We start from the raw sequence: 288,358 nt of genomic DNA on the forward strand, positions 1-288,358 counted from the left end.
CCCCTCGTGCCCACACCTGCCATGTTACGGTCGTCTCCGCTGCTTACCGGAGCCGTTGGTAGCACGGAGATAATATGATCCTTTCCCTTTTAGAGGCTCTGAGTCGAGTGAGGGAACAATGGCCCCCACTCGACTCAATGACGTTGGATGATGGAAGCGACGTCAAACATCACTTCCGTTACTTCCACCCAATGGCCTTAAAGGGGAATTTTTTTTATTTTTAGCCCAGATCTTGTCATGCTTTTTTTCTATTACAAGGGATGTTTACATTCCTTGTAATAGGAATAAAAGTGATCCAAACATTTTTTTTAAAGGGACAGTGTAAAAATAAAAGATAAAAAGTAAAATAAATAAGAAAAAAATATACGATAAAACGCCCCGTCCCGCTTGCATGCAGAAGCGAACGCACGTGTAAGCGTCCGCATATGTAAACAGTGTTCAAACCACACATGCGAGGTATCACCACAATTGTTAGAGCGAGAGCAATAATTTCAGCAAAAGATCTTCTTTGTAACTCAAAACTAGTCACCTGTAGCCTATGGTTTTTAAGGGTCAAAGTTTGTCACCATCGAGCGGGCGCAATTTTGAAGCATGACATGTTGGATATCAATTTACTTGGTGTAACATTATCTTTCACAATATTAAAAACAATAAAATGTGACAACTTTACTGTTTTCTTATTTTTTCAATTAAAAAAGTGTATTTTTTCCTAAAAAATTGTGTTTATAAGACCGCTCCACAAATATGGTGTGACATAAAGTATTGCAACGACCGCCATTTTATTCTCTATGGTGTCTGCAAAAATATATATATAATGTTTGGGGGTTCTAAGTAATTTTCTAGCAATAAAAAAAATGATTTTAACTTGTAAACAAGTTTGAAAAATAGGCCTGGTCCGAAAATGAATGCAGAAGAGACAAGCATGTATCTTCTGCATTAAAAGTCCTGCCAGTCTGCCCATTTTTATTTTTTTCCCTTAAAGTTCTACTTTAATTTAACCAACTTTCAATGGCCCATAGACACTATAAAATGAAATCATTAACTTTTTACTTTTTTTTTTTCAAATTATTTTTTGACTTTTTAAATTTTAAGTTAAAAATATTAAAGTTGAACTTTGTGTTGTTGTCAGCACTCAGCAGACAGTAGAGGTTACAGCCTCTTTAAGTTTCTACAGCTGTCAGCATCACCATTGAGGAATACAGTATCTCACAAAAGTTAGTACACCCCTCACAATTTTGTAAATATTTTCTTCAGATCCTCAGAGAGTTTTTCTCACTTGAAACCTTATAACACTAACGAGTCACATGACACCGGGGAGGGAAAATTTCTAATTTGGGCCAATTTGGACATTTTCACTTAGGGGTGTACTCACTTTTGTTGTCAGCAGTTTTGACATTAATGGCTGTGTGTTGAGTTATTTTGAGGGGGCAGCAAATTTTCACTGTTAGCCCTTGTACACACGGTCGGAATGTGTCCTATCGGACCGTTTTTTCGGATAATCCGACTGTGTGTGGTCTCCATCGGACTGTTTCCGTCGGAGTATCCGACGGACCAAGTTTTCCAACTTGTCCGTAAAATTTTCCGACAAAATGCTCCGATCGGACATACTCCGATCATGTGTAGCCTACTCCGACGGAAAAAGTGCCACGCATGCTCAGATCAAATTCCTAGACCAAAACTATTGGCTACTAGCCTGAACGTAGTTCCGTCGTAATGAAATAACGTCATCAAGTTATGAACAATCGGATTTTCCGACAACTTTGTCTGACCGTGTGTATGCAACAGTTTCGGACAAAATCCATCGGACGAAATCCGTCTGACAAAATCCAACGGATTTGGTTGTCAGGATGTCCGACCGTGTGTACAAGGGCTTATACAAGCTGTACACTCACTACTTTACATTGTAGCAAAGTATAATTTCTTAAGTGTTGTCACATGAAAAGATATATAATAAATTATTTACAAAAATGTGAGTAGAGATGGACGAACTTCGGACGGGACGTTTCGCAAATGCGAACCACGAACGCGGCCGAAAGTTCGCAAACCGCAAAGTTTGCGGTGGGGCCCATTGACTTCAATGGCAGGGGAACTTTAAAAACCTACAGGTCATATTTCCAGCCACAAAATAATTACTAGCTGTGCACACATAGTCTCACCACATGGCCACTGACATAACACATGCATGAAGGGAATCTGGGATCGACAACTACAAGCATTCTTTTTTTATATGTGAAATTTTTACAATTCAGGACTCAGGAGCGCATGAAGGCAATGGAGGAGAGGAAAGGTCAGGGTAGGCTATGAAGAGGGTGCAGGAGATGATCACCAGCACCATGATATAGAGCACTGACACCAGCACCGTGATAGAGTGCACTGACACCAGCACCGTGATAGAGTGCACTGACACCAGCACCGTGATATAGAGCACTGACACCAGCACCGTGATAGAGTGCAAGAGTGCACTGACATCAGCACCGTGATATAGAGCACTGACACCAGCACCGTGATAGAGAGCACTGACACCACACCAGCACCGTGATAGAGAGCACTGACACCAGCACCGAGATAGAGAGCACTAAGACCACACCAGCACCGAGATAGAGAGCACTGACACCACACCAGCACCGTGATAGAGAGCACTGACACCAGCACCGTGATAGAGAGCACTGAGACCAGCACTGAGATAGAGTGCACTGACACCAGCACCGTGATATAGAGCACTGACACCAGCATTGTGATAGAGTGCACTGACACCAGCACTGATATAGAGCACTGACACCAGCACCGTGATATAGAGCACTGACACCAGCACCGAGATAGAGAGCACTGACAGCAGCACTGATACCAGCAACTCGCTGCTGGGCCCCAAAAATATGACACCGCTCAACCTCTTCAAACAGGAGGGTATGGGCATATAGTACGGTGTGCTTTTTTTGTACAAGGAAGTGAGCCAAATGTAGAAAAAAGGTCTGTGTGCTCGATTAAATAAATAGTTTGTAGAGATATACATGGTCTACTGGTCACATGTGTTGAATTCCTCCGAGATCCATGTCTCATTCATTTTTAGAAATGTGAGGTAGTCAACACTGTCGTGAGCTGGGCGAGTGTGCTTATCGTTCACGATCCCCCTTGCTGCGCTGAACGTCCTTTCGGACAGGACACTGGACGAGGGGCAAGCCAACAGTTCCATTGCAAATTGGGCAAGCTCTGGCCAGAGGTCAAGCCTGCCCACTCAGTAGTCCAGGGGTTCATCACTCCTCAGAGCGTCCACATCGGCTGTTAACCCGATGTAGTCGGACACCTGTCGGTTTAGGCATTCCCTGATGCTGGATCCGGATGACACCTGTAGATGGATCGGCTGAAAGAATGACCTCATATCAGAAGTCACCAACACATCTTCAAACCACCCTCTTCTTGCAGGCGCTGTTGGATTGGTACCCGCAACTCTTTCTCTGGGAGTGGGAATTGCTCCTCTGCCAGCGCACGCAAAAGCAGAATGCAGCATTTCTCGAAGCAAGGCCTGGAATTGCTCCATTCTGACAGCCCTCTGTGACGGTGGTAACATTTCTGCCAACTTGTGTTTGTACTGGGGGTTTAAGTACATTGCCACCCAGTACTGGTCCTTGACCCTTTTTTTACGAGGGTCCCTGTTAAAACACTGGAGCATGAAGGCCCCCATTTGCACTAAACTGGAAGTGGTGTGGTGGCCAGGCTTCTGCTCATCATCCAGGATAATGTCATCCTCCTCGTTCTCCTCTCCCCATCCACGCACAACAACAGGGCTCCCAGAAAGGTTTAAAGCATGCTCTTCTTGCTCCTCCTCATCCACCCCGGCACCATCCTCCTCTGACTCCTCTTCAGACTCCTGTTGTTGACTTGTCTCAGATAGAGTAGCCCCCCCTGGGAATTCATCCAGCATTAAGACTTCCTCATATTCCCACTCCTGCTCCTCCATGGCTTGATCAATGACATGATGCAATGCACGCTCCATAAAGAAGGCATAAGGTACCATGTCACTGATGGTGCCATGGCTGCGACTGACCCGTTTGGTGATCTCATCAAATGGCCACAGAAGTCTGCATGCGTCGCGCATGAGCAGCCACTGGCACGGTGAAAAAAACCTCAGCTCTCCAGAACCTGTTCTGCCGCAGACTTCATACAGGTAGACGTTAACTGCACGTTTCAGCTGGAGCAGCCTATCAAGCATATAGAAGGTTGAGTTCCATCGTGTCGAGCAATCGCAAATAAGACGTCTGACTGGCAGATTGTGTCGCAGCTGAATGTCAGCAAGGCGAGCCATGGCCGTGTAAGATCTTTTGAAATGGGCCGAGATTTTCCTTGCCTGCCGCAAGATGTCCTGGACCCCAGGGTATTTGACAACGAATCGCTGCACGACCAAGTTTAAGACATGTGCCTTCAGGGTTGTATCGATAACCGGTTGGCCTGAGGTGGGAAAGGATGCCATGGATGAATGCAGGGCCTGGTTAGATATGAAGGCCTCAATTTGGGAGTGCAGCGATCACTGCGGCGGTGCATCCAGCCGCATTTTGGCCTTAGCGGGGCTGCCCAGAAGGGGGTCTTCCTCTGGGGGGCTGGGGGGTCTATCAGAGGTACCTGCAGATTGGAGGGGATCTGGATCATCGTCTGGGAGGTCCATGTAGGCCTCGCGCGCCGCAGGTGGGCCGACGCCATCTTGTAGGCCTGAGTCTCTCCCCGCCGGCTTGTAGGCAAACTCTTTCAATTTCTTAGGTGCTTTCGCCGTGAAACGCTTCCTGGATGGGTTCATGGCGATCCCTGGTGTAGCAGGAGCGAGGATGGCTGCGGATGGTGCAGGAGAAGCGGCCTGTGTTGTAAATTCTCTGCCCTGCCTGACGAGCTAAGCTATTAAGCAGCCATCTCAGGCTCTGGTCGGCCACGCCCCCCCTGCTTGTCAATTTTTAAATGACCCTGTGACAAAAGTTTCTAGAGAAGTGCAGTATGTATGTGGAAGAAGGTATATAACACCCCGCTTCAATCTGTTGTTTTTGGGGGCCACTGGTCTATCACACCAGTTATAATACTTTTTTTTATTGCGTTTGTCACTCTTTGTAGTATCGCTGCAGAACTGCTCAGCAGTCACAATGCTGCACAGTGGAAATGCACTATACTATGCTTTCTATATGTGCAAGTATTTTATACATGTATTACACACCTATATAATGCACACCAAATAGTACACCTATACCAGTGCTTACAAGGACCTTTGTGGACCTAGTAGCTAGTGATTTGCAGACTATACCTCAGTCCCTACACTGATAAAGGACTGCTGCAGAATAGGGCAGCAGTCAGCAGCAGTTCACCAGCACCCTATATATTGTACACCAATACCAGTCCTTACAAGGACCTTTGTGGACCTAGTAGCTAGTGATTTGCAGACTGTACCTCAGTCCCTACACTGATAAAGGACTGCTGCAGAATAGAGCAGTAATCTACAGCAGTGCACCAGCACCCTATATATTGTACACCTATACCAGTCCTTACAAGGACCTTTGTGGACCTAGCAGCTAGTGATTTGCAGACTGTACCTCAGTCCCTACACTGATAAAGGACTTCTGCAGAATATGGCAGTAATCTGCAGCACAGCCCTGCACCAGCACCCTATATATTGTACACCTATACCAGTCCTTATAAGGACCTTTGTGGACCTAGTAGCTAATGATTTGCAGACTGTACCTCAGTCCCTACACTGATAAAGGACTGCTGCAGAATAGAGCAGTAATCTACAGCAGTGCACCAGCACCCTATATATTGTACACCTATACCAGTCCTTCACAAGGACCTTTGTGGACCTAGTAGCTAGTGATTTGCAGACTGTACCTCAGTCCCTACACTGATAAAGGATTGCTGCAGAATAGAGCAGTAATCTACAGCAGTACTCCAGCACCCTATATATTGTACACCTATACCAGTCCTTACAAGGACCTTTGTGGACCTAGTAGCTAGTGATTTGCAGACTGTACCCCATTCCCTACACTGATAAAGGACTGCTGCAGAATAGGGCAGTAATCTACAGCAGCGCACCAGCACCCTATATGTTGTACACCTATACCAGTCCTTACAAGGACCTTTGTGGACCTAGTAGCTAGTGATTTGCAGACTGTACCTCAGTCCCTACACTGATAAAGGACTGCTGTAGAATAGGGCAGCAGTCAAGTATAATATTCTTTCTATATTTAGAAGAAAGTATATTATATGTGTGCAACCCTATATACTGTACACCTATACCAGTCCTTAAAAGGACCTTTGTGGACCTAATAGTAATAGCTAGTGATTAAACTGACTGTCCCTGCTGCACACAGCGTCCTGTCCCTCCCTGCACTGACAAAAGACAGGCTGCTGCAATCACCAGCACAGCAGTGCACTGAACCCTATATACTGTACACCTATACCAGTCCTTAAAAGGACCTTTGTGGACCTAATTGTAATAGCTAGTGATTAAACTGACTGTCCCTGCTGCACACAGCGTCCTGTCCCTCCCTGCACTGACAAAAGACAGGCTGCTGCAATCACCAGCAAAGCAGTGCACTGAACCCTATATACTGTACTACACCTATACCATACCAGTCCTTAAAAGGACCTTTGTGGACCTAATAGTAATAGCTAGTGATTAAACTGACTGTCCCTGCTGCACACAGCGTCCTGTCCCTCCCTGCACTGACAAAAGACAGGCTGCTGCAATCACCAGCACAGCAGTGCACTGAACCCTATATACTGTACACCTATACCAGTCCTTAAAAGGACCTTTGTGGACCTAATTGTAATAGCTAGTGATTAAACTGACTGTCCCTGCTGCACACAGCGTCCTGTCCCTCCCTGCACTGACAAAAGACAGGCTGCTGCAATCACCAGCAAAGCAGTGCACTGAACCCTATATACTGTACTACACCTATACCATACCAGTCCTTAAAAGGACTTTTGTGGACCTAATAGCTAGCGATTTGTGTCACTACAGTCTCTCCCTGCTCCATACAGCAACCTCTCCCTATAATGACATAAGACAGAATGTAAAATGGCTGCCAGATCCGGTCTATTTATAAGGTAGGGGGAATGTCCAATTGTCCATGTGCTGAAATGTCTCAATTGGCTGTCCTGTACCCCATGATGGATGTGTCATCATGGGTCAAAGTTCTTTCACACTGTAAACACATATGTCCACCGGGCAAACAGCGGCAATAGTATGCCGATCGGGCGAATCGGGAACACTCAAAATTTGCCACTAAACAACCGCTGGGCGAACAGTTCAGCCATCCCTAAACGTGAGGGGGTGTACCCACGTTTGTGAGATACTGTATATCATTTACTTTCTCGGGCCACACAGGAAAGGAGCAGAAAGCTTCCTAAATGGAACACAGACATCAATGAAAACCTTAAAGCATTTGTTACCCCAACATTTCATATTCCTGATGTGTGTCTGCTGTACTATGTAATTGTATGAGAAAGTCTCCTGTTCTCTTTGTATTGCTTAATTTGTGTGGCATTCCTTCAAGTCTCCTTGCTTTCTTATTTAAAACTGACCACGCTAAGCAGGAAAACACACCATGGTTAGTTCTCTAGCTATGCTGGGAACTCAATAGAACTGACAACAAGCACACCAGTGGATAACCACCAGCATTTTGACTGAATGTAATTAACAGATTTACTGTCCCATCTAGAAGCTACTGTGTACATTGGTCTTGGCAACAAAGTCCTTTTACAGCAAGCAGTATGTAATAAACTCTTGAAAAACCTGAAACCCAACCCTAGCAACTTTAGGTGCATAGATCCTTGCAAAAGGTATAAAGGGAGAACAACAAAGTCCAATGTAGAAAAAACAGGAATAGACTAGAAGGTGAGGGATCTGTCTTTGTGTAAAGTAAAATTATAGGTTAGTCCCCAGGCCACTCAATAAGCCAGGGTTCCTACCACTTGGCTTATTGTTTCACTTTACAGTAGTCTTATGCCCTATTCTATCCCCTATTTTGAAGACGCTATAACTTTTGTGCAAACCAATCAATATATGCTTATTGCTATTTTTTTTACCAAAAATATGTAGAAAAATATATATCAGCCTAAACTGAGGAAGAAATTCGTTTTATTATATTTTTTTTAGGATATGTATTATAGCAAAAAGTAAAAAATATTGTGTTTTTTCAAAATGATTGCTTTTTTTTGTTTATAGCGCAAAAAATGAAAACCGCAAAGGTGATCAAATACCACCAAAAGAAAGCTATATTTGTGGAAAAAAAATGACATAAATTTTGTTTGGGTACAACGTCGCATGATCGCGTTATTGTTAGTTAAATCGACAAAGTGACATATCGCAAAAATGGCCTGGTCAGGAAGGGGGTAAATTCTTCTGGGACTGAAGTGGTTAAGAAAGTCGCCTATCCACCAAGCAACAGTTTAAATACATTTTAGGACTCCTTTTACTCCAGCTTGTGAGTGCTAGTGAGCTTGCAACATGTAACTCTTTGACCTAATTTCTACATTACACACTCAAAGATAGGGAATAGCTTTGAGTTGAGGTTGACAGAGGGTTTGACCCAAACTCTGGTTGTTTGAGGCTCATTAGTCATTCTAAATGGCCAGACTTGGCCTGTCTGCCCACGCCAAACCTCTGGTTGATTCTGCAGTCAGCAGTCATTCATGTGGTTGCAGTATCAATGCCGCCACTGGGGGAATGACTTCCTGACTTGCCCGTTGACTTGTTTCACATAGTAAACAGGCCAGTAGGAATGACATTTTATTGGGCCTTGACATCAGGTAGTATCGCCAACCAGCTTGCGTACATTTAGCATCTGGTCCAGGAGCTGTAAATTGTGGTAAGACTGTGGTAAGACTGGTTTGAGTGGAACGATTTGCACATGTCAATGTATTTTTGTTGTTAGGTCATTGGGGAGTCATTCATCATGACTGATGATGGATCTGCATCACTGGGCAATCGGATTGGCTTGAATCTACATCAGGGGAAATATTTTAAAAATTTACTGATAAAGGAGTTTTTCAAAGGTGTATGTGTGTGTGTGTGTTTACTATAAAAAAAATTCTGAATGAATAAGCTTTCACATGGGGGGTGCAAATATTTGGCAGCAATCTTATTGTAAAGGGGGCTCTCACAGACCCCCTGGTATAAGTATGTAAGAGCAGGTCCTTGTCCACATTAACATGAATTTCAGGTGCTTTTCCAAGGAGGGAGGCTGCTGAAGAGTCGGGTGTGGATTTTTAGGGGGACCCCACATGTTTTTTTCTAGTTTAGGAGAATATGGAACTGGCAAAAAGCACACCTGTGAATAACCATCAGCAATTTGATTGAATGTCATAAAAACAATCCCATCCAGAAGCTACAATGTACATTGGTCCTAGCAACAGAGCCCTTTACAATTAGCAGCATTTAATAATCTCCAAAAGCCTGAAAGCTGAACCTTGGAATATTGGCTGCATTGATCCTTGTAAAAGTAGTGAAGGAAAACAACAAAATTCAATAACAAGTTAAAACAGATAAGTGAACACAGGCCTGGAAACCTCCTCAGTTGCAATAGCAGCCTAGTGATCTTTTTTCTTCTTTTTTTTTGGTGCAAAGTACACTTATAGGTTAATCCCAAATCCAGCCAGTAGGCTGGAGTTCCTACTACTTGGCTTATTTTCACACTTTACAAAAGTCCAAGTGCATAATTCTTACATGGTTATCAAAACCTTTAAAAAAACTAAGTATCTGATGAAGACATTTTCCCCTTGTAAACTCCACCTTTCTGCCACACACACGTTGATGTTACTGTTCCAACTTACTTTTCTGGTTTAATGCTCTGTAATAAATTCTGCCCCTTCCATGTAATGATACAGCCAACCATACTTCTGGTCATTCTGTTCATTTGTACAATATAGAGAAATTCAGCTAAAAGATCAAATGCCTGCTATAAAAGAAACTATGCATTGGACTACTTAACAATACAACATTGTACCTCACAACATACGGTAGTTCTTGTGAGGTTCTCCCTGAAAATCTATATCACTCTAGCATGTATTTTGGAATAGGACATGATTTTTTCTGCATTGAGTACATAACAAATCCTTATCCAGGCATGCAATGAATGAATGCACAGCAGCTTCCATTCATGAACCACTCATAAACCTCATGCAAAGGAAAATAAAAAAACACACATACACACGGAGTCCCTCCAAAATCCATACCAGACCCTTATCTGAACATGCAGCCTGGCTGGCTAGGATAGGGTTAGGCAAGAAACATGTGGTCCTCTTCTGAACCATACAGGTCACATGCCCTCAACATCAGGATGGTACCTTGCCATGGGGGCACCCTGACAAAGCATCTTATGCTCATGTTTATTATGAAAAGGGCCTCTTCCCTAAATCCCTGTGACTTGGTATGGTTCAGAAGGGGGGACATGCTTGCTGTACTCCTCTTTTCTGACTAGCAAGGCTGCATGCACTAAGGGTCTAGTATGAATCTTAGGAGGAAAAACTCTTCTTTTGTTTTTTTTCTTGCAATAGGTGGCTTGAAAATCCATACCAGAAGCTTATAAGGAAAGGAAGTAAGGTCTGGTATAAACTTTGGAGGGGGACCTTACACCATTTTTGTTTCTTAGATTTTTTTTCTAAATGGCATTTTACAAGTGCACCTGTTGTGCATCCCACAGGGGAGCCACTTTACTTTCAGGTTTAAAGATTCCCAAGCATGTAATTGAAAGGAATTATGTATTTTTAATAATGCACTTTAAGCCTTTCAAAAAGACCTGTTCCCTGAAGAACGTTATTTTTTAACATTTTTAATTTCCAGTGATAAACTACCCATGCCAAAAGCTTAAAAAGGCCAGAAAAAAAGTATACAATTTGGCCGCCAATGACATTGATGGATCTTGGGCACTATGTTTATGATTTGAGGATTTTTAGATTTTCTTCTGCAAACTTCCAGAAAATCAAGCTATGCTTAGTTTGCTCATCACTAGTAGATAGCAAAAGACTAAAAATGGCTTAGCTCATGTCATAGTCCATATTGACCCAAATTTTGGAATATAGTAAAATTTTTACAGATTTAGAGAAATGAGTACTCTAACCCCCAAGTTAAACCAATGTCATTTAGAATCGTTGAATTGATCTTTCTTTTGGAATTTGCAGCCTGCAATTATCTGAAAAGAACACCGATCTCTTTTTAATAGTGTATCCATAACAGACTAAGAATCTGCTCTGAAGGTCTTTACACTAGTACTGGCATGACACAGAGAGCACTTGTAGACTGACCAAAAAAATGAAGTCTGAAAAGGCTCTTGTTGTAAATGAAAAACAGAAATATATCTGAACTTACAAGTGTGATCTCCAACAGATGTTGAAGTTTTTATTAGTGAAGTCTTAGACATGTTTCAGCTAGTTTAGAATTTGTTTCCACCTCTAATCCATCAACTGAACTGAATCATGGACTGGCACAGCAAAGGAGTGTGAAGAAATATCACATGATATTGGAAATGTAGTAAAAGCTGGAAAGAAATACAGTCTCAACTCATACAGTAAAACATTAAGTATATAGACACAGACAAGACTGGTCCTTTTTAGCCAGTTCCTGTGTTTTACAACGTTTTACCTTTATTTAAGACTATGTGCCTTTACTTCTTCTGGGCACTTATTTTACCATAAATACACTACTATATGTGCAAACTTGCAAGTATTGACATGGTGCCCAAAACATTGGCACAACTGAAAATGAATAAAACTATATTGGTTGCTGTGGGTTACTGCATTCTACATACTAATACCACTAAAGTTGTATTTGATAGTCTTAGTGCAGCTTCTGGTTATTTGCTATTCTCAATGTAGCTGCTGGTACTTTGCTAGCTGTAAGTACCACATTTATTACTAGACAGGATTCCTTACATTTATACAGCATCTAAATATAATGAAAGATTTTCAGAATTTCCATTTGGTGGAGATATTTTGTTTCCTTTCCTTCAGTGAAAGTAGTTGGCTATTATTACTATTATTAAGAAGCAAGAGAAAACCTAAAGAAACCATTGGGGAAATTATGAAATATACAGTGCCTTGAAAAAGTATTCATACCCCTTGACATTTTCCGCATTTTGTCATGTTATAACCAGAAAGGTCAATTTATTTTATTGGGATTTTATGTCATAGACCAACACAAGGGGGTACATAATTGTGAATTGTAAGAAAAATGATAAATGGTTTTCCAATTTTTTTACAAATAAATATGTGAAAAGTGTGGCGTGCATTTGTATTCACACCTCCGAGTCAATAGTTTGCAGAACAACCTTTCGCTGCAGTAATGCCGCGTACACACGATCGGAATTCTTGTCGGAAAAAGCTCTGATGGTTTTCCCAACGGAATTCTGCTCAAGCTGTCATGCCTACACACGGTCACATCAAATTCCGATCATTTATAACGCGGTGACATACAACACGTACGACGTGACTAGAAAAAGGAAGTTCAATAGCCAGTAGCCAATAGCTTCTGTCTCGTAGTTGAATCTGAGCATGCGTGATTTTTGGCATGTCGGAATTGCATACACATGATCGGAATTACCGATAGAAAGTTTTTCCGTCTGGAAAATTGAGAACATGCTATAAATTTTTGGCTGGCGGAAATTCGGACAGCTAAATTCCGATGGAGCATACACACGGTCACATTTTCCGATGAACAGCTCTCATCTGTCTTTTTCTGGCCGGAATTCTGATCGTGTGTACGCGGAATTACAGCTGCAAGTCTTTTTAGGTATGTCTCTACCAGCTTTGCACATCTAGAGAGTGAAATTATTGCTCCTTTTTCTTTGCCATATTGGATGGAGAGCATCTGTGAACAGCAATTTTCAAGTCTTGACACAGATTTTCAATAGGATTTTGGTCTGGACGTTGACTGGGCCATTCCAACACATGAATATGCTTTGATCTAAACCATTCCCTTGTAGCTCTGGCTGTATGTTTAGGGTTGTTCCAACCTGGGCCTTCCATCCTGGAAGATGTGGATGCACCCACCTGAAGCCAGGTATATTATTTTTAGACATATTTATTGTCCTAATATTAATGATGTTAACTAGATGTGATAATTGACTACAAATTAATGATTTTATCAAAAAAAAAATCATGTATACATATCAGTTGACAGTAGTGGCCAAAAATGTTTGTGGCCAGCTTGAAAAATGCTGGGGTCAGAATGATAGTCTTTTCTATTTATTAACATTGAATTTCCAAGTCATGAGCTGAAAATTGTGTGTGATTGATGAAGCAAAAACTAAAACTATGTTCCTTTTTTTATACACAGGATGAGCTCAGCCAGAAGGAGGGTCTGGAAAGTGTCAGCCAGGAGGAGGCCGTGCCCAGTGTCAGCCAGGAGGTGGGCGGGCCCAGTGTCAGCCAGGAGGAGGTCGTGCCCAGTGGCAGTCAGGAGTGGAGCGAGCCCAGTAGGAGCCTCACACTGTCCCAGGTGCCTCCCCTCTGCCTTACCACCAAAAGGCCCAGGAAGGGGACAATGACAGAGGAGGCAGCACTGGGCCTCATTAGGGAAGCAAGCAATGTTTTCAGGAGCCCCCCCCAATGCTGAAGAGGCTTATGGCTGCTATCTAGCCACCAGGTTGCTAGAATTGGAGAAGGGCCTAAACCTCCTCTGTGAGGGAATTATTTTTGAGGCCCTTCAGAAGGGGTTGAGGGGCCAGCCACATATATGAGCAAGCCCATCCTCCTCCTGCCACATGTGCACCACCAGAGCCACAGCCTCCAAGGAAGGCTGCAGGGAAGCATGGAGGGAAGGCTGCAGCAAAGAGAAGAAAGTGATGACCTGGGTTCAGTCTGGTCTGACAGAAAATGCAGACTAGCGTAGTTCCACAGCCTGGGGACAGATATGTCTTCTGCTGCTGGTCCTAATCTCTGGGATTCCTGGACCAGATTGGGCTCCAAATTATATGGTCTCCTCAAGCTTCCAATTTTCTTTTCCACAGACTTGATGCATGCCCTGGGGGCCAAAAGGCTTTGCAAATTCCAAAAGTTTCTCCAGCATTGCCTTGCTCTTTATTTTGTTACCCAAAATAAATGGATATTTTATTTTCAGAAAATACTTGCCTATGTGTTTTTCTACAAAAAGGACAGTTTGTTTGTGAGTAGGCAGGTACATTTCAAAAAGACAATGTCAAATTAACAAGGAATACCAACCTCATTGAGGTTAATAAAAAATAAGATAATAATGTTATTGTGGTAACTTGACACAAAAAAAAATATATGGAGATCAATAGAAAATAATTTTTAATTAATTCTAAAAAAAAATCTTGATGAAATAAAAAATAATAAAAGATGACTATAAAAAAAGTAAACATTATTATGGAGATCTGGCTTTTAAATAATACAATATCAGGATAAATAATGAAGAAATATGTTTGTGAGAACTCTGTGTGAATATGAGCAGCAAAACAACTTCATCCTTCTAAAATTATAAAGAAGAAAAGAATGCGCTGCATTAAAAGATTACAGAATTAGCAGCGTGAGGAATGTGCTAGATCGCTAGTTTTACTACACCGAGCGCTTCCGTCTCATACTTGCTTCAGAGCATGTTCTATTTCTAGGTCCATCAGAATTTTCTAAAAAAAAGTCAGATGAGGCATACACAAGATCGGGATATACAATGAAAAGTCTTCCGTCTGAATTTTTCTGTCGGACATTCCGCTCGTGTGTACGTGGCATTACACCTCACAGTTACGCTTGTTGGGCACAGGAACGGGCACCTGCTTAACTATTATTTCAAAAATTTTAATTACATGCCCCTGTTAAACAGGGGCAGAAAAATGGGCCTTTGGTCTTGGGTTCGCCAGAATACTGTGAGCCCTCACAGTTACTCTTGTTGGGTACAGGAACAGGCCCTGCTGTGAAATATTATATCAAAAATTGTAATTACATGCCCCTGTTAAACAAGGGCAGAAAAATTGTGTCTTGGGTGGTGGTGCCCTAAACCAAAAATATTGTTGGAAGCTAGCATCATCAAGATTGAGGAGGAATAGGATAGTCAGCATAGGCAGTCTTCAAATTCAATCAGTTACATCAGCATCAGGTACTTGAGAGCTGCTGATCCAAGACTGATTCATTTTTATGAATGGAGCTTATCAACGGAGTCTGTGGACAGGCGCACTCTTTGATCCAATGCAAACCCTCCAGCAGCACTGAATGTGCATTCAGAAAGCACGCTGGATGCAGGACAGGCCAGTAGCTTGATTGCATATTAAGCAAGTTCTGGTCAGTGGTCCATCCTCAAGACCCAGTAACCCAGTGGATGCTCTGTTGGAAAGATCTCCAAGTCTGCTCTTGCCGCTAGATATTCCTGCATCATATAATGCAGACGCTGGCGATGGTGGCTTGTTCCGATCATACCTTGGCGCTGAGATCTGAAAAATTGTTTAATGGCATCGATCGGTCAGTCAGCCACCTTCTCCACCGCTCTTCCTCTGACTGAACGAAGCCTCAGCAACACGTTGTCCAGCACCAGGAAATAGTAACCTCCCAGGGTCTGGAAATGCATTACACAAACCTTTCTTCAAGGCCTCCTGAATATATTTCATCCTCTGCTCCCTCTGTGAAGGCACAATGCGTTCTGCAACTTTATCCTTGTAACGTGGATCAAAAAGGGTTGCCAGCCAGTAATGATCCCTCTCCTTGATACCACAAATCCTAGGGTCCTTTCACAGGCTTTGCAGTATCAGGGAGGCCATGCAGCGTAAGTTTGCAGAGGCATTCAATTCTGAGTCCATTTTGTCACCAAGGATCACATAATCCGTAACTACCTCCTCCCAGCCACGTACAACTCCTTGGGTTTCTGGGGACTTAAGACCATCCCTTGAAGACTACTGCTGAATGTTATCCTCTACATCGATGCTGACACAATCCTCCTCCTCTTCTTCCTGTGTGTTTGGCAGGCCCGCAGGAATACTATCTGAATAAAGGGGGCCTTGAGAGGAAAGGAAGCTCTCCTCTTCCTCCCCCTGTTCTGCCTCAATTGCCCTGTCCATGATTCCACAAAGCATGTGCTCCAGCAGGAAGACTAGAGGCACAGTGTCACTGATGCATGAATTGTCACTGCTCACCATCCTTGTAGCCTCCTCAGATAGTGACAGGACAGTGCATGCATCCTTAATCAGTAGCCAGAGGCATGGCGAAAAAAAGCCAAGTCCTGTCTTGGTGCCATACTGACACAGGTACTCATTGATGGTCCTCTGCTGTGTGTGCAGCTGCTGCCAACATTGAGTTCTACCTGGTGGGCATGTCACAAATGAGGCAGTTGGTGGGCAGGTTGCATTCCCTTTGAATGTCAGCCAGCCAAGCACTGGCATTGTATGACCGGCAGGGATGACCACAGACTTTCCTGGCCTGCCTCAGGAGATCTTGTAAGCCTGGGTACCTGGTCAAGAACCGCTGCACCACCAAATTCAGGACATGTACCAAACATGGAACATGGGTCAAGTGTCCCTGTCGGAAGGCGGAGAGAAGGTTGGTGCCATTGTCACATACAGCCATTCCTGGCTGAAGCTGGAGTGGCATCAACCACCTCTGAGCCTGCCCCTGCAGAGCTGATAGAATCTCTGCCCAAGTGTAGCTCCTGTCCCCTAGGCAGACCAACTCAAGTACTGCATGGCATCTTTTAGCCTGACTGCTTGCGTAGCTCCTTGAACGTTTACGGAGTACTGCTAGTTTAGAGGACAAAACTGCAGAAGAGGCCATAGAGAAAGAAGAAGAGGAGGAGGTGGAGGAGAGAGCTGTGGCAGAATCAACGCTAGCATTTTGGAGACGTGGTGGCTGAACAAGCTCCAACAATACTGAACCCTGTGCTGTATCCTTCCTATCTGCCAGCAGGATTACCCAGTGTGTCATGAAGGAAAGGTAACGTCCCTGCCCATACATGCTGGACCATGAGTCAGTGGTAATATGAACTTTACTGCTGACCATCCTGTCCAAAACATTACCTTCCACATGCCAGTAGAGAGCCGGAATAGCGTTCCGTGAAAAGACATGGCGTCTTGGAACCTGACACTGATGTACAGCACATTCCACAAATTCACGAAAGGGGGCAGAATATACCAGCTGAAAAGGCTACAGTTGCAGTGCTAGCAATTTGGCCAAGTGTCAGGATCAGTGTTATTACTTGGATCACCTGCTGGTGTCACTATTTCTTTCAGCATCAAATGGTGCAGTTCTGGTGGCCACCAGCGGGTGTCTCCCAGCAGATGGATGTTCTAATGATCAAGCTGCATCTGATGTGGAACTGATGGAAGTATATAAACCCGCCCTTCACTGAGGCTCAGAGCTTAAGAATTCCTCCCTGCAAGCCTTGTACCTGCCTGATCTGATCCGTTGCCTGAAACCCGTACCTGATCCGCTTCCTGCCCTGTCCTGGACTCTGTATCCTGTACCCGGTTCCTGTGACTTGTTCCCTGATTCCTGCCTCAGGCTCTCCCTTGCTTTTGCTTCCTCCATCTGGCCTCCTGTTCCCCTTGTCTCTCGTCCCTGATATATATATATATATTATACTGTATATATATATATATATATATATATATATATATATATATGGAGGTCAGGTGCATGCTTTGGCCAATCATCATACAGTAAAGCACTGCGATCTCACAGTGCATTATGAGGCATTCTGCGGTGCTCGAATTTCTCACAAATGCCCCATATGTTCGGTTCGTTTTAGAACAAATGAACACCCGATGTTCGAGTTGAAACCACGGGCTCATCCCTAGAACCAAGCCTAAAAAAAGTCATTATACATAGCAATGAAACAGTTAATCAATTTTCAGAAACATTTAGTAAATAGTGCACTTCCTCATTTATGCGTTACATACCAATAAATATGCTGCAAAAGAAAATAATTTAAATGTATAGGATATCTGATGGAACTTTTCCATTACAACCACTCTCCAGAAACACCCAATGTGATATTCAATTTAGATAACCGTAAATAAGGCAAAATAGGGACGTTCTTAGTAATATACTTTTTTTTAAATGAATTATAGTACATCATATAACATCCTTAGCCCCTGTACACACGGTCGGAGATTCTGCCAACCAAATCCGTCGGATTTTGCCCATCGGATTTAGTCCGACGGATTGTGTCCGAAACTGTTGCATACACACGGTCGGGCCAAGTTGGCGAAAAATCCGATCTTTCAGAACGTGATGACGTAATTTCGTTACGATGGGACTAGATTCAGGCTAGTAGCCAATAGCTTTGATGTAGGAATTTGATCTGAGCATGCGTGGCACTTGGTCCGATGAAAATGCTCTACACATGATCGGATTAGGTCCGTCTGGCCCAGTTGGTCGGGAAATATTTCCAACATGTTGGAAAATTGGGTCGGACGGAGATTCGGACGGAATCAGTCCGATGCATACCACACACAGTCGGATTATCCGACGACATGGTCCGATAGGACACATTCCGACGGATTCTCCGACCGTGTGTACAAGGCTTTAGGTTAAAGTGGTGCTGTCTGGATGATGCCTGCAGATGCGGGCATCATTCAGTGATTCAGATATCTACAGTGATTCAGATATCACCTCAGGTGCCTCTCCCGGCTCTCCCATGCGATCAGGAAGCCAGAAATCCTATCCAGTGGTATTCTCGGATTACCACAGACCTTACCAAGGACTAGATGGTCCCCGGCCATCTCTAGGACCCTCTATGAACCTGGGAGGACGCTCGCAGAAATGAACGCATATGTAAACAGCGTTCGCACCACACATGTAAGGTATCACCGCGAACATTAGAGTGAGAGCAATAATTCTAGCACTAGACCTCCTCTTTAACTGTAAACTGGTAACTTGTAAACATTTTTAAAGCATAGCCGAAGAAGATTTTTAAATACTGAAGTTTGGTGCCATTCCCTGAGTGTGCGCAATTTTAAAGCATGACATGTTAGGTATCTATTTACTCAGCATAACATCATCTTTTTTATTTTACCCCCAAACATTGGTTATATATTGTGTTTTTAACTACTTACCTACTGGGCACTTAAACCCCCCTCCTGCCCAGACCAATTTTCAGCTTTCAGTGCTTTCACACTTTGAATGACAATTACTCAGTCATGTAATACTGTACCCAAATTATTTTTTTCCCTTTTTTCATACAAATAGTGCTTTCTTTTGGTGGTATTTGATCATCTCTGGGTTTTTTATTTTTTTCTCTATAAATGAAAAAAGACTGACAATTTTGAAAAAAAAACTAATTTTTCTTTGCTTCTGTGATAAAATTTTGCAAATTATAAATTTTTCTTCATAAATTTTGGCCACAATTTATACTGCTACATATCTTTGATAAAAATAACCAAATTAGTGGATATTATTTGGTCTGTCTGAAAGTTAGAGAGCTGTGGTGCAAATCATAAAAAAAGATCACACCTGATGTACTGGTGGCCTATCTCATTTCTTGTGACCCTAACAAGCCATTAAAGTATAAATACCCCCAATGACCCCTTTTTTGAAAGTAGACAATCCAAGGTATTTAGTAAGAATAATGGTGAGGTTTTTGATGTTATTCTTTTCCCACAATTCTTTGCAAAATGAAGATTTTTTCCCCACAAAATTGTCATTGTAATAAGTTATTTCTCTCACATGGCATGTGTATACCACAAATGATACCCCAAAAAACATTCTGCTACTCCTCCTGAGTATTACGATACCACATGTGTGAGCCTTTTTCACAGCCTAGCCACATAGAGAGGCCCAAAATGCAGGAAGCCCCATCACGTGTTCTAGGAGCATAAATTACACATCTAACTTGTTGACTACCTATTACACTTTTGAAGGCCCTGGAGACAATGACACATGACACTGATGTGGCACTGATGACAGATGGCACTGATACGTGGCACTGATGGCAGATGGCACTTATACATGGCACTAATGACAGATGGCACTAATACGTGGCACTGATGGCACGTGACACTGATGACAGATGGCACTAATATGTGGCACTGATGACACGTGACACTGATGTGGCACTGATGACAGATGGCACTAATACCTGGCACTGATGGCAGATGGCACTAATACATGGCACTGATGACAGATGGCACTAATACATGGCACTGATGATACGTGGCACTAATGTGGCACTGATGACAGATGGCACTAATGACACCTGACACTGATAACAGCTGGCACGTGACACTGACAGGTGGTACTGATGACAGATGGCACTGATACGTGCCACTGATGACACCTGACACTGATAACAGATGGCACCTGACATTGACAGGTGGCATTGGGGACAGGTGGCACTGGGGACAGGTGGCACTGGAGACAGGTGGCACTGGAGACAGATGGCACTGATAAGGGGTAATGGGGACAGATGGCACTGACAGGTGGCACTGGGGACAGATGGCACTGACAGGTGGCACTGGGGACAGATGGCACTGATAGGTACTGTGGGCACTGTGTTGTGTTAGTGTGGCACTGTAATTTATGATTTTTTCACTCATGCTGCGGCACGGAAACTCTCAACGGCCTCTGTGTGAGGGAGGAGAGCTGGCAATGAGAGATAATCTCATATGTTTACATATGAGATCATCTCTCATTGGACACTCTGATTGAGTGCTAAATGGCCACTGTGATTGGCCATTTAGCATGATCTGTGATTGGCTGTGTCCAAGGGACATGGCAAACACAGATTTCCCCCCAATGCGTGCCCGCGGTGGCACGCAGGGAGGAAGTAAACAGGAGGACATCCAGGGATGCCCTCCTGACAATTGAGCGCCGCACTGTAGCCGTCTTTCGGCTATAGCACGGATGCCTAGTGGTTAAGCGTTAGAATTCATTAAAGTGTATTTTTTCTAAAAAAATTGCTTTTGAGAAATTGCTGCAGAAATACTGTGTGGCATAACTAATTGCAATGGTTGCCATTTTATTCTCTAGAGTCTTTGCTAAATATATATATATATATATATATATATATATATATATATATATATATATATATATATATATATATATATATATAAATGTTTGGTGGTTCTGCGTAATTTTCTAGCAAAAAAATTATGATATTTACATGTAGGAGAGAAATGTCAAAATTGGCCTCAGAGGAAAGTGGTTAAAAAGGAATGCAGCTCCATTCTCTGCATCATTGAGGAACACCATTAGGAGAAGACTAGCATCTTTGAAGACCATCACCAGGAGAAGATCATAAGAGGACCCTACATGTAATGACCATTTTGAAGACATCCACTAAAAGTAAGTATAATAAAAAAAAAAATCATAACATGTCAAGTATGCTTGCAGGGAATTAGGGAGCAATTGTGGTAAGTAAGCAGAGCCCAGATTTGGGTTTTAATTTTTTACAGGTGCCATGTAAACAAAAACAGTATATTTTACCTCTTTTAGTTAAGATCTTTTGTTTTTTGCTAAATATAGATTGCTGCATTTGCCTATTTGCAAATACGAAAATGGAGACTCTTGGTAACAGGCTGTATACGAACTGTAGTTCTAATAAGTACATAATTACTTTTGAGCTATACTAGTGTATTGTTTGATGTAATTTCACACTAGTGCTGAATGTTACTTTACGTGTTGAATGCTTTTTTTCCACATATTTTAAATAAAATGAACAAAAAAAGTTATACGTTTCAGATATAAATAGTAAGTTAGGACAAACAAGGTGAAAAGACGGTATGCCTGTAAATAACTTCATACTACTTTTTTCACACCATTTCAAAATGCATAAAAAAAAGAGAATTCAATTTCTATAAAATCCTGCAAAGGCACCAAACCTACAAAAGAATATGGCTCTGGATTTAATAATCTGTTGGATCACAGTAATATCTACACATTTCTCTAAGCATTGTAGCCAAATATTGTTTTATAAACGATATTTAAAATATGATAGACTTGCATCAAAAATCAGTCATTATTAGTAAGAGAAAATACACAGACTGCTGAAAAAGATATGTTGGAAAGAATTGTGAATGTCTACAGAAGTTTGGGCCAGAAACCAGAGTTTCAAAACCACAGATCTAAGGTAACATTGTTGGTCTTTTAGTTCACAGTCTCTTGACAAGAAACAGTCTTGGTCAGTAATTTGTACAGAATTCGGTGAGATGATCACAGCAGGGACATGGATACAGCTTTCATATTCTGCATTTATCAGCATTTTAACAGGGCACAAAGCTTTAAAGCCCAACTGAACTTTCAGTTTAAATCAGCTAAATACATTCCAGTTGCGACTAAACAAAACAGCCATTTCATAAGGGATCCAGGGGCGCCGTCCCCCTAATTTCCATGCACTGCCCCCTAATCTTCATGTGGGTTGCAAAACTAGGTTTCTATGCTTCAGAACACTGCACCCTGACCCACCCACTTGTGACGTTAGCAAATCAATATTTACTATTGTCTTCCGGCTTCTCCTCCCAGTCAATCAGGACAGGAGGTGGATCTTAAGACCAGATTAGCCCGGAGGAGGAGCCAGGAAGACCTGGCGAAGGGGGCTAGTTTGCCGCCCCCGCCCCCCCCAAAGAAAAGAGCCCCAGCTGCCACTGTTTAACATTTCCTCTGCTTTACTGCATTTTTGCCACCTTGCTAGCATGTCATGTCACCACACTGCAGCACAATGCACTGCACTGTTCTGCAGAGACAGGAATGCCTTGTCAATATAGAATTAAAATGTACCTGTGCTCAAATACCAAAATATTCTACATGTATATAACCCATCATGTGCTAAAGAAGTGTGACCACATAGTTACATATAGTTGGTAAGGTTGAATAAAGACTCCAGTCCATCTAATTCAATCTGTGTGGGTGGGTGGGTGTGTATGTCTCTACCACTTCCCATATCCCTGTATATTATTTCAAGTAAGATGCCCATCTAAAAGTTTTTTGATATTAGTGACACTTCCCGCTGAAACCACTGATTGTGGAATGGAGTTTCAGTTCCTTATTGCTCTAACAGTAAATAACCCTCTACTCCATTTCAGGTTTAACCACTTCTCATCCAATCTCATTGAGTGGCTATGTGTCTTCTTGAGTGACCTGAGACTGAATACCGTATATACGCGAGTATAAGCCGACCCGAATATAAGCTGAGGCACCAAATTTTACCACAAAAAAATGGGAAAACGTATTGACTTGAATATAAGCCTAGGGTGGCAAATTCAGCAGCTGCTGGTACATTTTCAAGATGCAGTGCAGCATGGACATCACAGAGGTTGCTGGCATCACTGTGCCCATAAATGCAGCCTTGCCATGCCCATCATTGTAGCCTCACTGTGCCCATCACTGCAGCCTCACCATGCCCATCATTGCAGCCTTACCATGCTCATCATTGTAGCCTCACTGTGCCAATCACCGCAGCCTCACTGTGCCCATCATTGTAGACTCACGCACATCATTGTCGCCTCATTATGCCCATCATTGCAGCCTCAATATGCCCATCATTGCAGCCTCACTAGTAGTGACTGTGCCCATTCATGCAGTCTCAGCAGTCAGTACCTGGATTGCAGAGCAGGCATCTCCTGCTGTGTCTCGGAGCTCAGTCTGAAATGTTCGGCCGCGCTGTGAAAAAAGTCCCGCCCTCCTCCTAGACCAGCTCGTGTGATAGACGCAGTGTTCTCTCTATCTCACAAGCTGGTCTAGGAGGAGGACGGGACTTTTGTCACAGCACAGCCGAATATTTCAGTTCCGAGACACAGCAATCTCCTGTTGTGTAAGGGTGGGGGAATAGGGAGAGCTGCAGCCACAGTTCAAAGCAGCCCCTGGTAGGCCAGTCCGGCCCTGCCCTCACTCTAGTATAAGCTGAGGGGGGCTTTTTCAGCATAAAAAATGTCGTCTTATACACGAGTATATACGGTAGTTTCCTCGCAATGTTGGAATCACCATTAAGATATTTGTAGATTGCTATCATATCAACTCTTATGTGTCTCTTTTCCAAAGAGTATATATTGTACCATGCAAGATCAGATAAGGGTTTGATCACATTACCCTAGCAATACAAACTGTAAACAGGACAAAGTGCATTAAATTATCCTAATCATAAACACATAACATCCCGCAATGGTTTGATAACAAAGTAAAGTGGTCACAATATTAATCACATCTCCAAGAAATGAGCAGATAGAAACAATGGTTGACTCAATTAACAATTGGAATTCACACCTAGGAGGCACTCAATGGGAGAGACACAATAAACACATAACACCTTAATAACCAGACTATAGCAGGAGACCCCAGTATCAGGTTGGTTTGAGCTTATCATATTAACATCTGCTCTGAGTCTCACAGTCTAAAGCAGGCATTGCTGGTTTGGACACAAATGGACCCAAATCTGTGTGTTTTGGCAAGAAATGGACCCAAATGCAAAGCAAGACCACTCCAAGGGTCCCCCAGGCACACACCTCTCAAAGAGTAGTGCTCCCTTAAAAGCCAGGCCCATAGTCAGTACGTAAGAGGCCACCCTGCAATCCCCTCCAAAAGCCCCTGTCCTGGTTGGGTCTGTCACAGAGAATATATTTAATGTTTGTAATTGTTCCTCATAACTGAGGTCCTCCAGCCCTTTTATTCATTTTGGTGCCCTTCCCTGGACTCTCTCCAGTCCCGGGACATCCTTCCTGAGGACTGGTGACTAGAACTGGACAGCATACTCAATATGCAGCCAAACCAGAGTTTTGAAAAGTGGTAGAATGATAGTTTTATCTCTTGAGTAAATACCCTTTTTAATGAATGTTAATATTCTACTGACCTTGCTTGCTGTAGCTTGGCATTGCATGGTATTTCTGAGTCTGTCATCAACTAGGACCCTCAGATCTTTTTCCATCCTTGATTCCCCCAAAGGTTCTCCCCCAGTTTGTAGTGTGCATTCGTATTTTTATCCCCCAAGTGCATTACATTTCCTACACACCTCATTTGCTATGTGTTAGCCCACCCCTCTCTTTTATAAAGGTGTTCCTGTTAAGTTGCTATAACCTGTTATCAGGTTATTGCCCTGCCTAGCTCAGTATTGCCAGCAAACACTGAGACTGAATTATTTATCCCAACCTCTATATAATTTATGGGCAAGTTAAACAGGATTGGTCCCAGGGGTACCCCACTTATAACTCCAGACCATTATGAAGATACACTATTTATCACCACCCTCTGGACATGCCCCTGTAACCAGTTTTCTATCCACAGTAATACTTCATATTCCCATCGCACACGTTTCTGGTATAAGCTCTAAAGGTTCGGGTGCTGCAGCAACAACCAGCTGGATACTGGTTCAAGTCACAATGTAGATATTTGCCAGGACACCAGGGATAGGCACAAAGTGGTGTCCAACGGTTTAGTTTATTGCACGATCACAACACAAAAAGGTGCAACATTTCAGAGTCACGCAGGACCCCTTTGTCACATGCCTGACAAAGGGGTCCTGCGTGACTCCGAACCTTTGCACTTTTTTGTGTTGTCATCATGCAATAAATGAAACTGTTTGGATGCCACTTTGTGCTGATCCCTGGTGTGCTGGCAAATATCTATGCAGTTTTCTATCCAGGTACATATACTATCGTCAACACTAATAGACCTCAATTTGTGGATTACACGTATAAGGGGTACTGTGTCAAATGTTTTGGCATGTCAACACTAAAAATTCTGAATGAACCCTCTGCACACTGCTATATACCCTTTCTATTCTATCCCCCCCAAAAAACAGGGATTAGTACGGATTGCAATACATGGTTAGGCTGGCCACCTGCGTCACAGTAATCCCTCTACGGCAACTTGCTTATGCTAATCTGCTTTGCAAAATGCAAATGCACCAGTGGATATAGTGCCAATATGGAGTAGAGAGAAACACGTTGTAGATTGACACATCTACAAAGTTCAGATCTGTCCACTGCCTGCATGTAGTCAGGTAAAGTTTTATGCTGCCCCACTCGGGGAGATTAGTGTTAATTATGTTTATAGCTCTTTTTTTGGTGGGCTTCATTGGGGCGACCCACTGGTTCTGTGTTTTAAAAGGAACAGTGGTCCAGACCCGAGCGCTCAGGTTACTGAAAGTCTGCAGTTGCTGCTGTCACCGCTGCTGGTGTCTGTCCTGCTAGCCTGCTTATATACTAAGACTGGAGTGCCAACTAATGAACATCTGGCCTCAGGATCCTTCTAAAGCTTAGGGGGATTGCTGGGCCCTGAAATCCTCCCAGAAGAGTTCTGGATACTACCATCATGGACTCAGTGACAGATATGGACTTTGTCCTGTTCAGGTATGCTGGGGGCAGCCACAAGCCTGAGTTAGGGAATGGTTCAGGGGAAGATTGTTGCCTTTGTTTGACTGTCATGCCAAGTTATTTAAGTTAAGCTTTTGTAACTTTGCATTTGCTTTATCTGAAGTTACTTAAGGGGCATAATGCAAGTAACTGGCACATTTAGTCTACAGCTCAGTTCAACTAAGCACAATGGGGTATGTAAACATCAGTATAAGAGTTGATATACTGTGAAGACACAGTTGGTTAACAAGGGTAACGAAGGTTTCTCTAGCAGCCTGCCATGAGTCTGTACAAGTGTTAGGTGGGATAGCCCTTTACAGAAGGAGTTGTTGTAGGCAATCTCTCCATGAGAAGGTCCCTCTCCCATAACAATGGGAGCAGATCAGCACCACAGAGGTCCTTAGCCTGAACACAGGTATAAAATATGAAGAGTTAAAAGAGCATGCATGAAGTCAAAACTAAGTGCATGGCAGGATGCATACCATTGCTGGGAGTGATGTAGCAGTGATTCGCTGGACAGGTGAAGAGTGCATTGGTTTTGCATGTCCCTCCTGAATGCATCAGTGACCGTGGTGGTATATAATTGCATCAAGAGAGTTTACTAGACGATGCTCTGCTCTATCTGAGTGATGCTGGACCCTCGTTAGCAGCTGCTCTGCGAATATTTGATAAATTTTGAGCCCACTCGGGTATGCGTATCAACTAGTCTAAATCTATTCTACTCCCTTTGGATGGAGGGGACTGTGGTGGACCAACCTCTGGCCCATTGTAATGGGTGTCCTCCTTTAAGTATTTGGGGGTGCTGGTGTCCAGAGACCCCGCCCAATACTACCGAATCAATGTATGCCCTTTACACCGCTTTGTTAAGGACCGGTTTCAATCATGGTCTGGGCTGCCACTGAATCTTTTGGGTCGCATCAGCATCTTTAAGATGATGGTGCTGCCCAAACTCAACTATATTTTTAGGAACAGTCTGGTGTGGGTCCCGGCCTCCTTTTTTTGTGAACTGGATGGTTACTTCACCTCCTTTTTGTGGAATGGCGCGACTCCACGCTTGGCCAGGGCTACGCTGCGCCTCCCTACACATTTGGGGGGACTTGCCCTCCCTGATATGTGGGTTTATTACTGGGCAGCAATGTTAGTTACAGCTTATTGGTGGCTTGAAGGGAGTCACTCTAATGCCACAGTGTGTGTGGAGACGGCACGGGTGGGCGTGAGACGGGATCTTCAAGATTTGGTATACAGGGGGGCGAGGGCCTATTCGGATCTCCCAATCCCGACGAAGGCTACATTGAAGGCGTGGGTTGTGGCTAGGCGTAGGTTCTCGGGCAACGAATGGTGGTCTCCTGCTCAGCCACTTTGGGGTAATCCCACCCTACATCATTTTTGTACGGTTCCGGACCATCGGGTGTGGGTTAGGTACGGGATAATGACCCTTAGGGACATCATGCCTACAGGTACACTGCTGATGTACGCACAACTAGCTGGGAGGTATGATCTCCCAGGTTGGAGGTACTTTCATTACATACAATTGCGCCACGCAGTTAGGGCCCAATTTCCGGTTCCCCCCCTGCTCCAGTTAGACCCAGTGGAGGACCTCCTGTCTGATAGTGACTTGCGGAAGCCCCTCTCGGCATTGTATAACACCCTATTGCCTAAGGACATTCCCAGAATGGCTAGGTTATGGGAGGAGTGGTGAAGTGACATCCCGACACTCACTAGGGAAGATTGGGAAGACTGTTTAAATCATGGTCCCAGGGTAATGATAGCAGCGGGTGACAAACTGATCCAGATTAAATTTCTTCATAGAGTGTATTTTACTCCGGTCAGACTGTCGAGAATGTACACTGGCAGGGACCCGCACTGCCCCCGCTGTAGAACACATCTTGGCACATTTTTCCACATGTTCTGGGAATGCCCTACACTGTCGACCTTTTGGGAAGGGATCTTTGAGCATATGAATGTCCGTATGGAACTGTTGGTCCCCAGGTCACAAGAACTTGCTCTCTTGGGAATACAGAAGGATGCTCAGAGACCGCACCACAGTAGGATACTTATTTCTATACTTTTTTTTATGCTAAGAGGGAGATCCTACTAAGATGGACATCCCTAGTTCCGCCTAGGGTGTCTGCATGGGAGGATAAAGTAAATGCTGTGTTACCCATGTACAAGTTAACATATATGAGTAGGGGATGTCCTTGAAAGTTTGACAAGGTGTGGTCCCCTTGGACTGGGTCTGCCCCTGGATAGTAGACTAAGAGAGACTTATTGTTCTGCTTCTCCTCTCCCCCACACTTTTTAGTTCCCCTTACTGTTCTATCCTTCTCCCCCTCCTTCTCTCCCCCCCTTCCCCCCCCATCTCCCCTTCTCGTTCTCCCTTCTTCCCCCTTCCCTTTTCTTCTCCCTTGCTCTCCTCTTCCCCCCCCCTTTCTCTCCTCCCCTTCCCTTACTCCCCCCCTCTCTCCCCTCCCTAGTGGGCTGTATCACTGCAATTGGTATCCTTTAGTTCACTTATCTTTATGTTTCACTATGGTTGCTATAACGACCTTTGTACAACGTTAACTGTATACATTGTATGTAGATCCTGGTAAAGTTCAATAAAGCACTCCTGATTATTAAAAAAAAGAGAGTTTACTAGAGTTCAGTTGTCTGTTCAAGTAAAGGTACCCCATGTGTAAGGCAGTGACCCTAACCAAAGCGCCTAGAGTAGCCCAGAAAAACCCACACTAGGGCAAGCCTATCATGTTACCTTTGCTTGACACCAAACAAGGACAGAAACATAGAGGACATGACTACCACCCCCTGACCCCTGCCTGACCACATGCAATGCAATAGAAGTAAGATATACAGTACCTGGATTCAAATCCCAATAGCATATATATATATATATATATATATATATATATATATATATATATATATATATATATATATATATACACACCATCAGGTGGTTACGGGGTGTGACAACTGGTCAACATTAAAAATTCTGGATGAAATCTCTGCACACTGCTATATATCAGCCAACTTTGAAAAAAAAACAGGGATTTTTAGTTCACATATATTGCAATACATGTTTAAGCTGGCCAACTGCGTCAAAGTAATCCCTCTATGGCTAGTCCCTACTATGCTATGCAAAATGCAAATGCTCCAGTGGATATAGTGCCAATATGGGGCAGATAGACACAAGTTGTAGGAGAGCTGCAGGGTTTAGGTCTGGCAACTGACCTTTTCTACCCTTTCCGTTCTGTGCTTTTTTCAGATCTTTTCAAGCACCAGCTATTTATTTTCCTGTGCTGAAGGAATTCAAGCATGGTAAGATTGCAAGGATCTAACATGATAAAGTTCTCAAAGTAATCTGTTACTTTCGAAGCTACTGCTCTGCAGTTGGATATTTATACCTGAGCGCAGAGATGGCAAATCTATAATTCTGAAAGGCAGTAATAGTTTATTGTAGAGATAAAAAATAAATGAAAAAAATTTAGCTCCCCTCTCTCTTACCAATGCCCCCCATCCAAAGCACCCCCCCCCCCAATCTAATTTTTGTAACATTCTATAAATACCTTTTTTTCTTATGTCTTGAGGTATGTTGGGTAATAGTTAGGTAAGGTAATAGTTTTCCTCTTTTATTCTCTCAGCAGATTCTTTCTTCTTCCTTATCTGAGCAGTGTTCATGCAATGATGCATTCAATCTAGAAATGCTATGATCACGGGCTGAGTAATGATGCCTTCCCAAGGAACAAGTCCACAGAAGATGAGTATTGCAGCAAAAGCTACTTTTTTTGTACAGATGCAAGGTGGCATTATAAAAAGAAGAAAAGCCTTCAAGTTTTTAGTTATAGACAGATGTGTGTGCCACAATTTATAGGGTCAGTACGTCAGTTCGTCTCCAGAAAAGAAAAGTGGGTGATCGCACACTAAATGCATGAAGGATCCTAGATTTTATTGAAGTAGCCCAATATAAAATAATCACAACCCCGCACAGACAACACGTTTCACGCTGACAGTGCTTAATCATAACAAAGCATACTCCATGGATTTACTCCTTAAAGGGGTTGTAAAGGTAATTTTTTTATTTTCTACATAGGTTCCTTTGAGCTAGTGCATTGTTGGTTCACTTACCTTTTCCTTTGATTTCCCTTCTAAATGTTTTTTTGCTTTGTCTGAATATCTCACTTCCTGTTTCTCCTCAGTAAACTTCTCACCATCATTCGAGCTGGTGGTTAGTCAGCCAGAACAGCTTACTGAACAGCTTACTGAGGAGGAACAGGAAGTGAGAAATTCAGACAAAGAAAACAAAGAAAAAAAAACATTTAGAAGGGAAATCGAAGGAAAATATAAGTGAACCAACAATGCACTAGCTTAAAGGAACCTATGTAGAAAATAAAAAATTTACCTTTACAACCCCTTTAAGTATCTTTTCCTTGCAAAAAATAAAAAGGACTGTTAGATGCAAAAGAGGTTTTACTTCTTTTAAGAAGTGTCTGGCGCCCAATGACTTTCACCATCTTTACACCCACTATGCCTCACAAGCCACTACATATTGAAGGATGTCAGAGGTCTCTGGCCTCAAAGGTTCTCATTAGACTAGAAGAGGTTAGAGATTCTGCTACATTCAGAATTTCCCCTCTTAATGTGAACCTGTGCTCAGACTACATAGACATTTGCATAATCTCTCTAGTCATAGACATTTTGGGGAAATTTATACTTAAATTTCACAACCGAGGGACAGAAATCTTAAGCCCGTCACACATGGGTCACAAATTGGCTGGATCAACAGAAGCCAGGCTAACTTCTGACTACTGATGAAAGGTCTTGCTGGAAAACCAGCATTCAATTTGCACTTGCAGCCAATTGCTGTGAATGGTGATCTTTGTATTCTGGTGGAGTCCTCCTGTCAGAATACAATGTCTCAGTGGGAGAGATCCCTGCATCAACATCGCTTATGTTGATATGAGAATCTGTCCGTTTCTTTTTTATTCAATCTGATGGGTGTGTGTGTTTCGAGATTTAGTTCTTTTTCCATTACAACAAAATCTCAGCAGCCAGCTAGCCCGCTATAGTAAACACACAGGGAGGAATTTAATGCAACATTTTTTCCAACACTTTTCTGAAAGTACAGTCCCTTTAAAAAAAAAAACGACACCCAATTCATGAAAGCCTTGCCACAGTTTTGGTAAGTTTCAACACATGTGGCAGATTCTGGTAGTTCTTATTTGTGACACTTATGTGCTGCTATGGCTGTGACAGGTTTTAAAAAAATGACGATTAGTTCATAGCTGAAACTGGAGATAATTAAGACCAATTCTAAGTTGGCATATAGAGTCAGACCACAAGTTATTATTATTGAAGTGTAATTATACACTTCAATAATACTTTAATAATAACACTTTATTGACTTGTGTATTATAGGATGTATGTTGCTGAGCTGAACCCTGACATCAGGAGCCTGATGGGGATTCTGAGAGACTAGTTCCCCATCAAGTCTTTCCCACCTCCTTGTGATTGACAGTAGATGGCAGTAGGTGGATTTCAAAACCTATACACAGTTATGGAATGGGCCCACTGCTGTCCGCTGTCAATCACAAGGAAGGCATGCCTAATGGGGAACTAGTCTCTAAGAGGTCTAATCACCCTAAAGCATGCATCATCATTGGACATGTGTGGCGCTATCCTTTACCCACTCTAAAACATGTGGTGCAGTTACCTACTCACCCCGAGATGTATGATATGGCCCTCTGATATGTGTATCATATCCGGCATATTCTGGGGACCTCTGCCCATCCTCAGAAAAATTTGGGTTTATTAGGAGACCTAATTTGAAGTCATACAATCCTATTTTACACATAATGACTAGATGGAAATACTGCTTGTATTTCAACCTAAGCGTACAATATATATATATATATATATATATATATATATATATATATATATATATATATATATATATATTATCTAACAAAAGTAAATATACCCCTCACATTTTTGTAAATATTTTATTATATCTTTTCATGTGACAACACAGAAGAAATGACACTTTGCTACAATGTAAAGTAGTGAGTGTACAGCTTATATAACAGTGTAAATTTGCTGTTCCCTCAAAATTACTCAACACACAGCCATTAATGTCTAAACTGCTGGCAACAAATGTGAGTACACCCTTAAGTGATAATGTCCAAATTGGGCCCAAAGTGTCAATATTTTGTGTGGCCACCATTATTTTTCAGCACTGCCTTAACCCTCTTGGGCATGGAGTTCACCAGAGCTTCACAGGTTGCCACTGGAGTCCTCTTCCGCTCCTCCATGACGACATCACAGAGCTGGTGGATGTTAGAGACCTTGCACTCCTCCACCTTCCATTTTAGGATGCCCCACAGATGCTCAATAGGGTTTAGGTTTGGAGACATGCTTGGACAGTCCATCACCTTTACCCTCCGTTTCTTTAGCAAGTCAGTGGCCATTTTGGAGGTGTGTTTGGGGTCATTATCATGTTGGAATTCTGCTCTGCAGCCCAGTCTCTAAAGGGAGGGGATCATGCTCTGCTTCAGTATGTCACAGTACATGTTGGCATTCATGGTTCCCTCCATGAACTGTAGCTCCCCAGTGCCGGCAGCACTTATGCAGCCACAGACCATGACACTCCCATCTCCATGCTTGACTGTAGGCAAGACACACTTTTCTTTGTACTCCTCACCTGGTTGCTGCCACACACACTTGACACCAACCGAACCAAATAAGTTTATCTTGGTGTCATCAGACTGCGGGACATGGTTCCAGTAATCCATGTCCTTAGTCTGCTTGTTTTCAACAAACTGTTTGCAAGCTTTCTTGTGCATCATTTTTCTTTAGAAGAGGCTTCCTTCTGGGGCAACAGCCATGCAGACCAATTTGATACAGTATGCAGAGTATGGTTTGAGCACTGACAGCCTGACCCCCCACCCCTTTCAACCTACTGTATAACATTGAGACATGCACTCAACTTCTTTGGTCAACCATGGCGAGGCCTGTTTTGAGTGGAACCTATCCTGTTAAACCACTGTATGTTCTTGGCCACCGTGCTGCAGCTCAGATTCAGGGTGCTGGCAAACTTCTTTTAACTTAGGCCATCTTTATGTAGAGCAACAATTCTTTTTGTTTAGATCCTCAGAGAGTTCCTTGCCATGAGGTGGCAAGTTGAGCCTCCAGTGACCAGTATGAGAGAGTAACGGCGATAACACCGAATTTAACACACCTGCTCCCCATTCACTCCTGAGACCTTGTAACAGTAATGAGTCACATGACACCAGGGAGGGAAAGTGGCTAATTGGGCCCAGTTTGGACATTTTCACTTAGGGGTGTACTCACTATAGTTCCCAGCAGTTTAGAAAATAATGGCTGTGTGTTGAGTTATTTTGAGGGGACAGCGAATTTACACAGTTATACAAGCTGTACACTCACTACTTTGTGATATCTTCAGAGTTGTTGAATGAAAAGTTATAATAAAATATTTAGAAAAATGTGAGGAGTGTACTATATAATATATATATATATATATATATATATATATATATATATATATATATATATATATATATAGATAGATAGATAGATAGATATAGAAGGCTTGAATACAAGCAACAGGGAGCAAAGGGACATTATGATGGAATGATTATTTTTAATCACTTGATGGGACTAATATACATGTGTATCATTATAAAGTTGGATTTCCAGTAGTTGCATGTGTTTTACAAACTGGTAGTGATTTAAGATCTCTTAAAATGAAGTAATATGCACCTACAACAATTATTTTTAATAATTTAATTCACAGCCAAAAACATTTAAACAAAAGCTAGCCATTCCACAGTTATTCACAAAAGAGTACTAATAAAAAAAAAAAAACACACCAAGAAAAACTCAATTAGATCTAAATGTTATTTTATTTGTGTTGGAGGCAAAAAAGCATTTAAAAAGGTATACAAATTATAATGGGAAATTCAACAGGAGGAGAAAAGAAACAAAAGGAATAGACTAATAAACAGAAGAAGATAAAATAACCTTACTGTCATATTTTTCGCAGGACATATAAATTATTTTGATTTATTAATTAGAAACACTTAGGAATGCATTTTCCAAGCCATGCTGATCCAAACCCAGAATAAAGTCACTGCCAAAATAAATGTCATAGGCTTCCTTAATTTAACACATGGGATCAGATGAATGAAAATCCAATTCCCCTTCCACTTCTCAAAAAAGAGAGTCTTACTGCTAGGAAACAAAGAAATGATTTTCTCCTGGAAGTGAATCAGAAGACACACCATCATTCGGTAGCCAGAATATAATTCAAGTGAGCTCGGTATAAAAAGAAAAAAAAAAATCCAAATCTATCATATAAACATTTTTTTTTAGGGAAAACTACATTTCTTACTCGAGCTTGCAAATCAGAGCTTACTAGGTCTCTTGATGCTCACAGCTGGGAAATAGGCAGATCCAATGAAAGTGGACCTGGTGATGACCTATGCACACAAGTACAAACAGGAACTGGACAATTAGAAATATCTTCATTCCACCAAAAGGTAGGATTGCATCTGCTTTATACAACAGTATAATCGCAAAGAATGTTATTAACACTGTATTCAGCACTGCTTCAGTTTTTCCTTTACTTCAAGTCAGACAGAGCAGCTCAAGTATGCGTGAGGTGGCAATATGCACAGAAGCCTGAAAAGGTTCAATTGAATCCTAGAAAAGAAACAAATTTTAACACAGCCAAACAACCATAATCTCAAAAACGCGCACGGAAAGCAATATAGTGCACCTGGTTAGAATGTAATCCGGCTTTATTGTTATGATTAGCTTTCCTATACGTACAGTTAAATTGATTTTGAGAAAGGATGACTTGGCAAGCCAACTGTTTCAGCTGAAAGTAAAATAATCCATGAAACGTGTTTGCTTACTTACTGAATGTTCCTCTGAACAGAGGCCCGAAAAACATTAAAACGACTTTTGTGAGGATTATACGCAAGCTGACAATCAGAACAAAAGAGTTATATCATGAACCTGCTGTTATGAAACAAGTGACACATCTGGATGCTGGAAACAAGTGGTTTAGTCTAGGCAAAGAAGACTAGCATTAATAAAATAGTTTTACCATTCTACATGTATTGCTTGTGTTATCAATTAGCTGCCTTGAAGCTTTACAACAAGAGACCATTTAAAAGAAATTTAACAGCATGTTTAATGGTTTAAGATTTAAAGATAGAGTTTTATCTTTATGTGCCAATGCTTTATAAAACGTATTTATTCTTACAACATTTTTATTTAAATTAATTATATCTGTACATAGAGGCAGCCATATATGTTCATTTCATATACAGTGTATGCTTCCTACCTAATAGCTGTCTAGGACGATTGCATTTTACGGCACTTCTTATGTTTGCCAATCAATCTTCTCAGACTGACCGAAAACAAATAGTTTTCTATTTATGTCTCAACAGCAGACATTCTGAATACACTGCTCCATATATACAGATGGCAATTAGAGTGAGAATGTATTCATATGTACTGTATATGAAATACAATTATAAAAAAATCTAGTATGCACTGGGGTTGATTTACTAAAGGCTATTCACGTTTCAAAGTGCAGTTACACTCTGCAAGTACAGTTGCTCCAGAGCTCAGTAAATGCTAAAGCTTCACTTCGGAAAGAACACCCAATCACATGCAAGGAAAATAAAAAAACAGCATTTTTGCTTGTACATGTTTGGATGATAGAAGTCTGCTCATTTACTAAGCTTTGGAGCAACTGCTCTTGCAGAGAGCAACTGTACTTTGCAAAGTACACAGTCTATTTGCCTTTAGTAACTCAACCCCATTGTGTAGTACTTTGTCTCAAATGTAAAATGGTGTGACTGGAGATCATTCAGTGCCCATCCCAGAGGAAATATAGGTCAAAAAATGTAGGGTGGCATAGATGTTAAAAGGCAAAAACACACACATGATTACAAAAAGGAGCATGTATTTAGGTAAAAACACATAGAAAATACAAGCTCATAATTAGGATGTGAACAATAACCAAAGGCTCAAACAGAGCCAGTTGACCATATGATGTAAGGCAGAACCCCTTAATATAGGATAGGTTGGGGAATCGATTATGGTCCAGAGAGTGTATTTCTAATGTCCAACACACTTCAAGACTGAAGCTTTTCTTCAGGGACAGTCCTGGAACAACACTCAAGAGTATTGTAAAGGATCACATGTAAGGATAAAGCCTGTGATAAATTCTTAAAAACACATATTGTATGATACACATGTGCTCAATTAAGCCAACAGCGAGGAAGGGCTGACAGGTAGGGCCAGGCGATGGCAACAGAGACCCATGGGAGCTGTTGCCATTTCTATAATAGACCGATCCGGCCGCATGGCTGCACAACTGGTGAGCAGTGTCATAATCATGTGTGTGTTTTTGCCCTTTAACATCCCTGCCACCCTACATTTTTTATGTGTAGTTCTTTAAAGGGAACACTAAACTGTTTTTAATAGCCCCTGCTAAAGAGAAGTGCTCTCATAATTGTGCAGTCATATTTGTAAGCTAGGTTTAGACATAACCTAACTAAAAGTTTGTTATAGGTAATTGTTGGGCCATCACACTGCCCAATATACCAAATTCATGAAAACTGTACAAAGAAAATGTTGTAATTGTAAACTTATATAAGAATACATCATCCAAAGTCTGACATTAATGGTTAATAACCAACCCTTTAAAATCATGTTGGTACTACATGTAGAATACCTAAACAATATTAAAGTATAAGTGAAGGTAAACCTTTTTTAATTATTTTATTTTATTTGGATAGAGTGGTAAGGGGGTAGAACCACTTTTAGGTTTCCGTTGATGTTTGTGTCCCCATTAGGGATTTTTTTTTCTCTAAAGCTGGCAAAACACATGTAGATTTTCATTTGTACAAACATTCATAGGAAAACTCCTAAATTCCCAGTACATTTGACGGCCTAAAAAATGTTGTTTAAAACTTCAAACTTTCATTGCTTTTAATCAAACAAAAACCACATACAGGTTTAGAAATATCTTTGTTCAATAAAAACTTTCCATTCCACTGCTTCCAATTTTCTCATCACCGCGGCTGAAATCAAATGTCGATTTGACACCACTAATGATTAGAGAGTGAACAAACATTCTTAAAACTAAACATTTCTAATTAAATTTTACTAGTGTATAGCCAGCTTAATTGTCCTAATCGGCAATGTCACTCGAAAAAAAAAAAATTTGGATTTGCGATCAGAAGAGGAAGAGAAGGGAAATCTTCCAATGGGTTTACTTGTTCCTGTGACAACTGTCTAACAGGATTTCTCCCATATTGGAATGATATCCTCTAACTTCCTGTTGAGTCTACAGGACAAGAAGTAAAGGGACATTTCCTTAATGAGACCCAGATGGCAAAAAAAAAAAAAGTTAAGCAGTTTTTAACCCTTCTCTTACTTTATCCAAAATTAAAAAGTACATTTTGGCTTCATACATACATATATGATCCAACAGATTAAACACTCTGCTGTAGGTAAATAGATCACATACAAAACATAAAGAACTTATAAAATGACCAGCATATGGAACAATCGGTGCATAGACTAGCTTAATATGCAGTGCATAAGACCTGATGTATCAATATGTTCTTACTTTTAGGGCAGGCTTGAATGTCATTGCTGACTGAGAAGAAATAGTTCCAGTTCTTAATAAGGATGCATTGATACAGAAGGTCTCTGATGAGGCCAGTTCACTATAGTACAAATGACATCTGCATCTCCTTGCCTACTGTTTCTTCTATACAGTAATATGAATACAAAAGAAAGGGAGGATGTCAATATCAAGTTATGAACTTTGGAACAAGAACCTCTGTTCAGAAAAATGTAATCATTTTACAGCAAGAATCAGACTGATCTGAAACACTTAAACTTAGCCAGCAGACTGTTTTGCATTTTTTACTTTCTGAACAACTCCCAGTAAGTCATGCTTCGACAATTTATTTCCAGGATCCAGAAAGCAGATCAGATGTACAAGACTGTTTTCCATTTTTACCAGGATAGCTTAGACATTTAAAAAATGTCTTTTTGGTTTCCTGTAAAGATTTTCCTGTAGAGCACATATTTTCTACCGTGAAGGTAACGCCAGTCATTTTAGTACACTTCATTTTTCTAGCAATAATGACATACAACTGAAATATGCCATGCAGAAAAATCAACTACTGTGAATTTAAATACATGTTTTTTTTAAGGTTCTGTGTTCTTGCTTTGTACCCAAGAGGAAAGCAAGTTGTGTCCAAGAATATGTTTTCTTTATTTTTTTTTTGTATCATACTGGCCCTAAACGCTGTAGAAATATTTTTTCCAAAGCATTAGGAAAGAATGTTACACCATTCATGTCTGCTGTTGTGTGCCAGGTAAGTATTGTATTAGTATCGATCTGATTTTGTCAAAGGATGTTATTTGTAACAAAGAAGATCTGAATATTTAATTTCACACCAATGAGTTTTAATTAAAATAAAAAATGTTACAGCGGTCCAGTTAAATTAGAAAAATTAGGTATATGGCTAAATTTAGATGGCAGATAGTTTTCGGTGTTCAGAGGTGAATAAGTGCTACAGCTGGATGCAGCAACACTCCGTGTTATGACTGCGTACTAACTGTATGATTAGCTGTGGTCAGTTTGTGGGTGGCTAAAATGCCACAGAAATGCTGACCAGGGTAGGTCTATTTGCAGGAGCTGGTAAATGTAAACAGTGGCAGCACCTTCCATAGATTTGTACAGAGTACAGGTCTGACCTCCTCTTCTTAAAGCAGCAGGTGTTCACATACAGCAGGGGTAGACAACCTCGTCCCTCCAAGCTGCTTGGAACTACAAGTCCCATGAGACATTTCAAGACCCTAACAATCACAGGCATGCCTCCTAGAGGCAGAGGCATGATGGGATTTATAGTTTCACCACAGCTGAGGGGCCAAGGTTATCTACCCCTGACATAGAGTGTACACAATAAGTGTTTACAATAGCCAGCTGTCCCTGACCGCTGCTGTGGCCATCTGAATGTAGCCGCAGAATGCAGACCAGGAGCACACTAATCTATACTATATTGTCAAAAGTATTTAATTCCTTTAAACGCACATGAATTTTAATGGCATTCCAGTCTTAGCCCGTAGGGTTCAATATTGAGTCGGCCCACCCTTTGCAGCTACAGTATAACAGCTTCAACTCTTCTGGGAAGGCTGTCCACAAGGTTTAGAAGTGTGTCTATGGGACTGTTTGACAATTATTCCAGAAAAGCATTTGTGAGGTCAGGCACTGATGTTGGACCAGAAGATCTGGCTCACAGTCTCCGCTCTAATTCATCCCAAAGGTATTCTATCAGGTTGAGGTCAGGACTTTGTGCAGGCCAGTCAAGTTCTTCCACCCAAATTTGCTCATCTATGTCTTTATGGACCTTGCTTTGTGCACTGGTCCAAATCATTTGGTGGAGGGGGATTATGGAGTGGGGTTGTTTTTCAGGTGTTGGGCCTGACCCTTTAGTTCCAGTGAAGGGAACTCTTAAGGTGTCACCATACCAAGACATTTTGGACAATTTCATGCTGCCAACTTTGTGGGAACATTTTGGGGATGGCCCCTTCCTGTTCCAAAATGACTGCGCACCAGTGCGCAAAGCAAGGTCCATAAAGATACGGATGAGCAAGTTTGAGGTGAAGGAACATGACTAGCCTGCACAGAGTCCTGACTTCAACCCGATAGAACACCTTTGGGATGAATTGGTGCCGAGACTGTGAACCAGACCTCACAAATTAGCTTTTGGAAGAATGGTCAAACATTCCCATAGACACACTCCTAAACCTTGTGGACGGCCTTCCCAGAAGAGTTGAAGCTGTTATAGCTGCAAAGGGTGGGCCAACTTAATATTTAACCCTGCAGACTAAGACTGGGATGCCATTAACGCGCATGTGCGTGTAAAGGCAGGTGACCCAATACTTTTCACAATATCGTGTATGTAGTTCTTTAGTTTTCAGAAAAGGTGCATGTTACCAGTTTATGCTATCAACTGTTTATCTATTTCGCTGAGCCTGCAGACTTTATTAAAAATATTCTTAACTCTTTCATACTGGGAACAGATATTTAAAAAAAATGGAATAAATGGAAATGTTACAAATACAGTTACAGCTTAACTCAGATAGCCCATGTATTAATTTATGTATATACCCTCTAATTGTGTTTCGCTGCTCTCTAAATAATTCCTTAGTTTTACATAACAAAAATAATACATACTTAGGGCTATTATATGTATTATTTATTACTTGGTAAATCTTTAAAGTTGTATTGTTAATTGAAAAGAAGTACAGTGCCCACTGAAACTGTCAGAATTACCTTCATGTACCTTTGGCCTCCAAGCAATCATGTATAAAATGAAGCTATAACATTTATAATGTATTTTGCTTGGGTGATCAAAATGAAACACAGATGGAACTCCATTAGCTGCTTCTCTGGCCTCATCAGATGGGGAATGACAGTGCAGAACCTGGAAGTGTTGTAATACACGTTTTTGTATTCATTCACCAGTGGGAAGATCAGCAAATATCTGTCAGCTGATCTCCTTCCATTCCACCCATAAACACCCACCATGGCAGAACTGGGTCCGCAGATGAGACAGAGAAGCCCAAAATAAATAGGGGCAATTGTGTGGGGGTGGTACCTTTGTCGGGGTGTGAAAGTGATCCAATGGTTTTACAGCAATCCAAATCGCCTCCACCTGAGTGGCTTAACACATTTAAACACATCTGGCAGCCAGAAGTGTGTTTAATATCTTGTTTAAAAATGCACAATTGCCTTAAAAAATTTGCTTGGGAAATTCCCTAAACCTGCCTGTAAAGCAGCTTTCCTGTATGATATGTACAATGTACAAAGTGACATTTACTAAGGAAAGAACTGCCATTTAAATTGCTGGGGTTTTTCATTCCAGCTTGGTTTTCTATGTAAGAAATGGAGCCCAAAATATGTTTTGGGGGGACATTTGGTGATTCCCAAAACTCTAGAAAAACGAGCAAACGGGGAACTGTAGTACATCCCTCAAGTCGACAAAAAAGTTAGGTCCCCCTGGCCTAGTAAATGTGGAGGTCTATGGCTTTTTGGAATCTGGAAAACCCCTTTTAAAACTAGAGGCCCCTAAGATATCCATCCCCTTTGGTGAATGAGAAAGTAGCACATAGTACAACTATTCATTCAGAGAAAAAAGAAAAAAAACAGTAAATAAGAAATCAGAAACATGATCACCTCAGTGCTGTAGTGTGTGTTGTGTGTGTGTGTGTGGTGGTGGGGGGGGGGGGGGGGGATCAGTTGTAGATATGTAATCACCATCATACAGCATAAACTTGTTTGTCATACTAAATGACAAAAGCGCACCAGCCCTGTGCATTACTTAAGTTACCGTTCATTGAAGTAATAAAATGATTATGCTCACAAACGAATCTGATATAAATGCTCATGTACAGGCATACCCCACTTTTAAGTACACAACGTTTTTTTTTTTTTACTAAAGCTATAAAGTGTAAAATCAGGCTCACTATTACATAGAAACCAATGAGCTTGCAGCTTTTATTACCAAAGCTTAATTGAACAAGCTGGGGTTAGAAGCTTATTGGTTTCTATGCAATAGTGAGCCTGATTTTACACTTTATAGCTTTAGTAAATAAACCCCATTGTGTACTTAAAAGTGGGGTATGCCTGTACATAAGACAGAAACCAGTTTTGGCCATAGACTTGACCAGTGCCTATAAGTAGACAAAAACATCACATGGCAGAAATGAGAGCTGATGCATTTTGAGGGATAAACCCTCCTCATCAGAGCAAAGGTTTTTTTCCCTCTTTTTACTGTGTCCCACAGGTGGGATTTTCTTCACTTCTACTTCCTGTGATACCTGGGATGTTGTTATGGACTGAGCATCATGCACCACTCTTGAGTCCATTTTTTTTTAAAATTTCTTTGGACAATGTAGCTGGCGCGTAAAAAGGCAGGCGTCCCAATACGTTTGCTAATATAGTGTATGTCTAGCACTGCACAAATCATTAGAATGAATTTGTGCTATATCTTCATCCTAGCTCCGATTTTGTGTACACACTGTTCAACAAACAAAATGTCTATTGTTACCTGCTCTGCCAAATAGTTTTGCATAGAGTAGCCCCATCCTCTTCTTTTTGGGTCCCCCATGGGCAGTCCTGGCTCCTCGCCCCTGCCAAGTGCCCCCAAAAGCAAGCCTCTTGAAATGGAGACACTCAAGCAGGCCTGCTCCTGAGCCACACTCTGTGTGTCCATTCACACATGGAGCACGGCTCGGCCCCACCCCTTTCTCTCTCCTCATTGACTCACTGGCTTTGACCACCCTTTGCAGCTATAACAGCTTCAACTCTTCTGGGAAGGCTGTCCACAAGGTTTAGGAGTGTGTCTATGAGAATGTTTGACCATTCTTCCAGAAACGCATTTGTGAGGTTAGGCACTGATGACGATGAGAAGGCCTGGCTCGGAGTCTCCGCTCTAATTAACCCAAAAGGTTGAGGTCAGGACTCTGTGCAGGCCAGTCAAGTTCCTCCATCCCAAACTCACTCAGCCATGTCTTTAAGGACCTTGCTTTGTGCACTGGTGTGCAGTCATGTTGGAACAGGAAGGGGTCACCCCCAAACTTTTCCCACAAAGTTGGGAGCATGAAATTGTCCAAAATGTCTTGGTATGCTGATGCCTTAAGAATTCCCTGGAACTAAGGAGCCAAGCCAAACCCCTGAAAAACAACATCACACCCTAAACCCCCTCCACCAAATGATGTAGACCAGCGCATGAAAGAAAGTCCATAAAGACATGGATGAGCGAGTTTGGGGTGGAGGAACTTGACTGGCATGGACCTCAATCCACTAGAATACCTTAGGGATGAATTAAAGTTTATGTGTGTGTAAAGCCAGGTGTCCCAATACTTTTGGTAATATAGTGTATGAGTGATTACACAAGGTTTTATTGGGAGTTTGAATCCTGATCTCAGATCTCACAAGATTTGGAGCTATCACATATGCTGAGCCACTGCTCATACCTAGGGATGGGAAGTGTGTGTTCATGCTTCTCACACCCTGCTGTTTAGGATAAAATATTTTTAAGATAAAAGAAAAATGACTACTACCAGTTCTCAAGCTTGATTTGAAGAGAATAAGCCACTCTATGCCCCACAATGATTTTGAAGCATAATAGAGAAGCAGGGCAAACATGAAATGGTTTGTTCACCACCTTTACCAAAAAAAATGCTTATACAGATAAAGGGCGTCTGTAGAAAAAAACAAACTGTGTAGCTTTGACTAAAGTTGAAAAATGCCCTTGATATAGGTGTACTTGCCTCCCAAAGCCTGGCTGATAAACTCCTAGAGATGCCATCCTCCCTTGTTACTAGGATATTACTAATGCCGCATACACACGACCGGACTTTTCGACTGACTAGGTCCGACGGTCTACCCGATGGACTTTCGGTAGAGTTCTGATGGACTTTCCGAACGAACGGACTTGGCCACACACAATCACACCAAAGTCCGACGGATTCAAACGTGATGACATACGACCGGACTAGAATAACGAAGTTCATAGCCATTGGACTAGCATACAGACAAACTGATTTTGTCCGTCGGAAAGATTTGAAACATGTTTTAAATGTAAAGTCCGTCTGATTTTTAGACAGCAAAGGTCCGATGAAGCCGGACACACTATCGAATTGTCTGGCAGATTCGTTCCGTCAGACCTTTGCTGACGAAAAGTCCAGTCGTGTGTGTAGTAAGACACTCACAGTTGATTCAAACCCTCTCACTTGTACTCTCTCTCCCTTGTTGCAGTAGCTCTGAGCTTGGAAATGCTGCAACGGAGGAGATAGGGAAGCACACATGTGCAAGGGTTTAAGAGCTCTCTCCTGTGATGGAGGGGGTGAACAGTAAAGCTGCGTACACACGTAGCCGTCTGTCCGACGTACTTAGTCTGGCGGACTTTCCACCAGACTGTCCGTTGGACTTTCCGAATGGGCTACTTGCCCACACACGGCACTTTTTCAGCGGACTAATACGGCGTACTAAGTCCGCCGTACTATCCGCCCTACTTTTGAAAGTAGGGCGCCCCCGACACCGCCCCTTGTCCCTATATAAGTCACAGCGCAGCGCGTCCCTGGCATTGCGGCCGGAGAGAACGTCGAGTCAACATCTCCAGGAGAAGAAGAAGAAGAAGAAGAAGAAGAAGAACGGAAGGCGGCGGCGGCGGCGGTGGCGGCGGCGACAGAAGACCGGGCCACTGGCTGTAAAAGAGCTATAAGAAGGCGCGGTGGCCCGGCAGAAGAACCGAAGAGGGGGACAAGACCCCCGAAGTCGGAAGAAGAGGCCGCGGCGACGAAGAAGAATGCCGGGCTCCTCCGCTAGTAAAAAAGCTACAAGAAGATAACGGAGGAGTCCGGCGAGAAGACCCCCGAAGACGGAAGACCCCCGGAGCTGTGCAATAAATTATTTTATCTTGTGTGTTGTGTTTTTTTTGTACTTTATTTTACAGGTGAATGGGTAGGGGTACATTGTACCCCATACTCATTCACATAGGGTGGGGGGCCGGTTATCCGGGGGCCCCCTTATTAAAGGGGGCTCCCGGATTCCGATAAGCCCCCCGCCCGCAGACCCCGACAACCAATGGCCAGGGTTGTCTGGAAGAGGCCCTTGTCCTCATCAACATGGGGACAAGGTGCTTTGGGGTGGGGGGGCCTGGTATGGCTCAGGAGGGGGGGGGGGGGCGCTCGCTCGCCCCTCCTTTCCTGGCCGGCCGGGTAGCGTGCTCGGACAAGGGTCTGTTGTGGACTTTGGGGGGACCCCCACGCCGATTTTTTTCGGCGTTGGGGTTCCCCTTTAAGTCCATACTAGGTGGCGGGGCCAGCGGCGCCTCCTTCGCGGGCCCCGCCTACCTGGAGACCCGCTCGAAATGAGCGGACTTTTCTCCGGGTGGGAAAAGTCCGTTCATTTCAAAAGTACTGGCATACACACGGCCGGATTGTCCGCCGAAATGCGAGTCCGGCGGGAAGATTGGAGTGTAAAACGACATTCTAAGTCCGCCGTACTTTCGGGTCAAAAAAGTATGCCGGAGGCTACACACGGGGGGATTGTTTGGCGGACTTGAGTTTGCCGGACTTTTCCACCCGCTTGTTTGATCGTGTTTACGCGGCATAATAGATAGAAATGTCTTAGCAATGTCCTAGCAACAAGGCAGGGTGGGATGATGCTATCTCTGGGAGTTTTTCAGCCAGACTTCTGAATGTATTTAAATAGCCTACACTTATAGTAAAGGCATTATTATTATTATCTAGGGTCACTAGATATGGGAAAAGGTGGGTGGGGGTTTCTGAAAAATTGAAGGGCATCTACTAGATTGCAGGGATTTAGAGTGCCTAAAATGTGCCATATTAGTGCACTTGCAAAAACAAACAGTACTCAGGAGGGATTTAGGGAAAATTACATTTCTGTGTAAGCTCCAGCCAGTACACATAGGATATTTTAGAGCTATAACACTCCAATACAAAACTGTAGAAGCAATACTCCTTCCCATAGAATATGTAAATACTGAGTATCTGTAAAGAACTGGTACTCATAACTATGAATAACCACAGATCAAAGCAGTGCAGTGTATAAACCTTCTACGGATACTTTGTGTCTTACAGTATGCAATTTTATAATGGTTATCAGGAGGATGAATGCATAAACTTTGAAAAACACAAAGTTTTATCAAAGCCATACAGATTTTTTTTGTTTCAATATAAAACTCAGTCTACATCAAGCATGTTTGTTAAAGCGGTGTTACCCTCAAAAAAATAAAAAATAAAAGCCAGCAGCTTCACATACAGCAGCTGCTGGCTTTTAACAATAGGACACTTACCTGTCCTGGAGTCCAGCGATGTCGGCACTGCAGCTGACATCAGCTTTCGGGTGCTGCTGCCACCATTGCAGGTAAGGGATTCCAATAGTGTAGCCTTATGGCTTCACGCCGGGAACCCTAGTGCACATACACAAGGCCCCACTCCTCTCTCCTACTAGCCCGGTGACAGGGAGAGGAGGAGGGAGCCCTGCGGTGATGTCAGGGGCCACGGCCCGGACTCCTGAAAGTGGGAACAGGATACCTGTCAAAAACAGGTATCCTGTCCCCCTTCCACCCGAAAGGTGCCAATTGTGGAACCGGAGGGGGAGAGGAGACACATGAGTGGAAGTTCCACTTTTGGGTGGAATTCCGCTTTATTATATAGATGGCTAATATGAATGGGACAGGGATAGGGAGGAATAGCAGCATACTAAGGGGTGTTGCACACTCCCTTGGGGTGCTGCGGTGACTTGACACTTCTTTTCTTGTGTTGTACAGCACTACACCAATATCTCTTTCACTGAAGCATTTATTACAGTTAATGAAGAAATGTCAGGCAGACAGAGCATCCACTGTGAGCCCACAGTAGCTTAAGTGACAATGGAGAGACTGCTCATTTGACAGAGTCAAGAGAGGGACTTCTTGTTACATTTAGCTCACACTGCATGGTCTAGTGAGTGATTTTTTATTTTATTTGGGTGGGGCATGGGATATCAATGCTGTAGTTTGTACTTTGATTTCTGTACTAGAGGAAAATAAGGTGTTTCTACGGGGTCTGTACTGGAGGGATTAGGAGGTGCCTGTACTGGAGAGGAGGGGGGCTGGCTATACTGAGGGTTCTGTACAGGGGAAAGATAAGGTGTTTCTACTATGAGGGATCTGTACGGGGGGGGGGGGGAGGGAGGAGATAGCAGGTGCCTGTTCTGGAGATGAGGGGGGCTGCCTGTACTGAGGGTTCTGTACTGGGGGTAGTGAAGGCATTTCTACTATTGAGGGGTCTGTACTGGGGGGAAAGGGAGGTGCCTGTACAGGAGAGGAGGGGGGCTGCCTGTACTGAGGGTTCTGTACAGGGGGAAGATAAGGTGTTTCTACCACTGAGGGGTCTGTACTGGGGGGAAAGGGAGGTGCCTCTACTGGAGAGGAGGGGAGCTGCCTATACTGAGGGTTATGTACTCGGGGAAGATAAGGCGTTTTTAATACTGAGGGGTATGTACTGGGGCAAATGGGAGGTTCCTGTACAGGAGATGAGGGGGCTGCCTGTACTGAGGGTTCTGTACTGGGAGAAGATAAGGTGTTTCTACTACGGAGGGGTCATTACTGGGTGGGGGGGGGATAGGAGGTGCTTATACTGGAGAGGAGTGGGGCTGCCTATACTGAGGGTTCTGTACAGGGGGAAGTTAAGGTGTTTCTACTACTGTGGGGTCTGTACTGGGGGGGGGGGGGGGGGTGAGGTTCCTGTACAGGAGAGGGGGGGCTACCTGTACTGAGGGTTCTGTACAGGGGAAAGATAAGGTGTTTCTACTACTGAGGGGTCTGTACTGTGGATTGAAGGGTTTTGAGAAGTCTGTATTGGGGAAGAGGGTTCTACTAGTTAGGGCTCATTAACACATGAAGTTTGGGGATGGTAAATCCCTGTGGTTGAGTTGTGGTTTGAACACCCATCCCTCTCGTGGCCAAGGCTGCAGCAAAAATTATACTGCCTGATGCTTTCAGCAGTCGCAGTGGATAATTTTTCAAAGAGAAAAACACATATGGATGAGCCCTTAGGGGTCTGTACTTGGGGACAGGGAATGGGGGGGGGGTGTCTGTACTGAGGGGTTTGTACTGAGGAAGAGATCTGTACTGAAGGGCCTGTGTTGGGGGTGGAGATCTGTACTGAGGTGTCTACACTGGAGGGAAGGAGGGAGGGTTATACTACTGACAGGTCCATATTGAGGGGGTGAGCTTGGAAGGGGGGATATAGGAGAGGAATCTGTGCTGGGGGGTGGTCTGTGCTGGGCAGTGTCTGTAGTTTGTGCTGGGAGATTCCATCTGTAATGTACATTTGTATGTGGGGCCAGTCTGTGCTCTGGGAGGGGGGAGCTTGTACTAAGGGGTCTGTGCTGGGGGCACTGGTCTGTTGGGGGTAATCTGAACTGGGGGGTTCTGTGGTATTGGGTTGGTCTGTGCTGGGTGGTCGGACTGTGCTGAGGGATCTGTACTGGGGAAGGTCAGTCTGTGGTCTGGGAGGTGGGGGTCTGTACTAAAGGGGTCTGTGCTGGGACCAATGGTCTGTGTTGAAGGGTCTATGCTGGGAGGGGTTGGTTCTGTGCTGGGGTTTGTACTGTGGGGTCGTTGGTCTGTAATGAGGGTTTCTGTACTGGGGGATTGGTGGAGATTTTCCTTAACTTCCTGTCAAACAGGAAGTGAGAGGAAATCCCTGCAAATTAAGGGTATTCTTTGGGGACCCCCGGATCACCAGAACTAGTGTCCCTGAAGATTTTCCCTATATTACTTTTCTGGGGACAACCCAAAATGTTGAACTTTCTTATACTTTCACTTTCAGTGATAATGGTAAACAGGACAAATAGAGAGGGGGAATCTCCTTAATGGGGTCACAGACAGCAATAAAAACTGACAGGTTTTGACTCCATATCCAAACCTAAAATAAAGTTTTGCTTTTAGTTATACTTAAAACTATGCCCGTTAGTGCAGTTTGATCATATCCACAATTTGTCGCAGCATGCTATGTGTGCCACTTTATCATTTTCAGGGCATTTTTTTAAAGGGGGGGGGGGGGGTTGTAAAAAAATGATTAGCCCCAGGTTATAGATGTGCTAGGTGTGCTAGGTATGCCACTGCAGATGAATGAATCTAATATGTTTGGTTTGCAAATAGTTTCATACATTTTGTAAATTATGTTATTAAATTCTGCCCATTTGAAGGGCTAATAAGCAAGCCATTGTCAAGCAAAAGGCAAGGGCACAATTTATTCAGGGCGTGAATTCTTGGATGTAGATGGAATTTTTTTTTTATACTTAGCTTGGCTTACTTACAACAAGATTAACCCAATATGATTAATTGCAGCTTGAGAAAAAGGCTTTTTTTTCAGGCAGGTTTAGGAAGGACATGTGCCTTTTTTAATAACAATAATAGGCCTGCAATGACTGACAAACAGAAATTGGCCAGTAGTTTGCTTAGATTGTCCCTTTCCACTGGACAATTTCTGTCAAACTCTCATTAAAAAATAATAGACTGCAGATGGTAGTGAAGTAGTGTAAAATTGGCCAGAAAGAGGACAATTATAATAAGAATTTGTCCCAAACTTATTTGAGACAGAGTACAGGCAAGTGTTTTACTACAAGAGTTAAAGCGTTATTAAACCCAAAAGCAAAAATGCATTGTATTGCAACCTACGAATTCTTAGCTTGGTGGCTGAATATGCTGTCAGTAACAGGCAGCTGCAAGAATAGATGGTCAGTAAGAGGTGAATACTGCAAATAAATATAAATAATCTCCCCAAAAAGTAGAAGATCAAAATACCACCTTTTAAAACAAAAGCAGGTGAGAAACCTTGCAGCAAAAAAAAAGAGAAAACAAAAGTTTTCCATGGATGGGACAGCTGGTTAAAGTGACTGCTGACTTCAATTCAATCACAAAATAAAAATGAAGTAAAAAAAAGCCCCTAATAATCCAAAAAAAGCAGCAAAGGAATTAATTGCCCCACCAGTTAGAAATGAGATATAAAGCACGGTTTGCTAACTGATCTTATTAGCTCTCTGTGAAGTGTGCCACCTTTCCTTAGCATTCCCTTACAGCAGCTACACATTGTAATTACAGTTCCTCTGAGCTCCCCATTTCATAGTGGGGGCACTGCCTTATCCAAATGCTTTCCTTATTGGTCCCTCTAAGCCTACTGCTCATGGATCAAAGACCATGTGAAACATTATTTTTTTATAAAAAATGCTTTGGGTAATTTTAACATCAATTTGCCAGGATTGCAAATATGAAACTGTGAATCTTAACCTCATCCCTAGTCATTTAAGCCCCATATACACTATCAGATTTTCTGATGATTTTTTCCTTCAGATTCACCAAAACCATATAATGTGAGGTCAAACCTTAGGAGCTTCAATGTGTATGCAATCAGGCAGGCCCTTCTACTACATGGTTTTGATAAATCTGAAGACAAAAAACAGCAGAAGATCTGGTAGTGTGTATGGGGCTTAAGTCTATACAAATAAAATGTGCAAAGCTGAACTACTGACAAAATTACCCTAGCAGGATCCCAATTTACATTCGATCAATAAAGATTTTGAAAAAAAAAACATATTCTTGTATGTGGTTTTGTGTGCCAAAGGTTGTGTGCCTACATGCCCCAGTCATTGAAACTCAACCCCAATGATCTGTTTCATGCATACCTACAACAGGAAGTGCATTAGAGTAATTGAAGAGAGGACCTAGGCCCCCCTGTCCTTCCCTCTCTATTTCCTCAAACCCCAGCATACGTCTGCCAACAAGACCATTCCTGCTCAACCACTTTCATGTGAGGCAATCCTTTTTGTCCTTTTTACTTGTTTATTTTAACTCTCATACATACAAGAGAGGCATTTTTGAGGCTGCCATCCACTGCCATAGACTTGAAGTCTTGTTCTGTTTGTGGCAGGTTACAGAAGAATTCAACCACTTATAGTCTGTTGTGCCTGATGAGTTGTTGGGCATACCTGGGCGTGAGTTTGGGTCTACCATGAGTTTGACTTGAACCCGTGTCTTGGCCAAGTAAATGGCAAACTAATGTGATCACTTGTGCTGATAGAAATCAATTACTAATAATGCACTACCTGGCCTCTAAACGTTGTGTAGAAGGGCCAATCATAGGGGTTTTCCTTATGTGTCAGCTTCTTTCATACAAAATTCAGGTTTTCCAAAAGCCAAAGTCAGCTGGAGAAGACATGGAGTAGTTGGGAAAGGATAACAAACTTCAGGAAAAGCTAGGTGGGATGCCTGCCTTTACATGCACATAAACTTTAATGACCAATCCGGATGCTTCTCCTTTCGGCCAATTGGGAAACGGGTCTCAGACCCGCTTCCTGATTGGCTGGGAAGAGGATCGGTGCTTCAATAGCGAATATTCATTTGCTATTGTAACACACCTGGGTTGGCTCATAGAGCAATGCTTTGGGCCCCAAACCCACCCTATTTTGAAGCCTATTAGCAGGGCTCGAGTCCTGCGGGAACGCATGGGAACGGCGTTCCCGTACTATTCCCACAGCGGGAACGCCGTTCCCATTAGCTGCCTGAGGGCTGAGGCTATGCAGCGCGTAGTTCGCCGCCGCTCCTCAGCCGCCGAGTGACTGGTTGCTAGGCAGGGGCCGCTCCGCATCTAGCAACCGGTCACATGACTTCGGCCGTGCACGTGGGCACGCACTGGCGCGAGTCAGTGGGCAGGCTGACACACGCTGCGCGCCTGCTTGGATACGGAGTTCCGGACTGTCCCCCCCCTCCTACCCTCTACCAAGTGCCAGTCAGTCCTGGCCTCCTGGGGCCACACGCTGCACTTTTCCAGTTTATTTCTCCCCGGAGAACAGAAGGGAAGAGAATATCAGGTTAGTCACTAGTGTGTAAGTTGCACTCTGCAATACCCTGCCAATACTCATCAATACTCTGCAATACCCTGCCAATACTCTGCAATACCCTGCCAATACTCATCAATACTCTGCAATACCCTATCAGTATCAATACTCTGCAATACTCTGCGAATACTCTGCAATACCTTATCAATACTCTGCAATACCCTATCAATACTCTGCAATACCCTGCCAATACTCTGCAATACCCTATCAATACTCTGCAATACCCTGCCAATACTCTGCAATACCCTGTAATACCCTATCAGTATCAATACTCTGCAATACTCTGCAATACCCTATCAATACTCTGCAATACCCTGCCAATACTCTGCAATACCCTATCAATACTCTGCGATACCCTATCAATACTCTGCAATACCCTATCAATACTCTGCAATACCCTGCCAATACTCTGCAATACCCTATCAATACTCTGCAATACCCTGCCAATACTCATCAATACTCTGCAATACCCTGCCAATACTCATCAATACTCTGCAATACCCTATCAGTATCAATACTCTGCAATACTCTGCGAATACTCTGCAATACCCTATCAATACTCTGCAATACCCTGCCAATACTCTGCAATACCCTATCAATACTCTGCGATACCCTATCAATACTCTGCGATACCCTGCCAATACTCTGCAATACCCTATCAGTATCAATACTCTGCAATACCCTGCCAATACTCTGCAATACCCTATCAATACTCTGCAATACCCTATCAATACTCTGCAATACCCTGCCAATACTCTGCAATACCCTATCAATACTCTGCGATACCCTATCAATACTCTGCGATACCCTGCCAATACTCTGCAATACCCTATCAGTATCAATACTCTGCAATACCCTGCCAATACTCTGCAATACCCTATCAATACTCTGCAATACCCTATCAATACCCTGCAAATACTCTGCAATACCCTGCCAATACTCTGCAATACCCTATCAATACTCTGCAATACCCTGCCAATACTCTGCAATACCCTGCCAATACTCTGCAATACCCTATCAATACTCTGCAATACCCTGCCAATACTCTGCAATACCCTGTCAATACTCTGCAATACCCTGCCAATACTCTGCACTACCCTATCAATACTCTGCAATACCCCGCCAATGCTCTGCAATACATACCCTGCCAATACTCTGCAATACCCTGCCAATACTCTGCAATACCCTATCAATACTCTGCAATACCCTGCCAATACTCTGCAATACATACCCTATCAATACTCTGCAATACCCTGCCAATACTCTGCAATACCCTGCCAATATTCTGCAATACCCTATCAATACTCTGCAATACCCTGCCAATACTCTGCAATACCCTATAAATACTCTACAATACATACCCTATCAATACTCTGCAATACCCTGCCAATACTCTGCAATACCCTATCAATACTCTGCAATACCCTGCCAATACATACCCTGCCAATACTCTACAATACTCTGCCCATACTCTACAATACATACCCTGCCAATACTCTGCAATAAATACCCTATCAATACTCTGCAATACCCTGCCAATACTCTGCAATATCCTGCCAATATTCTGCAATACCCTATCAATACTCTACAATACCCTGCCAATACTCTGCAATACCCTGCCAATAGTCTGCAATACCCTGCCAATACTCTGCAATACCCTATCAATACTCTACAATACATACCCTATCAATACTCTGCAATACCCTGCCAATACTCTGCAATACCCTATCAATACTCTGCAATACCCTGCCAATACATACCCTGCCAATACTCTACAATACTCTGCCAATACTCTACAATACATACCCTGCCAATACTCTGCAATAACCTGCCAATACTCTGCAATAACCTATCAATACTCTGCAATACTGTGCCAATACTCTGCAATACCCTGCCAATACTCTGCAATACCCTATCAATACTCTGCAATACCCTGCCAATACATACCCTGCCAATACTCTGCAATACCCTGCCAATAATCTGCAATACCCTGCCAATAGTCTGCAATACCCTGCCAATACTCTGCAATACCCTGCCAATAGTCTGCAATACCCTGCCAATACTCTGCAATACCCTATCAATACTCTACAATACATACCCTATCAATACTCTGCAATACCCTGCCAATACTCTGCAATACATACCCTGCCAATACTCTGCAATACCCTATCAATACTCTGCAATACCCTGCCAATACATACCCTGCCGATGCTCTGCAACACTCTGCCAATACTCTTCAATACATACCCTGCCAATACTCTGCAATACCCTGCCAATACTCTGCAATACCCTGCCAATACTCTGCAATACTCTGCCAATACTCTTCAATACATACCCTGCCAATACTCTGCAATAACCTATCAATACTCTGCAATACTGTGCCAATACTCTGCAATACCCTGCCAATACTCTGCAATACCCTATCAATACTCTGCAATACCCTGCCAATACATACCCTGCCAATACTCTGCAATACCCTGCCAATACTCTGCAATACCCTGCCAATAGTCTGCAATACCCTGCCAATACTCTGCAATACCCTGCCAATAGTCTGCAATACCCTGCCAATACTCTGCAATACCCTATCAATACTCTACAATACATACCCTATCAATACTCTGCAATACCCTGCCAATACTCTGCAATACATACCCTGCCAATACTCTGCAATACCCTATCAATACTCTGCAATACCCTGCCAATACATACCCTGCCGATGCTCTGCAATACTCTGCCAATACTCTTCAATACATACCCTGCCAATACTCTGCAATACCCTGCCAATACTCTGCAATACCCTGCCAATACTCTGCAATACTCTGCCAATACTCTTCAATACATACCCTGCCAATACTCTGCAATACCCTATCAATACTCTGCAATACCCTGCCAATACTCTTCAATACTCTGCCAATACTTATTCCTGTTTGTGGGATATTTTCTAATGGGCTGTGTAACAGAATTTGGAACAGGGTGTATTTGTGGTAGAAATTCCCTGCGAGGGAAAGATCATCACCCATTGTGTTGATTGTTTTGTTTGACACGTTATTTTGTTTTTGTAAACTGGCACTTTACAATAAATGTTGTACTGTATTTTCTGTGAAGTATATATGCATATGAGCGTACCTTTTTTTTTTTGGGTGGGAGAATGGATCTTGGGTGGGAGTTCCCACACTTTTTTTCCCAGGACTTGACCCCTGCCTATTAGAGCCCCTGCTCTAATCAGTTGCTTTAAAAAACACCCCCATTGGAATTCATGCATCTGGCATCCTGCATGGGGGCCTGATGCATGGAAATTGAGGTGGCTCCGGGCACCAGTACAAATACTGTGCATGTGCTTCCTACAATATTGTGGAGTCTTTTTTTCAGTGAAATAAATACACCCTTATGTTTACTTTCTAATTTAAAATGGTTAGTTTGAGTCCTGCTGACAAAATGGCCTAGTCAAAGTGTTTAAACACTTCTCGCCCACGATATAGCTGAAGGAGGGCTACAGCGCGGGCTTCCAGTGCCAGGAGAGCGTGACGTCCTCTTGTGATCGCACTGCTGGGGCACCCCGGCGCTATGTGATCATCGAGTCAGAGAAAGGGGCCAATCACAGGGGCCATTTAACACGTAATTAGTTATCAGCCAATGACAGCTAAACAAGGAAGTAAACAGAAGCCAGTTATTGACACGATCAGTGTGAGGAGAATAGAAGAAAGCCAGTAAGCAGCTTCTCTTACAGGGACATCGGTCTCAATCTCTGCCCACCAGTGCTGCTAATCAGTGCCCACCATTGCTGTCAATCAGTGCCCACAAGTGCCTCCAGTCAGTGCCCATCAGTGCTACCAGTCAGTGCCCATCAGTGCCTTATCATCAGTGTCACTTATCAGTGCCACCTACCAGTACCTATCAGTGCCCATTATTGCCACCTATCAGTGCCCATCAGTGACACCTATCAGTGCCCATCATTGCCGCCTATCAGAGCCCATCAATGCCACCTGTCAGTGTCCACCAGTGCTACCTCATCAGTGCCTCTTCATTAGTGCCCACCAGTGCCGCCTTATCAGTGCCCACCAGTGCCACCTATCAGTGCCCATAAGTGCTGCCTAATCAGTGCCTATCAGTGTCCATCAGTGCAGCCTATCAATGCCCATCAGTGCAGCCGCATAAGCACACATCAGTGAAGGAGAACAATTACCTGTTTGCAAAATTTTATAACAAACTATTACTATTATTAAAGTTTTTTTGTTTCTTTAGCAAAAACTAAAAAGAACAATTGGTGATTAAATGCCACCAAAAGAAAGCTCTATTTTGTGTGAAAAATATATACAAAAATTTAGTTTGAGTACAGTGTAACATGACTGCGCAATTGTCATCAAAATTGTGAAAGCACTGAAAGCTGCAAATTGGCCTGAGCAGGAGAAGGTATAAGTGCCCAGTAAGCAAGTGGTTAAAGACTGGGAATGTACTTGCTGCAATTTTTTTAGGGCTTCTTTCAGACAAATAAATGCACAACTATGTTGATTACATTATTAAAATATAGCTGATTTAAGTCCTGTTGAAAAGCAGCATAGTCATGATGTGTGAGACTGTACAGCTACACACTACAAAGTTTTGGGGGCTTTTTACAGTGAAATAAATACAAACGTATGTTGATTTCTTTATTTACAAATGGATGGCATGGGTACTATTGACAAAGTAACATAATCAAAGTGTTTATAGACGGTGCATCTACCCACTACAATATTTTGGGGTATTTTTAGAGTGAAATAAATACATTACATTGCTGGTTTTTTAATTAAAGGCTGGCTGGTGGTGGGCATGATGACAAAGAGGCAGGAAGAATAAGTAAAACTGTGTGTGTATTATCTACAATATCTTGGGGGCATATTTAGCTAAATAAATACACTCTTAAGTTAATTTATTAAATACAATATGGCCTATGTGGGTTCTGTTGACAAAGCAGCCTAGTCAAAGTGTGTAAAGGCTGTGTGTGCACTCTTAGAAGTAAGGATCCCATGGACTAATGTGTGCCCAGGCTGGAACACTGGCAGTATGTATAGTATGTGCTGGAACTTCTGGCACAGGACCCTTTTTTTTTGGTCCCCAGCAGAATTGGATCGCATGGGTGTTCACACCCATGCAATCTGATTCCTGTTCGAAATGTGTAGATCGCACTGCGATATGCAAACTGATTTGGGGGTGTCATTAATTGACACTGATTTGGGGGTGTTTTAATTGACACTCCCAGCAGTTCGCATAGGGTAGTGTGAACTGCCACCGGGAGACATGTGATGCAGGAACCCGCAGTGGATTTGCAGGGTTCCCACATGGCAGCAGTGTGAACAGCCCTTAGTCAGGTTGAAAAAAGACACAAGTTTATCTAGTTCAACCAATATTTATTTATTTATTTTTAAATCATGCAATCCCATATACACAATCCTATACTCACAGTTGATCCAAGGGAAGGCGAAAAACGGCAGCAAAGCATGATCCAATTTGCTTACAGCAGGGGGAAAAAAATCCATTCCTTCCTATATAGTAAATGTTAGTGCCTAGTCATACTATGTACATTTAGGAAAGAATCCAGGCCTTTTTTAAAGCAATATACTGAGCTGGACAGACCCAGCTCTCGAGGGAGTCTATTCCACATTTTCACAGCTCTTTCTGTGAAGAAATCTTTCCGTATTTGGAGATAAAACCTCTTCCTCTGGATGTAAAGAGTCCTCTGTCCTTGTCCTCTGTGATGACCTTAAAGTGAATAACTCAACACCAAGCTCGCTACATGGATCCCTTATGTATTTGAGGTGGAAAGGAGGGCAGATAAAATCATGATCTCCACCTCAGCCAATCAGAAGAAGCCTTGTACTCATTCAGAACTAAGGCTACTTTCACACTGAGGCGTTTTTCAGGCGCTAAAGGGCCAAAAATAGCGCCTGTAAAGCACCTTAAAAATGTCTCCCCTGCCACCCCAGTGTGAAAGCCCAAGTCCTGTAAGCAGCATCTTAGGGACGTGGGGAGAGCAGTGAATACAACGCTCCTAAAACTCCCCTGCCATTGAAATCAATGGCCAACGCTGCCGATTCGACCGCAAAGCGCTTCGACAGCAGTGCTTTGTGGGTGCTTTTAACCCTTTAACCGCTAGTGGGAGTTAAAAGTGCCCCGCTAGTGGGCAAAAAGCACAGCTAAAACAACGGTAACAACAGTGGCACTTTACTACCGGTGCTACCCTGCCCCAGTGTGAAAGTACCCTTACAAAGCTTCTTGTGGATGGCTGAACTCGATTTTGTTCCAGGAGCGTGACAGAAAGTCCCCATCCCACTGCTGGAACACAGCACTGAATACTGTATGTAGCTAATGCTACATACAGTTCATATAGTGCTCACAGTGGGCACAGGTGAGTTTAAAAGCTTGTTTGGACAAGGTTCGTCAACATGAACTATTATAAAGTGAACAGAAAACTGGAGTTCAGTTTTAAAGTAGAAAAATCGCAAATTTAATGTAACAATATCACTAAGAAAATCTACTTTTTAGTCAGTAGCTTTTAGAAAAAATAAGAGCTGGTGACGTGGATACAAAGGTCCTAACTGAGTACTTTATGTAATGAGATGACACTGCTCTGCACTGCACCCCACAACCTTCTGCCTATAAATCAGTATCACATGTATTCCCAAATATTGCACATTGTTCAGGCATATTCCACTGCTGTCACCATTTAAAGCAGTCCTTCCATGAAAAAAGTCAAGTTACCTACAAATATGATTTAAAAAGAAAGCTGTTGCCAAAAAAGCTTCCAGAAGGCACAGGTGATGTCAACATGCCTCACTGCTTTCTCCTGGAATAGCTGGGTACATGAAACTCTGGGAGAATGCACTCTAGCCCGAAACATGCATATACAGTATCTCACAAAAGTGAGTACACCCCTCACAATTTTGTAAATATATATTTTCACTGAATAAATTACACTTTGCTACAATGTAAAGTAGTGAGTGTACAGCTTGTATAACAGTGTAAATTTGCTGTCCCCTCAAAATAACTCAACACACAGCCATTAATGTCTAAACCGCTGGCAACAAAAGTGAGTACACCCCTAATTGAAAATGTCCAAATTGGGCTCAATTAGCCATATTCCCTTCCCCGGTGTCATGGGACTCGTTAGTGTTACAAGGTCTTAGGTGTGAATGGGGAACAATTGTGTTTAAGTTGGTGTTATCGCTCTCTCTCTCATACTGGTCACTGGAAGTTCAACATGGCACCTCATGGGAAAAAACCTCTGAGGATCTGAAAAAAAAGAATTGTTGCTCTACATAAAGATAGCCTAGGCTATAAGAAGTTAGCGAAGACCATGAAACTGAGCTGCAGCACGTGGTCAAGAGCATACAGTGGTTCAACAGGACAGTTTCCACTCAGAACAGGCCTCACCATGGTTGACCAAAAAAGTTTAGTGCACGTGCTCAGTGTCATATCCTGGGGTGCTCTTTGGGAATAGGTGTATGAGTGCTGCCAGCATTGCTGCAGAGGTTAAAGGGGTGGGGGGTCAGCCTGCCAGTGCTCAGACCATATGCCACACACTGCATCACATTGGTCTGCATGCCAGTCATCCCAAAAGGAAGCCTCTTCTAAAGATGATGCACAAGAAAATCCACAAACAGTTTTCTGAAGACCAGCAGACTAAGGACATGGATTATTGGAACCATGTCCTGTGGTCTAATGAGACCAAGATAAGCTTAATTGGTTCAGATGGTGTCAAGCGTGTGTGGCGGCAACCAGGGGAGGAGTACAAAGACAAGTGTGTCTTGCCTATGGTCAAGCATGTTGGTGGGAGTGTCATGGTCTGGGGCTGCATGAGTGCTGCCGGCACTGGGGAGCTACAGTTCATTTAGAGAACCATGAATGCCAACATGTACTGTGACATACTGAAGCAGAAAATGATACCCTCCTTTCGGAAACTGGGCCACAGGGCAGTATTCCAACTTAATAATAACCCCACACACCTCCAAGACGACCACTGCCTTGCTAAAGAAGATGAGGGTAAAGGTGATGGACTGGCCAAGCATGTCTCCAAACCTAAACCCTATTGAGCATTTGTGGGGCATCCTCAAACGGAAAGTGGAGGAGCGCAAGGTCTCTAATATCCACTAGCTTTGTGATATCGTCATGGGGGAGTGGAAGAGCACTCCAGTGGCAACCTGTGAAGCTCTGGTAAACTCCATGCCCAAGAGGGTTAAGGCAGTGCTGGAAAATAATGGTGGCCACACAAAATATTGAGGCTTCAGGCCCAATTTGGACATCTTCACTTAGGGGTGTGCTAATTTTTGTTGCCAGCGGTTTAGACATTAATGGCTGTGTGTTGAGTTATTTTGAGTGGACAGCAAATTTTCACTGTTATACAAGCTGTACACTCACTACTTTACATTGTAGCAAAGTGTAATTTCTTAAGTGTTGTCACATGAAAAGATATAATAAAATTTTTACAAAAATTTGAGTGGTGTACTCACTTTTGTTAGATACTGTAGTTATATTCAACATACACAGGAACCCTCTGATATTAGTATCCAGCAATAGACACAAACGATCAATGCAATCAGCATATAAAAAAGTTAAATGTTCCGGTTCATAAAGCACCATATTCTTTAATATGTAAAAAAAAAAAAATGCATTTACAGCAGTATCAGTAATTTCCAGTCTAGGTTACACAGGAGACTAATTTCATAGAAATTCCTGAGAAAATTGTAAACAGTGTTCCGATTGTTATCTATAATGAAGCAGCATGGCTTGAATGTGCAAAAAATATTTTTGATGGATAAAGCAGTTTCACACATAAAAGTCAAGCGAGCCTCCAGCACATATTTATACCAACATGTGGCAGCAAGGACACAACAAGCTCTCTTTTGTCCATTATCATCTGCCAGCATGCATATATTAAGAGTATATTAGATCCGTATGATAAATAAAACATAGAGAAAAGCAAGTATAATATAAAGTATGAAAACAGTAGGAATATATATATATATATATATATATATATATAACTGTAAAGTATCATCACAAACCATTTACAATGACATAGTTCTGCCTTGTTTCATATCGTCTGCATACACAATACATAGCTAACATTCCCCAAACAATTTTAGGGACACTTTTTTGCAGAAAGCCAGTGTAGGCAGAGCAGTATGTTAAGTAGGGGCGTGGCATCCTTTTTGTGGGCGTGGTTAGTATCTAAAAGTAATTGCGTGCTGCGACGAAAATGAGAGTGGCTTACATTAAGCAAAATAGTGGGCGTGGCTTAAAGGGGGTGTGGTTAAATAGAGTCTTTATCTTTAAAGTCCCACTTTACCATCAGAGCCCTCCTTTACTGTCAGAGAAGTCTCATCAAAGCAGTCTTGTCAGTGCAATGTCATCAGAGTGGTCTCACCAGTGCAATTAGAGCAGAGCAGTCTCAACAGTGCAATGTGATTAGAGCAGTCTCCCCAGCACTATAGAGTTCACTTGTCCTTCCCCTCCCCAGCTGAGCTACATACCAAGACACAGCTCCTGACCTCACCACCCAGTATATGATACAGCTGTCTCCAGTGATCGGCCGGGCTATCTCTCCAGGTGCTACTGCATCTACTAGGCCCTTGCCACACTCTGATGTCCGTTCCAATGTCCAGGACATTGCCACATTTTTGGGATTTTCCACCAGGACATTCCCAGACTGGGACATGGGTCTAATTTCTGGGAATGTCTTGGGACTGTTGGCAGCTATGCACTATAAAGTGCACATTAGGGACAAGTTGAATCCATCCAGTTATTTGGGCAAAGCAGACTGACAACAATCTGAGTGCATCAAAGTGGGGCTTATAGCAATGTTCATAGAACTGGCAAGATGAATCCCTGTAGCAAACAGACATAATTATTTATTACAGGTATTTACATAGTGACGACAATTTAAGCAGCGCTTTACATATTGTACATTCCCATTACTACTTACCCCCATTAGCCGTTGACCTTAATGCCCTATGAATGAAATAGGGTCTAAGAATGAAGGATGGATGGATGATTTATAGTCCCCCCCCTCCATTAATAAATCGTGTTCCATTCATGTAAACTGTAGTACGGCGTCGGCTTTTATGAATGGAACAGCTGGGGAGGAAATGGTGGACATAGTCTTAAAGAGAGTGCGTGACAGCTAGCTGTGTTACCCCTGAGGCATTGTAAAATAATGATAGTGGGTATGGGGAGACAGGACAACATTTTTCCTAACAGAAGAGGATTCAGCACGAGACACGAGACACATCCTACTGACTAAGTTATGTCCCTTGTACTGACTTTTCTGTTTGTGATTTTGGCTGATCTTAGGCTTTAAACAGTTATCCACTGGGGGCTTATTAAATAGTTTTATGTGCAGTGTTCTTGGAATGGTCTTACAGATTATGGATCCTAAAGTGGAGTCCCACTCATTTGTAAGTTTATTAAAAGTCATTAGCTACAAAAAGTGTAGCTTCTGACTTTTAATAAACAGACACTCACCTGTCCCATGGTCCAGCGATGCGGCAGTCCAAAGCTCCTCTACCTTGCCTCTCTGCTGTTCCGGCATTGCAAGTGTGGCTTCACAGGCGGGTGTGCACTGCACATGCACGAGTTGCGCTACGCTCTCTTAGTGGCCAGGCAATCTTCTGGGACCTGTTATGTGTAGAGAGGGAGGAAGAGAGGAGGAGTCGCCTAGGGGAAGAAGAAGAGTTGCCTAGGCTGCGAAGCAATGAGAGCAGAAAGTGGGGGCTGGGTACCTGTCAAAACTGGGTACCCCCCCCCCCCAAAATGACATTCCAAATGTGGCATGTAAGGAGCAAGGAGTGCTTAAAGTGGAAGTTAGACTTTTGGGTGGATCTCCACTTTAAGGCCTGTGAACCTTACAAGAGTGTTAGTCTTACAATGATATTTCTATTTAATATTTTAATGAACTATTTAAATAATGTTTTAGACCCTGACCAAAGATACATCATCAATGTATTTGTACCATTGTACCACTATTTTATTTTGTGGTTCTGACATACATTGTGTTAATGTTACCACGTACAGTGTGGCCATTCTACCACATACAATGTGCCACAATATTTCAGACATTGTCTTGAATATCATATACAGTGTGACCTTATTACCATAGACAGTGTGTCCATAATTCCACATGGAGTGGGTGAAATTATTTGGAAGCTATTTTCCTTTAGTAAATCAACCCCATTGTATTTATATTACCATTAGGGATGACCAACAAATAAACAAAACATTGAGAATAAATATATGTGCTCCAATAATGAACATACTATATGGATACTCAACAAGTCCATTAGAGTCCTGTCTGGTACACCAAGGGTTAACTCCTTGTTCTTCCAGTACACTTGCAGCATCTCCTCACAAAGACTGAAGAGATCTCTAGAACTGTCAGCTAAGAAACAGCAAAAGGTCAAATGGCAACTCACAAGTAAAGTTAAAAAGTAAACAACAACTAAAGTAAGTAACAAGTAAAAAGCGCTTTTCACAAAGCCTTGGCCAGGCGTGGCTGTCATCTCAAGATCACAGTGGGATTCCAGTCTAGGATGTACATACATCCCAGCATCCCGGGTTTGCCCAAGATGTTGGTAGACTCTTTCAAAAGTGTGGGAAACAATTGTGAGTTAACATTTACATTTTTATTACCCCAGATGATGTCTCTTTAGATGAAACACGATGATGCCATTGCATTAATTTAATTGCTACTGAATACTCCTTTAGGTGCATTTTATTCAATGAAATGTGAGTGTTCCTACTTTTTAAAATAAATCCCTTTCTACACCTACGGTTTTACCTACGGTGCTTAAGGAAGATTTGATCCACCCTTTGTTTTGAGGCTGGCAGTCCTCACCGGTCAGTATTACATCAAGCCATCCAAGGGACGGAGAGATCATCTCCCATTCTGGCCAGAATCAAGAGGTGTGAAAGTTCCACCCTATTGGTGTATATACACCCCAAGCCTTGGCGTCTCAGTGTGAGATTCCTATTCATGTATATTTCATGGTACTTTGTTACATAGTTAGTAAGGTTGAATAAAGACACCAGTCCATCCAGTTCAACCTGAGTGAGTGTCTACAATTGTCCCTATCCCTGTACATTGCACACTCACATTGGTCCATACCCTCAAGGAGCCCACAATCCAAGGTCCCCATTCATATAGAAGGGCCATTTTTTTTTAGACAGAAGTCAATTAACCTATCTGCATGTCTTTGGAGTGTGGGAGGAAACCGGAGTACCCAGAGGAAACCCACGCAGGCACAGGGAGAACATGCAAACTCCAGGCAGGTGGTGTTGTGGTTGGGATTCGAATCAGCGACCCTTTTTACTGCTAGGTGAGAGTGCTAACCACTACACCACTGTGCCACCCCGTTGATTCATGATTTTCCATGGTACACAGACTTTTGTTGATGCACATACCTGATCATCCTGTAGGCTCACTGTTTATTCATATATCAGTGTGCGATATGTATATATGTATATTATATATGTATATTTCGTGATATTTTGTTGATTCATGATCTTTCACGATTTACTGACTTCTGTTGATGCACATACCTGATCATCCTGTAGATGTACAGAGAGATGTACAGAGATTGTTCACTTTAGCTCTGCCCATACCTCTTTACATATGAATAAATACAGTTTTATGCACTTAAATGCACCCTCTGCTGTTTCTTATCTACTATTAGGGATGAGCTTAGCATTTGGTCGGAGCTTCCTTGCCAACAACAGTCCTTACCAACAACAGATGTTACTTGGCACATTGACTTACGTAGCCAGGAATGCCCGGGAAGGGAATGCGGGGGCTTACAGAACAAAAATCAAATATATTGCTGTCCACCAATTCTTATTTTGGTGGCTGCATTATATTTTTTAGGCATTTTCTTGACTTTTACCTGTTGATCTGGCCATGTTGTGTTTCAACTTCTTTTAACAGACCAATTTGTCAAGCAGAAGAGGCAGTTAGAGGGTTGAGAGTGTTTATTTGACATTGCTAGGGGTGCTTACGATGGTCAGCCTTTATTCGTTTATGTAAAATCTTTATTTCAAAAGGGAAAAAAAACAGTTTGCTGTAACTGCTGAAAAAGTTATTTTGAGTTCAGCTTTAATTTGGTTGCTAAGTCCATCTAAATCTGCTAGTGCATCTATTCCCCAAGATTGAGATTGCTGCTTGCAGAGATGTCTCCATTGCCCCTCATCTGGAGTATAGACAGTGACACCAAAGAAAGGCAGCATTTTACTGGCCAAATCACCATTTTTTTTTGTCTAGTGCTGCTTTAACGGAACAAGCTGAGACTAGAAGCTGTGCACAGCTGCTTCGGATTCTGTCAGCTCCAGTTTTAGTAAATTCTCCCCTCAGTGTGTCCCTATTATCATGTACAGTGTGTCCTTAACACCACAGACAGTGTGCCCTGTGTAAAACTGGTTTACAACACCAGCAACACATTTTGTGGCAAACACACATTATGTCCACTTAGGCAAGGTACATCACAAATGTGAATAAAATATACAATGTAAATATACCTATATCTATCCATCTGTATATACAGTATCTCAGAAAAGTGAGAACACCCCTCACATTTTTGTAAATATTTTAGTATATCTTTTCATGTGAAAAGACTGAAGAAATTACACTTTGCTACAATATAAAGGAGTGAGTGTAAAAAATACTAATTTCTTGGTGGCCAAGACCATACAGCGGTTTAACAGGGCAGGTTGCATTTAGAACAGGCCTAGCCATGGTCGACCAAAGAAGTTGAGTGCATGTGCTCAGCATCATATCCAGAGGTTGTCTTTGGGAAATAGACGTGTGAGTGCTGCCAGCATTGCTGCAGAGGTTGAAGGGGTGGGGGGGGGGGGGGTGTCAGCCTGTCAGTGCTCAGACCCTATGCCGCACACTGCATCAAATTGGTCTGCATGGTTGTTTTCCCAGAAGGGAGCCTCTTCTAAAGATGATGCAAAAGAAAGCCCATCAACAGTTTGCTGAAGACAAGCAGACTAAGGATATGGTCTGGAGCTGCATGAGTGCTACCGGTACTGGGGAGCTACAGTTCATTGAGGTAACCATGAATGTCAACATGTACTGGGACATACTGAAGCAGAGCACGATCCCCTACCTTTGGAGACTGGGCCGCAGGGCAGCAATTCAACATGGTATATAATAAAATATTTACAAAAATGTGAAGGGTGTATTCACTTTACTTTTGTGAGATACTATATATATATATATATATATATATATAATGTATAGATAGATAAGAAGAAAAGACGGGACGTGATCTTCTTCAATGCAAAAACGTTTTAATGGTGGCCACACAAGATATTGACACTTTGGACCCAATTTGGACATTTTCACTTAAAGGCTGTGTGTTGAGTTATTTTGAGGGGACAGCAAATTACACTGTTATATAAACTGTTGTCACATGAAAAGATGTAATAAAATATTTACAAAAATGTAAGGGGTGTACTCACTTGAGAGATACTGTATATATATATATATATATATATATATATATATATATTGTTTAGCTCAGTGGTAGATGTGTTTACAGTGAGGCCACGGGAGTCAGAACTGTGGTTAAGGGCTTGCTGGCCCACTTTTATTGAAAAAGGTAAAACTAAAGTCCTTACATCAGGTTGTCCATGCAGGAGAATGTCGTCAAGCTTGTCTGCTCACTGGTCCCTCTGACCGTATCTCCAGCCCTGCTTGTTCTCTGGGTTCCCCTGGCACACTCGTCACTAGTCACACATCCTATTTCTCTGTGAAGTAACAGAAGTTTAGCTATCTAAGATCTTCCTCCTAGTTCAACGACTAAGTCCTGCCTTTGTGGGTAGCAACTGGTTTTCTAAGTAGCTAGCACAACTAGAGAACATTAGGCTCCAGTAACAGTGTGAAATGAAATCAGAGAGAGTTAAATAAATGCTTTTTTGGCTTGTTAACAGTAGACATTTAGTGGTGTCTGCTTTAAAGCCAACGTGCAGCCACTTGCTTTCTATTCTTAGATCCTATTTCATTCATAGATTTGTAGTAGTGGCTAGGCTCACTTGATGAAAGCCTGTGGCAGTACCTTAGTTGTATTAAACCCCTGCTGCACCACCAGATTGCAGGGACATTGACAGAGGAGAAATAGAATCAAAACAAGGGACACACCCTACTGACTGTAAGTTATGTGCCCTTGTGCCGATGTTTGTTTTTTTATTTTGCTTGCACTTTGGCTTTAATGCTGGCCTCAAATTCAAAAATTGTCATGCAATTTCAGTCTCTTCATTCAGCTTTTGTTTAGAGAAACAATGTAATAAATCAATGAAACATACCACCAACAATTTGTATCTAATCTGAAATGATTACATGTGTTGATGGTAGGTTGCCTCCAGTTGTGTGGTCCTTTTTGTGATAAAAAACTGGTTGCAAGTGGTTAAAATTACCTGCTTTGAGCATGGCCAGCATTAGACAAGTCTTTTTTACTTTAAAAGGTTTGGGATACAGAGTACAGTACAGGCTCAAATCAAACATATTGTTACATGGATTATTGAATCTTTTAAAACCTGAATATAATGTTATGCTTATTTAATACCAAAAAAAGGAATCAGAGTTGATTAAAACATCACTGATTAATGTTCTCCAAGCATAGACCTTGGCATGTACTACAGATGAGATTTGGATGGCATGACAACTTCACTGAAAAAATTTCCAAACATGGATGAATTTTAAAGGTGAAGTAAGTTATACCATAATAAGGACTATAAACAGATTAACTATGGAGAAATTTTTTTTTATTTTTTTGTAAATGTTATGGTATTTAATAAAACAGAGTCCCAAGATTACTTATGCTTTCATCAAAAATAGGGATTTGATGACATCAGATGAGCTTTCATTCATTTTGCTCCATTTTACAGTACAATGTAAGAAAATGCTTGGAGAAGAGAAAATTCATTGATTTCACTTAAAGCTGTTCACAATAGGTAATTTTAATCCATTTGCACGGCATTGAAAAATGTGGCTGCATGTTGCATTTGGTGCATTGACATGTATTTTGCTATTTAAGTCAATTTAAATGGGGTTTTTGAAAAATGCAAATGTGTCCAACCCATGCCTTCTATTGTACACACACATCTAGTTTTGAAGGAGTTATAGCTAGTTTCTAACTCTACCCTTGCAATTTGAAATGATTAAATTTAAATGAAAAGAATTGGTCGTTAAATGAGGAGCCACAAGTAATCAATATTTTAAGCATTCTTAACTACTGTACTGCACTTATTCTGAAAAAAAAGTCTAAGCACAAAACTCCAACTCAATAAAGTTGTTTTAATTTGCATAAGTACAGAAGACAAAAATATAAACAGCAAAAATACTGTACTGTACGGGGGACAATGATGTACAGTGCCCAAAAAGTAAACGTATACAGTAGACAATAGGAGTAACATTTTAGTCATTAAATCCTTCAAAGGGTTATAGTGCTTCAGGATCATCAGTGTGATCATTGAAATAGAAAGCAGGGTCATCAGTGTCATCATTGGAGTTACCAGCAGGGTCATCATTGGAGTTACCAGTAGGGTCATCAGAGTTGTAGACGAGGGAGAAGATGACAAGGAAATTATAGAACTGTAGAAGTAGCTTGCAAAAAGAATTCTGTTAAGGTGCTCTGCTTTGTAATTTAATTTTTTTGGTCATAAATTTCATGATAACATCGCATTAGCTCCTTCATCTGCCGTTACACTTTAGAGAACCTTTCAACATTTGGGTGCATACTTTCTAATTTTAATAAAGCTGCATTCACTTTTGAGAACACTCCCGACTGAACTTCTTTTGTACTTCTTCCATTGTTTCCTTCTTTTCTTCCTCTTCCTGTTCTAAGTGCTCATGTGCTTCCAACTCTATTAAATCTTCACTACTTAGCTCTACCTCAACAAATTCCACTAATAATTTAATATCTGTGACTTCAACATCTAAGTCAAGCATGTTAGAAAGTTGCCCACTTATTTGATTTAGAACTTCAACATCTGTATCATCAAACTATTGTTCACAAAATGCTGGGTTCTGTGAGATGAGGAGAGGCTTTATCTTGAACCCAGAAACATTTCCTCCCAACAACAATGTGACCCTGTCTTTAAAAGCCTTAAAACCGGGCATTGTTTTATCCAATTTTTGTATGCAGTACTTTTTGGGCATTTTTCTCCAAAAAAGTCAATTTTCATCCACATGAAATATCTGCTCTGGACAGTAGCCACCTTTTTCAATGATTTTATCTAATTCAACCACACATTTTTCAGCTGCTTCCACATCTGCACTTGCAGCCTCACCACTGATACTCCGATTACGGAGGTTGAATCTCCCATGAAACCTTTGAAACCATCCATGGCTTGCTATAAATGTTTCAGTTGATTCTTCTCCTTTGTGCACTCTCAAATTCTCAAAAATACTGCGTGCTTTGGTTTGAATCAATAAAAGACTCATTGTCATTCTTTTTTCTATTTGGTCATCAATCCATACTGCCAGCAATTTCTCCATTTCATGAATGAGGTCTTTCCGCTTTCTAGTTATTATGGCTTGATATCCTGTTGATGCTTTTACTGCCTCTTTCACCCTATCCTTATCCTTTAGGATTGTTGAAATGGTAGAATGTGCAAGTTCCAATTCACTTGCTATTTCTTTAACTTCCTTGCCAGCCTCATAGTCCTAAATGATCTTCATTTTCATATCAAGATCAGTAGCTTTTCTTTGTTTCTGAGCACTTTCTGCAGGTGCAAGCATGCTTTTTCTTTTTCTGCCATGGTGTGGGCAATACCTATACAGCACAAGCACACATTACATTATCGTACTGTACATAAAGACATGAAACTGTACAGTATAAAGAATGCTGGAAGGGGCATTTAGGAGAACCAAGTACAGTACATACCTGTAAAACAGCAGGCTGGGAATGAGAACTAGGCTGATGCAGAGTGATGACATGACATCCTGTGCACGGGTTGGGAGAGCTGCTCGTAAGTCTGAGCGGTCGCCCTGCGTAGGTTGGGAGAGCTGGTCCTAAGTCCGAGTGGTCGTTAAACAGGTAAGTCGGTAAACGAGAAGTATCTGTATCTGAAAGCGGTTTTATCTGCCAATGGATTTCAATTTCTATCTAGCCAATCCTGATATATACACAGTCCTAACTGACAGCTCAGCCAGACTGAGGGCCTAATATTTCTTTGCTGTATTTACACAATGCAGCTAGGTCACCCCCCTAACCCCAGCAGTAAAAGTCTGATGAGGTCATCTCTCATGTCAGTATGGGGTTAATTTACTAAAACTGTCAACTACATTCAACAACATTCCAGCGCTCAGTCCAGGTTTTTTTTTTTTAACAATGCTTCACTTCACAATGCCTTTTGGAGATGCAGCCCTCATCAGATTGGGAAATCTTCAATGAACTGCAAAAAACACACTGGAGGGCGCAAACACCTTGTGCATTACCATAGACAAATTTATTGAATCCAAGACAAATGGAAACTCACAAGTGGATATGAACAGCAAGCATACAACTAGTGTACTTCAGCCAAACACGGTGTAACCCGCCTTAGGACCACATGATTGGATAGCTGATACGCTTTGGGGAACAAACTTCCTTCCTCAGAGCTATCCATTTGTCTAGGTGGATTCACTACATTTGTCTATGATAAGGTGTTTTCGCCCTCCTATGTGCTTTTTTTTTCCAAAACAGAAAAGTGCAACTGTATTTTAATATCTGCCTGGAGTTCATCTTAAAGAAAAGAACAATAATACATGGAATAACCAAATGGTTTTATTATAAATGAGCACGTCTTTAACTATGTTTGTCTGAATTTCTAACTAATTTTTAATTTAAAAAGAAAAAACAGAAAAAGTAGAAAATACTGAGAAGAAAATGAAAGGTTTTACTTTAACAGTGTGCAAATCACATTCAGAATTCTTTATGTATTGCAGATTTGGATAGCACTTCTTAGAGGCTGAACAACCAAAATGTAGTCTGAAAACATTTGCCTTATTTGTCTTTTGCACATGTCGGATATCATGTTTCTCTGTTGTCATGTTAACCATAAATGTGACATTTGGACAAGCTTGTTTCAAGATTTTGCTATCTGTGCCAATTGCAAAAAATCTCTTGCCAGTAAAATAATATTGTTGAATACTAACTGGGCAGAACTGTTCAGACTACCAAAACATTCCAAAAGCAAGTGATACTGTGCATTGCACTCTAGAGTAAAAATCATACACAGCACACCTGGGAGCTATTGGCCTAGACAGCTTTAGGGGCAATGTTAAAGGCCAGTTTCAAGAAAATTGCAACAGGCATCCATATTATATGAATAAAAACTCAAATATGAAAAGGCCTTTTCACAGAGAGAAAAAAGGAAACGGTTTCAAACGTGCGTACATTTAACACTGTGCATTATGCTAACCATTATAAAATTCTTAACTTCATATCTATGGCCTGCTCAACAATCATATTCACATGCACACTTATTTCCTGTGAGTATACAAGTATGTGACAGGCAAGCATTCTTGCTGTCTTTTGGGAACAATAATCTAACAGATGTAAATGTCCAACCAGCCAATAGATTTCTCCTGTGGTGGATTACTTGTACAGTGAGCTCTAAGCTGTTTACAAATTATATCTATTCCCCCGCCCCAGTTTAATTGGATGATACATAAGGATAGCTTTAACAATCATTTTAGTTTTATATCCAAGTTAAGTTTTTGAAACTTTCCTACTGGGGTTTGGAGGGTTTTTGAACACAGTATTTGAATTTGAATTTTGGAGCACCTGCATACTTTGGCAAATTACTACCGTAATGTGGTTGTGTCAGGTAAGATGGAAACCATAACTTATGTGCACAGAATCTGGTGCAGCTGTGCACAGTAACCAATCAGCTTCCAGTTTTCAGCCTAGGTTTCACACTGATGCAGGTTTGAAATCGTGTAAGTTCAGCTGAACTCGCATGATTTCAAATCCGCATGTCAGTCGGACTTCGGCGAGCGATTTCAGAGACATCTGTGCAGGTTCCTGCACAGATGTCTATTGAAATCGACCCCCTCCAAGTTGCCAAAAGTGCAGGAACTACACTGACGGACAGTGCCGTTGCCGGAAATAGGTGGTGATTTTACATGCAATTTGACATTCAAATCTCATGTCAGAATGGCCTGATGTGAATGTGGGCTTATTTTCAAAGCTTAATTGAACAAGCTAAAGCTAGAAGCTGATTGGCTACTATGCACAGCTGCACCAAATTCTGTGTGCACCAATTTTGGTAAATCTCCCCAAATGCTTCCTGACAGCGTGCCTACATATTAGGGTTGATTTACTAAAGGCAACTAGGTTGCACTTTGCAGTGGAATTTGCCCCAGAGCTTATTGAATGAGGTAAAGCTCTGCTGACTTCCATCAGACAATCATGTGCAATAAAACTGCTGTTTTTTTTATTGTACATGATTGGGTAATCTTTGCAAAGTAAAAGTATCAGTCAAAGAGTTTGAGGAGGGAAAGAAGTGTGAAGAGGGAGAGGATGGTGGGGCCAAGCCACACTGGGTGTGTCAATAGATGTATACAGCTCGGCTTGGAATGGACCCATCAGGTGTGCCCCCACAGCAAGCAGCTTGCTATGGGGGCACACAAAGAGGGAAGGTGTGATAAACATCCATTCTAATATTTCAACATTAGAGACTGTGTGAATAGGTACAAAGTATTCAAAATGCAGTCACCTATAAGAGTGTATTTCACTGATCTGTACCGATTTGATCTCATTAGATGCTATCTTTTTTTTACTGAATTGTTTTGTTTAATGTTTTACTGAATGGTAATGTTTTAATTCTGATCCTATGATAAATGATCTTTTTTATATCTGTTTACCTGCTTACAGTTTTTATAGTATGAAGAATACCTATATGTAAATGCAACACGTTTGACAGTTGTTTTGGAAGGCCCAACTTTAAACAGGACCCAGCACAGAACAATGCAGCTAAATGAGCCCGTAATGTACTTATCTACATGTGTATAAAAAACGTAATTTTGACAAAATGGCAAATTCTGTTGGCCAAGTGAAAACTTTCATTTTAGTTCATCCATACTTTTAGTGGACCAGAAGTCAGAAAATAGAATTATACATGTATTTTTGAGCAGATGTTCCTCAACTATAGAGTTTGATAATAAGGGTGGTTGAAAACAAAACAAGTAAAGAAGGCATGAGGCATTGTGGATAAACTGTTGAACATACAGTTGTGCTCAAAAGTTTGCATACCCTGGCAGAAACCAAGACATTTTGGCATTAATATTGAAAACATGATTGATCATGCCAAAAAAAACTATTTTATTTAAGGAGAGCGATCATATGAAACCATTTATTATCACATAGTTGTTTGGCTCCTTTTTAAATCATAATGTTAACATAAATTACACAAATGGCCCTGATTAAATGTTTACATACCCGGCAATGTTTGGGGGACATGTATCAAAGCAAAAACATTTTTAAAGGATTTTTTTTACATTTTCCACCACAGGGAGCAAACCTTATGCGAAGAAGATTATAATTATAGTACACGTAGGCCAAGAGAACATTTTTTTTGTTAAGTCTGGTATCTCTTTTGCAGACTTTGGATAAAAGTAACAGGTGCAGAAAAATTAATATTTGGGTGTTGTTGGTGCCTTCACCCCATAACCTTCCAGAGGTAGTCTTGATGCAAGCAAGAATTGGCCTTGCTGTAAAAAAAATTAATTTTAGGCCCCTATCAAACCTTTGCAGAAAAATTGGTTTTTGGGTGTTGTTGGTGCCCTCACCCTGTAACCTTCTAGAGGTAGTCTTGATGAAAGCAAGAATTGGCCTTGCTGTAGAAAATTTTAATTTGTTGCACCTGTCAAACAGGTGTGGGAAAATTGGTCATTGGGTGTTAATTGTGCCCATGAAACCTATACCAAAAAAAATTCTGTTAAGATAAAATCACCCACAAAGCTAGGCAGCCTAGACAGTCTTGCAGAGATTTGTGATCCCAATAACATTTAATCAGCGACATTGGCATCAGGAGCCCTATTAGCTACTGCTAATCTAGAACAGATTCATTTTTTGACAAATGTCAGCCGGTCAATGGAGTCTGTGGACAGATGCGCTCTTTTATTTGTTACAAAACCTTCGGCAGCACCGAATTGCCATTTGGAAAGTATGCTTGATGCAGGGCAACCCAACAGCTCAATTGCATACTAGGCAAGTTCTGGCCAGTGGTCTATTTTCATGACCTAGAAACCCAGTGAATCATCTACTGGAAAGCTATCCATGTCTGTTTTCACCCCTATAACATATTTCACCATTTGATACAGATGCTGCCGATGGGATGTTAAAGCTGACAGTCCAGAGTGCAGAGGACTAAAAAAATGTTGAAATACATCACTGAGGCGGCCCCCTTCTGCGCTGCTCCTTCTTTAACCAACAGAAGCCTCAAAATTAGCTTTTCCATGAGACTGTAACCTACTGGAAAGCATTATACAAACTCCTCTTTAAGGTGTCCTCAAGATATTTCATCCTCTGCTCCCTCTGTGGGGACGGGATGAGTTCCGAGACTTTGTCCTTGTAACGGTGGTCAAGGAGGGTTGCCAACCAATAATGATCCTTATCCTTGATGCCACAAATTCTCAGGTCCTTTTGCAGGCTTTGAAGAATAAGGGAGCCCATGCACTGCAAGTTTTCGGAGGCTTTAGAAGCAGAGTCCTCTGGGTCACAGAGGATTACACCATCTGGAAATGCCTCCTCCAAGCCATGTACTACTCCCAAGATTTCTGGGGACTGAAAACCATCTCTTAAGGTTTGACGTATGTGTTCCTCTGCTTCAATTCCTCCAAAACTGCCATAATTCTCATTCTCCTACAGTGCATACATCTTTCATCAGCAGCCATTTGCCTGTTATACTCTACAGCTGGTGGTGTGCTGCTGGCAGACGTGTTGCAAGGACCTGTGACACCCTTTGCTATACCAGCATCCCTTTCAGTGGAGGCTGCTGAGAGGTCATGAGACATAGCATGGTTAGACATGAGAGGTGAGGAGTGAAGAGAAGAATTTTGTCCCTTGTGTGTGGCTTAAAGGTGCTCTTGCCAATGGGCTGAGTGGTGGGAGGTTAAATGCTTTGTTAAAGTGAAGTTCCACCCATAAAAAAAAAAATGTATTAATGTGCATGAAAAAAAAACATTTGGAGAATTATTTTTTATTCGCCTCTTTAATGCCTGTTGCTAGGGTGTCCCTCATAATCTGCCTCCTTTGCCGCCTGGGCTCCTGACATCACTTCCCTTAGTGCAGGAAGGGAGATCAGCTCTTCCCCCTCCCTCTAGGCAATCATCTGGGACATGTCACAGGTCCCAGATGATTGCGTGGCCAGTCACGATGTGCAGCACGGCTTGCACATGAGCAGCGGGTGGCCGGCTGTGAAGTCTCCTTTAAGTATGTGGTACCCAGATGGCTGGTGTTTTTGCCACATTTGAACGGCTTGTGCCAAAGATTGCAAATTGCAACAGTGGGATTGGCTGCACATGTGCTAAAAAAGACCCACATAGCTGAACTTTGGGAAGTGGACTGGGAGATAACAGCTCCACAATCGGGTGGCTTAGGGTGGCTGCTCTCTACTATTTCATGATGCCTGCCTCTGGAGGACATCCTGCTTTGTTGGGGTTGTTTCTCCTCCTTACTTTCCTCCTCTGCTCTATCGACACCCAAGTTGTATCAGGGATCTCAGCATCCCTTCCATCCTCAACTTCACTGGAGCCAACTTGTCAATACACTGTGGCTGGGGGAACATGACTGCCAATTTGTAATTTATCAGTGTTCTCCCCTCTCTGTTGGCTCATGTTAGTCCCTTCCTCTACCTCAGAATCAACATCTGAATCAACTAATATCTGTGCATCCTCAAGCAGCAAGAGGCTGAAGCTGTGTTCAAATAATTCAGCTGACTCCTCCATGCATGATGCTGGGCTATGGCAGGAGTAGCTGTGGACAAGGAGGCAGAATAAGCCTTTCTGGTGTCTACGGTGGACTGTACACTAGTGACAGCTTGAAGGGTCATAGAGGATGAGGATTTAGTAAGCCAATCCACCACCTACTCTACATACTGTGGATGGATAGCATGGGCAACATCACTAAACCGTGACAAAGGTGCCCTGCCTGAGGATGAGCACGTTCACATGCTGGCTCCCTCATAGTGGCATGGGAATGTCTGCCTCTCATGTTGGCTTGCCAGAAACGATGGAGGCTTTTTTTCCCACATTTTATAGATACTAGGAAATGTTTAATTAGATGCGCTTTATTCACTGAAAAGTGGTGTGTGGTGCACTTTATATTGAGGACTGATACTGACAAAAATTTAAAAACAAAAATAAATAAATAAATAAAATAAAAAGAGGAAATACCATGTTGCAGTCAGAAAAACTGTGGCTGAAAAAAAAAAAGGGGGACATAAAAAAAACATGCAGCAATCAAAAACAAAAAGGGTATACAGCAGCACTGTATACAGCACCAAATGTAATTTAATTCTGTGTTAAACACTGCACTACACTAACACACTACACTGATAAACTATTCTCACACACTAACACTAAGCATATGCTATACGAAAAATCGGCCAAAATGTGGTTATTTAGACAGTTTGTTCATTTTTCGGCCAGTTAATGGGCACAAAATTGATAATCGCTGGGACGTTTTTGAGCTGAAAAAATTAAGGACAAGTTTTGAAATTTTGTGTCGAATGAACAATAAATTGAAAGGTTAATGTGTTTCCCATCCGAACTGTCTGCATATGTTAAAAAATGAACAAAAAATGAATGCATTTATGTCCACTGAACGATTTATCATTTGATCTCATGTCCAAATGTTCATTTTTTGAAAATGGGTTCGGATGATTTTTCATATAGTGTATAGCCAGCATAACACACTACACTGACACACTATTCTCACACACTATACTAACAATAAACTAACACTCTGCACTCAAGAAGCAAAATGAGCCTGCTCTATCTATCTCCACTCCAACACACTACAAGAGCTAGCTATGGGAAGTTAGCCTTTATAGTGTGTGGTGGGACTATAAATACTGAGCCATGAATGGAGAAAGTAATCATCACTTTGTCCTATTTGGGCTCTGACAGTGCTAATTGGTGAAGCCGGTTGGCAAACCTTTTTTGGTCATGCCCCTTTGACAGAAGCAGACCAGCGGCAGGGCCATCTTTAATATTGATTGGACCCTGGGCACAATTTTTCTTGGGCCCCCCATGCAATTTCACTCTCCACCTGCTCTGAGACATACAATAAATAGCAGCTAGACTTAAAATCAGTTTACTGTATCAGATCAGGCAGCAATTGCGATTGGTTGCCAGCTGTTACAGCATATTATTACTGCTTACTGACTGGTTGCTAGAGGTTACAGCACACATTACAGCTCACTGATTAGTTGCTAGAGGTTACAGCAAATTATTTCTGCTTGTTAATTGGTTGCTAGAGATTACTGTACAGTAATAGTGCTCACTGATTGGTTGCTAGAGGTTACAGCACATCATCTCCTCGCTGCAGGGGGGGCATGACATACATATGAATGCCACCTTTATTTACATATCAATGCCACTGGCTGCAGCTGTTTACTTATGAATGACGCCGCTATTTACATATGAATGCCGGTTATTTACATGTAAACACAGGGTCTGCAAGTAAGTTATCTGTACACAACAATAGGGCAGAGCATGGAAGCATTAGTACCAGCACATCAAACTTCAAGGGAATTTAAACTAAGATAGTTAGCAAGTATGAGGCAGCTGCTTTGGGCCCCATGACAATGACAGGGCCCAGGGCAGCTGCCCCTTTTGCCCTGCCTTAAAGACGGCCCTGACCAGCGGCAGTACACACGGGCCGAATGTCAGCTGGTTTCTATTGAACCGGCTGATGTTGCCAAACATTCTGCCCGTGTGTATTACACTTTAATGTGCCTTCACTTTTTACAAAATGGCTGAATTCCTGGAATTCAGCTTTAATATTATGTATTTGCTATCAGATATATAATTAATCAGGTATACTCCTTTCTTAGTATTCAGATCAGGTTTATGGGCAACTCAAATAAAGAAGAGCTACAGTACACCTTAATTATTACTAATAGATTTTTAAAACGCAATTGTTTCACATTTATAATTTGTTTCTTAAATAGTAGGGTGTATGGTAACTTTATAATTTTTTTACCTACATAGTTTACTGCGATTATTTTTAATACTCGAAAGACCACATGTTTGAGAGTTCAGTGCAGCATTTTCAGCTCACTGCAAGAATTTAGGAGCTCAATGGCTATTCTATTTCACTTACTTGATTATATAAAACAAAAATTGTTTAACGTGATATTAAATCTGCATTTTTCTTTCTAAAATAATAAACCATGGCTACAGAAATTAACGATTAATTCCTTGATTAATCGTGAATTTTTTTGATCGTTAAAAATTCTTTTGATCGGTACTCACCTCTCCGCTGGCTTCTGGGTCTTCAGGGTGTTCTGTCGGAGATCCAGTGACGTCATGGACATTGACGTCACTGGACTCCTCCTCCCTTCCCCAAGTGCCTCCGTCTGTTAACCAAGGGAAGGGGGGAGGTGTTCGGTGACGTTGAAGTTCTGATTGAACGTAACGCTTATGGGGCAGGAGATACGCATGACATCACCCGCTGCTGCCCTACGGAACTATCAGCTTTACATGCTGTGTTTTTATCATCTTTATGTGTGTTTATCTAAGTTTGTGTTTGAACACAAAAATGTAATCTTATACTTAAGCGGTGAGCACTTAGATCTTTTCTTTCTACCCATGACCTGGCGTCCTTACTGAGATCTAAGGAGACGTGAGAGAAGTTTACCCTTTTGATACCCTTTTTTTACCCTTTTGATACCCGCTTGCATGACCACCTGTTTGCACAGGGGTCCATGCCATAAGGTGAGAGTGATTAGTTAGACCGGAGGTGGAGGGATTGTCACGCTACTGTGGAAAAAAAATACTTAAGTCAGTGCCACAGTTTGAATTTAAAATGTATTTGTGCGAACTGTGAAGTTAAGTCATGGATTGTGGAAACTAACTAGTGTTGGGTGATTGTATATAGTGTATACCACATTTACCATTGACTAATGCAGAGTTGCAATGCAAGGAGATCAGCTAAAAGTAGTTGGATCTGTATGTGTGTTATAATTAAGCAAAATTAGTTGATTAATCGATTAAAAAAAAAAAAACAATTAATCGAACACGAAAATTTTAATCAGTAAAAGCCCTATAATAAACACGTTATACAATGTGTGACAATTTAATTCTTGAAATGGACAATAAAAAAAAAAAATTGTGCAGGAGCATTGTTTTGGTGGAGACTCCACTTGTCAGGACAGAGTTCTGGTCTTTTTACTCCAAACAGCTCACACATCATACTTACCTGGTATATTGCACAGAGAAAATCCGATCCTCTTCTTCTGGGGTCTCCTGCTGGCGCTTCTGGCTCCTGGCTAATTCTATGGGGAAATTTGTGTGGGCTCGCTCTTAAACTGCCCTGTCTGAATCTATAGTAAAGGCTGCATAAATATAATAATAAAAATATATATATTTAAATATGTTTCCAAAAATTGAAGCTCAATTGTATTTTAATTAAATGTATGGAAGCTAAATAGTCATACATTTTTCATTGATGTAAAATATATATTGAATTAGTGTTTCCTTAAGTCACCTTCCCCCATGCTGTTTAACATTCTGCTGTGATTAAGAAAAATGTACTGAAGGCTGGCAGGAGAAATGTTTTTTCTTAAATTTGGATAAGACAACTCCATTTGGGGAGGAGGTCTGGTGCAGTGGTTAGGGAGTTGGTCTTGTGGGTTTAATCTTTGCCTGGCTGCTAAATCTCTGATATTTTTCCATGATTATATTATCTTTTTTTAATGGAAGATCAAAGTCAGCTACTGAAATCATCTTTCAAAGCTGATGGGATGTGTGCTATATCAAATATACTGGACAATTTGTGTAACAAAATAAAGAAATAAAAACAAGTTATTTAATTTGATTGCAAAATAACTGTAAATGTAACAAGTTCTAAAATATATGCAGGCAAGTTATGCACTGAAAAAACATATGTTGGGGCGTGGCCTGGACGCTGAGGAGAATGGCAGCCTAACTTGTGAGCTCCTGCTGTAACGGAGGGAAAACAGCAGATACCGGAGGTAAACTCGAATCCACGGTCTACGAACCGACATGGGAACATCCTCCCGTAGATCCTCTACGTCCCGATCCCGGTCTCCTCGAGATTTGTCTCACGAAACGAGTCAAAACATCCCTGAGATGGTCCGCTCTCAGGCCAGCAATATGGCGTCCACACGAGGCCCGCCATTACCTCAAATCACCTCACAATCCTCACGGTCTCCCTCAGCTACTGGTGAGATTGTGCTCGAACCGCAACACCACCCCAGTCTTACCGATCTTCGATCGGTCGCGGATGATATTAAGCAAACATTAACGGCGGCTATTTCGGAGCTCCGCATAGATATTCAAACGATTGCGAACAGAGTACAAGATGTTGAACACAGAACGGCACAACATTCCACGGTACTTCGTCGGTCCTGCCAGGTTATAGATACTCATACCCTGCAACTTAGAGATCTGAATCGCCACATGGAGGACCTTGATAACCGCGGTAGACGACATAATCTTCGTCTCCGCGGACTCCCTGAATCGGTCGAAGCCGATCGTTTGAGACCTGAGGTAACGGGCCTGTTCAACGCTATCCTGGATCGGGACCCCCTCACCCCTATAGGATTGGAGCGCATTCATCGCGCCCTACGTCCACGAGGCAAGGAGACGGACCCCCCCAGGGATGTGGTCTGTTGTGTGATAGACTATCAGCTCAAGGAAGATATTCTCAGACAAGCGCGGGTGAAACACCCGCTGATGTACAACGATACAGAAGTTCGTTTGTTTCAAGACCTATCCTCCATAACGCTTCAACGTCGCAAGGAACTCCGCCCACTTCTGGAGGTTTTGCGCGCCAAGGGCATACAGTACAGATGGAAGTATCCGTTCGCATTATCTGCTTCTGCGCAAGGCCGTTCGGCTTTGTTGAGAGTTCCGGAAGACCTCCGACGCTTCTGTGCCACCCTAGAGATTCCCTTCACGGATGTACCGGATTGGTACGCGGAATTTCGTCCACAATCCGGGAGACGTCACCAGCAAGAATACGAACCGATGGAAGTTCAAGAACATCGCAACCGCAGACAACGTTCGCCTTCACCTGATCAACCTCACGGCTTCCGCACCGATCCTACTCACAACTCCAGTCCGATGAAAGCGCCGACCACGAGAAGAGCTCGTCGAGATCGTTGATCAGAAATGCAGGGGTATTAACCCTTTCTTGGAGTTGCTAAATGGGATTCTTCTGTTGATATACTGACACCTCTTTCCCATCGTATTTCTTTTTTCTTTTTATTGACTCGAGGGTTTTTTTTTTTTTTTTTTTTTTTTTTTCTTCGGGCCACATTAAGTCTCGGGGACTTATTACTAGCAAACTTGCTCCCCTTTTTTCCCCTTTTTTCTCTTTTTTTTTTTTTTTTTTTTTTTGTGTGAATCTCAAGCTGTTCAGAGATTGTTATTCTGTAGTCTATTCTGGGATTTTTATTAATGTACTCATTATAAACCTTTATGTTGGGATGAAAATTTTTCTTTCTTAAAGCATGATATTCCTTTCATAGGTGTAATTCACATGGACCCAATGCAACGTCTCATGGGCATTTTCCTTAGCTAGAGAATACACATAACTTACCAATCAGGCGATGTATGTTACCCCAGACCTGTCTTGGGTATTCAGTGAGCTGCTCAATTTCGTGGGGGACCATTTGTTGTCATTCCATCCCCTTCACTAATATGCGCTGTGGTCCCTGTGGATTACCCCTCCCCCCAGTTTTTAACTGTTACCGAAACTGAGGGAAACTATGATTACTGTTTTTATGATTTATGTTGTGCTCAGAAGCCCCTCTTTACATTGGGTCCTCTACTGCCAGGAAACAAAGAGATCTATTTAATTTTTTGAGGAGCACCCAGATGCTTACTGGATACCCGGGGTAAGGGGTGACTTAATAAGCACAAATGAATCCATCTGTGTCCTATTTTAGATTACTAACATCATGGTTAGCATCTACCATTTTAAGAGTCTTGTGTTACGACACCTCCTCTATTTCCCATTAGGATGTGGTCATTTTCACGCTCTCCCCTTATTCTTAATGGGGGGGGTCACAAACATGCAATTTAAGTTCCGTACTGTGTCTGATGGCTCTCATCCCGGGTATTATTAATACCTTATTACACCAATCACAATTCAGACGCCTTTTTTTTTATTTTTATTTTTATTTTTTTGCCCGGTTTATCATTTCCCCTACAACTCTGTTATTACAATCTCCATAGGGGTATTGCTAATGATAGATCCTTGACTTGTCCTCGAGACTATTCTAGTTCAATTTGGGAAAGAGCTAGTTTTGCTTTATTGCCACAAGATACCTGTTTAGTCTGACAACAATACTTTAATTTGAAATTGAAGTTTATTATCGGTTTAGTTCTGATGTTGTATAACCCTTCTTCCATGTTTTACTCCATTTCATGGGTTTTTATTTCTATCTCTCAATACCTCTTCGCCTTGACAATGTTTTATGCATGATTGTGTCCATTAGAGTTTCCAGTTAAACTTTACTAGGCCTCAGGCCTGCACCCTTTATCCTCAATCCTGTTTTGCCTCTCATACTCGTGTCTGCAGACGAAGTGTCTTTTATATTGAATAGATCCATTAACCGATATACACTCCTTTTTTTTTTTCTCTTTTTCGGGTGTTTCCTCTAAATGTTTTGACAAGATTCTAGACTGTCGTTAGGCAGCTTACATTTTTCACACCTCCATTTTAAGCATTCATACCCTTCCCTCCGTTCAGCTGTCAGCATTTCTTAATCTTGTATTTACTCTCCTCAATAACCCAGACGACGTTTCACACAGAGATATTCTGCTCAGCCATACCACTTTTACTTCCATTAGTTCTTGGAATATCTCACACCTGTTTAGGTTTAGTCCTTTGCATTATATTTGTTGCATCGGACATAGCGAGCTGGTTCTCGCTACAAACCTCAGAGAAATTGATTTCTTCACTAGTCTCGACTACACTTCTATATAATCTACGGGTGTAAGATCCTTCGAGACTAGCACTCCCCCCCCTCTTTTTGACCCTTTACCCCCCGGATTCCTTTGTCCCCTTTTTCTCCTAGTGTTTTTCTTTCACAACGTAGTATAAACTCCTTTGGCTAGTCTTTTTGTCGACCCCTGTCATTATATTTCTAGGGTGTTCTATCGCGTCTCTCGCACATCTGAAGATAGAATGGTCTCCCCTTCACACAAGACACATTCCAAGGCGCTCTCGCTGAGACTGGTCTCCATTAATGTCAAAGGTCTTAACTTACCGGAAAAGAGATCCCAGTTCCTGCGAGAATGCCATACTTTGAAAGCGAATATAATATTTGCACAGGAAACACATTTTCTGACAGACAAAACTCCTAAGCTGTCGGATAAAAATTTTCCCACGGTTTTTCATTCGACGAATAGCCACTCCAAAACAAAAGGTGTGTCGACCCTTATCTCTAAAAATACACCCTTTCAACTAATAGATTCACTAAGCGACACTGAAGGGAGATACTTATTTCTTAAAGGGACCATTCACTCCAAACCAATCACAATTGCTAATATATACTCTCCCAACACAAAACAAGTTACTTTTTTTCGTTCTATCTGTGATCTTTTGTCTTCCTTCTCATCGGGCATCCTCATTCTCGGGGGGGATTTCAACGTCCCCCTGAATCCTATCTTAGATTCCTCCTCTGGTTCCTCAGCCTTGCCATACAAAGCTTTGAAACAAATAAAATTGCAACTCCAAAACATCCTGCTACATGATTCCTGGAGAACGCTGAATCCACAGGGAAAAGATTATACATATTTCTCCCCTACTCATCAAAAATACTCCCGAATTGATTATTTTTTTATCTCACAACCTGACCTACCCCTCTTGACTAAGGCCACAATAGAACCTATGACATTTTCTGACCATCATCCAATATCCATTCTTCTGGAATTTCCCGAAACTATAACCAAATCTAAAACGTGGAGACTTAATTCTGCCTTGCTCAAAGACCCAATCAACGTGGCAAACATAAAAACTTGTCTTACAGACTATTTCAGACTTAATGAAATCCCTGACACCTCCACACTATTCCAATGGGAAGCTCATAAAGCTGTAATCCGAGGGGAATTTATCAAATTATCCTCTCTTCTTAAAAGAGAACGCCAGGCCAAAATAGCAACACTTATGTCCCAAATTCGCGTGTTGGAAGCCACGCACAAACAAACACTTGCAATACAGACCTATCAATCCCTGACACAAATCAGGAAACAATTATTAGAAGAACTTAACCTGAAGATCAGGAGACAATATGTCCTAAGAAATAAACTCTTTTATGAAAAGGGTAATAAAGTTGGCTCTCTTCTGGCTAGAGCAGTGCAAAGTAAGAAACTCAACTCAACTGTACATCATATTACTGATAACCAGGGTAAAGCTTACAATTCAAATGAAGATATAGCCCAAAAATTCGAAGAATATTACCAAACGCTTTATAACATTCCCTCTAGGCCCACTAAGACCAGTAGTTTGGAGGTGAGACAGCATAAGATTAACGAATTTCTCTCCAAATTTGGCCCTAAGCGTATTTCTCAGGAAAATGCCCAAAAGCTGAATACTCCCTTATCCGAAGAAGAATTCGATAAAGCAATCAAAGAGATGAAAGTAGGGAAGGCACCTGGCCCAGACGGTCTTCCTTTGACATATTACAAAACATTTACAGACATACTTAGACCCCGCTTTCTCCTAGCATATAAATCCTTCGCCTCTACTTCCCATGCCCCCCCTCATATGCTTGAAGCACACATTACAGTAATACCGAAAGAGGACAAAGATCCTTCCCTGGTCACGAATTACCGCCCCATTTCACTCATTAATGTGGATGTCAAGATTTATGCTAAAATTCTAGCGAATCGCTTGTTGCCGCTTCTCCCGTCTTTGATCTCTTTAGATCAAGTGGGATTTATCCCAGGACGGGAAGGTAGGGATAACACTATTAAAGCGCTTAACATCCACCATTGGTTGACCTCAACCAAAAAACAAGGATTCTTTCTTTCCCTGGACGCCGAGAAGGCGTTTGACAGGGTGGCCTGGGATTACATGGACTCGACCCTCAAAGCAATAGGATTGCCGGACTTATTTATCTCATATATTCGGGCTCTGTACTCCCAACCGACCGCCAGAGTGCGGGTCAATGGCCACCTGTCAAACGCCTTCCGGCTCCACAATGGTACGAGACAGGGTTGTCCCCTCTCACCTTTACTTTTTGTCCTCACTCTCGAACCTCTTCTCAATAAACTAAAATTGAATCCAGATATTAATGGCGTTTCAATCAATACCCGCATTTATAAATTAGCAGCTTTTGCGGATGACATTCTTCTTTTCTTAACCAACCCGCATATCTCCATCCCCAATCTTCTTTCCGACTTGGAGATGTTCCAATCCATCTCCAATCTTAAAATAAATTACTCCAAATCCATTGCCCTGAATGTAACTCTCCCCGCAGAGATGGTAACGCAATGTAAAGCAAATTTCCCCTTTAATTGGGCTGATCACTCAATCACTTATTTGGGAATTAAAATACCGACGTCCCTCTCCAACCTCTTTAAGGAAAACTTTCTCCCAACTTTGCAAAAAACCAAATCAGACCTTAAGAACTGGAGAGCTCTACAAGTGTCCTGGTTCGGTAGAGCTGCACTCCTTAAAATGACTATTCTTCCACGCTTCCTTTACTTATTACAAACGATACCGATCAATATTCCCTCGTCCTTTTTCCATTCTTTCCGTCAAATATGTTCCGCTTTTATATGGCAAAATAAAAGGCCAAGAATAAGTTTTACACGCCTTACCCTTCCAAAAATCAAAGGTGGAATTGCCCTTCCTGACCTACGTCGATACTATTGGGCCACACATCTTGCCAGGATTGTGGACTGGAATGTTCACCAAAATGTAAAAGATTGGGTACCACTAGAACACTTTGTCTCTACACAAAATCTTCGATCACTGCCCTGGATAAATCCACGCCATATACCGATACAGCACAAGAAACATCCGCTGATTGGGCCCACACTGTCTGTTATTCACAAGGCATTGAAAACAATATATCCGCACCCATGGCTGAGTCCTCTTACCCCACTGAGAAACAATCCCGATTTTCCACCAGGCAAGAGTCCCATTTATCTGGCCAACTCCTGGCCCCACACAGATCTTACTGCTAGGCAATTCTTCGACAGGAGAAAGAATTTCAGATCATTGGCTGATTTGAATACCACGGCTTCCCCTATCCACATCTCCGACTGGACGTATAGACAATTACATCACTTCTTGACTGGACGACATAATATAGACTATTGGACAAGAGATTTGAACACCCTAGAAAGTCTTTGTACACAACACGAACCACAAAGACATCTCATCTCCATCCTGTACACATATCTCTTCATGGGAGATTCAGCGTTCTCCAGCAAGCCTTACTCCTCATGGGAGCAAGATCTAGCTATCAAACTTTCTGACTCAGAGTGGGAAACCATTTGTACTTATATTCTCAAAGGATCCCTTAATGTAGCGGTTCAGGAAGGAGGATACAAAATTCTCTCCAAATGGTATAGAACCCCTTCCCTGCTTCACAAATTCTCAGATAATAATTCCAACTTATGCTGGCGCTGTGGCAAGGCGGAAGGGACCATGCTTCACATTTGGTGGTCATGTCCCGCCCTTCAGAATTACTGGAGATCTGTCCATGACACCATAATTGCTGTAACATCCCAAACCAATAATTTTTCCCCTGCTTCCTACCTACTTCACTACACCAAAATCCCCAGGACACGCTACTTTAAATCACTCAATATGATTATGATTAACACGGCGCAACAATGCATCCCATGTCATTGGCGATCCTCTACAGTACCAACCATAGCGGAATGGTTCCGTAGATTAAATAACACCGAAACCATTGAAGAATTAATTAGCATATCCAATGACACAGTCACAAAATTTTCAGAAATATGGCAGGACTGGCGCCGTTTCAAACTTACTGACGCTTACTCCTCACAATTGGGTTAAATAATTCTCATATACTAGATTATACCCTTCTCAGTGTCACCCCTATCCTCTAAATTTAATCTTTTCCACCCTTCCTTTCCCCCATAATATGTATTTCTGATTGTTCTGTTTTCCCATTCGATAGCTCAGAATATCTTAGTGTTCCCTCCTTTCTAGTTAATGCACCCTTAAGGTTGGTTCTAGATTCAACTATATCAGTAACTAAGATCTTTAATGTGACTCTTTCCACGGTTGGAAATTGGTTAAATTCTGGAGTAAGCTGTTGATCTATTAACTATTTATCTACGCATTCATGCCTTATTGTGCCATGTATATTCTGATGCTATACTTACTCCATTGTTTGTATTTCTCTGTATGACTTCTTTACCTCAATAAAAAAATTTTGTGGAAAAAAAAAAAAAAAAAAAACATATGTTATAAATTGTTCACAAAGCCCAAACTAGTCAACTATGCAAAATAGATAAAAAAAAAAAAAAAACTGTAGAAAAAAATATGCAATTAGTAGTAGTTCCTTGGTTGAAAACAAATCTAGTGACCTGTAGAGATGGGCCGAACATCTCCCTATTCGGTTTTCACTAGAACTCTCGAACATAGCAAAAGTTCGGACCTGAACGCACAACCCTATAGAAGTCTATAGGACCCGAACTTGAATAAACAAAAGTTCCTATTTTGAAGGCTTTAATGGATGTTATTGGCCATAAAAAGGGTATGGGGCTGGCTACTGCCCTGGGGGACATGTACCAATCAAAAAAAAAAAACTTTTAAAAAAGATTTTTAAAGGAGCAGTGATTTTAATGAGGCTTAAAGTGAAACAATAAAAATGAAAAAATCATTTAAATATAGTGCCTGGGGTGTCCCTTTAGTTTGCTTGTAAGGTGGCACATCTGTACCATGTATAGAACCTACTGCAGTAAACTGACAACTGACTGATAAGTTGGGGTTCCCCCTCTTCCTGTTATTTCAGTTACTATATTATGTGGTGGGTATGTATTCCACACCCTCGTGGAGCACACACTCAATCTGCTCCTTGTACCTTGATGACACTATGCACATCTCTGGACTATGCTTTACACTTCATACCAAGGGTGACATTTGATTTTCTGTTTATCTATTTTTTGTGTGTTATCTTTGATTCTATCACCTATTCTATGGTAAGTCACTCACCTGTTTCTACTTTATATAAAGTCCCACCATTCCCCCATTCCTCTTTTCCCTATTTTTTCTAAACTTCATAGTATATTAGCTGTTTTTTCTACTGTATATGACAGCCTCATTCTTCCACTGTTAATGGTTGCTAAGGAAGTATCGGGTGTCGGCACCTTCCAGATCATAAGAACCAGAACATAATTTGTGCCCATCAATTTACTGTCCAGGAATGTAAATGTAAACAAAGTGGCTGGGAATAGTTTTAAAAAAAAGTCTGGTATGAATTTTAAGTGAGGGAGCCCCATGCAAAAATTAAGAAAAAAAGTGCAGGCCACCAAACAAAAATCTCTCACCCAGGAGAAGCCAGGAGTGCCAGCAGGGGACCCGAGAAGAGGAGGATTGGGGATGCTCTGTGCAAAACCGTTGCACAGAGCAGGTAAGTATGACATGCTTGTTATTTTAATAAAAAAAGAAAAAAACAAACCTAAAGTTAAACATTAACATTTCAGCCTTAGCCGTCTGCTGCACATAAGGAACCCTGTTACCTTTATATTAACTGAATGCTGCCCAGATCTGTTGCTAGTCCTGTAAACTTCCATGAACTTCTTGTTAGAAGTCAAATAGATCACTCCCCCCAGAGCCAGAGCAAATGATTTTTATATCCAAGCACTATTTAAAGGGGCTCGCTTTTGTGAAAGTTGCTTTTGCATGGGAATCTTTAGGGGCTGGTATTGTATATCACTATAGGGTTTCTACTCTGCAACTTCAGGCCATGTTTGGAACTTTGATTACAGATTACATATTTTAACAACAAAAGTTGTCTTTCCAATACATACAGAAATGTATTACATTTCAAAAAAAATTTTTTATCTTTTTTTGTTGAATGACTACAGTAATGGACGTATTTGATATACTCTACATGTGTGCCTTTGCAGATAGGGCAAAAGAAAACCATACAAGTGCTACTGTCTTTGTTACAGACATCAAGACTTGACATGATATCCAAGCAATATATTTTATTGAGTTGCTTAGGCTGAACTAACAATTTTGAAAGAGGAAAATGGAAAGTACAAAGTTACAGTAATAAGGCTGAGATCCAGACTTTAACACAAAGAAAGTGCAACATTATAAAATATACCAAATCTGTGTTTTCTCAGTAATGTGAAATGCTGTATTGCATTGACAGCTTCATGTTAATAGCAGTAGGAATGACAGTTTAAGCAGAGAGCAAGCCAAGCATTGGTATATCCAAGCAAAAGAACGCAAACCTTTTTTTTCCAGCTTACAAGGTTTAATTTAATGCCAAATGTCTAAGATCAGTAATATGAACCTTTTTCAGATGTCCGTTCTGGTGGTGAAAGCCTTAAAGATTCTATACAATTTCTTTAATATTATGGCAGAGCATTTAATTCTGAAGTCTTACCCACTTATTTTGATCAGATTTTAGTGATTTTAAAATATATGAAAGCCCACTGACAATAAATGGACTTCAATATGTTAATAACATTTGAAAGGCATTCTTTTCGAATCTGCAGATTTCATTAAAAATAATACCTGGAAATACTGCCATGATGGTCTTTTACCTTTCTATGGGGCAACACTCTATGGGGAACACTCACCGGAGTACATGCATACAGGAAGTGGCTGCAAAGAGGCTGAAAAAAACCAGTAGCACTGAGATGCAACAAAGGATGAAAAAAAATTGAAAATACAAATTGTATTTGTAAAATTATGGCAATTGTTTATGACACATAAAGCTTTGGCAAGCTTAATGTTGTTCAGTTAGGGTTTGCATCTGCTGCCATCTTATCCTTGTTATCCCCAATTATATTTCTTGTAAAAGTGATCCAAGCAGCTCTTCTGTTACCCAATGACTTTTACAGGAAGCAGAAGGGGGTCCCCCCCCCCACACTATCACCACCACCACTGGGGAACCTGGGACCAATGCAACTTGTCTCATCAGAAGGACTTTATACAATACTTCAAACAAAATCCTTTGTTGGTAATGACAGCTTCAAGACACCTCCTATATGGAGAATCTAGTCGCATGCATTGCTGTGGTGTAATTTTAGCCCATTCTTCCCCACAAACGGTCTTCAAATCCTGAGTGTTTCGTGAGCCTCTTCTATGAACTCTGCTCTTTAGTTCTTTCCATAGATTTTCTATTGGATTCAACTCAGGTGATTGGCTGGGCCATTCTCGCAGCTCTTTTTCTTTCTTTGAAACCAATTGAGAGTTTCCTTGGCTTTGTATTTGGGATCATTGTCTTGCTGAAATGTCTACCCCTGTTTCATTTTCATCATCCTGGTAGATGGTAGCAGATTTTTATGAAGAATGTCTTGGTACATTTATCCTTCCTTAAATTATATGAAGGTTGCCAGTACTGTATGCTGAAAAACAGCACTGCCCGCCCAATGATGTTCCCACCTCCAAGCTTCACTGTTGGTATGGTGTTTTTGGGGTGATGTGCAGTGCCATTTAACCTCCAAACATGGTGTGTATTATGGCATCCAAAGAATTAAATTTTGATCGCATCTGACCAGACTATATTCTCCCAGTATTTCACAGGCTTGTCTAAATGTTGTGCAGCAAACATAAAATGAGCTTCAACATGTTTTTTCCTCATCAATTGAGTCTTGCGTGGCGAGCTTGCATACAGGCCATGGCGGTAGAGTGCATTACTCACAGTTTTTTTTTTTTTTTTAACAACTGTACCTGCTAATTCCAGGTCTTTCTGAAGCTCTGCACAAGTGGTCCTGGTTCTTACACAACTTTTCTGATAATTCTTTTCACTCTTGTGTCAGAAATCGTGTGAAATTATGTTCTTTCCACTTCCAGATTATGGCCCCAACAGTGCTCACTGGAACATTTAGAATTTTAAAAATCCTTTTGTAACCAATGCCATCAGTATGTTTTGCAACAATAAGGTTGCAATGGTCTTGAGAGAGCTCTATCCTTTTACCCATCATGAGATATTTCTTGTGTGACACCTTGTTAATGAGACACATTTTTATGGGCCATCAGTTGAGACTGAACAAGCTGATATTAATTTGCACTGACAAGGGGTAGGATTGCTTTCTAATTACTGATAGATTTCAGCTGGTGTCTTGGCTTTCCATGCCTTTTTGCACCTCACTTATTTCATGTGTTCAATACTTTTTCCCTATCATTCCATTTTACACATAACTTAATTTATGAACGTATTTGTTTTGATTTCTTTGTATGTGTGGATTGCATGGGTTGCTACCAACATGTGGTGAAAATTTCATGTCAATGGCACCTTTAAGCTGGGTTCACAATGCAGTACAGAATAGCTCACAGCAGGGGTCCAGTGTGTCCGATTTCAGCCCGAATTTTTGGCTAAATTTGGACCTAAAATGGACCAGAAGACGCACAGGACCCCTGTGCAATTTGCATCTGAGCCGCTCCGTAGATGTGTGAACCGACTCCATAGAGAGTTGGTCACAATCTCCTGACATGTGAATTGAATGCGGGGAAACTATACTTTTGGTCAAGTACTGAGTACCAATACTTTGCAGTGAGATTTGCGTCATTACAAAAACAAATTGGTGAAAATTGCACTGCAAAGAATCACATGCGATTTGAACAGGAATGCGTTGTGATTTTCCCCCACTGCTCCTGTGTGTGCATAGACACAAGTCGCTCCGACTGTACGACTTTGGGGGCGACTTGAGGCGATTTGCATTGAGTTATATCCAGAAATTGCTTTGTAAGTCGCAGCATCGGTCGAGTCCGGGTCGCCTCAGGCAGTCGCGCTGCAAGTCGTGCTGCCTCAGTGTGAACCGACACTCAGTGTGAACTGACACGTGTTAACCATGAAAGATGGCCTTAGAATTATTACTAACACTCTGATGTGTAGGGTGATACCTAATGTGCATAATCACTTATTTGATATGTAGGTGCATCCTACACTAGATTTTTGTTCATAGGTGAGTGTACATGTGGGTTATAAACTTTAAAAACTTTTTTTTTTCTTTTACTTTTTTTTAAATTGGACTTTATTGTTATCACATCCACACTTCCACAAAAAAATGACAGTCGATTAAAGAAATGCACACACACTTCCGATTTTTATTTAATCTATTACTGGTGCCCCATTTGTCATTCAAGGAAAAGTAATCAAGGGGCTTTACAACCACCTTGTCGCTTCTACATCATTCATTGCATCATTCATTGCATAATGCATATACCAGCTCTAACCCCATGTACTATTACATATTACTATTACAGAGGGTTTATCAGTCCCCTGATAAAATGAAAGGTTAACTTCATTTTGACAGGGAAAAAATAATATAACGTATAAATATATATGCAAAAGTCATATTGTAATTGAATGTTATTAAAAATGATCTTTCCTTTTCAATCTGCAGCTCTGTAACTTTCTCTAAAGTGCAATGCATTATGGCTACCTGGAGGTGTTCTGTACATAGAATGTGTACTGATCACCCCCCAGAAACATCATGTCCTCTTTGTGTGATTGGCTCGCTGATTTTCCCAGAAGTCTGCACTAAGATACAAATCAGATTTCAGGCATTCCCTGCAACAAAAATGTCATTTTTGGTGAGATACGCTCAATCGTAACACTGCTAAAGGGATGCAGGCCCAGCAGATTTCCTCATTGGTGCTGTGCAGCTGATAATTATGAAACCACTCCCTTTAGACCCACTGAGCACAGAGGAATAAACAGTGATTTCTTCAGAATAACAAAAGGTAGGAATCTGCAACGAAGTTTAGTAAAATCCTTGCAATGTACACTGATTACCCAGAGGGGAATGTTTTTTTTTCAAAAAAACTGGAATTACGCTTTAAAGTTAAAAAAAAAGTGGTAGAAAAACTATAATAAAATAATAAAAATAATAAATAAAAATGCCATCACACACACACACACTTATACACAAGGTGAAGATAGGAATTACATATGTGCATAAACACATATTACATCTAAAGCTGGCCATAAACCTATAGATTATCTGCAGATTTTAGATGGAAAAAGTGCAACAGATTTCTCTATGTATGCTGAACTGTGTGTATGGAGGAATCTCCCACTGGGCCAAGCTTCAGTATCTTGCTAGTCAGCCCCGCTGGCTCTTAACCTAAACAATGTCTGTACCCAATCAGAATGTAGGTATTGTGAGAGCCAGTGGGGCCGTCTAGCAAGATATGGAAGCTTGGGCCAGTGGGAGATTCTTCCATCCACACAGTTCAGCATAGATGGAGGAATCTGTTCCACTTTTTCCATCTGACCAGTGACCATAGAAAATCTGCAGATAATCTACAGGTGTATGGCCAGTCAGTCTTAGCCCCTGTACACACGGTCGGAGATTTCGACAACCAAATCCGTTGGATTTTGTCCTTCAGATTTTGTCCGTCGGATCTTGTCCGAAACGGTTGCATACACACGGTCGGACAAAGTTGTCGAAAAATCCGATCTTTCAGAACGTGATGACGTAATTTCGTTACGATGGGACTACATTCAGTCTAGTAGCCAATAGCTTTGATGTAGGAATTTGATCTGAGCATGCATGGCACTTGGTCCGATTGTGTAAATTCTCTACACATGATCGGAGTATGTCCGATCAGCCCAGTTGGTCGGGAAATATTTCCAACAAGTTGGAAAATTGGGTCCGACGGATATTCCGACGGAATCAGTCCAATGCATACCACACACAGTCGGATTATCCGACAACACGGTCCGATAGGACAAATTCCGACGGATTCTCCGACCGTGTGTACAAGGGCTTAGATATCCCCATGCACCTGAGAGGTAAGAAAATCATTTCAGAAATTATGAGCTTCAATTTTTTTTAATTCATTGCATATTTACAATTAAAGATATCTTTCTTTTTTCATTCCTCAAGTACACACAATTTTAAACCTAAAAATATTTGTTATTTATTAAGATGACACAGTCTTATCCTTTTACAATTAACCCATGTGTGGCTACTACTAGGCAGGTTGGAGATTTACAGCCATTGTACTGGAAAAGCCGTAATATCTACAATTGACTGTATCTACCCTGTTTCGGTTTTGCAAATCTCTATCAACATTTGTAAACATTGCAGAAAACCCTATTGAATTCCACGTGGATGGGGAAATAAGTCTTGTTATTTATTTCCTGTCACGTGCAGCTCTAATAATCAGGTTATTGTCCAACAAAAGGAATGGCACTGCCATGGGAAACACAAATCAGAGTCAAAATTAAAAGCATACTATTGCATATTAGCCTTTACTGAATATAGAGTATACAGAGTTGTCTGTTCTCCCTAACGGATCCAATACACACCGATAATATTGATGCACTGTGCCCACTCTTTTGTAAGAAGGGGCTGGGTAATCTATTCTTTTGGATAGAGAAGAGAGAGAGCCTAGCTGAACAGTCTCAGAAAAGCAGCTCCACTGCCCACCCTTGCCCCAGTAAAACTTGGGAATTGCAGTGCAAATGGTCCATAAGCTCCATAATGATGCCTAACATCTTGGACTTCAAATCCCATGATCCTCAGCATTCTGCATAGGAATTCATAGGCTTTTTTTGGCTATAGTTCTCCCTCTGTTGACTGGAGGGGCTAGTGCAACACAACATTCAGCATAACAGCAGAAAGTGAAAACTGATTATAAAAAAGGAAATGTCTACTTTTCCTTGTTTCTGTAATCCAGCAACTGGCTACAACAGAATACATACATATATATGGACTATTTTACCTGGAAAAATGTTGTAATTGTGCTAATGCAGTCTACTAGACAGCGTAACCACATGGGTGAACTCACTTTCTCTACTGCAGACACTTTATCACAAAAATAATCCACAGAGTAGATGGCCTTCCTGCAAAAAAGACAAAACAAGAAATAAAATATTTAACGCTCCAGTTCTCTGTGCCACTGAACACCGCTCCAGTGAAGAGAAACCAATACCTCTAGGCATGTCAATCTCATGTGGCCCCTGCTGCTGAAGGTGAGGGTGGGGGGGAGACACAGAAAACTGACACGCCAAAAAAATGTCAGTTTCTACATAGACTTTCGAGTATAACTTCTTTCAGATGGAGCAGTGTTTGGCGTGCAGCCAGGAGGAGAGGTAACTAATTAATTTCCTATTTGTAGGGAGACCATTAATTCTGATTTTGTTTTTGCAACATAATCACATTAAGCAATACAGTGTGATCACTGTCCTGCTCCTAGCCTGTACCTGGGTAGTGAATGTAAAGCAGCATACTGATGAGGTCTACACTCTACACTTCTCTCCTGAGAGTATTTTCAAATGGTTGAATGACAGCAGCATGCAATGCAATACAACACATTCCATTGTATTGCTATCTCCACAGGAGCTACTCATTGATATTGTTGTATGCAATAGGAGCCCAGTGACCCAATAATCACTCTAGGACTTGAGCTTTAATTCTGGAAAATTTTTAATGGGGAGGGGTATAAGGCATGGGATACTCCAAATTATGCTACGTTGCAGAGTGAGAGAACACGATCTTCTCTATTCTTTGGTGTCGCACTTCCCTCCTGAGATCGAAGGGAATGGCCAGATCAGGGGCCAGGGCAAAACTGTGCCCTGACACCTACATTTCCATAGCGCCTGGATCTGCTAATCATAAGACCACAGAACAATTGTCCAGACTTAGCTCCCAGATGCCTTTTAGCGAGATTCCTCTGACAGGATCCTCTGGGACGAAGTCCCTGGGTGGTTAATACAGTTGCAGGTGTAGGTCCATCAACTCTGCCACAACCAGGACCATGGTGGACATCAGCAGCACACCAAAAATGGCATCCTTTGAGGCATTAGTTACTTGGGCTGATAGAACGTCCAGACCCAACTGAACCCCTGCTATCTCCCTCTCAAACTATTTATTATCTATTCAGCCCCCTGCTGGGCACACCTCAGGGACTGGCTGAGTACCAGTCAATATGTCAGCAGCCTAATCTGACTCTCCCTTCCCTATGTTCTAGAAGCCTCCAGAATACAACTATAGTCAAACTTTGCAACCATTGAGAGTCCAAACAGACCAAAGCAATTAAGAGTTATTTCGCTTTATTACAGTGAGACTCAAATAGATTCAATTTACCTACCATCTAGCAACCTACCAAGGAGGGTGCTATGTAAGATTAAGACCTTTTTCACACCCTTGCATTTTTATGTTCATTTTGAAGGCGAAGAAATGCATATGTCATACAATTACATTGAGTCCATTGAGCCTGTTCACATCTGTCTGTTGCGTTGTTCCGCATTTGTCAGAATGAGGCATGTCTCATTTTAGATGTCTTTTCTGATCCATTGAAGAATATGTATGCGCTAAAATGCATGTATTGTGCCTTTTTTCTAAAGTGCTTGGGTTAGCATATGTCAGGTTTTCATCCCATGATTAAAAACACCTTGCCTGAAAACATGGCTTTTCTTTAGCCACATGTCAGATAAGATGGCTGCAGCTGAGGCTTTCTGTTACAGTGAGGGATGCCTGAGGGATATTTGTAGCCTCCCTCTCCATGATCCCTCTACACACTATTTCAAAGATAGACACAGAAAATAAATGATTTCCACAGTGCAGGATATATTCTTTTGCAGCAGCTTCAAACAGCAGTGTAAAATCAGCCATGTTTCCTCAACACCATATACAGAAAACATGGAAAACACATTCCCTCATGATGTCACTACAGGAAAATCATCCTCATCTGCTAAAACCAAAAATGTACAATACGCACATAAAATGCACATAAACATGTTGAGACACACATAAGAAAGCAAGATGGAAAATGCATGAAAATGAACATGGATAGATCCAGCTCCACCTAGTGCCCAAAATGAGATATGTTAGACTAATAGTGTTACTTTTATATGTACATGTATTTCAGTTTTCAAAAAATTGATTTTTCTAAATGCCAAATTTAACGGTTGATTTTAAATAGCTATGCAGTAGCATGCATTTAAAAGGGGATCAAGTCCAGAGATAAAGCGATAATTCTCCTGCTCTACAAGACTCTGGTCTGGCCGCACCTGGAGTATCCTGTCCAGTTCATGGCACCAGTCCTCAGGAAGGATGTACTGGAAATGGAGCGAGTACAAAGAAGGGCAACAAAGCTAATAAAGGGTTTGCGAGCACTGAACTTAATCTCTCTGGAGAAGAGACGCTTGAGAGGGGATATGATTTCAGTATATAAATACCGTACTGGTGACCCCACAATAGGGATAAAACTTTTTTGCAAAAGGGAGTTTAACAAGACTAGTGGTCACTCATTAAGGTTAAACCTGTTTTCTTCTAATTTTAAACTGCTTAGAGGGATATTTACTGTAAGAGCAGTAAAGAATGTGGAATTCCCTTCCACAGGAGGTGGTCTCTGCGGGGAGCATGGATAGTTTCAAGAAACTATTAGATAAGCACCTGAACGACCACAACATACAGGGATATACAATGTAATACTGACATATAATCACACACACATAGGTTGGACTTGATGGTCTTTTTTCAACCTCATCTACTATGTAAATATGTAACAATGCTATGCCTTTGGGATGTCTGTAACACTGAAACTATGAATTGTTTTGCTTTTTGATGATTTAACTTAAAGGGGTTGTAAAGGTTTGTCAATTTTTTACCCCGGGTTACCACAACCCCCTATGCCTCCCTTTGCCACCCCCGTCGGGAGAACACAATGGCTCCACAGGAGGGGTTCCCCCATCAACACTGACTGCAGGGGGGGGAATTAAAGAAATTTTCATTGCAGAAAAGAAAATTGCTCTGTCTGTGGCCGGGTTTAGGTTTTGAAACACTGTTGAAGGCTTCTGCCAACTTCTAGGAGCCTTATCGCATTTACAATACCCTAGCAATGTATAGTTTGGTCCCAAAGTGGACACACCCAGATTCTCTTGTTTTCTGTAGTTCTCAAGCTCACATAACAAAAAATTGAAAACTGGTGCCATCTAATCACGCTTTTCCTGTCCCAAAAAACACACAAACAGAAAACCTCAGTAGCTTTGATTTTCTACAATATCTTTGTCCAGGAAGTCAAAGCCAAAAAATATAGAACATTATGAAAAAAACTTTCATTTGGAGCAATTAACTTCCAGCTTTGTGAAGTGACTACTTTAATATTTGATGAATGTGAATTGGCTGTATCTGTTCATACGTGTTTTCTTTTTTGAACTGGTTTCCTAAACAGCCACACACTATTATTATGATCTGGCTGCTGCTTTTAGTAGGCAAAGACTGCAATCTGTAATACACAAACTGGACTAATGTGAAACATGCTGCCAAAGTAGTTTAGTCACAAAGGGAAAGGACTTCAGCCAATTGAAGCAGGCAGACATGAGTATGGAGCCAAGTCTGGAGCGACACCCTGCTAAGGCAGCTGACAGGGTTTTGGCCAATCCTGTATTGCCATAGGAAAGAATTCCATAAGCAGTTCCAAGAATGAGTGGTATAAAGCAGAATGATTATGTCAAAGAGGCATGTACAATGGCCAAAGCATTAGAATAGCTAAATACACCTTATAAACAGGTAAACTTTTTAGTGCATTTATTTACATTTTATCCACATACACATCCCTTTTCATTATTCAATATTCTTCATACAAAATAATGTCAAACATATTCATGATTTTTTGGGTTTGGTATGGGGAAAGATAATCTTAATGTGAATTCTATAGATGCAATGTAATGGGTGCTCTATAATTAAGTGCATCTAAACCAACCCAAGCACAGAACTGTAATTTATTGCAGCTTACTTTTCCTTACATTTGATGGCTGCTTTATTGTTTTTCCCAGGCTTTTTTTTCCACATGGTGATTCTGTCAGTTACACGCTATATTGACAACACCTACTCACTCAATCTATTAAACCTATAGAGTAGGGATCTCCAAACTATGGCCCTCCACATTCCATGAAGCATTGTAAAACTCTAACATTTACAGACAAGACTAGGCATGATGGCAATTATAGTTCCTGAACAACTGGAGGGCCATAGTTTGGAGACCCCTGCTATAGAGGAACAACTTTGTCACCCTAAGAGAGTCCCTAAGTGGGTCATAGAGGTCAACCAGACAAGGCTGATAATGGTGTCTGAGATTTCAGTATAGCAGAATGGGAATGCACAAGAAGCTACTAGCTCATTGTATTTTTTGGCAGGGTGAACAAGTATTTCCTGCACTTATAAAACACCTGTTTAAATGAAGTTCACACATATATGTGACATCACTAAGATGGGCCTTCCTCTGAGGCACTGAATATATGCACTCCAAAAGTGTGCTCCAAAAGCCCCCTCTAACAATAATGGGGCACCATGGGGAATCGTTCGCGTTAAGCCAATGAAATTTGGGGGCGAGCTAATGTGAAGAAGGACTATTGTATAGAGGTGTAGGTGCGGCGGGACGGTTTAGGTTTCACTTTCCCGGGGTGGTAACAGAAGTTATGTAGTCAGCGGAGATTCCTGTGAAGTGTTTGATTATGGTGGAACGGGAGACGCTCTGAGAAGGGGGTACAGGAGTTGGAGACACCAGCAGAGCCTATCAAAGGGACCAGGAGTGATTGTCCTGTTTGCAAGCTCGTATGATCTCCCTAAAAAGAAATCTTGGCAGCTGGTAAGCCTCACTGAATCTGGTGGTGGATAAACCTCTTTTCTCTGGGTGCACCTGCTATATACCTGAAGGGTGTTTTATGGAGTCACTGAAATAGACTTAAATTCATCATCTTGCCTTTCTCCCCTCCTTTTGGACTGTTTATGTTTTTTAAACTAACTTTATATAAATTTTTGCACTATTTTGCAGTTTTTGTTAATTTTTTGAAAACAAGATATATTATGTTATACTATGATTCTGGCACATTATAAGTTCTAGCGCAGCTTTTTCTTTTGGATAGATTTTAATAGGAAACCCCACAGAAAAAAATGGGATGTGGTTTCCACCTAACAATACATGCCAGATCATTAAGCTTGATGGGGGTCTTGTGTGGATGTCAAGGGGAACACCCCACACACACAAAAACATAAAAAACAAATGGCAAGGTATACCCCCCCTTCACCATGTTGAGGACAAGTATCCTAGTATGGTTCAGGGAAACGGACACTTGCCCCCCCCCCTCCCTTTTCTGGGTCTGCCAGACTACATGCTTGTATAAAGGTTTGCCATGAATTTTAAGGGGAAACCCGATGCAAAACGAAAGCAAAAAGGCCAGGAAAGAGGCGGAACAAGCAAGCACCCCCTTCCTAAACAAGGTCCATGGAGCAAGATCCAATGCTCTCAACATGGGGCGGGGGGGGGGGGGGGCTTACATTGCCAGGGGAACACCCTCTGGCAAAGCACCTCACCCATTGTTGATGTAGACAAGAGCCTCTTCCTCACAAACCAGTGGTAATGAAGGGCCAGCAAGCAGGTACCTTAAAATAATCTGGACCCCCCTTTAATAATAAGGGTGTCCCAAGATACCACCAGAATCTAAATAAATAAGAGGCACCTACCATCATTTGAAATAACCATTATCAGTGGGAAGCTGTCATGTACAGTAGTGGTATAAAAAAGTTCCATGATGTATATCCATTGTCAATCATGTCGTCAATGAACAACACCCGCTAAAAGAAAAAATCTTGCCTAACTCATGACATGTTTATTCTCAACAACTGCTTGGCCAATGGCCACGAATGACAGCTCCAACGATTGATAGCTGAGTTAAACAAAGGGGCTCATTCACATGAGAGGCAGTCTGTGGATGCTCCCTTCCGGGGATTCCTGGTTAGCAAATGAATGGGGCTGGTGACATCACTAGTTGCTAAGGATGTGTTGGGTAAACGGTGAAGCAGGAGGCTGCCATATATAGTACTGGGAGAAAAACCTGCTAATGTATATGATGTTTGTCTCCTGTCAAATCAGCCAGAAATCCAGCATTCCAATAAATGCTTGAACACGCAAAGTTTAGACCAAGCTGGGAGCTCATCCCTAGTTCTAACCTTTACTCACCATGCCCAAAGTTACAAACAAATGTTTTCCTAATAATTTTAAAGCGTAACTGGTATTATAGTTAAGACAATAAAATGCTAAAGTTCTTAGTACATACTTGCAGAGTTGTTTTCCAGTACAGAATCCACAAAGCCTAGTGTACTCTCAAATTTAAATGTTATCATGATCTTTAGCATGGTCCTAACTTTTCTAGAGAAAATTATAATGATGTGGATTTCAATTCCAAGTCATAGGAGTCATAAGATGCTCATGCTGAGCACACAACAGCAAAATCTAATTTCTAAAGTCTGAGCAATGTGTACAGTTGTCCTAAAGCCTTAATTGAAGCACAGGTCATTTGTTTGTTGTTGTTATATGTATTTTACCTTTTTTTTCTTTACATTTACAGCAGAAATGTAAAATGAACATTTAACAAGAAAAGAAAATGTTGTTGTCTAATAATTTTCCACAATAATTACGTAATAATTGTGCACACTAATATCTATTTTTCTGTGATAAAAAGGTAAATTTGTTTTGATTACCTGAAAGTATTGTGCACCTTTTGTTCAACAATTAAATAAATCATGAGGAATACTATTTGTCTAATAATTTTGCATGCAGTATCTTTATATTGTACAAGATTAGTGACCAATAAAATATTATGGACCATAATATAAGATTTGATGAAAGTGTTTTGTGCCCACAGCACTGATATGGTTCAGTTTAAAAGCTGAAACAGAAAAGGATCCTATTGCTTCATTTCAGCTTTTTTAATTAACCACTTGTAATTACCTAGTTGTTGAGCTATACTGTAAATGTACATGGTAATACTTCTACAGGTTCTGCAGCTACAGAAGTATTTAAGGTCTTGTAGGTTCAGAAGTCTGCAAGGTAGAAAATCAGAGACCTGATGGATCCAGATGAAAGCTTTACTCCACATTGCTATATTGTACGAATTGTATGAATGAATTGTATGTATATTGTATGAATGGTCTTATCCTCTAGGATTACTAATTTTGTCAGTCATTTGTTATGTCACTTTCTCTGTCAGAGTTTAGAAATACAGTGCTGTCAACTCTTTGCTAAATGTACAATGAAGAACCAACAACACACAGATAAGTCTTGTCACATTAGTGTGTTCCCTGTCAGCACATGTGCATAAGCAGATCCTGACTGGCTCCTAGTGCTGCCCCTCCTACCCTGAGTGTTATTGTGAAAAGAAGGACAAGTGGCCCCCATCATGGGAGATCCAGGCACTTATGCTGGTTGTATGTAAAACAATTTTTTTGTGTTTGACTTAACATCTTGTAAATAATGATAGGTTATATAGTATAAGGCTTTTTCTATCATGCAAGCCAGATTCATAATACATTTTCAAAAACTGTATGCCTATATCCAACCACTCTCATAACTCTAGACTGTCAAGTGTTGGCAGATGATGCAGTGACGTACGGGTAAGTTGTTTTGCACATCTATGCCACTTTGCTGACGTATATCGGCGTAAGCCAGTTGGCAAGTGGTTAAAGTGATTGTAAAGTCAATTTTTTTTTCTATAAAAATAACAAACAAGCTATACTTACCTCGTCTGTGCAGTGGTTCTGCCCAGAGCAGCCCAGATCCTCCTCTTCTCTTGTTCCTCTTCTCTGCTCCTGGCCCCTCCCTCCTGTTGAGTGCCCCCAAAGCAAGCAGCTTGCTATGAGGGCAACCGAACCGAGTCACAGCTCCCTATGTCCATTCAGACATGGAGACGTGGCCCAGCCCCACCCTCTCTCTCTCCTGATTGACTAGCCGAATTTGATTGACGGCAGTAGGAGCCAATGGTGCCGCTGCTGTGTCTCAGCCAATCAGGAGGGAGAGTCTTGGACAGCTGAGAAATACACGACAGAGAGTGGACAGAGATGGGGCTCAGGTAAATATCAGAGGGGCTGCTGCACACAGAAGGTTTTTTTAACTTAATGCATAGAATGCATTTAAGATAAAAAATCTTCTGACTTTACAACCCCTTTAAAATAATTTTGATGTGACTTACATATATTCACAAGCTTCTTCTGTTATGTTTCAGTGAGTTGGCTGACACATTGCAATGTGAGAAGTTCCATAAAACAATAATGTAGCATATGAAAAGCATTGGTAAAGCTACACTGTAGCAGAGGCATGCCCCAGACGTGATATAGACGTAACTATAGACTAGTGTAGGTGATGAGCGAGATATGAATGCATGAACATATAACAAAACAGGTTGCAGTTAAAAAATGGGGGGGAGGGGGGTGGTGTGTGCCCCCACAGACGCCCTTAATTATGCTGAAAAACCTGTTATGGCATGCTGGATGGTTTGATAGAAACCTAACCCCCATACAATACAGCTCCCGTTGGCTCCCATTAGGTCCAGTTTGCTTTGCACTGAAAGATGGTGTCCACATGACAATTAGCAGCTGATAGACCTTTGGGTCTATCTGGGAGATGGTGCTGGTGAGAGATCTATAATCAACCGACCATCTGAATGTGTGTGTGTCATAAAAGATTTATGTTTACTTCTAGAGGTTGCATTAATGCCTCCTTTTGCTTGATCCAATCTAGGATTGGTGACCGCTGGCATTAAGCGCACTGAGATATGTATTTTTTTTAATGTTTGATACTGTATTAAAATAACCTTTCGAATAAAGATTCAAAGTATATATCTTGACAACTCAAGTAACTGGTGATTAGAATAGTAGCTAGAGATATTTACTCCCACTGAAAGTGAGTCAACATATAATGTCAGCCCAGTAATCCGAAATGGTCTATCTCTCAATCAGCTCTGAATCCATCCCTTTGGGTCCATCTTGCTATGCAAGTATTGCTTGTGTTGTGGAAAACACTTAGCAGCTGATTGACCTCAGGTAGGGGGATCTTGTGAGAGATCAAAATCGGCCAGCTATCTGAGTGTGTATGTGTGTCCTTGACTCAATCTTGCTTAAATAAATACCTTAAATGGAACTAGCTTTACCAATGCTCTCTTCTGTCAGTATAAACATTGATATAAAGTATACAACAGAGCAATTGGATACATTTAACTCCACAGGCAGCTTCATAAAGTGAACTAGCAGGCAGACATTACAACGATCATAGGCTCTCAACCTACTAACCACTATAAGATCAATAGCACATAGATCACTGACACCTATTGGACCATCCAACCATCGAGGGGGGCTCAGGTTTTTACTGTAGTGGGTCACAGGGGGGAGGCTCTGGGCATAGTGGGATTGCTGTTAGGCGACCAGAGTGAGGTGGGTGAGAGGAGGGGGAGGAGTGTGGGGGTGAGGTTCATGGGGTGTCCCCCGAGTGTTTTTTTTCAGTGAGAAGGGGTTTCTCACCCTTGTCAATGCTTTTTGCCAATCATATGTCCAATAAATATATTTTGTTTTGAAATTGGTAGCCCTTGTAGGTGTATTATGCTTTGGTGGTTGTATGACATCATTTGCCTAGGCAAGAAAGCAGGAAATAACAAAGAAATGTAAAAAAAAGTTTAAAACAAGTAAATATTATATACTTTCTTATCTATTTACTAATTCTATCAACATGATGATTAAAAATAATCAATGTTGATTGGGAGAGTGAAGTTCCACTTTAATGCATTAGGCTTGGTTCACACTGCTGCGATCTTAAAGTCTTGTGGCTTACGGTGAGACTTTGCCAGAAGACTTGAGTATTACTTTAAGGTGCAAGTCTCCTTGAAGTAGCACAGGAACCTTTTCTAAAGTCAGAGCTAATTCAGTAGTGTTAATTAAGACCGCTCTCAATGACTAACATGGAATTTCACATGTTAGTTACGCTTTTCGGCCACTAGTGGGGTGCTTTTATCCCCCGCTAGCGGCCAAAGAAGGGGTTAAGAACGCCGTATTGCAATAGGCAGCGCTGCCCATTCATTGCAATGGGCAGCGCTGCCCATTCATTGCAATGGGCAGCGCTGCCCATTCATTGCATTGGGCAGCGCTGCCCATTCATTGCATTGGGCAGCGCTGCCCATTCATTACAATTTTGGGAGTGCTGTATATGTCTGAATGGACATAGGGAGCTGTGACTCGGCTTGGGTGTCCCCATAGCAAGCTGCTTGCTGTGGGGGCACTCTAGAGGAGGGATGGGCCAGGAGCTCTGGCAAAGAACCAGAGAAGAGGAGGATAGTAGCTGCTGTGTGAAAAACCACTGCGCAGAGGAGGTAAGTATAAAAAGTTTATTATTTTTAAAGTAAAAAAAAAAACACTTTACAATCACTTTAAGAATTAATGGCATTACGACACCACAACGCACATTATGCATGTTTTTGGCAGTTGCAATAACAAATGCGCTAACATGCAGATTCCCACAGCGCAAATATGTGATCCCAGCCTTAATGTTTTATGAATTTATTCTATAGCATAACATATTATAAGGGTACATTAATGTTAAGCAGGCTTACCTTCAGGGTAAACATTTGTGCTATGGTGAGAACTTTTACTGTTTTTCTGAATTTTTACCTGCACTTGTGTCTGACTTCACTGCTAGTTCATTCTTCATCTAATAGTGGCCAAACCCAATTAATAGTAGTGTATGCTTTACTAATAAAATCAAGAATGCATTTTATATACTTTTTTTTCTTTACAGATCAGTTGCAAGCATTTAAGAGAAGGACTTTCTCCAGCATTTGTACAAGTAAGTAATCCTTAGGTATCTGTAAACTCACCATCACCAACCATACACTGCTTAATAACATGGCTTTTGTTTCAGAAATAACAATAGACTATAGACAGTTATGCAGTATACAGGTCATAATATGAGTTAAGGAAACACAAAGGGCATTAGTGGGTGGCCTTGCGAGCACAGATTCTATTAGAAAAAGGAAAACAGCCCACACACAAGACGCAGAGCAGGAAAGCACTCACTTTCTCATAATAGAAGGCCACCCACTGATGTGTCCTTGTACAGTAGCACTTGCTTAATGTTTACATTAAAAGTTAAAGTTCTTTTATATCCAAAATATCTGCGATTTTTTATTTTTTTTAAAGGAAATGAAAAGGCACTTTATGCACTCTGTTGTAAAAAAAAATATCAGCTACATTTATAAATTATTATATGGTAAAGAATTAAGCTAAACTATGGAAATAAACTACAGACGCAAATAAATAGATGTCTAACGAAATCATTCTATCAAAGATATGAGCTTTTCCTCAGGACTTATTTATGACTGTGCCTCTCAGCCGTTTCCAACCCTAGACCACAAATGTTACGTTCTCGTAACTCTCTAGTTAAAATGAACGGCCCTTTCTTATAAGAGCAAAATTATTGTGCCAGCTTTTAGGGCTAAAAAATAAAATAAAATGCTATTGGTTACAACTTTCTGTGAACTCCTATCAAAATGTTTAAAGTATATCATTTTTTTTTCAGTACAGTAGGAAAAGGTTAAATCCTTATCATGTGTGTTTTTTTTTTGTCATCTATGTCTAATCAGGGGGATTTTTTCTTGACTTCCTGTCCAGTAGATGTAACAGGAAGCCAAAGAAAAACTCTCCAAAGTGAGGGAAATCCTCTCGTAAATAGATGTCACTGAAACAATTGTCCTCATTGGAAGATTTCCCCTCTATTCCTGGTGATAACCAAAATGTTGTATTTTCTCTCACCTTCTGTCCCCATCATAATATTCAATATTACAAACAGAAAAGTTAGCAGCAGGGACAAAGAAAACAATAGAAACTGACAAAGGCACTAACCCTTGCAGTCTCTATCCAAAACTGAAAAATAGGTTTAGGCTTTAGATTCCCTTTCATTTTGGTTCACTTTGCTACTAAGCTACCCTGTTTCCTAGAAAATAAGACATAGCGTGATTGTCGGTGATGGCTGCAATTAAAGCCATACCCCCAAATATGCCCTACCTTGTTTCCCCAAAAATAAGCCCTACCCTGAAAATAAGACCTACAAGGACTTTAACTAGGTCTTATTTGGGGGGGGGGGGGAGTAGGGCTTATATTGCAGCCATCGCCGACAATCACGTTAGGTCTTATTTTCGGAGAAACAGGGTAGTAGCAGCAATATCTTGTACCATGTTGGCTATTGTTCATTGTGGAAACTTTGGAGTTGCAACGATTCTCTTTATTGGCTAACTTCATTTATTAAAAATGCAAACACAAATGTCCATGTGCATGAGAGACTAACCCCTCATTCACTGCTTGTTTCCCTAGGCCTGACTACACCTCACTATTCAGAAACCCACTCTTTTTAATGGCCCCTGTTTAAATTTGTACGCTGAGCTGCCCTTCACTCAAAAGAGTACATAAGCATTTTTTAAAAATTGAAAAAAAATCTTTAACATATTTAGCCATTTTTGGTCCCGTAGACTTCAATGGACAATGCGAAATACACATTTGTTTTGTGCAAGGTTTCTTACCTTAATGCATTCTTTGCATTAAGGTAAAAATCCTTCTGCAAGCAAGACCCCTTAAAAGACTTACCTGTGCCCAATCTTGATTCATCCTCTTTTCTCTTTCCTTCCTCATTGGCTCAGACTCAACAGTGTGAGTCATTGGCTCCTGCTACTTTCAATCACAGCCAGGGAGGAGGGATTGGAGCTGGGGCCAAGTCATGCTCTGTGTGTTTTATGAACAAACAAAGCCGGTTCAAAAGAAAGCAGGCACGAGTGCCCCCTTAGGAAGCAGAACTCAGTGAGGCAGAGGAGCCAGGAACGCTGGTGAGGGACCTAAAAAGAGGAGGAGGGTCCTGCAGCCACAGCTCAATCCATCAAGGCCACACCCACAATGTGTTTTGCCCCGACCCCGGGGGTTTCATCATGAGCTCCATGATCAAGCCCAGGGGGCAGGGCAAAACAGGGGGCTGTAGTTTCAATGGATTGAGCTGAGGCTGCTTTTGTTTGCCTACAACATGGCTGGGTGAGGGGTACGACAGCCAGGAAACCTCATCTTATTTTGCCTGCGTGTCTTGGGTCTGAGCAAACCCATCCCCAGCCTGCACCCTTACAAACCAGTGGCATCCTAAGCCCTTGTACACACGGTTGGACATTCCGACAACAAAATCCGTCAGATTTTTTCAGAAGGATTTTGTCCTAAACTGGTGTTGCATACACACGGTCGGACAAAGCTGTTGGAAAATCAGATCGTTCATAACGTGATGACGTTCGTTCATTGCGACGGGACTACGTTGTGGCTAGTAGCCAATAGCTTTGGTCTCGTAATTTGATCTGAGTATGCGTGGCACTTTGTCCGATCGGAATTCTCTACAAACGATCGGACAAAGTCCGATCGGAACATGTTGTTGGAAAATGTTATATCCAGCTCTCAAACTTTATTGGTCGAACATTCTGACGGATTATCCGACAACATGGTCCAATCAGACATTTTCCGTCGGAATGTCCGACCGTGTGTACAAGGGCTTAGAGGGGACCTCTAAGCAATAAACTTGGGTCACAAACATTGTCTTGCATGGTACAGATTGTACAACCAGTTTGTTGAGTGTATGGTCATTTTCTACACTTGCTATACAGATATAAATCTAGTTGTACAATCTATGTTCAATATCCTTTAGATTTATCAAAATTATGTAATATATGGGCCTACCAGAATAATATTTTTATTTTGTAACCAATTAGACAGGTCTTTTAGCTGAAAAGCTGTTGGTATAGCTAAACAAGATTTCCCAGTCATATTGTAAGGCCTATAGCCAGTTTAAAGCCATAAATGTTCTTACAAAAATATCTGTACTAAACCTGAAAAGTTTAGGTTATAATATCAAAAAATTGTTAGTGAGACTGGAAAAATTCAACACTTAAAAGCTCACCTTTTTCTTTTTCTAAATTCCAGCTTCCCTATGTTCCAATATACTTTTAATGTGCCTCTACTGAAGAAAAGACAAAACTGTCTCTATATTCTAGGACAGTCCTTACCTTAATCTCCAGTTTATCCTATAGAGAACTCTTCCATTATGTCCAGGTATCTATGCCCTGTACACACGGTCAGACATTCTGACGTCAAAATCCGTCTGATTTTTTCCCACCGATTTTGTCCCAAACTTGTGTTGCATACACACGGTCGCACAAAGTTGTCTGAAAATCCGATTGTTCAGAATGAGGTGACGTCCAACACGTATGGGACTATAAAGATGCCAGTATCCAATAGCTTTCGTCTCGTAATTTATTCTTGTAATTGTCTACACGCGATCGGAATTTAAACGTTCGGATTTTGTTGTCGGAAAATTTTAGATCCAGAACTCAAACTTTGTGTGTCGGAAATTAAGATGGAAAAAGTCAGATCGAGCCCACACACGATCGGAATTTCGGGAAGTCCGATCGCACATTTTGCGTCGGAAAGTCCGACCGTGTGTACAGGGCATTAGACTAAAGCCTCGTACACACGACCGGACTTTCCGACAACAAAGCCATGGAATTTTGTTCGAAGGGTGTTGGCTCCAACTTGTCTTGCATTAACACGGTCACACAAATGTTGGCCAACAATTACAAACGTAGTGACGTACAAGAGGTACGTGATATCTCCATTACAAACGCTAGTTTTACAAGACCGAGTGCTTCTGGCTCGTCCTTGATTCTGAGCATGTGTGTTTGTACTTTGGACTTTTGTCCACACGATCGGAAAGTCCGACAACAAACATTTGTTGGCCAAAAATTTGAGAACATGCTAGCCAACATTTGTTGGCAGAAAGTCCAACAAATGTCTGATGGAGCATACACACGGTCAGACTTACTGCCAACAAGCTCACATCCAACATTTCCTGAGGGAAAATCCGATCGTGTGTACGCGGCATTAGGCTGGCCATACATTTTTAATTACCTTGTTCAATTTTCCATTAGCTTTACCAAAAACCATGTAATATGAGGTCAAAACTAAACAGCTTTCAATTGTATCCAATTAGGCAGGCCCTTGCACTACATAGTTTAAGGTAAATCTAAAAGAAAACTGTACAAGAGGATTGAACACGTATGGGCAGCCTAAGGAAGTACTTCACCAGCTGACCTCATCAAAACACACCCTGCACCTGTCCTACATCTCCAGAAGATTGCTTCTGCCAACCTCTGTAGTTACATGCAGTCATTGTCAGTGAACTCCATTCTCACTAAATACACAGCCAGTGCCTTCCTCTGCTGTTATTTTGTACCTTACCTTCATCTTGTATAGATCACTCATTTGGTGCAGAAGCTGAGCAATCACATGACAGCCTATGTAGATCAGAGCTGTATTATTGAAACCAGAAGTATGTCCCCAGAAGTCTGTTAAGCTCATCATACGCTATACAATCTGATTGTACAATATCCTTTAGATCTACTTTTAACTATGTAGTGCAAGGGTCTGTCTGATTGAATACAGAGTGACTGGATAGATAGGTGAGTCATCCTGTTATTTTGTTTTGATAAAGCTAAAGAAGATTGTACAGAAAGTGTACAATCAGATTGTATAGTGTTTGACCGCCTCTATTCCCCTAAAATGAACTAGTCAATCTTGACTGGCCGGGAGGAGAAGCAGGAAGGCAATAGTGAATAATATTTTCTCTATTGTCACACAACTGGGTGGGCTCAGAGCACAGTGCACTGTGCCACATGCCCACCCTTTTTCTTAAGCAAATTAGAGCCTAATGCTCTAATCATGTGCTTCAAAAAAAAGAAACCCCACTGACATCCATATGTGTAGATTAGGGGCCTGGCACATAGATTGGGGGGGGGGGGGTGCACCCCTAATGGAGCAGCCACCTCCTGAAGCCACAAATAATTTATTTGTACTCCTGTTCCTGGGTAGAACTTGCCAGTTCTGCTCTACCCTATAGTATAATTAAGCAGAGACTACAGTAAAACAATGGTATTTTGAAGTTTATGATGAATAGCCTTTTCAGTGTGTATTGCAAATATTACTGGCATTTTGGATAGAACAGATTTTACAGATTAGTCTTTTTTTTTCCTGGCCAATACACCTTGATTACCAATTATAAACCATCTTTCCAACCAAACATGAGTAATACCACAACAATGATAGAGGAAAGGTCTAGCCAAGCATTCCTGCATTGAGTAACTTTTTGTATAATTAGCGCTTCCCATTCAGAGGGAGGAGAATGTCTCAGGCACATTGCTATGTTTGCAGGACGCTATAAATAAATGATGCTATGAATTATTGCTAAAATTGGAAAAAATCTGACTAGTGTATCTTCAGCTCTTAGAACAACTACCTTAGCATTTAGGCTATTCTAACATTTAAATGTGGCAGGTTTTAGAAATTGAGAAAAGTGCATTTGATGAACAGGAATCAAAAGCAGACAGCAGCAGCAAAGTACATTCTATGCTGATGACAGCAACTTGTAAACCTAGGTAATTTTATATTGCTTACTACGTTTAACATGTTTTTTTTTTTTCTCTCTAGATTTTTTTTCCCCTAGTTGTGTCAGAACTTATAAAGCATGCTTCAGGGAACTGTCAGTTATTAGTCTGAACAGCAGTGAAATTGCAGAACAGAAACAGACCCATTTTTTTTTATATGCTTGATTCAAACATACTTGATCATTTCCAAAACACCACACCGGAGGTAGAATATCAAAGCCCTACTGGAATGTAGCTAATATGTACATGGATGTTTGACCTCTACTGAGCACTGAAACTGTTAGCTTCCATTATCTTAATATTAAAATACAAGTGATATTTTACAATTTAAGAAGTAAAAAAAAAACGAAATCATAATTTATTGTGGAATGGAATGTAAGTGAGATTATTTTTCAATGCAGAAAAGTCCTGGCAACATGCATTTACACACCAGCATCTTCTTGTTCCTGGTTTCTCCAAATTTTGTCTTCATGTCTGGCTATTTTCCTGAGAGGCATCCAAAGCAGTCCAGTGTGAAAGGACCACCACCATTCCTGCCATTCAATACAAAAAGTCAAGGTAAGAGGTTTTAAATGATGCTTTATCATTAGACATCACCGCTTTTTTTATACTCTGTCACTAACTTACTACGTTATAACAGACTCAGCCATTACTGTTGTTAAAATTGCATCTAAATCTTTTAACATGCACAAGTATTCCAAAGCTGTTTATTCCTGCTAATGTTCTTTTTATGGATACCTCCAGGTAAACTTACTGTATAAATTACTTTATTTTATTACTAGGTTACTTTTTTTTTAATATAAATTATCTATATATTACATTAGTTAACTCATAAAATAAACATAACAAATCATGCAATCCTTGTACAGTTTATTCAGCTAAATCTTAGCCCTGATACAAAATTACTTATCAATTTCAAATTAACAAAAGTGACAGTAAAACTTTTGGCTCTTGCATTTGCACATCTACTTGGTGGAACAAAAACAAATTGTAAATGTAGAAGAACTAGGGATACAAAACGTACAATCATACTGTATGTGAAAAAAAAAAAAAAAGCTGTATTGTTAAAATTATTTCATGATCAATGATATGATGATATGAATGCTGTATTTTTTCTGAAGGTCATATATTTAAAGTGTGAAAATAGGAGAGCAAGATTGTAAATTCTTGTTAGTTTAGGATATGTTCAATGAAAAGAGAAAAATATAAAAAGATGTTTTGTACGGATCAATTGAAATAAATAGGAAAATGAGGATAGGACGTACTAGCGGTATAAGGAAACAAAATTGTAAAATATATACTGATGCTGTAACTTGGTCTGTTATAACTTGGTCTGCTATATTGAAATATGTCAAATAAAGAAATAAAGTTAAAAAAAAAAAAAGGATATGTTCAATGACCACCTTAAAATGTAAAAATGATATAACAAACATAAAAAAAAAAAATGAAAAAGACAATATAGTGTACAATGTGGGGTGTGTCTTGCATATCAGTCTATAAAATGAACATAAAACTCCATTAATTCTTGAATAAATATCAAAAACTGTAATCTAATTTTACAGAAGATCTGTAACAAAAGTTATTTATAATCATAAAAAATGTATCCACGTAAGCAAATTGCATTTTATATATGATTATAGTTAAGTAAAATAAAAGATCAATATATGTTGTAACATGCTGAAGTGTATGAAAAATGCTGACAATGCAAACAAGTATTTTTAATTAACTGTTAAAACTAATACAAATAATTTTAAAAAGTTTTTTTTTCCAGCCTGCGTTGCATACAAACTAACAACTGAAAGTGCTGCATAGTAACAATTTAATGCATGCATGCATGCATGTGGTGATAAATAAATATTAATGTCTTTACATCTGTAAAGCATAAACAAGACACTTTTTAAACCAGCAAGGTGTTTAAGTTTTTTTTTATTGTGTCAACGGTAAATACACCAAATTCCTAAGCTCAACTCCTGGCATTAGTGTGGCTTTCCTCAAGTTGCTCCTGTTTCCTTGTACAAATAAAAAAAAAATAAAAAATACTAGTCTGTTAACCAATTGCCAACCACACTGGCCCTTATGTGTTTATCTGTACAATGGTTGCAGAGATATTATGACAGGTAGTGTGGTGATTGGTGAATGCTTAATCTATTTTACAAAGCAACTGTGGAATATGCTGCTGCTATATAAATGTATTAATGTTGATGTATACTAAAACAGCTATTACCACATTACCACATTGCTACACTAATGCCGCGTACACACAACCAAACTTTCCGGCAGACTAGGTTTGAAGGGATTAGTCCGTTGGACAATCCGATCGTGTGTGGGCTAGTCCGATCAAAGAAAAATCAGACGGACCGAGAAATAGAACATGTTTCAAATCTATCCGACGGACATAATTGCGACGGACTAAAATCTGGAAAACTGTTCGTCTGTGTGCTGGTCTGACGGACCAAATACAACCTCAAGTGAAGCTATTGGCTACTGGCTATTGAACTTCCTTGTTTAGTCCCGTTTGCATCATCACGTTCAAAACGAACAGACTTAGGAATGGACTTAGTCCATTCATGTGTGGCCAAGTCCATTAGTTCGGAAAGTCCGTTGGAACTCTGCCGAAAGTCCGTCGGACCTAGTCTGCCGGAAAGTCGGGTCATTTGTACGCGGCATAATTAAATTACCTCTTTCAAAAAATTTTGCCTTTGAAACATAAGTACTGTGTTAATGTGGCCCTACTCTGCCACCTTTAGTTTCTAGACCACTCTGGCCCTCCTCAATTACTCTCTGTTAATGCGAGCCCACTAGTACTGTGACCCTTCTGCTAGTATAAGCCTACTGGTAAGGTTACTTCAGTAATTATTTATTAGGAGCCTTCAGGTAATGTAGCATTTGTTCATATAATGGCATGTTTCTTTGGGTGAACAGATCAGCATTCAAGATAAGTGAGTTAATGGGCACCTTGAGTTGCACTGTCTATAGCAGGGGTCTCAAACTGGTGGCCCTCCAGCTGTTGCAAGAACTACGAGCCCCATCATGCCTCTGCCTGTGGGAGTCATGCTTGTAACTGTCAGCTTTGCAATGTCTCATGGGACTTGTAGTTTTGCAACAGCTGGAGGGCCATCAGTTTTAGACCCCTGGTTTATAGTCACTTCCACTCTCTCTCTCTCTATCAGTTATTAGATACAGTAAAATTAGGACTGTGTACAGATAGTGTAGTGCAGAGACTAGATCTTGTCTGCAGTCTTGGTTGCTGCTTAATACACTGCAGTGTTTAAAAGTCCACTGGGAGGTCCTATGGCTCTGCTAGAAAGCGAATGCGTGTATAATGCCCAGGAGAAAAGGCATGCTGTGTCATGCTAGGTACAAGCAGCAACTCAAGGATGGGAGCAGGTGGAGGTTGCACTACTTGGTGATATCAAGATTATAATAGGAACATAGACACCCCGTACAAAGTTTATTCATCCTTTTGAAGTAAAAGTAAAAACAAAAAAAAAAAAAACTTTTTGCACGGTAGATCAAAAACTATGCAATATTTTTTGAATATAAAACGCAGATACATGCATAAATATTTGGATTAAAAAACTGCAACTCTTAAGCAGAAGCATAAAATGCATTCACCAGGAAGTCTGCAAAAGAAAATTATTATATTTGCCTATTGATACTTTTAAACATATAGTATAACTAAAGGTGAAACTTATTTTTTTATTTTTGGATAGAGTGTAGAGGGATTAGAACACCTGTCAGGTTTTTTTGCCGCCTGGGCTCCCTTTAGGGAGATTCACCTTTTCTGTTCATGTTACTTACCATTATGATCAAAGGTGAATGTAAATACAACGCCATATTTTGGGTTGTCCCGAGAACAGTAATAGAGGGGACATTTTCCAATGGGGACACTGATTCTGGTGACCCTGGTGACAACCATGGATTCTTTAAGTATGGACAGGAAGTGAAAGGAAATGCCCCTAATGAATCACAGATGGCAAAAAAAGCTGACTTCGGTTATATCACTATAGTTTACTCTATACAAAATGAAAAAAAAAAGTTTTGAATTTAGTTCTACGTTACACTTGCATGTGTGTAAATTGTCATCTCTGTATAGGTAATCTTATATGATTATTTAGCACTGACTCCCGAAGGAGCGGCTGATTTAATTGGGCTTACCGTTACCTTCTTGACCTCATGTGTGTCTAGGGGTTTCCCAAGGTAGATAGCCCAAGAACTGTCGATATTGACGCCAGATCCACTTAAGGAATTTTTATTAGCAAAAAAAGATAAACGAACACAGTCTCTCAACTTACGGTTAGAGGGTTTAGGTAGAAAAGTCCAGGTACTCTTAGTACAAATAGGAAAAAGTCTCTCACACTAGGAAATCCAGAGAATAGCCATTCGCAGTTGGATCCTCACCCTTATTGGATAGTCCTTCTCTCACCAGGCCTAGCAGCCAACAGGGTGTTTAAATCAAACCAAGTCTCTGCCACAGACTTGTTGTACAACACTTGAATAAAGTCTCTGCTACAGACTTGTTGTACAACACTTGAATAGAACTGAAAGATGTAGACAACTCGAAGAACCCTCACATGGTACTAGTGCCTTGCAGCCGGTCCGACGATACCACACGAGACCAGATTCACTTGGGGTCTTTCAACTTAGCCTCCAGGCTCCCTCTGAGAAGCCAACCTTTGCGTGGCCTTCTCCCAAAGAGTCCTCCCCTGGATGCCTCCACAGTTGCTGGACCTCTCCACAAACCAAGACGGCACTGGACCACCTCTGAATCCTTCTTTTGGTTTCTTTGCCTCAGGCCAGCCAGCCCCGAGACTTGGAGTCGGGTGGATCCGCACCCCAGGCCATGAGAGCCCTGGGGGTTGGTCAGGAGGACCAGGGCCAAACAGTCAGAAAGCACTTCTGGACCGGAACCCCAAAGCCCGTGACGTAGGCACCTTAAGTACCCTCTCCCAGAATGCACAACAAGAGTGACACTCCCACTGGGCTGATTCCCAGAGAGAATAAACTCCCAATGCACCCAACTAAACTGCATTCTAAACCCTGCCAGTGATGACAGCGCCACCTATGGTCAGGCAGAACACCATGCAGTTCAGCTAGACTGGTACTGAGATCAAAATTTTGAGTAATTAAACCCAAAACCAAACTGCGGTTCCAGGAAAAGTTAAATGACAAAACACATAGCACATGCTCTTCAGGAGCCGGCGCTACAATTATATACATTTTTAGGTTTCAATTTATTTGTATATGTCAGAAAGAAAAAGTATTGGTTCACTATAATATGTATTGAACAGGAAATAGCCTTTTAACAGTAGCTGGAAAGAAATAGTTTTATATACTAGAGCAAACATATTATTTTCTAATTATATATGACCTTTGCATTCAGAAAATATATGCTTAGGTGGTTATTAATTTATGTTCAGGTCTGTAATTTGCATTTAACTAGAGCTTATAAAAAATGGTTAAACTGAAAAGGCCACCTGGGGTGTAAAGGGAAAGCATGCTGTTGTCGTTCTGCATGAAGAATGATTTGTATGCTAAAAGGGAATCTTCAGTAATAATCCATCTGTGTAGAAATCCAAACTGGATTGCCTAGACATACCGTAGTTATCTCATCGGTGCGAGACAGGCAGTGGTCCAAAAGTTGCTTACTTTAAATCTTACGTTTTTTTAATTACACTTTTTGAATTTTTTACTTTTTTTTACGCTTGTGGAATTGGCTCACTGATTTTTCTAGAAGATTACACTAAGATAAAAGTCAGATTTTAGGCACCCCCTACAATAGAAATGTCAATTTTGGTGAGATGCTTTCCAATGATTGATCACTTCTAAAGGAATGCTTACACTGCTTTCCTCATTAGAGTAGAAAGTGGATCAGATGATTAATAATGAACCAAATTCAGAATGAGTATGCAACCAGAAACGAAGAGCTATACCTTCACAGCAACAACAAGTAGGAATCTGCTACAAAATGTGTTAAAATCCCTGCAATGTACATTGATCACCCATGCAAGTTTGTTTATTTCGCAACAAAAGTGGAGCCACTCCTTTGAAAGAGGGTGCAAGAGAAACTGTGTATGTTGTTTATAGTAAAGAATCATTTTTTTTTTCAAAACCAATTCTAAAAATTAAAGAGGTACAATAGTTATTGGCAACTAGGAATGAGGTTTGCATTCCTGGCCATGCAGGCTTTGCACTAAAGATTGCATGTGCACTATTCGCAAAACCAGGGTTAACTAAGTGGCCAGATTTAGCCTGTTCACTTATGGAAACCCCTGGTTGCTACTCTAGAAGCAAGTTTAGCCAGTAGCCACACAGTAATATGTTGTTAAAGTGCACTATAACAACCAATGAGTGTGCAAAAAAGGGGAAGTTTCATCCAAATCCATACCAGACATTTATTCTAGATAGGGGTCTAATATGGGATTTTAGGGGACTTCATGAAAAAAAGAGAAAATCGTGGGGCCTCCAAAATCCATACCAGAACCTTATCCAAGGATGCATCCTGATTGGCTAGGAAAGGGGTGCGGTTAGAGTGCAGCCTTCCCTCCTGTACCATGACAGACCACATTCCCCCAACATGGTGAGGGTACCCTGCCCGGAGGGCCCCCTGGCAAAGCACCTTGTCCCCATGTTAATATAGACAAGGGCCTATTCCCTACACCCTTGGCAGGTGGATGTGGGGGTCTGCTGGGGGCAGAGCTATTGTAATCTGGAAACCCCAGATATCCACCTCCTCTATGTGAATGACTAATGTGGGTACATAGTACTGCAAGTACTCATTCACAAAAACATGTAAACAGTAAATAAATACATCACATGTTTTACAAAGCCCTTAAAAAAAATATTATTCTACAGTGTACATCCATCATCAATTGCATCATCCAATGATGCAAATCCATGTCAATCATGATGAATGGTGCCTGACCAATAGCCCCCTAAAAATATTAACCCGCAGATACAATCTGCTATCAACAGTCTTGTTGCCACAAACTAGATTTCCCAGTCTCATAGCTGAATATAGACATGTAAAACAATGTGCATTATTGTGCAGCTTCCATGATTTGTAATGCCGTATCAGTTCCCATCACTTCACATTGTAATGCCATATATTCATACATTCATCGAGATGTCATACCCATAAATCACAGAATAAGCATTAAGAGTTGCAGTATCATAATGGCATATCCCCATAGGTGTTGTGGAGCCTATTGCAATAGGGCGTGCACCCCAAAGCTCAAACTAGGGTTGCCACCATGAGTGATGGCCCTAGAATTTTTTATCTCAATCCAGCTCAATAATAGCTAAAATGTATGAAGCAGTTGTTGCTTATGCAGGTAGTGTGTCAATGCATGTATGAGCACATAATAGTATTTTTTACTTACATTTTTTTGTTGTTTTTATTGTTGTACCTAACTGTATTGTTATCACATCAGGGGCCTATAGTCTTAAGTTGATAGCTTTGTCACATACATAGTGAAAGAGGCTGACACAGTGAAGTAGGCCTCTCTTATATCTCTGGCTCATGGGGCCCCTGATAGAGCAGACAGGTAGTGCAGGAGTGCAGAGTGGCATGAATGCCTATTGGTCTTGCTAGCAGCAGAGCTGGATGGACTCATGAACAAGCAGGGGAAGACTGTCAGTAGACCACAGCGGAGTAGGAGTGCCAGGTTTTCACCAGTGAGCAGGAGACAATGGCAGGATGAGACTGTCAGTGGACCACAGTGGAGCAGGAGTGCCAGATGGGCACCAGTGAGCAGGAGACAGGAGCAGGCTGAGACTGTCAGTGGACCACAGTGGAGCAGGAGTGCCGGATCGGCACCCGTGGAATATCAGCAGAGGCTTGTAGCAGGCAGTCCAGCAGCAATGGAGACATAAGTAGAGTAAGATGAACCAGGTCATACACTGGCAGATGGATCAGGTACAGATGCATAGACAGGAGAAATGTCAGGATGCAGGCAGAGTCTATAACAAATCAGTGGAGCAGCAGCAAGGGGAACAGGTAGAAGTGTGGTCAAAGGCAAGCTGGGATCAATGTAGGCAGAGTTCAGGAGTAGTCAAGAAAAACCGGGTAGATAACAATGATATAACAATCTAGATGCAGATTTACAGGTTGCAGGTATACACAGGAATGCTTTAGACAAGACAGCACTGAAGAATAGCACAGGCTCAGTTTACATATGACATATGTCAGTTGCAGTGAAAGGGTTAAGGGGACCTGGATGAGAGTGAGCTCTGTTTTAAATACCAAATCTGCTGTTTTTTGGAATACAAAGGTGTATAGTAATCTTGTTTTTTCATTTGATTGTAAAGAGCGCTTTGCAAATTGAAAATCATTGTTTATGAGTTCCCTTGTTCCTTTATGTCCTGTACACACGGTCGGACATTCCGACGTCAAAATCCGTCTGATTTTTTCCGACGGATTTTGGCCCAAACTTGTCTTGCATACACACGGTTGCACAAAGTTGTCGGAAAATCCGATCGTTCAGAACGCGGTGACGTAGAACACGTATGACGGGACTATAAAAAGGGCAGTAGCCATTGCCAAAAGCTTTTGTCTCATAATTCATTCTGAGCATGCGTGGCACTTTGTCCATCGGAATTGTCTACACACGATCGGATTTTGTTGTCGGAAAATTTTAGATCCTGCTCTCAAACTTTGTGTGTCGGAAATTCCGACAGATAAAGTCTGATGGAGCCCACACACGATCGGATTTTCTGACAACAAGATCCGATCACACAAAGTCTGACCGTGTGCACAGGGCATTAGTCTTTAATTGTAAAGGCAGAAGGTGTTTTATGTTATCATTCTATGCATTAAGATAAAAAACCTTTTGTGTGTAGAAGCCCCCCCCCCATCACCCCCCTAATTACTTACCCGAGCCCCTTCTCTCTCCAGCGATGTCCTTGAGTGTTCTAGCCATCCAGGACATTCCTCCTGATTGGCTGAGACACAATAGCTGCAGCGGCTGTCAATCATTTTCAGCCAATTAGGGGAGAGGGGGGGGGGGGGGCGGGCTGGGTCGGGGCTCTGTGTCTGAATGGATACACAGAGCTCTGACTCAGGTGCCCCATAGAAATCTGCTGCCTGAAGGAGCACTCGATAGGAGGGGCCAGGAGCAGCAAAGCGGGATCGAGTAGTGGAGGATCCAGGCTGCTCTGTGCAAAACCAACTGCACAGAGAAGGTAAGTATAACATGTTTGTTATTGCAAAAAAAAAAAAACAAGACTTTACAATCACTTTAAGATTTGATGTATAGTACGTTTTATGGAGGGAGCAGTGCCTCTTTTTTAGGCTGCAGAACAAAATCAATGTAGAGAGACATTAGATGTGGTGAAAGTTACATTTCTTACAGTATGTGCCTTGCCAATGTGCGCAGATCTGTACACCAAAAGGACTAATATCTGTCAACAACAACTAATTGATACTGTATTAATTGGGGTCTTTCCCCTTTTTATTTAGATTATTAGCTATGAGTGATTACAGTGCATTAGGCAGTTGCTACTGACAGTCCATTCAAGAGCTGTCTTTTTTGCAGCACCTCACTGCATCCTTTGAAACAAAAAGGTAAAAAAAAACTGTGCACCCAAAACATTGCACACCTTCAGTGGACTTCAACCTTCTGTATCTATTCTTATATATACAAAAAGTGTTTGGTCTTTTCTTAGTTAAGCATATATAAAATACTTTTATTGATTTTAGCAATAACATTTGCAGAGGAAGTTAAAATTCAGTTTTTCAGTCACAAATCCCCCTTCTGCATTGAAGGCCCTCTCTGATGTGTCTCGTACAGCAGGCTAGTGCCTCAGCAGGGCCAGGACAAGGGGTGGGTGGCGGGGGGGTTGCCCTGGGCGCAATGGTTTACTGTAGGGGTGCTAGTGTCTTCATTCTGTTACAAGGCTGAAAGGAACAGTGACAGTGGCAGTTATTTTGACAAGTAAGTAACTGCTGGGCATAGGATCCCCTAAACTTCCACATCATTAACTGGGGAGGCACAGTTTGGCATCTTTGCCGTGGGCACTGGATGACCTTGTCATAGCACTGTGCCTCAATACAGCTTTGAAACCGAGTAGTCCGTGGGTGAGATCACTTGTAAATGTTTTAGTCACAGTCTTGTTGTCCCTGTCCATGTTTAAATTAACAAGATAGGGACAGTCTTGCAAGGCAAAAAAAAAAAGAAAAGAAAAAAAATTAAAAGTATATAATCAAATGTAAATCTCTATTTATTGTTTAAAGAAAACATTGCATTTTTTTGATGGTGGGTGGGGAAATGTGGGACATGCCCAGGCCATGCCCTAATGAACTAGAAGGGGATGGTTTTCTCCAGCTGGTGGGGAATCAGTTGAAGTGCAAGGTTGGCATAGAGGTATGTTTGTATGTAAACAGTAAAAAAGGCAGGACAGACCATATTGGCCCCATAAAGAATGAGGAAGGACGTCTGGTTACAAATGATGGGGAGATGGTGAAGGTATTAAATTTATTCTTCTCCTCAGTCTTCACCGGAGAATCGGGGGGGGGGGGGAATCTGTCCTCTGTTAACCATGGAGGTGCTTCCTGTGATGTGTCATGAGGATAAACATGTGTCATGAGTAGTGATGGACGAACTTCCGACGGGACGTTTCGCGAACGCGAAATGCGAACGGACCCAAACGTTCGCGAAACCGACCGTTCGCCGCGGGCCCCATTGACTTCAATGGGAGGCGAACTTTGCAAACCTTCATGTCGAATTTGCGGCCACGTGGTAATTATTAGGGGGTAAAACGTAGTCCCACCATCTGGACAATGACATAATACATGTATGAGGTGAATTTGGGATCGATAACTACAAGCATTTTTATTTTATTTGGGAAATTGTTCTAACAATTCAGGACTATGGAGCTAATGAAGGCAATGGAGGAGAGGGAAGGTCAGGGACCAGGGTAGGCAAAGAAGAGGGTGCAGGAGATGATCACCAGCAGCGTGACATACCGGAATGACACATGCACCGTGATAGAGGCATCTGACAGCAGCACCGTAATACAGAGCACTGACAGCAGCACCGTGACATACAGCGCTGACAGCAGCACCGTGACATACAGCGCTGACAGCAGCACCGTGACATACAGCGCTGACAGCAGCACCGTGACATACAGCGCTGACAGCAGCACCGTGACATACAGCGCTGACAGCAGCACCGTGACATACAGCGCTGACAGCAGCACCGTGACATACAGCGCTGACAGCAGCACCGTGACATACAGCGCTGACAGCAGCACCGTGACATACAGCGCTGACAGCAGCACCGTGACATACAGCACTGACAGCAGCACCGTAAGCAGCCCCAGGAGGAAGTCAGCACAGCACAGGGATGGTGTGATCCCCTCATAATAAGAACCCCCAGGAGGAAGTCAGCACAGCACAGGGATAGTGTGATCCCTTCATAATAAGAACCCCCAGGAGGAAGTCAGCACAGCACAGGGATATCATAAGCAGCCCCAGTAGAAATATGACACCGCTCAACCTCTTCAAAGAGGAGGGTAGGGGCATATAGTACGGTGTGCTTTTTTGGGTCAAGGAAGTGAGCCAAATGAATTAAGAAGGTCTGTGTGCTTGATTAAAAAAATAGTTTATAGACATATACATGGTCTACTGGTCACATGTGTTGAATTCCTCCGAGATCCATGCCTCATTCATTTTTAGAAATGTGAGGTAGTTAACACTGTGGTGAGCTAGGCGAGTACGCTTATCGGTCACAATCCCCCCTGCTGCGCTGAACGTCCTTTCGGACAGGACACTGGATGAGGGGCAAGCCAACAGTTCGATTGCAAATTGGGCAAGCTCTGGCCAGAGGTCAAGCCTGCCCACCCAGTAGTCTAGGGGTTCATCACTCCTCAGAGCGTCCACATCGGCCGTTAACCCAATGTAGTCGGACACCTGACGGTCTAGGCGTTCCCTGATGCTGGATCCGGATGACACCTGTCGATGGGTCGGCTGAAAGAATGACCTCATATCCGAAGTCACCAACACATCTTCAAACCGGCCTCTTCTTGCAGGCGCTGTTGGATTGGTACCCGCAAATCCTTCTCTGGGAGTGGGAATTGCTCCTCTGCCAGCGCACGCAAAAGCAGAATGCAGCATTTCTCGAAGCAAGGCCTGGAAGTGCTGCATTCTGACAGCCCTCTGCGACGGCGGTAACATTTCCGCCATTTTGTGTTTGTACCGGGGGTCTAAGTACGTTGCCACCCAGTACTGGTCCTTGACCCTCATGCTTTTTATACGGGGGTCCCTATTAAAACACTGGAGCATGAAGGCCCCCATTTGCACTAAAGTGGAAGCGGTGTGGTGGCCTGGCTCCTGCTCATCATCCAGGATAATGTCGTCCTCTTCATTCTCCTCTCCCCATCCTCGCACAACAGGGATCCCAGAAAGGTTTAAAGCATGCTCTTCTTGCTCCTGCTCATCCGCCCCGGCACCATCCTCCTCTGACTCCTCATCAGACTCCTGTTGTTGACTTGTCTCAGATAGAGTAGCCCCCCCTGGGAATTCATCCAGCATTGCGACTTCCTCATCTTCCCGCTCCTGCTCCTCCACAGCCTGATCAATGACACGACGCAATGCACGCTCCAGAAAGAAGGCATAAGGTACCATGTCACTGATGGCGCCATGGCTGCGACTGACCAGTTTGGTGATCTCCTCAAATGGCCGCAGAAGTCTGCATGTGTCGCGCATGAGCAGCCACTGGCGCGGTGAAAAAAAACCCAGCTCCCCAGAACCGTTTCTTTCGCAGAGTTCATACAGGTAGACGTTAACTGCACGTTTCTGCTGGAGCAGCCTATCAAGCATATAGAAGGTTGAGTTCCATCGCGTCGGGCAATCGCAAATAAGACGTCTGACCGGCAGATGGTGTCGCCGCTGAATGTCAGCAAGGCGAGCCATGGCCGTGTAAGATCTTCTGAAATGGGCCGAGATTTTCCTTGCCTGCCGCAAGATGTCCTGGACCCCAGGGTATTTGACAAGGAATCGCTGCACGACCAAGTTTAAGACGTGTGCCATGCACGGCACGTGCGTGATTTTGCCCTGTTTCAATGCGCTAAGCAGATTGGCACCGTTGTCACACACCACTTTACCAACTGTCAAATTGAGCGGTGTTAGCCACTCATCTGCCTGTGAACGCAAAGCTGAAAGGAGTGCCGGGCCAGTGTGGCTCTTTGCTTCCAGGCACAACAGACGCAGCACGGCATGGCAACGTCTCACCTGGCATGTGGAATAGGTTCTGGGGAGCTTGGGCGGTGCAGTGGAAGAGACGCTAGCAGCGGAAAAGGAGGAGGCAGCTGAGGAGGAGAGGGAGGAGGATGGAGTAGGAGGAGGAGAAGAAGAGTCAGGCCTGCATGCAATCCGTGGCGGTAAAACCAAATCTACACGGGTGCCACGGGTTACATGCTTGACGGCCGTCAGAAGGTTCACCCAGTGGGCAGTAAAACTGATATACCTTCCCTGCCCGTGTTTGCTAGACCACGTGTCTGTGGTCAGATGTATCTTGGCACCGACACTGTGTGCCAGAGATACATTCACTTGCCGCTGAACATGGCCATATAGCTCTGGGATGCCCTTCTCTGAGAAATACTTCCTTCCTGGGACCTTCCATTGTGGTGTTCCAATGGCCACAAATTTGCGAAAGGCCTCCGAGTCCACCAGTTTATATGGCAGTAGTTGGCGGGCTATGAGTTCTGACAAGCCAGCCGCCAACCGTTGGGCAAGAGGGTTATCCGGCATCATCATTTTTTTACGCTCAAACATTAGGCCCACGGAAGCCTGCCTTTTTGCAGAAAAATGTGAGCTTGGCGTGATGGAAGGTGGAGTGGAGGACAATTGTGAGGAGAGAGGAGAAGGAGAAGTAGAAGACGAGGCTGGACGGTGAGAGCCTGGAGTGTGGCTTTGTGTGTTCCGTTGCACCCACTGGGCTCGGTGATGGCTGCTCATGTGCCTTCTTAAGGCGGTCGTCCCTAGGTGAGTATTGGGCTTACCGCGACTAACGCGTTGACTGCAAAGATTGCAGATGGCAACGCTATTGTCAGCAGCGGACACGTTAAAAAAAGCCCACACTGCGGAGCCATGTGCCGGTGTCCTGGGAGCGCCAGATGTGACCGTACATGGTCGATGACTCGCTCCTGATACATTTGCAGTCTGCTTTGTCCCTGCTGTGCAATGTAAGTCATTGCTGCTTCTCCTCCCTATCTGCTGGTCCATATCTCCCTCTGAACTCCCCTCCTCTTCCTCTCTTGTGGGCACCCACGTGACATCACTAGACACGTCATCATCAACGTCACCTTCCCCACCGCTATAAGTAGAGATCTCGGAGTAGGCAGCAACACCGGGGACCAACCTCCTCCTTGGGCTGATCTGGGTACTGGCGTCAGACTGCTGAGTAGCGGTTGTTGCTACCTCCTCTTCCTGATCCAATACCAAGAGTGGCTGCGCATCAGAAATGTCCTCTTGATATGGATCGGAAAATAATTCCAGTGACTCAAGCGGAAGGTATGTGGTGGTGGTGGTGGTGGTCGTGTTGTTGGTGGTAGTGTCTTTGGGGGTGCACATAGCAGAGAGTGAAGAAGAGGGTGCAGATCGAGAGGATGAGGAGGGTGCAGAAGAGTAAGGCTGAGCGAGCCACTCAACCAAGTCTGGTGCATCCTTTAAAGTAATTGAACGCACCTTCTGCAACTTCCCACTTTGGCTCAAGCCTGTTGCTCCTGCCCTACCCCTACCACCCCTGCGGAAGGGCCTGCCTCTTCCTCTGCATGTCATTTTTTAAATTACCCTGTGACAAAACTCTTAGTCCCTATACCGCTGAAGGACTGCTGCAGTATAGGTGAGCGGTCAGCAGTGGTGCACGTCAACCCTATCTATTGTGGACCGATAGCGGTCCTTACAGAACAGCAGACTGTACCGCACTCAAGCCTATGTACCGTAGCACCCTATACCAAGTTACCAGTCCTTATAAGAACTTTTGTGGACCAAGCAGGTTGTGTGTTAGTGATTAGCAGACTGTACGTCAGTCCCTATACCGCTGAAGGACTGCTGCAGTATAGGTGAGCGGTCAGCAGTGGTGCACGTCAACCCTATCTATTGTGGACCGATAGCGGTCCTTACAGAACAGCAGACTGTACCGCACTCAAGCCTATGTACCGTAGCACCCTATACCAAGTTACCAGTCCTTATAAGAACTTTTGTGGACCAAGCAGGTTGTGTGTTAGTGTTTAGCAGACTGTACGTCAGTCCCTATACCGCTGAAGGACTGCTGCAGTATAGGGCAGCGGTCAGCAGTGGTGCACGTCAACCCTATCTATTGTGGACCGATAGCGGTCCTTACAGAACAGCAGACTGTACCGCACTCAAGCCTATGTACCGTAGCACCCTATACCAAGTTACCAGTCCTTATAAGAACTTTTGTGGACCAAGCAGGTTGTGTATTAGTGTTTAGCAGACTGTACGTCAGTCCCTATACCGCTGAAGGACTGCTGCAGTATAGGGCAGCGGTCAGCAGTGGTGCACGTCAACCCTATCTATTGTGGACCGATAGCGGTCCTTACAGAACAGCAGACTGTACCGCACTCAAGCCTATGTACCGTAGCACCCTATACCAAGTTACCAGTCCTTATAAGAACTTTTGTGGAACAAGCAGGTTGTGTGTTAGTGATTAGCAGACTGTACGTCAGTCCCTATACCGCTGAAGGACTGCTGCAGTATAGGTGAGCGGTCAGCAGTGGTGCACGTCAACCCTATCTATTGTGGACCGATAGCGGTCCTTACAGAACAGCAGACTGTACCGCACTCAAGCCTATGTACCGTAGCACCCTATACCAAGTTACCAGTCCTTATAAGAACTTTTGTGGACCAAGCAGGTTGTGTGTTAGTGTTTAGCAGACTGTACGTCAGTCCCTATACCGCTGAAGGACTGCTGCAGTATAGGGCAGCGGTCAGCAGTGGTGCACGTCAACCCTATCTATTGTGGACCGATAGCGGTCCTTACAGAACAGCAGACTGTACCGCACTCAAGCCTATGTACCGTAGCACCCTATACCAAGTTACCAGTCCTTATAAGAACTTTTGTGGACCAAGCAGGTTGTGTATTAGTGTTTAGCAGACTGTACGTCAGTCCCTATACCGCTGAAGGACTGCTGCAGTATAGGGCAGCGGTCAGCAGTGGTGCACGTCAACCCTATCTATTGTGGACCGATAGCGGTCCTTACAGAACAGCAGACTGTACCGCACTCAAGCCTATGTACCGTAGCACCCTATACCAAGTTACCAGTCCTTATAAGAACTTTTGTGGACCAAGCAGGTTGTGTGTTAGTGATTAGCAGACTGTACGTCAGTCCCTATACCGCTGAAGGACTGCTGCAGTATAGGTGAGCGGTCAGCAGTGGTGCACGTCAACCCTATCTATTGTGGACCGATAGCGGTCCTTACAGAACAGCAGACTGTACCGCACTCAAGCCTATGTACCGTAGCACCCTATACCAAGTTACCAGTCCTTATAAGAACTTTTGTGGACCAAGCAGGTTGTGTGTTAGTGTTTAGCAGACTGTACGTCAGTCCCTATACCGCTGAAGGACTGCTGCAGTATAGGGCAGCGGTCAGCAGTGGTGCACGTCAACCCTATCTATTGTGGACCGATAGCGGTCCTTACAGAACAGCAGACTGTACCGCACTCAAGCCTATGTACCGTAGCACCCTATACCAAGTTACCAGTCCTTATAAGAACTTTTGTGGACCAAGCAGGTTGTGTATTAGTGTTTAGCAGACTGTACGTCAGTCCCTATACCGCTGAAGGACTGCTGCAGTATAGGGCAGCGGTCAGCAGTGTGCACGTCAACCCTATCTATTGTGGACCGATAGCGGTCCTTACAGAACAGCAGACTGTACCGCACTCAAGCCTATGTACCGTAGCACCCTATACCAAGTTACCAGTCCTTATAAGAACTTTTGTGGACCAAGCAGGTTGTGTATTAGTGTTTAGCAGACTGTACGTCAGTCCCTATACCGCTGAAGGACTGCTGCAGTATAGGGCAGCGGTCAGCAGTGGTGCACGTCAACCCTATCTATTGTGGACCGATAGCGGTCCTTACAGAACAGCAGACTGTACCGCACTCAAGCCTATGTACCGTAGCACCCTATACCAAGTTACCAGTCCTTATAAGAACTTTTGTGGAACAAGCAGGTTGTGTGTTAGTGATTAGCAGACTGTACGTCAGTCCCTATACCGCTGAAGGACTGCTGCAGTATAGGGCAGCGGTCAGCAGTGGTGCACGTCAACCCTATCTATTGTGGACCGATAGCGGTCCTTACAGAACAGCAGACTGTACCGCACTCAAGCCTATGTACCGTAGCACCCTATACCAAGTTACCAGTCCTTATAAGAACTTTTGTGGACCAAGCAGGTTGTGTGTTAGTGTTTAGCAGACTGTACGTCAGTCCCTATACCGCTGAAGGACTGCTGCAGTATAGGGCAGCGGTCAGCAGTGGTGCACGTCAACCCTATCTATTGTGGACCGATAGCGGTCCTTACAGAACAGCAGACTGTACCGCACTCAAGCCTATGTACCGTAGCACCCTATACCAAGTTACCAGTCCTTATAAGAACTTTTGTGGAACAAGCAGGTTGTGTGTTAGTGATTAGCAGACTGTACGTCAGTCCCTATACCGCTGAAGGACTGCTGCAGTATAGGGCAGCGGTCAGCAGTGGTGCACGTCAACCCTATCTATTGTGGACCGATAGCGGTCCTTACAGAACAGCAGACTGTACCGCACTCAAGCCTATGTACCGTAGCACCCTATACCAAGTTACCAGTCCTTATAAGAACTTTTGTGGACCAAGCAGGTTGTGTGTTAGTGTTTAGCAGACTGTACGTCAGTCCCTATACCGCTGAAGGACTGCTGCAGTATAGGGCAGCGGTCAGCAGTGGTGCACGTCAACCCTATCTATTGTGGACCGATAGCGGTCCTTACAGAACAGCAGACTGTACCGCACTCAAGCCTATGTACCGTAGCACCCTATACCAAGTTACCAGTCCTTATAAGAACTTTTGTGGAACAAGCAGGTTGTGTGTTAGTGATTAGCAGACTGTACGTCAGTCCCTATACCGCTGAAGGACTGCTGCAGTATAGGGCAGCGGTCAGCAGTGGTGCACGTCAACCCTATCTATTGTGGACCGATAGCGGTCCTTACAGAACAGCAGACTGTACCGCACTCAAGCCTATGTACCGTAGCACCCTATACCAAGTTACCAGTCCTTATAAGAACTTTTGTGGAACAAGTGAGTTGTGAATGTTTAGCAGACTGCAGCAGAAGGGCAGCAGTCAAGTATAATATCCTTTCTATATTTGGAAGAAAGAATATTATACATGTACAAGCCTATTACTGTACCACTGATACCAGTCCTGAAAAGAACCTTTGTGGAACTAATAATAACAGCAAGTCTTTAAAATTACCCTCACTGCCTGACAACACTGCTTCCTTCCTGTCCCTATACAAATTGGCAAAAAAAGAGAACGATTAGTGGTTACTGGAACAGCTCTTTTGTGGACCTTGATAGTAACAGCTAATGATGATGATGATGATGATGATGATGAAAGACTAATCTGGCTGTCCCTGTAGCATACACCGTCCTTTCCCTTTCTCTAAACTAACAAAAGACACTCAGGCTGCTGCAAGAATCAGCAGCACAGCAAACCTATCAACACCTAACACCTATACCAGTCCTGAAAAGAACTTTTGTGTACCAAATAGCTAGTGGTTTATCTCTCCCTACTCCACACAGGAACCTGTCCCTATCTTAACAGAAGAAAGAATGTAAAATGGCCACCGGATCGGGTGTATTTATAGGTTAGGGGGAATGTACAAGTGTCCATGTGCTGTCATGTCTCAATTGGCTGTCCTGTATCACATGATAAACGTGTCACCAAAGGTTAAAGTTCTTGTATACATTAAACACGTAAGTCCGCCGCGGCGAACGACGGAAAAAGGCGTTCGAACGTGCGGACCGCGAAAGTCGGAAATTCGCCGCGAAACGACCGCCGGGCGAACCGTTCGGCCATCACTAGTCATGAGGATTTTGGTTACTGACGCCCCCCCGGCTTCAGTAACCAAAATCCTCATGACACATGTTTATCCTCATGACACATCACAGGAAGCACCTCCATGGTTAACAGAGGACAGAATTAAAATTAGACTTGAGAAACTTAACATTAATAAATCCCTGGGACCAGATGGCTTGCATCCAAGGGTACTTAGGGAACTCAGTCAAGTAATTGCCATACCATTGTTCCTAATTTTTACTGACAGTCTACTGACTGGAATGGTACCAGGTGATTGGAGAAAAGCCAATGTAGCACCAATATTTAAAAACCTGCAGGATGGGTAAATAGTTCAAGCTATGTATTTGCGGGTGATTCTAAGCTAAGCATCAACAATAACTTCTCTGCAGGATGTTGAAACCTTGCATAAAGATCTGAACAAATTAATGGGGTGGCCAACTACATGGCAAATGAGGTTTAATGTAGAAAAAATGTAAAATAATGCATTTGGGTCTCAAAACTATGAATGCAATCTATAAACTGGGGGGAGAACCTCTGGGGGAATTTAGGATGGGAAGTAGATGATAGGCTCAGCCATGGTATGCAATGCCAAGCTGCTGCTAACAAAGCAAACAGAATATTGACATGCATTAAAAAGGGGATCAACTCCAGAGATAAAATGATAATTCTCCTGCTCTACAAGACTCTGGCCAGGCCTCTCCTGGAGTATGCAGTCCAGTCCTCAGGAAATGTACTGGAAATGGGGATTAGGGGGCTGAGCGCATGAATAGGGGGGCCGCCATTGATGGAACGGTTGTTACAGCAGATGATGTGCTGTGTTTCAAGGCTTTACTGTGGGGAAGGCTGGGCAGTATATAGTTGTAGGGCTGTAAGATTAATGTTTGCTCCTGCCTATTCATCCCCTCCTGTCCTTGTACAAAGACTGACATAAAAAGGTTGATCAGGCCAAGCAATGAATCTACCACCAAATGCCATTATTTTTACCCAGTTTGCATTGCTTTTTGTGTTTGCTTACAAGGACAGGGATGGTCTTATGAACGAAAGAAATAAGATAATAAAAAAAATATAAAAAATAAATAATTGTTAACAAAAATGAAAATACATTTAAAAAAATGTGATAGAGGGTAGAAATATATGAATATGGGACTGCCCAGGCCATGAACTGAAGAAAGTGGGCTTTTTTCAATACATGTTCACCATGTGTGATTCAGGGTGGCAACAGAATTCTACAAATATAACCACTCTGCTTGTGCCATAATCAGGTACAATGAGGCTTAGGCCGCGTACACACGGGCGGACTGTTCGCCCAACTTTGTCCGCTGAACAGTGTTTGGGCGGACAGTCCGCTCGCGTGTGGGCTTTCAGCGGACAGTTTCAGCGGACAGTTGGACGGACAAGGTTTTTCGGAATTTCCGAAAAACTGTCCGCTGAAACCTTGTTTCAGCGAACAGCCCGCTCGTGTGTAGGCTTGTTCGTCAAACAAAGTTGCGCGCATGCTCAGAAAGGATTTTCACGCCGAAAGCTATAATGCAGTGTATAGGACGTCGTATTTTTCGTCCCGTCGTACGTGCTGTTCACGTCATCGCGCACGGTTTCAGCAAACTGTTCGTTCGTCGTGTGTGGGCATGTCCGTCCATGCTAATTTTGAGCGGACTGTTTGCTGAAACTGTTGGACGGACAAAGTTGGGCGAACAGTCCGCGCGTGTGTACGCGGCCTTAATGTACATGGCACATTTTTACAACCTCTCCTGAATTATTTAACTTGACAGATAGTAATCCATGTTTAAAACGTCCCTTTTGCCGCATTTACATGCCACGTTTAGACACATTTAGAAGCGTTTAGCGCTTGAAATGCCTGTAAACTCAGTGTCTGTACTAATTTTTTTGCTTTCCAAAAAAGACTTCTAAACTCAACTGCCTAAAAATGACATTAAACAAACCTGTGTACATGTACTGATAAGATAACATTGGATGAGTTCAGGGGCAGCTGTAAAAAGCAGCCAACTGCCTCTGAATGTCTGTTTACCAGCAGCAGTGTACATGAGGCCTGAGAAGGTAGAGAAGGAAAAGGTGAAGGAGAAAAGAGAGGAGAAGTAGGGGGAGGAGAAGGTGGAGGACTGGAGGAAGGGGGCTGTTTTCATCGGTTTTTTACTGTATGTGATTTGGTATGGCAATAATGTGTACATATAAGCCCAGCTCCCCAATGGACATGTTAGTCATACTTTACTTGATGTAAGTCTTGGGGCTTTCACCCTAAGATTGTCTCCATGGGTTGGAATCCTTTCCTTTGTACAGCTTGACCTAGACCAGTGTTTGAATCTCAGCACTATCAAAGGTTAGGCTTTAGAGACCGTGGCCACTTTAGTAATACCTTTGTACAGGGAATCTCCCATGTGGCTGTTCTTCCCTCTGTGACTCATGGGATCGAAATCCGGTTCAATCTGTGCTATAGAAAATGTAATTTGAACCCATTTGGCACATTCCACTCTCTACTCCTGCCTACTAGATGGTACTCCTTATAACCATCATCTTAGTGAGGTGAGTGTCTGAATTGGTGGTATTATCGTGCAAGGAACTTTTTCTGGTTTTGCAAAGACAAGGTAGCATTGAGGCCTACAACTTCCTTCTTGCCTGAAGGTAGATCCCGGTTTGCTTTGCCATCTCTGCCATTTTGCTTGACTAGGGCAGGGACAACCTTACAATGAAAAACTATTTACTGTAAATTCTGAGTTTGAACACAAAAATGCCCTTGCAGAGGGCTTCTTCCACACTGCAAGGGTTAAATTATTGTTATCTCTAATGCCGCGTACACACGGGCGGACTGTATGGCGTACTTAGTCCGTCAAAACACATTTCAGCGGACATTCCTCTCGTGTGTGGGCTTCAGCGGACTTTTTCAGCGTGCAGTCCGGCGTACTAAGAATTTCGGATTTTTCTAAATTCTGTCCGTCGTACTTTGGTTTCAGCGGACAATCCGCTCGTCAGTATGCTAGTTCGACGGACTAAGAATGGCGCATGCCCAGAAAGGATTTACACGGCAGAAGGGTGCTTTGCTGTGTATTGGACTTCCTATTTCTAGTCCCGTCGTACGTGCTGTACACGTCATCGCGCAAGCTTTCGTCGGACTGTTTGGGTATCCGTGTGTGGTCAAGTCCGTTCAGTGGAAAGTATGACGGACTGTCCGTCGGATTGTATGACGGACTAAGTACGCCATACAGTTCGCTCGTGTGTATGCGGCATTAGGGGTAGAGAAATAGGATCTTAGGTGTTCGCCAAACAGAAAACATTGTGCGGTGTTCACGGCAAATTCGAAAGCCATGGAACCCCATTAAAGTCTATGGGACATTAACATGAAAAACCAAAAGTGCTCATTCTAAAGGCTTATATGCAATTTATTGCCATAAAAAGTGTTTTGGGATCTGGGTCCTTGCCCAGGTGACATGTATGAATGCAAAAAAAGTTTTAAAAATTGCAGTTTTTTCGGGAGCAGTGATTTTAATAATGCTTAAAGTGAAATAATAAATATGAAAAATTCCTTTAAATATCATGCCTGGAGGTGTCTATAGTACCTGTAAAGTGGCGCAGTTTTCCCGTGTTTAGAACAGTACCACAGCAAAATTACATTTCTAAAGGAAAAAAAGTAATTTAAAACTGAAGCTGTAATGAATTGTCGGGTCTCGGCAATATAGATAATCATTTAAAAAACGTCAGGACCCCCCAATTAAAAAATAAATTATGTGGGGGTCCCCCCAAAATCCATACCAGACCCTTTAGGTCTAGTATGGATTTTAAGGGGAACCATGTGCCAAAATCTAAAAAAATGGCGTAGGGGTCCCCCCAAAATCCATACCAGACCCTTATCCAAGCACGCAACCTGGCAGGCCACAGGAAAAGAAGGGGGACAAGAGAGCACCACTCCTCCTGAACAGTACTAGGCCACATGCCCCCAAAATGGGTAGGGTGCTTTGGAATAGCTCCCCAAAGCACCTTGTCCCCATGTTGATGAAGGGCCTCATCCCCACAACTCTTGCCTGGTGGTTGTGGAGGTCTTTGGGTGGGGGGCTTATTAGAATCTGGAAGCCCCTTTTAACAAGGGGAACTCCAGATCCCGGCCTCCCCCCTATGTGAATTGGTAACGGGTAGATTGTACCCCTACCATTTTCACAAAAAAATTCAAAAATAGTAAAAAAGACAGGAGACACTTTGGGACAAGTTCTTTATTAAAATAATAAAAAATATAAATTTCCCACAATGTAAATCCATCTCATGCTGCCAACGATCTGAAAAGAGAAAAAAAATCTGCAACAGCTCCGCCTCCATGGGAGGCTCTCGCCGAATGATGCTTCTACTTGGTGACAGCTGTTATATAGCTGAGGGCAGGGCCACTGGTGTCACGTGGTGTCAGAGGGGGCGGGGTCACCCATTTACATCACTGGGTGGCCCCACCCTCAGCTATATAACAGCTGTCACCGAGAAGAACTATTTACCCTGCATTTTATATGAAAGAAGCAAGCATGAAACCACAGCCATGCGTGGCTTAGAGAGGAGGCAGCACTGGACTGATTGCATGGTTAGAGGAAGCCTGTTGGCGCATACATTTTGGCAAGTATTGCTTCTTATTCTAACTCCTCTAGACATTATAAGCATTTTTTTGCAATGCCACGTACACACGACCGCAAAGGTCAGATGGAATGAATCCGCCGGACTATTCAATTGTTTGTGGGCTTCATCGTACCTTTGCTGTTTAAAAATTTTATGGACTTTATAAATAAAACATGTTTCAAATTTTTCCGCTTGAACCAGTTCCTATAAAGAAATCCATTAGTGTATATGCTAGTCCGATGGATAAAAACTGAAGCTAGGGCAGCTATTGGCTACTGGCTATGAACTTCTTTATTCTAGTCTGGTCATACGCCATCATGTTCAAATCCGTCGGACTTTGGTGTGATTGTGTATGTCCAAGTCTGTTCATTCGGAAAGTCCGTCGGAACTCTGCTGAAAGTCTGTTGGGAAGACCGTCAGACCTAGTCTGCCGGAAAGTCCTGTTGTGTGCATTAAGCCCCGTACACACGAGCGGACTTTTCATCATCCAAAGTCCGTCAGACCGAGTCCGTCAGACTATTCGATCGTGTGTGGGCTGCAACGGACTTTAGCTTCGCAAAAGTCTGACGGACTTTAGAAATGAAGCATGCTTCAAATTTTCCCGACGGAACTCCGCCGGACCCAGGTCCGATGTAGAAGTCCGCTCGTCTGTATGCTGTTCCGACAGTCCTAAAACGACGCATGCTCTGAAGCAAGTACGAGACGGAAGTGCTCGGTCTTGTAAAACTCCAGTTCGTATTGGAAGTAGCACATTCGTCATGCTGCAAATTCTGTGCTCGTTTAAATGTATAGCGCATCTTCTTTATAATGCTAGAAGAACGAAGCCTTTTTATTTATAATGCTAGAAGAACGAAGTTGCTTTGCTGCTCATATTCACTCACAGAGTTCTCACCAAACACATTTCTGTTTTATTTCTCCTCATCTCATGAATGATCTTGTTTTTATTTTAAAGCCCCATCTCAATATTTTTTTTTTTTGTTTTTTTTTTTATTATTTTTTTTACTCCATATTTTGGGTACAATTCTTTACCATGTTTTTCTTGTGATCTCCATATTTAATTATTCTGTCAATTAAAACCCAAAAAAAAAAAAAAAGTTGTTAACTTGACCGAATAATTAAATATGGAGATCACAAGCAAAAAAATGTTCATGATTTCACCCAAAAATATTGATGAAAAAATTACTCCCAAAAAATAAAAAAAAACCAAGAAAAAATGTTGGTGACTAATTTTTGGCCTACATATTTTTGGTACAATTCTTTACCATGTTTTTCTTGTGATCTCCATATTTAATTATTCTGTCAATTAAAACCCAAAAAAAAAAAAAAAGTTGTTAACTTGACCGAATAATTAAATATGGAGATCACAAGCAAAAAAATGTTCATGATTTCACCCAAAAATATTGATGAAAAAATTACTCCCAAAAAATAAAAAAAAACCAAGAAAAAATGTTGGTGACTAATTTTTGGCCTACATATTTTTGGTACAATTCTTTACCATGTTTTTCTTGTGATCTCCATATTTAATTATTCTGTCAATTAAAACCCAAAAAAAAAAAAAAAGTTGTTAACTTGACCGAATAATTAAATATGGAGATCACAAGCAAAAAAATGTTCATGATTTCACCCAAAAATATTGATGAAAAAATTACTCCCAAAAAATAAAAAAAAACCAAGAAAAAATGTTGGTGACTAATTTTTGGCCTACATATTTTTGGTACAATTCTTTACCATGTTTTTCTTGTGATCTCCATATTTAATTGTTCCGTCAAGTTAAAACCTCAAACTTTATTTTATTTTATTTTTTTTTCATTACCACAATAACCTTTTTATTTTTATTCTGGTGACAAGTTACCACAATAACATTTTTATTTTGTTTATAACCTCAAGGAGGTTAGTGTCCCTTGTTAATTTCACATTGTCTTTTATAGAAAGGTATTTGACCAAAAAACACATAGGCAATTATATTTTCAAACAAAAATATCCATTTATTCTGGTTGAACAAACAAAAAAATGAAGGCAACACTGGAGAAACTTGTGACATTTGTGTAGCCTTTTGGCCCCAGGGCAAACGTGAAACTCTGTGGACAAGAAAATTAAAATATTACAAAATCCAATATGGTCCCAGAATCGCAGACATCAAGAGCAGCATCAGATGGTATATATGTCCCCAGGCTGTGGTACAACAGGCTGCTTTTTTTTGCTCGGACCAGAGTGAAGCCAGGTCATCACCTTCTTCTCTTCGCTCCACCCTTCACTGCACCCTTCCCTGCAGACTTCCCTGTAGCCTTCCTGGGAGGCTGTGTCTCCGGTGGTGGACTCGTGGCAGGAGGAGGAGGAGGAGGAGGAACAGGAGGAACTTGCTCCACAATAGTACTGTTGGCCGATAAATCTCCACTGAGCCCCTTCTGTAACGACAGGAAAATGAGCCTTTCGCAGTGGAGACGTTGGCCCATCTCTAGTTGCTGGAGCCGGCTGGCAATGTAGCAGCCATAGGCCTCTTCTGCGTCAGGGGGGCTGTTTAAAACATTAGTCGCCTCTCTAATTAGTCGCAGGGATTCCTCCTGTGCCTGTGTATTTTTTTTGGCCCTTTTGGATGGAAGACGGAGGGGAGGCACTTGAGAAGTCGTCATGCTTCTACTAGGCCCGGCCACCTCCTGCCTGACAGAGGGCATGGACTCCTCCTGGCTGAGAGTGGGCATAGCCTCCTCCTGCCTGCCACTTTCCCCACCTTCCTCCTGGCTGAGCTCATCCTGTGTATAAAAAAGGGACATTGTTTTAGTTTTTTGTTCATCAATCCTAAACATTTTTCAGCTCCTGACTTCAAAATTCTGTTAATACATATAAAAGAGTATCATTATGACACCACTATTTCTTGTTTCTGCTGGTGACAAACATTTCTGGCCACTACTGTAAATTGATATGTCCAAATTTTAACTATTTTTTAACATCAATAATAGCATACAAATTCAAATAACATCTAGTTAACATCATTAATATTATGAATATCACTATTTTTGGTACAAAAATACCTGGCTCCAGCTGGGTGCATCCGCTTCTTCCAGGATGGAAGGCTCATCAGCCTCTGCTGAGGTGGAGGGAATGCTGCAGGGAAGGGTGGAGGGAAGGGTGGAGGGAAGAGTAGAAAGCGACTCCCTGGGTTTACACCGGTCGTCCAGGAACCGTAGCTTTTCAAAGTACCACAGCCTGGGTACATACACATCACCTGGTGCTGCTCCTGATGTTTTGGATTGTTCGATTTTCCTCTTTTCCTTTCGGAACATATTTTGCAATATTTTAATTTTCTTATCCACAAAGTCCACGTCTGCCTCTGGGATCCAAGTCTGCACAAATGTCAAAAATCTCTCCAGTGTTGCCCTCCTTACTGGTTTATTAAAATAATCCTTGTGCTTGGTATGCCACAGATTTGACAACTCTTTATACTTGTCGATAAACAGACTTAAAAAATCTGGATCCCTGAATTTTTGATTCATTTTTCTGCAAGACAATACACAAGCCAAAAAACATAATGTTAGCTCAGACTCTCCTAATCTTAGCCCAAGATAGACTCCAGGATCTGCCACTTATTTGGGGAAATGGTTTAAACTTACCTTCGTTTTTCTTGCTCCCAACTTCTGTTCCTATTTTCGAAAACGAACATACGACATGTGATTTTTGTCGTTATATACAGTGCGTACGCGTAGAACTACGCCTGCGTTGCCCGCCCCTGACGTTCTTTTAGTCAAGTTCATGGTTTCCCGCCCCTTTCTGCGCACTTAACGTACGTACGACGTGTGGATTTTGTCGTAAGATCCAGTGCGTACGCGTAGAACTACGCCTGCGTTGCCCGCCCCTGACGTTCTTTTAGTCAAGTTCATGGTTTCCCGCCCTTTCTGCGCACTTAACGTACGTGCGACGTGTGGATTTTGGCGTAAGATCCAGTGCGTACGCGTAGAACTACGCCTGCGTTGCCCGCCCCTGACGTTCTTTTAGTCAAGTTCATGGTTTCCCGCCCTTTCTGCGCACTTAACGTACGTACGACGTGTGGATTTTGTCGTAAGATCCAGTGCGTACGCGTAGAACTACGCCTGCGTTGCCCGCCCCTGACGTTCTTTTAGTCAAGTTCATGGTTTCCCGCCCTTTCTGCGCACTTAACGTACGTACGACGTGTGGATTTTGGCGTAAGATCCAGTGCGTACGCGTAGAACTACGCCTGCGTTGCCCGCCCCTGACGTTCTTTTAGTCAAGTTCATGGTTTCCCGCCCTTTCTGCGCACTTAACGTACGTACGACGTGTGGATTTTGGCGTAAGATCCAGTGCGTACGCGTAGAACTACGCCTGCGTTGCCCACCCCTGACGTTCTTTTACAAGAATATTTCCCGCCCCCTTTTCTCTACGGTGCGCAGTAGGAGAAACATGGCGGAAACACAACAGGTGCTTGATATGAACGACTCCAGTAGTCAGGAATCCCCGGAGCCACAAACGTCCCGATCCGGAAAGAGGAGATTTAAGGCCTCAAATATGGCATTTCAAGAGATGGTGGAGATGGTGGGAATCTTGCGAAGTAGGGATTATGATGGCAAGCATGGACCATACACCCATCCGAACTTGCGCAAGGCCAGAATCATGGCCAAAGTAGTTAAGACCCTGCATAATCGTTTTGGGGTACGACGGTCAAAAGACCAATTGAGGAAACGGTGGTCCGACCTGAAATTGAGGGAGCCGGATCAATACAGAAGGATCAAGAAAGTTCTGAAAAAAAGTAAGTACTTGTCGTGTGTTCCTATTTTATGATTATTGCATACAGATCCATATGCTTTACCTTTGTACAATGTAAAAAATTGCTGCTTTCATGTTGTATACAGTAAAATAATCGTATCGTTTTAACAAACCCTCGTAAATTGTTCGTGGCAAACCTCGTTTATGATACAGGGTTTGAACAGCATTTTTTGGGTGTGTAATTTTTAGGACACAACAAATGATTAGGACATTGTGGTTTAGATGTGTTTCAAAATACAATGACTAGAAAAGAACATTCAGTGTAATTGAAGGAGAGGACACTTGGCAGCTGGGTAAAAACACATCTGCACTCATGAGCAAAGGTGTGGGACACCAGAGAACATTTATTAGGGTAAACCACACGCCACACGGGGTTCCCTGGTATACTTGGGGGGGGGGGGGGGGTTGGGCATGTGTGAACCTTGGCACAAAAAGCAAATTATTTGCTTTTTTGGCAAAGTGAATTGATTTCTCATGTCTTCACATTTTGCATCTCTTCATAAACCGACAATTGTACAACACTTCTAATCAAGGTTTCATCTTCCTAGTTCTGGCCTTAAATATCTGTGTGCTAAAGTATACCTTTTGGTTTGTTAATTTCTCATAGGGGAGAAAAGCCTCACAAAGCAGGATCCCAGGGACCGCCATCCTTGCCAGCAGGAATGTGAGGTTAGCCCCATCCCCCCCGTGGATGTGCATGTGGAGGAAGGAGAGGTGGAAGAAGGAGAGGAGATGGGCACCCCACCAGGTGAGTGTCTGACACCACAGCTTCAGGTAATCGATGTATACCTGCATATTTCCAAACACATGTTTTTACATCTATTTTAGGTGATGTTGTGGTTGTGGAAAGCGACACATTTCCAAGCACCAGTGCCCCCCCCGAGGATGTCGAGGAAGGAGAGGTTGAGGAAGGAGAGGTGGAGGAAGTAGGGGAGCTGGGCACCCCACCAGGTGAGTGTCTGACACCCCAGCTTGTTGAAATCCATGTATGACTGCCTAATTTTTGACCCAATTTTTCCCATCTATTGTAGGTGATGTTCTGTTTGTGGAAAGGGCCCCATTTTCCAGTGACAGCGCACAAAGGCTGATTGGCCAGATAATGGGCTGGAATGGGGAACTAGATGACATGCGAACTAGCCTGGATCTCATGAAGACTCAGATTGACAATATGCAGCTGGAAATGAAGAACATGATCGATATTTTGGGGAGAATATAATCCGTTTCTCCATAATATCGATCATGTTCTTCATTTCCCTTGTTTTAGTTCAAAGATTGTTTTACTTCACCAATTTTTACGATTGTGGCTGATTGTTGTTTTATACATTTTTCATATTTTTTCTAGAAAAATAAAAACCACCAAAAAAAAAAAAAAAAAAAAAAGTTTATAAAAAATTGAAAAAAAAGGAAACCAAAAAATGTTTGGCAAAGAAAGTTAAATAAACCCCAAAAAAATTTTAGATCACTAAATATTCAATGGCACATGTGAATGTGGCCAAATTAAAATTTTGAATAATCAAGAATGTGTGGCGTATTCTTTCAATGCTTAATACCAGTTTGGGAAAAGGGATTTTGTGTATCCAGTGACAATGGGCCTTATTGAATTTAATGAAAATACACTTGGCACTACAAGTGCACTAGGATAACATAGGAGACAGCACAAACCAAAAGCAAGCAAGAAAACACATTTCAGATTTGAGGTTATTTTATTATTTTCCTCTTTTTTAAAATTAAATATTGGGTGGCATTGCAATGGCCCCCCTACCATTAAAATAAGTCACATATCTTTCACGCACTTCCCGTGCACTTTGGGGGGCCAAGCCAGTACGGCCAGTATCCAGGCCTGTCATGGATTCTGGCCCAACTCCAGCCTCCGGCATTATTCCTGATAAATATGTATTGGAATATTTGTGCAAAAAGTTGTGCAAAATGCAGCACGTAAGGATGACATAGTTCAGTTTGTATTCCGCTAGGTTGAGATCCGTCAGAAATACACGGAACCGGCTGGCCATTATTCCAAAAGCATTTTCCACCACTCTTCTCGCTCTGGCCAGCCGGTAGTTGAAAACCCTCCTCTCCGGGGTGAGGGCTCTTTGGGGGAATGGCCGCATTATGTGGTTGTCAAGAGCAAAAGCCTCATCCGCAATGAATACAAAGGGTAGTTCCTCCACATTCTCCGAATCAGGTGGCAAGCCCAGGCCACCTGTCTGTAGACGGCGGTAGAACTCCGTCTGGGCGAAGACTCCTCCATCCGACATGCGGCCATTCTTCCCCACGTCCACATAGAGAAATTCATACTGTGCCGACACCACCGCCATTAACACAATACTGTGAAACCCCTTGTAATTAAAAAAGTATGACCCCGAATGGGGTGGTGGCACAATGTGGACGTGCTTCCCATCTATGGCACCACCGCAGTTAGGAAAGTCCCACCGGGTGGCAAAATGGGATGCCACAGTCTGCCATTCCTGTGGCGATGAAGGAAACTGGGGAGGCAAAAAGCAGAAAAAAAACAAAATAAGTACTTTGGCACATTAAACATTGTACATTACAACACAAACTTTATTTCACGCTTCTGCCTAGTCACATGACACCGATCGTCTGCTCCCTGTCATTGGGAGCAGTGATCAGGGTCATGTCACTGCTAGCCCATCCCCCAGACAGTTAAGAAAAACACTCACCCAGAACACACTTTAAACCATTCCTTGGCCCCCTTGTGCTTAATAAAACACCTTCACTGCATGTGACATTTTTACAGTAATCAAGACAATTTTGGACAGCATTGATCACTGTATTAATGACAATGGTCACAAAAATGTATGGAAATTGGCCAATGTGTCCGCCATAATGTGGCAGTCACCAGAAAAAAAAAAAAAAAAAAAAAAAAACGGTTAGCAACGCCATTACTATTTTCAAAAATGGCAAGATTTTACAAATGCCAGCAAAATAGACCATATTTACTAAACGATAGAACTTTAAAAAAAAACAATCAAGAAACGCTTAAATTGTGATTCATTTTAACACATTTTTGTTTACTAAAAGACTACGTATCAGCATCAAATGATGTCCCAAAAAATCATGGTGATATATTTTTGTGACTATCTTTCTTTAGAGCGAAAAGAGAGAAAAAAAAGCATATTTAGAAAAATGCATTTTGGGTTTGTTGGTGGTTAATCACCAAAACTAAAAAAGCAGAGGTGATCAAAGACAACCAAATACAAAATCGCTTTGTGCTAATAAAATGAAGATAATTTACTAGGAGGAGCCATGTTACAAGGACGCACAATTGTCAATTCAAACAACGCACTGCCAAATCACCCAAAAAAGTGATGAAGGTCAGGAAGGGGGGAAAATCATTCCAGGGTTGAAGTGTGTTAAAAATACAATATATAATTCAACATTAATTTAAGGACACACAGACTCGTTGGAATTATATTAAGTGTGTGTGGGGGGGATCCAGTTAAAGGACACACAGACCATTTGGGATACTATTAAGGGGGGGGGGGGGATTCAGTTAAGGGGACACAGACCATTTGGAATAAGCTTTAAAATGTTTGGTTTTAGGATAAAGCAATAGAATGGAGCTGACAAAAGACATTTTAAGTGACTAGACTAGGTGGATATGGGCCTACCATAGCATGTTGGTGAGGTTTAATGAAGGCAAATATGCATGAAAAAGAAAAAAGGAGCATTAAAAGATTGCAGCATGCATGAGGACAAAGGGGACATTCACAGCATATTGCAATCATGGTAATTAGAGATTGAGGAAAGAAATACAAGGCATTAGCAAACATTAAAGACAATAAAATGTGATGTTAAATGCTAAAATCTTACCTTAATATAGTCCTCCTGCAGGACCTGTATAATGGCAGAACAGGTCTCTGGGATAATGATCCCCAGAGCCTGGGGGGAGATGCCTGTCGAGAACTTCAAGTCCTGAAGGCTTCTCCCTGTCGCCAAGTAGCGCAACGTGGCGACGAGCCTCTGCTCCGGAGTGATGGCTTGCCGCATGCAGGTATCCTGCCTGCTGATATAAGGGGTCAGCAAAGCCAGCAGACGGTGAAAAACGGGGTCCGTCATCCGGAGATAATTCCTGAAATCATCAGGATTATTCTCCCGGATCTCACGAAGCAAAGGCATGTGCGAGAACTGGTCACGCTGGAGCAACCAATTCTTCGTCCATGAACTCCTCAACACCCCGTCCAAGGACTGTTCTTGGGTTGCAGAATGAACTACAACACCAAGCGCAAGCAAAGCACGAACTCGACGACGAGTACGTACACGCAACATGGCTTCAAAACGGTCGGATTGTCAGAGCGAACTTAACAGACGTCACTGAAGAACAGCAAGGCCTGTGAAGAGCGAGCTGAAAGTCAGCGAGCGCAGTTAGATCGCACTGCAAAATACAGACACGAACTGACTACACGCACTAAAAAACAGATACAAACCTCACAAGCACAAACTGAAAAGCAGTGAAAAACGTTCTGAAAAATACGAGTCTGAAAACCGCGAATCGTCTCTCACCAAACTTCTACTAACACGAGATAAACACGAAATTAGCAGAAGGAGCCCAAAGGGTGGCGCACTTGGTATTGAACTTCCGTTTTATAGTCTCGTCGGACCTGGTGTACGTCACCGCGGACCAGAGGGGCGGACTTTAGTGTGATCGTGTGTAGGCAAGTCCGTTGCGTCGGAACTCTGTCGGAACTCCGGCGGAACTCCGGCGGAACTCCGTTGGGAACTCCTTCGGAATTAAGTCCTCTCGTGTGTACGGGGCATTAGAGTCTGGAGTTCAGCTTTAAAAATGTGAATAAATATAGAATTTTCTGTAAATATGCAATAGTTAAATGTGTAAAACTAGTATGTAGGGACTGGAAGTATATCAATGTGGGGCCTGTGCAAGCCAGGAATATTGTGATAAATGTGAGAGAAGTTGCAGTTAATATTTTCTTGATCACTTTAAAAAAAAGTCTGATAGACTTTCTGCAAAAGTTCCATATTCAACCAGGTTTGATTCAGGGACACATTAGATACTCCTGCCACTGTATTATGAACGCTGATGCTATTTTCTTTTCTTTTTTTTAAGCTCATGGGACAGGTGGAGCAGATGACAAGGAGGTAGACACATTTCATGCAAATGATTGCAACTATTGCAACTAATCACCACAATCCCCTACTAATCACCACAATCACCTATATAGTGTTCTAGTGAGACATCATTAGGTTACAGGTAAACTAATCAAATAAAAACATTACTCAAAATGGTATCACAAAAAAAAAAAAAAATGGCTGCAATATACAGTACATACACTCAAACCTTATGTGAAGAGTTTGGCCCAGATCCTCTGCCAGAAAAAATCTGATTCACCAACTCGGATCAAAATCGACACATCATTCAAAATCATTGTATAGTAACAACAACATATTCAAAACAATAGGAAATATATATACAGTATAAACAATCAAGCTGATGTTAAAGACAAATTATTTTAAAAGTAAAGTGTTGAACTTTATGAGGACCAATACCGACATATTCTCAAAATAAGCTTAACCCTTTAAAGTCCACATTTTTCAATGAGTAATGCCGCGTACACACGACCAGACTTTTCAACATCAAAAGTCAGACGGAACAATTCCGGCAGACCATTCGATCGTGTGTGGGCTGCAGCGGACTTTTGATTTGCAAAAGTCTGACAGACTTTAGAAATGGAACATGTTTCAAATTTTTCTGCCAGAACTCCGCCGGACCCAGTTCCTACCGAGAAATCCGCTCGTGTGTATGCTAGTCCGACGGACAAAAATCGACGCGAGGTCAGCTATTGCCTACTGGCTATGAACTTCCTTATTCTAGTCCAGTCGTATGTCATCACGTTCAAATCCGTCGGACTTTGGTGTGATTGTGTGTGGCCAAGTCCATTCATTCGGAAAGTCCGTCAGAACTCTGTCAGAACTCTGTCAGAACTCCGTCAGAACTCCGTCGAAAGTCTGTCGGACCTAGTCCCTCGAAAAGTCCAGATGTGTGTACGTGGCATTAGCGTGACTCAAAATGTGCACTACCAAACGGTGGAGCAGAACGTTAAAGGGGTAAACATAGAAAAGGGAAATGACTACTAATAGGCTGTAGGGCAGGCATGTCCAAAGTCTGGCCCGCGGGCCAATTGTGGCCCGCGTTCCGGTTTCAGACGGCTCGTCTGGTCATGTTCACATATATATCTTTTGTGGCCCCCAACGAATCCCTGTTCGCCGGGGGCCACAAAAGATAGATATGCTGGCTGCCATGGAGGGGGTGAGACGAGTGCCGTGGATACAGGACAGCGTCCTGTGTAAAAGGAAGTCCCGTCCTGCACTGCCATTGGACAACCGTTTTGTCCATCACAGGAGGCGGGACTTTCAATTAAAGAGGCTGTCGATAGAAACAGGAGTTTGTCCTGTATGTCTGTCGGCGCTCATCCCGCCCCCCTCCCTGTCTCCTCCAAGGCTGCAGAACGTGAATCAGGCTGCACTGATGGCAATGGTGAGTCTGCCTTCATGGCAATATGGGGGCTGCATTCATGGCAATATGGGGGCTGCATTTATGGCAATATGGGGGCTGCATTCATGGCAATATGGGGGCTGCATTCATGGCAATATGGGGGCTGCATTCATGGCAATGTGGGGGCTGCATTCATGGCAATGTGTGGGCTGCATTCCTGGCAATGTGTGGGCTGCATTCATGGCAATGTGTGGGCTGCATTCATGGCAATGTGTGGGCTGCATTCATGGCAATGTGTGGGCTGCATTCATGGCAATGTGTTGTGGGCTGCATTCATGGCAATGTGTTGTGGGCTGCATTCATGGCAATGTGTTGTGGGCTGCATTCATGGCACTGTGTTGTGGGCTGCATTCATGGCAATGTGTTGTGTGCTGCATTCATGGCAATACGCTGGGGGCTGCATTCATGGCAATACGCTGGGGGCTGCATTCATGGCAATACACTGGGGGCTGCATTCATGGCAATACGCTGGGGGCTGCATTCATGGCAATACGTTGGGGGCTGCATTCATGGCAATATGGTGGGGGCTGCATTCATGGCAATACAGTGGGGGCTGCATTCATGACAATACAGTGGGGGCTGCATTCATGGCAATACGGTGGAGGTTGCATTCATGGCAATACGCTGGGGGCTGCATTCATGGCAATACGCTGGGGGCTGCATTCATGGCAATATGGTGGGGGCTGCATTCATGGTAATACGCTGGGGGCTGCATTCATGACAATACAGTGGGAGCTGCATTCATGGCAATATGGTGGAGGCTGCATTCATGGCAATACGGTGGAGGCTGCATTCATGGCAATACGCTGGGGGCTGCATTCATGGCAATATGCTGGGGGCTGCATTTATGGCAATATGCTGGGGGCTGCATTCATGGCAATACGCTGGGGGCTGCATTCATGGCAATACGGTGGAGGCTGCATTCATGGCAATACGGTGGAGGCTGCATTCATGGCAATGTGTGGGCTGCATTCATGGCAATACGGTGGAGGCTGAATTCATGGCAATACGCTGGGGGCTGCAGACGGGCACTGATCCTTATTTTGCTTCACATGTCTTTATTTAAAATGTAAGATTTTTATTTTTTTCCTGAGACTTCCTTTTTAAAGTTAAGGTGTGTGGTATAAGCCGATTAAATACAGTATATCCAAATAACACACCAAGCTCATCTGTTCACCACACACAGCAAAAAGGCAAGAGAATTCTTGTTGGGCCGTGTATTAGTGCTCGGATGAACACACTTAGACCGAATTTTAATGGTTTAAAGAATGTCAGACAAAAGGGTCGGCCCTCGAGCATGTTCACTTCATCAAATCTGGCCCTCTTTGAAAAAAGTTTGGACACCCCTGCTGTAGGGGATCTTCTGAGACATAGGGCTTCAATAAAGTGGATTTTTGGAAGTGCAGTCGTCTGGAATAATTTGTTTTATGATACACAGCATGTGAGCTGGGCTAGTACCTGACTAGTATGTGTGGGGATTAACTGGAGATTCACTCATCTGGAGCAGCTTCCTTTGAATCAATGTGAATCAAAGTCTTTAACTGAAAAGTCTTTACGTAAAAACCTGATGCTTGCTTTTAGGATCACTATTTCTGAAGTACACTCTAAACCAAAGGAAATCATGTTCCCCACACTAGTGCTCTCCTGAAAAACACAGGTGCCTAACGACCATGGGGTAAATCCCCTAAAATTGACCACAAGCAATAACACGCTCATGTGACATTTTTGCACGGAGTAAAAAAAAAGTTTAATTCACTAAAAAAATAAGTCACGATTATGTGGTATTTACAGCAAAATGAAAAATGTACCAGTAAATATAGCCTATAGCCTAACACATGCAGTAAGCTTAAGTCTAATTCACAAATGCAACAGAGTGTAAAAAACATGCAATGGTTATCACCAGGGTTTTGCTGGCTGTATCACATGCAATATTTGTGGGAAACAGCGTGGGGGTCACCCCCCCCCCCACAATAGCTGGTTGCTAAGGAGCGGGTCGTGAAGCCCCACTGACAGCTGAATGTAAAGAAAATATGATGGCAATTAAAATTATGAAAAAGAAGGTGTGGGCAAAATCCATACCAGACCTTTATCTGAGCATGCAGCCTGGCAGGTCAAGAAGGGGAGGGGGAGAGTGAGTGCCCCCCTCCTGAACCATACCAGGCCACATGCCTTCAACATGGGGGTGCTTTGGGGCAGGGGAGCTCTGCTCCCACCCCAAAGCACCCTGTCCCCATGTTGATGGGGACAAGGGCCTCTTTCCCACTACACTGGGGTCTGCGGGTGAAGAGCTTATTAGAATCTGGAAGCCTGCTTTACAAGATCCTTGGCCTCCCCATGTAAGTGAGTGTGGGGTACATTGTACCCCTACTCATTCACCAAAAAGCGTCAAAAAGAAATAGAAACACACACACAGTTTTTGACAATTCCTTTATTAAAAAATGTATAAAAAAAGTCCCCCAAAGTAGATCCTATGCCAATCACGACACCTGCCACACTGCCGCACCCAAAAAAGAAGAACTTTTTTTTAAAAACCTTTGGCCCGACGAAGGCTTCCACCTACTGCCTGCTCTGCCATCTGACGATTCTTAAATAGTTAAAGGGAGGAGTCCCTCTTGTGACATCATCGGCCAGGAGCGTGCTGGGGTGGGTACGTCACAAGTGGGTGGGGCCACCTGGTGACATCACATTGTGACTCCTCTCCTAGCTATTTAAGAACTGTCAGGCTGAAGGTTTTTTACTTTTCTTTTTTGGGGTTTGGCGGTGCAGTGGGCGTCACGATTGATGTTGGATATGCTTCTGTAACTTTTTTTATTTCTAAAAAAGGAATTGTCAAAGACTGTGTTTGTTTTTTTCTTTCTGAAACTTTTTTTGGTGACTGAGTAAGGGTACATTGCACCCCATACTTATTCACATGGGGGGGTCTGGGGTCACTCTTGTTAAATGGATATTCCAGATCTCGGGGTCCTCTTGTTAAAGGGGGCTTCCAGATTCTGATAAACCCACAACCACCAGGCAAGGGTTGTGGGGATGAGGCCCTTGTCCCTATTAACATGGGGACAAGATGCTTTGGGAGGCTACCCAAAAGCACCCTCCCTATGTTGAGGGCATGTGGCCTGGTATGATTCAGGAGGGGGGGGCGCTCTCTCGTCCCCCCTCTTTTCCTGCGTTCTGCCAGGTTGCTTGCTCGGATAAGTGTCTGGTATGGATTTTTGGGGGGACAGTCATGCCATTTTTTTTATATTTGGCACGGGGTTCCCCTTAAAATCCATACCAGACCTGAAGGGTCTGGTATGGATTTTGAGGGGAACCCCTATGCCATTTTTTAAAAATTTGGCACAGGATTCTACTTAATATCCATACCAGACCTGAAAGGCCTTGTATGGAATTTGAGGGGACCCCCACTCAATTTTAAAAAAAAAATTGGTTTGCAGTTCCCTTTAATATTCATACCAAACCCAAAGGGCCTGGTAATGGACTGTGGGGGATCCCACACCATTTTTTTTCAATGACTTTTATCTGTATTGCCGGGACCTACTAGTACATTTAAACTCCTTTTTTTCCCTTAGAAATGTCATTTTGTGCAGGGACTGTTCTAAACACGGAAAAAAATTGCCACTTTACAGGCATACTATAGACACCCCCCAGGTATGAAATTTAAAGGAATATTTCACTTTTATTGTTTCACTGTAAGCATTATCAAAATCACTGCTCCTGAAAAACGTCAGTTTAAAAAAAAAATTCATTGATACATGTTCCCTGGGGCAGGACCCGGGGCCCCAAACACTTTTTATGACAATAACTTGCATAAAAGCCTTTACAATGAACACTTTTGATTTTTCATGTTAATCTCCCATAAACTTTAACTGTGTTCCATATTTCATATTGCATATTGTTTGGTGTTCGCAGAACATCCGAACAACCAAAGTTCGTCCCAAAACGTATGCTCGGGCCGAACCGTCCGCCCATCTCTACTGGAGACCAGTCAGCATTAGATCACAGACAGAAGCATCCTTAAATAGTCAGTCTGGTGCCAACATGCACTGTGCGCATGTGCATTTCTGATAACCGTTCTGTGGAGATTCATGCGTGCATGCACATTTCTATTAGCCAAATGTCTCACAGGAATTTCCTGACATTTTGTTCTTAAAAACCAAGGAAGGCTAGCCTTCAGGTACATGGTTGTCCTGAGGAATAATATACGATGCTATGTTAACTGGCTTAGAAGTACTGGAAGCTGAACTATAAAGTCAACAAAAGTACTTGCAGAGGATGGCTGGGACTGGTGTTTCTTAGGAAAGTAGTCAGTAAATTGTGCAGATGGGTAAGTACAGGCAACCGGCAAAGACATGGTGTCAGAAACCATGAATCAGACTGAGACAGAAGTACAATTAAAGCGGAGGTCCACCCTAAAGTGGACCTCCGCTCATCGGAACCCTCCCCCCCTCCGGCGCCACAATTGGCACCTTTCAGGGGGGAGGGGGTGCAGATACCTGTACAGTACAGGTATTCTGCACCCACTTCCGGGATAGCTCTCTGCGGAAAGGGGTGTAGATTACGCCCCTTTCCGCAAGTGCCCGCCCCTTTCTGCAAGTGCCCCGCTGCCTGCTGGGAAACACACAGATCCCAGAGGCAGCGGGGACCGTCCTTATTGCGCAGCGCGATTCGCACATGCGCAGTAGGGAACCGGGAAATGAAGCCGAAAGGCTCAATTTCCTGATTCCTATACCCAAGATGGCGGCGGCAGCACCTTACAGACGATCTAGAGATCGGCTTCGGGCGCCGACATCGCGGGCGCGCTGGACAGGTAAGTGTCACTATTTTAAAAGTCAGCAGCTGCAGTATTTGTAGCTGCTGGCTTTTAAAAAGAAAAAAAAAACGCGGAGTCCCGGTGGACTCCCGCTTTAAATCACACTTGTTTAACCGCTTCAATACATTTTCAATTAATTTCACCCCACTTCCTGTCCAGACCAATTTTTAGTTTTCAGCGCTGTCACACTTTGAATAACAATTGCGTGGCCATGCAACACTGTACTCAAATTTTTATGTTTTTTTCCCCACAAATAGAGCTTTCTTTTGGTGGGATTTGATCACCTCTGCGGTTTTTATTTTTTGCGCTATAAACAAAAGAAGAGCGACAATTTTGAAAAAAAAACAATATTTTTTACTTTTTGCTATAATAAATATCCCAATTTAAAAAAAAAAATCCTCAGTTTAGGCCGATATGTATTCTTCTACATATTTTTGGTAATAAACAAACAAACACAATAAGCGCACATTGATTGGTTTGCGCAAAAGTTATAGCATCTACAAAATATGGGATAGATATATGGCATTTTTATTTATTTATTATTTTATTTACTAGTAATGGCAGCAATCTGTGATTTTTTTCGTGACTGTGACATTGCAGCGGACATATCGGACACTTTTTTTTTGGGACCATTCACATTTATACAGTGATCAGTGCTATAAAAAACACTGATTACTGTGTAAATGTGACTGTCAGGGAAGGGGTTAACACTAAGGGGTGATCGAGGGGTTAATTATGTTTCCTAGGGAGTGATTCTAACTGTAGGGGGCGGGGACTCACAAGAGGAGAAGACCAATCAGTGTTCCTCTGTACTGGGAACGCACCATCGGTCTCCTCTTAGCTGACAGGAAGTGGATCTCTGTGTTTACACACAGAGATCCACGGTCCTGCTGTGTTCACAGGCAATCACGGGCACTTATCGGACATTGCAGGCACACGCACCGGTTCCCAAGCCACCACCGGCGTGTGCACGCCCCCTAGACGGCCGGGAAACCCAGGACATCATATGACGCCGCCTAGGATGGGAGATCCCTCCTGCAGATATCATATTACTATAGCCTGTTAATGAAGCGGTTAATAAAAGAAAAAAAAGGTAAACAGAGTAAACATAATCAAAAAGCCAGAGTTCAGGAACCGGAATGGATAGTCAGACAATCCAAAACGTTAGAGAGCCAGAGAGGAGCGTATTAGGACAGCAAGCAGGTTCCGGAGCCAGAAGGAATTTCAGCCAAGCAAGTATTAAACAGCAACACTGACAAGCGTCTCTAGAGATGTGACCAAGGTGAAGGCAGAGATCATCTGGACTGGATGGCTTAAGTAGGCAGGACTGACGAGCAGGATATCATCAACAGGTGAGTCACTGTGGAGAGATAGGAGCTGCTAATTAGCCCACAGCTGAGCAGCCAGCCTTGAGAAGGAAGCCCTGACACATGGTCAACTCAGCACATAAGCAAGAAATCCATCCAAGTATTAGGCATAAACATGGTTGATTAAGAGGTCAGGGTCAGTTCAGACAGCAGGCAGAGACATTGTCAGTATACAGGCAAAGAATCAGTCCAAGCAGCTAAATGTGGTGAGAGGCAAAGGCAACACTTAACTGGTGTGGTAGAAGTCAAAATACTGCTTCTGGCTGCATCGGCTCTGACAGCACTGACATTGGTGTGACTAGCAATCAGGAACACTGTGGTGATGCTGTACTGGTGTGGTGGAAATAAGGTACACTGTGTGTGCTAGTTCTGGTGACACTGGCAAGTGACTGGGAACAGTATTGCTGATTGGCATGGTCTGGTGATACTGGCATTGGTGTAGAGGTGATCAGGGATACTACTGCTGACTTACACTGAACTAATGACACTGGAACTGGTATGGCTAGTGATTAGGAACCCTGTTGCCGGGTTACAGTGGTCTGGTGACACTGGAATTGATATAGAAGCAATCGGTAACAATGCTGCTAAATGCACTGGTCTGGCAACATTAGGTCTGGTGTTTGGTCACTGAAAATAGGAACACTGTTGCTGCCTTACAGTAATCGGAAATAGTGGCGCTGACTTACACTTGTCTGGTGACACTGGGATTGGTGTGGCAGCTTTTTGAAACACTGTTGCTAGTTGCACTGGTGTGGCAAGAATCAGGAACGCTATTGCTGGCTTATATTGGTCTGGTTCCACTTGCCCTGGTGTGACAGGGATCGGGGACACTATTGCTGGCTTACACTGGTTTGATGACACTGGCACTGGATTACATTGGTCTTGTGATACTGGCATTGGTACCGGTAACCATAAAGGATAAAGGAGCTGATTGGCACTCTGAAACATTACCAGGGCAACAGGACCATCGTCCGGGCGTGACGTGACTTTCGCATTGCTTGTTGGTGACGGAAGTCCTCCTCCACGGTTGATGAGTGTTGACTTGGTTCGCACTGTCCCACACTACCAGCGGTGGCTGGCTACCGATCTGGAACCTAGGCGTTCCTTCTGTTGATACTACTAGATATGCACACTTTAATGGAACAAATGTGAGTGTTTATTTGGCTGCTCCATTAAAGTTGTTATACAATATTGCGCTTAGAAGCACCCTCCTGTGTGTTTTTGTTATCTGCTGTATCCAATAGACATATCTATCCCAGAGCATGCACATGCTAGAGGACACACATGAGCAGTGCAAAAATGATGCCATTTTAAAATGGCCTCCCATCCTCAGAAGACAGCTGTCTGGTCATTATTATACAACAGCTAGGTGTTAAGTGGTTAAACTCCAGTAAATTGTCAAGGAGAGAACTGGTATGGGAACATCATTTTGTTTTGTTTGGAGTATAGTTCACAAATGGTGATCTCATAAGAAATAAAGCAGAACATTGGGATTTGTGTGAAGACCAGGGATGAGCCCAATGTTCGTGTCGAACCTAAGTTCGACTCGAACATTGGATGTTCACTGAATTTAGAACATTATGGGGCATTCATGGGAAATTCGAGTGCCCGCGGAATGCCACATAATGAATGGCGAGGCTGTCAATGCACTGTGAGATCACAGTGCATTGACGGCTGCTGACTGGCCAAAGCATGCACCTGACCTGCATGCTTTGGCCAATCCCAGCACGCAGCAGTAATGTAATCTGCAAGATTACAGTGTACTGTACGTGTTTTTTACTTTTCAAATTTGATGCCGTTCTCCGTCCCCGCGCGTCGCAATGTTCACAGGGAATGGAGTCCGGCATTGGGATAGACCCAGCGGAGGACACAGCTCGCATACAGAGTGGGAAGGACATGGCAGGATTTGCCTGGATCCTGCGATGCGATTCCTGAGGGTGGCTCGGGGTTACCGCTTTTGGTGCAAATAAATTCACCCCGAGCCACACTCGGGATTACCGCTAAGGAGGTTAAGATAAAAAAAAACTTCTGCCTTTACAAACACTTTAAAGAATAAGTTCACATTTGACAACATGTTACATGTTCCACCTGTTTTTAGGGTGCAATATGGTTAATTTACTAAAAGCAAATAGACTTGTTCCCTTTAGAAGAGAAGTTGCACTTTTGTAAGAGTGTTTTAGAGAGTTTTCTATAGAGCTTAGTGAATGAAGTTCAGATCTACTTCCATCATCCAATGATGTGGAAGCAAAAATACCGTTGTTTTTTCCCTGCATGTGATTGGGTATTCTTTACAAAGTTAACCACATGAATTAAGCTCTGAGGAAAGTTCCCTTGCAAATTGAACAGCCTAGCTTCTAGATTGTAAGCCCTCTGATCCCCCTGTATTGAATTGTATTGCAATTGTACTGTCTTCCCCGATGTTGTAAAGCACTGCGCAAACTGTTGGCGCTATATAAATCCTGTATAATAATAAAGATAATTTGCTATATTTTTGACTCAGTAGGGGAATATCAGACCTCTGCAATGAGATCAATGCTTCTCCACAGAGAGCAAGAGTCCTAATTTTCAGCTACTGTACTGGAAGGTGACAGGCTTTTTGTACTTCAACTGTGAGTGCCTTGGAAAATAAACAAACTGTAAACATTGAACCCCTTTTGTTTTAATGAATCAGGACTGTATTACACTGATTTAAACTGAGGTTTCAATTGGGCTTTACGGGTTTGTTCTGTTTATTTTTTGAGGATCTATGTTCTACAATGTAATCTGTCACTGTGAAGGCACAAACCAGAACAATAGCAAGACTCATTTGCCTCTCTTACTGATAGCTTATGGTCCAAACTTGAAGCCTTCATCACAAGATGTTCTCAGTGTTTCAGGTTGGATGATGACCAGCATTACTCAGCCCAGAAGAATGAGCACATACTGTGAGTGCAGGTTGTTGTGACCCTATACCTTGAGGTAGCATAACCATGGCACCCTTCATCCACAGTTTACTGGTAAAGAGTGGTGCCGATTTCATGTAAGGAATGCTCAACCCAAAGAAGAGGAGAAGAGGAGAAGAAGAACATGTTCTCCACATGGTCAAATTCAGAAAAAGGTAAGTATTGAAGCAAAAATAAGCATATGATACAGCTGGTGAAGACAAAAATAGGGGGTGAGGGAAGTTGGTTGATTGAGAAGAAAGCACAGAGCTCATAGTTGGCTTTCAGATACCAGCTAGGTTTGAGCTAACTTACATCCCTCAGAGGAAATGTGTTTTGATAAGTCAAACTGGTATTCAGGAAAGATTATAAATACAGGTGCTTGCAAACTTGAACTTTCTCACTCTGGTTGTCAAGTCTTGCTGTATTCATGTAAATTCTCAAGACATGGTTTAATCTATGAATTAAACCAGTGGTTTTGCGTCCATTAAGGGGACACAGGTGCCACCCCCTCTCTCCAGCAACCCCATCTCTGAATAATAGATGCATTTATGCATTGCATGAATATATCCATGGCCGCCACCACCACTCCCTATTCAGGCATCCGGTCCCTTTTCGAAATCTGAATTACATTGATGGGGTTGTATCTTTGAAGCACCTGATTAGAGCCATAGGCTCTAAAAGGCTTAAAAAAAGGTGTGTTAGGAAAGCAAAAATGTATTTGCTTTTCTAACACTGAACCACCTCTCCACCAATCAGGAAGCGTGGGTCTATTACTCGTCACCCGATTGGCTGAAAGGACAGGCACTGCTATTGGATACCTATTAGGAGGAGGTGGAGGACATGCATGGAGGATACAGCTGGCCGCTGTCTGACCCACTACAAGGTCCCACAGCTCACTGCCATCCCCCACTGCCTGACCTGCCACTGAGATATGGTAAGTGCCGGTCAGACAGCGAGCAGGCGGGGGTTCACAGTGGCAACTTTTGAAGGGGTACAGTGGCAGAATTTGATGGAGCACAGTGGCAGCATTTTATGGGGCACAGTGGCTGTGATTGATGGGCACAGAGGCGGCATTTGATGGTACAGTGGCAGCATTTGATGGACACAGTGGCGGCATTTGATGGGCACAGTGGGTGCATTTGATGGGAACAATGGCTTTATTTGATGGGCACAGTGGCTGCATTTGCTGGCACAGTGGCAGCATTTGATGGGGAACAGTGGCAGCATTTGATGGGGCACAGTGGCAGCATTTGATGGGCACAGTTGCCGCATTTGATGGCACTGTGACTGCATTTGATGGGAACAGTGGGTGCATTTCATGGGCACAATGGCTACATTTGATGGGCACAGTGGCTGCATTTGATGGCACAGTTGCTGCAATTGATGGCACAGTGGCAGCATTTGATGGGCACAGTGGCAGCATTTGATGGGGTACAGTGGTAGCATTTGATGGGGCACGGTGGGTGTAATTAATGGGCACAGAGGCAGCATTTGATGGCACAGGGACAGCCTTTGATGGGGACCGTGGGTGCATTTGATGGGAACAGTGGCTGCATTTGATGGAACAGTGGCAGCATTTCATGGGGCACAGTAGCGGCATTTGATGGCACAGTGGCTGCATTTGATGGGAACAGTGGGTGAATTTGATGGGCACAATGGCTACATTTGATGGGCACAGTGGCTGCATTTGATGGCACAGTGGCTGTAATTGATGGCACAATGGCTGCAATTGATGGCACAGTGGCTGCATTTGATGGGCACAGTGGCTGCAATTGATGGAAGAGTGGCTGCAATTGATAGGCACAGTGGGTGCATTTGATGGGTGCTGTGGCTGCAATTGATGGCACTGTGGCAGCATTTGATGGGCACAGTGGCAGCATTTGATGGGGTACAGTGGCAGCATGTGATAGGGCACAGTGGCAGAAATTTATGGGGCACAGTGGCAATATTTGATGGGCACAGTGGCAGCATTTGATGGCACAGTTGGTGCATGTGATGGGCACAATGGCTACATTTGATGGGCACAGTGGCAGCATTTGATGGGGCACAGTAGCAGTATTTGATGGGGGACAGTGGCTGCAAATGATGGGCACAGTGGTGGCATTTGATGGTACAGTGGCAGCATTTGATGGGCACAGTGGTGTCATTCGATGGCACAGTGGCTGCATTTGATGGGCACAATGGCTACATTTTATGGGCACAGTGGCTGCAATTGATGGCACAGTGGCTACATTTGATGTAAAAAGAAAAGGGGAGCAAGTGGGACTTTAAACGAAGCATGTCAATTGAAAATAACAATGTATGAATACATGTGAATAAAATGATTTAGATTTAATTTATAATCAATAGCCACTAGGGGTTGTCCAAGATCAGAATGCATACAATAGTAGTACAGTAATATAAATATGGATATACACTCAATATATTTTCATAATAGTAATCAGAGAATCTAGAAGTATAGACAAATCAATGGACATACATGGATGCAGTTCATAACAGAAATGCATAAATCAAAAATCATAAAATCACATGAACGAGTGCAAACTCAATAGGACAAAAGTTGATATTATCAAGGATTAAAATAATCTTAGGTAGGCATCCTTAGTTTGAGAACCCGACACGTTTCTTGGCTTCTTGCCAGTCATCAGGGGTGGGATGCATGTTTTTACTAAAAAAGCAAATAAATATGACAAATGTTAATATAAGTGGAACCTCAGTTAAATAGAGAAAGTATCAAATTGGTCCACTTGATTGATAAAGTGACTTACAAAATAGCCCAAAGATTGGGCAGAACTTCCAGCAATGGGAACTGCCAGAGCTGGGATAAAACCGTCTCATCCGGGGTTGAGGCAGGGTTCAGACCATCCCCCAACAATGTCAGGGGGCAGGCCAGGGGGAACCGAAACAGACATCCTCAACACAGGTCCACTAGGTACTAAATGTATATGTGTGTTACCCAAATCTGCGAAAAGAAAAAAAAAAAGAAAAGTGTGATGGGTCACAAAAAAAGAAAAGAAAAAAAAAACAAAAAAAAAAAAAAAAAGCAGGACACTGAGTGTTGGATTGAACGTGTTGAATGAATATAACTAATTGCTGAAAAGTGTGTGTGAATGAGATATACATGAATGATTGGGAAATAGGAGAAGACTAAATGTGTGTTAAATAAGTGGGAATGGATGATGGGGAAATACACAATCATCCAATTCAAATGTGTAAAAAAGTATGTGCAGTGCTCTGAATGAAACAATGTATGTGCAAAAAGGAGAGAAGAAAAAAAAAAAAAACGAAACAAAAACAAAAAAACATGCATAAAACTATTACCCATGTGTAGAGTTAAGGAGTGATCTCTTCCTAGTGGAGCGCAGTGGAGGAGTGAACTGTCTGTCTGTCCCAGCTCATATACCCCAGGCCCTGGGCGGATCCCCGCCAGCGTCATGCATGATGTCTTTTGCAGCTGTGAAAAGATGAGGGAACACTCACAGCTGAGGATAATCCATACCTCAGTGGGTGCCCCTCCATCTTAGCTGCAGCATCAGGTGGAAAGACAGAAAAAAAAAAAAAAAAACACAAAAACAAACAATAGACTCCCACCTTGCAGTGTCTGTTGACACCACTCGAGGGGCCCCTTTATGCATGGCGCCGATGCGCTGAGATCGAACCCCACCACCCCCTGTGATACACAAAGGGAGGTAGGGAGGGAGCTGAGCGCATCGCAACCCCGGAAAAATGACTGCAACATACCCAGCAAAAACAGCCCATATGTTCAATTGATTGATAGATAAATTCCAGGAAAAACAAAACTGGAAAAAATAATATTAAAAAAGTTCTCAATAACTGATGGAAACACATATATAAATAATTTCAAGCCGCAGGTTTATAAACCCGAAACTGGGATTATAAATGAATAGGGATATACATACAGACGAATATTTACTAAGGATAAGGATAATGAGTAATTGTGCAGCATGGTCACCAAAGGAGCAGGTGTCTTCCACCCAAATTATATAGTTTTAAGAGAAGTGACCTGCTGCAGTATCAAGTAGCAATGGCATGCTTCCATCCCGGGTACATTATGTAAAAAGAAAAGGGGAGCAAGTGGGACTTTAAATGAAGCATGTCAATTGAAAATAACAATGTATGAATACATGTGAATAAAATGATTTAGATTTAATTTATAATCAATAGCCACTTCTCTTAAGGCTACATTTGATGGGCACAGTGGCTGCAATTGATGGGCACAGTGGGTGCATTTGATGGGCACTGTGGCTGCAATTGATGGCACTGTGGCTGCAATTGATGGCACTGTGGTTGCATTTGATGGGCACAGTGGCTGAATTTGATGGCACAGTAGCTACATTTGAAGGGCACAGTGGCTACATTTGATGGGCATAGTGACTGCATTTGAAGGGCGCAGTGGCTGCAATTGATGGCACAGTGGGTGTATTTGATGGGCGCTGTGGCTTCAATTGATGGCATTGTGGCTGCATTTGATGGGCACAGTGGCAGTATTTGATGGGGCACAGTGGCTGCAGTTGATGGGCACAGTGGTGGCATTTGATGGCACTGTGGCAGCATTTGATGGGCACAGTGGCTGCAATTGATGGCACAGGGGCTTCAATTGATGGCACAGTGGCTTCAATTGATGGCACAGTGGCTGCATTTGATGGGCACCATGGCTGCAATTGATGGCACAGTGGCTGCATTTCATAGGCACCATGAGGCTGCAATTGATTTTTTTTTCACTATTTTTAAGAATTTTTCAGTTTGTTTGTGTCCCCCCAAAAATGTTAACCCCCAGCCACCACTGGACTAAACACTATCTCTCTGTTGATCTCCACTGAGCCGGCAGATGACAGGTCCCTCTCTGTTCACTCGACGGGGAGGGGCTTGTTGAGCGCCGCTGCTTGCATTGGAGAGATTGGACGGAAATGGACAGCATGTCCAGTTTCATCAGATCTCACCTGATCTGATCCTCCATGGATGGATACGAACGTAGGGCCGGTCAATTGTTTGGGTCCGGGACCAAAAAAGCCAACTTTACAGTTTGGGTTCGCTCAACCCTACTCTTTACCAGTAAGGCCCCTTTCACACTGTCAGACCGCTCAGGTCCGCCTGTCAGTTTTGTCAGTGGACCTGAACGGGCGCTCCATGTTAGTCTATGGAGTGATGGATGTCAGTGGTAACGTGTCCGCTGACATCCGACCCATTCCAATCTGCTAAAACCACGCAGGCACCGTTCGTCTTCAGAGATTTTCGAAATCCCCTTGTCCTACGTACTGAGCAAGCGTAGTGGATAGGAAAATAACTTAAAATAACATAAAATAAATTTAAAAAGTGTCGCAGTACAGGGCGGACACTATCCGACGGGGGACAGAATTTGGCACATCAACGGCCTTACCCAGCCATTGTTGTATTTTTGAACCAGTGTTGGCTACCTCATCCTCCTCCACCGCCGCTTCCACCTACACCGCCACATCCATCGCCACCTCGACCTCCTATTCCATATGGACCTCGTCCTCCTAGGTCAAGATTATAATTTTTCATTTTTTTAATTTCAAAGTATTTTATTTTCCCACTAGCTTATCCATTAAATTTAATAATTTTTTTCCAGAAAGGGCGTATTCTGGGGCATTCCCACCATATGTATGGCATCGTGCCTTTGAGTTTCTGAGGTTCTTAATCACTTTCTGTACCTCTTCTTCTGAGAAGGAGGCCTCCAGCATATTATTATTTTTTTATTTATTTTATGTTATTTTAAGTTATTTCCCTATCCACATTTATTAGCAGAGCACTTGCCATGCTCTTAACAACATTTTGTTGCCATTTGCAGCCCTCTAGCCCTTTCCATTACTTTTTTAGAGCCATTTTAGTCCTCAAAAGTTTGGGTCCCCGTTGACTTTAATGGGGTTCAGGTTCAGGGTCAAGTTCAGGTCAAGTTCGGTCCCAAACTCAAACTTTTTTCTGAAGTCGGTCGATCCCAAACATCCAGGTGTCCGCTCAACTCTAGTAAAGAGTATAACAAGTGAAAGCCACCATAAAAATAAACAAAAAAGTGATTAAAAATTTTATTAAAAACAAAGTAAATAAAATGACAAAAAAGATGGAATGACTGATTCCTCTTTAACAATTAACTTAATTTTTAACATGCTTAACTTTGACAAATTCTAGAAATACTATCAATACTAACTTTAAACATTTATTACTGGATTTACTATTGTCCTTGGCATTCTAATATTGATTAAACATTAAGATATCCACGCAGAAAATATCAAAATGTTAAACATTACAGAACATTCATTTTTTTTAAAAACACAAAAAACATGTTCATAATGTGGATGCAAAACCACTGTTTACATATTTATAGCATAACACATTCATGTTCAATTATGTCAAGAAAGAAACACAAAAAGCAAAACAAAAAACAAAGCAAAAAAAAAATATTATTTCCAACAAACTTCAAGAAGAAACAAAAACCTTTATCTTCCAGAATTCATCTGATTTTAATTTTAACAAATTCTAAGTAAAACGATAAGCCATAGGTCATTTAAGGAGACCACCTGCATCCAGAATTTTAGATGTAAAAATTTAACTTATTTTCCTTTTTGGAGACCTCAAAAAAAGTTTACATAAAGATATAAAATATTATATTCCTATGAAACTTTAGCACCCTTATTCCATTTTAAGTTTTTATTTTATCTTATTTTATGTTATATCACTGTTATTATGTTGTTTTATTTTTATGCTATGCTTATATTACGGTATTAGGGTCCATGTACACTGGCTTAAAAACACACTGCTTCTAGAGGAGTTTAGTATTTTGCCTATAGAAGCAGCTCAAGGTTATCCTATATGTCCATGCACATTATGCCATCTAGAGGCATATTTTAAGCTCGGCATTTAGAGGCAGAAAAAAATTCTTCTGTTTTATGTTTTTGAGAGCAGTTTTTTGGCAGCATAAAATACTAAATGCTCCTGAACTGTACAAACAGGCTCTATATTAGTGGAGTTTTTTTGCCAAATGAACTGGCGTTTTTTAAACCCAGTATGCACAGACTCTTAAGCTGCGTACACACGGGCGGATTTTATGGCCTACTTAGTCCGTCATACAATCCGACGGACAGTCCGTCATACTTTCGAATGAACGGACTTGACCACACACGGATGCACAAACAGTCCGTCGAAAGCTTGCGCGATGATGTGTAAAGCACGTACGACGGGACTAGAAATAGGAAGTCCAATACACAGCAAAGCACCCTTCCGCCGTGTAAATACTTTCTGAGCATGCGCCATTCTTAGTCCGTCGAACTAGCCTACTCACGAGCGGATTGTCCGCTGAAACCAAAGTATGACGGACAATATTACGGAAATTCCGAAATACTTAGTACGCCAGACTGCACGCTGAAAAAGTCAGCTGAAGCCCACACACGAGCGGACTGTCTGCTGAAATGTGTTTTGACGGACTAAGTAGGCCATACAGTCCGCCCGTGTGTACGCGGCTTTAGGTGTTAAATTGTGGTGGTACTTAGCAATATGTCAAGTGTTTATAATAAGGACTCTAATAAGTGCTTACATTCAATTAGTTGTCCACTTGCTAAAAGCACATGAAGTAAAAGATGAAATGTAATTACGGTAATTGCCTTGGTTTAGTGCATCTTTCTTGAATGAAAATTGAAGTAGAATTCTAATGGTATAAAAAAACTCCTGATGTTTCTGCATGAAGGGGATGTTTTATGTTAGCAAGATAGAAACTATTGGGATTATTTACTAAAGCTGGAGAATGCAAAATCTGGTGCAACTCTGCAAAGAAACCAATCAGCGTCCAGGTTTTAATGCCAAAGCTTAACTGAACAAGCTGACAAGCTGAAGTTAGAAGCTGATTGGCTACCACACACAGCTGCACTGAGTGCCCTAGTTTTAGTAAATCTACCCCTCTGTCAATCTAGTTATGGACATGAGCGCTAAATAAACCCAAAAAACATAATCAAAGTACATATGGAGTAGACCCTGCCTTTCTGCCCCTTTGCTGTCCTCTTTTACATATGACCAGCATACCACATTCACTAAGCTCTGAAGAAAATTAGCGCAACTGCACTTGCAAAGTTCACAGTCTGTTTGCTTTTACTAAATAAACCCCAATGTTTATAAGCCATGGGGGTTATTTACTAAAGGAAAATCCACTTTGCACTGCAAGTGCACTTGAAAGTGCAGTCACTGTAGACCTGAGGGAAAGCACTTAAATAAGGGGAAGCTCTGCTGATTTTATCATCCAATTACGTGCAAGCTAAAATTCAGTTTTTTATTTTCCTTGCATGTCCCCATCGGATCTACAGCGACTGTACTTCCAAGCGCACTTTTGGTGCACTTTCAAGTGCACTTGTAGTGCAAAGTGGATTTGTCTTTAGTAAATAACACCCAAATTCAGATGTGATGAATGCAAAGTAACATTGTTACTTTTGTATCTACCCTGTTTCAATCTTTGGCAGAACAAAAGTAGGTGTGTTAATCTGCACATTCAAGTGCTCTTTTTTATCAGAGATGCACCTTAAGTAAAAATCTCTCTAATTTTTTACTTAAAAGTTTATTAACAATAGATTAAAGCTTGTTAAACACTTTAAGTACTGTCAGTTAAATCAACCTTGAAACAAATCCTTCCGGGGCACCCTTTCACTAACTTTTCAGGAGTGCATAGCTAACGGTGACACCATCAACAAGAAGAGAAAGCCAACACTCAAACAACTGGCCTCAGGATATAAACGAGGTCATTTTGCAAACCTAAAAACATACACTATATTACCAAAAGTGTTGGCATGCCTGCTGTTACATGCACATTATCTTTAATGGCATCCCAGACTTAGTCCCTAGGGTTAAATTTTGAGCTGCCCACCCTTTTCAGCTATAACAGCCTCAACCCTTCTGGAAAGGCTGTCCATTCTTCCAGAAGCGCATTTGTGAGGTCAGACACTGATGTTGGACGAGAAGGCCTGATTTGCAGTCTCCGCTTTAATTCATTCGAAAGCTGTTCTGTCAGATTGAGGTCAGAACTCTGTGCAGGCCAGTCAGGATCCTCCAACCCAAATTCGCTCACCCCTTGCTTTGTGCACTCGTGCACAGTCATGTTGGAACAGGAAAGGGGCCAACCCCAAACTGTTCCCACAAAGTTGAAAGCATGGAATTTTCCAAAATGTCTTGATATGTTGACGCTTTAAAAGTTCCCTTCACTGGAACTAAGGGTCCAAGCCCAACCCCTGAAAAACAACCCCACACCATAATCCTCCCTCCATCAAATGATTTCGATCAGTGCACAAAGCAAGGTCCACCATAAAGACATGGATGAGTGAGTCTTGACTGGTCTATACAGAGTCCTGACCTCAACCTGACAGAATGCCTTTGGGATGAATTAGAGTGGAGACTGTGATCCAGGCCTTCTTGTCCACATCAGTGCCCAACCTCACAAATGCGCTTCTGGAAGAATGGTTAAACATTTCCATAGACACTCTCCTAAACCTTGTGGACAGCCTTCTTAGAAGAATTGAAGCTGTTATAGCTGCAAAGGGTGGGCCAACTCAATATTGAACCATATGTATGGACTAAGATCCCTTTCACACCAGGGCGTTTTGCAGGCGCTATAGCGTTAGAAATAGTGCCTGCAATCCGCCCTAAAAAAGCTGCACCATTGTCTGTAGTGTGAAAGCCCAAGGGCTTTCATACTACAGTGGTGCGCTGGCAGGACGTCAGGGAAAAGTCCTGCCAGCAGCTTCTTTGGAGCGATGAAGGAGCGGTGTGTTTGAAATCAATGGGGCAGCGCTGTAATACCGCCGGCAAAATGCCGCTATTGCGGCGTATTGCCGGCGGTTTCAACCCTTTCTCGGCCGCTAGCGGGGGTAAAAGCACCCCGCTAGCGGCCGAAATGCGCCGCAAATCCGGCGGTAAAACGCCGCTAAAAATAGCGGCGTTTTACCGCCCATGCTATGGGCTGTGTGATGTGAAAGGGGTCTAAAACTGGGATGTCATTAAAGTTCATGTGCGTGTAAAGGCAGGCATCCTAATACATTTGGTAATATAGTGTGTGTGTGTGTGTGTGTGTATATATATATATATATATATATATATATATACACACACACACACACACACTATATTACCAAATGTATTAGGATGCCTGCCTTTACACGCACATGAACTTTAATGGCATCCCAGTTTTAGACCCCTTTCACACCACACGGCCCATATATATATTGTTGCGCTCATAAGTTTACATACCCTAGTTTCCTCTTTTTTAACCACTTGCTTACTGGGCACTTAAACACCCTTCCTGCCCAGACCAATTTTCAGCTTTCGGTGCTCTCACACTTTGAATGACAATTACTCAGTCATGCAACACTGTACCCAAATGAATTTTGTGTCCTTTTTTTCCCACAAATAGAGCTTTCTTTTGGTGGTATTTGATCACCTCTGGGGTTTTTATTTTTTGCGCTATAAATGAAAAAAGACCGAAAATTTTGAAAAAAAACGCATATTTCTTTGTTTCTGTGACAGAATTATGCAAATTATTAATTTTTCTTCATAAATTTTGGCCACAATTTATACTGCTACATATCTTTGGTAAAAATAACCCAAATTAGTGGATATTATTTGGTCTTTGTGAAAGTTAGAGAGTCTACAAGCTGTGGTGCGAATCGCACAAAATTGATCACATCTGATGTACTGGTGGCCTATCTCGCTTCTTGTGACCCAAACAAGTCAGGAAAGTACAAATACCCCCCAAATGACCCCTTTTTGGAAAGTAGACATTCCAAGGTATTTAGTAAGAGGCATGGTGAGCTTTTTGATGTTGTCATTTTTTTCCCACAATTCTTTGCAAAATGAAGATTTTTCATTTTCTTTATTTTTCTCCACAAAATTGTCATTGTAATAGGTTATTTCTCTCACGTGGCATGTGTATACCACAAATGACACCCCCCAAAAAATTCTGCTACTCCTCCTGAGTATTACAATACCACATGTGTGGGACTTTTTCGCAGCCTGGCCACATAGAGAGGCCCAACATGCAGGGAGCGCCATCACGTGTTCTAGGAGCATAAATTACACATCTAACTTGTTGACTACTTATTACACTTTTGAAATACCAGGACAATGACACGTGACACTGATGACAGATGGCACTGATACGTGGCAATGATGACACTTATACGTGGCACTGATGACAGATGACACTAATATGTGGCACTGATGACACGTGGCACTAATACGTGGCACTGATGACACGTGGCACTAATACGTGGCACTGATGACACGTGGCACTAATATGTGGCACTGATGACACGTGGCACTAATACGTGGCACTGATGACATGTGGCACTAATACGTGGCACTAATACGTACCACCGGTGACAGATGGCACTAATACGTGGCACCAATGACACGTGACACTGATGACAGATGGCACTGATAAGTGGCATTGATGACACGTGACACTGACAACAGATGGCACGTGACACTGACAGGTGGCACTGATGACAAATGGCACTGATACGTGGCACTGATGACAGATGGCACTAATACGTGGCACTGATGACAGATGGCACTATGTGGCACTAATAACACGTGGCACTGATGACAGATGCCACTTATACGTGGCACTGATGACAGATGGCACTGGGGACAAATGGCACTGACAACAGGTGGCACTGGGGACAGATAGCACTGCGGGCAGGTGGCACTGGGGTGGGGTGGATTGCACTGGGGTGGATGGCACTGGGGCGGATGGCACTGGGGCGGATGGCACTGGGGCAGGATGGCACTGGGGCGGATGGCACTGGGGCAGGATGGCACTGGGGCAGGATGGCACTGGGGCAGGATGGCACTGGGGGGGGGGGGCATGGCACTGGGGGGGGTGGCACTGGGGGAGGATGGCTCTGGGGGAGGATGGCACTTTTTATTAAACTTTTTTTTTACTTTTTTTTTTTTTTTTTTCTTTTTTACACTGACGGCTGCTGCAGCCGTTCTTCTCTCCCCTCTCACACGCTGTCTGTGTGAGGAGGGAGAGCGGCGCTGAGAGATGATCTCATATGTTTACATATGAGATCATCTCCCATTGGACACGCCGATCACGCTGTAAACGGCCGCTGTGATTGGCCGTTTACAGCGATCTGTGTTTGCCTGTCCCCGGGGGACACGGCAAACACAGAACTTCCGCGATGCGCGCCCGCGGCGGCGCGCATTGCGGAAGTAAACACCAGGCCGTCCAGGGACGGCCAGGCACGGGAAGCCGCCCGCCCTAAGGCCGGCATTCGGCTATAGGGCGGGCAGGAAGCGGTTAATCATAATGACAACAGAAACTACCCATATGACCCCGATCAAAAGTTTACATACCCTAGTTCTTAATACCGTGTATTGCCCCCTTTAATATCAATGACAGCTTGAAGTATTTTGTGGTATTTGTGGATGAGGCTCTTTATCTTCTCAGGTGGCAAAACTGCCCATTCTTCGTAGCAAAAAGCCTCCGGTTTCTGTAAATTCTTGGTCTGTCTTGCATGAACTGCACATTTGAAATCTCTCCAGAGTGGCTCAATGATATTGAGGTCAGGAGACTGAGATGGCCACTCCAGAACCTTCACTTTATTCTGCTGTAGCCAATGACAGGTCGACTTGGCCTTGTGTTTTGGATCATTGTCACGTTGGAATGTCCAAGTACGTCCCATGCGCAGCTTCCTGGCTGATGAATGCAAATGTTTCTCCAGTATTTTTCAATAACATACTGCATTCATCTTGCTATAAATTTTGACCAAATTTCCTGTGCTTTTGTAGCTCACACATCCCCAAAACATCAGCAGTCTACCTCCATGTTTCACAGTAGGAATGGTGTACCTTTCATCATAGTCCTTGTTGACTTCTCCTCAAATGTAGCATTTATGGTTGTGGCCAAAAAGCTCAATTTTGGTCTTATTACTCCAAATGACTTTGTGCCAGAAGGTTTGAGGCTTGTCTCTGTGCTGTTTGGCATAATGTAAGCAGGATACTTTGTGGCATTTACATAGAAAATACTTTCTTCTGGCGACTCCACCATGCAGCCCATCTTTCTTCAAGTGCTTCCTTATTGTGTGTTATTTGTGAGTTTTTCTTTGCATCCAAAACAATTTTCCTGGCAGTTGTGGCTGAAATTTTAGTTGGTCTACCTGACCGTGGGTTTGGTTTTAACAGAACCACTCATATTCCACTCTTTGATTAGAGTTTGAACACTAGTGATTAGCATTCTCAATTCTTTGGATATCTTTTTATATCCATTTCCTGTTTTATTCAGTTCAACTACCTTTTCCCACAGATCATTTGACAATTCTTTTGCTTACCCCATGACTCAGAAATGTCAGTGCAGCACTGGATGAAAGATGCAAGGGTCTGTCAGGAGTCCAGAAACTCACTGACCTTTTATAAACACACACTAATTACAAGCAAACAGATCATAGATGACGATGGTTACCTTTAATAGCCATTTAAAATACACAATCCTATACCCACAGTTGATCCAGAATCACACAGCAATATTTAATTTTTGCCAGCGGGGGGAAAAATTCCTTACAGATCCTCCTAAGCAATCACTTAGTATTAATATTTAATATTGATTGTGGAAGTAAAGGCTACATTTAGTGGCATTTAACCCCTTCACACCAATGTAACACATACATGCGGCCTCACTGGACTGGGCTTTTTTCCGGGGGCGCATATATATGCATATCTGTCTTTACGCTGGGAGTGTGCCACAGAGTGTACTCCTAGCACAGAGACCGGGGTCTCAGTGGCAGCCCCGTGTCCCATACTAACAGTTGGGACCTTGATCATGCGGTTCCGGATTACCTGATTCCTGTGATAGCCTCTGATTGGCTATCAGAGTGATCAGTCACTGTGAAGCCGGCCCCTGTGTTTATCTCTCTGTGAATGGAGGGGAGAGATACATTGTATCTCTCTCTTTCCTTGCAGAGAAAAAAGAAAGTGTGAGTGTAAAAAAAAACCCAATAATAATAACAAAAAATAAAAATACATAAAAAAATAGCTAGATCAAGGTTTGATCTAGGTCAGTGCCAGGGTTAGTGTTTGGTTCAGGTAAAGGTCAAAGGTCAAGGGCAGGGTCCAAAGTCATGGTCAATATATTTTGGGCTGTATTTTTTTAAAACATTTTTTAAATTATTGTCAGTTAGTGTCAGTGTGTTTTAAGTAGGATAAAAAAAAAGCAAAATGTGCACTACAGTATTGTTTTTGGGCTGTACTACGGGTACATACAACAATTAACATACACATATGTGGTATCGCTGTGATCATCTGGAGGAGAATTTATTTTGAGTTGTTATTTGGTGGTAGGATATAGTAGGTACAAGAAATTTCCAGCTAGATTTAAAAAAATATATATTTTTTACTATTTTGGGTCAGTTTTCCTATGATAATAAGAAAAAATCAGGAGATATTCATTACCATTTACCACCAAAAGAAAGCTTATGCCACATACACGCGACCAGACTTTTTGACATCAAAGGTCCGATGGAACAAATCCGTTGGAGAATTTGATCGTGTGTGGGCTCCATCGGATCTTTGCTGTCCAAAAATCAGACGAACTTTAGAAATAGAACATGTTTTAAATTTTCCCGCCGGAACTCCACCGGACCCAGTTCCTAGCAGGAAACCCGTTCGTCTGTATGCTGGACTGGTCCAACAGACCAAATACGATGCAAGGGCAGCTACAGCACCTGCCCGAGAGAATGTTTCCAGCACGATCCTATCGCGCTGGTTCTTGGCGACAGGGTACTGTAAATCTCGCGCTGGCTGCAATAGGAAAAACACATTTTCCTATCACAGCGAGCGCGAGAGGGAATTCCCCTCCAAGAGCATTCCAGGCCCTTAGGTCTGGTATGGATTTTAACCGCTTAACAACTGGCCTATAGCCAAATGACAGCTAAAGGGCGGTTGCTTAACTCTGGGAGGACATACTATGACGTCCTCCCAGAATTCCGCTCTTGTGCGCCCCCTGGGGCGCGCACTCAAGAACATGACGGATCGACCACTTGTAACCCGATTGGTACAGTGTGAGAGGGGAAAGATCGGTGGCAACAGCGATGTGGGCTGGATCTGTAGTGCCCACAGCACTGCTCACTGACAATTTACCCTGCAATACCCTGCCAGTACTCTGCAATACCCAGCAATACCCTGCTACTACTCTGCAATACCCAGCAATGCCCTGCCAATACACTGCAATACCCAGCGATACCCTGCCAATACTCTGCAATACCCGGCGATACCCTGCCAATACTCTGCAATAACCAGCGATACCCTGCCAATACTCTGCAATACCCAGAGATACCCTGCCAATACTCTGCAATACCCAGCAATACCCTGCCAATACTCTGAAATACCCAGCAATACCCTGCCACTACTCTGCAATACCCATCAATGCCCTGCCAATACTCTGCAATACATAGCAATACCCTGCCAATACTCTGCAATACCCAGCAATGCCCTGGCAATACTCTGCAATACTCAGCAATACCCAGCAATGCCCTACCAATACTCTGCCATACCCTGCAATACTCTGCAATACCCTGCCAATACTCTGCAATACCCTGCAATACCCTGCCAATACTCTGCAATACCCTGCAATACCCTGCAATACCCTGCAATACCCTGCCAATACTCTGCAATACCCTGCCAATACCCTGCCAATACTCTGCAATACCCAGCAATACCCTGCCATACCCAGCAATACACTGCCATACCCAACAATACCCAGCCATACTCTGCAATACCCAGTCATACTCGGTGATACCCTGCAATAGCCAGCCATACTCGTTGATACCCTGCAATACCCAGCCATACTCTGCAATACCCAGCCATACTCTGCAATACCCAGCCATACTATGCAATACCCAGCCATACTCTGCTATACCCAGCCATACTCTGCTATACCCAGCCATACTCAGCCATACTCAGCCATGCTCAGCCATACTCGGTGATACCCTGCAATACCCAGCCATACTCTGTGATACACTGCAATACCCAGCTATACTCGGTGATACCCTGCAATACTCGGTGATACCCTGCAATACTCTGTGATACCCAGCCATACTCGACCATGCTCAGCCATACTCAGCCATGCTCAGCCATACTCGGGTGTACTCGGCCTCTGTATGTGGCCAGGCTGTGGAAGTCTCAAATGTGGTATCACCATACTCAGGAGGAGTAGGAGAATCTATTTTGGGGTGTAATTTTTGGTATGTACATGCTATGTGTTAGAAATATTGTATAAATGGACAACTTTGTGTGAAAAAAAATAAATTTTAACCACTTCCCGCCCGCCGTCATATGACGTCCTTGACTTTGTGCGGGGATATCTGAATGATACCTGCAGCTACAGGTATCATTCAGTTATAAGCTTTTTCAGCCGGCGATTCCCTACACCATAAGAATGATCATAGTGGCTGTTCCACTGCTTGATCGTTCTTACGGGAGGCGAGAGGGGACATCCCCCCCCCTCCTGCCGCCCTCCAGTGCTTCTACTGACTCACCACTACGATCGAAGCCAGAATAATTTTTTGTTTTTTTTTATTTCAGGCTTCCCAGTCTAGAGGTGAGATGTGGGGTCTTATTGACCCATATCTCACTGTAAAGAGGACCTGTCATGCCATATTCCTATTACAAGGGATGTTTACATTCCTTGAAATAGGAATAAAAGTGATAAAAAAAAATATTTTTGAGGAAAAAAGTGTCAAACTAAAATAAATAAAGTAAAATGAACAATAAAAAAAAAAAAAATGTAACGCGCCCCTGTCCCCGTGTGCTCGCATGCAGAAGCAAACGCATACGTAAGTCCCTCCCACATATGGAAACGGTGTTCAAAGCACACACGGGAGGTATTGCTGCGAACGTTAGAGCGAGAGCAATAATTTTGGCCCTAGACCTCCTCTGTAACTCAAAACATGTAACCAGTAAACAATTTTAAAGCGTCGCCTATGGGGATTTTTAAGTAGCGACGTTTGGCGCCATTCCACGAGCGTGGGCAATTTTGAAGGGTGACATGTTATGTATCTATTTACTCGGCCTAACTTCATCTTTCATATTATGCAAAACCATTGGGCTAACTTTACTGTTTAGTTTTTTTAAAGCACAAAAATGTTTTTTTTTTTTTAAAAGTGTTCGAAAAATTGCTGCGCAAATACAGAGCGAGATAAAAAGTTGCAATGACCGCCACTGTATTGTCTAGGGTCCTTGCTAAAAAAACATATATAATGTTTTGGGGTTCTATGTAATTTTCTAGTAAATAAATGATGATTTTTACATGTAGGAGAGAAATGTCTGAATTGTCCTGGGTGCTCCAGAACGCCTGATGGCGCTCCCTGCATTTTGGGCCTCTGTATGTGGCCACGCTGTGTAAAAGTCTCACACATGTGGTATCGCTAAACTCGGGTGTAATAGCAGAATGTGTTTTGGGGTGTAATTTGTGATATGCATATGCTGTGTGTGAGAAATAACCTGATAATATGACAATTTTCTGAAAAAAAAAGGGAAAAAAAATCTTGATTTTTCAAAGAATTGTGGGAAAAACTGACAACTTCAAAAAACTCACCATGCCTCTTACTAAATATCTTATAATGTCTTCTTTACAAAAAGGGGTATTTGTACTTTTCTGGTATGTTAGGGTCTTAAGAAATGAGAAAGGCTGTCAGTACATCAGGTGTGATCAATTTTCAGATATTGGCACCATAGCTTGTGGACTCTATAACTTTCACACAGATCAAATAATATACACAAATTTGTACTTATTTTTACCAAAGATATGTAGTAGTATACATTTTGGCCAAAATTTATGAAGACAAAATACTAATTTGCTACATTTTAAAACAGAAACAAAGAAAAATGTATTTTTTTACAGAATTTTTGGTCTTTTTTCTTTTATAGCACCAAAAATAGAAAACCCAGCGGTGATTAAATAACAAAAGAAAGCTCTATTTGTGTGAAAAAAGGCCAAAAATTTCATATAGGTACAGTGTTGCATGACTGAGTAATTGTCATTTAAAATGTGAGAGCACCGAAAGCAGAAAATTGTTCTGGTTATTAAGGGGGTTTAAGTGCCAGTAGTCAAGTGGTTAAGGGGAACCCCCTACCCTGAAAAACGGCGTGGGGGCCCCCAAAATCCATACCAGACCCTTATCCGAGCACGCAGCCCGGCCGCTCAGGAAAGGGGTCGGGGACAAGCGAGCGCCCCCCCGACTGAACCATACCAGGACGCATGCCCTCAACATGGGGGGTGGGTGGTTTGGGAAAGGGGGCGCCCTGACCGGCCGGGCTGTGTGCTCGGATAAGGGTCTGGTATGGACCTTGGGGGGACCCCCACGCCGTTTTTTTGGCGTAGGGGCTTCCCCTTAAAATCCATACCAGGCGACGGGGGTCGCAAGGTATCAATCTCGCCAAAAAAAGCTTCCTTTTCTAGTCCCTTCTTAACTCATCACGTTCAAAATGAACAGACTTTAGTCCATGTGTGGGCAAGTCCGTTCATTTGGAAGACCGCCAGAACTCCGTCGGGAAGACCAGCGGACCTAGTCTGCCGAAAGTCCGGTCAAGTCCATTAGTTTGGAAAGTCCATCGGAAACTCTGCCAGAATTCTGGCGGGAAGTCCGTTGGACCTAGTCTGCTGGAAAGTCCGGTCGTGTGTACAGGGCATTAATTTAACCTGAAAAAAACAATGTATAATCCACCTGGATGCACCAAATAGTTGTGATATGTATGGTTTTACTAACGCATGTCAAACGCATGTCAAAAATTCTAAATTGTGCTTAGGCTTTTAGATTTGTGTTACCCATAGGCGTGAAAGGTTTAAAGGAATGTGGGAAATAAAAACAAAAACAAAAAAAAACAAATATGCTCACCACTATGGCTGTAGCATCTGCACGATGCTTCAGCTTTCCCTCATTGGCTCTAAGTCTGAGAACTGAGTGATCACATGACCACTGATTGCTCAGTTTTTTGGCCCACTTTACCCTCCAGGCAGGAGATTTGGCAGACATATCTGGCTCAAGCTTTTAGCGGTGCGCTGAGGGTTTGAGCCAGCTGCCAGTCAGGCATCTGGGTGGATCCCAACATTATTTTTGGGATAAAGCCAGAGACTAGTGCAGCTCTGTGACAATTAACTAAATCAGGGTCACAGGAGTGCAAAAGTGGTGCACTCCTGTGACCCACATTATAAATATGACAACACAAGCTTTGGTCATACTTCTCTCTTAAAGTGGAAGTAAATGCTACATTTTATCTGCTTAAAAATACCTCTTCCCTCTTCGCTACCTATGCTGTAAACTGCTGGTTAAAAAGATCTTTTTAAGTACCTTTTTTTTTATTCTCTCCAGTGCAGCTACATGATATAAAACCTCTGGCTCCCCTGTGTGATGAAGTAGCTGCTGTAGGGGAGAGGAGGATGCGCTGACAATGGATGTGTAATGGAAGTCGGTGGGTGATGTAATGGCTCCTGGAATTCAGTTTCATTGTTGAGCACTCCACGACAAAGATGTGGAAAGATGTGAACCTCCAGCTTCATCCCCCCTCCATCTAGCTGCACATCTCTCCACATTCTCTGTACAATTATGCATCTTTATTAAGCCTTAAAGCCCTTAAGAAGGGTGAGGTGGGGCTGTCTGCGCGTGCAAACATGGGTAATAGATCATGCGGAGCGTTCTTATCAATGCCCGGGACCATATGGAGACTGCGGTCATGTGAAGAATGTAACACTAAGGCAGTTCCCTAACTCAGAGATGAGCCCCCACTGTACACAGCAATAAATGCAAATTTCCTTTGAAAAGCAACCTGTCTCATTTCACTACACACTGCAACTGGCATGATTGCATCAGGAGGGACATGCCAAGCGTATGCCCACTCCACCAGTCCAGCAAACCTCTATTATCTCACTCCCAGAAATACAATGGGGTCTCGTTGAGCCCATGCACGCTCTCACTTAATTCTTCTCCTTAATTCTTCCTTTACCTTATGACCAGACCATAGATCTCCATAATTCGGGTTCAGATCTGGTAGTTATTGGACACTAACCATTTGGGAGGGAGCCAGAACACCAACATCGCACCACTGGAGGACCTGTCCCCCTACCAGGTACCATACCTAATGACTGTTTGCCTTGTATCTTAAACTTGTACTTGGTTACACTCCTTCTCCTTGTCTTGCAGAGTTAACTCTTTTGCAATGGGGTAACTTCATACCCCATAGTGCTTTACAGACCCAGGTTCCTTTAGATACGCCAGTACCAACATGCACGCTTTGAATAAATTTAGACCAGGCTCAGAATGATTAATGTAACTTTACTGAACATAAAGCGGTACTCAGTTTTATTTGAACAACATCCTGTCCCTAATCCTAACTAGAATAATGTAGCATTCCAGGCATATTTCCATGAGGTGAGGTTCCATTATGGCATTGTCCAAAGCTTGGATGTCCTCCACAACAACCAGCTTCTTCAGCAGTGTCATGATTGTGCTCACAGATAAGACCCACCAGTACCCATGTTCCCGCTCTCCAGTCCTTAGCTTTACCCCTTTTTATAGCACAGATGGGCTGGCTAGGATCAAAAGCCCAGGAACTGAGATAGAACCAATAACCTATGGGGGGGGGGGGGGGGCTTTTTTGCCCTGAAAGTGTTGGCTGCATCTAATGTTCTTAACTAATAAGTGAGATGAATTTTTGTGCCAGATGCTCCTACGTACACATCCAAGAAGGTATAGGCTGGAGATGCAAAAGGAACTGAAAGTACAGGCATACCCCACTTTTAAGTACACACCGGGGTTTATTTACTAAAGCTATAAAGTGCAAAATCAGACTCACTATTACATAGAAACCAATGAGCTTGTGGGTTTTATTACCAAAGATTAATTGAACAAGCTGGGGTAAGAAGATTATTGGTTTCTATGCAATAGTGAGCCTGATTTTGCACTTTATAGCTTTAGTAAATAAACCCCATTGCGTGCTTAAAAGTGGGGTATACCTGTACATCTCAAAAAATTAGGAAGATGCCTATCTTAGTCAATTGTCATTGGAACAAGTGTTGTTGGAAGATTTACTCTCATCTTGTGTTCTGTAACAACTCTAAAATTTTGTATTTTCCTCATTTTCTGTTTTTTTGGCAATGTTCTCTTGGCCAAGCAGAGAGAGTGAAACCTTCTAGCAAGGGCACAGCAAGCAATAAAAACCCATCAAGGATAATGCAGCTTCCCTTATTTATCCAAGACTGAAAAAAAAAAAGTTTTGGCTATACATGCACTGTAATTTTAGGGGTAAGTTAAGGCCTAAGGAGATGGGAAAGGCCACGTACTATGGATATACATACAGTTAAAGTAGAACTCCAGACAGATATAAAAGACACATATGAATGCAGCTTTAATACATCCTTAACAGTATTTTTTAAATGCAAGCAGTGTAATACCTGAATTTATTTGTCAGTGTTTTGCAGTCCTTGTGCATTGATATACAGCTCAAAAAGGTGGAGAAATGGTAAAAGGGTCATGCTGATTGAAGAAGAGAGCAGAGGAGTGGCAGATGAGCTCATTAGTGTGTGCTTCTACTTTCACTGTTCAGGTACAGGCTGGGAAAGACACCTGTAATGCCACGTACACACAACCGGACTTTTCGAGGGACTAGGTCCGACAGACTTTCGACGGAGTTCTGACGGAGTTCTGACAGAGTTCTGACGGACTTTCCAAATGAACGGACTTGGCCACACACAATCACACCAAAGTCCGACGGATTCGAACGTGATGACGTACGACTGGACTAGAATAAGGAAGTTCATAGCCAGTAGCCAATAGCTGCCCTCGCGTCGGTTTTTGTCCTTTTCTAAAGTCTGTCAGACTTTTGCAAATCAAAAGTCCGCTGCAGCCCACACACGATTGAATGGTCTGCCGGAATCATTCCGTCGGACTTTTGATGTTGAAAAGTCCGATCGTGTGTACGTGGCATTATTGTTACTAAACCGTAGAAAAGAAAAAGCCACATGTTGCACGGGGCTGTGTAATGTGAAAGATCTATGTAAACCTCAAAACTAAAGCAATCAAATGGAATAGAGTCCTCACAATTTCTAAGAGCCCAGATTAATCTAGCCCCAAAAGATGTAAAATGGATGAAGCTGCTAGGTACCAACATAAAAATCAGTCTTCAGTAACCGGGGCTCTCCAGGTTAATTTTTACGGTTTGTTGGTACCTAGAAATCACATTTATGTTTACTTCTTTCTGGTATAAATCACAGAACAGGGTGGTTAGAAATATAACTTATTTGGCAAGTTAAACAGCTATGCATTTCATCTGTGTATTTAGATGTTTGCTTGGAGTTCATCTTTAGGCATAATGGCAATCTGTCAATGGATATTGCTCACTGAACATTTAAAAAAAAAAGATATTTAACTTAAAGTCCTTGTTTTGCTACAGAGAGTATTTTTTTTCCAGAATGTTCAAGTTTTCTTATTTAACTCTTACCCTGCCAGAGCTGCTTTCACATTTTTTGCACACATGTTTAAAAAATCTTTTTAGGGCTGAAGATTACATAAAACTCTAAAATATTATATATTCTCTGAAAACAGACATCCGAGAGAATAAAATGTTGGTGGTTCCAATTTTTTATGTCACACAAGATTACCTCAAAAGTCTAGGAAATGCAAAATTTCTGTAAAAATACACTAAAGTTAATTTTAGGGAATACAAATGGAATAAATTACCCAATTTTTTGGTAAAATATAAATTATGAGGTTGCACTGAATAAATAGATGTCCAACATGTCAAACCTTAAATTTGCGTGCACCCGTGAAATGGTGACAAACTTCAGTAACCTATATTTTCCATAGGCAACCCTTTAAAAGCCTGGTTCTAGAAAAATTGTTCTCTGGCATGCATGGCAATATGTAACATGTGAATGTGTAAAAGTGTCCCTCGCGCTACTTGGAGTATTTGATGCGATTTACTTTATTACATGAGGTGAGAGTTCTGTGAGACTGTTGTTTCAGGAAGCAATTTGTGAAGTTATTTATGGACATTATCTTGTCATTGATATGTCCACTCCATATTCTATCCATTGTGTTCACCATTTTATGAATTTTAGATTCTCCCAAAGCACTTTATTCTCCTTGGAGGACTGGAATACATTGATTGTTTTTTGGAGAATTAACATTTGCACATGTTTTATTATCACCTTATTGCAGGATTTTGAAAACCAATGGAAATTCATGATATATTAATTTTTGCACTATTTTTTTCATCTTTTTGTGGAGATATTATCATTTGCACTTTAATGCCGCGTACACACGACCGGACTTTTCGACAGCAAAGGTCAGACGGAACGAATCCGGGGGACAATTCGATCGCGCGTGGGCTCCATCGGACCTTTGCTGTCCAAAAATCTGACAGACTTTAGAAATAGAACATGTTTCAAATTTTTTCGCTGGAACTCCGCCGGACCCAGCTCCTATTGAGAAATCCGCTCGTGTGTATGCTAGTCCAACAGACAAAAACCAATGCTAGGGCAGCTATTGGCTACTGGCTATGAACTTCATTATTCTAGTCCGGTCGTACGTCATTCGAATCTGTCGGACTTTGGTGTAATTGTGTGTGGCCAAGTCCGTTCATTCGGAAAGTCTGTCGGAACTCTGCCAAAAGTCAGTCGGAAAGACCGTCGGACCTAGTCCATCGAAAAGTCCGCTCGTGTGTACGCAGCATTAGACTTTGGCACTTTAATAACCCTTCTGTGGATTGCACTTTATTAATCCCTTTGTGGATTGCACTTAATATGTTATTATTTTTAGTACTGCATGAGATCGCTTTATATATTAATATGTAACATGTGTATCATGATCAACGTTTTCATGCGTAAGCACCCCCGATGTTTGTTCATTTGTATATGTGGGGGTGGGGGGCCTCAAAAAATGTGTGGGGGGGATTTTATGTGCTTAGGTGTAATGTTTTTACAATAATTTTTTTTTGTTTTAAATTTTTTTTTAACACACATGGGACAGGTTCTCCTTAAAGAGACATTTGGGGTCTAATAGACCCTGGATGTGTTCCCTGTGCACCACTGAATGTAATGCGATGCATATCACTTTGCATTACATTCTTTTGCCAGCCATATTGGCCAGGGACACTGAGGGGCAGACCCGGAAGTAACGTCAAACATGTGACTTTCCTGGTCAGCAACAAGGACGGGAGAAGGGTGGGCGCGACTCCACTTGTCTCCCTCCCCCTTACCCTTCACTGCACCTACTATGCTGGCATACATGGTGGGGGGGGGGCACGTTACCGGGGTTGTGCAGCCACTGGAATGCTTCTGAGAGGCAGGAGCCTACTTGTCAAATTTACACACAATCTCAGTGGCTGTAGCCACCGCGAATGTGTGCAATGTACGGACCTGGCAGCAAAAGGGTTAAAATGAAGTTATAATTCCAAGTAAACTTTGCCTAAGAAAAAAAATACCCCTAAATAATTTTTAACCACTTCATAACCGTACTATAGCTGAAAGACAGCTTCATTGTGGCTCTGTTTTGGGAGGGAGTCCATAGACGTCCTCCCTGAACCATGTCCCCCGTGTGCCCCCTGACTCTAACACATACTGTTGGTGTGCTGCCCCCCAGGCTCTAACTCATACTATTGATCTTTGAATACCTAAACTTGGCAATAATAATTAATTAACCTATATACATTAATGTACAGTATATGAATATATATTGACCTGATTTGCAGGAAATATCGAGCACACCTATTTGTTGTTGATTACTAACTTTTTTAGAATTACACATACACATACACATTAAGCAGTTAATAAACTTTCACATTATTTACTGCTTTATATAATGGAAAGTAAAATTATATTGGCATGTTTTGTTTTATTGTTCAAGTGTTTTGTAAATAAGAAATACACTTGCATGAAAAAACTAATAAAAATAACACATTATAATCTAAACATTTACCATGAAAATGTTCCCCAAAGCTTCTTTAACTTGCTATCAGTTTTTAATGTCAAAGGAAGGTAAAGCCTACATAAGAAAGACTCCTATATTTCAAAGTTTTTATTTTATTTTTATTTTTTTTATTGCTTTTATTAAGCTGACAACTTTTGCACTGATCCATTTTTTCCCAAAGTATGTATTGTTTGCCCAAGGCAACAAGTAGCAGGACATCTTTTAAGAGAATTAGAACATAACAATTGCAAAAATGAATGTGAGGGAATATTTCCTAGCATTGGGCTATATACGACCATGCCGTACAAAAAAAAAAAAATATGTTCAGAAAAAGGAAACCATTTTTTGTTAGTAAAACCCCTTGCTGTGAAGTGTATCACAATAGAGCTGCTTGTATAAGAGCAACAAGAAGAATACTATGGGGGTTATTTACGAAAGGAAAATTCACTTTGCACTGCGAGTGCACTTGGAAGTGCAGTCACTGTAAATCCGAGGGGGACATGCAAGGAAAATAAAAAACAGCATTTTAGCTTGCACATGATTGGATGATAAAATCAGCAGAGCTTCCCCTCATTTTGGATCTACCCCTCAGATTTACAGCAACTGCACTTCCAAGTGCACTTGTAGTGCAAAGTGGATTTGCCTTTCGTAAATAACCCCCTATGTTATTTGGTTGGCTGAAGAAACCTGTTGCTTACTAAGCAAGTCATCACAGCACATTGGTTATATTTTTCTATGTGACACCAAGCCCAGTTTTACACCCAAAAATATCTGGTAACACATTTTTTTTTTATAAACATTCTTATACAGGGGGAATCTGAAGTATTTTGGCATATGAAAGTGTAAGTCTTACAGCTGATTACCCAAGGAGATGTTTTGTTATAAACTGTAAATTATACTTATGATTTTTTTAATTTCTTACACGGTTTCTTAACCTCTAACTATGTTTTCACTTTTTATTTTAGTAATTCCAAGTGCCCCAGAACAAGGGCCACCAGGTCCTCCTGGACCAGTTGGCCCAAGAGGATTGCCTGGGCCTCCAGGACCTTCAGGAAAACCAGGATATGGAGCACCAGGGCCACAAGGAGCTCAAGGAGTACCAGGACCACCAGGATTCTCCTCCATTGGCAAACCTGGTCAACCAGGCATACCTGGCAAGCAGGGGGAACGAGGATATCAAGGAGAGAAAGGTGACAGTGGACCTATAGGACTACCAGGACCAAGAGGTCAGCAAGGACCGCCAGGATTTCCAGGACCTGCTGGAATTTCTGCTGTTGGCACACCAGGTTTACAAGGTGCAGTTGGAAACCCTGGTCTAAGAGGTGCACCTGGATTTAAAGGTGAACCTGGCATGCCAGGGATAAGTGGAGTCAAAGGACAAGATGGATATGGAATTCCAGGTCAACCAGGAGAAAGAGGTCTACCTGGTTTCCCCGGGCCGCCTGGGCCACAGGGACCTGCTGGAATAGGCAAACCTGGCCTAAATGGTCTTCCTGGACAACCAGGAAAAATAGGTGATAGAGGTTTACCAGGTGAAAAAGGAATACAAGGTTTACCAGGACCCCAGGGCTTACATGGCCAGCCAGGGCCACCCGGTCTTGGAAAGCCAGGAATGAATGGTGCTCCAGGATTGCCAGGGCATGCTGGACCTAAAGGACAGCCAGGACTACCAGGTATGCCTGGTCCCCAGGGAATGCAAGGTTATGGAAAGCCAGGCTTATCAGGAGTTAAAGGACAAAGGGGGGCAGAAGGGATTCCTGGTGTTCCTGGTATAAAAGGTGATCAGGGGCCAGTTGGTCTTCCAGGGGAGCCAGGAATACCAGGGTTTCCAGGAAATGGAGGTATACAGGGACATAGGGGGCTTCCAGGAGATGCTGGATTACCAGGACAAAAGGGCGAGGTTGGTCCTAAAGGTTTTTCTGGAGCTCCTGGTCCAAAAGGAGAAAGAGGTACTCCAGGACTAGATGGAAAATCAGGATATCCTGGTGAGCCAGGACTTGCTGGTCCCAAAGGGCCACCAGGGATGCCAGGACAAAAAGGAGAGAAAGGGATAGTAGGACCACCTGGTTTACCTGGAGCAATTGGTCCAGTAGGCCCAAGAGGTGAAATGGGTTACAGTGGAGAGCAGGGACCAAGAGGGGCTACAGGAATACCAGGTATGAGGGGGCCATCAGGAGCACCAGGAATATCAGGTCCTCCTGGTCATAAGGGGGAACAGGGCTTACGTGGTCTACCAGGTCCAGCTGGCATTGCAACAAATGGTGTACAAGGACCAATAGGACCTCCTGGAATACCTGGTCCAAGAGGAATGACTGGTGAGTCAGGACTGCCTGGTCAACCAGGTCCACCAGGCCCACCAGGTCAGGTAATAATGCCACACCAGTTGCCTGATGGCTACTCAAAATCAGGGCAAATTCAAGGCCTAAGGGAATTACGTGCTTCTGCATTTACTGCTGTTCTCTCCACAGCCTTTCCAGCAGTGGGAGTACCTATAAAATTTGATAAGATTTTATATAACAGACAAAATCACTATGATGCTCGAACTGGAATATTTACATGCAGGATACCGGGACTATATTATTTTGCTTACCATGTGCATGTAAAAGGCACAAATATTTGGGTGGCCCTATATAAAAATGGTACACCAATAATGTACACATATGACGAATATAAGAAAGGATACCTTGACCAGGCATCGGGAAGTGCCGTCATAGACCTAATGGAAAATGATCAAGTTTGGCTCCAGTTACCCAGTGCAGAATCTAATGGCTTATATTCTTCTGACTACATACATTCCTCTTTCTCAGGATTTTTATTTGGCCTAACATGATAAGTCATTTTTATATTTCCAATTTTATGCTTGAATTTTTTTGTTACATCCCATTTTTTGTGTTGATAAAAATTGCAGTACATTATAATGTATTTTTGATGTTTTAGTTGCATGAATTATTGCTATTTTGAAATTTACTGCTCCTTAAAATATTGTTTCTATTTCAGTTGCAGTGAGTTCTCAAATATAAAACACTGTAAACTAATTTTTGTATCTTCATAATGTTTTTCTCAATGCATTGTACGTGATAACTCTGTATTAAGAACTTCACAGTTTTTTTGTAATATTAGAAATCACAGGACACTGACTCTAAAATATTCAAACAGTTCTAGTATTCTCAAAGCCAAATTATCCAGCTTTCATTGCCTTGTCTGTTAGCCACCCAGCTTTGTATTATTCTCCACACCCATCCACTTACTCATAAGATTTTAACAATATGAAACTTTGTATCCCTCTACTAGAAATTGTAATTCCACCAATCCTGTAAATTAAACATTGTTTTAAAATAAAAATTTTCTTAAATACAATGTGTAATGATAGCGATACAGTATAATTGAAATGCTAAGCACATTGGACCACATGCCTGCACTTGGGGATTCTCGCAATAAGAAGATAGGCAGCAAGTCATATTATGACATATAAGTCATTATATAACAAGACTTTGTACAATGGAGTCACAGTACTTATTTTTCCTGGATGTTATGGGATTATTGGATATGGCGTAATGCCAAGCAAACAGCTCATACAAAAAAAAAAAAAAAAAAAACTTGCTAAAATAATTGCATCCATAATAAAAGTGGAAATCAAAATTATTCACCTGTACATGGAAACCGCACAACTTGGAAGTTGTATAAGATAGCTTACAGCTGCAGTCCATGAATGGATGTGAACACTATCATGTTAGATCTTTTTATTACTTCACCATTTTCTACCACATCATATATCTTGCTAATCACATTGAAACCTGCAATAAAACAAAATGTAAACAGTATAATCAACAAAACGTTAATCATGAACAAATTCCAGTTAAACATCTTCCACTTGCATGCATTACACCTAATACTTATATTGTGTATAGCATTGACATATAAAATCAAATGCAAAAATAAGTTAATACATTACACAGTTGCAAGCAGTAGCTGTGCTACTCTATGTAGAAACATTGTTTGGTGACCAATATTGTATAGACTTACAGATATTTGGGTACAGGCCAAGCAAAGCATACCTATGATTTGCAGCTGAAAACCTTCTGCCCAACACTTGTGTTATTTCAAGTGTTCATCAAATTCTTTTGATTAAGTGGTAGTTTCAAAAAATTTAGGCAACTGTTTAAAAGAGGTAGAACAATGTTTGTTATGTCTTCCAGATCTTCTACTATGAATATGTTAGCAATTTAACTTGTATTTCTCTTTTATCTGCCTTGTTAAATATGATATCCTTTTTAGATGCAGACATAAATATTGGAATAGCAATTTGCCCATGCCTATACCTTTTAATTTAAAAAAGTATACTTTACATCAGTTAGTACTGTACCCGAAGCTCAAGTGTTCATTGCAGGTTTATATTGCATTCTTTTGTAATGGAATATTCATAAAGCAACAAATACATCTAAGAAATAAAGAATTAAGAAATAAGAATTTAAGAAATATACAAGTTAACATGTTTCACACAATAAAATGTGCTTAATTATATTGATTAAGCACATTATATTATTTGAAACATGTTACCTGTCCCTGTCCGCATGTTGGAGTTGTGATTTATGCATCTTTTAATGTGAAGATTTCAATAAACTTAAGACGTTTTATCTGGTACATCATTGGAGTGCAGTCAACCTTTTTTTTCTTTAACTTGATGCCACATTCATGGATCAGACTGGCACTTGTTAATTTCCAGAGGGGAGGATGGTTCACACACTCACATGGAGCGGTTTATTTGTTATTTATCAAGTGATTCCCCAGGATTAGAGGGAACCATTGATATCTCCAAATGGTAAGGTCTGTGATGTATATTTGGAGTAATGGGATTTACTTCTGGAGAATATTAGATAATCTTGTTATCTTCTGCATTATAGTCTAGATAAAAAAATAAGATGTTCCTCAGAGGTATTCCAGGCATAGTATCCACTTGTGTCTATATGTAGAGAAGATTCTTCTTGTTTACTTTTCATAACCATCCCCCCCTTCTCCATAGACTGCTGAGCTCCACATTTCAGCATTTTTTCTTCTTCCTCTTTAACCTCGACTTTGATAACTTTCAGTTCTTAATCCTGATCATGGTAAGGAATAGTGTGATCTTTGGTGTGGAATCCCAGGAATACAGAGGACCGGGATATCTCTCTGGTGGGTTTCTGTTACTGGATCCAGCTAGTGATGTGAGGGTGGCTGATTCTTCATCATGACATCCTTGTAGAGATCCCCGTGTCCTTTTAAATACTCCCACTCCTCTATGAAGAAATATATAATGACATTCCAAATCTTATAGGATGGGTATAGAGAGGGGTTTTGAGGCTTAAAAAAACAGTGTATGCCCCTATAAGCAGAGTCTGATTTGTTCATGTAAATGATGCCTAATATTCTATATATGTGTGTAGCAGCATCTGCTACCTGTTCTAGAAATGTCTCCTCTCTACTTCCACCCAAATCATCTCTCACCTGGAAATTCCTATTCATATATTACATCACTTCCAGTCTTCTGCTTACATAACTTCTTGGAACCATATAAGTGAGAGGCCAACAGTATCTTAAAAAAGATAGAAAGACTAAAATTCTAACCTCTGATAGTGGTGAGGCCATTTTCCTTCCAGGCATAGTGATTTTTAAATAAATAAATAAATAAATAAAGTAGTAAGTGTACAGCTTGTATAACAGTGTATATTTGCTGTCCCCTCAAAATACACAGCCATTAATGTCTAATCCACTGGCAACAAAAATGAGTACACCCCTAAGTGAAAATGTCCAAACTGGGGCCAAAGTGTCAATATTTTGTGTGGTCATCATATTGCAGCAATGCCTTAACCCTCTTGGGCATGGAGTTAACTAGAGCTTCACAGGTTGCTACTGGTGTCCTCTTCCACTCCTCCATGACAACAACACAAAGAGCTGGTGGATGTTAGAGACCTTGTGCTACTCCACCTTCCATTTGAGGATGCCCCACAGATGCTCAATAGTGTTTAGGTCTGTAGATATGCTTGGTCAGTCCATCGCCTTTACCCTCAACTTCTTTAGAAAGGCAGTGATAGTCTTGGAGGGTTGTTTCGGGTAGTTATCATGTTGGAATACTGTCCTGCGGCCCAGTCTTCGAAGGGAGGGGATCATTCTCTGCTTCAGTATGTCACAGTACATATTGGCATTTATGGTTCCTTCAATGAACTGTAGCTCTCCAGTGCTGGCAGCACTCATGCAGCCCCAGACACTGACACTCCCACCACCATGCTTAACTGTAGGCAAGATACACTTGTCTTTGTACCCCTCACCTGGTTGCCGCCCCACACGCTTGACACCATCTCAACTAAATTAGTTTATCTTGCTCTCATCAGACCACAGGACATGGTTCCAGTAATCCATGTCCTTAGTCTGCTTGTGTTCAGCAAACAGTTTTTTGGGCTTGCTCCCCCGCCCACTCAACTGCCAGACTCACACTTACCCCATCCAGGTCATGGGCAGCTTCGGTGGCTTCCCTGGCTTCTCCTCTCAGCCAATCTGGTCTTAGAACTCGCTAAGCAGGGAGACAATAGCGAATCAATATCAACGCAGTGCTTTGCACCCCAAGCCCAACCTTTTTAAAGCCAATTAGAGCCTCAGGCTCTAATAATGTGCTTCACAAAAAAAACCCATAGACATCCACGCGTCTGGAGCCCCACATGGTGATTAGGGGGCAACACATTGGAGATTAGAGGGGCGGTGCCCCTGCGCCCCTTATGGACCAGCTGCCACTACTGCCCATGCCCTAGTCAAGCAAACATGGGCAGGGATGGCAAGGTTAGGCCCAAATTTACTAGAGACAAATAACGAAGGCTGGCACTTTATTACAAGAATTAAAATACATTAGAGAACACAGCAGTTTAAATGTGACCAGGAGCAAGGCAGTTTTAATCATCCTTTACAATGCATACCTGCATTTTATCCATGGAAATATGAGGGCTGGTGAATTTAGTTCAATCTTATTTTATTGAGAAAGGAGAGGTGTACAGTATACAAATACACAATAACACATAGATATAAATAGATATAATTTAAATACTAGTACCATAACGTCTCAGGGTATAGAAAGTCTGTTAGCTTCAAAAGTGTTAATTTGGCATATAAGCCTGTGCAGCAATATCATCTATCATAACATATTAAGGGTCAGTGAGCACCACTATCCACTCAATGAGCGGTGCTCACACATTACAAATATGCTAAGGCTTTTGTTAGGGTCTGGGTGGTAGTGTTGCACTGCAACATATAAAGAAAAGAGGGCGGATGAAGGTGAAAATAGAGGGGTCAAGACAGTATGGTAAGTAGATATTAAGAGGGAGACATTCCACTTAGGTTATACAGTTGTGTTGGTAGAGTCCTCTGCAGCCCCTGGAATACATTCAGAGTAATACTGAAACATAGACCATGAGATCCAGGTCTTGGAGAATTGCTCCTCTTTACCCGATTCCTGCGACAACATTCATTCCAAGCTATTGACTCTGTCCACTTCAATTACCCAATCCCCAAGGGAAGGCATGCTCGTTGATTTCCAGTGTCTGGGCAGAACCGTTCTAGCTTCTGCCAGAAAGTGTTGCATAATGTCCTTTTTGACTGATTTGAGCAGTCCAGGGAGCATAGATAGCAGAACTACCTCAGGAGAGGGTGGAATTGAGGTCACCATGAGTCTGCAGTACAGGTGGAAGATCATTTACCCGAACCTCTGCACAGGGGGGCATTCTCTGTGGAGTAAAGTTTCCTTGGATGACATGCAATACCAGCAGGTATCCAGGAGCACCAGGTTTATCCAGTGTAAAGTCGAGGGGCATCTGTACCAAAGGGTCAACACCTTGAACCCTTTTTCTTGAGCCTTGGAGGCTAAGGATATTTTGTGAAATGGAATGATGCCAAATCTACCCTCCAAGCCTGTGTGTATGGGGGGGATTAGAAACCATATGTATGAGAGAGTAGAGTTGAGAGACCACATGCATAGGGGGGTCGGCCTGAAGCAGCATGTTCTCCAAGTCTGTTAAATCAGTTAGTATATACTATGCAAGGATGGGAAGGTAAGAATGTAAGATATCACGTGTTGCCTCTGCAGCCAATGCATTGAAGTATGAGGAGATGGGCCGGAAATTAGGGATGTGCTGGTTTCCAACAGGTTTATACAAAGAGTGGCCTACGCGTTTTGCGGATGAAACCGATTCATCAGGGCCTTGAGCACAGATGAAAACGTTATATAAATTCTACAAAAAAAAGTTAACTAATATATAATACATCATATAATCTATATAAATATTAAGTGATGCAAATGACATAGAGGTGTTGACTAATAGTCTTTATGACAAATAAATATATATGCTACAGCAAATGTTGATAAACTAAATATACTGCAATAAAAAACAACAACAAAAAAAAACAACAGCAGTCATATTAACTGTATATATCACCTAATGTGCAGTCATATTTTGTGCCTGGTGTGTCTAAATGTGGAAAAAGCACAAGTAAATGGAATTAGCTGTCTAGGTAACATTATCAAATGATGTTAAAAAACAAACAAAATTTCAACAACATACCCCTCAGCTTACCGGAAAGGACTGGTAATGGAAAAACGTCGGCCCAGTGGGACAAGTGAGGCCTGGGTGCCTGTGGGAATCTTTCTCCCCACCTGAATGAACAAAGATGGAGGAGCCCCTATATATGCAGATGGATGATAAAGAGTAATGAATACAATGACGCACACAAAAAAAAAAAAGAGGAGAGGGGGTATAATCCTCAAAACAACAAAATGTATATTACAAATACCTCACCAGGTAAATGTACTGAAATGGAAACAGACTTATTTAAAGCTCCATTGCGAGCAAGGGGATGATTAATTCCCAAACTTCAGTCGGTTTCAATTATAGTGAAGGATGGTGTATGAAATAGGCTTTAAAGCACAAAAAGGAGAGGTTGACAACTGATGAAAACCTAATCCAAACAAACAAACAAACAAAAAGTTAGTCTGAGAGGAAAGGCTGCTTATATTTAAAACAAACAATAAAGAAAGGGAAAAGTATCCTATACCTGTAATCATACCACAAGTCTCCTCACAGCGTTCCTCTTACATGGAGGGATGAACCCCTAATGAGAGACTGGGGGGGGGGCATCTTATATAGGGAAGCACAGCTGCCATAATTAGTCCTGTAAGGTGTGAGTGGGAGGGAGGATTCCTGGAGTTGCTCGGATCGCCCGGATTACAAATCTGGGGGGATTGGAACAAGACCATCTAAACACTAAATGCCATGGGTGAATGCATGCTGAAGGATTCGCATGCAAATAACCCCACATCCCAATCGTACTGCAGACCAGAAGATGGTAAGAAGGGCAAATCCAACTGTCTCTCTTTCCATGAGGGGCAACCATAGGCAGGGAGAGAGCTGATACATGCAGAGAAAGGGGCGGGACCCAAATGGCATGGCGTCTAGCCGGCGCAGGTGGATTTGCTTTGGAGATGCTGCGTTTCACAGATGGGGGAGGAACTGTGCACCTGCTGGCCTGAAGGCCGTCAGGTGTCGGTGTTACCGATGGGGGATCTGATGGAAACGCCTCTGGAGGGATTTGGAAAACATACCAAGAAACTGCAAATGTGCCATATATACGGAACACCTGCAGACCCCTCAGGTAGTGAAAAGACACGAGCAAGGCCAAAGGTCTCATGGGTCAGATGTAGATTCCAGAAGCAGTCCAAAAAGGCAGGCAAAAGGATGTGCTAAAAGACAAAATAAACAGTTAAACAGAGTAAATGCATAAACACCAACATGAACATTACAGTACATAGACGCAAAAAGTTCTAAAACAAAACAAAAAACCCTCCAAATAATTTCCTCACATAGGTCATACATATACATCCAATTTTGTGCACACATTGATAAACCCCAAGGGTTTAGAGATAACTGAGGATAAGCAGATTATGTGTAAAACAGATTATATTATCCTAAGAACGGGCATAGCTAATTGCATCGTTCATACCTGGTGGTTGTGTCGCCCTTCATTTAAAAATCCACTTGGCCTCTACTTGGAGGATTATTTGATCAAAGTTTCCTCCATGGATCAGGGGGTGCACCTGGGCCAGTACCTGAAATTGCAGGGATTCGGTGCTGTAGTCATGATGTTCAGAAAAATCCCTGGGTATTGGTTTCTCAGTGACAACTATCTGTATGTCTACAGCATGTTCTTTAATTCTTCTCCAGAAATTTCTCTTTGTTTTCCCTACATAATAATTGCCGCAGCCACATGTTAGCAAATACACAATACCGATTGTGTCACAATTTACGAAATGTTGCATAGGTAGGTGTTCCCCTGAGGCCAGTAAGAATGTATTTGCAATAATCGCAGTTGCCACATTGAAAAGTGCCTTGCGGCAACGTGCCACAAGGGTCTTTAGATTTCTGCGGCAAAAAATCAATGGAGACCAAAATGTCTCATAATGAGTGATTGTATTTATAGATAACCTGCGGCTCGGGTTCTACAAATAGTTTTAGAATTGGGTCATCACTCAAAAGGTGCCAGTGGGTATTTAAAATGCGTTTAATGGTTTGAGATTGATTACTGAATTTCGTAATGAGACGATACCTTGAGGTTGTGGTAAGGGTTCTTTTTCACCTTGGAACAGCAACAAGTCTCGTGGGCTGTTGCTTGCATTTTTAAATGCCTTTTTAAGGGATCTCTTGCTGTATCCATGGTCTTAGAAGCCCTTCTGCAATTGGGAGGCTTGCATTTTAAAGTGATCTTCGTTGGTGCAATTCCGCCGGGCCTGTAACTATTGGCCCTTGGGAATAGAACCAATTAGATGTGTCGGGTGGGCACTGGTGGAGTGTAGCAGGGAGTTGCCTGCAGTGTCTTTCCGATGTAAATTGGTAGTGATAAATCTAACATTTCTAAAATGAATGCATTATAGGGGATGGTATCAAGATCTCTTTCATTTAAGAAGGTTGAAATAAGTGTGATCCCTTTATCATGGGGGATGCTGGAATATAGGACCTCAACATCTATAGAAGCAAGAATGGTATTGATGGGCAAAAATAAACCTTCCAAGGCAGTCAGGACATGAATGATATATTTCAGATATGTCGGTAAGCTTTCTACATGGAGGCGTAGATAATCGTCTATTAAAGAGCTTGCTTGTTGGGTAAGACAACCTACCCCTGAAATGATGGGCCTGCCTGGAGGTAAAGATAGGGATTTGTGGGTTTTAGGCAAAGCATAAAAAGTGGGCATGATAGGGTGTTGGACTTCTTGTGTGTTTTTGGAAATTAGATGTTTGGAAAATGCTCCATCTATGATCCTGAAGAACTCCCGCTGGTAATCGTAGATTCTAGAGGGAGAAATCCGACGATACCAAGAGCAGTTCTCCAGGATCTTGTGACACATGGTGGTATAGCCCTCAGTGGTTTGAATGACCAAGTTGCCCCCCTTGTCCGATGATTTCATGATTATGTCCTCTCTTTTTTTGATTTGATTCAAGGCTGCTCTTTGAGTGTGCGTTAAGTTAGATTTTGTTGGGGTGATATTCATTTTTCGAATGTCTTGAGTTGTGCAATCCACAAATAATTTGAGATTTAGATTAGAGAAGGCCGGAAATTTGAGTGATTTACTTTTATATTCAGGTGGTATGAACCCAGAGGGTTCATTATCCTCAATGTCAGTTAGCATTTGGTGCATAATTTCAGGATTTTCCCAAACGCCCTTTCCAGTTGTGTTAAGATTTTTAACATTTTGTAGTCCATATAGGACAATTTAACCTCAGGGTTGATTTCTATTTTGTTAGTCTGATTATGCTAGAAAGTTTAGAAGTTTAGCTTTCTGGCGAACAAATTGAAATCTTTTACAACTTCAAAATTATCAATATTCCGTGTGGGGCAAAAGTTAAGTCCAAGACCCAGGATCCCCAATTCTGTATCAATGGAAGTTTGTGAAGTAAGATTAATTACATCAAGTGTGCTAGCTGGTGTTATGTGGGACGGGTGATGAATTGATCTATATGGCTCTGTGTTGCATGGCATGGTGGTTTTAACATTCTCATCATATTCAATGAACATGTGGTAAGATTTTCTTCCCATTCAGTTCGCAATCGGCTTGGGGGATTTTTTCGTGTGGGGAAGTTCTGAATCCTTAACCCAAGGGGTACTACTTTATTGTCAATATATGATTGAAAAAAATGACTACCGTATGCCAATAGAATATGGATTTATGTCCTAGGAGTTTTTTCAAGTGATCAAAAAGGGCTATCATTTCATTGGTTTAGATATTCTCTCCCAATGCTGTCGTTTTAATCATATTCATTTGATCAACCCAGGCACTACCACAGTAATTGGCCATAATGAAGGTGGGGGGAGAGGGAAAAGAGGGGGAGGGGAGAGGAGAGGGAGAAGGAGAGGGGTAGAGGGTAGGAGAAAGGGTATGAAAGATATAGGCCTCTTTCACACTGACGTCCCGTTCAGGCCCGCCTGTCAGTTTTTCAGGCGGACCTGAACGGGTGCTCCATAGAGCTCTATGGAGCGTCGGATGTCAGCGGTGACATGTCCGCTGACATCCGACCCGCTCCGATCCGAAAAAGTGTAACGGAGGAAAAAGCTATTTTTCCATCCGTCTGCGGATCGGATCGGGTGACGACGGGCACTGCGGTCCGTCGTCATCCGATCTCCCATAGGGGAGAGCGGCGCTGTGACAGGTCCGTCCCTGCGCAGTGTGCAGAGACGGAGCTGTCATCTCCCTGCTCAGCGGGGATCGGCGGAGTGATCCCCGCTGAGCAAACGGATATCCACGGGGCGGATCAGAACTGATCCGCCCCGTGTGAAAGGACCCATAGAGTCAATGAAGAAAGAGGAGAGAGTTTTTTGTGTCTGCACCAAGGGCTGTTGTTTTAATTTCAAAGATGTACATAATAACAGTTGTTACAATCTTAACTAACTTTAAGAGAAAGTAATAACAATTGATAGAAAGAGATTGTGTTCCACGTTGACCCCAAAGAAAAAAGAAAATAAATATATTTTTTAAATATATTTATACATTTTCTTGGGATGGTGCCTCCGTAGGAGTATTCGTGTTCCACGCTCACCCCACCCCTACACATAACCATATTTGTATATTTTGTTGGGTGAGACCACCTAGGGGTGTCCCTCCCTTCAGGAATTCAGCAGGCATCCACGGAAAAGCATGGAGATCTATTGGATTGAGATGGCTTTCTATTTGTACCCATAATTTGGTGGAGGAATGGTAGAACCAGTCATTATATGCGTGAGTACTGCTGCTCTATAGTATATAGAGGCATCTGGAGCTCCAGCTTCACCAAAAATCATGGGGAGTGATAGAGTTTCATAGCGTATCTGAGGCCGAGCCCCCCTCCAGATAAAGGAGGAAAACAGTTGGCTTCTTAAAGAAAACATTAAGCTTCTTAAAGAATAAGGATGATATGGAAATAGGAACTAATATAGAACCTGAGGGAGAATGTCCATTTTTAGAGCATTTACCCTGCCTAGCCATGGTATGATGTAGTTTGAGAGATCCACCTTGGTTCTAAGCAGAAGGGGAGCGAAGTTCATGGAGAACAATTGGGACCCTTCTGTGGGTATTTGGATTATGAGGATTATGAGGAAACGGATGGAAGATTTAGTGGATACTTGGCAGAGGACCTCCTGGGACAGTGAGATATTCAGGATTTCTAACTTAGTATGATTCATTGAAGTTGCTCCGCTTCCCAAACCTTGTGAATTCCTGCATTATATGTGATAAGGATAGATGGGGTTGGATCACAAACATTAGCATCTACAAAGAGAGCTAGCTTGGAATGAGTGGGGCCTACTGAAAAACCTGAGATGTTGAGGTTATTGCACAAAGCTATTGCCAGGTGTTCCATGACAAGGACGTAGAGGAGGGGAGATAGAGGACAGCCTTGTCGTGTGTCATTTTGGATAGAAAATGTGGGGGACAATGAGCCAATCACCTGAATTCTAGCAGAAGGAGAGGAGTAGAGGGACATCATTTGAGAAAGAATATTGGGGTCCAGAACTATTTGCACTGGAAACATCTGGAGGAATTGCCAGTCAACCTAGTCAAATGCTTTTTCTGCATCAACCATCAAAAGGCATAGAGGGACATCATGGGTGCGAGTATATTCAGTAAGAAGAGTTTTCAAGGTGTTGTGCCTCACGACCACTTACAAAACTCACCTGATGCAGGTGTTTGAGGCAGGGGAGAGGCGACTGCCATCTATTGGCTATAATTTTGGCATATATTTTTAAGTCTACTCCAATTAAAGATATGGGCCTATAATTAGCGCACAAAGTTTGGTCCTTATCTAGTTTTGGGATAATGGCAATGTGGGCTTCAAGTGTTTGTGGAGGAAACGCAGAGCCTTCCAATAAGGAGTTGAACACCTTAGCTAAGAAGAGAGTGAGTAGGGAAGCAAATATTTTATAGAATTTAGGAGTGAAACCATTGGGACCCAGGCTTTTACCAGATGGGGTGGGCGCTGTCGCACCTACGACCTCACCTGCTGTAATTACCTGCTCCAGCTCTTCTACAGTATCGCCATCCAATGTAGGGAGCACTGTTTCCTCAATATAAGACTGTCTATCAGTCTCAGGGGTAAGGGAGGGACTAGAAGAGTCACCATGCGGTAGATTATACAGTGTTTGGTAGAAATCTTGGAATGTTTGTGATATCTTAGAGGGCTCACTGATCATTTCCCCAGATGAGGCCCAAATATGGGGTATAAATGTGGAAGATGTATTTGGGTGGAGGGAGCGAGCCAAAGGTCTACCGCATTTATCTTGGAATCGGTACTGATGTAAGGGAAGTCTTCCCACATAGCTACGAGCTGAGGCCTCATAAAATTCTTTGAGTTGGGATCAAGCCATTGAGGCCTCTGTAAGGGTCACCACCGTTGGGGCTCATTTATGTAGGGTTTCAAGATCTCAAAGCTTTTGCATTGCTGACGTTATTGTGGCCGATCGTACCTTTGTCAAGTGGGACCCTATCTGAATAAAAATTCAAATTTAAAGGAAAGTTTTAAGAGCCTCGCACTGTAAGGGTCAGGGGCGTAACTATAGGGGGTGCAGCAGTCGCGACCGCAACCGGGCCCTGTGATGCAGGGGGCCCATGCAGCCCCCTCTACATATGGCCGGCAGCAGCATAGGGGTACCAGTGCACCATGCACACGGGTGGCTGGAGGTGGAGGGTGACTAGCAGAGCTCCATACTCGACTATCGCCATGGCTGCTCTTTAGTTGTGCATTCCCTGCATGACCTGTGTCCTCGGCCGGCTCCTCAGAGTACCCCTCTCCTGCACCATGCATTGCCGCTCAGTCTGATGTCTGTTCTCCCCAGCCAGAGTCCCGCCCCCCCCCCTGAGTCCAGTCCACACTGCACTGCATACTTCTCCCGGGTAAACAAACTTTAAGCACACAGATGCAGTGCAGCCCTATGAGAGCCCCCCGGAGGACACTGCAGGCTTGTCTGCCAGCCCCCCTCCTCCCCGTCATACACAGATGATGAAAGGTCTTTCTGGGAGATATGCTGATCGCCCGTCCAGCACACTGGATGGAGCCCAGGCCAACATGGATGAGTGCACGGCCTACAGCTTGGTCATGGTGAGTGAGAGGACCCCATCCCCCACACACCATTACATACCCCCTTCATCTCCCCCTGGGGACAGTGACCCCTTCTCACGTGGGGACAGGGACCCCCACCTCCCCTGGGGACAGGGACCCCCACCTCCCCTGGGGACAGGGACCCCTTCTCAGCTGGGTACAGTAACTTCATCTGCCCTGGAGAAAAGGACCTCATCTCTTCTGGGGACGGGCACCCCATCCTGCCTAGGGACAGTCCCCCAATGGGGCACCTAAAAAAAATAAAAAAAAAATACTGATACCAGTGGTGGAACTACAGGGCTCACAAAGGTCATACCTGTGACCATGCCCTAGAGTTCCACCGCCAGACTCGGAGGGAAGGGCCCTGGCTGGGGTTCAGGGGGGCCCTTCATGGTTTCTTGCATTCGGGCCCTGAAGGTTCTAGTTACGCCACTGGTAAGGGTAGCGGGGTAGAGTCCGAGGCATGATCTGCTAAGAAGTTAGAAATGGTTTCTGAAACCTAGTGGGAACAGTCAGAGTTTGTGAGAAGTGAATCATTCAGCTTCTACGTCCATTCCCTTACCGTAGTGGAAGGGAGGGATAGTGTCAGATGGATAGGTGAGTGGTCAGACCAAATCATAGAGTTTGTCTCGCATTTTGGTGACCAATCCCAACAGCTATGATCAATAAGAAAATAGTCGATGTGAATGTAATGCCGCGTACACACGATCGGACTATCCGGCAGACTTAATCCGGCGGACAAACCTCCAGACTTTGCAGCTGAGGTCCGCTGGACTTTCCAAACGAGCGGACCTGCCCACACACGACCAGACTTTTCCGGTGGGCTAGGTCCGGCAGACAACGCGCCGTTCTATGGCGGGAGTCCGCCGGACTTTTGAAATGAATGTACTTGCCCACACACGGAGAAAAGTCTCTTAATTTTGAACATGACTCCAGGTAGCCTGGACTAGTGAAGGAAGTGAATGCCGTGAAGTGATTGACACCTTGCTAGCCCCGTCGCCTGGTATGGATTTAAAGGGGAAGCGCTATGCCGAAAAAACTGCGTGGGGGTCCCCCCAAACTCCATAGCAGACCCTTATCCGAGCACGCAGCCCGGCCAGTCAGGAAAGGGGGTGGTGGGGACAAGCAAGCGTCCCCCCCTCCTGAGCCATACCAGGCTGCATGCCCTCAACATGGGGGGGTGCTTTGGGGAAGGGGGGCCCTGCGGCTGAGCCGTGAGCCCAGTAGCATAACAGGCATATATAGCTTAATTGAGGCACATCAGTATAATAAGGCATTTAAACAGTAGAACACACATTGTATTGTTTGTGAAGGAGGGTGGCGGTCTGTGTTGGTAAATATTCCTGATCAAGATCACCCTCTCTCCTTCGCAGAGAAATGATCAGTCTATGAAATAACATCACGGGGGAAGGTAATCATTTCAACTCATGTTATTCATAAACTCCAACAGGGACCCTGGAAACATAAATCTGAGTATCAATACTAAAGTCAGTAACAGAGTGGATTAACATTTTAGGGTGAAACTAAGCGGTGTAGGAGAAACCGTACACAGAGAGCTATAGGAGCCCACATGGACAATGGCAGGAGGCCGTAGACCGAGCAAGTCCATCTATCGGCCCCTCCATCTGTATCTGTGTAGGACATTTCCACTAAACACATAAAAATTGGACCAGTGCAGTAAAGTATATTAGAAGCTAAATATTTGCATATCCAAATCAGGCATCGGATTTTACAGCCCCATAGTCTCTCCCAAACCCCAGCTAGGTACAGCACACCAGCAAAGGGCGGGGAGAAGGCCCGACAATTTGTTGCACCAACTATCATGAGGCATTACAGTATGGAGAAGGTCATTTCATCGCCCACAGTAACATATCTGGCTGAAAACAGTTGGAACTAAAAGGAAAATGTAAAAAGAAAACAAAAACAAAAAGGGGGGTTCCAAACATTGACCTGTCCAGGAGACAAGAAGTAGTGTACTTGAATGGTGCTAGTTATATGAGGAGTGTTGATATGGCTTCATGCAGCATCCTAGAGTTGCCTTAATCTTCCAGTGAGGTAGGCTAATGCATTCTAGGGCCCATAGAATGTGATCTGACCTCGGATGCCTACGTCGTTGTGGGAGAGGGTCATGTGCTTGCACCCTGGTGCGGTCATCTGGTGGATCCAACCATTTCAAAACATCAATTGGGTCCTGTTCCAGAAAGAGGAAGAAGGCTGGGAGTTGATCCGGGTCAGAAATGACAAATTTATGCTCAGCCCTGGTCACCTTAATACTGAAGGAATGACCCCATGTGTAGGAGGTTTTAAGTCTTTACCAGTCATGGCCTCTGTTATTCCCTGTAGCCGTATATTGTTCCTGCAGCTCCTATTTTCTCCGTCTTCTATATGCAATTGATGTTGCCGTATGCGGTGCAAGTTCTCCTTGGAGGTCCATTCAAGAGATGTGATGTGGGCTGCATGGTTAGTTTGAGTGTCAGTTGGGGCAGAAACAGAAGCCTCGGTAGTTGAGGTCTGCTGTTGGAGGACCTGGAGGTCTTTATGGAGTGAGGCCTCCATTTTGACCACCCAGGACTCAAACTCCACCCGGAAAGCCGACAAGAGGGCCTCAGATCTGGATGATCCTCCTGAGGCCTGAGGGGTCATATCCACAGGGTGCGGGGCAACAGGCATTACTGACCTGGATACCACAGCCGGTGGGTCGGAGTGCAGGGCTTGGGGATCATCCAATTCCTCACTGCTGTCTGTCGCCGGCTGAGTGGAGAGAGGAGGCTTGCTCCTCCCTGTGTTTCGAGCCGGAACCCTCTTGTCTTTGGGAGTACGGGGTTCCGACTGAGATGTGCGGAGCAGGTAAAGCTGGATCGTGCTCTGTTGCAGCTCTGTGGATATGCTTTTCAAAGATGTGCGTTGACTGGAAGATAGCCTGTCAGCTTCAGGCGGTCACGGGGCACAGCAGCACATGTTTTTAACCATCCATGGTTGGCCACGCCCCCCGAGGAGTTTTTTTTTAATGAGGACTACAGGTGACAGATGAACCATCTGGACAACTCTTGTAGCATTGCAGGTAGTGATCCAGAGGGGTTAAGGAGTCCAGGAGCATAGGCAGATACTGCAGCAGGGTGGAACAAGATGGCCACCACATGTGGCTTCTGGGGGCAAGGGCCACGGCTGCAACCCACGCAACAGTTACCTGCTAATATCCCCATCATGGGCCACAATCCGTCAGGCTGGATGGGTCTTGGATCGGGCCCAGAGGAGACAGAGAGGCCACCGGGGTGTAGCAATATGGCCGCCGTTGCTTACTAGATCCTTCAGGCTGGCATACAGGAGCGGCACAGGGAGGACTGCAGGCCAGATATCTCTGGTGTCCGTGCAGTGTGAGAGCCGGGCACAGGATGGGTAGGAAGACCTGGAGGCAGCATTGGCACAGTAGCTGAATGGAGCAAGATTGCCACCGCCGCTCCCCGTTCTAAAGCCAAAGCCGCGGTTCGTCTCTTAGGAGGCTGGAACTCAGGGATTGTCGTGCCAACGGTCCCAGGCGGTGCCCTGACAGTATGGGGGACCCTGGGTCTTTGGAGGAAGCAGGGAAGGTCTGCTGGGGAAGAAAAGCACAAGGTATGCTCCAGGACGGCAAGAGCTCTCCACGTGTACGTCCGCTCAGACCTCCATTCAGCCATGTCCCCCAGGGCTGGTGAATTTAAGTGAGGTGGTTTTAGGAGCATACTGTTTTTGCACTTTCATTTTTTTTCTTTTAAATGAGGCAAAAAAAAAAAAGGGACACAAATTAATATAAAAAATAGCCAGGGTGCTGACAATTTAAGAGCTACCAACAGATGTTGTTGACAGATAGACTCAAAGACTTCAAGCATAGTTTTCTAAAGTAGATTTAAAGCTAACCACCGTTTTTGTAGTCGCTAGCTTTCTTGGAAACAACAGCTGGTGATATTGATATATTGTATAGGTCTTTGGGCATTTTGTGTTATGGGATAACAGTGCTCTGCCCCTTTCTGATACAACCCCTTGCCTATAAATCATGCTCTACCAAAGGACACTGTAAGCTTCTTTGTTGATGCACATTTCACAGGCATATTTCACAGTTGATAGTATTTAAAAAAAAATAATTTGGAAAAAAAAATATTTCAGCCAGCAACAGAACTCAGCAAAAATGTCCTGTGAAAAAAATACAGCCTGCTATCACTGTAGTGCATGTGGACAGGGGCATGGTGTAAGGCCTTGTACACACAGTCGGAAATTCCGTCGGAAAATGTCTGATCGGACCGTGTTGTCGGATAATCCGACCGTGTGTGGGCTCCATCAGACTTTTTTCGTTAGAATGTCTGACCAACAAAGTTTGAGAGATGAAATAAAATTTTCCGACAACATGATCCAATCAGACTTCGTCCGATCATTTGTAGGGAATTCCGATCAGACAAAGTGCCACGCATGCTCAGATCAAATTACGAGACCAAAGCTATTGGCTATTAGCCTGAACGTAGTCCCGTCGTAACGAATGAACGTCATCACATTCCAAATGATCGGATTTTCCGACAACTTTGTCCCACCGTGTGTATCCAGCACCAGTTTCGGACAAAATCCGTCGGAAAAAATCAGACGGCTTTTGTTGTCAGAATGTCCGACCATGTGTACAAGGGCTAAGGGTTTCCATTTACTTCTAGACTCCTAGAGACTAGTAAGTGTCTACATTAATCTGACCTTAGGCACTTTATCAACATAGGCATGTTTCCCTCTCACAGATAAACATATTGGGTTTTTTTTTTTACTAAAGCTGTAGAGTGCAAAATAAGGCTCACTTCTGCATTGAAACCAATCAGTTTCCAGGTTTTATTGTCAAACCTTAATTGTACAAACTGAGGTTAGAAGCTAATTGGCTTTTATGCAGAAGTCTGATTTTGCATTCTCCAGCTTTAGTAAACCCTATTGTCAATATGGCTCCTGGAAACCCATCCTTTTATAGTGAGGGGGCTCGCTTATCCCCAAGCCCTCTTTTTTGGCTCATTAAAAGCCAGGTAACCTAAGTTCAAGGTCCAGGTAGTGCATTCTTATTAGTTGATTACTATGACAGCAACAAAAAAAAAAACACATCAGTTTGACACATCTGCAAATCGCAAATGAGCAGGGTTTGCCTCAAGCTTTGCCTCAAACATTTTTTTTGGTGGGGAGTCAGTTAGGATTGTTGCTGAAAGGGTAAAATGGGGAGAGTATTGCTTGTGAGGAGGAGGGGGTCACTCTCTTAACTCTTTCACTGTACATTACACAGGATTTGGAGGGGAAGATTTTTGATCTGAGGGAGTATTAGGGGGGTAGGATTTTTATTGGTTTAGGGAATTGGGGGTAAAGGATACACTGGGAAAGGCAATTGGGAGATTTGTGCTGGGGGGGTATTTGTGTTGGACTATTTGTTCTGGGTTAAAGGACTAGGGCGATAGGATTTGTGTTGAGATGGGGATTTGGGGGAGTGGAAGAGTGGAAAGGGAATTGTACTGGGTGTAGGAGAAAGGATACATGCTGAGGGTGGGGCGGGGGGGGGGGGTGTAATCATAAACAGCATGCTGTTTAGTGCTGGATTTTTTTTGGAGGAGGAGGAGTAGAAAACTTTGCTGAAAAGGAAAAGGGAGGAGAGTATAGCTTGGGTATGGTAGTTTTACACCCCTGACTCCTGTCTTTCGCACACTTTTTGTTTTATACTCCTGTCCCCTGCATTCTGTGCATTACATATTTCTGACCTCTGCTCTCTGTGTGTTATGTACTCCTAAACCAGGGGTCTCAAACTGGTGGCTCTCCAGCTGTTGTAAAACTACAAATCCCATCATGCTTCTGCCTGTGGGGGTTATGCTTGTAGCTGTCAGTCTTGCAATGCTTCATGGGACTTGTAGTTTTGCAACAGCTGGAGGGCCGCCAGTTTGAGACCCCTGTCCTAAACCAAGCATTGACTGCAGCACTCAGTGCTTTACATACGTATGGCTCTTAAACAGTTTGCAGTGCACACCCCAGACCCCTGCACTGTGCTTTACAGACTGCTGCTCTATATACACTATATTGCATACTTGCATACTTCTCACAAAACTGTTTATTTTCTCAAAAGTTGCTGGTTGTTAGACAGTCCTTTGCCATTTTAATGAAGTTTTTCTTCAACCGCTTTCGGTCCAGTGTACATCTTGGACTGGAAGCAGTTCTGGCAGTCATAATCCTAAGGTAATTTTTTTCAGAGGTGGTGGTCGGCTTCAGGGTAAAAGTGATCAAGCAGCTGTACAGCTGCCAGATCACTTTTGTAGGGCTTGGAAGCCCCCCCCCCCCCCATTCTGCCTCCATTCCCATGCTCTCCCATTACATTCGGGAGTCTGGGACTGCCGTAAGCAGTCGGGTCGGCAGCACACAGAGGAGATGGATGAACAATTATTTTTCCCTGTCCTCTGATGAATGAAACCAGAGTAATGTCTTTTTGCTGATGATACAAAGGTGTGTTAGACACCCTGGAGGTGTCTAACATTGAATGTAATTTTGCACTGTTGGAAAGTTAGAGCAATGGAAACTGCAGTTTAATGATTCTAAATGTAAAATAATGCACTTAGGGGGAAATTAGGAAAGGGAAAATATGATTGAAACCTTTAAATACATCAAAGGTTCGAGAGGGAATTTTTCTCAAAATGAAACCAAAATCAAGAACATGGGGACATGACCACAAACTAACTGGAGGAAAGTTCAAAACTAATTTGAGAAAGTATTATTTTACAGAAAGGGTAGTCAATGCTTGGAATAAACTTCCAGCAGAGGTAGTGAGCCTGTCAATGGCTTCACACATGCTTGGGACAAAGATAGACCTAAAAATAATAAAAAAACAAGCAAAAATAAAAAAATAAAAAATAAAAAATAAAAATAAAAGATGGGCAGACTCGATGGACTACTCTGCTGTCACAATTCTATTTTTCCATGTTTCTATTGGCAAACTCTGCTATACGAAGATAATCAACCCAATCATCCTGAAGATAACTGACAAAACATTGAAGGTACTGCTCTGGAGTTTGATTGGTCCTCTCGGTCTGACCATTAGACCGGGGATGAAAAGCAGAGGACAGATTAAGTGTAACACCTAATGCTGAGCAAAAGCTTTTCCACAATTTTGAAGTAAACTGTACTCTTTTTTTCTGACACTATATCATTAGGGATTCCATATAGTTTAAACACTTCTCCAACCATCAGTTCCACAGTTTGTTCAGCAGTGTGTACCCTGCTAACTAGTATAAAATGAGTCATCTTTGTGAGACCGTCAACAACTACCAAGACAGTGGTCATTTCCTTTGGGGGAGGTAAACTCAATAAAGTCCATAGAAATTGATCTCCATGGCCTTGATGGATCAGGAAGTGGCTAGAGCAACCCCAAACAAGAAGCTCAGGGTGTCTTATTGCGTGCACATGCCCATATAACATTTGACATCTTTCTTGTAACCAGGCCACCAAAAGGAATGTGAAAGAGCTGCCCCTGCGAGAAATGTTGAGTGTTGAAACCCTTTTCTAAATTATCATCAAGGCACTCCCTGAGCACCTTTAATTCAAGTTCTGACAAAGGTGACCAAAAGGTATTTCTTCCCCTGCAGTTCAATGAGACCATCATAAGGGCGGTGGGGAGATATTTGATCAGCATTCTTTTCATCACAGACATCCTGGAATGCATGGTATTGTGAAGGCAAGCTGTCATATGACTGGGAAGCTACCACATCCACTTGTGATTCTCCAATCAGTGGAGAATTTTTTCGACAAGGTTCCCTGCAATGCTCCTCGCAATGGGGGGATGCAAAGTTGATTGTCCATGCTCCCCGGTAGATGGAGGGATTATGGGTAGAAAACTAAGGATTACCCAGCATGACAAGAAACTTTGGTGACATAATCATCTGAAAGATGGTCAGCCTCAAATTGGAGTACCAGAGGAATGATTTCATGGGTAACAGGTCCTGACAATAAAGGTTAACCGTCAACTGACTCCATCTCAATGGGAGCAGATCTATTTCTTGTTTGAGTATTCTTGCTTTGGGTAAATGCCATAAAGTTCCCGCTGGCTCCAAAATCCAGTATAGTAGAGCAGGGAAATTCACAGTCTTCAGTGATACGTTTAATAGGAATAACAAAATGAGACAGTATAGAATTAACTTTTTTTTCATGGATCAATGGGGAGAAAGACTGGCTATTCAGGTTTATTTGTTCAGGCAGTATAACATCAGTTACAGCAACTGTTCTTTTGACTTTTTTAGGACAATTAATATAATGCCCTGTCTCCACAATAGAAACATATGTTCTCTGAATGTCTTCTCTTTTTCTCCAGAGGAGAAGCAGATCTCCTAATAGCATCAACCTTCTGAACAAATTGACTAGAAAAGAAATGCATGCCACCATTACTTCCAAACATTCCCAATCTCCTTTTCTTCCTTTCTGTAAGCCTCTGATCAATTTGGATACATAATCGGGTGAACACCACAAAATCATTAGAAGTCTCTGCACTGGCGAGCTCATCTTTTACCTGTTCAGAGAGCCTTTGGTGAAACTGACTCTTTTGCACTGGTGTACTCCAGGTGGTATCTGAGATTCAATGTCGGAATTCAGCTGTGCACTCAGCAACAGACTGTCAACCTTGCCACAAATTATGTAACTTTGCTTCAAGAGTAGCACAGAGGTTACGATTGGAGTGACACTGTTTTGTTCTATATAAGAAGAAGCCCAAGCTAGAGCTTCTGCAGATAGAAGGTTTATTACAAATATTACATTCTTTTCCTCAGCAGGGAATGCAGCAGGTTGCATTTTGAAATATATGCAGCATTTATTAAGGAAACCTCTGTAATGGTGACTAGCTCCATTGAACTTGTGTGGTAGAGGCATAGGTGTGGTAGTATCTAAAGCAGAAGTATCTTGGGATCGTAAGTCCTGCAATTGTTTATGCAAATCAAAGATGTCCTCTTGTGGTATATTCACTTCCATTCCATTTATAGTTTGGAAAACCTTTCCTATAAGTTAACACCAAACACTTGCAACTCAGTTATTTGCACCACTAAAGGAGCCGCAGCAGCTGCTAAAATGGCCTTCATGTTTTGGCCAGATTATTCTGTCACGATCTGGAGTCAGGCTTAGAGACCAGTAGCTATAGCTGTGAGGAACTCACTGACAAGCTGGATAAATACAGAAGCAGATCGCTTTGGCAGATGACACATGCTCGTCTGAGGGGTGGAGTCTAAGTACTAAGTTCACCAGAGCTCCTGATGATGGAGATGGATTTTGCTGCGTGTTAGTACCAGGTCAAAATCTTCAGGGGGTGCCCCAACAGGAAGTGAGCAAGCTGAGGTCTAGTAGAGGATATAGCAAGGTTTCAACAGAAGCATAGTCAGAAAACAAGCCAAAGGTCGGTAACGAGTAGTTACAGGTTGGGAGCAAGCAGAAGCATAGCGGAGGAAAAAGCCAAGGTTAGGTAATGAGTAACAGCGAAGATATGAATGGCAATAGGAGATATAAGAGTGAGATATTGGCTCAAGGAAGCACAATAATCTGGCAACCAGGAAGTGCAAAGACTTGGCCTAAATGGAAGGTTCAAGGCAGGATAATTCAAGGATGATTCAGGGATTGTACAGGGAGCTGTCCAGCATTCCAGATGGCTCTGCAAGAAGATACATTGCCAGACACAACACAATTCTCAGCTCTATGTGTCCAAACTACTGTTAAACAGTGCTCTTGTCCTGCTGCTGGCTTGACTATTATTCTACCTGCCTGAGTGGGCACATCTTGGTAAGGCATACAGTTCCACCAGGATCATCGTGTGAAGCAGGCTATCATAAGGCAGACGTAAGTTTACTTACCATAGTTCAAAAGGCTGTATGTCACAAAGAAAACTTTCCCTGAAGAAGGAAGAATTGATCCATTGGACCTCATCAACTTTCTGCTATATAAGCTTGTGATTAGTGGTTTTGCTCTATCACGTACCTTTAGTCATCACTTTACATGGGTGTCTGCAACATCTGAACACAGCTTAGTTTTTGTTGGATTGCTAAGCTATAGCATTTATTTAAAATCTACAAAAACACTTTTTGAGTGCCCTGCATTTTAATATCACAAAAATCTCAGACTAATATCCTGCATCAGAGATATTTTAAGCTCTATCCTGCTGCGGTGAGTTTTCATAACTGAATTTATGCATATGCCTTATATCGTGTACTTTAATTAAATGCATTTGTGAGATTAATAAGCCTAGGCCATCCTGTGGTCACATGCACTCATTGGTAACTGCACTAATCAGTTTAGTCTCTATGTACTCTAATGCCGCTTACACGACCAAACTTTATGGCAGAAAAGGTCAGACAGAATCCGTTGGATATTATGATCGTGTGTGGAGGATTCATTCTGATATATGCCCATTTGATCCTTGGATCGTGTGTTACTTTTTTCTTCAAAAATTCAGATGGACCTAAAAATAGAACATGTTTCAAATCTGTCAGACAGAATCAATTTCTATCGGGAAAACCGTTCGTCTGTATGCTGGTCCAACGGACCAAATACGACACAAGGGCAGCTATTGGCCACTGGCTATTTAACTTCTTTTCTAGTCCCGTCGTACGTCATCACATTCAAAACGAACAAACTTTGGTCCATTCGTGTGTATGCAAGTCCGTTAGTTCGGAAGTCCATCGTAACTCCGTCGAAAGTCCGTTGGAACCCCGTTGGGAAGACCGTCGGACCCTTTCTGCCGGAAAGTCCAGTTGTGTGTACGCGGCATTACAGGTATTTTCTGGACCTACCTATGTAACAATATAAAGAAACATTTTTTTGTGTGTGCTAAAAAAGTTGACATTGGATACAACATCAAACATGAGGATGTCTAGCATGGGTTGCAAACTTTTGTGTTCAATGATTTTTATCGAGTTATAAAGCATCAAACAAAATTATAACAGTATCTGTCATACATTGACAATGTAGGGAGAGTCAATTAATATGTACCCGTGACAGAACAAAGAAGTAACAAGTGAACAATTACTGCTAATCTTCAGTTAGAGGCATTGTCCCATCCCCCCAGACACCCCCTATGGGATCAGACTATGTCGTGGGGAGGTAGCTTTTAGTGTGGCATAGATCAGCAATATTCTCTGTATGGACTATAGTTATTGTTTGTTATAATAAACCACAATTTCTAACAATAAACAATAATAACTATTTGCAGTAGAAGCAGTACTAAGCAGTAATGTAACTGAATAATTGTTATAACAGTTCAAGTTTTCCAAGGAGACCAGTTGAGCTCATATTTAGCGATATATCCATCTTTATAACCTAGCATTTTTTGTATTCAGCTATCATGGTGACCTGTTTGATTATCACCCTGAAAGTAGGAACAACATTTGTTTTCCATTTGAGCATTATTGCAGATCTAACTGAAACATGAAAGACGCCATATTGATACCTAGAATGGCTTGTTCAATGTTAGATTTTGTAAAGAAGCTTGTGACCTTGGAGATTAGTTTAAACATTTCAGCTCAGAAGCTACAAAGATGTAGGCAAGACCACACCATAAGAGTTAGCAGGCCTACTTGACCACATCCTCTCCAGCAAAGGTTTGAGTTAGCGCCAGAGGGTTTTTCCATTAGGTATAAAAGGTTGACCATCCTTCTAGCTGCATCTGGGGCCTGGTGTCCAGAAATGAAACCAACCTGATCTGGATTGATCAGTCTTGGTAGAATTTTTGCCAATCTATTAGCTATCAGTTTAGCATAGAACTTCACATCTACATTAAGCAAGGAGATAGATGTGTTAGGTTCTTTACCTGTCTTAGGAAGAGTAATAATGGTGGCTGTAAACAGTATCAGCATTGTTTTTTTTTTTTTTTTTTAACTTTTTTATTCAATTATCAACCATTAGAATGACAACAAGAAAGGTATACATAGCACACTGATGCCGTTGTCCCAATCAAAGTTAACAGCAACAACAAAATAAATAAAACAAACATAGGAGTCATGTGCCACATTCAAGTTATTGCAACCTTACCCTTAAATCAACCCATTACACCCATCCCCCCCACCCCCACCCCTCTGCACACTGTTCGCGCCGGCAGTCCCGCCAAATATTGTTTGTCTGACTAGGAGAGGAAGGGAGGCGACCGAGAAAGGAAAAGGACCAGGGGGGGGGGGGGTGAGGGGGTAATACAGGGGGGGAGTAGGTCAAACCACAACCTCTACCCCTACCCCTCCACTCACACCCACCGGACAACCCTCCTCGCTCAACCAAGGGCTCCATAGCTCCCCAAATTTCTTTAAATTACCCTGTTTTATGTACACCACTCTTTCACACCAGATTGTATTATCAATAGCATTTACCCATGCCTCAAATGCGGGGGGGTTCCTAGCCTGCCAGTTTATTGCTATCAACCGTCTGGCTTGGTACAGGCACCTTAGTACTGCCGTTCTTGCCAAGGGGGGAATTCCACCCTCCTCCAGGATCCCTAGAAGGCAGGTCCTAGCCTCAGGTTCTAGAGTAATCTTAAAGGTCCTATTGATTCTACGAACTATTTCTATCCAATACCTGTACAGCTTTGGACATTTCCACACCATGTGGAGAAAGTCCCCAGGTGCCTCACATCTAGGACATTCATCTCTAGTTACCCTTCCTATCTTCCACATTTTGTGAGGGGTATAGTACACTCTATAAATGAAGAACATATGGGACACTCTCTGCGAGGGGGATATGGATACCAAACATCCACTTTCTAATATCCTATCCCACTGTTCCTGAGTTATCGGCCCTACCTCTCGAGCCCACTCCGTTCTACTTCTAGCTGGTCCCTCCCCCTTCAAAAACATATCCCTAAGTTTAATATGTAATTTGGAGATTGTCCCTTTCTTTTGCGTGCACTCAACCAGTCCCCGAAACAAGGGGGTTTCGACCCTCTCCATCGTCAATGCCCCAAACTGGGCCCCAATCCCATGTCTAATTTGTAGATACTTATAAAACTCCCTATTCGAGATGCTGAATTCTCACCTCAGATCTTCAAAGGATTTCATACGATTCCTGTGGTATAATTGTATTAATCTATTGATTCCGTGTCTCTCCCACTCCAGAGATCTATCAATACTGCTTAACTCTGTTAGGTTTTCATTATACCACAAAGGGGTGTAGTCAGTCACCTCATTGTATCCCATGATTAGTTTAGTTGCCTGCCACACTTTCCTCAATAAGATAGTCGTAGGACATTTATAAGCAAACGAATTAGCCTCCAAGGTCTCAACCACTAGCTTATGAGGTGATTTCTCAGTCATAATTTTATTGCTTGAATATTCTCTGCCATTAATACCAGCCCCAGCCAGATGCTGAAGCTGAGCTGACAAAAAATATAGCCTTGGGTGTGGTATTGCCATCCCTCCCTTCTTTACCGGGAGCTGCAATGTTTGAAGGCTAATCTGAGCTTGACCTTTCTTCCAGATCAATTCTCGGAATAATGATTCTAATCTCCAGACACCCAAACACCTAAATATTTTAACTTGGTTACCACTGCCAGACCAGGGATCATTGGTATCGGTTGGTCCCCTGCTCTAATAAGTGGTAACAGTGCTGATTTGCTCCAATTAATTCCCAAGCCCGACTGTTGTTCAAACTCACCCATCATCTGCATTACCTTATTCAGGGTAGACTTTATATCCCCAATGAAAGAGAGGATATCATCCGCAAACAGAGCGATTTTTTCTTCCCCCGACCTACGACGGAAACCCTGGATATCCGGGCGCGCTCTCGTCAGGACAGCCAGGGGCTCCATGGCCAGCACAAACAAGAGGGGAGACAAGGGACATCCCTGTCTCGTCCCTCTTTCCAGCTGGAATGTCCTAGAGAGTGCAGTACCCATTTTAGCTTTTGCAGTAGGTTTACTATAGAGCAGTTTGACCCATCTAATAAATAGTGGGCCAAATCCAAATCGTTCCAGCACTCCCCATAAATAGTCCCATTCCAAGCTATCGAAAGCTTTAATAGCATCCAGGGCTAATATCGCACTGGGGCCCTCGTTATCAGTTGGTATCTGTATATTGACAAAAACTCTTCTAATATTGGTACTGGTTGTTCTACCTGGAATAAACCCAGACTGATCTGGGTGTATTAATTTGCAAATATACTTGTTTAGACGGGTCGCCAGGACTTTAGCTAAGATTTTAACATCACAACACAATAGAGAAATCGGGCGATATGAGGAGACCTCCTAATAATCCTTCCCCTCTTTAAGAATTAAGGTAATATTGGCTTCCGACATTGAAGTAGGGAGCTTACCCTCATCCAATGCCCAATTAAATGTTTCCAAAAGTTCCGGTAGGAGTACATCCCCATAGCGCTTATAGATCTCTATTGGTAGCCCATCTGGGCCAGGGGATTTGTAGTTAGGCATTCCCATCACTGCACTTTTCAATTCTTCCAGTGTAAGAGGCGCATCAAGGCTTATTTTATCCTCATCTACTAAGGTTGGAATTATTGTTTGATGCAAAAAATCAGTTGCTATTCTACCTCGACCCCTTGTAGACGATTTATATAGGTTTTCGTAGTAGTCAGCGAGTACATTCATGATCTCTGGCGGGCTAGATACCAGGTCCCCATTCGGTGCTTTTATTACCTGGATCGAGTCAGAGGAATTATTTGCCTGAATCAGAAGTGAGAGGGCACTCCCCACCCTCTCCCCTTCACCAAAGTAATTTTGGCGTTGGAATATTCGTCTGTTCTCGGCCCTTTTCATGAGCATCAGCATTGTTTTCTAAATCATACAGTGATTCGTAGTAGTCACTGAAGGAATCAGCAATTTATTTTGGGTAAATATCCCACTCTCTTCCTCAGCAAGGACAATTTGCTCTCCAATCAAAGGTGATCACTCTCCTGCTTCATGCTCAGCTGTTTTCCATCCACACTACTCGCCTTGCTTCACTGGCTGTGAGGAAGTTTTTTGGTGCACTCACAGCTAGTGAAGCAAGGCGAGTAGTGTGGATGGAAAACAGCTGAGCATGAAGCAGGAGAGTGATCACCTTTGATTGGAGAGCAGATTGTCCTTGCTGAGGAAGAGAGTGGGATATCGCTCGGTGTGGAGGATTCATTCTGATATATGCCCATTTGATCCTTGGATCTGGTAAGCGGCCATTTGATCATTTTCATATATCGCTTGCGGGATTACATGTGGAGGCTGTATTAGAAGAAATAGAGCAAAGAAAAACTGTTGCCGTTCAGTTAAAGTTTGCTTATTTTCCACCATTTGGGAAGGAATTCTTTGAAGTTTTTTGCTTTAACTCTGCAGAACATATGGACTTATAATCATAGCCACCATTAATTCATATAATTGTGTGTTCATACGCTGTGGACATTTGTTTAATTTATTCACATAACACTGTTTGTTTATTTATTTATGGATTCAGTCATTGGGTAATTTAACCACTTGCAGACCGGACCATTTTGCTGGTCAAAGACCAGACCACTTTTTGCGATTCGGCACTGCGTCGCTTTAACTGACAATTGCGCGGTCGTGCGACGTGGCTTCCAAACAAAATTGACGTCCTTTTTTTCCCACAAATAGAGCTTTCTTTTGGTGGTATTTGATCACCTCTGCGATTTTTATTTTTTGCGCTATAAACAAAAATAGAGCGACAATTTTGAAAAAAACGCATTATTTTTTACTTTTTGTTATAATAAATATCCCCCAAAAATATATAAAAAAACATTTTTTTTCCCTCAGTTTAGGCCGATACGTATTCTTCTACATATTTTTTGTAAAAAAAATCGCAATAAGCGATTATTGATTGGTTTGCGCAAAAGTTATAGCGTTTACAAAATAGGGATAGTTTTATAGCATTTTTATTAATAATTTTTTATTATTTTTTTTTTTACTAGTAATGGCGGCGATCAGTGATTTTTATTGTGACTGCGACATTGTGGGGGACCCATCGGACATTTTTGACACATTTTTGGGACCATTGTCATTTATACAGTAATCACTGCTATATAAATGCAGTGATTCCTGTGTAAATGACACTGGCAGTGAAAGGGTTAACCAGTGGATGGCAGTGTAGGGGTTAAGTGTTCCTAGGGGTGTGTTACTAACTGTGGGGGGGTTGGGCTTTCATTTAGTGTACACTGATCTCTGCTCCAATCACATGGAGCAGAGATCAGCGTCACTAGTTGCTAGGCAGAATGGAGAAATGTTGTTTATACAGCATTTCCTCCATTCGGCCGCTCCGTGAAACGCTCGCGGAGATGCCCGCGGCGATCGAGTCTGCGGGTCCCGCGACCGGACTCACGGGGGTCCCGACCAGTGCGGGAGCACGCCGCCGGCTGCGCGCTCCCGATGGCAGGGCGGCATCGAATATTGGACGTACCTGTACGCCAATATGCCTGCCCGTGCCATTCTGTCGACGTACATCGTCGTGCGCTGGTCGGGAAGTGGTTAAAGAAGAAAAGAAAAAAGAGAAAAAAGGGAAAAAAGAATTACATTTTTATTTTACCCCTTAGGGGAAGAATGACGCTATTTGTCACTTATATTATTTATTGATTTGTTGATAATATTTGATGATTTATTTATTTATGTTATCTCACTAAACCTCACCTAGGTAGTGCAATTGAAGCTCTTTTTCACCGGAAAGGTAATACAATTAAATGTCCTTTCCTCAATGTGGATATTTTTTTCCAGATTTTATTTAAAAATGAAATTAGTTTGGTATTAGAAAGGTATAAATTGACTAGAGTATATTTAACTTGGTTTATTTTGCAGATTAGGATTATGAATCTGCCATTTTTAGAGATAAGCTAAAGGAGTACAGTCACACGGAGGTACCTGATTAAGGAAACTTCAAGTGTTCAACGACCACTATGGAAGGTCTATAGATGGAAAACTTCTCCAGCAAGACACCGTTACTGTAAGAGCACACAAAAAGAAAACAAAAACAGAAAAACAGAAAAGCAAGGATAAAAACAGGTGATTTGTAACTAGAATCTGTGCGGAATATGCCTGCGCAACTGGTGGGGTCAACAAAAAAAGAGAGGCCTTGGGAGTCTGTGTATATGATCTATAATTAAATCCTCCAGTGGTGTCTCTGGAAGAGCAATTTTTAAAACGTTTGTGAAGTAGTTTTGCAGATCAGGAGGTTTAATCGATTCTGGTATTCCCCGAATCTTGTTACGTCTCGAAGGATCCTCTAAATCTGCAAGTTTCATCTTCATCCACAAAATCCCTGTCCTTATGGGTGTCTACCAGGTCATTAAACGTGTAAGTGAACTCTGCCATCTTTGATTCAATATGGGTCACTATGTTGTTAACTTCTGATACCTCAGATTTAAATTGCTGTGCCAGAGATAATATATCTGTATACAGAGTTGATCTCATTGATATAAGCATGTCCTTCAAAGTGGTATCAAGGACTGGCATGTCTGTTGTGGGGAAATCTGAGATGGAGTCCTGCAACTCCCTGGTGTCATCTAGGGATGAGTTAAGCTGGCTTACCTCTGGATCAGCAGCTAAGTGATCATTCATCTTTTGCTTGCTCTTTGCAGGGCTGGAAGAAGATGAGGAGGGTTAGATTGGGCGTTCTTCCCTTGCTTCAAGCCTTTGTTGTTGGCTGAGTGCTGCTGGGATGCTGTGCTGTGCCTCTGTGAGGATCCTTGTGGAGTGCTGACAGTGCCATCTTGGTTTGTGAAGTGGCACGGCTGGGAGAAGAAATCAAGCATTTTCCCAGGTTTTGCCCAGTCTCTTCTCTTTCTGGAAGGCATCAGAGGATGTGCCCACAGCTCTGTGTCCCTGTATCGGAGGCTTCCTGACGCTCTGAAACACTCCGGGCAACCCACTGGAGAGAGCAGCTGATTTAGTATGCAGCCATCCGCTCCGCCAACTAACCACACCCCCTGGGTTGTGAGCTTTTATATTATGACCACATTAAAAACTATTACCTATATATATTCATAGGTTAAAGTATGTATGCAACATGCTCCCAGCCTTCCTGTCCCATAAGCATGCTCAGATGGCAGTAAGAGGTTGTGTATGAGAATTGAGCAATGAAAATAAAAGTCATTACTTTGTGTTTACTATATCTACTTAAATCAAGCCTATAAAGTTGTAAAAATCCCAGTGTAAGTCACAAAATATATGTATAAGTACCTATTAAATAAAGTGAAGCACAATTAGTATGTGATACCTTCATATTATCTGTTTTTATGGAAGGGTCAGCTTTTAGCAGTGTGTGAACCTGGCTTCTTGCAGCTGTCAAGACTTTTTATTGCCCTCTGTTCATAATCCAAACACACATTCAAACCCACAAAATGGATTAGAATAAAATATTATTAAAGTTTAATAAAACACACATTTTGACCATATAATTAAAAAACACTGAAAATACTTTGTGCTTGATAATTTTCCTAAAATGTGGCAATAAATTCAATTGCGGAAACAGTCCAAGTAAAAACAGTCTAAATTGAGAAAATACATATTTCCTTTGAGGATACCTGAGAATAGTTCCATCTGCAGCAAGTTTAAGAATATTTCCTTCTTCCAAATCCATCATCAAGCCTTTGGCCCTAAAACAATCAGTAGAAAGAAAATGTGTTACTAAATTCTAAGAAGGACATTCCTTCAATCATTCATCCTTTTGGCATTTAATGTAATCATTTCATTTTGTGTTGGTGTTTTTGTGCACTCTGTTTCGACTTTAAACTTTTAAGACAATGCATGTTGGTACGGCAAAAAAAATAAAAAAAAGCTTACAAACTATACTATGCAAACACATGGAGCACTGGGGTCACACATTGAATGATACTCATATGAATGTGTATGAAGAATCAAAAACAAAGTCATTCAGGAGTGCCACATGTTATCTTCAAAGTCACAAGAACACCAGGCACAGCAATAAAAAACTGTTTATTTATCCAAATGGTATAGGCAATATATTGCACATAAAAAGGTTTAACCACTTTAGTACAGGACACTTTCACCCCCTTCCTGCCCAGGCCAATTTTCATCTTTCAGCTGATGAGGTGACACTGATGGGCACTGATGAGGAGGCACTAATATGCAGCACTTTTAGGCTGCACTGATGGGCACTGATAGGTGGCACTGATGGACAACCTTTATGGGCACTGATAGGTGACACTGATGGGCACTGATAGGTGGCACTGATGTGCCCTGATAGACAACACTAATGGGCACTAATGGGCAGCACTGACAAAGTGGGCAAGGGGTTTCAAACTGACAGACTTTCGGATGGTACAGCGGTGCCCACAGAATGAGTTTAGTCCCTTATAATCTCCACTTGAAGTACATGTGACAGGGTGACAATATCGAACAATTGTAAGACAGAGACAGAGGGTTATCATCTCATACCAGGAGGTGCTCCACAAAGAAATTCATGTCAGGATTACAAGGTATTATTTTGATGAAAACTGTAGATTCTATAATAGTTAGAATGAATAAAAAAAATAAAAATAAACTAACCACCAGATGGCGCACTTTCTCTACAAAGATATGCAAACTCCTACTTCTTTACTATGACAAAGCTAAATTATGTTTTCCTTTTCTTGGCTTATTGAATACATAATATTGAGCTCTTTGACCATGAGATGCATTGTAATCATAATAGTCATTAACTATTTAAATCCTTATAGCGGCTTACCCCTCATGGATCACAGTCCATTGCAGATCTCAGCTATAAGACTACTGATATGGCAAAACAGTTGTCATTACTTATTATGTTGAAGGGGAAGTTATATTCTGTGATTTGTCTTAATGACACTAAAATATTTTTTTCCTGTACCAAATTTGGTAGAGTTATTTACCAGTAAAATACATTTTAATGCTGAATAACAAGTATGCATATTTTTATATAGATACATTGGTCCTGCTCAGAACAAAGTATGTATGTGCCATACATGGCTGATTCCCATGAAATCTGGAAATCACCATAGTGGGACAAAGTTATTCACTCAGGATAGCTGCCATTCAGATAACACTTTGGGGTTGATTTACTAAAGGCAAATCCACTGTGCACTGAGAGTGCACTTGGAAGTGCAGTCGCTGTGGATCTGAGGGGTAGATCTTGTCATCAATCATGTGCAAGCCAAATTGCAGTTTTTTTATTTTCTTTGCATGTCCCCCTCAGACCTACAGCGACTTTACTTTAACAGAGCGCTTGTAGAGCAGAGTGGATTTGCCTCTAGTAAATAACCCCCTTTGCATTCTCTCAATAAATGCAAAGCATTCTCTGATTAGACAAAGCGTTCATTCCACCAGTGGCGGCTCGTCCATAGGGCAGGCACAAAAAAAAGGCCCCTTTAAAAAAAGAAAATAGAAAAAAAAAGGTCCTTTAAGCGCACTGTGTTCGATGCTTCATTTGCAGGGTTTTGACCTGCCTTGTGGCGCAATGGATTGCGCCGGAATACTTCCACCCATAGTATCACTACGGGCGCTTTGTTCTAGCTTGGCACCACCCTAGGACATGGGCGATGCTTTCCCTCCGAGTTACAATGTCACTTCCAGGTTCTCTGTGCCAGTGATAAACCGGAAGTGATGTCAGCAGTTCCGTGGAACGCACGGCCTGAGTGGAGCTATTTTGGTAAGCAATGTGTCTGCAGTGCACTCTCAGTGTGTAGTATGAGTAGGCAACTGGTACCAGTTTTTAAAAAGGCTTTATGTATGTACTGTATGTGTGTGTATGTATAGATGTATGTGCATGTATGTATGTGAGTTTATATATGTGTGAGTATGTATGCATGTATGTATGTAAATATGTGTATGTGAGCTTATGTGTGTATGCCTGTGTATATGTATGTGTGTTTGTATGTATGTAAATATGTGTGTGACCTTATGTATGAATGTTTGTGTATATACTGTATGTGTGTATGTTAGTGTATGTGCCTTTATGAAAGTTTGTGCGTTTATGTATGTGCCTATGCATATATATGTATGTATGTTACTTTTAACTGATAGTGCCGATGAATGTGACGGGGTATATTTCCTGCTGTGACTGAAGGCGGTGCAGCTGGGGGTGGTAAAAGCATAGCTCAACCGCACTGTCCCCAAACCTCATGTGTGAATGAGCCCCTAGGTTTGGATCACATCTGTGTATCTGTATGTTGGGTGTAGGGCTGTCCTACCCAAAGAAACGCAGGAAAGAAGTCCCTGACACTTAAAAAATATCCCACCGACGTTCAGATGCCATTGTAATCAGATAAACAGTATTATTCACAGATGGTTGGTCAGTGGTCATAACGTTATGGCTGATTAATGTATGTGACTTGTGTGTATATACATTGCACATATATGACTTTCGTGTACATACAGTAATTGACTTGTATGTGCATTGTATACAATGTACATATGCAGTATATGACCTGTGTAGATACATTGTACAAATATGACCTGTGGGGTATACATTGTCTGTAAGGCTGTGCTATATACCATGATCTGCGAGGCTGCACTATATACCATGATCTACGAGGCTGCACTATATATCATGATCTGTGAGGCTGCGCTATACCATGATCTGTGAAGCTATGCTATATACCATGATCTGTGAGGCTGCGCTATATACCATGATCTGTGAAGCTGCGCTATATACCATGATCCGTGAAGCTGCGCTATATACCATGATCTGTGAGGCTGCGCTATATACCATGATCTGTGAAGCTGTGCTATATACCATGATCTGTGAAGCTGTGCTATATACCATGATCTGTGAGGATGCGCTATATACCTTGATCTGTGAGGCTGTGCTATATACCATGATCTGTGAGGCTATGCTATATACCATGACCTGTGAGGCTGTGCTATATACCATGATCTGTGAGGCTGCATTATATACCATGATCTGTGGGGCTGCGCTATATATCATGATCTGTTAAGGCTGTGCTATATACCATGATCTGTGAGGCTGTGCTATATACCATGATCTGTTAAGGCTGTGCTATATACCTTGATCTGTGAGGCTGCACTATATACCATGATCTGTGAGGATGCGCTATATACCATGATCTGTGAGACTGCACTATATACCATGATCTGTGAGGCTGAGCTATATATCATGATCTGCGAGGCTGAGCTATATACTCTGTCCTGTGATGCTGAGCTATATACTGTGTCCTGTGATGCTGGGGCTATATACTCTGTCCTGTGATGCTGAGCTTTATACTCCTGACACTATGGGTGGAAGCAGGTGGATTCTATAAGGGGTGGGACTTATGAGAAGTGTTAGGTGTCAAAAAGTAAGGGCGGTGTCTGGCACCCCCTCATCCTAAAACTTTACCAGCCGCCACTGCTTTCCACCTTGTACAATCAGAGACTACTTTACATAAACAAAACAATTTTAATGCAAAATTTAAAAAGTTAAAAAAATCAAACCCAAGAGACGACTCAGGCCTGAGTAGTATTGTATAAGGGGTGAAGGGTGGTGTGCATATTTTTTGCAATTAACAACTTAGAAAACTTGGAGAACATATAGGATCTGCAGGTTGTAGCAGTAGTAGTAATGATTTTTTCAGAGGGTACAAGGCCTCCAGCTGGCTCTCTGCTCCTTCTAAAATCTCCATGGTGTATGCGCTCACTACTACAGAGAAAGCACTCTGAATCCCTTCTCAGTACTACAACTCCCAGAATTTCAACTGACTCTATGGGGTTGATTTACTAAAGTCAAATCCACTTTGCACTACAAGTGCATTGCAAGTGCACATGGAAGTGCAGTCGCTGTAGATCTGAGGGGAAGATCTGAAATGTGGGGAAGCTCTGCTGATTTTATCATCCAATCATGTACAAGCAAAAAATGTGTATTTGCCTTTCGTAAATAACCCCCCTAGTTCAGTCCTTTCTGGCTACCATTGAATGCTCCCTGACAAAGCAACTTACAAACTTTCGCTTGGAGTCTCTTCCCCAGGTGCATACATGAAAGGGTGACTCCATAAGACCATGCAAGGCAACAAAGCCACCCAAAAAGAACAAATGGAGGCCAGGTTCCTGGACCAGCTCATTTAAGAAATATTTCATGAAAAAAATCAGCAGACAAGGTAAGTGCTGGGGTAAGATGCTGTCATCTTTTAATAACACTTTAACTGCTTAAGGACCACCCCACTTACATATAAAGTGGCAGGATGGCCCTTAAGTGCAAAATCACATACCTGTACGTGATTATTTTCTTCGGCTCCAGGGTGCGTGTGCTCGCCGTGGGAGACCCGCTCCAGCTGTGATTGGACACAGCGGGAGCCAATCAGCGAGTCCGGCAGTCGCAATGTTCACCGGGACCCACCGATCATTCTGAGGAGAGGCAGAACGGCAGTCTGCCTATGTAAACAAGGCAGATCGCTGTTCTGCCAGAGGGGAAAATAGAGATTTTGTGTTTCTGCTAAGCAGAAACACGGATTTCTGTGTTCCTTTAGTCAAAGCACATCTCCCACAGTTAGAAAGCACCCCCTAGGGGCACACTTAACCCTTTGATCGCCCCTGATGTTAACCCCTTCCCTGCCAGTGAGATTAGTACAGTAACAGTGCATTTTTGCTGATTATATTCATTCATATTACTGATCACTGTAATTTTGTCACTGTTCCCCAAAAAGTGTCAAAAATGTCAGCTAGGTGTATGACTTGTCCACTGCAATGTCGCAGTCCAATAAAAAATTGCTGATCGCCGCTATTACTAGTAAAAAAAAATCCATAAAAATATTCCATAGTTTGTAGACACTATAACTTTTGTGTAAACCAATCAATATAAGCTTTTTGGGATTTCTTTTACCAAAAATATATAGCAGAATACATATTGGCCTAAATTGATGAAGAAATTCGATTTTTTCCATTTTTTTTATTGGGTACGTTTTATAGCAGAGACGTAAAAATATACTGTAGTTTTTTTTTTTTTCAAAATTGTCAGGTTTTTTTCATACATTTTTATTCTTTTTTTTTTTATAGCACAAAAAACACAGAGGTAATCACATACCACCAAAAGAAAGCTCTATTTGTGGGGAAAAAAAGGACAATTTTATGTGGGTGTTGCACGTGCAATTGTCAGTTGTAGCAACGCAGTGCAGTATTGCAAAAAATTGGCCAGGTCAGGAAGGGGATAAAATCTTTCCTTAGGTGAAGTGGTTAAGCTATTCATTTTCCGATTGCACTTTTATTTTTGTTTTATTGTTCTCATGTTTTAATGAATCAATTCCATAGATTAAAAGTCTATAGACTGAAATGTAAGGAAAGCATGCAAAATATTACAATATAATTAGCTATTTCAACAGCCCCGGTTTTTAAAACACTGCCTGCTTTACAGTAAAGGCTAAGTCCATCTTTGGAAAATGTTACATGCTATACCAACTTAGAGTGTAACATGTAACATGTTCCAGCCATCGCCCTCTCCCACGCAGCTGCGTAATTAAATCACATTTGTCAATGAAGAAACTACAAGTTCCGACTGCCACAGCAGCAGATGGCTTGCAGTTTTCAATGGCCTGCGGGTGCACTGGTCAGCACATTCCTAGTCCTTTCACATAACCTTTAGCTTTCCAAATGAAAGCCTGTACAGATGTATGGGGAGAAAGCTGGAGGACATGTCTGCGGGTGCCTGGGTGGAGCAAAAAAAAAAAAGAAGGAAAGCAGGGGGGACAGGTGGGAAAGGAGAAGAGCAAGAGAGCATTAAGTATGTGGGAGGTAGCGGGAGAGGGGTGGGGGGGAGGGAGGGAAAAAGGGGTAACAGTGTGACACACGATAGTGGAATGTGGAGAAACCTGATCAGATTCACAGTTACGGGGTCCATGTCTACGGCCACTTAACTCAGTATACTATTTTCCTTTCCTGTAGTATTATGTGTCCATGTCAGACCCTCTCAGGGCCTGGCCCTCAGCTGAATATATAAACATATTCCAGCCCTGCCCCCAGGTTTTAGTGAGGGCCTCTTCTCTGTGTCGTGCTGTGAGGATAAGGTCCTCCATTTTCCTGATGTCCTCTACCTTACAAAGCCAGAGGTCAATGGTCGGCGGAAGAGCCGATTTTCATTGGAGTGGTATGCAGGCCTTAGCTGCGTCAAGTAAGTGGCGAATCACTGACTTCTGGTATTTCCTCTCAGGGATATTGGAGGCGTGTAAGAGAAAGAATGCTGGGTCGTATGTGATGGGCTGGTCTATGAATTGTTGTATTGTCTCACGCACTACTTTCCAGAAGTGCGTTAGTTTCGGGCATGACCAAAAGATTTGTAACATGGTCGCTTTGTCTGTGTGGCATCGCCAACACAGGTCCAGTGTAGTCGGGTAAAACTGGTGAAGTAACGAGGGGGTCCTATACAAACGTGAGAGAATTTTGTAATTTGTTTCCTGGATCTTGGCACAGATTGAGGATTTGTGTGTAAATCGGAGAATACGTTGCCTCTTGGAGGCATTGAATTGGCAACCAGCTCTTTTCCCCAATTAAGTAATCCCGGGGGTGTAAAGTCTACAGAGGGAGCATTTAAAAGGTTATAGGTTAACAAAAGTGTATGAGGTAGGGCACCCGTGTCAGTGCATAGCACCTCCAGGGCTGTAAGCGTCTGGGCGTCTGCATTGGGAGGTGTGATCGTAGAAAGGAAATGCGTTAGTTGGAGAGTCCTCAGGAAGTCCAGGCCAAACGGGCCCTTGGGGTCCATGAGGTCTGCCATCGGTTTCCAGCGCCCTCCTGAACTGTAGTGTGAGGCTTGGTGTAGGCCCGCCTCGCCTAGACCCTGGAGACATCCGTCGTAAAGACCCGGCGTAAATAGGGGGTTGCCTATTATAGGGTAAAGGGGCGAATTCGGAGAGGAGAGGGACGTTTGCGATATTATCCGGGCGCAAACTCTCGCCGAGTTACCAATCAGTGGGTGATGTTTGGTAGTTGGTAGTGCTGGGTAGTACCATGGCGCCCCCCATAGCGGGATCGCACTTTGGGACTGTTCCAGCTTGGCCCATAGCTTAATTCCCTGATGGCGGCACCAATCTATGAGTCTCCCCAAATGTACAACTTGATAGTAAGCTCGGATATTCGGTAAAGCTAGCCCACCATGAGACTTGGGGAGAACAAGAAGTTTATTGGCGAGTCTAGGCCTTTTGTTTGCCCAAACAAAGTCTGTAAATACAGATTGCACCCTTTTAAAGAAGGCAGTCGGGATGTGTATAGGTAGTGCCTGCATCAGGTAGAGGATTTTTGGGAGGATAGACATCTTTAAGATGTTGCAGCGGCCTATCCAGGAGTGCATGCCCGATTGCCATTGGGTCAGAAGGGTTTTTATTTCCAACAGTAGTGGTGGGAAATTAAGTTCATACAGTTTGAGAATGTATGGGGAATGTATGTACCTAGGTACTTCATTGCCTTGTTTGTCCACTTCAAGTGGAAGCTGGTTTGAAGGTGCGTGAGCTGTATTGCCGGTATCCCTACCCCCATTGCCTCGGACTTCGCAAAATTAATCTTCAGGTTTGAGATCGCCCCATAGGTTGTAAACTCTTGCATCAAATTGGGAAGGGATATCACCGGGTTTGAGAGTGAGAACAGCAAGTAATCAGTGTAGGCTGACACTTTGTATTGAGTATGCTTAATCGATATTCCCGTTGATTTGATGCGGCATAGGAATTGTCACGTACCTTATAGTAGCGACCCCGTATTGCGGAAAGAGGCCTCCCTTTACAACTCCCACTACCGATTTCCTGGTAATGTAACAGGGAACACAGGAGTAAGGAGGGGTACAGGTGCCTGGCAGGATCAACAGATGAGAGGGATGACTTGGTAAGGTTCGGTTTTGCAGACTGGAGCACAACAGCAGGGGGGGAAAGTCCAGTGGAGCAAGTAATCACAGCGGGTGGATCAGCAGGTAACTTATAGCGAATAGCACAGTTCAGTAAAGCAGGGAACTAATAGCAGGTGACACAGTTCAATGAAGCAGGTAACTTGCAGCAGATGAAACAGTTCAATGTAGCAGGGAACTGGCAGCAGATGATACAGTTCAATACAAGCAGGTTACTTGCAGCAGATGAAACAGTTCAATATAAGCAGGTTACTTGCAGCAGATGATACAGTTCAATATAAGCAGGTTCACCTTAGCAGATGGATTGTCAAAAGCAAGTCGGGTCAGATATCAGACTGGAAGCGAAGTACAAGGGAACAGGCAGAAGAATCGTCACAACAAGCCGGGGTCGGGTGCAGGCAGATAGCAGATGGGTCACAGGCAGGCCGGGTCAATCAGAAACGAATGCTATGGATCAGGTTCACAGGTATAACGCTGTAGAGCAGACAGCAGAGACCAACAGGTTTAAATAGTCAGTTTGGCGCCAACACGGACGCTCGTGCCCGCGCACCCGCCCGCGCACGAACGCACACGCGCACGTGCACGATCGCGCGCACCTGCGGTGACGCCCGCGGTCGTGAACCAGAAGACCTGGGGGTCAGTTTTTTCATGCGATTTTCATGACATTGCCCCCTCCCAAGGGGCAGCCTCCGGATGCCCCTTCTGGCAAATTTTTCCAGATGGGCCCTTTTAAAGGATTGAATCAGATTTTTTGCATGAATGTTGTCCTCGGGCTCCCAGGAGTTCTCTTCTGGACCATATCCTTTCCATTTGATTAAGAACTGGTTCTGGTTTCCTCTTCTTCTGAAATTTAGGATGGCTTCTATTTCAAATTCTTCTTCACCATCTACCAAGATCGGATCAGGAGGAGTGGTATTTCGGTTAGGAAATGGATTGGGGGTGAAAGGTTTCAATAAGGACACATGGAATACCGGATGGACCTTTAGTGAGTCTGGAAGTTCTAGTTCGAAAGCAACTTCGTTAATCTTCCTTTTGACTGGAAAAGGTCCTAAAAATTTGGGACCTAGTTTCCTTGAAGGGCACGCCATCTTCAAGTTTACCGTGGATAGCCACACCAAATGACCGAGTACCAGTACTAACTCCCCTCGTCTCTTTTTGTCAAAGGTTGTCTTGTTGTGCTCTTGAGTTCTAGTCATTGTTACTTGCAGAAGTTTGTTGTTGGTTGAGAAAAAGTTCATCTTTTCCTGGACTGCTGGCACTGAGCATTCAGGAAGGGAGTTGGGTAAAAATGAAGGGTGGACGCCGTAATTGGCGAAAAAGGGCGTCTGTTTGGTGGCGGAGTGGAGAGAATTGTTGTACGCAAATTCAGCTACTGGAAGCAGGGAGATCCAATCATTTTGTGCAAAAGAGGAAAAACAGCGTAAATATTGTTCGAGGGTTTGGTTCGTCCTCTCAGTCTGCCCATTGGACTGAGGATGATAGGCGGATGAGAAAGACAGTTCGATATTCAAAGCCTTGCAGAGGGACTTCCAGAATCGAGAGGTGAACTGTACCCCTCGATCCGAAACTATATTGGCTGGTACCCCATGGAGCCTAATGATTTCCTTGACGAATACTTGTGCAGTTTCAGAGGCTGAGGGGGTACCCTTCATGGGAATAAAATGTGCCATCTTTGACAGACGATCAACCAGCACAAAGATAGTGGTATGATCGTCTGCCGGAGGCAACTCAACAATGAAATCTAGGGACAGCATTTTCCATGGCCTGTCCGGAACAGACAGAGGTTTAAGTAGGCCCCAGGCCTTAGTCTTACAGCTCGTACTTCTGATGCACGTAGTGCAGGTGTTCACACATTTCTTGCAATCTTCCCGTAACTGGGGCCACCAAAAAGTACGTTGAACCAAATCAATGGTTCTAGTGATACCAAAATGCCCGGCGAGTGCGTGGTCGTGACACAGCTCTAAGATGGATACCCGCAGAGTTTCGGGGATGTAGATCTTGTCTTTATACCACAGTAACCCACCTCTGGCTTGTAGTTCTGGTTCTGAAAAAGGTCTTTGTCCCATGGAGGCTTGTCTAAGTCGGGAGAGAAGATTTTCCTGAAGCAGAAGGAAATTCCCAGGAGTGAGAATGGTATCTGGAGGAGAAATTTCCTGGGACTTGTGGAACATCCGTGACAAGGCATCTGGTTTTATGTTCTTAGACCCTGGGCGATAAGTTACATGAAAAGAGAACCGCGAGAAGAAGAGTGCCCACCTGGCTTGTTTTGGTTTTAGTCTTTTTGCAGATCTTAAGTACTCCAGGTTCTTGTGATCGGTAAATATTAAAATTGGATGAGAAGCTCCTTCTAACAAATAGCGCCATTCTTCTAATGCAGATATAATCGCTAACAGCTCCCGGTCTCCAACATCGTAATTTTTCTCGGCTGTTGATAGTTTGCGCAAAAAGAAAGCCACAGGATGGAGCAGGGCCCTAGTTCATTGTCTTTGGGATAATATAGCCCCTACGGCGATTTCGGATGCATCCACTTCTAAAACGAATGGCAGGGAGGAATCTGGATGTTTTAAAATAGGAGCGGAGGTGAAAAGTCCCTTGAGAGTCTCGATTGCTTCTTGAGCTTCAGAGGTCCAATGAAACGGGTACCTTGTCTAGTTAGTTGTGTGATGGGTGCGACAATAGCCGAGAAACCCTTAATAAATTTGCGATAGAAGTTGGCGAATCCAATAAAACGTTGGATTCCTTTCCTGTCTACAGGAGTTGGCCAGTCCAAAATCGCAGCGATCTTCTGGGGGTCCATTTTTATACCTTTACTAGAAATAATCAGCCCCAAGAATGGTATACTTTCCTGTTCGAACATCGGCTTTTGCATATAGTCCATGTTGGCGGAGCCGACCCAACACGCTTGCGATGGGTTTCAAGGGAGGAAGAAAAAATTAGAATATCATCTAAGTGAACGACAGCGAATAAGTCCAGAAAGTCCCGGAGCACATCATTGATAAAGTATTGGAAAGTGGCGGGGGCATTACACAAACCGAAGGGCATCACCAAATACCCAAAGTGTCCGAATCGGGTACGGAAAGCGGTCTTCCACTCATCTCCGGCCTTGATACGGATCAAGTTGTAAGCCCCGCGGAGATCGAGTTTAGTGAAAACAATAGCAGTTCCCAGTCTTTGGAATAACTCTGGAAATAAAGGAAGAGGGTACCGATTCTTTATAGTAATGTTGTTTAATTCACGGTAGTCTACACAGGGTCGGAGAGTGTGGTCCTTCTTCTCAACAAAAAAAATACCCGCACCTGCTGGGGACGTAGGCGGCGAATGAACCCCTTCTTCAAATTTTCTTCGAGGTATTCTTTAAGTTTCTCCTGCTCTACCTCTGTTAAGGGAAAAACCCTTCCGAACGGAATTTTGGCTCCAGGAAGTAACTCAATGGGGCAATCATAAGCTCGTTGGGGCGGGAGCACCTCTGCCTTTTGTTTACTGAACACGTCTAGGAATTCATGGTAAACTTTGGGAATGGCCTGACGTAATTCGATCTCTGAGTCGATAGATAATAAGGTTGCTGGTCTCAGGGAACCGGAGGAACCACAGCATTTCTGGCAGTAAGGTGAAGAGAAAGTAATTTTCCCTGTGGCCCAATTTATGGTTGGATTGTGGGCCTGTAGCCAGGGCATCCCAAGTATTACAGGAAAGAGTGGAGAGGTGATAATGTCCATACGAAGGAGTTCTCGATGCGAACCAGAGATAACAGTAGATAGAGGTGCAGTTTCTTGAATTACAGGACCAGATTTAATAGCGGAGCCATCGGCCAAATGGATAGAAAGTCCGCATGTTTTAGGCAGGAGAGGAATCTGATGTTGGGCAGCAAAGGATGAATCCATAAAACAGCTACATGCCCCGGAATCAATAATGGCGGATGTCTGTAAAGTCTTTCCTGGGAACTGAAAGGAGACAGAAATGGTAAGGTGAGATGAGAACTTTATTAAAGAGTCTGGGAGACCAGGAGGCATGGATGGACACTTACGGAGCTTAATAGGGCAGTTCCTGACGTAATGTCCAGATTCCCCGCAATAGAGACATAGATTATTTTTCCGCCGATGTTGACATTCTTCGGGGGTAAGAGATGGTCGCAAGACCCCAAGTTGCATAGGCTCAGGTGTGTCAGACGTGGCCCTGGGTCGGGCGGCAGGTGTTGGATGTAAATGGCTTGGGGCCTTTGGAAGCATCCAAGTTGGGCGAGAGAAACCCGTGGCCCTCTCGGCTCTCCTTTCTCTCATACGACGATCGATCTGTATTGCCAAGTCAATTAGTGCGTTTAAGGTCTGTGGAACACCGACTCTAGCTAGCTAATCTTTCAAGGAATCAGAGGGTCCCATGCGGAACTGATGACGGAGAGCAGCATCATTCCAATTTGTATCCACGCCCCACCACCTGAACTCGGCCACATAATCTTCTACCGCCCTTCCTCCCTGCTGGAGGGTCCGCAAGGCGGTTTCTGCAGTCGCTGAAAGTTGGGGATCTTCGTATAATTGAGCCATGGCATCAAAGAAGGAAGTAAGATTGGCCAAAGCTGCGTCCTTCTGTTCTAAAAGGCGGTGGGCCCAGGTTTGGGGGTCCCCAGAGAGTAAAGATACCACAAAACCCACCTTGGTGGCCTCCAAAGAAAAGGTCCATGGTTGGAGGGCAAAATACAATTCGCAGGAGTTACGGAAGGCCCTGAAGACACTGTGATTCCCAGAAAATCGCTCAGGTGTAGGAACTTTAGGTTCTGGTGGTAGCATCACAACTGTAGGTGCTGGTCCTGCTTCAGCTGAAGAAGCTGATGGTTGAGGGGCTCCCAAGGGCCCAGAGGGGTTGGAAAGGGCGATCACCCGTTCTTCCAGCCGGGTGTAGCCTTGCTGGAGGTTCTTAACTGCCTCAGAAAGTCCTGCCAGGTGTTGACAAAGTTCTTCCATGGCGGAGGCTCCCCGCTCGGGCTCAGACATGGCTGTCTGCTACTGTCACGTACCTTATAGTAGCAAGCCCGGATTGCGGAAAGAGGCCTCCCTTTACAACTCCCACTACCGATTTTCTGGTAATGTAACAGGGAACACAGGAGTAAGGAGGGGTACAGGTTCCTGGCAGGATCAACAGATGAGAGGGATGACTTGGTGAGGTTCGGTTTTGCAGACTGGAGCACAACAGCAGGGGGGAAAAGTCTAGTGGAGCAAGTAATCACAGCGGATGGATCAGCAGGTAACTTATAGCGAATGACACAGTTCAGTAAAGCAGGGAACTAATAGCAGGTGACACAGTTCAATGAAGCAGGTAACTTTCAGCAGATGAAACAGTTCAATATAGCAGGGAACTGGCAGCAGATGAAACAGTTCAATAAGACAGGTAACTTGCAGCAGGTGAAACAGTTCAATATAGCAGGGAACTGGCAGCAGATGATACAGTTCAATACAAGCAGGTTACTTGCAGCAGATGAAACAGTTCAATATAAGCAGGTTACTTGCAGCAGATGATACAGTTCAATATAAGCAGGTTACTTGCAGCAGATGAAACAGTTCAATATAAGCAGGTTACTTGCAGCAGATGATACAGTTCAATATAAGCAGGTTCACCTTAGCAGATGGATTGTCAAAAGCAAGCCGGGTCAGATATCAGACTGGAAGCGAAGTACAAGGGAACAGGCAGGAGAATCGTCACAACAAGCCGGGGTCGGGTGCAGGCAGATAGCAGATGGGTCACAGGCAGGCCGGGTCAATCAGAAATGAATGCTAAGGATCAGGTTCACAGGTATATAATGCTGTAGAGCAGACAGCGGACACCATTAGCAAGAGACAGGTTTAAATAGTCCGTTTGGTACCAACACGGACGCGCGCACGCGCACCCAGGCACGAACACACGTGCACGATCGCGCGCACCCGCGGTGACACCCGCGATCGTGAACCAGAAGACCTGGGGGGCAGTTTTTTCATGTGATTTTCATGACAGGAATGGCTCGAGTGACAACGCAAAAAGGAGGGGTTTGAGTGGGCATCCCTGTCGCGTACCGTTTGTAATCTGAAAGGGTTCGGAAATTACCCCATTAGCCCTATCCCTGACCGACAGTGTCATGTATATTGCGGAAATCCATTGCAACATGTTATTACCCAGTCCTATATGGCGTAGTGTGGCAGACATGAAAGCCCAGTTCACCCTGTCAAAGGCTTTCTCAGCGTCTGTGCTGAGAAAGACACTTGGTCTGTCTTCCAAGATGGCAGCGTGCAGCAGGTTCAGGACTTTGATGGTATTATCCCTAGCCTCCCTAGTTGGGACAAAGCCTACCTGGTCTAGGTGTATCAGTTCGGGGATGTATGGCTGCAGCCTTAAAGTTATAGTTTTGGTAAACATCTTAAGATCTGTATTCAGTAGGGAAATTGGGCGATAGCTCCCACACTGGGATGGGTCTTTACCCTCTTTAGGGATCACTGCTATATGGGCCTGCAACGTGTCCTCATGGAGCTTACTCCCCTTAGTAAGGTCATTAAACAGATTAAGTAGATGATGTCTGAGAGACGGGAGTAAAGTCTTGTAATACTGTATTGTTAAGCCATCAGGTCCCGGGGCTTTCCCTCGCTTGGTATTACTTATTGTCAGTTGGATTTCGGACAATGTTATAGGTTCCTCTAGAGTGTCCCGTATTTCCGTCGGCAGGGTGGGCATGTTGGAGGAGGCTATGTAGTCGGCTATATGTTCCTGGGTTGGCTGGGTCACGTTTAGGTTGTATAGAGTCTCGTAAAAGGACTTGAATGTGTTGGTAATTTGTTGGGGCAACGTCTCTCGCCTCCCGGAGGAAGAGAAGACGTGAGGTATATAAGAAGCTGTTCGTTGGGCTTTCAGAGATTGCGTCAACAATCTGCCACATTTATTGCCTGATTCAATGTTTTTTTTATGGGAAATCTGGAGCGCTGCCTTAGCTTTAAAGTGGAGAAGGTCGGTTATTTGAGTGCGTATCGTGTCCAGCTCACTACCTAAGGGAGTAGTCGGTGTCTGTTTGTGTTTTGCTTCTAGGATTTGAAGTTTGCCAAATAGCTCGGATAATTGAGCGGTTCTTTATCTTTTGATTCATGCGCCGTGTTTTATCAGTATCCCTCGAATCACCACCTTATGCGCCTCCCAAGTTAGGCCCGCGTCGCAGTCCCCTGTGTTGTTAAAGTGAAAGTAATGTGATAATTCTGTCATTACATCTGTTAGTACCTCCACGTCTTGGAGGAGGCTCTCATTTAGTCTCCATGGCTTCTTTTGTCCCCTATAAAAGTCGGTTAAAGCGTAGTGTAATGTAACTGGGGCATGGTCTGACCATGTGATAGACCCAATAGTGGAGCCTTTGACCGCCTGAAGTTGGTTGTGTGGCATCAAAAAATAATCGAAACGTGAATAACCGAGATGCGGCCTAGAGAAAAAAGTATAGTCCTGTTCACCGGAATGGAAGATGCGCCAAACATCCACCAGTTGTGTGGCATGTAGGGCTGCCTGGACAGCCTTCTGTGTGCCATGGAGGATGGAGGACAGCCCAGTAGAAGTGTCCTCTGCGGATATTAGATTTATCAGAGTCCATGGGACCTTGGCTGATATTTGAATGGAGACCCCTCTAGATTTGGCCTCCGAGTATGTGGAATGATAGACTGTCGGGTAAAATCTGTTTGTTAAGATAGGGAACCCGTTCTTCCTAAAGTGTGTCTCCTGTATCAAGACAATATCAGCGTTTTGTCATTTCATGTCGTTTAGTAGCATGCGTCTCTTCTCGGGGACATTGAGTCCCTTTGCATTAAGGGTAACAATGTTAAGCACATCCATGTTCGTGTCAGGATGGAAGGTATGGGAGGGGGGAAGAGAGGGAGGGGAGAGACTGAAGGGAGAAAGAGTGTAGTATCGGGGTGTGAAAGTGAAAGGTTAAAGAAATAGGGAACAGACTTTCCAGAAAATTGGTAGCGACTGAGAGGGGAAGACTCTCAGCCATTACTGTCCAGCAGAGCTGGAGTACTAAAGTGCAGCCAACTGCTGCTTTAACGCCCACCAGGAATGCCTGGATGAAAAGCGTCAACCTAATTGGGGGAGCGATCAGTGCAGGCCGACGGGGAGCTCCCAGAGCCAACCCAGAGCCTCGGGCCCTATGTGTATGTGTAGATGTGGGCAGTTAAGTGACGTCAGGACAATATGTAGGCAGACAGAGTGTAGGCAGGACAATATGCGCGGAAGAATAAGGGTTGTCCAGGATTCATGAACAAATAACATGTCATATAACTAAACAAATTATAACATTGCACAGTTATCTACAAAGTAACTACACTGTCTGGAAACACAGTACGCTAACTAGCGCAAAAAAACGTATAACAGCTTCAAACAAACATTTCCCCATACATTTCCCCATATATAGCAATGCGGCACATCCCCCCCACGCCACCCGGGGGACACCAACAGGTCCTGGAGAGAGGGAGATAGAGAGGGGGCGGGAAGAGAGGGAGGCAATGATGGAGGGAACGGAGGAGGGAGGAAAAAAGGCCCCACCCCAACAACCCCCATCCCACATCACAAAGTCAAGAGTCACCATCCAGCCCCCCCCAACTGCAGTGCAGAACCTGCTACAGTAACCCACCCGGTCCCCCCAAATGTTCCATTATGTCACCCCACTCCGAGCCTCCACAGGAGCACAATAGTCATGGGGTCCATGTGGATGGGTTGTAGAAGGCCCTGAGGGTGGGGGCCACCGCGGCCCTCTGGGGGACCGACAGCGCCCCATCAGGGCATTGCAAAAGCGACCCCGTGCTCTCCCCGGATGGTGACACACATATAGAAGCGTCTAGGGACATCACGGCACCGCTCCACATGTCCCCAGCGTGGCACCAAGGGCCAGGACAGCCACACAGCAGGGAATAATCCTGATGGGGGGATGTAGATCACAAGAAAATATTGTGGAGGAGGGGTGAAGATGTCAACCAGTGTAGAACAACATAGTAAGTGCTGAGGGGAGCCATTATGACTCACGTGACCTGTTCACGGATGCGGACGTAGTGCGGGACCAACCTCTGGGAGCGAGCTGGTGGGGCGGCGCCGCCCGACGTTGGGCCCAAACGGCCTGCCAGGCTTGGGATCCTTACCAGCCAGTTTGGCACCTGGACTTGTTCTGCGCCCAGGAAAGCAAAGAGGGCAGGGAGGTCTGCCGGTGTGCGTAATGTAAAGGATCCGCTATCTGTGCGGAAGATGACTGTCAGGGGGTAGCCCCATCTGTATGTGCAACACTGGCGTCTTGAAACTTCAAGAGCCGGTTTCAGCATGGCGCGGCATTGTAGAGTGGCCCTGGATAGATCTGGGAGTATCTGAATCTGTGCTCCGTCAAAGTCAATGACCCCATGGTCCCATGCCCTCTTTAGAAGCGCTTCCTTCTGTGCGTATCTGTGTAAGCGGCACAGAACATAGCAAGGTTGTGCCGGATCGGTAGATCTTGGGCCCAGGGCCCAGTGGACTCGGTCAATTTCCAGGGAGGGAGGCGGGTTGCCCAGGAGCCTGTGAAAGATAGCTGTGACAGTCTCTGCCAGATCTTCTTGACCCGCAGCCTCCAAATAACCCGCAGTCGCAAGTTATTGCGGCGACTGCGGTCCTCCATTTCCTCCAGATGGAGCTGCATCTCCTGCGCCACCACCGCATGGGTATCCTGTGCGTGTTCCAGTGCTTGCACCCTAGCCGCCAATGAAGTGAGCTGGGTTTCCCCTGAGGAGACTCGGTCTTCTATGGCATGCAGCTCCGTCCTCACCTCTTGTATGTCCCTGTTATGTGCCTCCTCTATCCGCAGGATTAGGGTTTCAATGTCTGCCCTCGTAGGGAGGGCCTCGATGTCTACCCTCGTAGGCAGAGCTCGCAGCATACTGCGGAGGTCGTCATCAAGGTTTCCCTGGTTTGAGGAAGAGCTGGCCATCTCTGATCTGAACACAGCCGGAGTCCCTGAAAGATAGTCTGATGCGAGTGTACCTGGGAGGGTCTGTGCCCCAATGGGGAATATTTTCAATTGGGGCACCCGAGGCGTAGCGGCGGTGACACCAGGTGAAGTGCACGGGCTCCCCCTGAAGAAACGTTGAATACCGGCTGTGAAGGTCGATTGTGGGTACCGCGGGTTGCTGATCTTGTCCTGTATCTTTTGTGGGTGGTCATGCCGAGGTCACATCAGGTGAAGTTGTGTTGTTGCCCATATGGTCCAGGTCAGGCAGGGTGTCCCCTCAGAGCCTGTCTTCACCCAACCATCTTCAAGTCACAGCCCCCGGGGAGAGGAGCTGTCATGGTATGGTCCACAGGGACTCCTCTGGGTGCACCCCTTCTCTGCCACCCCCGGTCCAGGGCTGTTGTTGAGGGGCAGTCAGGTATGCCTCTAGGTGCCCACAGGCCCACCCTCCATAATAGCAGTGCTTCCCTGCAGTCACACTAATAGGCCAGAAGAGGAGGCCAGGCAGTGAGGCCCCAGGGCTGGGATCTCCTTGGTGCAGTGGGCCCAGGGCACAGTGTCACAAGCTGCAGCCTCTGTAGCAAATAGCATCTAGTCTGGGGGCTGTGGTGACACTTCAGGCCAGGGCCTGGGTCCGGGGGGCTGATAGGGCAGGTGCAGAAAGGCGGCCTGTATGTAGGCCGGACCGGACCGGCCACGGCAGCCTCTGGCAGGGATCCAGCCCCAGGAAACAGCAGGGATCCGCTGGCTCCACTAGGCCGCACTAGGCCGTAGTGGACCGCGGCATCCCCGGGACCCGGCGAGGCCTCCTGATAATGCCTGGACAGTCCCTATGCAGGAGTGGGGTGAAGGAAGGGTCTCCTACCTCCAGATGTGCGGCGTTGTCCCTGGGAGGCCTGGGAGTAGCAAGATGGCGGTGGCCGCGGGAGGACTGATGCGGTCTCTCCCGGGTGTCATCCGCAGAGTCCCCGGACAATAATTACTCTGGGCACTGCTGGGGAGCCCAGACTATCGTGCAGGCTGGTTTCCCGGTAGAAAGCTGCTTTGTAGGACCCGATGGCCGTGGATTAGTACCGGTGTACTCGGAGCTCTCCAGAAATACGTCCGCCGTCGCCCACGCCCGGACACGCCCCCCTAGTCTTACATTTTTACTTCTTTTAAATTGCCTACAGATATGAGACAGATATTGCTAGATCTGGCCAACTGTGATTTGTGTATAGGCACTCTTTAACCTCTATACATAAACTAAAAAGCCTATTATGTGAAAAATATCAACACTCACTGTGGCAACCCCACATTCAAAGAACAAACAAGGGTGCACACACCCATGCACCGAATAAAAAAGCCTGCCCACCCAGTAGTCCAGGAGTTCATCAATGTCAATGGATGCGCAAATAGGAGCAGTAGTCAGAGGATCTCACCATCTGCTGCTCATCCCTTTTATCCCAAAGAAGGACAAGGCAGTGGTAGTTGGAACAATCATCAATTCGTGACTGGACTACGCAAACTCGCTTTACATAGGATTACCTCAATATCAACTTGCGCGATTACAACTTATCCAAAACACGGCGGCAAGGCTGATAACAGGAAAAAAACCATGGGAATCCATCTCTCCTTCGCTGAGGAGCTTACATTGGCTAACTGTAAAAAATCGGATCACGTTCAAAACCCTTTGCCTCACCCATAAATGCGTGCATAGAGAAGCTCCGCAATACCTAATGGAGAAAATACATCATTACACACCAAACCGCAGTCTTCGATCTGCTAACAAAAACCTCCTCCTCGTGCCCAAAGCCTGGTATAAATCCAAGGGGGATCGGAGATTCGCTATCCAAGGGCCCCGGCTATGGAATGCTCTACCAATCGACTTCCGTCTGGAAGAAAATCACCTGGCTTTTAGGAAAAAACTTAAGACCTTCCTCTTTTAGCTGATGACCAAAGCTCGCCACAGCGCCTAGAGGCGATTCAGTTCGCATTGTGCGCTATACAAGTATTTCATTCATTCATCAGTTCTCAGAGCGTCCACATCGGCTGTTAACCTGATGTAGTCGGACACCTGTCGGTCTAGGCGTTCCCTGATGCTGGATCCGGATGAGACCTGTCGATGGGTCAGCTGAAAGATTAATCTCATATCAGAAGTCACCAACACATCTTCAAAACGCCCTCTTCTTGCAGGCGCTGTTGGATTGGTACCCGCAACTCTTTCTCTGGGAGTGGGAATTCCTCCTCTGCCAGCGCACGCAAAAGCAGAATGCAGCATTTCTCGAAGCAAGGCCTGTAAGTGCTCCATTCTGACAGCCCTCTGTGATGGTGGTAACATTTCCGCCATTTTGTGTTTGTACCGGGGGTCTAAATACGTTGCCACCCAATACTGGTCCTTGACCTGTATGCTTTTTATAGGGGGGTCCCTGTTAAAACACTGGAACATGAAGGCCCCCTTTTGCACTAAAATGGAAGTGGTGTGGTGGCCTGGCTCCTGCTCATAATCCAGGATAATGTCTTCCTCCTCATTCTCCTCTCCCCATCCACGAACAACAACAGAAATCCCAGAAAGGTTTAAAGCATGCTCTTCTTGCTCCTCCTCATCTTCCCCGGCACCATCCTCCTCTGACTCCTCTTCAGACTCCTGTTGTTGACTTGTCTCAGATAGAGTAGCCCCCCCCCCCCCCGGGAATTCATCCAGCATTACGACTTCCTCATCTTCCTGCTCCTGCTCCTCCATGGCTTGATCAATGACACAATGCAATGTACACTCCATAAAGAAGGCATAAAGTACGATGTCCCGGGTGGCACCATGGCTGCGACTGACCAGTTTGGTGATCTCATCAAATGCGTCGCGCAGGAGCAGCCACTGGCGCGGTAAAAAAAAACAAGCTCCCAGAACCTGTTCTGCCGCAGAGTTCGTACAGGTAGTCGTTAACTGCATGTTTCTGCTGGAGCAGCCTATCAAGCATATAGAAGGTTGAGTTCCATCGCGTCGGGCAATCGCAAATAAGATGTCTGACCGGCAGATTGTGTCGCCGCTGAATGTCAGAAAAGCGAGCCATAGCCACGTAAGATCTTCTGAAATGGGCCGAGATTTTTCTTGCCTGCCGCAAGATGTCCTGGACCCCAGGGTATTTGACAATGAATCGCAAGTTTAAGACGTGTGCCATGCATGGCACGTGTGTAATTTTGCCCTGTTTCAATGCGTTAAGCAGATTGGCACCGTTGTCACACACCACTTTGATTGAGCGGTGTTAGCCACTGATCTGCCTGAGAACGCAAAGCTGAAAGAAGTGCAGGGCCAGTGTGGCTCTTGGCTTCCAGGCACAACAGAAGCAGCACAGCATGGCAACGTCTCACCTGGCATGTCGAATAGGTTCTGGGGATCTTGTGCGGCACAGCGGAAGAGACGCTAGCAGCAGAAAAGGAGGAGTCAGCCGAGGAGGAGAGGGAGGAGGATGGAGTAGGAGGAGGAGAAGAAGAGGCAGGCCTGCATTCAATCCATGGTGGTAAAACCAAATCTACACGGGTGCCACGGGTTACATGCTTGACGGCCATCAGAAGGTTCACCCAGTGGGCAGTAAAAGTTATATACCTTCCTCCCTGCCACGTGTCTGTGGTCAGATGTATCTTGGCACCGACACTGTGTGCCAGAGATACATTCACTTGCCGATGAACATGGCCATTTAGCTCTGGGATGCCCTTCTGTGAGAAATACTTCCTTCCTGGGACCTTCCATTGTGGTGTTCCAATGGCCACAAATTTTCGAAAGGCCTCCGAGTCCACCAGTTTATATGGCAGTAGTTGGTGGGCTAGCAGTTCTGACAAGCCAGCCATCAACCGTTGGGCAAGAGGGTTATTCGGCGTCATAATTTCTTTTTACGCTCGAACATTTGGCCCATGGAAGCCTGCCTTTTTCCAGAAAAACGTGAAGACGGCATGATGGAAGGTGGAGTAGAGGACAATTGTGAGGAGAGAGGAGAAGGAGAACTAGAAGATGAGGCTGGATGGTGAGAGTCTGGAGTGTGGCTTTGTGGGTTCCATCACTCCCATTGGGCTCTGTGATGGCAGCTCATGTGCCTTCTTAAGGCGGTTGTCCCTAGGTGAGTGTTCGGCTTACCCCAACTTATGCGCTGACTGCAAAGGCTGCAGATTGCAACACTATTGTCAGCAGCGGACACGTTAAAAAAAGCCCACACTGCGGAGCCATGTGGCGACGTGCCAGATGTGACCGTACATGGTTGATGCCTCGCTCCTGATACATTAGCAGTCTGGTTTGTCCCTCCTATGAAATGTAAGTTCCGACTGCTTCTCCTCCCTATCTGCTGGTCCATATCTCCCTCTGAACTCTCCTCCTCTTCCTCTCTTGTGGGCACCCACGTGACATCACTAGACATGTCATCATCGACATCACCTTCCCCACTGCTATAATTAGCGATCTCGGAGTAGGCAGCAACACCGGGGACCAACCTCCTCCTTGGGCTGATCTGGGTACTGTCGTCAGACTGCTGAGTGGCGGTTGTTGCTACCTCCTCTTCCTGATCCAATGCCAAGAGTGGCTGCGCATCGGCAATGTCTTGTGATGGATTCGAAAATAATTCCTGTGACTCAAGCGGAGGGTATATGGTGGTGGTGGTGGTGTTGGTGGTAGTGTCTTTGGGGGTGCACACAGCAGAGAGTGAAGAAGAGGGTGCAGATTGAGTGGATGAGGAGGGTGCAGAAGAGTAAGGCTGAGTGAGCCACTCAACCAAGTCTGGTGCGTCCTTTGACGTAATCGAACGCACCTTCTGCAATTTGCCACTTTGGCTCAAGCCTGTTGCTCCTGCCCTTCCCCTACCACCCCTGTGGAAGGGCCTGCCTCTTCCTCTGCCTGTCATTTTTTAAATGACCCTGTGACAAAAGTCTCTAGAGAAGTGCAGTATATGTGGAAGAAGGTATATAACACCCCACTTCAATCTGTCGTTTTGGGGGGCCACTGGTCTATCACACCAGTTATAATACTTTTTTCTAATTGCGTTTGTCACTCTTTGTAGTATCGCTGCAGAACCGCTCAGCAGTCACAATGCTGCACAGTGGAAATACACTATACTATGCTTTCTATATTTGCAAGTATTTTATACGTGTATTACACCCCTATATATTGCACACCAAATAGTACACCTATACCAGTCCTTAAAAGGACCTTTGTGGACCTAATAGTAGCTAGCTAGTAGCTAGTGAATTGCAGACTGTCCCTTCTCCAAAAACCAAACTGTCCCTCCCTACACTGAGAAACGACAGCTGCAGAATCTGTCAGCACTCAGCTCAGCAGCACAGCAGTCAAGTATAATACACTTTCTATATTTGAAAGAAAGTATATTATACGTGTACAACCCTATATACTGTACACCTATACCAGTCCTTAAAAGGATCTTTGTGGACCTAGTAGGTAGTGATTTGCAGACTGTCCCTGCTCCAAACACCAAACTGTCCCTCAATCCCTACACTGATAAAAGACAGCTGCAGAATCGGTCAGCACTCAGCTCAGCAGCACAGCAGTCAAGTATAATATGCTTTCTATATTTGAAAGAAAGTATATTATATGTGTACAACCCTATATACTGTACACCTATACCAGTCCTTAAAAGGACCTTTGTGGGTCTAGTAGCTAGTGATTTGCAGACTGTCCCTGCTCCAAACACCAAACTGTCCCTCAGTCCCTACACTGATAAAAGATAGCTGCAGAATCGGTCAACAGTGCACCATAATTTACTTTCTATATTTGAAAGAAAGTATATTATAAGTGTATTACAACCCTATATGCTGTACACCTATACCAGTCCTTAAAAGGACTTTTGTGGACCTAATAGTAATAGCTAGTGAATAAACTGACTGTCCCTGCTCCACACAATGTCCTTTCCCTACACTGACAAAAGACAGAATGTAAAATGGCCGCCAGATCAGGTCTATTTATAAGGTAGGGGGTGTCCAATTGTCCATGTGCTGAAATGTCTCAATTGGCTGTCCTGTACCCCATGATGGATGTGTTATGGGTCAAAGTTCTTCAATGTAAAAGCATATGTCTGCTACGCGAACAGCGCCAGAAGTCCGCCAGTTTGCCGAATCGCGAACGAGCAAAATTCGCTGCGAACCGACCGCCAGGCGAACTGCAAGGCCATCTCTACACCTGAATTGTACCTGAACCAGTGAACAAAACAATGCCGGACTCCGGACTGCAAATTAGAACTCACTTCTAGAGAGACATAAAGAGTCTCCAGTACTCCACTTATAAGTGGAGGCTGGGGCTCTAACATACTCTTTAGATAAAGCCTCTTACCACTGACAGTGGATCATATGTTCTGGTCAGTTTATTTAACCACTTCAGCCCAGGAAGGATTTACCGCCTTCCTGACCAAGCCCTGTTTTGCGATACTGAGCTGCGTCACTTTAACTGACAATTATGCAGTTGTGCGATCTTGTACCCAGCAAAATTGATGTCCTTTTTTCCCACAAATAGAGCTTTCTTTTGGTGGTATTTGATCACCTCTGCGGTTTTAATTTTTTTTTTTGCGCTATAAAAAAAAGGACGACAATTTTGAAAAAAGCTATATTTTTTACTTTTTGCTATAATATATATCCCAAAAATATTATATATATATATATATATATATATATATTGTAAGGGATCTTCCCGGGGTAGGGTGTGTTTGGACACAGTTCACAGCAGACTTGGACTTTATAAAGCAGACCTTGGCGTTTATTCGTGGTACAAACAGTCCAACAAACAAAATATACAGCAACACCGTGCTTCTTGTGTATAACAGGAACAAAATAATAACAAAACAAACAACCTAGCCCGGCTGGGCGCTTACTAAACAGGTTCTTCTCACCTATCTGACACTTATAAACACAGCGTCTTTCGCCTGGACATCGCAGGGTGGATTTGAGCTCCAGCAATGGCTGTGCTTGCAGCTTCCTCAAACACACAGACTGTTCGTTTCCCTGGCTGAGAGCAAACACCTGCAGGCCCGCAGAGCCTTTACCTTCCCAGGCTAATTAGGATCAAAGCTCACCTGATCCAAAACCCAGAACTGGAACAAGGGATGGGGGGTGTGGAATGACAGGTCCCTCTACCAAACCTACCTGCCATTCCATATAAACCCAGGCCCGGCAAGATTAAATAACAACTCAGCAGCATATTGCTGCTGAGAAACTGATCCATCCTGGACTTACCATCTCACACTGTGTAGCAACCTAGGTGAGATGTACACCCCCTCAACCACTTCTCCAGTGACATGTCTACATATCCCCCCCCTCTTTTTCAGACCGGAGGGCTGAGCCTTTTGTCCCCACAGACAACTCACCCTCGACAATGCGTCAGCATTTGCCTGTAATTTCCCTGGCCTGTGTTCCACAGTGAAATTAAAGTTTTGTAAGGACAGAAACCATCTAGTCACTCTTGCATTTCTCTCCTTGTTTAACTTCATCCATGTTAGGGGGGCATGGTCTGTCACCAACTTGAATTTCCTGCCTAGCAAGTAATACTTTAAAGATTCTAGGGCCCACTTCACTGCCAAACATTCTCGCTCCACAATGGCATAATTTTTTTCGGCCGGGGTTAGTTTTCTACTCAAGTACGTCACCGGATGCTCCTCACCATTCACTACTTGTGAGAGTACTGCACCTAAGCCTGTGTTAGAGGCATCTGTCTGGACCAGAAATTCTCGCCTGAAATTGGGGGTAACTAACACAGGTGGTTGGCACAAGGCAGACTTAAGGCTTTGGAAAGCCTTCTCGGCCTCTGGGGTCCACGTGACCATTGCTGTCTTTCCGCCCTTTGTCAAGTCAGTTAGTGGAGCAGCAACTGAGGCAAAGTTCGGCACAAATCTACGGTAATAACCGGTAATACCCAGGAAAGCTCTAACCTGTTTCCTTGTCAGGGGTCTAGGCCAATTCTGTATTGCCTCAATTTTATTTAGCTGTGGCTTAATCAATCCTCTCCCAACAATGTAGCCCAGATATTTGGCCTCTTCTAGGGCTAGAGCACACTTCTCGGCATTTATGGTCAACCCTGCATCACTTATGGTATCCAACACGGCCTGTACCTTACAGAGGTGACTTTCCCAATCAGGGCTAAAAATGACCACATCATCGAGGTAGGCGGCTGAGTAATCCCGATGTGGTCGCAGAATCAAGTCCATCAACCTCTGGAAAGTTGCAGGCGCTCCATGTAACCCGAATGGCAACACTACATACTGGAATAGCCCATCAGGGGTGGAGAATGCAGTTTTTTTTTTAGCCTCGCCAGAAAGTGGAATCTGCCAGTAGCCCTTTGTGAGATCGAGGGTGGTTATGTACCTGGCGTTACCTAACTTCTCAATCAACTCATCTACCCTGGGCATAGGATAAGCATCGAACTTGGAGATCTCATTCAACTTTCTGAAATCGTTACAGAACCTCCAAGTTCCATTGGGCTTTGGGATTAGCACAATCGGGCTGGACCATTCACTCTGTGACACCTCAATTACCCCCAGATCAAGCATACGTTTTACCTCGGCAGATACGGCTTTCCTACGTGCCTCCGGTATCCTATAGGGCTTTAGGTTTACTCTGCTTCTAGGCTCAGTTTCAATGTGATGATGGATGAGGTGGGTACGCCCTGGGAGGTCAGAGAACTTGTTTTTGTTTTTCTGTAAAAATTCCAGAGCCTCCTGTTTCTGTGACACTGATAGAGCATCACCTACCTTGACTGGAGGGATTGGTGGTGACAAATTATTAACAGTATTTGTCGCCACCAAGGATTCCCTGTCTTTCCAGGGCTTGATCAAGTTTATGTGATAAACTTGGAAAGGCTTCCTTCTACCTGGTTGGTGCACCTTGTAGTTCACCTCACTGATCTTTTCAACAATTTCATAAGGACCTTGCCACTTCGCTAAGAATTTACTCTCAACAGTGGGGACTAGTATAAGGACCCTATCGCCTGGGTTGAATGTCCTGATTCTTGCGGACCGGTTGTAAATTCTACTTTGGGCCTCTTGAGCTCTCTGGAGGTGTTCCCTTACCAGGGGCATTACAGTGGCTATACGGTCCTGCATTTGTGCTACATGCTCAATAACACTCTTGTATGGGGTGGACTCACTCTCCCATGTCTCTTTTGCAATGTCCAGTAGACCCCTAGGGTGACGACCATAGACCAACTCGAATGGTGAGAACCCTGTGGATGCTTGGGGCACCTCCCTAATAGCAAACATGAGGTAGGGCAATAAATGATCCCAGTCACGACCATCTTTTCCCACCACTTTCTTCAACATATGTTTCAAAGTTTTATTAAATCTCTCCACCAATCCGTCCGTCTGGGGGTGGTATACAGAGGTACGGATGTGTGAGACTTTAAATAGTTTGCATAATTCCTTCATCAGTTTTGACATAAATGGCGTACCTTGGTCAGTTAGGATTTCTTTGGGGATCCCAGTCCTAGAGAACATATAAAACAACTCACGTGCAATTGTTTTAGATGCAGTGTTTCTTAAGGGTACAGCCTCAGGATAGCGGGTCGCATAATCTATGACTACCAAAATATACTGGTGTCCTCTAGCTGACTTTACCACGGGACCCACTAAATCCATGGCAATACGCTCAAAAGGCACCTCTATAATAGGGAGCGAAACCAAAGGACTGCGAAAATGTGACACTGGGGCACTAACCTGACATGTGGGGCACGACTCGCAGTATTTTTTAATGTCATCATATATCGCCGGCCAAAAAAACCTCTGGAGAACCCTCTCTCGCGTTTTGTCAGTCCCCAAGTGTCCCCCAAGAACATGGTTATGTGCCATGTCAAGCACCTGACGCCGGTACGGCTTAGGTACCAGAAGCTGTTCCACAATCTCATCCTTAACCTTATTGACTCTATAGAAAAGATCATTAGTCACCGAAAAATGTGGAAATCTTTTTTCAGCATCTGGTTCCTGAGGTACCCCATTCATAACAGCAACCTGCTCTCTCGCATTTTTGAGAGTGGGGTCCTGTAATTGTGCAGCGCCAAAATTATCCCTAGACACCTCTAAGTCTAGTATATTTTGCTCAGTGGGAGGAGCCTCCTCCTCCCCAGCCAGGACCTGCAAAGGAGAACAATCATTTTCATCCTGCACACTTCTATCATTCACAGGGGACAAAGCAACCCCCTTAGAGGTATCCCCACTCCTTTTGGGGATTTTTCTTTTTTCCCAGAGAGCCCAGAATAATGGAAAATCGCGCCCCAATATTACATTATGCATGAGGTTTTTTACCACACCCACTTCATATTGTACGGTGCCTTGTTCAGTCCCGACTTTAGCCAGCACTATAGAGTACACTTTGGTATCACCATGTATGCACACAACACTCATATGCTTTTTAGACTCTAAGTCCCCAGCCACCAGGCTAGCATGCACCAAGGTTACAAGGCTTCCCGAGTCCATTAACGCCTCAACGGGAAGGTCATTGATGGTAATATTGCAGATTTGCGGTTCAGTCTCTAGTCCAGGAACTGCAGCACAAGATGGTTCCGCAAACAGCGACTGACGCCGGCTAGCGTCACACTCCATGGGTTCAGTGGTAAGAGGGCAATGGGCAGACACGTGTCCCGCCTCATGGCATCTCCAACACTGGATAGGGCCTGGTCTCTTTGGCAAGGAGTCCTTTTCAGAGCCCCTTAGCCACCCGGGACCATCACCAGTCTTTTGTCCCTGAGACACCACTTGAGCCCTTATCCCTCCATCAGCACCCCTCCACACTCCCCCAATAGATGGAAGTCTCTTACCAGCTGACGGCACAGATCTGGCGCTCCGGGGAGGTGAAGATGCTGCAGGAACATCACGGAGGTAGTCCTCAGTCGCCTGGAACCTCTCCACAAGGTTGACAAGTTCGTTTGCATTCTTAGGATCACCTTGTCCCACCCAGCGTTGCAGGTCAGAAGGAAGCGCTCGGAGGTAGCGATCCATCACGACCTTCTCTAGGATTTGTGCAGGAGTAGAAGTGTCTGGCTCCAACCACTTTCTTGCCAAATGGATTAGGTCATACATCTGGGACCTCGCTGATTTGTCCAGACTGTAGCTCCAGTTGCGTACCCTCCGGGCACGGACTGCAGTAGTAACTCCTAGTCGGGCAAGTATCTCCTCTTTTAGCCGAGTATAGTCCTTAACCTCTTGCTCACTGAGGTCATAGTAGGCCTTTTGAGGTTCACCTGTTAAATAGGGCGCAATTACCTCTGCCCACTCAGCGGCTGGTAACTTCTCTCGCTCAGCCACGCGCTCAAATACTGTTAGATAGGCCTCAACATCGTCCTCAGCAGTCATCTTTTGCAGCGCTTTCTGCACAGTCCTTCTCCCAAAAAAAATCTCTGGAGCGGCTCCCATCACTGTGGGAGGATTAGCAACCACATGCGCCTCTCGATTTACTATCAGGTGCTCGATAAGTTGTTGTTGGCTTTGGCGCAAAGCTTGCAACTCTTCCTTATGCATCTGCTGTTGTGCAGCCATGGACTGTTCATGTCGTCTATTGGCCTCTGTCTGAGCCTGCTGTTGTTGCAAACTCACTTGCATAAACTGCTTCAGCATCTCCTCCATGTTGCTGGACTGTTCTTGGAGTGTAGTTGCAGCTTTCACCCAGGACATCAGCAGCTGTAGCCAAGTCTGTCCACACCGTTGCCCCTAGCAACCGTGTTGCCCGCTACCTCCACCAATTGTAAGGGATCTTCCCGGGGTAGGGTGTGTTTGGACACAGTTCACAGCAGACTTGGACTTTATAAAGCAGACCTTGGCGTTTATTCGTGGTACAAACAGTCCAACAAACAAAATATACAGCAACACCGTGCTTCTTGTGTATAACAGGAACAAAATAATAACAAAACAAACAACCTAGCCCGGCTGGGCGCTTACTAAACAGGTTCTTCTCACCTATCTGACACTTATAAACACAGCGTCTTTCGCCTGGACATCGCAGGGTGGATTTGAGCTCCAGCAATGGCTGTGCTTGCAGCTTCCTCAAACACACAGACTGTTCGTTTCCCTGGCTGAGAGCAAACACCTGCAGGCCCGCAGAGCCTTTACCTTCCCAGGCTAATTAGGATCAAAGCTCACCTGATCCAAAACCCAGAACTGGAACAAGGGATGGGGGGTGTGGAATGACAGGTCCCTCTACCAAACCTACCTGCCATTCCATATAAACCTAGGCCCGGCAAGATTAAATAACAACTCAGCAGCATATTGCTGCTGAGAAACTGATCCATCCTGGACTTACCATCTCACACTGTGTAGCAACCTAGGTGAGATGTACACCCCCTCAACCACTTCTCCAGTGACATGTCTACAATATATATATATATATATATATATATATATATATATATATATATATATATAAATTCTTCCTTAGTTTAGGCTAATATGTATTCTTCTACATATTTTTGGTAAAAAAAAATCGCAATAAGGGTATATTGATTGGTTTGCACAAAATAGAGGATAGATTTATGACATTTTTATTACTATTTTTTTTTATTAGTATCTGCGGCAATCTGCGATTTTTATCATGACTGCGACATTGCGGCAGACAGATCAGACACTTTTGACACTATTTTGGTACCATTGACATTTATACAGCGATCAGTGCTATAAAAATTAACTGATTACTGTGTAAATGTCACTGGCAGGGAAGGGGTTAAACACTATGGTAAGATCAAAGGGTTAAGTGTGTTCCCTCAGTGTGTTCTAACTGTAGGGGGGTGGGTTCACTAGAACATGACAGAGATCACTGCTTGCTTCCGATCACTGGGAGCGGTAGATCCCTGTCATGTTGCTAGGCAGTTTACATAGGCATCTCCCCAATCTGCCTCTCTGTGCCATGATCGCAGGCCACCGGTGGACATTGAGTCCGTGGGACCCGCAGGCATGCTCCAGCATGGTGCGGCGGGCGCGTGCGCATCTATCATGTGTGCACGTTTTGTGCACCCATGCCACTTTGCCGACATATATATATATATAAGTGCAGAACTAAACTGATAAGAGGCATGGAGGAGCTCAGCTATAAGGAAAGATTAGAGGAACTGAAGTTGTTCACTCTTGATTAGAGGAGAATAAGGGGGATATGATCAACATGTATAAATATATAAGGGGTCCATATAGTGAACTTGGTGTTGAGTTATTCACTTTACGGTCAACACTGAAAACAAGGGGGCACTCTTTACATCTATAGGAAAAGAGATTTCATTTCCAAATACAGAAAGATTTCTTCACAATAAGAGCTGTGAAAATGTGGAATAGACGCCCTGCAGAGGTGGTTCTGGCCAGCTCAGTAGATTGTTTTCAGAAAGGCCTGGATTATTTCCTAAATGTACATAATATAACTTACATTTATAGGTAAAGTTGATCAAAAGAAAATCTGATTGCCTCTCTCGGATCAGGAAGGAATTTTTTCCCCCTGCTGTAGCAAATTGAATCCTGCTTTTCTGAGGGGGTTTTCCGCCTTCCTCTGGATCAACTGTGGGTATAGGATTGGGTATATGGGATTGTGTGATATTTATTATTTTTTTTATTTATTTATGGTTGAACTAGATAGACTTGTGTCTTTTTTCAACCTGACTATCTATGTAACTATGTAACTATATTGGCATGAGCCAGTCAGCAAGTGGTTAAATCTCTGCAAAGTGACTTACAAAACAGTACATCAGTATTGTAGAGGCATAAACACAAATGGCTGACATGCTAACACTATCTTTTTTTTTTTTATAATTGTAATTTTTATTAATTTTTAAAGCAAGAACAAAAACAATACACGGGAACATTAGAAAAAATCAGTAAATATAGAGAGATATAGATCAAGATGTAAGGCATGAATTACAACAGACAGAAAACATTAATAAAATACAGTAACAAAAACAACAAAAAATAGACAACAAAAATAAAAAGAAAAAAAACAGAGAAAAAGAAAAAAACATTAGCATGACCTGAGGGCGTCATGTGCCTCAGGGGACCTAGGGAGTCAACCCAGGTCAAGAGGGTCATGGCCGGACGAGCACCAGGGGTGGTCGGACTGAAGAAAAAATGGAAGGGCCACCAACTCTCCGTAAGAATTCGTAGATGAACAAATAGCATTAACAACCTATAGTTCTCATAGAAAAAACAAAAACAAACGGAGCCCCATGGGGTGGGGAAAAAAGTCCCAGCTTGACGAGTCAAGGCAAAGGACAAACAGATTAATGCCGTAGCAACAGGAACTTCTCCCTTCCCATACACAGGAGGAAGGGAGAAATGGGAGGGTCAAAGTAGCAAATAAACTGAACCACAAGAGAAGTGTCGAGAGGGATCATGGAGGTTGCTTGGAGAACCGTGGGCGCTGAGGTGTAGAGAGGTGCCTCCTGGTCTTGCTCCGCACGGGCGTCCAGATGCGGCTTGGAGTGTTGGGTAGCGGACGAATTTGGACTTCAGCGGGATGCATGTCCTCCTCAGGGAGGGGAGGAAGACCAAGGTTCTTCAAGAAGGTTTCGCCTTCCGGAAGGTCCCGTAAGACGTGCTGAGTTCCATTTTTTGACACCATCAAACGAAAGGGAAACCCCCAAAAGTATGGGACCTTGTGGTGTTGCAGGTGGGAGGTGATCGGCCGGAGGTTCCTGCGTTTAGCCAGAGTGATGGGAGAAAGATCACTGAAGATTTGCAGTTTCACCCCTTGGTAGGTTATTTGAGGTTTATTACGTGTGGAGCGGATCAGTGCCTCCTTGCTTTCAAAAAAGTGAAACCGGACAACAACGTCCCTAGGTCTGGCTCCAGCAGGAGGTTTGGGGGCCAGGGAGCGATGTGCTCTATCAAGGCGCCAGTCTATGTCCACGACCGTGGGGGCCAGGGCGTTAAAAAGGCCCAGGAGGTAAGAACGTAGATCAGAGTCACCCACAGTCTCCGGGATACCCCTAAAGCGTAAGTTCTGGCGTCTCTCTCTATTCTCCAGGTCCTCCTGTTGCAGCTGTAGTTGGGAGACAGAGAGGCGGAGGTTGTGATTGTCTTCTTCAACGGCTTGGACATAGCTAACCATCTCGTCAAACTTATTTTCAAGTGTGTCTGTACGCTCACCCAGCTGGTTGATCTCCTTTCTCAGTTCCACCGCAAGCTTATTTACCTCGGCCGAGACATTAGTCGTGATCTGTTGAAGTAATAGGTGGAGCTTGGCGTCCAATTTGGCATCCAAGATAGCAGGGGTAAGAACCCCCTGCGCTAAGGGGGGACCCGGTTCAGGGGCCTGGAGAGCATTAGCCGAAGAGGAGCCAGAGACCTCAGTCCCAAGAGTTGAATCCAGAATGGCAAAGGGATCCGGCGGAGAATGAGAGGGCGCAAGTTGAGATCTGGTGACAAAACGATCCATGATAGGCCCTGTCTGTTGTTGTTCAGGGATGTGCTTGTAATGTTCCTGCTGCTGACCGATTTTTTCCCATGGGGTGCTTTGGTACTGTAGAGATAAGAAGAGCTTACCCCCGGATCTATTAGTAGCTAGCGTTGTTTAGCGGGGGTCGTGGAGAGCAGATGGGCCTCCTAACTCATTTAGGAGCCACGGAGGTTAAAGTTGATCGTGGTCATATTAATTACTGGCGACAGGTACAGTCAATGTCAGGAGGGTTATTTTGTTTTAACCCCTTCACCTTGTGGATCTGTGGCAATGGGAGCTGTGAAAACCTGGGTGTAGCAGGGTGTATCAAGATGGCCACCAGGAACCAGTATAGGCCGAAGCCAGGGTCTCACCTGGAGGATGTTGCCAGGGATGATTGTTGCCTGGTGCAATGAAAAAAGGATAGCAATGAAGGAATCAGTCCTCATAAGCCCCCAGGGGTGGCCTAGCAGGGGATCCTCCTGACGGTGTGGGGAGGGAGGGGAGACAGGGATGGAGAGGGGCAGGCAGGTGTAAGTTCAAGTATCCCCACAGGGGACTCACCAGGCCGAAGGGGTGCAGGGCAGATGATCCCAGGAGCCTCCTGTGTGCAGCGGTGCAGCGGTGCAGCGGAGCGGTGGCCGAGTATGTCTCCTCCGGGATGCCCGGTTCCGCCGCCGGGCAGCCCCGCAGGAAAGTCCGGGGATTATGGAGGCCTAGTAGGCCGCAAGATGGCGCCCGGCGCGGCGGCCTCCAGCGGCCAGAACGGGTGAAATCCTGCGGTCCCCGAGCCAGAAATGGCTAACAAAAGTACCCCGGTCTGTGGAGAAGCTTCCGAGGAGTAAGGCAAAGCCGTTTCCTCGCACTTAGGGCGTTCTGGAGCGGAGGATGGCACCAGATTAACAGAGGCCTGGCGGAGCTCTGCTGAAAGACGTCCGTCCTCGGTCCCGGCCGGCCACGCCCCCCCTTAACACTATCTTTAAATAAAGAACATTACTGCACATTACTGACTGTGGCTCATATGTCCCTGACAGTTTATTTAGTTAAGTTTAGTTTATGCAAAGAGTCAATATTTGCAGCATTGACCCTTCTTTTTCAAGAACTCTGCAATTTGCCCTGGCATTCTGTCAATCAACTTCTAGGCCACATCCTGACAGATGGCAACCCATTCTTGCATAATAAATGCTTGCAGTTGCTCAGAATTTGTGGGGGTTTTTTTTGTTCACCCACCTCTGGAGGATTGACCACTATAGTACTCAATGGTATTAGGGTCTGGGAAGTTTCCTGACCATGGACCAAAAATGTTGATGTTGTGTTCCCCAAGCCACTTAGTTATCACTTTTACTTTATGGCAAGGTGCTCCATCATGCCAGAAAAGGCATTGTGCCTCACCAAACTGCTCTCTGGGGATGTTTTTGTACCATTCTTTATTGATGACTATGTTCTTAGGCAAAATTGTGAGTGAGCTCACTCCCTTGGCTGAGAAGCAACCCCACACATGAATGGTCTCAGGATGCTTTACTGTTAGCGCTCACCTTTTCTTCTCCGGACAAGGGTTTTTTCAGATGCCCCAAACAAAGGGGATTCATCAGAGAAAATTATTTTACTCCAGTTCTCAGCAGTATAATCCCTGTACCTTTTGCAGAATATCAGTCTGCCCCCGATGTTTTTCCTGGAGAGAAATGGCTTGTTTGTTGCCCTTCTTGGCACCAGGCTATCCTCCAAAAGTCTTCTCGTCACTCTGCATGCCGACGCACTCACACCTGCCTGCTGCCATTCATGAGCAAGCTCTGCAGTGGTGATGCCCCGATCCCTCAACTGAACCAACTGTAGGAGACGGTATTGGTGCTTACTGGGCTTTCTTGGGCGCTCTGAAGCCTTCTTCACAAATTCATTGTAAATGTTTTTAATGGGATTGAGTTAATTTTCATGGCAAGGAGGGACTTTGCACTTAATTGCAATTCATCGGATCACTCTTTATAACATTCTGGTGTATATGCAAATTGCCATCATAAAAGGCAGCAGACTTTGTGAAAATAATATTTGTATCATTCTCTAACCGTTTGGCTGTAAATCTGTATTGCAGAGACATAAACACAAAGGGGTTTACCACATCTCATTCCTGGGGTTATACAGTGATTGTGAAGCATGAGATTTTTTAAACTAAAATAACAAACATGTCATAATTACCTGTTGTTACATAGTTACCATATGACTATACTTACAGTACCAATGGTTTTGCATAGAGCAACCACAATCCTCCTATTCTCTGGTCTCTGCCGGTGCTCCTGACTCCTCCCCCCTCACCAAGTGCCCCCATAAGAAGCCGCTTCATTTGGGGGCACTCATGCAAGCTCAATCCCAAGTCTGGCTGTTTGCATCTCTTCTATTTGTAGCTCTGCTCACAGGTTTGACTGACAGCAGCAGGAGCCAATGGCACACACTGCTCTCAGCCAAGCATCTGAGATAGGCGAGAGGGGAGAAGAGCTGATGTAAACATACACACAGTGCTGAACCGAGACTGGGCAGAGGTGTGAATTTGAGGAAGGCATGGGGGGGAGCTACTACTAGAAGGTTTTTTTACCTTAATGCAGAGAATACATTAATGTAAAAAAAAAATTACCTTTACAACCATTTTTTATTGGAGAAACATAAATAAACTGACCAGAACAATGAGCCCCAGCCTCCACTTATAAGTATTAAACACACAGTTTCTGTTGGATAATGCCCTTTTTTAATTAATTTGAATTGAGCACTCTAACCACTGCAAACACCTTCTAGTCATTTATAGTTTGTCTATGGGCAATCTTTACCCCTAGGGCCACTGATAAGCCAGTACAACTGGCCCTGTTGTACCGGGCCCGGCCAGCAGGGGGACCCGGGTAATCTGACAGAAGAATGCATGCAGAGTAGAAAAAAACTATTCTCCAACCAGCGCCCCTCCTGCAGCGGCACACAGGGCCAATCTAAGTCCTCCCTTCTCTCCCTCCCTCCGCTTGTGTAACTAATCATACACAGAGGGAGATGGAAATCTCCCTCTGTGTCATGAAGCTGGGGTCTGAATTGTTTGGCGGCCGTCCACTTACTGTAACAAAGCCCCTAGATCATGATAGATGGAACACTGATCCAATGCAGGGAAATTAAATCAGTGTTCTGTCTATCACGACCTAGGAGGCGTTTTTTTTTTTTTACAGTGGATGGCAGTCGAACAGTTCAGAACCCAGCTCCATGACACAGAGGGAGATTCCTGTGTAATACCGTGTAATCTAGGTACTGGCGAGGCTGAAAGGGAAAGTGAGGCTGAAAGGCACAGTGAGGCTGAAATAGGCACAGTGAGGCTGCAGATTGGCACAGTGAGGCTGCAGATGGGCACAGTGAGGCTGAAATGGGCACAGTGAAGCTGCAGATTGGCACAGTGAGGCTGAAATGGACACAGCGCGGCTGAAGATTGCCACAGTGAGGCTGAAATGGGAGCAGTGTGGCTGCAGATTGGCACAGTGAGGCTGCCCTGATGTCACAGTGAGGCTGCACTGATGGCACAGTGAGGCTGCAGATTGGCACAGTGAGGTGGCAGATGGGCACAGTGAGGCTGAAATGGGCACAATGAGGCTGCAGATTGGCACAGTGAGGCTGAAATAGACAGCGCTGCTGAAGATTGCCACAGTGAGGCTGCAGATGGGCAGTGAGGCTGAAATGGGCGCAGTGAGGCTGCAGATTGGCACAGTGAGGCTGCACTGATGGCATAGTGAGGCTGCAGATTGCTACAGTGAGGCTGCAGATGGGCACAGTGAAGCTGCAGATGGACACAGTGGGGCTGCAGATTGGCACAGTGTGGCTGCATTCATGGAACAGTGAGCAGATGGGCACAGTAAGGCTGCATTGATGTGCACTGATGAGGATGAAATGGGCACAGTGAGACTGCAAATGGGCACAGTGAGGCTACAGATGGGCACAGTGGGGCTGAAATGGGCACAGTGAGGCTGCATTGATGGCACAGTGAGGCTGCAGGTGGGCACAGTGAGGCTGCATTGATGTGCTCTGATGAGGATGAAATGGGCACAGTGAGACTGCAGATGGGCACAGTGAGACTGCATTGGTGGGCACAGTGAGGCTGCATTGATGTGCACTGATGAGGATGAAATGGGCACAGTGAGACTGCAGATGGGCACAGTGAGGCTACAGATGGGCACAGTGGGGCTGAAATGGGCACAGTGAGGCTCCATTGATGGCACAGTGGGGCTGCAGGTGGGCACAGTGAGGCTGCATTGATGTGCTCTGATGAGGATGAAATGGGCACAGTGAGACTGCAGATGGGCACAGTGAGACTGCATTGGTGGGCACAGTGAGGCTGCATTGATGTGCACTGATGAGGATGAAATGGGCACAGTGAGACTGCAGATGGGCACAGTGAGGCTACAGATGGGCACAGTGGGGCTGAAATGGGCACAGTGAGGCTGCATTGATGGCACAGCGAGGCTGCAGGTGGGCACAGTGAGGCTGCATTGATGTGCTCTGATGAGGATGAAATGGGCACAGTGAGACTGCAGATGGGCACAGTGAGACTGCATTGGTGGGCACAGTGAGGCTGCATTGATGTGCACTGATAAGGCTGAAATGGGCACAGTAAGGCTGCAGATGGGCACAGTGGGGTTGCATTGCTGGCACAGTGAGGCTGCATTGATGGGCATTGATGGGCACTGATCAGGCTGCAGATGAGCACAGTAAGGCTGCATTGATGGGCACTGGAAAGGCTGCATTGATCTCTTTTATCATGTCCGCAGTCTCTGAGCATCTCCTATAGTTTGTCTGCAGCCTCTGACCATCTCCTGTAGTATGTCTGCAGCCTCTGACCATCTCCTGTAGTATGTCTGCAGTCTCTGACCATCTCCTGTAGTATGTCTGCAGCCTCTGACCATCTCCTGTAGTATGTCTGCAGTCTCTGACCATCTCCTGTAGTATGTCTGCAGTAGTAAAAAAACATTCTCCAACCAGCACCCCTCCTGCAGCGGTGCACAGGGCTAATCTAAGTACACCTTACCTGTCAAAACCAGGGGGAGTGCTTAAAGTGGAACTTCCCCTTTTGAGTGGAACTCCTTTTTAACCACCTCCGGACTGCACACTGTGATTATAAGGTGGCCATTTGAAGAGGGATATCGTTGTTATGGCAGCAGATAGCTACCATAACCCTAGTATCCTCTTCTTCACTTTTATCGGCGGCGGGAAAGGGGCCATACCCCCTGCCGCTGTTCTCCGGTGCCCTCCACCGCTTACCAGAGCTTCCGGCAGCGGCGGAGGTGATTGGGTCCGCTCTCCTGTTTGGTATGGAGATGAGTGAGGGGAAGATGGCCCCCACCCATGTCCGTACCATTGCAGGGCGGAAGCAATGTCAAAACATCACTTCTGCCCATAGCTCTTAAAGTAACTTTTTTTTTTTTTCAAATTACATTTAATCTTTTTGTTTTTTATTGCATTTTAGTGTACATATGAGATCTGAGGTCTTTTTGACCCCAGATCTCACATTTAGGAGGTCCTGTCATTCTTTTTTTCTATTACAAGTGATTTTTACATTCCTTGTAATGGGAATAAAAATGACACAATTTTATTTTTATTTTAAGAACAGTGTAAAAATAAAAAATAAAAGGTAAAATAAATAAGAAAATCTTTTTTTTTTAAACGCGTTCCGCCCCGCCGAGCTCGCGTGCAGAAATGAATGCATATGTGAGCAGCGCCCGCATATGAAAACAGTGTTCAAACACATGTGAGGTATCGCCTTGACCGTTACAGCGAGAGCAATAATTTTAGCCCTAGACATCCTCTGTAACTCCAAACATGCAACCTGCAGAATTTTTTAAACATCGCATATGGAGATTTTTAAGGGTAAAAGTTTGTCGTAATTCCATGAGTGGGCCAACTTTGAAGCATGACATGTTGGGTATCAATTTACTCGGTGTAACATCATCTTTCACAATGTAAAAAAAATTGGTCTAACTTTACTGTGGTCTAATTTTTTTAATTAAAAAAAGAGTGCTTGTAAGCCCGCTGTGCAAATACGGTGTGACAAAAAGTATTGCAATGACAGCCATTTTATGCCCTATGGAAAAAAATATATAATGTTTGGGGGTTCTAAGTAATTTCCTAGCAAGAAAAAAAAAGATTTTAACTTGTAAACAACAAGTTTGAAAAATAGGCCCAGTCCTAAGTGGTTAAGGACAATTTTATTGTAACTTTTGCATAAAGCATATAGACTTTTTAAAATGCATACTGCATTACATACAGTATATTTGCTCTTTGGTTGAATTTTTTAATAATTTTACAATGAAACCTATTGTATAGGGTTTTTAAAGGAAAAGCATGTCAGAAGATGTTTGCCTTCATACTCTCTATAATTGAAACTCTATTGGTGCCCTCAACATTCATGAAGGTGGAGGAATAGGTCACTGGATTCAGCGCCTAGAGGCGATTCAGTTCGCATTGTGCACTATACAAGTATTTAATTCATTCATTCATTCATTCAGTTTTGTGTTAATTCAAACTCGGGTTTTTGAGTCTTGTAGATAATTGTTTGCTTTCTGCAAAGCAACTAAAAATGCCTTGAAAAGAACCCTTAAAATTAGCTTACGGCTTCGCCTGTTGGCTTGAAATTTTAAATAGGAACATTTTTTATACAATATTTATTATTTAGTTGCCTAAAAAAAAATATTTGTCAATGTATTTTAAAGTCCTGGCCATAACAAATAAAGAAAGAAAGGGACTGTGGAGAGAAAGGTAAAGTATTCTGTTATAGCATCCAATTATGGCTGGCAGAAAATAAATTTTTCAGTTTTCTGCTCAGCCTTCTCTGTTTCTATTTAACATTCATTTTTCTTGTTTGTACGGAAATATGACAGGTGTAAGAAAGGTCTGCAGACAGCTGTGTGAACCTGGCCTAGCTTCCGTATATTTTTCGGTTCATCAAAGCGAAACACTTGATAATTTTTAATAAAGATAAGTGGATTTATTGTTTTTAGGGAACAAAAAACTCACAGTAACCAGAAATATTATACACATTTGCATTTGCAGTTCAGTCCAATATCTTTGGTCTATAAAATTGAATAGTCATTTGCTTTTTTAAGGCGACTGTAAAACTGAAGAGATAATAGACATATTTATGTAATAAGAGGCTACTACATATGGAGTGATTGTAACATGCACACACGGACTAACCAGAGAAAATGACACATTCAAGTGTAATAATTATTTATTAGTGGTCTTAACTGAACCAGTTTTTCTACAAAGACATGCTACGTGCTAAGTGCTACTACAGCCAAGTGAAGATTTAGAGACCCTGAAGAAAATAAACCTGTTAAGCTGAAAGACTGGCTGTGAATGGTTCAACTAGGTTGTCAAAAAAATAAAAACGCCCGTTGTCAAAAGTAAAATGAAAAAGCCCTTACAGGATATACTGCATCTGTGACAGCACTGTAGCTCCCCAGAACAGTCCTGAAGTGATGACAGTAGTCTGCTTCTTGTTAAAGTCCTTTCATAGATCGTCCTCCACTGGCATCGGTAGCAGCAAGGTTAAATTACTTGCACATTTATTTTAATGTGGTTTATTGTTTGGTTTCATTTATTTTTATGCATATTGGTGCATTTAAAATAAACAGAAAACTCAAAATAAAAGTTGCTGGAAGGTAGAGATTTTTGGCAGCAGGGACATTACATAGCTCTTCTGCCAAAAATTTTACCTATTAATATTTGGTTTTATTTTCTAGAGTTTAGTTCAACTTTACTGATCAAAAATGTACTGAATGCATGGCGTGAAGGGAGGAAAGCACCAAGCTGCAAGCAATGGCCTAGTTATACATTTTTCTTTCTGCAAGGCAACTTACTGAATAAACTGCTAACCAGAGTTTAGAAAATCCCAAATGAAGGGGGATTCCACCAAGATTTTTTTTTAATTTTCTTGCTACACTGTATAGTGTACATAGCTTCATATTATACCAACTGCTTACACAGCACACAAGGTGTTCAACTTTACCTGGGAACAATCATGCAAATCAGGAGTTCTGACTACTTTCTAATTGGTGTGTTTGTTCAAGATCAGTAAATCCAAGGTTAGGGCCCATACACACGATCGGACTTTTTGACAACAAACATGCAAATTATCTGTTTTGGAGCAACATCCAACCATGTGTACGTTCCATCAGACAAACTTTCTCGGTTTTCATCAGACTTTTGTTGGCTGTGCGAACAGACAAACTTTTTGACAACATAAGTCCGATCGTGTGTACACAAAACCATCGGACTTTTGTACAAAGTACAAACACGCTTGCTCAGAACCAATGCAAAAGATCAGACAACAATACAGAAGTTGACCAAAGGTGGCTCGGGAGTAATTGAACGTCCTCTTTTGAAGTGTCGTCAGTACGTTGAAACATCACTACGTTCATGTTTGTTGCCTAAAAAGTCTGATCGTGTGAATGCAGTACAAACTTACGGCCAACGCCCTTTGTACAAAAGTCCTACGGGAAAGTTTGTACAAAGTCCGATTGTGTATGGGGCTTTAGGAATGTCAGCCCCAGTATTTCTCTAGTACTGGAAATAAAAAAAAAGGTGTATCTCTGCACTGTGGTGGGGCGTCAGCTGACACAGATAATTAATATTCCAAACTTATAAATACTTATAAATAAACTTCAGAAAAAGCATGTAGTGCCAAAAGTAAATGCACACCAACTAAATGTGAATACTGTTTTATAAATGGACAGCACATTGAAATTAATTCCAAAAAAGTGCTAAAGTGAAAAAAAAATTAGAGTGAAAAAAAAAATATATATAGGTCCAATCTTGAATGAAAATCAACAATAAAAAAACAATATAATGAATAAAATATAGATTTAAATGCACAGTCCCATGATAGGATCAGCATCATAAACTTATTGGTGAAAGCACAAAGTTCAGTGCAAAAAATTGGTGACTTGAAAAGTGAAGAGGTGATCCAGTACAGTTCTCCAGAATCAGTGCACCCCTGTGAAATGGACACTCACTGGAAAAGCTGGCTGGCGTTACAGCAGCAAACACACACTCAGTGTAGATCCACCTTTTGTTGTGGGGAATGCCAGGGATGGACTGGCCATCGGGACTACCGGGAGTATCCCGGTGGGCCGATGTCTCAGTGGTCTGGTTTACAGTGACAGCCCGAGTCTCTGCACTCCTCTGCTTATGAGAGTATAAGCGAGGACCTGCTCCGCTCCTCCCACACATCAACAGCCAATCAGGAGGTAGTGTAACCCTCCCCAGCCCGCCACATTTGAATACACAGGTGCTGGAGCGGGGCTGAATGGGGACAGAGGAAGGAAAAACACACTGTATTTGAAGCCTATGAGATACAAGAAGGTATGACCACAGCTACAGCAAAACCAGTCCTACAGCACACACAGCACTAGCTGAATGGGAACAAGATCGTGGGACTAGGGATGTCCCACGATCAAGCAATGTCACATGTACACAGGTTGCAGTGTCTTCCAGAAATCAATGCCTTCGGGCAGTGTGCAGGTTACTGATCTGTCCTCTCTTCTCCCTCTGGTCTTGCTCTGTACTTTTTTTTTTTAATAGCTGTTTTATCTGCACACTGATCAGATCTGTTTGGCACATTCTCTGTCTGTTGATAGTGTGACACACGGCTGGCTGTTAACCATTTCAGCTTCTTTTCAGTTATTTATCCAGAGCTCTGTGTGTGCTGCACGGTTTCTGTGATGTTTTTTGGAATAATTTACTGCTAGTTCAGGCTAGAAGACCCATTAACTGTTATTTGTCCTCCACTAATCCTGACCAGTTCACTGTTTGTAAGACAATTTGTATTTTGGAAATTGGATGTGCTGCTGTCTTCTGTCACATGGATGTACTTTCAAAGGAAGATTACTGACTTGATCTTGCAGAATTGTTTTAAATACAGTGGAGCAACCCTGTGATACATTACACTTTTACACTGGGTTCAGACATTTGCAATCTCTGACCATCTCCTGTACTAAGTCCCCAGTTTGACCATCTCCTGTATCATGTCCCCAGTCTGACCATCTCCTGTATCATGTCCCCAGTCTGACCATCTCCTGTATCATGTCCCCAGTCTGACCATCTCCTGTATCATGTCCCCAATCTGACCATCTCCTGCACCATGTCCCCAGTCTGACCATCTCCTGTATCATGTCTGCAGTCTCTGACCATCTCCTGTATCATGTCTGCAGTCTCTGACCATCTCCTGTATCATGTCTACAGTCTCTGACCATCTCCTGTATCATGTCTGCAGTCTCTAACCATCTCCTGCACTATGTCTGCAGTCTCTGACCATCTCCTGTATCATGTCCGCAGTCTCTGACCATCTCCTGTATCATGTCTGCAGTCTCTGACCATCTCCTGTACTATGTCTGCAGTCTCTGACCATCTCCTGTATCATGTCTGCAGTCTCTGACCATCTCCTGTACTATGTCTGCAGTCTCTGACCATCTCCTGTAGTATGTCTGCAGTCTCTGGCCATCTCCTGTAGTATGACTGCAGTCACTGACCATCTCCTGTAGTATGTCTGCAGTCACTGACCATCTCCTGTAGTATGTCTGCAGTCTCTGACCATCTCCTGTAGTATGTCTGCAGTCTCTGGCCATCTCCTGTAGTATGTCTGCAGTCACTGACCATCTCCTGTAGTATGTCTGCAGTCTCTGACCATCTCCTGTAGTATGTCTGCAGTCTCTGACCATCTCCTGTACCATGTCTAGTTTATATACAGTTTGGATAAAGTCCAGGGCCACATTTTTGTCCCAGTCCAGCCCTGGGGAAGGCTGTTCAGAAACGTGCAACATCCAGATGTAGCTGTGGTAAATAAAGCTCATCGGGAGCCAGATGAAGTCTCCATAGTGTAGTATTTGTTGGATTTGTGTGTTAAAAGCCAAAATAAAATAAACCTTAAAAACATATGACAGTGGGTGCCACTGCCTCTGACCATCTCCTGAACCATGTCTAGTTTATATACAGTCTGGATAAAGTCCAGGGCCGAATTTTTGTCCCAGTCCAGCCCTGGGGAAGGCTGTTCAGAAACGTGCAACATCCAGATGTAGCTGTGGTAAATAAAGCTCACTGGGAGCCAGATGAAGTCTCCATAGTGTAGTATTTGTTGGATTTGTGTGTTAAAAGCCAAAATAAAATAAACCTTAAAAACATATGACAGTGGGTGCCGACCCTGTATCAGACAGTGGCCTGACATCAGCACTAGTGTCTCCTGCCCGATGCATTTCATTCAATAGGACGTTATAAAGGGGTCCTCTAGGGTCAGACATCAAACTAGTTTATATAGCTTCTCAAATCTGTTTAAATCACTGTGTCTCCTTAGAGAGATTGAAAACAGGAAGTGATCTATCGGCTATTTTGCCAGTGAGCGTCCATTTCACAGGGGTGTGGTCGATGATTCTGGTGAACTGTACTGGATCACCTCTTTAACTAGTTTGAAGTCTTCATGAAGAATGCATTAAGGTAGAAAACAGTGGCGGCCCGCCCATAGGGGGCGCCCGGGCGCCGCCCCCCCTCCCCCTAGGTGTAAAAAAAAAAAGTAAAAAAAAAAAAAAAAAAGTTTAAAAAAAAAAAAAAAACGGGCCCTTTAAGACATTTAAAAAAAAAACGGCATTTAACAATTTAACATAGTGTACTGTGGCGCCGCTCACAGTGCACTATGAGAAGCGCCACGTCGATGCAATCACAAGATTGCATCCATGGCGCTTCATTTGCGGGTTTAAAACCCGCCTTGCGGCGCACTGTAGAACACCGACTAGCTTCCGCCCGTAAAATCACTGTAATTCTACGGGCGGGAGCATTGTCCTTCTTGGACAGGCAGGTCACTTCCGGCTTTCGGCTGCTTAACGAAACCCGGAAGTGACGTCAGCTCCTTTCCTCAGCCTGAGCTGAGCGGACAGTCAGGCAGGAGATGAGTCAGTTCGTTGGGCTTGAAAGCCCTTAAAGGGAATGAAAGTTCTTCAGAACTGCCTTTAACAGTGTCATTCCTGATACTACTGGTATTCACATTGTGTGTCTGCATAAATGCTGGAGATCTCTGCATCGGAAGGAGGAAGGAGGAAGAAGGATCTTCATCTACCACTATAGTAGTACTGCAACGGTGACCATAGTCTATATCCCACTCAAGCTGAAGATATCCAAGCCAGAAGCTCTCTGTCCTACCTGATCAGCCTTTTGTATGAAGGTAAGCTCCAACATTTGCAAGTGGGAACTTAGTTGTGTATCCCAGAGGGTGTCTTGGTAGTTTATCTTTTTGTAGCTTGGATGCTCAGGCTTCCCCCTATAGCTTGCACTCTATACTTTTCAATCAGGCATCTCCTTCATTTGCCCTTCCTTGTGCTTCTGGTATTACTGCACCCCATTGTGGTTCTTCCCAGGCATATTGGGGTTCCCTACACCATGAGATCTCTAGTTCCTACTCTAGTAAAAGCCTTTCCTTGGAAATGATATCCCACTCAAATGTTCACTCCTTTCTTCATGGATGATTCTCATTATCCATGAAGCCTGCCATAGATGGATATAAATTCTCATTTCTTTGTTTTTTGAAAGATTTTGTTTGCTTAACCTCTGATTTTGGGATGAATGGACTTTATCGAATGAAAACCACATATACTATACTGCTCCATCAAATTTTCTCATTACTGTGGTCAAAAACGAACAACAAATTGACCCACTAATGATTAAAAAAATGAATGAACTTTCTTAGAACTGTCTTTTCCTAAGAATTTTCTTTCGAGTTTATACCCATCTATGACCAACTTAACCACTTCCCGACCAGCGCACGACGATCCCTCCAGCTCTAAATCCCCTAATAGTTCCCTCTGAGGCTGGGTTCACACCGCTGCGGCAGCGAGAACCGGATGTGATTCGCACCGCACTGCAGTGCAAATCACATCCGATCTCTGTGCGATGCGAGTTCAGCCATACAGATAGTATACAGATAGTATGGCTGAATTTGCATCGCACCCGCCGTAAACTCGCACGGGACCCTTTTTTTGGTCCGCAGCAGAATCGGATCGCATGGGTGTTCACACCATGCGATCCAATTCCTGTCAGAGTTTGCAGATCGCACTGCGATATGCGAACTGATCTGGGGGCGTCATTAACATTTCACTGACACTCCCAGCAGTCCGCATAGGGCAGTGTGAACTGCCAGCGGGAGGCATGCGATGCAGGAACCCGCCGCGGATTCGCGGCGTTCCCGCATCGCTCCAGTGTGAACCCAGCCTCAATGCGGTATTCTTATTCAGCAAAGTGCAAAAAGTAATGGTCTGCTGATGCTCTGTTGCTTGTTGTTACTCACAGTTAATTTGCTGGCAAAGACATTTTATAAACCTTTTTTGTATTTTAGTGTAAATGTGAGATCTGAGGACTTTTTGACCCAGATCTCATATTTAAGAGGACCTGTCATGCTTTTTTCTATTACAAGGAATGTTTACATTCCTTGTAATAGGAATAAAAGTGACACCATTTATTTTTTAAAACTGTGATCTGAGCTGTATACTCGTGACACTATGGGTGGAAGGAAGTGGAATACAGGGGACGGATTAGGTGGATTACATAAGGGGCGTGGTTTATGACAAGTGGGAGGGGGCAAAATGGTGGGCGGGGTCATGATGGGCGGGTCTGGCGCCCCCCCATCCAAAAACGTCACCAGCCGCCACTGGTAGAAAACCTTGAGCCTTTAGACACTTAGCCACTTTAAAGGTAGGGTTATAAAGTATGGTAGCTAAGGGCAAGTGCAGTGAAAGCAACCCCCTGAACATTTCACCTGATACCAAATTTTCAAAGAATGTTTAATGAATAGGTTGACTATGGAATTTCAGGTCACTGAGGTTATCCCAAGAATTATATATATTGCTATGTGGGCTACCAAATAAGCTTATATACTTACCCATAGAGGTGTGTAATGCCGCGTACACACGACCGGACTTTTCGAGGGACTAGGTCCGACGGTCTTTCTGACGGACTTTCGGCGAAGTTCCGATGGACTGTCCGAATGAACGGACTTGTCCACACACAATCACAACAAAGTCTGATGGATTTGAACGTGATGACATACGACCAGACTAGAATAAGGAAGTTCATAGCCAGTAGCCAATAGCTGCCCTAGTGTCGGTTTTTGTCCGTCAGACTAGCATACACACAAACGGATTTTTCATTCCTGTGGAGTTCCGGTGGAAAAATGTAAAACATGTTCTATTTCTAAAGTCTGCCGGATTTTTGGCAAGCAAAGGTCCGATGGAGCCCACACATGATCGAATTGTCCGACGGACTCGTTCCGTCTGACCTTTGTTGTCAAAAAGTCCGGTCGTGTGTATGCGGCATTAGAGGTCGCATGGTAATAAGCCAAGGGAGCTTTTTGTGCCTTTCGGTAGTAATGTATGATCTATGGTATTGCCAGACCCCCGCCAATTTGTGAGCAAAAGAGAGGAGGATTGGGTGAAAGACATGGGGAGGAAGCAGAGGATGGGGAGACCAACACTATCCTAGTGCCTCTCCCTCGGAACATGGGAACTCATAGACCCACTCTCTCACACAGAAATCCAAGTCTGACCATCAAGGTGAGGAAGCCGTTGATTGAGTAGTTTGCGTGGACTCAACAAAATGAATAATGTGATTGTCATTAAAGACACAACAAAAATGTTGTAATATATCAATTGCATTAAATAGAAATACATTTTTTTTTAAAATATAGTTAATTGCAGCAGCTTTTAACATTTTTTTTGTCAGCTATCTGGGTAAGAGATGTGCATAAATGTAACACAAAACATATCCTTTTAACAGTGATCAAACTTGAACTGGTAGGAAAGTGGAAGTTGTTACAGTGCAAAGTCTGGAGAATAAATCTTTAGCAGACATTAAGAGAATCCAGGGCGGTGATAGCTCGCTGAGCCAGAAAGATGTCCAAGGTACAGCCTAGAGTTGGCTTAACAGTGCAGAAGCTTTTACTAACTGTTTCTATTGGTGATTCAATGTATTTTTAAGGTGTATTAAATTAGATCTAAACCAGTACATCTAACTCTAACATAATTTTTTTTTTATTATATTACAGTGTACCAGTCCATGTACAAGCTAGGAACATTTAAAGCAAGTATGGAAAAATATCTGAATCCTTCTATCCACTTGTGTACTGAACTAAAATCTCAAACAATGTTATTAGCTTTCCGAGCCATCTGCTATGATAAAAGGAGAGGGGGAGACATTCTGTAGTGCTGTCTTAAGTTGATAATGTTGCTCCTCTATAGATACAGTACAATGAGGGAGGTCCGTCACCCTAGCACAAGAAACATGTAACTGGCAGAGTGCCTGTGTGGAAATATAGGAAAAAATGGAAAATAAATAAACTAACGCTGCCACCACATCTATGAAACAGTAAGCTACAATATATTCAAATTTTGGTTTAGGGTTTAGATACACTTTAAGGTTTCCTGGTTACCAGGACTAACATCACAGAGACCACACTAAAACATGGCTGATTATGAGGTCCTATTCAAAATTGCATCACTACCTTACCTTCACAGTAGCTACTGGGCATTACATCACTTGCAATATCAGTGGTTTGAGGTCTGATGAGCTGTGGATGTTAATGGACCTTATTAAAAATAATAGTCTGTACTATGCATTTTCTAACCCTGCAGTGTCCACAAGATACACTTTCCTGGAATCACTCCAGGCAGTATGCGGTCTACCAAGCACAATCCAATGAGAATAGGAGAGTTATAGTCAAGAATGAAATGATGTGCATACAGAACAGAAGAAACACATGACCCTCATCTGCAGTAAGTGACAGCTTGGAAAATCGATAAAACTTTATTGTTCTTGTATATATACAAAATTCCTCAATGCAATGCCCTGTACACAAGATGTAATTATAGCGGAGTCAGAAAATTAAGTCCTGTTAGATCACTTCAGGCTGGCCCCTTTTGCAGGTATAGCTATGTAAAACATTAAAAATAAGTTATACTGTTTATAATCCAGTAATACACTGGGGGTTATTTACGAAAAGGCAAATCCACTTTGCACTGCAAGTGCACTTGAAATTGCAGTCGCTCTAAATCTAAGGGGTAGATCTGAAATGAGTGGAAGCTCTGCTGATTTTATCATCCAATCATGTGCAAGCTAAAATGCTGTTTTTTATTCTCCTTGCATGTTCCCCCCGGATCTACAGCGACTTTACTTCCAAGTGCACTTGCAGTGCAAAGTGGATTTTCCTTTAGTAAATAACCCACACTGTCTCACCTTGCTCTGCACATGCTCAGTTGTTCTCTATTTTAAGCATTTTTAGGCAGTGCTGAGTTTGTGGAGGCCGATCTGCTAACAACCTTAAAAGTGGAATGAAAGGCAGGAGAAGCTCAATAGCGACCCCTGTCTATGGGAACAGGGATTGAAACAAAAAAGCTGTAAATTTAAATGAATGTAATTGATCACTTACCTGTTAGCAATAAACTTTATTTAAAAATTCTGGAAGTTTCTGAGAAGGTCAGGTGCCTAGAAGAACCTATAAGAAAAAAGAAGATATTTAACAGTCATCAGACTAACAGCAGCACTTCAAGAAGAAGCATCTCCTGTCTCCTCACCATGGAAAAATTTGCTGCGTTAGATGATGGAACGGGCCTCCACTCCTGACGGGGATTCCTGGATGCGGTTCTGTCTTTCTTCGGTGTCCCAGACAGTCTCCTCGGCTTCTTGTTCCTTCTCCCCTTCTCTCTCTACCACAGAATCCTCCCATTCTGGCTTTTCTTCCAGGCCCCTCCGGTGTGTCTATGGGAACAGGGATTGAAACAAAAAAGCTGTAAATTTAAATGAATGTAATTTATCACTTACCTGTTAGCAATAAACTTTATTTAAAAATTCTGGAAGTTTCTGAGAAGGTCAGGTGCCTAGAAGAACCTATAAGAAAAAAGAAGATATTTAACAGTCATCAGACTAACAGCAGCACTTCAAGAAGAAGCATCTCCTGTCTCCTCACCATGGAAAAATTTGCTGCGTTAGATGATGGAACGGGCCTCCACTCCTGACGGGGATTCCTGGATGCGGTTCTGTCTTTCTTCGGTGTCCCAGACAGTCTCCTCGGCTTCTTGTTCCTTCTCCCCTTCTCTCTCTACCACAGAATCCTCCCATTCTGGCTTTTCTTCCAGGCCCCTCCGGTGTGTCACTTCCTCCTAGGGCCCCTCCTCCAGTTTGTCCTCCGGCAGTTTCCTGGGCTCCTGGGCTCCTTCGGTGATTGACAGCACATTGACTCTGCCTCCTTTCGCTTCGGTGTCTGGTTCAGAGCCTATGACAGAAGCCAGTGCATGCGCAGTTATCACTGGCATCGAATGATCAGTGAATAAAAGACGGTCCATCGAATCGAATCCCGGGGACCCCCCCTAGTAAAAAAGTAAAAAGAAAGGTAATGGTAAAAGATCTTCAAAAGACCTTACTTCAGTATTGCCTGTCACCTCTACAAAGCTTGCTGATGGGTCTGACAATCATTTAGAATCTTCATTTTATTCTGTCTTGCCTTCCTCTTCCTTTATGCCTGATTTATGTGATAATAATATGTTTGAAAGTTTGCCTGCTCTTTTTGTGCAGCCTTCTTTGCTTCATGATATTATTGTTGATGTTTCTTTTCCTACAGCGCCCCCTCTGGTTCATTGCCTTCTGCACAAACTGTTACTGATGACAATTTGGGGATTTCCAGACCTATGTTTACAACACAGTCTATGCCACAGGTGACACCTAGTGGTGAGTCTGATCAATTTCGTAATATGCTCATGTGATGTCTTCTTTTGTTTCATTTGCAGATAATTAAAAAAAAAATATTTCTGCTGGTTTAAATGTTGGGGTTTTGCCTTCTGTAGACGCATATTTCGCCGGTCAATGATGTTAATGTTTTGCCTTTGTTATGTCTGCCTACACATGCGGTGCCTGAATGTTGTATTAAAGAGGCCATTGCATGTGAGATTTCTCCGCTTGGCTTCCATTTGTCGCCATCTATCAAAAACAACATTTGGAGAGGCGAGTATGTTGATCTTCTTTCTCTTTTACCATCATTTAAAGAAAATCACCTGGATAATAAAGTTGATAAGAAAAAAATCTGCTCCACTCACTTTTAAGAACAGGCTCCAGGCCTTTTGTATTTTTTCTAGCGTTTTGGGTGAACAACACCCAGAACTATGCAGTGGTTTATTTAGGCATTTTCAAATAATCCTTGAAGCCTCAAAAGAAACAAAGGTGTATATTAAAAGGCCTACAATACACCACTCAGTGCCAGAGAGATTAGTTACTGTTCCCAAAATACCTAATTGGTAATCCAAAAACAGGGTAATAATACCCAAATCCCCCATATATTTAAAACAATACAAAAATAAAAAAAATAGTATAAAAACATGTAAACAGTCAAAAACAAACTGTAACAGTCAGATACTACAAACAGCGCTACTGTTGAGCAATAATAATTCATGGCCAACTTCACCGCAAAGTCTTTAAGAACAATGGTGACCGTTACAGAGGTTCAGAAAGTGTTCATAGAGGATCCTAAAGATTGTCACAGTGTGCACCTTTCACCGATCCTTCAAATTCCACCACGTGAAACACACTCTCCTCAGGGTGTTAAACTCGCCAGAGCTATATAGAAAAAAGTCCCTAAGGGAATTAATCCTCTGAGCCATATACTGCAGTCACCACCTTTCCAGGAGATCAAAGACTGATAAGGGCTCCAATAAAAATCCTAAACAGAAGAGAACGCACATAGCGTAATCCTGTTTATTGATAACAAAAAGAGAACCCCTCACACAAAATATCCCCTCATAAATATATATACGTAGAAAACATAGCAATCAATGAAGCTTAGAAAGTGTAATCAAGAGTGCATTTCACCGTTTGAGCCGTCCGATATCTCCGCCTGTGTAACCAAGGAGTGATCAGAATCACTTCCTTGTTCCAGATCCAGCAGTGGTGGAGCGCACGCATCACTTCCTAAGAAAGAGACTAATGCCCTGTACACACGACTGGACATTCCGACAACAAAATCCATGGATTTTTGCAGACGGATGTTGGCTCAAAATGTTCTTGCATATCAAGAACGCGGTGACGTACAACACGTATGATGAGCCAAGAAAAATTAAGTTAAATAGCCAGTGCGGCTCTTCTGCTTGATTCTGAACATGCGTGGAACTTTGTGCGTCGGAATTGTTAAACGTGATTGGATTTTGTCGGAAAATTTGAGAGCCAGATGTCAAATTTTGTGTGTTGGAAATTCTGATGGAAAATGTCCAATGGAGCCTACACATGGCCGGAATTTCCAACAAAAAGCTCCCATCGAATATTTTCCATCAGAAAATCCGACCGTTTGTCTTTTCCTGCTGGTTTTTCTCTTAATGATGAAATTGACCCCAATTTGAGTTCTGTTATATATGCGTCCTTTGACAAAGCAGGTTTTAAGATACGCCTCTTGGGAAAATTTTCCTTTATGGGTAAAGCTGATATTAATTCCTCCTTCCGCTTGTTGCCCATATACCCTTCAGCATTTAATTCTTTGGGTTTCTGTCATAATGGTTTTTATTATCATGACAAATGCCTTCCCATGGGATGTTCCTTATCTTGAACATATTTTGAGACATTTTCCTCGTTTTTAGTGGGTGGTTACTTTCCTGACCGGTTCATTTAATGAATTGCATTATCTTGATGGTTTTTTCTTTTTTGGTCCATCCAATTCTGCTGAATGCTTATATTTGTTCACAGAATTTAGTTTGACTTGTCAATGTTTTGGTGTCCCATTGGCCCTTGAAAAATCAGTTTGGCCAACAACTTGTATTGAGTTCCAAGGTGTTACTATTGACACTGACAGGATGGAATTTAGTTTGCCACAGGCCAAGTTGGATCATTTAAATGACGATTTGCACATTACAATCTTTGTTGGGCTTACTTGCTTTTGCTACTCGTGTTATTCCTGTTGGCCGTGTTTTTTCGAAGAGATTATACAAAGCTATTGCAGGTTATGAATCTCAAAATCATTTTGTGCATATAACTTCTTCTTTAGTTTATGACTTGTTAATTTGGAAAGATTTCTTTGCTTCTTACAATGGCCGTTCCTTTTGGCAAAACCCTTTCCAAGATGCTTCAGTTGTTTCTTTATTCACGGATGCTGCTGGGAGTTCGGGTTATGGTGCTTTTTATTGAGGCCATTGGTCAGCTGCATCTTGGTCAGAATGTTGGTTTTCCTTGGGTTATACGAAGAATAGAGTTCTCCTTGAACTATTCCCAATTTTGATTTATTTGGAACTATGGGGTACTCACCTCCACGATTCTCGTTTGTTATTCCATTCCAACAAGAAAGGGGTTGCATATGCCATTAATTGTTTGTCATCTAAGTTGTTGCCTGTTTTGGCAGTTTTACCTTGTATTGTCTTTAAATGTTTAGAACTTAATTTATGGATTAAGGTTAAATACATTCTGGGTTACACTAATGTTATTGCTGATTCTCTGTCCCGTTTTCAGCTGGATCGATTTCGCACATTGGCCCCAGAAGCGTATTTCCTTGGTTTACCTTGCTCAGGGCATTTATGGTCCATAGTCTGCAATTTGTGAATGCTGCATTAGTCAACTCTCTAGCACCTTCCACATGGGGGAATTACAACACTGCATGGTCTTTGTGGTGTGTCTTTCTGAGCTTTTTGGGTATTCCTTCTGATTGTTTCTCTGAGACTCTGGTCCTTCGATTTTTGGGCAATTTGATGATGCAACGTTCTTATTTCAATTCCCACCTCTTGAAAATGTTGGCCTTTATTTTCCAAATGTCTGGGTTTTCCTCCCTGTTCTTCCCTTTTCTTAGTTAAACGGTCCCTAAAGGTTTATCGTAAGCATTGTTTCCTCAGGCTCGGTTCACACTACCGCGACTTGGGATACGACTTGTCAGACCCTAAGTCACCCCAAGTCGCTTGACATCATAAATTCTGTTATAGTCAATGAGAGCCATCTTAATGTACACTACTGAAGTCGCTCCGACTTCAGAAAAGGTTCCTGTACTACTTTAAGGTGACTTCTAGGTTTCTTGTACCCATAGAATTCAACAGTACCTGTCTGCGAGAATGTGTTTCCCGCTCGATCCCATCGCGCTGGTTCTCGGCAACAGGGTACTGTACATCTGGCGCTGGCTGCAATAGGAAAAAAACATTTTCCTACTGCAGCAAGCACGAGAAAGAAGCGACAATGTCGCCTCTCTAATAAAAAAAACAGCATGGGGTCCCCTCCAAGGGAATACCAGGCCCTTAGGTCTGGTATGGATTTTAAGGGGAACCCTGTACGCTGAAAAAAGGGCATGGGGGTCCCCCAAAATCCATACCAGACCCATTTTCAAGCACACAGACCGGCCGGTCAGGAAAGGGTGTGGGGACAAGCGAGTGCCCCCCCTCCTAAACCGTACCAGGCCGCATGCCTTCAACATGGGGGGGTGGGTGCTTTGGGAAAGGGGGGCGCCCTGCCTTAAAATTTCTTGGGGGATTTTAAGGGGGGTTCCCCTTAAAATCCATACCAGACCTAAGGGCCTGGTGTGCTCTTGGAGGGGAACCCATGCCAGTTTTTTATTTAAAATTTGGCGTGGAGTTCCCCCTCATGATTCATACTAAACACAGTGCCTGGTATTGGCGGGGATCCAAGTCAGATCCCCGCACCAGTGTGAACCTGGCCTCAATGTCAGCAATGCTTGTGGCTCATTGGGAAAGGAAAAAACTAATTTTCTGATGAGCGAGAAAGCTCGGTGCTGGCTCCTGCGATGGGGCTCGCAAGATGTCAATCTTGCTGATAAAAGCGGCGAGATTGACACAGTATCGCGGTCTGGGAGGGAGGCAAACCCCTCCCTCCAGAGAGCTGATTATTCTGTGACTGGCCACAGTCAAAGTTGCTTGGCCTGGGTGCGACTTGAAGTCATGTTTTAAGTTGCTCAAAGTCGTAGTGAAATTGCGTTCAAGTTGCCCCCAAGTCGCCTTACAAAGTCATGCTGTAAGTCGTGTTGCCCCAGTGTGAACTGACTCTCCATGATACTCGTGTTCCAGTTACTTTACATCTTTTGCAATATTTAACCACTTGCTTACTGGGCACTTAAACCCCCCTCAGTCCCAGACCAATTTTCAGCTTTCAGCGCTGATGCACTTTGAATGACAATTGCGCGGTCATACAACACTGTACCCAAATGAAATTTTTATCATTTTTTTCCCACAAATAGAGCTTTCTTTTGGTGGTATTTAGTTACAGCTCGGAGTTTTATTTTTTGCTAAACAAACAAAAAAAGATGCAAAAAAATAAAAATAAAAAATCATGTTTTAATAGTTTGTTATACAATTTTGCAAACGGGTCATTTTTCTCCTTCATTGAAGTGCGCTGATTAGGCGGCACTGATGGCTGCATTGGTGGGCACTGATGGGCTGCATTGGTGGGCACTGATGGGCTGCATTGGTGGGCACTGATAGGCTGCATTGGTGGGCACTGATAGGCTGCACTGGTGGGCACTGATAGGCATAGTTAAGGCGGCACTAATAGGCACAGATAAGGCGGCACCGATCGGCACAGATAAGGCGGCACTGATGGGCAAAGATGGGCACAGATAAGATGGCATGGATGGGTGGCACGGATAAGTGGCACGGATGGACACTGATAGGTACCACTGATAGATGGGACTGATGGGCACTGATAGGTGGCACTGATAGGTGGCTCTGATAGGTGGCACTGCTGGGCACTGATGGGCGGCACTGCTGGGCACTGATGGGCGGCACTGCTGGGCACTGATGGGCGGCACTGGGGTGCAGCACCTTTGCGGCAGATTGTGGGCACTGTGGGTGGCACTGTTGGTGGCACTGCTGGATGGCACTGTGGGTGGCATTGTGGGTGGCACTGTGGGTGGCGCTGGGGGCACTATGGGCACTGCTGGGTGGCACTGATGGGGGGCACTTACTTTCATTCAGGATGGCACTGCGGTGGGCAGGTGGGCACTGGCAGGGGGCAGGTGGTCAGCTGTATTGCTGGCCGTGATCGGGACTGATGTCCCGATCACGGCCGCCGGTGATCGGCTTTTTTTTTCTCTCCTCGCGCTGTCAGCGCGAGGAGGAATAATAGCCGATTACCGGCTCCGTTCTGTCACATGATCAGCTGTCATTGGCTGACAGCTGATCACGTGATAAGGGGTCGGGATCGACCCCTTACACGGATCGGTGATCAGGCGAGTCTCATGGACTCGCCGATCACAGAGCGCGCCGCGCGCGCCCCTCAGGGGGCGCGCAGGCCGCTCGTAACCAGGACGACGTCAATAGACGTAGTCCTGGAAATGTAGGTCCGCGCTAATGCCGTCATTTGGCAATAGCGCGGATCTCAAGTGGTTAATGTCGGACTCTTCCTTTACTTGTTATTCTCCTGCTGAGGATTTACTCTTTAAGGTTTCTTTTAGTTTACTTTTTTTTGGTGCCTTCCGCATTTCAGAATTGCTGGATAGGTCTTCCTCTTTCTTTAGATGGTTTGCTTTCTGACGTTTCCACTGGTTCTGATTTTATTAGGATATTTTTAATGTTCAGCAAGACTGATCAATTGGGTAAGGGCAGGTGGATTGTTATAAAACAATCACCTGGTTCGTTCGTATGTGCCTTTTTCTGGTTGTCCAAATATTTAATATCATGACCCCTTGGTTCGACACAATTGCTGCTTCACAGCTCTGGTGTTCCACATACCCAATGCCAGTTTTCAGCTTTGCTTAAGAAATGTCTGACTTATTTAGATTTAAGCCATTTACATGTTACTAGTCACTCTTTTCGTATTGGCAGAGCAACTGAGGAGGCCAAGCTGGGTTTCTGATATTAAAGAATTGGGAGGTTGGAAATCAAATTGTTTTCGATCTTATGTTAGGCCTAATTTAAATTTTTTATGATTTTAGGTTCTCCATGTGTTATATGGCTTATTGGACATTCATTCATTTACTGGGCTACCCTTCGAGCCTCTGACAGAGTTTATGGAACTAAACTGAATTTGGACAATGCATCTGTTTAAATTAATTGGCATGGCTACCGTGGCATGTCTTGATCTGATTTCCGTTCTCTGTTGACTACATTACTTTCTTCTTGGTCACACTCTGATGTTATTATTGTTCACTTGGGGGATAATGATTTAGGGGTTCATAAGACCTTAGACTTGGTTTTACAAATTAAAATTGACTTCCTGCATTTACGTTCTATTCTTCCTACCTCTGTTCTGATTTTCTTCTGAGATTGTGCCGCGAATAAAATGGTTGCTTGATCCTGATCTCTTACATCTTGAGAAGATCAGAAAGAGGTTGAACAGGATTATTGCTAAATTTATGCCTTCTGTTCAAGGGTTTTCATATAGAAATGTTGATTTAGAGGGTGGAATATATGGTTTTTATTGCCCTGATATAGTCCATCTTTCTGATATTGGGCTTGATATCCTTAACTTGTATTTACAAATGTGTATAGAATTGGCCGTTGGCTCGGGTGGGGTGCCAGGCTATGTAAGTTTAGCCTGACGTTTGGGGATAGTTGGTATATTAATGTAATATATAGTTTGAGCTTTAATGGCTAAACTATTGGTATGATAATGGTTAAATATAGTTTGAGCTTTGATGGTTGAACTATTGATATGTTGGTGTAATTTTAGTAAAATGGTTATAAGAAACATTTTATTGATAAATTGGTATTTATTATGCCAATAATAAAGGGCTGCGGCCATTTTTATCCATGTGCACAGTTTGTATTTATTTATTATTACAGTTTAATATGAGGCTTCAGCCTCTGGTCCCATAAAAGGCAGGAGAAGCTCAATAGCGACCCCTGCCTATGGGAACAGGGACTGAAACAAAAAAGCTGTCAATTTAAATTAATATAATTGATCTCTTACCTGTTAACAATAAACTTTATTTAAAAATTCTGGAAGTTTCTGAGAAGGTCAGGTGACTAGAAGAACCTATAAGAAAAAAGAAGATATTTAACAGTCATCAGACTAACGGTAGCACTTAAAGAAGAAGCATCCCTACCCCACTCCCTATGTCACGGTCCTTGTTATGTGGCTGGTCCCTTCTGCTGTAAGGGAATAGTTGGTATATTCATGTTATATATAGTTTGAGCTTTAATGGCTAAACTATTGGTATGTTAATGGTTAAATATAGTTTGAGCTTTGATGGCTGAACTATTTATATGTTGGTGTAATTTTAGTAAAATGGTTATAAGAGAAACATTTTATTGATAAATTGGTATTTATTATGCCAATAATAAAGGGCCACGACCATTTTTATCCATATACAGTTTGTTTGTATTTATTTATTATTACAGTTAATTATAATTTTTCACCCTCCTATCCTTTACAGCCAAGGAAACTGCTACCATTTGATCTACAACTGCCATTGTGCTGCACATGTGATCAGTTATGACACTGGCCATTTGATGGTTTGACAGTTAGGTTGAGGATACAAGAAAATGTAACAGTTAGCAGTCCCAGCATTCCAGAAATGTAACTGTTATTTGAAACAGTTTGATTGATTGGTTTAGTTCCGCTTTATGACTACTGTTGTTCAGGGTCGGACTCTGGGCTTCAGCAACATTTCAGCCTCCAGCAAGAAGAAACAGGAGCAATGCTGGAGGCAATTTACAGAAAACACTAATTTTGGTAGCATAAATATTAATGCATACCTCACAAGTTTTTTAGATGGGAACAAGGGACACCTATTAGCAAAAGTATGTAGGCATTGGACATGCCCCCTGCCACACCTTCAAAGAGAATTATACAAGAAAAAGCTAAACCCACAAGTGCTTTTTTTTTACCACTACTATTCCTTTATACTGGACTTTCAAATTTCCAAATGCAGTAATTTAGAAAATGCATGAAAGATGAAAAGTGCATTTTATATACAACTATATAGATCAGACCAAAATGAGGGACAAATGAGGAGTAAAGTGGAACAGAGGGCCATTGTTCCAAATCAGGGACAGCCCTTCGAAATCAGTGACAGTTAGAAGCTATGTAATCTGGAATGTATGTTCCTTGCTTTCTTATCAAGTTATTATGGGTAAAGTTCCACTTTAAAGTGGATGTAAACCCATCACATTGACCCAATGAAGTGAACAGTCTCAGATGATATACAGAGATGAAACAAATCTCCCTACATAAGTTGTAATGGCAAGCACAACATTTCTGTGATTATACAATTAATTTCCTCTAGATGGTGCATGTATGCTTACTTGTTAATTTATTTCCCCCATCATGCATTATCACATGCTAGCGTCCTGCTTGTTTTTCTTGCAACTGGAAGATCATCTGTGCTGTTCTTGCAAGGATTAAAGTGTTTTTGTTTGTATGTAAAGTAAGTTATCTACCAAGAATCTTCAAGATACAAACCCCCTCTCTTTGCTCACAAGCAGGCAAATGTGATCTGTAGATTTATTTCTGTCTAGTTAATAGTTTCAAATTATGTGTGTTTTTATATGTAATTCATTGTATGTCTGATGATTTGTCCTGCATTTTTGTTCTCTTTATTTAGTTTAGTACCGTGTTGATGTAAGTGTTGGTGTAAGAACTTAATATGTACGTTAACTACTTCCCGACTGCTGGCCGTCAAATGACAGCCAGGCGGCGCACCTATGGTGGCGGGAGGGTGTCATATAACGTCCTCCCATTTAAACAGGGAATGCACGCGATCGTGCTCGTGCATCCCTGTTTCTTTGGTGGCAGCATGTCACGGAGACACCACTCGCCACCGAAGGGGGTGAACAGCCATTGTGTATGGCTGTTTACCACGTGATCGGCTTGATGAAGTCACACCCCCACTGTGCACTGCGCGAGCGCGCGATTGCGAGCACGCTGCGCGTGCACGTCAGTGGCGGCATGTTCCCGGGAACACTGCTCGTCACCGACGCTGGTAAAAAGCCATTGACTGGCTGTTTACCCACGTGATCAGCTGTGATTGTTTCACAGCCAATCGCTAAAATGTAAACAAAGCGCGGTAACGAGATGTGTGCGAGGAGGCGATTGCGGTAACATCTTGTTACCGCTTACAGTGTACACCAATCACACTGATTGCCCCCCCCCCCATAAAGAGGACCTGTCACCACCCCTCATAGTACCTGTCACTCACAGTCCATCAGAGTACCTGTCATAGTCCATCAGAGCACCCGAGTACCTGTCACAGTCCATCAGAGTACCCGTTACAGTCCTTTAGAGTACCCGAGCACCTGTCACGGCCCATCAGAGTACCCGAGTACCTGTCACGGTCCATCCGAGTACCCGAATATCTGTCACGGCCCATCAAAGTACCCGAGTACCTGTCACGGCCCATCCGAGTACCCGAGTACCTGTCACGGCCCATCAGAGTACCCGAGTACCTGTCACGGCCCATCAAAGTACCTGAGTACCTGTCACGGCCCATACGAGTACCCGAGTACCTGTCACGGCCCATCAGAGTACCCGAGTACCTGTCATGGCCCATCAGAGTACCTGAGTACCTGTTATGGCCCATCAGAGTACCCGAGTACCTGTCACGGCCCATCAGAGTACCCGAGTACCTATCATCGCCCTTCGGAGTACCCAAATACCAGTCACCAAGCCATCAGAGAACCTGTCACCAGGCCATCAGAGTACCCGAGTACCTGTCACCAGGCCATCAGAGTACCCGAGTACCTGTCACTAGGCCATCAGAGTACTCAAGTACCTGTCACCAGCCCATCAGGGTACCAGAGTACCTATTTGCAGCCCATACCTCATAGAATATATACGTTGGGGTGTTTGCTTTCCAAAATGGGGTCATTTTGTGGGTAATTGCACTGTCCTGGTGCTCCAGGACCTTCAAAAGTGTGATAGGTAGGAATGAGATGAGATGTGTCATTTATGCTCCTAGAACGCCTGAAGGTACTACTTCAATGTTCGGCCTCTCTATGTGACCAGGCTGTGTAAAAGTCCTACACATGTGGTATTGCCATACTCGGGAGGAGTAGCAGAATTTGTTTTGGGGTGTAATTTTTGCTATATACATGCTATGTATTAGAAATATCTTATAAATTGACAACTTTGTGTAAAAAAAATGCGTTTTAATTTTTTTCCATATTTTCCAAAAACTTCTGGAAAAAAATGAACCGTTCAAAAGACTCATTATGCCTCACAGATTATTGGGTAATTTTATCTGAAATTCCATTGTCCTGGTACTCCAGGGCCTTCAAAAGTATAATAGGTGGTTGAGAAATGAGATGCGTCATTTTTGCTTGTAGAACGTCTGAAGGTACTACTTCAATGTTGGTGCTCTGTATGTGGCCAGGCTGTGTAAAAGTCTCACACATGTGGTATCGCCATACTCAGGAAGAGTAGCAGAATGTATTTTGGGGTGTAATTTGATGTATGCATATGCTGTGTGTGAGAAATAACCTGATAATATGACAATTTTGTAAAAAAAAATAATAATAAAAAAAATCTTAATTTTGCAAAGAATTGTGGGAAAAAATTACAACTTAAAAAAACTCACCATACTACTTACGTAATACCTTGGAATGTCTACTTTCTAAAATGGGGTCATTTGGGGACTATTTGTACATTCCTGACTCGTTAGTGCCTCAAGAAATGAGATACACCTGATGTATTGAAGGCCTGATCAGATATGATACATTTTCAGTGATTGGCACCATAGTTTGTAGACACTATAACTTTCACAAAGACCAAATAATATACACTAATGTGGGTTATTTTTACCAAAGATATGTAGCAGTATAAATTTTGGCCAAAATTTATGAAGAAAAATTACTAATTAGCAAAAATTTATGACAGAAACAAAGAAAAAGGCTTTTTTTTTCACAAAATTTAAGTTTTATTTTATTTATAGCACAAAAAATAAAAAACCCACTAGTGATTAAATACCACTAAAAGAAAGCTCTATTTGTGTGGAAAAAAGGACGCAAGTTTCATATGGGTACAGTGCTGCATGACTGAGTAATTGTCATTGAAACTGTGAGAGTGCTGAAAGCTGAAAATTGGTCTGGTCAGGAAGGGGGTGTAAGTGCACTGTATTGAGGTGGTTAAACATCTGTGAGACAAGAACCTCAGCCTTCTCATTGTGACTAATAGTAGAACACTTGAATGGATCTGTGAAGGCCAAAGTAGAACACTTTTCTGCATCTGTGAAGGCCATGAAATCGTAAAGCTGCACGCAGAAATCGACTGGCAAGGAAAGCCATACGTTTGATAAGGGAAGTACAACATTGGAATTGATCGCAATTAATTGACCGAGGCAGCTAGTGGCTGAACAAGCAAGCAACTTTATTAGGGAACAGTTTAACATGTCAGACACAAGTGAAAATACAGTGCTGTCCAATAGAGAAGTCATTCCTACAGACCCTATTGCACAAGATGTTGTCAATACAGAGCCAGCCAACCCACCACAGCAAGCAGAAATAGCAGCACAAATGCAACAGCCCGAGGGGAGCTCAGATAATACATAGCTCCCAGACATTAGAAGAAGTCAGTGCACATGCATAGTCACTGAGAAAGGTAAAGCACTGCAAGATGTTAGATTCAATTCTCTAATAAAGGATTTCAAACAGAAATATAGAAGATGGAAATATCATATCAATAGTTTGAAAAGAGCCCTTAATCAAAGTGATAATGCAGAATCGATTATTAAAGTTGTGAGCACAATCAATGCCACTCCGTCAGAGGTTGACCATATTTATGGTGGTATAAGAAGTATCACAAGTCCCGACCTTGAAATTCGGAGGAAAAATTACACTTGTTTTGCAATCACTACCACTCCAATTAAAAAGGTTCAACCCTTTCTCATCAAAGGTCCAGAAGACATAATTTGGCCTGATTCAGAGTCAGTGTTTGAAACTAGTGTGTCCAGCATCATTTCAGTAACCTCCAGTAAGTTAAGGTCTGTTTCCAAGATGTCCAGTCTGTCTTCTCACGAGTGACTCCAGAAAAAACAAGAAGCAGCAGCTGAAGTAGCAGCCGTACAAGAGGTGATTAAAATAATGAAGACATACATCAATATGAAAAAGAAATTGGAAAACTCGAGGCAGAGGATGTGAGGTTAGCAGCAGAGAGAGATGCCCAAGAAAGGGAAATAAAAGCAGAGAATGCAAGAAAAAGAGCACAATTTATATCAGAAAGCACCAGTAGAAAAATTAAGTTGGAAAAGAAGAAAGATTTGGAACAATCGGAGGATCTAAAAAAGAACAATGCAGCACAAGCAAGGCTACAAGTGTATGCTGGAAGCATCAAAAGTGAGGATGAAGTACAACGTTTTACTCCTTTTCCTTAACTGACACAGGAAGGTCATGTTTCTTAACCAAATGCTCCTTCTACTCTTTCTCAGCTCCTTTAAACAAACCCTTTGTTACCCCTCAAAGAGTTCCATTCACCCAAGGTCCTGTCCCTCAGCTAGCTAAATTGAAGTATAATGACTGGAAGCTGTCTTTTCAGACATTAATTGACCACAAGAATTTGCTAACCCAAGAAAAGTTTTTCTTTTTACGCAAGTATGTAAGTAGCCCAGCAAAAAGAGCCTCTGAAGGACACTTCTTGATTGGAACAGAAATGGCTTATCGAGCTGCCTGAGACATAATTGATGACAGATTCTGTAATTTGTTTGTAGTTGGAAAGTCCTATTTTGGCAAAATACAAGCATGGCATAGGATTGCCACCAAAGACAGTAAAGATCTCTGTGAATTTGTAGATTTCCTAAGCAGCATTGAATCAGCCATGCCTTATGTTCAAGGTTTACAAGCGCTAAATGACTGTTGAAAATCAAAGGATAGCAGCCAAGCTGCTGGTTGAGTGGTTGATTCACATTGGAACAGAGCTGTTGCAAGGTTCCAAGATGAATATAGAGCATTTCCTGATTTTTAGGTACTTTGTCGAATTCCTTAATGTGCTTGTAAACCCTCCCCACAACTTTGTCCCATGTAAATCAGCATAAAAAAACATAATGAACACTGCTTGTAGATATCTCCTTACTTGCTTAGTATTGTTGTAATCCTCTTTGTTATTTAGAATGACATCACTGAGCATGCCCAGATCTCCCATGATTTACGGCACACTCTCTATGTGCTTATCTATCTGTTATCAGGACTTCCTACAGCACACCACTGATATCCCAGGAGACTTCATAATCACTCAGAGCTTCCTCCTACACACCATGTGACCATGTGACCTCACATGCTGTGTAAAGCAGGGAATGGGACCGCATTACTGCAGACTTATCAGCTGACGCTGATAGGACTCACACAGGCAAACACTAAATAATCAGCACAAGTAAATACTATGAAATAAAATAAGTCAGCTATGAACAGGGAAGCAGGGTTGCCATAGAAATGTTGGATTGAGAAGGAGGCTTGGTTAACAGTACAGGCAGTGCTCAATATAAGGGCGGAAATAGACTCCACTGTGTAATATGCAATTTGGGCTGGATTGCAGTGGCAATAGTTTGATAATTACTTATTATAATGGACTAAATAAAAAGAAGCATCAGAGTGGGAGAGTTTACTTCCTCTTTAACAAAGAAGCTAGAATTGCATGCAACCCAATTAACTCGCTGCAAGCAATAAAGCCGACAGAACAAGAAAGATCTAAGCAAACAGATCAAGATTATTTTAAGTCTTAACACAGTCACAGTTTAAGTGCCAAAACCTTTAATACTAGTTCTAGTGAAAAGACCAGCATCATGTGTGTCTTGAGACATGGTCACACTCTTCATAAGTGTCGCAAACATATGGAAAGACCAGTGAAAAAGAGTAAAGTTTGTACAGTCAAAGAATTTGTGATTTGGCTGTCTTAAAATCGGTCACAACTCAAAAAAAGGTGAAAGGTGTCACCCAACATTCCTACATCAAGATCGTGAGAATAAAGATCAAGAGCAAAGAGTCAGAATCAGTCCAGAGCAGACCAAGGCCAATCATAGACCTGCAGAAAGAACAGCTAATTCACCGAAGACACAATAATTTATGCAAGTGACTTTCAACAGAGTTGTCCAAGAAATAAGTGACCCTCATATCTCATCAATTATTCCAGCATATGTTTTAACAATAATTGAATCAAGGAAAGAAATTCTAGTGTACGCCTTGCTTGACACTCAGAGTGACACCACTTTCATCCTAAAAGATACAGCTGAAATGCTTGATATTAAAAAAGAGCCACTCAGACTTAAGATTTCTACCATAACTTCTAAAACCGGGGTTGTGTCCAGTCAGAAATTGATTGAGGCATCAATAAAAATTTAACTCCCAATAACTTATACGAGAGACTACATACCTGCTAATAGATCTTATACACCCATGTGACACCGCAGGGAACTGTCCCCATCTAGAACACCTAGCAGATGAAATGTTTCCCGAACTTGACTGTGAAGTAGGGTTGTTAATAGGCTCTAACTGTCCTCAAGCCTTACTGCTCAGAGAGGTTCTCAGTGGTAATGAAGACCAGCCATTTGCACAGAGATCTGTGTTGGTTTGGAGCATCATCAGATACCATAACTTTGACAATAGCTACAGAGATGAGATTGGTGTGAATCATAGGATTATCATCAAGCAAGTTTTACCCGCTATCAAACCTCTAAAATGGAAATCTGAAGTCTACTTTATGTGTAAGAACAAAGGGAAGGAAATGATCACTCCAGCAGATATACTGAACGTTTTTGAGTCAGATTTTAATGCAAGAATTAGGAAAAAAGTTTTTTTTTCCCTGGATGAACATCTACTGACTGGACCTGACCTCACAAATACCCTTGTTGGAGTCTTAAGTCGTTTTTGGAAAGGCAAAGTGGCCATCATGTGTGATGTGGAGCGTATGTTCCATCAATTTGATGTTGCTCCAAGGGATAGAGACTACCTTTGGTTCCTGTGGTGGGGAGAAGGCAATATGGAATCACCACTATCGGTGTATCGCATGAAAGTTTACCTGTTAGAAGATGCTTCCTCGCCTGGATGTGCAAACTTCGGGCTCAAACACCTTGTCGCACAAGGTGAAGGTAAGGTTAATCAAGCTACAGTGAAGTTTATACAATGCAATTTTATGTTGACGATGGTCTAACACAGAGGCAGATGCTATCCAGCTTGTGAAGGAAGCCAGGGATCTCTGCAATAACGGGAAACTTTGCCTGCACAAATTCATCACCAATAGAAAGAAGATGACGGCCAAAATCCCAAAGGAAGAATGTGCTGAAGGTGCAACTGACTTTGATTTGACCCCAGATGAACCTAAAATAGAAAGGGCTCTAGGGGTCCAATGGTGCGGAACTGCAGACAAGTTCCATTTCAGAGTCTTAGTAAGGGAAAATACGATCACTAGAAGAGGAGTGCTGTCTACAGTCACTTTGATTTTTGATCCTCTCAGATTTGTAGCTCCCTTCATCTTAGTTGGTAAAGGGATACTACAAAAGATGTGTCAAGACAAGATAGGCTGGGTGAACAACTTCCTGATAACTTCAGGCCGCATTAGGAAGCTTGGCTTCAAGACCTTCATAACCTGTCTTCAGTAAAGATACCACATTGTTTTTTTAAATCAGAGAAAGTTTATTGAATAACAACAAAACATTTAAGTACAACTTGCAGCTTACAGCTCAAGTTCAAATCTTTGGCTCAGTGTACAAACTTGTTCATCTTTACAAAAGGAATATACAGACAATTATTTCACCACTTCACATGCCTCAGCACCCCAGCCTCCACAGATATTGACCCATTATATTTCACTTGTCCCCTGATTCACCCATACAGAGTCATACATTTTCAGTGGGTGTCTAAAAGTCACTGCCCCTCCTATTCTAATTTCACTCCCCTAGCCCTTATCTCAGCATTCTGTCTAGAACTAAATCAACCGGTAAAGGCCAGGAGTATCCAACCAAAATGCCCAGACCTTCTCAAATTTTTCCGGTCGCCTTCTATGTTGAAAAATTTACTTTTCCATCCTGATAGTATCCCCCATTTGGGTGATCCATTGCCCCAGTGTAGGGGGCTCGGGCGCCTTCCAGTGCCCGAAGAATCATCTTCCGTGCCTGGAACAGGGCCCTGGCCACAGCCTGTCCACTATTGTTCCCCAAGGAAACGTCATCCAGAATCCCAAGGAGACATGGTTTTGGGTCTGAAGGTATGGTAATCTGAAACACTCTGTTAATAGTGTCCAGTACCCCTGTCCAGAACAGGTGTCACGATCAGGGGTCAGGCTCGAAGACCAATTGCTATAGCAGTTGCAGGATTACCACTAACCAGCAGGATAGGAACACAGGCCGTCACCCTGGCAGAAGAGACAGGCTCACCTGAGGTGCGGAGTCTAAGTACTAACCGGTTTTCACCAGAGCTCCAGATGGTAGAGATGGATTTAGCTGCGTGTTAGTACCAGGTCGCGGTCCTCAGGATCGCCCCACCAGGAGGTGAGCAAGCCGGGGTTCAGTAGCGGATGAGCAGGTAAGGATCAAACAGAAGCGTGGTCAGTAAGCAAGCCAAAAAGGTCGGTAACGAGTTGTTGCAGATTGGGATCAGGCAGAAGCGTAGTCGTGGAACAAGCCAAGGGTCGATAAGGAGCAGTAGCAAATATAAGCGGCAGCAGAGAAGACGGGAGCGAGATACAGGCTGGAGATGGCACAATATTCTGGCAAGGAGGAAGTGCAGAGACATGGCTTATATCAGGAAGTTCATGGGAGGAGCAAAGAGTTCAAGGTTCAGCTGAAATCAAGGTACAAGGCAGGGTTGTCAAAAGGATCTGACAAGGAACAGTCCAGCATCTCAGAAAGCTCAGAGAGAGGATTCATTGCCAGACACAGCCGAGGTCCCAGGTTCAATTCCAGGTCCTGACAACAGGTGTAGTTTGGGGCATCTCCACAGCAGGTGGATCAAATCCCTGTGGTCCCTAGCACATCTGGGATAGTCTGGGTTCTGTCACACCCCCATCCTAAACAGCCTGTCTGGCGTGTAGTGTACCCTGAGCACAATATATAGTTGAGAAAGCCACTGGGCCACATTTAGTGAGCAATACTGTAGTGCCTGTAGAGCCTCCTCCCATTGCTCCTCCTCAAACCCACCACAATCCCTCTTCCATTTACTCAGTGCCGTCTGCGGGAATCCCCCGAGGCAGGCACTGAGGACCATGGAGTAAGTTCTGGAGATAAAGCCCTGGAACTGCAGTACATTAGCCATAGATCGGAAGATCGGGGTCGGTGAAATAGTCCACAGGGCCCCCCGTTTGCGCCTTTACCGCGTGTTGCAGTTGCAAGTAGTAAAAAAGCATAGACTGCGGCAAGTGAAATCTCTCCCTCAAATCCGGGAAGGGAGTCAGCCTCCTCAATGTAAAAATTTGTCCCAAGTGCGTGACCCCGTGCCTCCTCCACCGAGCACCACAATCCAGCAGGAGCAACTCCTCGTAATGCCTATTCTCCCATATAGGGCTGTACTCAGTACTCCACCCCCTGTATTTGTCGTAGTTTATTCCAAATTTTCTGCATAAGAGCATAGGTGGGCAGGCGTTTATTCGATTTAGCATAGCCCAAGGCCTCCATTCCTGTGGGTACATCACCGTGGCCAGAGGTCAGGCACATCAGGGCCTTAACTGGGTCCAAACATAGGGTCTCCTCCTCTTCCCCTGCCCCCCCCTGCATAGCCCTTGCTATATGTTGTGCCTGTGCAGCCAGGTAGTTGGCCCAAGGATTAGGGAGGGCCCCCTTGGACCGTTGTAATTGTTCCAGTTTAATCCGTGGGGGTCTATATAACCAAATAAAAGCTCTAAAAATAGAGTTAATAATGCAAACGAATTTCAGAGGGATTACCATAGAGGTATTGTGCAAAATATATAAAAGTTGGGGCATAAAGATCATCTTTATCAAATTGACTCTACCGACCAGTGACATCTTAAAACGGGACCAAATTTTGGTTTTAATTCTAATTCTATTTTAAAGTGGGGTCAGGTTAAGGGAAACATAATCAAGAGGTTCCGACGTGACCTGTATACCCACGTACTTCAGACCCGTGGACACAGGCACGCCATGTATCATCCGACCGGCACTGTCCGGATTAGCATCCAGCAGCAGCAGGGAGTATTTGGTCCAGTTTATAGTTAGTCCTGAATACACATCAAACTTTCCTATCGTCTCCATAGCCTCCCGCAGGGAGTCAGATGTGTCTCCCAGAAGTAGCATGGTATCATCTGCGTATAGCATGATTTTTTCCTGGAATTTCCCATACTGGAAGCCTCGTATCCTCTGATTCGCTCTAATCAAGGCTGCCATGGGTTCAATGGCCACGGCAAAAAGGAGGGGCGACAGTGGGCACCCTTGTCGAGTGCCCCTGTGCAGGGAGAATGGGGTGGAAACATGTCCCGCCTCTCTGATAGTCGCCCGAGGTGAGCAATATAATAGCTTCACCCATGACAGAAACCCTTCGCCGAAGCCAAACTTACCCATGACAGCCCATAAGTATTCCCACTCCACACTGTCAAACGTCTTGTGGGCATCCAGCGAGAGCAAGGCACGAACACCCACATTCTCTCCTTGTGTTTGAAGATTCAGGTAGAGCCTTCGGAGATTAACGGCTGTAGACTTTTGGGGCATAAAACCTGCCTGGTCCGCGTGTATAATGGAGGAGATTACCCCATTCAATCTCAAGGCCAAAACCTTGGCCAGGAGTTTGATATCGCTCTGTAGAAGGGATATCGGTCTATATGAGCCCGGGTCTAAGGGGTCTTTACCTGGTTTTAGAAGGAGAACAATATTAGCCCTGGTCATGGAGTCAGGCAGACTTTGGCATTCCCTTGCGTAATTAAGAACTCTCAATAGACGAGGCAAAATTGCCTCCTCATATTGTTTAAAGACCTCCATTGGGAGACCGTCGTCCCCTGGGGCCTTAGAGTTCGGGAAGAGGCTAAGAGCCCCTTGCAGTTCCTCCAAGCTAATTGGAAAGTCCAGGAGTGCTCTGTGAGAGTCAGAAAGTTTAGGCAGATCAATTCCCTGCAGGTATTCTCCTAAGTCAGTGGTCGAATAAGACGCCCTGGATTTGTACAAATCTGAGTAAAACCTCACCAATTCTGTCATAACCTTAGTTTGGGTGTTTACCAGCCTCCCTCCCTCAGTGCGCAACGCTCCAATAGACGGGGACATCTGGGAGACCTGAACAATCTTGGCCAAAAGACAGCCCGTTTGCTCCCCCTCCTCATAGAAGGCCTGCTTGTGGAAGAATCTCTTCCTGTCAGCCGCCTCTTGGAGATCCAGGTAACCGCCTCCTGCGCAGCTAGCCACCCCGCCCTTGCTGTCTCAGAGGGGTCAGCAATGTAGTCTGCCTCCAGTCAGCTAACCAGTCGTTCTGTCTGTTCCCTGATAGCATGTGATTTGGATTTAATTTCCACCACCTCATTGATCAGGAGTCCCCTAAGATGTGCTTTAAATGTCTCCCATACAAGCCTTAAATCAGGGTAATCCTCATGTCGTCTCCAAAACTTAGAGATCTCAGTCAACACCCTGTCATGGGAGGGAAATAGATTAAGACAAAATGCATTGAGTTTCCATGGTGCCCTCGGCAAATCCGTAGCCGGCTTGGCAACCAAGGAAACCAATAGGGGTGAATGATCATAAATAACCCTCACCAGATACCTAATATCCTCCAATAAATGGATCGCCTGAGGTGAGCAGAGACACAGATCAATTCTCGACAGAGAGAGGTGGGTCTTCGAAAAACAAGAAAATTGTTTCTGTAGTGGATTACAATTGCACCACGGATCAGCCCATCCAAACTCCTCTGTAAACTTCCGCAATGCCGTTCGAGCCCTCGTATTGGAGGCCGCCGGAGGTGGATGCTTATCCAGGACTGGATCCATGTAACAATTGAAGTTGCCCACTATAATAAAGGGTACATCCGAGTGACCCAATTGGTACGTCAGCATGACCCTCAACACCTCTGTCGTGAAAGGAGGTGGCACATATACAGCAGCAAGTATACAATGCAATTGGTAAATTTTACACAGTAGGATCACATATCTCCCCTCAGTATCTATAAATTTATCCAGCAGTTGGAAAGCTATGGCCCGGTGCACCAGTCCACTAACCCCCCTGGAATATGAGGTGTGAGTGGAATGGAACACACTACCCACCCAGGAAAATCCCAGGCAGGAGATCGTCTCCGGCACCAAGTGAGTCTCCTGCAGTGCATAAATGGCAGGAGAATATTTCCTAAGAATAGTAGAAACCATAGATCGTTTCAGAGGATTTTGAACGCCCCTAATGTTCCAAGACAACAAAGGTACAGTACTCATTAAGATAGTCACTCATCAACATAATAGGGTAAGGCATCGTGTGTGCCCTAGGCGCTGTAGGGCGTGCATATGTGTGGGGCGCCAAGTGTGACAAAATCTTGATACCTGAGTCCCAATAAACTGAGTCTGCCATGGCATGGAAGGTGAAACAGTATAGAACACAGTCCCTCCTGTACGCCTCACAGTTCCTACTCGAGCTAAAGCTGCGGTAACAACAGAACAAAAACAAAAAAATAAGAATCACAACTGTAAAGAAAAAATTCTCCCAGACCCCGCAGGGGCAGAGAGGGTAACCCTCTCCAAAAAGTGAGAGCGGGCCCTCCATGCGGCAAAATAGGGGGTAAATATCCTTCAATAGAAGGGGGGAATACCGAGAGAAAAAGTGTACAAAAAAACTTGGGTTGAACATACCCAAAAACTTCAAATGGCTCTTCAATTAAACTACTGAATGTTCCAAACCAAAGTGTTGCTTAACTGTGTTAAAGGTAACTTCACTTGCTCACGTCGCTTGTGGAAATTCAGTAGGTAATGGCTTCCCAGCCCAGAGGTGGAATGACAATCGCTAGACAATCATGCTGAAATGGAGGTCTGGTCAGTCTCTTTCTGCTGCATTTCTTCCCGCTTGTCTGATAATGTGTTCATTAGCATCCAGCCACGCGGATGCCTCGGCAGCCGCCTCAAAAAAGTGGGATTGGCCCCCCGCCGTAATCCGCAGTTTCGCCAGGAACAACATAGCGTATGACGCTCTAAGCCTTTGCAATCGTTTTTTTGACATCAGTAAATCTTGCTCTGCGCTTCAGTATCTCCGCTGAGTAGTCAGGATAGAAGGAGATGCGTGCCCCGTTATATTGAACATTGCTTCGCTCTCTTGCCTGGCGCAAGTACTATTTCTTTATCTTTAAAGTTAAGTAACCTGGCTATCATAGTGCGGGGCGGGAGCCCTGGTGGAAGGGGCCTGGGCAGTACCCTGTGCGCGCGTTTAACCGAGTACAATGGTGTGAACACTTCTTTCCCAAACACCTCCAGTAGCCATTGTTCAACAGTCTGTGGGGTCCCTACCCTCCGTCTTCTCGGGGAGCCCCACAATACGGATATTATTCCGTCTCAAGCGATTCTCAATTTCGTCAGATTTCAGTTAATTCGCTCTAGCAATCCTGGCTGTAATTTGTGTGTCTCTCAGCAGGGGTGTCAGCTTATCCTCTATCTCACTGATGTGGCCTTCCGCCGCGGTGGTGCCCTCCCTTGTTTTCTGTAGGTCATGCCTAATAAACCCCAGTTCTTCCTTCAGGCCACCAAACTGATCCTGCAGAGTATGAACTGAAGCTGTGCATTGCTGTACTGCCCTCAGTATGTCTGCTAAGGATGGCTGAGCTGCTTCCTCTCCCTCATCCTCCTCCTCCATAGCAGGAAGGCTCTGGCTGGGGGGACGCCACAGGGCCCTGTGAATGTGAGAAACACCGCAGGGGTGGCAGACATGTCCTCCCCACTCCCCTGGGCCGTCTGGGGCACTATTTTCTGGGCATAGTATAACATGTCCCTCGGGGGGTCTTTCGCTGTGCTTGTTGGGGTCTTAGGAGCCTTACCAAGATCTTTGTGCTTCTCCTTGCCACGAGCACTCTGGGAGAGAGGAGCTGCGGCTCCATGTTGGGAATCTGGCGTCCCGGTCTCCACATGTTTTCGGGTCATCATAATCTCCACGGACCGTGGCCGCGGGTCCAGGCACACCAGTGGGATCCCCTGTGCTGAGATCAGCTGCAGTTGTGGCCACAAGAATTGGTGATTTGCTCAAGAGTGAACTAGACTTGTGTGGTATAAAAACCATTGGAACAACTCCAAGGTTGTGCTTGGTTATATTAATAATAAAGCAAGAAGGTTCCATGT

General features: G+C 43.2%; 1 protein-coding gene across 1 annotated transcript; it reads left to right on the top strand.

The window, feature by feature from the left end:
* The first annotated feature begins 34,496 nt into the window (after positions 1 to 34,496).
* On the top strand, positions 34,497 to 185,145 carry COL10A1 (collagen type X alpha 1 chain). The gene is made up of 4 exons (XM_077487084.1): positions 34,497 to 34,801; positions 105,738 to 105,785; positions 111,858 to 112,014; positions 181,470 to 185,145. The coding sequence occupies exons 3-4, from the start codon at positions 111,873 to 111,875 to the stop codon at positions 183,332 to 183,334; spliced, it is 2,007 nt and encodes a 668-aa protein (XP_077343210.1). The 5' UTR covers positions 34,497 to 34,801; positions 105,738 to 105,785; positions 111,858 to 111,872; the 3' UTR covers positions 183,335 to 185,145.
* The last annotated feature ends 103,213 nt before the right edge of the window (positions 185,146 to 288,358 follow it).

The sequence above is a fragment of the Lithobates pipiens genome, unplaced genomic scaffold (assembly GCF_037356315.1).
Source record: "Lithobates pipiens isolate NorthernLeopardFrog02 unplaced genomic scaffold, aLitPip1_a1.2 Scaffold_18, whole genome shotgun sequence".
Lineage (NCBI taxonomy): Eukaryota > Metazoa > Chordata > Amphibia > Anura > Ranidae > Lithobates > Lithobates pipiens.

Excerpts from the sequence above, each read along its gene's own strand:
- COL10A1 (XM_077487084.1), top strand. The coding sequence starts at position 111,873 with ATGCATTTACACACCAGCATCTTCTTGTTCCTGGTTTCTCCAAATTTT. Across the intron at positions 112,015-181,469 it reads ATTCAATACAAAAAGTCAAG|TAATTCCAAGTGCCCCAGAA; the intron begins GTAAGAGGTTTT and ends TTTTTATTTTAG.